General features: G+C 42.8%; 1 protein-coding gene across 1 annotated transcript; it reads right to left on the reverse strand.

Moving 5' to 3' along the window:
- Positions 1-6638: 6638 nt before the first annotated feature.
- ARHGEF10L (Rho guanine nucleotide exchange factor 10 like) lies at positions 6639-225916 on the reverse strand. The gene is given in 30 exon segments (XM_031962751.1): positions 6639-7637; positions 7640-7882; positions 10804-10926; positions 19420-19594; positions 45731-45876; positions 52343-52497; positions 53303-53526; positions 55001-55087; positions 65880-66001; positions 78948-79048; positions 83255-83382; positions 85097-85212; positions 91233-91414; positions 91631-91645; positions 93866-94011; positions 98561-98734; positions 104078-104170; positions 104842-104958; positions 105106-105285; positions 106766-106843; positions 111432-111538; positions 118970-119078; positions 125281-125397; positions 131355-131527; positions 138271-138354; positions 139501-139583; positions 173223-173250; positions 174149-174316; positions 191537-191607; positions 225839-225916. Coding segments are annotated over 29 exon segments (3759 nt in total). The 5' UTR covers positions 191574-191607; positions 225839-225916; the 3' UTR covers positions 6639-7389.
- Positions 225917-288358: the final 62442 nt, after the last annotated feature.

The raw sequence follows: 288358 nt of genomic DNA on the forward strand, positions 1-288358 counted from the left end.
GAGAACCAATGACATGACAATTAAATATGAAGGAAGGGGAACATATATATATATATATATATATATATATATATATATATATATGTATATGTATATCCAACTATTCTGAAAAGCAATATGGAATTGAGCTAAAATGATTCAGAGATGAAACTTTTTGACCCACATTGTTAGGTATATACCACAGAGGTCAGTGATTAAAAAGAAAAGGCATATATACCCCATAATGTTGCAGCAGCACTTTTGTGGAAGAAAAGAATTGGAACCAAAATAGATACCCATTGATTGGAGAATAGCGAAGCAAATTGTGGCACATACATGCAATGGAATGGTACTGGGCTTTAAGAATGAATATTCTTAATATAGAGAAGTAAGATTTACATGAACTCCTGCAAATTGAAGTCAATAGAATCAGGAAAACAATATACACAATGACTAAATGGAAATGGAAAGAACAAAACAGATAAAAACAAATGCTATTCTCAAAACAAAATGCTACAAAATTATAAATGCCACACTTTACGGCAAACAGAAGAAAACACCTCCCTTCACCCCAACTCCACTTCTTAGCAGACACGAGGAATTATTGATTTGGGATATTTCATATCAACAAAATTTTTTTAAAACGTTTTTACTAGTTTTGTTGAACCAGCTTTTCCCCCTCTTTTTTCTTCTTTGTTATAAAGAGTGACATTCTAAGAGGGGCAGAGGGAGAGATGCATTGGAAAATGTAGGTGATGTAAAAACAAAATATCAATAAAAATTTATTTTTCCCAAAAAGCAGTGTATAAGGAAGAGGGGACTGAAAATTATATTTGCTGTCTGTTATTATTCCTGAGTTATGCTATTAAATACTTTGATATTTGGTTTATGACTTCTGTATAAACTGTGTCTATGGTCTAAGGTCGAGATATAGGTTCAAGCCATGATTCCCCAAATAATCATGATTCTCCCCAAATATCTTACTGTTTTGATTGAAGCTGGGATATCAATAGAGATCCACCTTAGAAAGCTCAAAGCAAAACTCTCTCTCTGCCATCTTTAAATCTTTCCTCGCCTACTGGTTTTGTCCAATGACTTCTTCCTCTTGCCTGGCTGAGTGTTAATACCTAGTTCTCGGCTCCTTTGCTGGACAGAGATGACTGATAGACTCTGAGGCCAACGATTGATGCAAATCAGGTCACCAGATCACCACTTACCCAGATTCACTCCAATGACGCATCCCTTCTGTTAGTCTCCGGGAGATGATTTTCCCAGAACCTTATGATAGGATTGAAGCATCCAGAACTGAAAGAGGCATCAGAAGCCACTAAGTCCTGCTCCCAATTTTTATAACCAGGAAACAAGTTTGGAGCAGATGTAGGGATTTGCCCAGAGTCACACCACCAGTAAGTAGCAGAACCAATGTCCAAATATGGGTCTTCTAACTCCAAACACACATGGGTTGGATCATGGAGTAAGAGCTTCAGAGCTGAAGAAGGAAGCTAGAAGCCATCTAGTAGTCCGCTGCTTGATTTTACCAGAAAGGGAAATGAGTTGCCCACAAAGGGCAACTTGTCCAACACACAACCACAATTCAAAGTCTGGTCATAGGATCATAAACTTCTGGAGGTTCCTGGAAAGGAACTTAATGACATCCAGTCCAACCAGTTATTTCAGAGATAATGAAACTGAAATCCAAAGGATGTGACTCTTTGGTCACCAAAAAATTCAGAAAAATTCAAAAAAGATTCAAAATTCCCCCAAAAAATTTTTAGAAAATTCCAGAGTGAATCAAGATTCAAACCCAGATTTTCTGACCTCAAATTCAGTATTCTTTCCATAGTAGCAACCTTGCTACCTGCTGCAGGGCTCTTTCCACTATACCAAGCTGCCCTTATTGGTTTTCAAAAAGAAAAGAAAAATATATACACATGGGGACAATAACAAACAATTTCCACCAACGGTAAAGGAGGGTCTTTTTCTCACATAGCCTCCAGTCTTCAATTCCTTAATCAGCACCACTGCGGGAGGGCAGGCTAGAAAATAGGCCTCTCATCTGGTCTCCCAATAACTGGAACTTCTCTTTCTTCAAAGTCTCTTGCTTACACGTGCAGGGAATAAAGTGACAGAGGCTTCCAGTCTCTAGGTGGGGAAAGGTGGTCTCTGGTCTTCCTGTATCATTACCAAATGCTTTCTTTAGAAAGCAAAGGAAGAACTGAACTTTAGAGCATTTGCTCAGGTCAGATGCTTGCCAAATCTCCAGGAGAGACCTAACTCAACAACACACAAGAACCACAGATTTAGCTGGTGATGTTCACACCACATTAATGAGTTAATTGATTCATCTAACAACAAAACCATTTTTAATTGCAGTGTTAATGGTACTTTTAGTTACAAAAGATAATACGGCATAAGAGTGTGGAGAACTGAACTGGAGACTGGCTTTGAATCTTGCCTGTGACAATTAGGAATTATATGACTCTGGATCAAATACTTAACCTTATTGAGCTTCAGTTTATTCATCTGTAAAATGGAGATAATACTTGCATTACCTGACTCACAAGGCTCTAAGAGAAGTGCAATATAAACACTAAAACTTATATTTGAGGGAAGCCAGGATGCAGAGATGACGAGGAAGGACATTCAGATGTGGAGGGGCAGTCACTGAAAAATCCTACTCAGGAAATGGAGCATCTTGTGTGAGTAACAGTGTCTCTGAATTAGAGAGTATTTGGATGGGAAATAAAAACTTGAAAGGTAAGAGAAGGTCAGCTTCTGGAGGGCTTTAAAAGCCAGAGGATGAGACCAGAAGGTGATACAAAGGTGCTGGGATTTATCGAATAGGGAGATGACATCTACTTTAGGAAGAACTGGGCTGAATGCAGAATGGGCTGGACAGAAGAGATCTGAGAGAGTTATTGCAATAATAGGGTGGGTGTGAGGGAATGAGGGCCTGCACCAGATTGGAAATGGAGTCACAGCCAAGAAGGGAGCATATGTAAGAGATGTTATCCTGTGATGTGAGGAACACAGCATCATTAGCCCTATCTTACAGATGGAGAAACTGAGGTCTTTAGTAAAAAATGACAAGAGAGTTATTCAGGATATTCTTCATTAGATTATTGAAGGGGATAATTCTTTCCTTCCAGCTGACAATAAAAGGGACGGCAATGGGGGAAGGAGACTGACGCTTCTCCCCTGGTTCTCCCCAAACCTGCAAGCCTCAACTCCAAAGTTCACAGGTCGCTTCCACTGCTGATATTATGGAGCCTGGCGATGGTCCAAGCCCCTCTCCAGATCAAGGCAATAACATCTGGGCAAGCCCCATGAAAGCCCCTGCTCTGTTGCCTATAGCAACACGTCACCCTCCCCCTTTCACCCTCTAGCTGCTTTCCATGCCCATCACTAAATTAAGGCCTGCTTTTTGCTCCCCACCCCCAGCCAAATCACAGCCCTGGCTTCTCAGCTGATCCTGCAGCTGCAGCCCCCAATCCCTAAATGTTCCAGCCAAGAGGAAGGGAAGAACACCCAGAATCACGGGGTGGGAATGGGAGGGTCCAACCTCCTCATTTCCCAGGTGAGAAAACTAAGAGCCAGAGAAGAGACCTGGGACCGTGGGACCTCACCACTGGAGGGAAAGTCAGGTAACATGTTTTCTGACCCACTCAATGACTGTTGATTCAATGATTGATTCCAGAACAAAAACACCTCCGGAGGCGATGCTGACTAGTAATCACCTTTGTTTTTTGAGGGTTGAATGACCTGCCCAGAGTCACACGGTTAGTGACTGAGATCATATTTAAGCCCCCGACTCCAGGCCTGGTGCTTTATCCACTCCATCGTCCAGCTGTCCCCGTCTGACCTGTTCCTGAAGACTTCTGCTGCTGCTGAGCATACTAGCACTTAATGAAGCTTATTTCACTTTTGGGAAGTTCTGATTTGGGGGACATTTTTTCCCTTCTGGCACAAAGCTGAAATTATTCCCTGCACAGTTCACACACAGTGTTCCTCATTCTGTCCAGAATGAGACCAGATTTTATTCCCTCCCCATCAGTCCTTCAAATGCTTTCAAAATAGCCGTCCTTGAATGTAAGTTCCTTGAGGAGCTTTTTAATTTTTGTCTTGTAGTTAACACACTGGTTGGATGGATCTCAGGCCCATTGGTCTTTTCTCCTCCAGTTGAAAATCGAATCCATACTGGTCTTTCTCTCCTGGATGCCCCCCCTTGTCCATCTCTTTCCTAAAATGTGGACCCCTCCTTTCTCCCCCACCTCTCCCCCCGGCCGATAACAATTCCAGGTGTAGTTTGACGAAAAGAGTACGCCATTATTGCTACCTGCCTTGTTAGGGTCAGTGGACTTGTTTTGGGGGTATATTGCCTAAATTTGATTTGGCTGGAGTAGGGAGGCTTCCCGGTATGGAAATTCTTTCCAATGGTGCGAACCTACGACCTAAGTCTTAGAAAGTTGAATGAAGGAACTTAAAAGGGAAGTGACCTGTCTTGTAGAACCCAAGTTCATGTCTTCCTGACCCCGAGTGGAACTTTCAAATCACCAAGCCCCTCATTCCAGTGATCACAGTTCCACTTACCACAGCCCAACATCACATCATGTCACACTGTTGAGCTTGAACTCACTAAAACCCCCAGATCTTTGTTATGAGAACTACTAACCAGCTCATTTCAGATTCGTGAGGGTGACTTTTGTAACCAAAGAATGAACTTTCATGTGAAAGATGGCAACTAGACTTGGCGTTTCATTAACCGAGTCCCAACTAGAATCCCAACTCCTTTACAAAGTCTTTCCCAGCTTCTTCAATTCTAGGACCTTCCTCAGTTAATTACTTCCCACTCATCCTGGTTGCTTTATTCCTGACGAGGACCCAAATGACATCACTTTGTTAGAGGCAATGTGTCCTTCTGGGACTGATCAGACCAATACAAGCTCAGTTTGCTCTGCCTCAGGTGGGACACAAATAGTCCCTATGAACAGTTGGGGCATTTTTTTCTAATTTTGTGTATTTTACATTTATTTTGCGTACCTAGTTTGCATTAATTTGTTTGCATGATGTCTAACCCCATTAAATTGGGAGTTCCTTAAGGGCAGGGATTGTCCTTTGCCTCTTTTTGTCTCCCCATGACTTAGCAAGTGCCTGGCATACAGTAGTCACCAAATCAATGCTTATTGACTAATTCTCTCTAGCAATGAAGACTGACACATTCTCTGGAACTCAGAACATTTGGAGAGCTGCCTAGAACGCAGGATACTTACAGAACCTGCCCAGGATTGCACAATCAGCATATGAGTTGGATTTGAACACGTGTTCCTGACTTGAGCCCAGCTCTCCCTCTACTGTGCTATGTCACCTCCTACAGTAGCTAAGGGACAGAACTCTGGATTTGGGCTGGGAAATCCTTCAACATCCCTATGAATTATCTTATCCTAGCCCTATGAGAACTTTGTGCAAAATACTTCGTCATCCATTGCCTTAGAGATATCTTCCTGCCTTTTCATCATCTGTAAACCTGGTAACACACCTAAGACACTGATTAAGTGACCCCACTATTTTGGGGTGGGGGTTGAAGAACAGGTATTTATTAAGTACCTACTGTATGCCAGTACTATGATCAGTGCTTAGAAATATCTCTTTTGACTTTCCCAACAACCCTGGAGGTATTTTCATGATCCCTGCTTTAAAGTGAGGAATCTGAGGCAGAGAAGTGAGATTATTTAATAAGATCACACGGCTAGTGTCCAAAGCTAGATTTGAACTCAGGTCTGCCTGACTCAGTTCAGCATTCTATCCACTTCAGCAAAACACTGATCCATTTCCAAATCTCTGAATGATACCATCTTATAGCCTGGCTGTTCTCAAACTTTTTGGCCTCAGGACACCTTTATTTATACTTCTAAACATTACTAAGAACACTCCCCCCCCCAAGAGCATTTCTATATAATCTTAGTACTATTGTGAAAATAATTTTGACCTTGAGGACTCCCCTGAATAAGTTTCAGACTCCCAAGGATCCATGAACTATACTTTAAGAATTACCATAATAGCCCATGGGGCAGGTGGGGACACCCACAGGGCATAGAGTACCTGGTCTGGAATCAGGGAGACTCATCTTCATGAGTTCAAATCTAATCTCAGACCCTTACGAGCTGGGTGACCCTGGATAAGTCACTTGATTCTATTTGCCTCATCTGTAAAAATGAGTTGGAGAAGGAAATTGTAACCCACTCTGCTATTTTTACAAGAAAACCCCATGTGGGGTCAGGAAATGTTGAACAAGATTGAAAAATGACTGAACAACCACCACAAAAAAACAAAGTGTAGCCCATATTTTTCAATATTGTCCATAAGGATAGAAAGTTTAAGAGGTAATGCCAACAGTCTGGTTACTTTGCCCCCAATTCTTCTCCTGGTCTAGGTACAGGCCCAGACAATGGCTTCCATCCTACCCTGGAGCCATAATTCCTCCACACAAGCTCCTTTAACAGTCACTTTCAGCACCCAGGAACAAAAGTGAGGAAGTTCTTCTCGGTGGGGAAGAGAGATCATTGGCTACCCATCGTCCTTCTTGCTGCAGAGCCTGGATTTTTCTGCACAAACATTTGTGAACCCAATTGGGGCTAGAAGGGACCCCATCAACCTCTAAAGACGCACAACTCAAATACAGACATTAACCATGCCTTTATTATTGTCTCTCCCGATGCACCAATATATACAGACTTTATTTTTACATAAATAATATACATTATATATACTTATTTATTTGTACAGGGGCACACACCCATCTCTTGCTCTTGCTCTCGCTCTCGCTCTCTCTCTCTCTCACACACACACTCACACACACACACACACACACACACACACACACACACACTCTTGCACAAGCACACATCTTTAGAGAGGTGAGTTTTGTAAAATCTAATTCTGCCCTTGAGCCCATGAGGACAGTGCTTTGATTGGCAGTTGTGATGTTCATGTATGTGTGTATATATATATATGTACACATATATATACACATATATATAAAACGCATATATATATATTTATTTTAAAAGACTATTTTCTCCAAAGATTCCCTCCATATCTAGAACCCTAAATCAAAAAAACAAAAACAAAAAAAAAAATACCCTTTTAAAAGTTTTTTTTGTTTTGTTTTTAAAAAAGAGTTTTCTTCCCCTTCTGCCAAGAGAGCTCCTCAAGACCTATTTTTACCCTACGAAGCAGCTGGCACGTGAAGAAGTGACTTCTTTTCAGTCTTTTTTTACCCTGACCTGACAGAAAATAGAGGAAAGGGCACTATGGAAAATAAAGGCCCAGGTAGGTCACGGCAGCATGTTGGCATTCCCAGGGCAGTGCAAGGCACTATTCCTAGAAGGGCGGCCAGTGGAGGGAGGGCGGCTAGATCATCAGGGGGACCTGCCAGATGAGCAGGGTACTGTCTGTCTCGCTGCCCAAGGCTGGCCTCCCGCCGCCGCCAAAGTTGCGATAGCCCTGCCCTCCCGAGATGATGGCCACCGAGGAGATCTCTTTACGATGAGCATCACGGGCACAGGGCCGACTGCGCACCCAAACATCGGGGTCATCCGCCATCTCATATATAGAGCCATCCTCCTCACTGTGGGCCAGGGCCGTCCCATCGGGGTCCGGGGCTCACGCCTGAAGGGAGGGGTCCCAGGTTGCCCGTGGGCGAGGCGGTACTGGAAAGAATGCCCTTTTTGGACCAGCTCGGGCTGGGGACGTCAGGGCGGTGGAGGCCTGGGATGGCCCCTTCCCTTCTCCTCCTCGGCCTCATCCTGGTCACTCCTCAGGATATCAGGAGCCAGAGTGCTGGTGGCCACAGCTAGGAAGTCCACTGGCCCACAGTGACCATTGAGGGAGACCATGCCCTTTCCTGTGGGACAGAGAAGAGTGGACAAGGGGTGACTATTATGACAAATGTAGATGGCAAGGATTTAGAGCTGGGATATCAATTTATAGAATACAAGAGCTAAAAGTCACTTTAATGTGGAATGTCAGAGCTGGGATGGCCCTTAGAACCCAGGATGTCAGAGCTGGGAGGGCCCTTAGAACCCAGGAGGTCAGAGCTGGGAGGGCCCTTAGAACCCAGGAGGTCAGAGCTGGGAGGGCCCTTAGAACCCGGGAGGTCAGAGCTGGGAGGGCCCTTAGAACCCAGGAGGTCAGAGCTGGGAGGGCCCTTAGAACCCGGGATGTCAGAGCTGGGAGGGCCCTTAGAACCCAGGAGGTCAGAGCTGGGAGGGCCCTTAGAACCCAGGAGGTCAGAGCTGGGAGGGCCCTTAGAACCCAGGAGGTCAGAGCTGGGAGGGCCCTTAGAACCCGGGAGGTCAGAGCTGGGAGGGCCCTTAGAACCCAGGAGGTCAGAGCTGGGAGGGCCCTTAGAACCCAGGAGGTCAGAGCTGGGAGGGCCCTTAGAACCCAGGAGGTCAGAGCCAGGAGGGCCCTTAGAACCCAGGAGGTCAGAGCTGGGAGGGCCCTTAGAACCCAGGAGGTCAGAGCTGGGAGGGCCCTTAGAACCCAGGAGGTCAGAGCTGGGAGGGCCCTTAGAACCCAGGAGGTCAGAGCTGGGAGGGCCCTTAGAACCCAGGAGGTCAGAGCTGGGAGGGCCCTTAGAACCCAGGAGGCCAGAGCTGGGAGGGCCCTTAGAACCCAGGAGGTCAGAGCTGGGAGGGCCCTTAGAACCCAGGAGGTCAGAGCTGGGAGGGCCCTTAGAACCCGGGATGTCAGAGCTGGGAGGGTCCTTAGAACCCAGGATGTCAGAGCTGGGAGGGCCCTTAGAACCCAGGATGTCAGAGCCGGGAGGGCCTTAGAACCTGGGATGTCAGAGCTGGGAGAGCCCTTAGAACCCGGGATGTCAGAGCTGGGAGGGTTCTTAGAACCCAGGATGTCAGAGCTGGGAGCCCTTAGAACATAGGATGTTAGATTTGGGAGGAAATTTGTCAATAATGTACTCCATTAATGTAATCCTTCATTTTATGCTTCACAAAACCAATAACTCACATTTCTTTAAGACTTCTAAAGCCTTCCCCACAGAAATGAAAAGTTACCAGCATTAACACATAATCTCTAATTTTTGTTTGTATTGGGCCTGTGATTTCACTGGCAAAGAGAACCCCTAGGTAAGGAACCTCTCACTAAGGCAGCTCAGCACACACACTCTGCAATCTCGTGCTCTTTGAATGTAGCCCAAGACCTGAAGGTCAAAGGACTTGCCCAAGCTCACACTGCCAGTATGTGGGAGATAAAGGATTTAAATGGAGATCCCCTGTCTTTATAGCCCACTCTATCTACTCTGCCCACAGTTGCTTTTTTACTGATGAGGAGATGAAGATCCAGAAGGGGTTAAGTAACTATGAGATGTAGATAACATTTTTTAAAAAATCATGGGTTGCCTCAGATACCAGTTAGTTCTACCACCCCTTTACAGAAAAGGAAACTGAGGCCCCCAAGAACTTGGCTTAAGTTATCCCCAGGTAGAAAGGCTGAGATGACCATCTAGTCTAGAAGCCTGAAGGCAGGAGACCTGTGGGCACCCGCTAGCCATGGGACCCTTCAGTCTGTGCATTACATCTGACTCAAGGGGCAGAAGCAGAGACTTTGTAAGGCTGTAAAATAAGGGGGAAAGATGCTGGCTCCAGAGGCCACTGCAGATGCTCATGACCTGTGTACCTTTGGAAGGCCATTTAACTGTACCAAGACCCAGTTTCCTCAGCTGTAAACAGAGAGGAGTGGGAATGGCTGCTCTGAGATTCTTTCCTCCTCTAGACCTCTAACCTTGGATCCTGGGAAGCTCTAGATACCAAGATCTCTCTGAGCCTCAGTTTCCCCTTTAGTAAAACAAAGATGATAATAACCAAGCAATACACACTTATTAAGCACCTGTTGTATGCCAGGCACATCAAAGACAGATGAAACAGGTCGTCCCCTGAATAATCTTTCATTCTATAAGGAGATGAAAAGAGAGACACACAGAGACAGAGAAAGCAACAGAGACACAGAGATATAGACAAACAGAGAAACACAGAAATAAAGACGGAGAGACAGAGACACAGAGAGACAGAGAGGCAGAGACAGACAGAAACGAAGACAGAGAAAAAGCACCAAGAGACAGAGACAGAAACACAGAGAGAGACAAAGAGAGAAAGAAACAGAGAGAAAGCATGAAAGAGACAGCGACAGAGAGAGACAGAGACATAGAACAAGACAGAGAGATATAGACAGAGACACAGAGGAAAGAGAAAGAGACAAAAAAAATAAAAGAAAAAGAGAGACACAGACATAGAGAGAGAGACAGAGACAGAGATCACCACAGAAACAACACAGTTTTCATGGGAGGTACTAGCAGCTGGGGGGGAGGGTTGGGAGCTGGAGGAGAAAGGAACCAGGAAAGGCCTCATGAAGGTGATGGTTCTTAATCTGAGCCTTGAAGGGAATTTAAGAGCTGAGGAGGGAGGGCATTCTAGGCATCAGGAACAGCCTGTGCAAAGGCCTGGAGATGAGAGGTGAAATGTTTTCTGAGAAGAACTGCTGGCAGGTCAGTTTGGAGAATAATATAGAATAAGCATGGAAAGGTAGGCTAGAGCTGGATTATAAAGGACTTCAAATGCCAAAAGGTTTATTGAAACAAAAAGCTGGTATAGCTGAACTAGAAATGGGAGTGATTATTTTTCCCCCTTGAATGGCCCCAGATCCGGGTCCCATATACAACAGAAGAGCGACCTATGACTTTTCCCCTCTTGGATAGCAGCCCTTTGGGGGCGGTGGTTGGGGTGGGAATGGAAAGGGGTCTGGTCTCACCTGTGATCTTGGGGATACCCTCCAGTCGGGGGACAGGCAGCAGAACAATGATGCCCTGGTCGGTGCCCACCCAGAGCTGACCCTGGCAGATGAGCAGGCTGGTCACACAGACTTGCTTCTGGCCTAAGGACAGAGGAGAAGGACAGCAACATTAGTACTTTGTAGTTATAAAAGAGCATCAGCAAGGCCTGACGAACCAAGCCTTGCAGCCAGAAAAACCCGGGTTTGCTCCTGTACCTGTCAGCCCAGTGACCTCGGCAGAGCTCTCTGACTCAGTTATGGAAGGGCACCCCCAAGCTGACAAACTACAGTCCCCCAATGTAGTGATGTGGGTGGGCTTTGGGGGAGGAGGACCATTCTCTTTCTTACCCAAGACTGTTGTGAGCTCAGATAACACAGGTAAAGCACTTTGTAATTCTTAAATCACCAAGTATGTACTGAAGTGAAATAACGTCCCTAAAGTGCTTTGTAAGCCTTAAAAAGCATTATAAGCTATTAACTATTGTTGTTATTGCCATTGTTAAAATCATTTATATCACAGGATCCTCACATTATTCCTCTGAGATAGGTAATACAGGCTTTAATTTAGTTTAATTTTAATTTAATTGTCCCCATTTTATGGATGAGGAAGCTAAGATTCTGATATGGGAGATGACTACTTTGAGGAAGTATGGTCCAATAGATTGCTAGATTTTTCATCACAGGACCTGGGTTCAATGACAGCTCCGCTGCATATACTCTATGGGATCTTGGGCAAGTGCTTTCAACTCAGCTTCCCTACCTGTAAAATGATGGGATTGAACTAGATTGGGGCTCCTTAACCGTTTTTGTGTCCTGGACCTCTCTGAGTTTTTAAATGCATAAAATAAAATGTCAAGGATTACAAATGGAACCAGTTAGAATGAAATACAGTTATCAAATATTGGGGGGAAAGTTCTTGGACTCTAAGTTAAGAAACGCAGAATGAAAAATAAAATAAAATAAAAAATAAAAAACAAACAAAAACTCTGAATGAGATTGATCTCTAAGGTCCCTTCCAGAACCAAAGGCTATGATTTATTATTATCCCCATTTCACAGAGAAGGAAATTGAAGCTCAAACAAGGATATGACTTGGCCAAAATCACAAAATTAGTGAGTGTTGGGAACTGGATCCAAGATCCAGTTCTGATTCCTAATATGGGTCTTTCTGTTATTCGCTACCATTTTTTTGAACTTTGGGTTACAGAGGAGATTAAATAATAGGCAACACAGAACACAGGACAATGCATGTAAGTGTATGCTGGTAAATGTTTTTTAAAAAACAACCTTTTCCATCTAAGTTTAATGGCATCATTAGCATTTTTCTCTATCACTTTTTAAAGTCTAGAAAATCAATTATAAATAATGTGTTATTTAAATCACTAAATCAAGCCTTGATTTGTAGCATTTGCCAATTTCTAGGGGATAAAATGTTCACCCTGAAAATTTAACAATGGGCTCTCTGAATAGGAAGAACAAGACCACAGGGAGAGCTCATAGACCTCCATAGAGCACTTAGATGGGACTTTAAAGTTTATAAAGCACTATGCAGGTATTTTCTATCACCTTTGACCTTCACAATGGTCTTGTAAAGTGGATGTTTCTTATCATCATCCATAGTTTATACAAAGAGAGGCTGAAGGAGCTCCATAGGGCACAGAGTGCTAGGTCTGGAGTCAGAAAGACTCATCTTCCAGAGTTCAAATCCAGTCGCAGACACTTCCTACCTGTGTGACCCTGAGCAGATCATTTAACCCTGTATACCTCAGTTTCCTCATCTGTAAAATGAGCTGAAGCAGGAAATAGCAAACCACTCCAGTATCTCTACCAAGAAAGTCCTAAATGGGGTCACAAAGAGTTGGACGTGACTAAACACAAAATATTACAGAGAATGAGAGAAATTAAGTAACTTGACCCACATTACATAGCCAAATAAACAAGGGGTGACTAAACCTTCACTGCCATCCATAGACAAGGAAATAACCTATCCCCCTTCCTCTCCCCTCCCCTACTCCCATCACTTAGCACAGTGCATGGCACATACTGAACGTTCAATAGCTATTTGCTGAGCAAATGAGCGAGCCCATTTGTCAGGGATGGTACAAGTGCCGCTCACTTGGGCAGGGGTTGGACCCGATGCCTTCAGAGGGAGCTTCTACCTCCAGAGAGCTTCTGAATGAGGAGTCAGGGCGGAAGGGGCTGGGCCAGATGCAGAGGAACCTGCTTAAATGAGGCCCCAAGGGCCCAGGCGGTACCCGCATCCAGAGCGAGCAGAGAAGGCGGCAGAGCGGATGGAGGGGGCTGGAGCAGGAGGGCGAGCAGAATCACAAGAGCCGATGATGTGCTGACAAACCCTTGCGAGCCACGATTTCCAGGCTCCGTTTTACATTCTGGATGCATGAATGCCTCTGCTTTGCTCAAACAGCGCACCCTGTTGTTTCCAGGCACAGACAATGAAATGGGATAATTCGCTGCCGTGAATTAACATGTTTCTGATGTCAGGCCGGATTAGTTCTTGCTGCATGATCAGCTCCGTGCTGTCTCCTCCTTTTAGGAAGAGCAGTGGTCGTGGGAAAGCAGGGGGAGGGGGCACAGAGACACCAGCTGCATGCTCCAGAGGCGGGGCCCCTGGCACCCCTCCGGGCTGCAAAAGAACCTGGAAAGCGGGATGTGGAGGGCAGGGAGGAGGGCGCAACATGGCATGTGAGGCTTGGGAGGGACACACAATGGCAAACGTAACTAGCACCATGGACAGGGCCGTGTGGTGTACTGGATAGGGCACTGGCTTCAGGGTCACTTGCAGTCTGTTACTGATGATGAAGATGATGAGATGATGATGATGAAGATGAAGATGAAGATAATGATGACAGCAGCTAACATTTATAGAGCATCCTATATGCTGTGTGGTGTATTGGATAGGGCACTGGCTTTTGTAGTTTATCCATGATGATGAAGATGACATGATGATGGTGATGAAGAAGATAAAGATGGTAATGATGAGGATGACACTGCTATCATCGTTGTCTTCGTCATCATTAATACACTACAAATGACCCTGACCCCAGTAACATTTACTCATTTTATGCCAGGCACTGTGCTAAGCACTTTAATTACAATCTCATTTGATCCTCACAACAACAGAAGAAGATAGGGGATATTATTATTCCCATTTTATAGATGAGGAAACTGAGATAGACAAAAGTGAAGTGACTTATCCAACGTCACATAGCTAGTCAAGTGTCTGAGGCTGGATTTGAATTCAGATGTTCCTGAATCTTCCTGAGGCTCCTTCATATACTTACTTACAATAGTTTCTTTGAACCCTAAGGCTTACTTAGATCTTAGATAGCCTTCCCCACCAAGCTTGCCCTGCTCTCTCCTATCTCTACAAAACTAAACCAAAAGTATCTAAATCAATGCTCCCAACTCACACTTGTAGAATTTTTGTTGTTCAATTGTTTCAGTTGTGCTTGACTCTCTGTAACCCCTTCTAGGGTTTTCCTGGCAAAGATACTAAAGTGGTTTGCCATTTCCTGCTCCAGCTCATTTTACAGATGAGGAAACTGAGTCAAATAAGGTGAAATAGCTTGCTCAGGGTCACACAGCTAATAAGTGTCTGAACTTATATTTGAACTCAGATCCTTCTGACTCAAGGACACCACCCAACTGCCTCAGTTCTAGAACAAGTATGTGGAAATCTAATAGCAAGAAGGACAGAGAACAAAAGGAGGAATCCATTTTTACCTTTAAAGCTGAGCTGCCACCTAATATCTTATAACCTAATTATTGTTCTGACTATGGGGTAACATAATACCATGGAAGGTAATATGCCCAGGGACTGATAGGTAACCAATAGGGGTCTATTGGATTTGAATGGCAGAGAAGAAAGGGTCTGGGCTAAAGAAATGAGATCTTGGGTTAGTCACTTTTCTGAGTCTCACTTTCCTCACCTGTAAAATGGGGGAAATAATCCAAGCTCTCCTGCCAACCTGACTAGGTTGCTATGGGGATGGAATAAGTGCTGGATGGATGCAAAGTGCATCCACAATGGAAATGCTGGTGATTATATTATATAGTCTAATAGACCATAACATGATAACACAATAAAGTTCATTGTCTCTTTGGAAAGAAAATGTGCTATTAATTCAGAAGGTCATTGGTATTATTGAAACAAATGTGAGAATAAAGTAATATCCGAATCAAGGCAGTGATTGACAAAAAAATTGGAGCTGTGCCAGGTACGCTAGGGAGGGCTGAGGAGCTAGGAAGCTCTTAGAGCAGGAGAGGAGATTCTGACCTGGAGATTCCCACCCAACAGGTAATAATTAGCATTAGATCTTAATAGGAGTAAGAAGGCCTCTCATAGTGTATTAAGATTAGCCTGTGGGAAAGGGCACCAGAAAGGAAGCTGGACCATCTATCTTTGAATCCAATCTATCACAAATTCACTGTCACTTTGGCCAAGAAACTTTTCCTCTCTGAATCTCAGTTTCCTTCTCTGTAACACTAGATGCTTAAATTATCTCCTAGCTCTACTATTCCCCTTGCCTTTTATGTTCTAAGGGCCCTCCCAGCTCTGACATTCTGTGTTCTAAGAGTCCTCTGTGCTCTGATATTCTGGATTCTAAAGGTCATCACTATTCTAAGGCCCTCCAAGTTCTGACATTCTTTGTTCTAAGGCCCTCCCAGCTTTGACATTATGGGTGCTAAGACCCCTCCCAGTTCTGACGTTCCCTGTTCTAAGGGTCCCCTTCTGACATTCTGTATTCTAACGGCCCTCTCAGAACTATGATTTCTACCATTACCATTAAAACATAAACAAACATGAATGTTTATATGAGCATACACCGCTGACATTCCTTGCTATCCCACCGGGTATCCACTGGTCAGAGGTAATTTTCTACTAATATTGTGCCCTCAGCAAGACCTCCTAGAACAAGCATTACTGACTTCAAGTTAACTCCTTCATTCCACCCCCCACTCTCTGCCCCAGGGACCTGTGAACAGATTTCAAGGGTTCCATAAATTTGGATGGAAAAAAAAAAAAAAAGATTTACTTTCACTGGTTCTTACTGAAATGTAGCTTTTCCCTCTATTATTTAAAACCATGATTCTGAGAAAGGTCCCTGGGCATCGCTAACCCACCACAGGAGACCAGGACACAAAGAAGGTGAAGATCCTCCTGCCTGGAAGGTAACAAGCAACAAGTGTGGCAGCGGGAGGCTGGACAAGAGTGAGCAGGGAGATGAAGTCAGGTCTGGAGGATGACTTCCTCTGCAGACCCCATTCTTGGGACCCTCTCTGATCTCCCCCATCCCTCCATGGAATACTGAGAGACTCATACAAACAGTAAGGGGGAGGGGGATTCTAATAGTGGATAAATATTTTATCACAGAGAGTTAATGCTGCAGTGTTCAACTCACCAAAGCCATCTATCTGTAGATATACAACTTTAAAAAGCTCTGGCTCTCAGAGAACATTTTATTAATGACCTGTCTAGTTAAGAGGAGGAGGGAGTTAAGGTTCAGAAATGCATTAATCCCAGTCAGGCATTTGGCTGGAAAGAGGGGGATGGGAGAAAGAAGTGTGATAAATTTTTAACATGGGCAAAAAAAAAAGGCCACATTTACAGGAGAAACAAATTTATTACTAATTATGCAATTACTTCATTTAGTGGTGTGGGGGAAAGAAAAAATACTTAAAAGCCTTTAAAAATATATCTAATAAAGAATTTAAGAATCCTGCTTTAATCTTTCTGGCTGGAAGAGAAAAGTGATAAGAAACAATCTGCACAGTGCTCTAGAAAAATTCACACAGTCGTCTAAAAGAGTTTGTATGCTGGCTACGGCCTAGAACAACTCCCACATTAGTCTAGAACTATGATATTAAATTCAAATAGAAACAGATCCCTAACAGGCCACATATTGACTTTGCTGTTGGTTAGCCAGATGGGAATCTTGGTGACCCCATTTGGGGTTTTCTTGGCAAAGATATAGGATTGAGTAGTCATTTCCTTCTTCAGCTCATTTTACAGGATGAGGAAACTGAGGCAAAGAGGGTTAAGTGACTTGCCCAGGGTCACACAGCTAGTAAGTGTCTGACACCAGATTTGGACTGAGGAAGAACTGGGACTGACTCCAGACCCAGCATTCCATCTATTGCACAATTCAAATACACCATATATTAACTTAGAAAACCACAAATTAACATTAGCTATGTTATACTATAATTTATTTTTTTAGTTTTAATCTTAATTAATATTAACTTATATTATTTATAAATTTGGGAATAAAAATATGACTATTAAATTATATTAACTTAAATTGTTTGGGCTATACTCAAGAGTTATACAGGTCATGAGTCTTGATACCCCTGGTCTAGAACAATTTATTTTTGTCTATAATAGTGTGATCTCCAATGGCTCACAAGCCTCCAGTCTAGAATGGTCATGTCCAATGGCAAACATACTGGTGATATGGTGATTTCGAATGGCTCACCTGCTAAGCTACAATGGCTAGCTATATTGATCTGGAACAACCCAAATACTCATTTTTAATACTCTTTGTTCTGCTCTGGAACCACTCAAGTGGTGGTCTCTAGATACTGTCCATCATCTCTCTCTCTGTGGACAAAGGACCCTATCCAAAGGATTTTGGGGTACTGACCAATAATATAATTAAGGTAGAGAAGAAACAAAAAAAAATCCCAAGAAAAACTGATCAGTCTTCTTCCTACTTGGGACATCCCTTTTCCAGGTCATGGAGTCAATCAGTTACAATACCTCAGAACTAGAGGTCTTGGGTCCTTTATAAAGTTCAGATGCTGCCATCAGTCTCCTTTCTACCTGGGGCCTCAAAAGACCCTTCTCCGGATCACAGATTCAATTACAACACCTCAGATCCAGCAGGTCCTGGATCCTTTAAAAAATGCAACTACTGCCTAGCACAGGAATCTCCTTTTTCATATCCTTAATGAATCTTCACTTATCCTTTGCTTGAAACCTTCCAAAGATAGGACATTCATTCTACCTTGTAATGTAACCCAATCCGTTTTTGCACTACTCAAGTTTTTAGAAAGTTCCTTTTATGGAGCTAAAACCAGGATCCAGAAGAAAGTGTCTTCGACTTGGAATCAATGGACCTGAGTTCAAATCTCAATTCTGCTACTTCTGGGCAAGTCACTATAGGCTCCTATCCATCCAATGAAAGAGTTGAGATGACCCTAAGATTTCTTACAGCTCTAAATCCGGGATTCTGTCCCCCTCCTGTGGGTGACTTCCTTTAGGTCACACAATTATTCTTTTTTCACCATAACAGCTTTTTAAATAGAGACTATTCATCCCCCAGAGTCTTCCCTTCTCTAGGGGAAGTGATCCCTTCCTATTTTCTGTATTGATACGGATCACTCTTGGTTTGAAGACTGAGACTCTCCTCCTCAAAGCTGTAACTAATGGATCTGAACCTACCAGCTTGTCCCAAGAGAAAGAGAATGACAACCCTTTATAGGCTCAGCATACGGGTGTGTCAGACTGAGTAACACCAGCCAACCCAGACCATCTGGCTGGATCTTGTATCAATTAGCTCAATCCCCATCATCCTCATGCTTCTGGCCTCCAGGCTCTCACTTTGTAGGTCCCAGGGCTCTCGGAAAGCACTTAGGTACCAGGCCTGGCTGTGGACAAGATAGTAGAAACACGATGGAGCAGCTGGTGCCCTCGACAACACACTGACTTCTTGGCGGAAGGCATCTCAGGCCTGGGTCCCGTCCATCTGCTGGAAACTTTAGTGAACATTAGGGCTCAAGGTGGACAAATACTCCTTTTGCGGAAGGGGAATTTGCTGCCTGCTTCGTTGAGGTGAACCAGAAAACACAGAGCCAGAGACCCAAGACAGATGTCAACCCTGAGCTCCCAGGGAGAACCTACTCAAGCTGGGGAAGCTTCCCTAAAAAGGCACAGGGTGCAGGGAAGCAGAGGGAGCCTGCTCTGGGATGCTCTGGGAGGCATGTGGATTATTACATCTAACCTCATCGCCTTATGAATGAAATCACAGAATTAGAGTTTCAAGGTGGGAGAGATCTCAAAGGCCAAATCTTCTCGTTTTAATGAGGAGGGAATGGCTGAGAGGGGTTGAATAACATGCCCAAGGTCACACGAGGGACCTTGGGACAGAATGGGGGAGAAGGAAGGATCTTGAGAATGTAGTGTATCAGAGCTGGAAGAGAATCTCAGAACATAGATTGTAAGAGCTGGAAAGGACCTTAGAATGGCAGATATGAGATTAAGAAGGACCTTAGAACACAGATTGGAGGGAAAGAAACCTTAGAACAAAGAAAATCAGATCTAAGAGGCCCCTTAGAACCCAGGAGTCGGAGCTGGGAGGGCCCTTAGAACCCAGGAGTCGGAGCTGGGAGGGCCCTTAGAACCCAGGAGGTCAGAGCTGGGAGGGCCTTTAGAATATACGAGGTTAAAAGGATTTCATTGTCTCTATCTAATGTTGTATCAGATAGAGGAGGAAGCTGCGGCCCCAAAGCGCTTGGCAGTTGAGGGGCTCCCACAGCCCCCTGGGGTTCCGGTCCCTCTGGGTCTCAGGCTTACCTGGCAGGAGGGAAGTGGTCCGTGTGGCAATGTTGATCTCCTGGAGGTGCTCAAGAGTCTCCGTGTGGAAGAGGCGAATGGAGGCGCCCAGGGAGAAGGCCATCCAGACGCCGCTGCCCGCCTTCACCATGTGTGTCACGCTCGCCGCCTCCTCCTGGTGCGCCTCAAAGCTTTGCTGTAACACACAGGGAGGTGTCAGACGCCAGAAGAAGGAGCCAGACCCCAGCGGCCAGAGCCAGCCTGTGCCCCCCGACCTCAGACTGGGACAGACCAGCCCCTGGCCCTGGAGAACACAAGGCCCCAGGAAAAATGGCTGCCACCATGACCACGGTCCCTGCCTCCCACTCTCCACCGTGTCCCCTCTCCTACAGCCCCAACTACCCCCGCAGAGACAGGGACGGGCAGGGAGTGGGCCCTCCAAGGAGAGAACAAACTGGCAGAGTCTGCCACCCTCCCCCCCACCCCCAGAAGCCTCAGGGAGAGAAAAAATGAATGGACTCAGCACTTAAACTCCATCAGAATGCAGAGCCCCAAAGGACAAGATCTCAAAGATGTCCAACAAAATTGCTTTTCTAAGGCAGCCACTGACAGCACGGTTGTGAGACATAAGGGGGGAGGGGGGAGCACTAGGAAAGCAGGGGAAAGGATCCTGGATTATTTGACTCCCTGGAAGAGGAAGAACAGGGGAGCAGCTCCCCCAAAAGAGGCTCTTGTTCTTTCCAAGGTAGACCCACCCCCAGGAGCCAAATGTTCTTACTCTCCATCATGGTGGTGAGAAGGGCCCCTCCAGGGTGGGGATGTTCCTGTCCGTCAGACCCAAGGCTCTGGGAGGGCTGGGAGACACACTCCCCCTCAAACTGGAATCTCCCAGGGAACAGGGGGAATGTACCTCTCTGTCCCCAGGGAGTTTCTTGTGAATTTGGGCTCGTTCCCCCCTCCACCCAACAGCAGCTCATACAAAGTAGGAATTGTCTTTTCTACCTCTCTGCCCCAAGGCACCTGGGCAGCAATTTTGGTAAAGGATGGGCTATTTGGGCCTCTGTGGGGTGCAAGGCTAAGTGGGCACTTGGAAGCTTCTTCCCTACAGTCTGGGAGGGATAAGAAAGAAAAGGTGATTCGGCTCCCCCAGAGCCAATGAAGGCCCCCACCAGCTGCCCACAGCTCTGGCCAACCCTAAGCCCCCACTCTGCCTCCTACACAGGTGTCTGGTACATTCCTGGAAGGAGATCTCTGCCCGGAAATTACCCCCCATTTTATACAGTGATCTTCCAGGCCCAGAAAAGGGGAGATCTACAAATGGTCACCCGGCTGGCAAGGAGCATCAGTATTTGAAGCCAACGCTTCTGATGGCAAATGCAGGCTGCCAGGCCGGGACAGGGGGAGAGCCCCATGATGTGCCCTTCCCAGAAGTCCTTGCAGGCTGAAAAGGAAACAGCCTGAACCCTGAGCCAGGAAATAATAGTCCGAACAATGGCTAAGGCCTATGATTTTCCAAATGCTTTCTGTAGCTTCTCTCATTTGATCCACACAACGGCTTTTCCAGGGAAGTGGCAAAATTGTACCAGGATTCTGGAGTCAAAGCCCTGGGTTCAAATGTAGACATGTCCCTCACTACTTCTGTTCATTGGATGAGTCCCTTAAATGATAGTTTCCTGTTACCCCAACTCTAAAATAATGGAGGTAGACCAGAGGAAGCCCCCAGTCCTGTTTTGTAGGTAAAAGGCCTAAGGCCCATTGAGGGGAAAGGTCAGCAAATGATGACACAGACTAAGCCTGAGATGAAATTCAGACCCAGGTTCTCCTTCCCCATCCCACATTTCCTCCCCCAAAGCAATTCTGGGTCTCCGAATGTCTGGGAACCTTCATCTTACCCATAGTGAATAATCTCTCAGCAAAACTCTCAATTAAAGTGATAAATCATTAATCAAATTAAATTTAAATTAAAACTTTCCATTGAGGTAAAAAAGATCGTAAACCGGGGGACCCCCCACTTCACATCAAAAGGGCCCCCTCCATAAAAATTTGGAAACGGGGAAAACTGGAAAAACTTGCAAATTTAGTTCAGGCCCGGGGTTCCAAAGCCCCCCTTTTTCCCGGGCCCTCGCCCCGATTTTTATAAAATTTATTGGATCGGCTGCCGACAAAAAAAAACCCTCAAGAAAATTTACTAAGACCTACTTGGCTGAAAAATAAATGGGAAAGGGCCTTAATTAAAATGGGACCCAATCCCCGGTTCAGGGGGGAGGTTTGGGAGCCAGGTGTCAATGGGAGGGCCCCCAAACCGGGGTTTTGGGGGGCCCTTAAAGGTTTTGACCCTTAAAGGGAGGTGGCGGGGAAGGCCCGGGCCGGTTAAAGGGGAGGCCTTAGAACCCAGGCAATGGGAGGGCCTGTTTAAATTAGAGTGGGAGGGCCCTTCCCAATCAACCCCAGAACCCGGGTCCCGGAGCTGGGGGCCCCTTACCCAGGATCCATCCCCAGAACCCATAAGCTGGGAAGGCCCTTAAACCCATGGGCCTGGAGGGTCCCTGGAAACCAAAGGCGGGGCCCCTTACCCAATAACCAAGGGTTTAAAACCGGGGTAAAGGAGGAGGTTGAACCCGGGGCCAAAAACCCCTTGCCAATAAGCTTTAAACCCTTAAACCCAATTTTAAAACTACCCTTGGAACCCAAGGTCAAACCCCCCTTAAACAATCAACCCCCTTTAAAACCCAGGGACAAACCCCAGAACCGGGATCCCCCCCCAAAAAATTAAAAACCCCAACCCAACGGGGGGCCCTTAAACCCAAAAAACACCCAAACCCAACCCAACTGGGACCCCAAAACCCGGGATTTCCAACCCAGACCACCCCCAACCCAAACCGGGAGGAAACACCCCAACCCACAAACCCCCCAAAAAAACCAACCCCCAAAAAAGGCAACACCAAAACCCAGGACAACATCCAAACCATCAAACAACCCAACCCATTCAACCCAAAACCTTAAACAAATTCAACGGGAAAACCAAAACCCAAAAAAAAAGGGGAAAAACCCAATTCAACCACCAAACCAAACCAAAAAACCCTAGGGAAAAAAAAAACCCTTAAACCCCAAACCCAAAAAACCCAAACCGGGACCCCACCCAAACCAAACCCCCCAAAAATCAAAAAACCCCCAACCAGGTCAAACACCCCTTAAACCAAAAACACCCAAACCCCAATTTCCCACCCCAAAACCCAATCAAAAAACCCTAAACCCCAAACACCAAACCCCCAAAACCCAACAACCAAAACCCAAAAAAAGGGGACCCCAAAAACAAATCAAACAAATCAACCACCAACAAAATCCAAAACCCCAAAAAAAAAAAAATTAGGGGACCCCAAAACCAGACCCCCCCACCCAGCCCCCGTTCAGGCCCCCCCCAAAAAAAATCCCGGGTTTTAAAACTTTATAATTTAAAAACCCATTTTCCCCTTTTTCCCAAAAATTAAAAAAAAATAAAAAATTTTTAAATTTTAAAGAAAAATTCCCCCTTAAATATTTAATTAAAAAAAAGGAAAATATTCCTTTCAAAATTTGGGGTTTTAAAAAAAATTTTCCCCTTTTAAAAGGGGAATCCCCTTCAAATTTTTAAAATTTTTTCCAACATTTCCCCAAAAATAAAATAAATTTAAAAATTTTAAATTTTAAATTAAAAATATAAAATAAAAATAAAAAATAAATTAAAAAAAATTATATAATAAAAATAAAAAAAAACCAAAAAAAACTTTTAAAAAACAAAAAACCCAAAAAAATATACAACCATCAACCCCTTTCAAAATCCACAAACCACAAAAAAGCACCCCAAAAAATTTTTTAAAAAAAGTGAAAAAAACCCATTATATGAAAGTTATCAGGGTCTTAATTTTTAGTTGTTTTTAAAATTATTAATTAAATAATTTTAGTTTAAAAAGGGCAAATTTTTTAATTTGGAGGAAAGAGTAATGAAATAAAAATTGTTATAAGCCTCAAGGTAGAATGGGAAGGTGGAGCCAGAAAATGGATCCAAATGGAAAATAAAGTGGGTCAGGTGGGTTTTGCAGGTATCTGGGGGATGAAATAGGTAGAGGGGCAAGAAGCTGGAGAAGCCCCACAAACAAACCGAGAAGGATATTTGGACAGAGATGGGTGAAAAAGAAAGGTTAATCCCCTTGGGAGGGAGAATTTTTAGGGCATGGTGTGGAAGGGTGGTTAGTGGAGGAAAGGGTGAAAAAGTCCAGTTTGAGAAGGAGGACTGAAAAAAGCAAATTTTTAAAACAGTTTTTTCCCTGTCAGTTTTTTTCTGAAAGTTGGGGAAAACCTTTTAGCTTGGTAAAAGTTAAATGTTGAATGAATGGGAAACCTTGTCCCAGGTGTTTTACCTTAAAAAGAAATAGAGAAATAAATGTCCCTACTCTTTATAAAGGGAAAAAGTGTTTCATAAGTAAATCTTTAAAACAATAATAATGGTATATGTAGACCTTGTTTCTTTTCAAAGCTAGAGAATTAAAGATGTGGATTGTATTTACTTCACATAATGGTATATTTATTTTTTTGAAAGGGATTGGTAATTTTTGGGGCAAAATGGAAGGTTTAAAGTGTTGAGGGGTAGATTTGAATGGTCTTCCCTGATTCCAGGATTTCTTATATTTATTAGTCATTTTTTATTATTATAAGTATGAGATATATGTTGTAGGTAAGATTCATCCCAGGATTATTTCAAAGTGATGAATGTTTTGTCCTTTTTGTCAATTGGTAAAGTATTTAAAGAGATGGGAAATGAGGGTAAAGATTTTGGAAAGATCCCTTACCCTTCACCTCTTCTTCTCTCCTTCTGTCTCTTCTCTGTCTCCTTTCGTCTCTCTCTTTCTCTCTCCCTCCTCTTTTCTTCTCTTCCTTTCTCTTTCTTTCTCTCTGTTCTCTCTCCTCCCTCCCTTCTTTTTTCTCTCTTCTCTCTCTCTTTCTCTCCTTCCCTCTCTTTCTCCTCTCTCTCTTCCTTTTTCCTCCCCTCCTTTCTTTTTTCCCTTCTTCCTTCTCTCTCTGGTTCTTCTCTCTTCCCCTTCCCTTTTCTCCTTCTCTCCCCCCTTGTTCCCTCCCTCCCTTCCTTTTCTTTTTTTCTTCTCCTCCTCTTCTTTTCCCCCCCCTCCTTTCTTCCCTTCCCCCCCAACCCAGTTCCCTTCCCATTGGGAGGTTGAAATAATATTTAGGAATATTCTCGGAACTCCTCCTCATTTCCCCCTCCTTCCCAATTTTAATTTTTCAACACTAGGGTTTGTTTTTCCAAAGGAACTAGATTGTTTAATTTCAATTATTCTGGAGATATTTTTTAGGAAACTTCTGCTCCGTCCACCCTTTAAAACCCTTTAAACCAGGGTTAAAGCCCTTTCCCAATGGCACTGGGGAGGATGTTAAAAACAGAAGAGATTGGCCCTGACACGGTTGATTATAGATTGGAACTGAGTAAGGTGGAAAGGGTTGAACAAAACTTTGAATTCAGGGTCCTTGGAATGGGAAAAAAAATTAAAAAAGTCTACCCAAACAAAAAGTCAAAGCTGGAGGTGTTAAACATGGAATGTCAGAGTTGGGGAGGGAAGCCTTAGAACACAGAATGCTGTATTTAACATGTATTGGACTACCTGCCAGCTAGGGGAGGGGGTGGGGGAAAGGAGGGGAAAATTTGGAACAAAACGTTTTGCAAGGTTCAGTGTTGAAAAATTACCCATGCATATGTTTTGTAAATAAAAAGCTATAATAAAAAATGTTCTACACAAAACAAAACAAAAAAAGAACACAGAATGCTGGAGCTGGAAGGGGCCTTAAAACATGGAATGCCAGGACTGGAGAGGCCTTCAGAACACAGGATATTATATCTCTATACAGACATATGTCATCAGCTTAAAAGGGGCCTTAAGAATAAAAACCTGTCAATAAATAAATAAATGAATAAAAAAAGAAACAAAAATAAAAATTGTCAAAGTTAGAAGGGACTCTAAGAATTTAAGAGATGAAACCATCTAGTCCAATCCTTTCATTTAATTCATGAGTAAACTGAGACTAGGAAGGGAAATTACCCCCCCAAACCCAAACCCTAAGAGGCATCAGAGCCATCATTCAAACTTGAGTCTCGACTCCAAGGCGGAATGCTTTTCCAGGTACCACCATGGCTTCCTCGGCCCCTCCCATTAAGATTTCTCTCCCACTAGAAGCAGGATATACAACTCTCTGTAGGACAGGTTACAGAGCCCAGGTATTAAATTAATTTTACTTTGTTCCAACAATTTCAGGTAAAGAAGAGGTAGATTTTATGTCTGTCCAAGGAGAAATTTCCTACAATTGGAACAGACAAAAAATGAAAGGCCTGCCTTGGAGTAGTGAGAGAGGGCCCTGCCACAAGAAAAGGCTGGAAGGCCATTGTCAAAGTTACTACAAAAGGTTTCTCTCTCTCTCCCCCTCCCTCCATTCTCTATCTCTGTTTCTGTCTCTCTGTCTCTCTCGCTCTCTCTCTGTCTCTCTCTCTTCTCCCTCTCTCTCTGTCTCTTCTCTCTCTCTCTCTCCCTCTCTCTCCTCTCTCTCTCTCTCTCTCTCTCTCTCTCTCTCTCTCTCTCTCTCTCTCTCTCTCTCTCTCTCTCTCCTCTCTCTCTCTCTCTCTCTCTCTCTCACACACACACACACACACACACACACACACACACACACAGTCTCTGTCTCTCTCTCTCTCTATGTGTTTCTCTCTCTCTCTGTCTCAGGAGAGATTAATTCCAAGGTCTTTTGTGAGTCAGAGAGAGTATTTCCTCAAGCCAGGGCTGCCCAGCCTCCCTTCCTGGGAGATGCCCTTTGGCTCTGTGTTCTTTGCTGATTTCCCTGATCCCCAGGACACCTCAGAGCATCATCCTCCACTCCCCTGAGGTACTTCTCCTAATGACCCCTTCACCATCCCCTGCTGCTCTCCTGCCAGCTGGAGTTTGTGTTAACTAAGCTGTAAAAAAAATAGCTTTTTCTATCCCCCCAGAGAACAGGGCCCATCCTCAGAGGAGGAAAACCAAAGCAAAACGGCTTGTCCTGGATCCTACACCAAACAACCAGTGGTGGCCTGGAGTCCAGTGTCCAATCCGGGGTCTTCCCTCATACCGCCTCTAAAGTAACATTTCTAGGGTGCTTTAAGGTTTAGGAGGCACAGTGATTATTATCCCTGTTTTCCAAATGAGGGAATCGAGGTTCAGAAAAGGAAAATGGTTTGTCTGGGGTTCTGCCGGTAGTGTGTGGCCGAGCTGGGACTTGAACCCCTCACTTCCAGGCCCCGGGGCCATCCCTCTTTCTCCTAAACCACACCTTGGTCACCGCAGAGTTGGGTTATGGAGGACACTAGGCCAGAATCCCACTTCTGTCTCTAGCCCTATGAACTTGGGCAAGACACTTTAATCACCTTTCAGTCTGTTTTCTTATCTGTATAACGGAAACATTAACAACTTGTGTGATGGAAATATAAAAATATTTTTTATTTTTATAAATTAATAAAAACCTGCGCTCTCCTTTGCTCCCCCCCAAACCTTCTGCCCACGTATGTGATAGGGACTGGCTGATGCAATTTAAGTCCAGGGCTTTGTCGTTTCAGAAAAGGAGGTTGCAGATCTTTCAATGTCTGCTCCCCGTTTCAGCCGGGTGGGGATTATGTCACAAAGGACTAAACTCCAGCTGCTCAGACGGGAGGCTCCCTGACGCCCGGCAGTTGGTGCGGCAGGCTGATGGGGTTCTGGGCTCCCTCCAACGACAGTGCCCTGGTTACCACCCCCCCCCAGTGGCTCAGCTCCCAGGAGGCCATTTGTTATTGGATGCCCTCTTGATTTCCTGGAGAGGCCGGAGTCGGGCAGAGCCCTGGCTGCCTGTCCAAGGCCGGACACACTCCCCAGTGCGCCCTGAGACGGCCAGCACTAGGCCCCAAGCCCATCCGGGGCACTGTGCCCGCCCCAGTTATAAAAGCAAGCTCGGAAAGTGCTGATGCTCCTAATGAGGCAGGGGACGCCGGGGACCGGGGCAGGAGGGGGGGAGGCCGCCGCATCACGACTTGCAGCCCCACGCTCCCTCGGTGCTGGGACGATGCAGCGCTAATAAGGAGCAACCATCCCAGGGAGGAGGCGGGGACAGTAAAGCAGCCCTTCCCTCCCGTGGAGACCAGGGGGACCAAGCATCCGTGCGGCAAGGACGCCGGCCTGACTCACTGCCAGGAGGCTGCCCCCTCGCAGGGCAGAGGCCGGGTGACCCCCTCCCCTCCCCCTCTGTGGACAGGGAGATGTCTGCAGCCCTCCCTTCTGTGATTGCGGCCACTCAGCACTTCTGCCAGCCCTGCTCTAGACAGGCCCATTAGTCATTCTGTGACCCACAGGCCTCCGCCTTGCTTCTGTCCTTCAAACTCAAGATCAAAACCCCACCAACATACATTAAGTGCCTGCTGAATACCCAGCACTGAGCCAAGACATAAATGCCTACTGAATACAAGGCACTGAACCAAGACCTGGGCGTACCTCAGCACGTATTCTATAGAAGGTGCGAGGAATGAAGCTCTAACGAGACCAGAGGCCTGATAACTATTGTTATTGTTCAGTCATTTGAGTCAAGTCCGACTGTGAGTTTGGAATTTTCTTGAAAAATATGCTAGAGTGATTTGCCATTTCCTTCTCCAGCTCGCTTTACACGTGAGGAAACTGGGGGAAACAGGGCTAAGTGACTTGCCCAGGGTCACATAGCCAGTTGTTTGCCAGCAAATTTTACAGATAAGGAAACTGAGGCAAACAGGATGAAGTGACTTACCCAGGGTCCTATAGCTAGTTACATTTTCCATCCCCTTCTCCAGCAAATTTTACAGATAAGGAAACTGAGGCAAACAGGATGAAGTGACTTACCCAGGGTCCTACAGCTAGTTACATTTTCCATCCCCTTCTCCAGCAAATTTTACAGATAAGGAAACTGAGGCAAACAGGATGAAGTGACTTGTCCAGAGTCGCACAGCTAGGAACTATCGAATGCCACATTTGAATTCAGATCTTCCTGACTCCAGCATGGGCTCTCTATGCACCATGGCCTCCCCAGCTACCTATAGTGACTATAGGTCAATAACAACAATAATATTTTTTACAACTGACATTTCTGGAGTATGTTAAGGTTTGCAAAGTGTTTTCTATCTTTTATTTCTTATTATTTAAGCTTCCCAACATCCTTGACAGTATCTTACCTTCCCAGATGGGGAAACTGAGCCACAGTGAGAAGAAAGTCATAATTACAATCTAACACTTGGTCCTTAGGGCTTCACTGCAAATCCCAATTTTCCCTAGTGTGCCATTGGCCAGTAAAATGACCCTACAGCTGCAATGAATGAACTTACCCACTCCCGACGGTGATAATAATGATGAGAGCCACCATTTACCTAGTGCCGTACAAATATTTGCAAAATGCTTTACAAATTGCTATCCTAGTTGATTATCACAACAACCTTAAAAAGTAGGTGTATTAATGTATTATCTCCACTTTACAAATGAGGAAACTGAGGCAAGCAAAGGGGAAGTAACTTGCCCAGAAACACACAACTAGTGTCTGAGGCTCCAGTTGTGCCGATTCCAGGGCCCTGGGCTCAATCCACTGCGTTACCTCTACCAGAAGGGGCAGGAGAAAGCTAAAGGTGATGAGAAAAAATGACTCCCCCCGATACTACATGTCCAGGCCTTCCGAAAGGCTTCAGCTGGAAGGGGACATGGAGGGAACACTTAGAAGCTGAAGGAGCTCGGGGAGCCAGGGGACAGAGCACGAGGTTCTTCCCAGGTGGGGATCAGCAGCGCAGCTTCCAAGCCAGTGATTGTTCTGCCATATGTTACCGAGTCCTTTGAAAATGATCTCAACTGAATGTAGATCGAAAAATAGCATTTTCACCTTGTTATTTGTTTGTTTTTTTTTTCTTTCTCATGTTTTTTCCTTTTTGGTCTGATTTTTCTTTCACAACATGATAGATATGGAAATATGTTTAAAGGAATTGCACATATTTAACCTTTATCAGATTGCTTGCTGTCTTGGAGATGGGAAGGGAGGGAGGGAGGGAGAAAAATTTGGAATACAGTCATAAAAATGAGTATTGAAAACGATCTTCATATATATTGGAGAAAACCAAATACTATTGGGAAAAAAAGAAAATCATCTCCTCAACTATTAACGAATAAGACCAGAATCTCCCAGTGCTGCCCAATCCCCAGCAGATGCCAAAATGCACCAGCCTTCTGCTAGACTCTTATGACTTGGTCACAGGTCTCTGGGTCAATTGTAAAATCAGGTGAGGAGTCAGAAGATTTCTAAGGAGGGTCTTTCTGGACTTCATCTTTCACTTGCTAAGAGCTCAGCTTTAGTTGCATGCTGTAACTAAAGATCCCTCCCAGCTCCGACATCCTGGGTTCTAAGGGCCAGCTCTGACCTCCGGGGTTCCAAAGCCCTTTCAGTCACTGATATTCTATGTTCTAAGCAACCTCCTACTTTTGGCATTTTAAGGCCCTTCTGGAACTAACATTCTCCATTTTAAAGTCTCACGTTAGCTCTCTCTCTCTAGCTCCGACACCCCCCTGTCCTGCAGGCATCTCTATACCCAGGATTCTAAGACTGGCGTCTCCAGCCTGGCAGGCTCAAAACTTGACTCAAAAAGTGTTGCCTGGATTCACTGGTGGAAAGGATTCAAAAGATGCAAAGAGCTACAGGAAGCAAGGACAGGGAGGGGCTGGTTTGGAGAGCCCACTGTGCCTGGATGGCTGAAGGAGAGCTGGCTTGAGGAAGCTGGGGCCATTGCAAGCCAATAGCCCTTCCTAACAGCTTGGGAATGGAGGCCTTTCTGCAGCTGTTCCACTTAGAGCCTCATTTCAAAGCAAAAGAAACCCCTGGCATGTGGCGTTCGCTTATAGCCAGGTAAATAAGGCAATCTGGCCTAGCCAGGAAGCCCGGGAGCTTCACGCAGGTACCTTCGCAGTGGGTTATGGGCTGAGCGATAAAACCCAGAATGTTGCTGACACAGCCTCACCTGCAGGCACACGCTATTTCTCTGCCTCCAAATGCCCCTGTTAGAGACCGTTTCTGTAAATCCCCAGGGTGAGCAGCTCAGCATTTGAGGCCATTACTGCTGAAGTGATTCAGGGAAGGGAAGGGAAGGATCAATGGACTATAGGACTTCAGAGACTGGGGACCACAGGAAGCTGGCAAACTGCCTGGCCAAAGGTGAGGCGCCATGAGCCATAAGGCTGCCTCCTGAGACTGGCACCAGCATCCCTCGTGGGGCTGGTACTGCCAATGGGGGGAGAGCGGCCCAAGGATCAAGAGCCTTTGTTATCTGATCCCTTCTTAAAGGCATAAGACAAAGCTACACCAAGACAGAGTGCCAGAACTGAAAGGACCCTAGAACACAGGAGGTCAGAGCTGGGAGGAACCTTAGAACTCAGGAGGTCAGAACTGGGAGGGCCCTTAGAACCCAGGAGGTCAGAGTAGAGCAAGAGGTGTGAGGAAGGTTTAGAATATACAATGTCAGAGCTGAAAGGGACCTTGGAGCACAAAGTATCAGGGGTACATAAGCCTTTGAAGAGCACATGTTAGAGCCAAAGAGCTCAGTTGTGCCTCAGTTTACCCAAGGTGACAAAGACAGTGGCCTGATCTAATCTAGAGGCAGGGTTTCCCTGAGATCCAGAGCAGATGGTCCATTTGCCTCTTATCTTGCTGCCTTCCTCTGAGATCAGAGCCACAGTCCCGGCCACCTTGGATTCTCTCCTTTCCAAATGTGAGAGGCAACCTAGCTTATCTCCAAGGTCTCTCTCAAATTCAGCTTTATCTCCACTAAGGAAGGTATCCTCCCAGCCCGAGTCTGAGGGAGATAACCTAGTACAGATGCCCTTATCCAGTCTGGGTTCTGGGCAGGATGAGAAAGCAGAGCTAAGTGAAAATCAAGAATAAAATCTTAATGAAAGATTACCAGCCTTCACTCCGAGCCGTTGCCAAGATCATCTTATTAACAAAAAGTTATTTGCAAGGCTTGGGCTGCAGGGAGTAAGGTAGGAAAGATGAGACATTTATCTATTTTTATCTTGGTCTTTTAATGATTTTAAAAAAAATCAGTAAATCAGTCCTATTTCAGACAGGGGAGGGGAAAGTAAGGGAAAAGTAATAAAAAAAAATTCAAAACATTTCAAAGTGTGAGTTATTGATATTTCCCTCATTAGTCCTATTTAATTTATTTTTTTGTTTTCTTCAATTATGAGAATCACTGTAGCGTTTCATCTCCTGCGTTGATACCTGAAAAGCACTGGCTGGGCTTGCAGCTGCCTCGGTAGCTCCAAATCCCCGAGTATCACACTCAGCCCCAACGCGCACTCTCCTTTGTCTTTCTGCGGGGGATTTCTGGGTCACTCCAGGCACAGCCTTTGTTGCCCTGCCCTTCCCATGACCACCCTCCTCTGCTCCAGCCAACAGGAGTCAAACTTTGCCTTAAACAAAGGGTGGCAGGTTGCAGGGATGCCATCCGGCACCATCCCAAGTGGTCAGAGCCAGAGGAGCCACACTAATCCGGCCTCCTCATCACAACTGTAGGCTTTTGGCCTTCAAGCATGTTTTTTTTTTTTTTCAATGAGAATTCCAAAGCTTTAGCTTCCAAAGCTAAAGAAGCAGCTGGACTTCTTCCTCACCTTTATAAAAAAATTTTCAACTTGATTTTAATGTCTGGGTTTATGTAAATACAAACACACACACACACAAAATCAGAGTGTGATTTATAACTCTGAGTTAATCTTTTCTCATTAAAGTTCAAAATCCGCCACACAATCCCAGACTGAGCATTACCTTCAGAGACCATTGGGTAGTATAATGCACACTCAGATGGGAACTGGGCCCTTGAAGACTCCAGAGTTGGGAACCTCACTCCTTCTGAGGTTGTTTGATGGAATAATTCCTCATTTCACATCTGTGCAGTGTCTTCCCCCGTTTTCTCTAGGATTCCTCTTCTCTTTTTTTGGACACTTCTCTCTCCTGGTTCTCCCCTTCTTTGGGTTGGTAATGGTGAATTTTTTTATTACTCTTCCCTTACTTTCCCCTTCCCCATCTGAAATAGGACTGATTTACTGAATTTTTTTTAAATCATTAAAAGACCAAAATAAAAATAGATAAATGTCTCATCTTTCCTACCTTACTCCCTGCCGCCCAAGCCTTGCAAATAATTTTTTGTTAATAAGATGATCTTGGCAACTGCTCAGAGTGAAGGCTGGTAATCTTTCATTACCATCACTATTTCCTAAGTGTCCTTGGCTGATTCTTCATGTAGGTCACTCCCACTAACCGTGGGTATCCCTCCAAGACCCTCACCTGGGCTCTTGTCCCGTGCCGGGACGATATCTCATTGGCAATCTTATTCATTCCCAAAGGTTCAGTTAAGACTTTCTATGCAGCTCTAGGCTCTTTTCCCATGTTACAGACCCACGTCACCAATTTTTAGACATCTTGAACTTGATGTCCTGAAGGCATCTCAAATTCTCAACAGGTTGACAAAGGAACTCATTATTCTCCCCACCCACACTCCCCACACCCCCAAAAAACTCTTCCCCTTCTCTACTTCCCAGTTACTGTCAAGGGTACTGCCATCTTCCAGTTACTCAGACAACCTTGGTGTCATCTTACATGATTCATTCTCACCCTCATGTCCAATCCATAGCTAAATCTCATTTCTACTTTCCCGTGTCTTATATATACATATACATATATATCCATCTTATGTATTTATGTATCTGCCCACTTGCCTATATGTCTATTTTATCTACCTATTCTTATTTATCCATCCATTTATGTATCTATGTTATCTAATTATCCACCCATCCAGCCATTTTATCTCTCTCTCCATTTTTCCATCTATCTAGCCATCTTATACATCCATCTATGCATTCATCCAGTTGCCTATCTGTCTGCCTGTCCATCCATCTGTTCATCCATCCATCTATTTCTCTATGCATTCATCTTATTTATCCATTTATCTGTCTGTCAATCTACCCATTATCCATCTATCCATCCATCCATCTATCTGTCCTTCTATCTATGGATCCATCCTATCTAATAATCCACCCAGCCATTCATCTTATTTATCCATCTGTCCACCCATCCATCTTAGCCACCCATCAATATCTCCTCCTCTTCACCCACAAAGGCCTAATCTGAGTTCAAATCCGTCTCTCACCTGAACTAAAGCCAAAGCCTTCTAATGTGTTTCTTGGCTTTGATTCTCTGCCTTCTTCACTCAACCGCCAAAGTGATTTTTCTAAAGTACAGACCTGATCTCCTCCATCCCTCAAGGAGCTTCAGTGGCTCTCTCTTAGTTCCATAACCAAATATAAGGTCCTCTGCTTGCCCTTCAAAACACAGGCCCTTCCCACCTTCCCAGGCTTCCTATACTTTACTTCTATCTCGTCACTCTCCCATCTCTGGACCTTTTTCATGGTTGTCTCCTTTATCTAGAATGCTCTGCTCCCTTCCCTCTGCCTCAGTTTCCCTAGCTTTATTTAAAACTCAAATAAAATCCCAGCCCTTCCACACTCCTCCAAGATCACTTCTATATAATCAGTCAATATCTAATAACTCTCTGTATCTTGTCTCCTCCAATAAATTATTGCTATTTGTCCTTCTTTTTTGAAGAGAACAGGGCATCAGGGAGAGGATGCTATGACATGCAAGTGAATTGGATTTAAGTGAGGGAGCCTTGTACAAAGTCACCTTCCTTACTTTTCCCTTCAAAGCCATCTGGGACCAGTGGCCAGAGAAAGATCAGGATGACTGTAAACTCCCTGAGGATAGGAAAAGCGTTTTCTTTTTTTCTTTCTTTTTTTTTTTTTAAATCCATGAGGCTTACAGGACCCAGCATACATTGAGGACTTAATAAATGGGTTTTTTGTTTTTGGTTTTGGTTTTGGTTTTTTTGCTGAGACAATTGGGAGTAAGTGACTTGCCCAGGGTCACACAGCCAGGGAGTATTAAGTGTCTGAAGCTAGATTTGAACTCAGGTCCTCCTGACTTCAGGGCTGATGCTCTCTCCTGGCTGCCAATAAATGGATTTTAACTAACTGATTTTACCTAAAAGAAGTACTGGTCAGGGAGGTTGAGGGATTTTTCCAGAGTGACAGATTAACAATCACAACATCTACAAGCATCTATAACGTCTGCTAGAGTTGGCAAAGCATTCTATCAATGGGACTGGCTGGTGCTCAAAATGATCCCGGACAGGAGGGGCTGTGATGGCCATCACTTCAAAGACGAGGGAGCAGAGGCAAGCCCAGAGTCACAGCCAGGGTCCCAGGTTTCCGACTCCCCGTCCACCTGTCACTCCTCCCCCTGGCTAAGCTGATCCTCGGGGCCTCAGACAATGGCCCAGGATGCTGCCCAGCTCCCCGCAGGAGGAACGCTCCCAGGCCCTCTGAGTGTGGGGGTGTCACTCGCGGCAGCACCTGCGCCCGTTGTCTAAGCAGACCCAGTTGTGAAAACTGAAGTGTGTCCCTCCAGCTGTCCCCCACCCCCGCACGGAACATCTGCTTGGAGCCTATTTATACTCTAACCGGAGGGGGAGTCATCATCGCCATCGCGGCTGAGATTACGGAGGCCCCGGCCGCATTAGTCACAACAGAAGCAACGCGAGGCTTTTGCAGAATCATTCTTATTTCCCCCTCGGTCGGCGCGTGTGAGAGGTGGAGGGAATAATCATTTCTCAGAATGGGGATTACGGTTCCAGGCACTTTGTTTCCCCAGATGACAACAGGGTTATCAAAAGCACAGCCCAAGCCCTGTCTGCAGAGAAAGTGGAAGCTGTTTCATGGGTCAGAACCGCCGGGGGCCAAAGGGACAGAGAGGAAAGCCACGGATGATCTGGCTGACCTGGAGGGGAAAGTGCAAGAGCTGTGTCCTGAGATATATACCAGAAACTTCTCTTTTTGGATTGATCTGATGGCGGGCAGGGGAGGGTGGAAGGAGACAGAATAAAAGAAAGAATGAAAGGAACCGGCTTAGCTTTCCAGCCCCATCACTTCCTAGGTAACCGCGGAGAAGTCAACTGGAACCCCTTTGACTTCTTCATGAGCAAAAGGAGGACACTAAGTTCCCTTCCAGCTCTGACAGTCTGTTCTGGGTTTCCTCTCAGTTCCAGTGTTTGACTGCCTAAGATCCCTCTTAGCCATAAAGTTCTCTGTTCTAAGGGCCCTCCCAGCTCTGACCTCCTGGGTTCTAAGACTCTCTTCCATCCTTGACCTCCTGGGTTCTAAGACTGCCTCCAGGTTCTGATCTCCTGTTATAAGAGCCCTCCCAGTAGCAGAGTGAAAAGGGCATTTGACCTGGAGTCAAGAGGACCTAAGTTCAAATCTGGGCTCAGACACTTATTAGCTGTGTGACATTGGACAAGTCATTGCACCATGTGTGCCTCAGTTTCCTTTTCTGTCAATTGAGCTCAAGAGCAAAATGGCAAACCGCTGCAGCATCCCTGCCAAGAAAACCCCGACTGAGATCACAAAGAGGCAGTCACAACTGAACAACAACAATCTCCCGATTCCCACAGTGCCTAGAAGTCAATTTTCTCGAGTTTTACCTGCCAGCTTCAAAAACACTTCTCCCTAGCCTCCCACAACCAAAAGACAAAACCAAACTCCACACCAAAAACGAAAAACAACATCATTCTCCCAAGCCATGGGACCTTCACTCTTTCACACTTCAGTGGTCCAAACACCGGGACTCGCCAGGGTGGCAGCTTCTCGGTATTACGGGAACCCAGTCAATCTCTCAGTCCTCACGCCAATTTGCATATGATTACCCAGGAACCCCCGCGCCCAGATTCCACTTTTGCAAATTCCCACCCGTTTTGTGTCATAAATAAGATAGGAGACAGAAAACTAATACAGGGCTGTGATGCATTATTCATGCTGCGTAGCGTTGTTATGAAAGATTTACAACAGCTAATACATGCAAACTCAGTTTGGGCACTAAATGTGAAAATTAAGGGTGGGATGCCAGGGGAGGGGGGCCGGCGAGAGGGGGCAGACGCAATTCTGTAAACTCTGTTTACGCCGAGGGCCCTCAAGATGCGTTCCCCTTGTCGTGTTTAGTGACAAGAAATATTAGTGATGAGGTCAGAGGGCAGAGCCTAAGAGCTGGGGAGACGGGGACAGCCGGCGGATGCCATGGGCGGAGAGAGCAGATTATGATGGAGAACACATCTCGCACTAAGTGCCCTTCATCCACGCGGCTCGAAGCCGGGAGCCATCTCTAACTCGAGGCCCTCCATCAAGCCCCCTCTGATTGCCGCGCTTGCCCCCCTCCCCAGCAGCTGCCTCTCCACCCTCGGTCTCCAGTCGTGATGCCCCACGTGACGAAGCACACTCACCAGCCAGGGCACTCTTGTGCCAAGCCCGGGGGATGGCAGGGCAGGCGTTCGTGGGATAGTACATAGGTCTACGAGTCCATCACACACAGGTCCCCAGAGGCCCCAAGTCCAAGTTCAGGCCCGCAGGAGTGCAACACAAGCCCCCCAACTGGGAAACCAGTACTCTGTGATCAACTATCCATTCAATGAGGTTCCTATGCCCATTTTACAGGAAATGACTGTGGTTCTCCTGGTACGGAAAGGGCACTGAATTTGGAGGGCAAAGAACCTGATTTCCTTCATTTATTTAGTACTTACTGGGACATCGTCTACCTTTCACAGAGAAATAAAACCAAATTACACATAAATAGAAAAGCTGGATCACTTCCTGGGTCAACTTGGGCAAATTATTCCATTGTGTCTCCTCTTCCTCACTTCTACCGTTAAAGCCGGCTTTTTATAAAAACTAAACTCAAAAGTCAGGAAGATCTCTGACCAATAGTACCTGTGTGACCTTGAGCAAAGTGCACTCCTTAAGACCATCAATTGAGAGGCGAGTGTCAATCTGCACTGGGGGAGGAAATGTATTACTGAGGACTCCGTCCACTGAGGAAATCACAGGTTCCAGTTAAAAAATTAAAACGAGGTGAGAATAGACTAGATGACGGCTGAGAAGCCCCTGAGATTCTGGAATCAGAAGACCCAGATTCAGATTCTGCCTCTGATACACTGTGTGTGATCTCAGCATTCATTCTCCGGGCCTCAGTTTTCCAACTGTAAAATGAGGTGATTGGACCAGATGCCACACGAGGTTCAGCTGTAATTCTGGGATCCCCCATGAACTCCCAAGAGAATCCATTCTACCTTTCGGATAATTCTCATTGTTGGGGGACACCATAGTGCATAAGGTATCTGGTCTAGAGTCAGGGAGACGCATCTTCTTCCTGAGTTCAAATCCAGCCTCAGACACTTACTAGCTATGTGACCTTGGGCAAGTCACTTCCCCCTCTCTGCCTCAGTTTCCTTATCTGTAAAATGAGTTGGAAAGGAGAATGGCAAACCACTCCAGCATCTTTGCCAAGAAAACACTCAATAAAGTCACAACAGAATAACATGAACTATTCTCTATAACTCTGCAATTCCTTTGCACAGGGACACTGTCCCACCTGAGGTCTTTTTCTTAGAATCCTCCAGTTAGTTTGGGTCCACCTCCCCTGAGAAGCCTTTCTTGGCTGCCCCATTCAGAGAGCTCCCCCTCCCTTATCCCTCCCATAATCACTCTGTCTCCATGGCTTAGCCCCCCCCCCAGGGGATCACCCCATAATTGCCTTTGTATCCCCACTACCTAGCATGGTACCAGACACAGATGAGGAGCTTAATAAATGTCTATGCAGCTGGAAGATGGCTTCTGACCCTGACAGGACACAGGCTTTGACTGGCGACCTCCATGCTGCTCTGCAGCATCTGTATTCCGGTGATTAATGGCTTAAATTGTCAAGAGGACCCAGTAAGGGAGTAGGGGTGCTGGGGGGGGGTAAAGATGGAAACAAGCTCACTGGTCTGCCCCGAACCCCTGTCAGCACTGCACCGAGCTAAGCAGCCAGCCAGGGGCTCACTAAATACTTACAATGAATTTAATTCATTGCTTCCCCCACCTCCTACTTGGAATCAACCCCTTAAGACTCTGGAAAACAGTGTCACCGTGGATAGGGCAGCAGATCTGGAGTCCAGAAGACCACAGACAAGTCATTTCACTCTGTCTGCCTCAGTTTCCTCATCTGTAAAGTGGGGTTTGGGCATAATAATAGCACGTACCTCCAGGGTTTTGATAAGGATGAAATGAGACAATATTTGTTAAGCCTTTAGCGCAGTGCCTGGCACATAGTATGTGCCATATATAAATATCAGTCATTATCCTTATTATTATCATCACTCAGAGAAAAAAAAAACCAGTCAAGTATCATAGCACAAGTGGCGTGAATGGTACGAATGGATCAAACCTTTACTGCCGGGCAAAAGCTTGAGGAAAAATGGGGAACCCTCCGTTCCAGGACAGAAGGAGGAGAATCAGTGTCCTGTGTGAACAAGGGCAGGGCTACATCATCTCAAAGCCTTCCCAGGGCGAATGTTCTGTGAACACAAATATTCTACATTGTAACCGTCACTTTTTGAGGGCCTACATGGCCAGGCTCACTGCTCAGTACTGGAGATACCAGGACAAAATAAAACGGTTCCTGCCCTCAAAGAGCTTATCTTCTCCTGGGGAAAAACAATACGCACACAGATACGTAAAAGGCAGGGAATGACAGTGTTACACTCTCTGTTCTAAGGTACCTCTCTATTCTGAGGGCAATTTACCCTAATAAGGGCCCTCCTGGCTCTGACCTCCTGGGCTCTAAGGACCTCCCTATTCTGACCCTCGGTTTGCCAGTCCTGAAGAACATGGTCTGCCTTCTGCCTGTCATGCTCCATAGCAGGGGAAGGGTGGAATGTATTAGCAAAGTCTTTCTAACCCTACTGAAGCTCTCTACAGAGGCTGCCTGGGGACCAACAGGTCCTGCTCCCTGACCACCAGGGCTGGGGAACAGGGGAATGAATTTCTTCCTTCAGGCCACCTGGGTCCCCGGGGACCAGGCCGCGGGCAGACACAGCCCCAGTCAGAAACGGGCTTCGGGGGGGGCTGACGGCTGGTCGGGGTCGGGGCCCTGGGCCGCCTGTTTCTTTAAATTAAGATGCAGGCATCATCCCTGCCTGCTTCTCCCTCCAGCGAGCACAGAAAATGAACTCCTGGAAGACTGGATTAGCCTCTGATGGTGGCCATCTAGATAATGAAGGTGGAGGCCGCTGTGTTGACACAGGCCCTGGGTGCGTGACACTGCTGCTGACAGGCCCGCCACGCCCCCGCTGAGAGCAAGAAGACCCCGGGCAGCGAGCCCCAGGCAGCAGGAGGCCAGCGGCGGGGAGAGGAGCGCGCATCCTCAGGAGAGACCTGGCCCTCCAGCTGGGGCTGACCAGCGTCACCCCCCAAAGCCCCACAGGCAGGGGATGGGGCGGCCTCAGTCTCCCAAAGACCGGGAAAGGGATGCAAAACCCCACGGTTCAATAAAACCAGAAAGGGGATTAGCATTTATTAAGGCACTGCGCTAAGTGCTGTGCAAATATTTAATGTTCACAACCACCCTGGGAAGGAGAAGCTCCTGTAACCTCATTTTCCAGGGGAGGAAACTGAGGCAGAAAAAGATTAATGCTGCAAGGATGAGGGACAGAGGGATTAACTCAGAAAATCCTAAGGCATGAGGTGGGAAAGCCAGCAACGGCGTAGAGCTTAGGAGAACTTAAAAGAAGCCCTTCTTCCTGGACGAGCCCAAGGGACAACGGTGGCAGGGAACCAGATCCAAACATTTTGACCAAATGTAAGAACAACTGAATTATTATGGCTAAAGAGACAGTTATGAAGGGAGACCCCCCCCCTTCTCCTTCATCTCCCTTTGCCCCTCCCCAGAGCCCGGGCTTTGTCTTGATTGAGCAACCCTGTGGGTTTCCATAGCATGAGAGCTGTTATCCCCATTTTCCAGGTCTGAACATGCCCCACATCTGCCACACATCCAAGAGAGGGCCAGAGAAGGGACATCCCCCTTTCCCAAGTGAGGAAAGTCCAGAGAGGGAAGCAATGCCCTGCTCAGAACCCCGCTGGAGAATTTGTTCTGGAGGCTGCAAGACAAGCCAGAGGGCATCGAGAGGAGAACAAGCAGAATGGGGAGGAGCCTTGAACCAGGTGGGATAAAGTGGGATCTCAGGGTCATGAAACGCCATCTCCAGTCCATGGGAAAGATAGGAGATTTCTTCTTCTGGCCTCAGAGGACATATTAGGAGTGACAGAGAAGGGGCAGCCAGGTGCTGAAGTAGATGGAGCACTGGTCCTGGAGGGCAGGAGGACCCGAGTTCAAATCCAACTTCAGACATTTGGCACTTACTAGCTATGATCTTGGGGAAAATCACTTAACCCCAACTGACTCACCAAATTTTAAAAGAGACAGATTTTTCTTGTGCAGCATGATAATGGGTAAATCTGTATAGAAGAATTGCACATATTTAACATGTTTTGGATTACTTGCCACTTAGGGGAGTGGAGAGAAGGAAGAGAGAAAAAATTTGGGACGCAAGATTTTGCAAGGGTGAGTGTTAAAGATTATCTCTACATATGTTTTCAAACTAAAAAGCTTTAAAATAAAATAAAAATAAAAGTGACAGACAGATGTACACACTTCTCAGATTGGCCAAGATGACAGGAAAAGATGATGATAAATGTTGGAGGGAATGTGGGAAAACTGGAACACTAATGCATTGTTGCTGGAGTTGTGAACTGATCCAATCATTCAGGAGAACAATTTGGAACTATGCCCAAAGGGCCATCAAATTGTGCATACTCCAACAGCGTCTCTACTGGGCCTATATCCTAAAAGATCACAAAAAAGGAAAGGGACCCATATGTGCAAAAATGTTTGTTACAGTCATTTTTGTAATGGCAAGGAAATGGAAACTGAGTGGACGTCCATTAGATGGTATATGAATTAGTATTAGATATATATTAGTTGGTATATGAATGTTAGGGAATATTATTGTTCTGTAAAAAATGACCAGCAGGATGATTTCAGAAAGGCCTGGAGAGACTTACATGAACTGATGCTGAGTGAAGTGAGTAGAACCAAGAGAACACTGTACATGGCAACATCAAGATTATATGATGATTAATTCTGATGGCCATGACTTTTTTTCAATAATGAGGTCATTCAGGCTAATTCCAACAGACTTGTGATGGAGAGAGCCATCTGTTTTCAGCGAGAGCACTGTGGAAACTGAATGTGGATCACAACCTAGAATTTTCACCTTTTTGTTGTCATTTGCTTGCTTTTTGTTTTCTTTCTTTTTTTCCTTTTTAATCTGATTTTTCTTGTGCAGCAGGATAAATGTGGAAATATACTTAGAAGAATTGCACAAATTTAACCTGCATTGCATTACTTGTTGAGGGGAGGGGATGGGGAAAAGGAAGAGAGAAAAAAATTAGAACACAAGGTTTTGCATGTCGAAAACTATCTTTGCATGTATTTTGAAAATTAAAATCTATTATTAAAAAAGGAAAAAATATCAGAAAGAGAGGGTAAAAAGAGTCAGGCTTAGGATAGAAGTCCTGCTGGGGACAGCTCTCCAACAATGACATACATTAGGTCTTAAAATTAATGGGTTCCCCTTCCTGGAGTGCTTCAAGCCCAAGCCAAGATGCCCTCCATTGCATGCCCTTGTACGGGCACGTTCCTTTCTGGATATACACTGCACTACCCCATTCAAGACTCATTTTCACCCAGTAAATTTTACTTGACTCCAACTGCATAAATAAAATAGTTATACAAATCAAACATTTACTGATAATGAATCATAATTTTACATCCCCCATATTCATTTCCAAGCCACCCTATGGGGTCTTAAGCCACAGTTTAAGAAGCTTTGAGCTAGAGCATCACTGAGGTCTCTTTCAATTCTGAAGCTCTTTTGATGCTGGGACTCCTAATAATAGCTAGTTAGCATTTATTTATGGATGCAGGCCTTTTAAGGATTTCAAAGGGCTTACATATTTTATCTCATTTAGTGCTCAGGAGATAGGGGCTGTTATTATCCCCATTTTACAGATGAGGAAACTTAAAGTTAAGGGTTCCGGAGCTACTAAGTGTCTGAGATTTGAACTTGGGCCTTCCTGACGCCAAGAAGGCCTCTATTCACTGAGCTGCCTCCGGAGAGCTCTCACCAGATTGTCTGGCTATTCATACAGCGGTGAGATTAGAGAGAGATGTCCTGTGTTTATCTGTACACACACACACACACTAACCATGGACATCAAGCCCCCCAAAGCACCGTTCTGCCCCCCCTTCAGTGGTGAGAGCCAGAAGGGGAAGGCCAAAGGACAAAGTACAGAGGAAGGCCCAGGCCCTCATTAGCAGCCATTTCCAGAGCCTCCGTGGCTGTCGATTGAGCCCCATTTCTATTCCATTCCAAACTGCAAGAGCGACTCTTTATTAAATATGGATAGCATTCACCTTGTTACTGTGCAGAATGGAAAAATGATTGTGTGTGCCGAAGGCTCGCCGCCTGCATCTCGCTGGGCCCTGAAACTTTTCAATTTGGCTGGACTGCTGAGGCTGGAGCTTCTGCTGCTCTGGGCCCCCACCGCCCTCCCCCTCCCCCCATGGTGCTCCAGCATGGTGTAAAACGCAGGTGAAAGGCCATATTGATCCCCTTTTAAGAGCCTCGAGCACAGAACTAATCTTAAATCATCATAGCGAAAGCTGGAGGCTGCTGTGCACTCTGGCCCCGGGCAGGCAGGCAGGAGCCAGCCTTTCAGGAGACTGGCTGTTCAGGCTGGGTCAGGATGGAGAAGGGGGACAGGAGGGAAACAGAGGGAAGGGGGGCGTCAGAGGGGAGAAGGACCACCAGCCCGACTTGATCTTTCCCTTTTGCATCCTCCAAGTATTGGGGGAGAAAAGCCCACCCACGTTAGGGTGTGCAGGGTTTAGTAGAGAAGAATAAAGTGAAATCAAGAAGCAGCCCATCCTTCCTTGCCTGGAAGACTGTGTTAGAGAGCCCCCACTTCGGGGCGGTCACATCCAGGGGTGGGACAGACTTTGGGACCCAGTGCTAGCTCTGTCATCGACATGCTCCAGGGAGGATCCAGAGCGGACCTGGAGAAGAGACCCTGAGCCCTGAAGAGAGCCGAAGGTGTGCAGAGCAGGCAAAGGCAGCCCTACAATGTTAACGAGGTGACAGAGAGAGGGCACGGGAGCCGGATTCTGCCCATAATAAGCCCAATCCTTGGGTGTGTCTTTGACAGAGAAGTCAGCTTCTCTCTGAGCCACAGTTGCTCCATATAAAATGAGGGGGTTGGACTGGAGGACTTCCAATTTTCTTCTAGTTTAAATAAAAATAGGCGCAGTGGATAGAGCACCAGCCCTGAAGTCAGGAGGACCCGAGTTCAAATCTGGCCTGAGACAGATAACGCTTCCTATCTGTGTGACCCTGGGCAAGTCACTTAATCCCAATTGCCTCAGAGAAGAGAGAGAGAGAGAGATCGAGAGAGACAGAGACAGAGACACAGACAGACAGACAGACAGAGAGACAGAGACAGAGAAAGAGGCAGAGAGAGAGAGAGACAGAGACAGAGACAAAGTGACAGAGAGACAGATACAGAGAGAGACAGAGACAAAGAGAGAGAGAGAGAAAGAGATCGAGAGAGAGAGAGAAGGGCAGGGAAAGAGGGAGGGAAAGAAGGAGGGAAGGAAGGAAGAAGAGAGTGTGTGTACAAAGAGAGAAACAGGAGCAGAGAGAAGCCATGATGATGTCTCCCTCCAACACCAGCTCTCAGCCCTCAGGGGTTTCAGAGGAATGATGAGGGCTAGGGGGGAAATGAGGGTCATGGGAGAGATGAGAATTATGGGGGAGATGACAGAAATCCTGCCCAGGATTCCGCTGTTAACCACGAAAATAACAACAATCAAAATCGAAATCCTATTTGAGAGGATGAGACTTGAGGGTGCAAGTGGCTCAGAAACTTACTCTTGAAACAGGGTATCTCAGGAAAAGCTGCCCTGGAAATCAGAGGAGCTGAGTTCGAATCTCAGCTTTGCTTGTCAGTGATCTTAGGGAGGGGACTTCTCTGGGGCTATAACATGTAAAATGGTGGCCAGGAGGGATGGGGAGAAAAGTCTTTTCCTGTTAGCCTAGGACCCTCTGAGCCTTTCTGCTTTGATCACCGCTGCTGCTGCTGCCTCTACTATTCAGACATGTCCTGGTAACACCAATGGGACCTGAATAGCCCCAGACCACCTTAGGAAGTGGGGGAGGGCAGCCACCCAGGCGGCCCCTGGCAAGACCAAACGCCCCCCCTCCAGCATAACCGTGAGCAAGGGAGGAAAAGCCTCTGCTGCCTCCATCCAGGGCTTCTTCCTACTGGACAACCCCCAGACAGGGACTGAGTAGGCTCGGGAAGCTGGAGGGAGTCAAGGAGGCCTGGAGGCTTTTCCCTCTGCTTCCTTTACAGAATAAAATTCAGTAAAAAAAAAAAGTAAAAAAAATAAAATTAAAAAAAAAAAAACCAATAAATAAATAAATAAAATTCAGAGAGTGATCCGAAGGTTTATGGAATTTACCCAGAACAACGCGGGCCCTTCCGTCCCCAAATTCTCCTAGAGCTGCCGTCTGCCTGAGCTCTGCTGACCCCAGATTATATGAACTGTGACTGTGTCTTATCCCTACAAGAGATTATAAGCTACTTGGAGAGTCTTTGTCTTTTCTCCCCAAGGCTTAGGCGCATTCTATGTACTCAGTGAATGCTGAGACTTAACTGCAATACTTTGCGCATAGTAGGTACTGAAGAATGTTGCTGCACAAATTATCCAGCCTAACCTCTAGTCACAGCGTGAGTAACTGAGTCGCACACAGAGAAATACAGAGGGCAGAGACTGCATGGAAGCCCAAAGGCTCCAGCTCCCACACCAGCACACTTTCCAAAGGGGATAACTGAGACTAAGCTAGGGGAGCAGCAAGGTGGTGCAGTGGGCAGAGCTGGAGTCAGGGGGACGCGAGTTCAAATGTGGCCTCAGATGTTCGACACTTACTGGCTGTGTGACCCCATTGTCTTGCCCCTCAAAAAGAAAGAAACGAAGCTAGAACCCAGTGATTCCAGACTCACTAAGCCTACGAAAAGCCCTAAGCTGCTGAGGAAGGAGACCAAAGGTTCATTATGACACAGCTGTTGCTCACTGACGAGGGGAGGAACAAATGGAAGTTTATAGAACGGGGACCAGTTTATATATGGAAGCCCAGTCCCACAAGCTAGAGGTTAGGAACAAGAGGGAGCAGATGAAGCCAGGCAGAGGCTGGTACCTGAGTCTGTAAAGTCGTAGCATCCAGCACAGTGACCTGGTGTCCACAACTGGCCCACACAGCATCCTCCAGGCTCAGTAAGGTTCGGATGGGTCCTGGCCCCACGGTCAAGCACGTTGGTGGGCTCTCCATCTCCCAGAGGCCACCTGAGAAAAAAGATTCAGACATTATAAAATGCTGCTTAGAACATAAAATGATAGAGATGGAAGAATACTTGGAACATAGAATGTCAGAGCTGGGAGCGCCCTTAGAACCCAGGAGGTCACAGCTGGGAGGAACCTTAGAGCCCAGGAGGTCAGAGCTGGGAGGACCCTTAGAACCCAGGATGTCAGAGCCAGGAGGGCCCTTAGAACCCAGGAGGTCAGAGCTGGGAGGGCCCTTAGAACCCAGGAGGTCAGAGCTGGGAGGGCCCTTAGAACCCAGGAGGTCAGAGCTGGGAGGGCCCTTAGAACCCAGGAGGTCAGAGTTGGGAGGACCCTTAGAACCTGGGATGTCGGACCTGGAACCAACTTCTCCAAAAATGTTGTTTCATTTGTCCATTTCCAGAGACGGCGTTATCTGCACCTCGTTGCCCACAAGGTCTGTCTAGAAGGCGAACCCCAAGGCTTCGCTCTTGGTCCAACTGTCCCTTTGGCGTTCTCATGGACACATCCCATGGCTCACTCCCCTCCACACCCCTGCAGACCTGGTACCGGCCGAGGCTCCCCATTTCAGGGGAAGGGAGCCTTCCAGAAGGAATTACACCCCCTCCCCCTCCCCAGAGCATGGACAGTTAGCAGATGTTGGGATGAGATGCTGAGAGACAGAAGAACCTGGGGAGATGTGAGGACCAGCCCTGCCCTCTAGTGGTGGGAGAGAGCATGGTAGCCCCAGAGCCAGCATTGGTCCCTCAGCTTCCCTTACCAGCTCCACCCCAATCTGTGAATGAGGAACCTGAGCCCCCTTTGTCCCAGGGTCACAAGGAGTGGGGGGCAGACGGAGGGCAGATGGGAACCCTCCTGGTTCTGGGAGGAATGGGGAGGACAGGGGGCTGGGAGAGTTAGGAGACCAAGTCTTAGGCTCGCCTCTGCCACTAAGCTGCTGTCAGTGTGCCCTCCCAGCTCCACAGAAACCTCTCAGCCTCAGTTTCCTCTTCAGTAATAAGTAGGCTGGTCTGGCGGCTCCAAGGCCCCTCCAGCCCTGAGTACCATCCTCCCAAGCACGGAGCAAGTCCTTGGAGATGACGCTAAATTCATCGTCTCATTTTAGGGGGGAGGAAAAACAACGTACAAGTGGTAGATGGGAGAGCAGGGACCGTGCCCCCTTGGCTTGACCACCTGGGTGCTTCCCACTATATCACCAAATGAGAGGACTGGAGGGGAAAGGATGCCTCATTGTTTTCCCAAGCAAGCTGCTTCTCCTAGGCTTGGGGAGGGGGGTGTAGTTCGGGGCTTTCCAGCCTGATGAGTGGGGGAGAGGTAGGCATGAAGGATCCCATCCTGAAGCAAAGCCTTCTGGGAGCAACCAGGGAAGCCCTGGGGAGAGCATCCCCTTTCTGTTAGAAAAGAGCCAATGTGACGTTTCAGTCCTGCTGCAGCAGTAACAGGCTACAGGGCTCAAGCTCATTCCTCAAGGCCTTCTTTAGGAGGGGAATCTCTGGTACAGAAAAACAAAACATTGCCCTGGGGGTCAGGAACTTGGCTGCCCCTAGGTCGCTGTTAGTATTCCTTCCCTTCAGTAGGTCCCCTTTCCTCTTCTATAAATTCGGAGGATTGGACTCTAGGATCTCCAAAGTCCTTTTCAAGTCTAAAAACTAGTTCCTGTTACCCCATGGTCCTATTTTGCAAAAGAGGCTTAAAGTGACAAAGCCAGGATTTGATTGCAGGCCTTCTGGCTTCAAATCCAGTTTTCTTTCCATACATTTGCTGCCCACCTTTGTTCATTGGGGGGGAGCATTTCTTGGTATCCCCAGTATTTAACATAGCACCTGGAACAGGTGCTGAATTGCTGAATGCTTATTGACTTCCTAATGAAGGCAAGAGTGTCCTTTTCTGAGGGACTCCAAGGGGCTTCTGAACTGCACCCCCTCAGGATACCCTGGCCGGCCCAGCCCTCGTTGGTTCACCTTGCTGCCCCTCCAGTGCTAGCTCTCACACATAGTATGACAGCCCATCCATCTAGCTGCTGCAACCCGGCCTGTCATCAACTCTGCAGAGCCAGATTAAGGGAGATGAAAGCCCTGTCTCAGGAAAGGCACCTTCATTTGGGGAGCGGGAGTTCCCCTCCCACAGGCTGGAAGGAGACCATCTCACCCCCTAGGCACGGCAGGCCAAGCTGAGCAGCCTATTAGAGCAAGTCTGAAAAGGGGGAGCTGAAAGCAAGATCCAGGGGTGAGCTGGAGAAGCACTTGGTGCTGGGGGCAGAATAGAGAGCAGACATTACCTGGGCACACAAAAGTGCCCTCTGCCCATCAACGTCAGGAACTCTGATGTTACGTCCCAGTTTCACTACGTACTTACTATTTATGTTTAAAAATGTGGCTTCAAGAAAACGCTATCAGTTCTTCAGATCTCAGTTTCCTGATTTGGAAATTAGGGGATGGAAATTGAAGATCAATAAGCCTGTTTTATCTCTGATATATAATATCCTAAGGTCCTTCTTGGCTCTAACACTCTTATGTTCTAAGGGCTATTCTAGTTCTGTTATTACATGTTCTAAGATGGCTTCTAGCTCTGACATTTCATGTTTTGAAGTCTCTCCCAACTCTTTCCTAATGTTAATATCTTTCCCCATTTATGTTCTCAGGACCCTCCAAGCTCTGACCTCCTGGGTTCTAAGGGCCCTCCCAGCTCTGACCTCCTGGGTTCTAAGGACCCTCCCAGCTCTGACCTCCTGGGTTCTAAGGGCCCTCCCAGCTCTGACATCCTGGGTTCTAAGGGCCCTCCCAACTCTGACATCCCATGTTCTAAGGGCCCTCCCAGCTCTGACCTCCTGGGTTCTAAGGGCCCTCCCGGCTCTGACATTCTGTGTTTGAAGGGCCATCCTCATCCAACATCATGTAGTTCTGTGATCACGTACATGAGTGAAATTATCTCTGGAATCTATGGATTGCTGATTTTAATCACTGACTACCTGCAAAGCTCCCAGAGTCCAGAAGGCCAATTAAATTAGGTTAAGACATTATCAGCCTACTAAAATTGATGGATAGATGGATGGATGGAAGGAGTGAGGAAGGGAGAGAGGGAGGGATAGGCAGATGAATGGATGTATCCATGCAGTTACCACAATAAAGTTTTGCTCTCCCTCACAATTAGCATAAGTACAGACTAATTCCCCAAAGAGAAGGTCAGCACAGGCCAAGAAGACCATACCACCTCATCATAAAATCTCAAATTTCGAAAGAAGCAAAGAGCAACTGGCCTGACCTCTCCCTGAAGCATCAAAGCAAGAAAGGTAAAAACTGAAAGCTCATCTTGTTCAAGGTAAACAGTTTTTCTTTTCAAGTCCCAGTTTCTTTTAAGTGGCGAGTTATCTAGTTGATATGCAAGGCCCTTCACAGTTAAATACTCTAATCCCTCCCAGCTCTGACATTCTGTGCTCTAATGACCTTCTCAGATTAGACATTAGACATTCTAAGATCTAACCAACCCCTGACATTACAGGTTCAAAGTCCTTCCCACCTTTGACCTCCCGTGTTCTAAAGGCCTTCCCATTTCTGACCTCCTGGGTTCTAAGGGCCCTCCCAGCTCTGACCTCCTGGGTTCTAAGGGTCCTCCCAGCTCTGACACCCTGGGCTCTAAGGGCCCTCCCAGCTCTGACCTCCTGGGTTCTAAGGGCCCTCCCAGCTCTGACCTCCTTGGTTCTAAGGGCCCTCCCGGCTCTGACCTCCTGGGTTCTAAGGGCCCTCCCAGCTCTGACCTCCTGGGTTCTAAGGGCCCTCCCAGCTCTGACCTCCTGGGTTCTAAGGGCCCTCCCAGCTCTGACCTCCTGGGTTCTAAGGGCCCTCCCAGCTCTGACCTCCTGGGTTCTAAGGGCCCTCCCAGCTCTGACCTCCTGGGTTCTAAGGGCCCTCCCAGCTCTGACCTCCTGGGTTCTAAGGGCCCTCCCAGCTCTGACCTCCTGGGTTCTAAGGGCCCTCCCAGCTCTGACCTCCTGGGTTCTAAGGGCCCTCCCAGCTCTGACCTCCTGGGTTCTAAGGGCCCTCCCAGCTCTGACCTCCTGGGTTCTAAGGGCCCTCCCAGCTCTGACCTCCTGGGTTCTAAGGGCCCTCCCAGCTCTGACCTCCTGGGTTCTAAGGGCCCTCCCAGCTCTGACCTCCTGGGTTCTAAGGGCCCTCCCAGCTCTGACATCCTGGGTTCTAAGGGCCCTCCCAGCTCTGACCTCCTGGGTTCTTAAGGGCCCTCCCAGCTCTGACCTCCTGGGTTCTAAGGGCCCTCCCAGCTCTGACCTCCTGGGTTCTAAGGGCCCTCCCAGCTCTGACCTCCTGGGTTCTAAGGGCCCTCCCAGCTCTGACCTCCTGGGTTCTAAGGGCCCTCCCAGCTCTGACCTCCTGGGTTCTAAGGGCCCTCCCAGCTCTGACCTCCTGGGTTCTAAGGGCCCTCCCAGCTCTGACCTCCTGGGTTCTAAGGGCCCTCCCAGCTCTGACCTCCTGGGTTCTAAGGGCCCTCCCAGCTCTGACCTCCTGGGTTCTAAGGGCCCTCCCAGCTCTGACCTCCTGGGTTCTAAGGGCCCTCCCAGCTCTGACCTCCTGGGTTCTAAGGGCCCTCCCAGCTCTGACCTCCTGGGTTCTAAGGGCCCTCCCAGCTCTGACCTCCTGGGTTCTAAGGGCCCTCCCAGCTCTGACCTCCTGGGTTCTAAGGGCCCTCCCAGCTCTGACCTCCTGGGTTCTAAGGGCCCTCCCAGCTCTGACCTCCCGGGTTCTAAGGGCCCTCCCAGCTCTGACACCCTAGGCTCTAAGGGCCGATTAGCTTCCAGTTCTGGACCAAAACAAAGGAAATCTCTCTGAAATCAAGAGGATGGAGGAGAAGAGAGCGCCCTTCACAAGAGCCCACCCTGGACTCTTGGACCTCACTCCCTCCAGCTTCTCCATCCCGCTTGGCTGAGACTCCACCTCTAACTCCCTGCTTCCCCAGCCAGTGATCCTTTCAGTGCCCAATGTAAGGGTCAGGTAAGACATGGACCCCAAGTCTGTCCATAGTTTGAGGGTCAGGCATGGAGGAGACGGAGAAAAAGGGCCTGTTACACTGTGCCCAGCCCAATAAGGAGGCGAGAGCAGACTAGGAACAGAAAAGTTAGAATCGTTGGTCGAGATCTCTGAGGATCTAAGCACAAATTTACATTCACACGCACACTCTGTCTGATGGTGAAAGGGTATTTTTCCCCTCCCTCTTCCCCCTTTAATTAAAAACTATAAATGCCTTATCAAAAGCTAATTAAAAATACCAACATACTGCCAAGTGGCAAAAAAAAAAAAAACAAAAAAAAGCTCAGTACAAATATCCGTTTATAACCCTGCAACAGGCTGGGATGACACAGCAATTAGAGCCGCAGTGAAGGGGAAAAGGAAGGCAATAGGATCTATGGCCATCGTCCTCCCCATCGGAAGGATTGATCGTTCTCCGGCCCAGGCTCTGCTCCCGAGTGCTTGGCTCCCTCCTGCCACTGTCGGCCAATCGGAGAAGCGCGAGGGCCTCGGAGCCCCCACCCCACCCAGCGCAGCCCTGACAGCTGGTCGGTTCTCCGCTGGCCAGGAGAGCCCAGGACTGCTGCAAGTAGCTGGTTCCCTCCTTGGGAAGCTTCGGTTGTTACAAAGTCCTTGCTAGGTTTGAGTCAAAATCCCCCTCTCTGTTCCTGAGAGAGAAACCAAAGAAATGTGGAATCCCGATGGCAGGAGATCTTGAGGAGCTACTGCACTGGTCAGTGTCTGGGAGGAGGATTTCTGCCTCCGATCCCCACCTGCCCTCCCACCCCACCAGCCAGGGGTGCAGTGTTATGTGGTAGAACCCAAGGGTTCTAAGAATCTTAGAAATGATCCTGTCCCATTCTCAGCTGAAGCACAAGTCTCAGAATGACCAATATCTAATGTCAGAGGTAGAAGATTCCTTGAATCAGAGACTGTCAGAGCTAGGAGGGTCTTTAGAACCCAACAGATCAGGGCTGGGAGGGCCCTTAGAACCCAGGAGGTCAGAGCTGGGAAGGACTTTAGAACATAATGTCAGCTGGGAGGGACTTCACACTGGCCACCCTTCTCACTTCCATCTCTTAGAATCCCTCATTTTCATCAATACTCAGAAAGAGCCACCTTCCTTGGGAAGTCGTGGTGCTCCCACCATTTACTCCTGCCCTTCTCCCAGAAATCACTTTGTAAGCAGGGCTTACTTACTTCAGGACATGTTGTCCCTTCCCCTCAATGGCACGTGAGGGGCCGAGGGGCCCTGACCCACCCATTATTTGCTTTGTGTCTCCAATGTCCAGCACAACGACTGGCACAGAGTAGATCTGATTGCTCTGAAATGAAATGTGATTGAACTAGAGTCCCCTGAGCAGAACAGAATGAGTAGCGGTAACCAGGTAACCAGGAGCCCCAGGTATTTACACGCCTCTCCCCCTTCCCCTCAGCCCATCCATCCTCACCGCTGCTCTGGGGGTAGGCAGCAACAGTCCCATCCTGTAGGCCAGCAAAGAGGTAGTGGGGGCTGTAACAGAGGCATAGGACAGGCTGTAGTCCGGGGCTCTTGCAGGAGGCCAAGCACTGGGTCCCTGTGTCCACACTGCCGTACACAAGGATGCTGGGGAGAGACAGAGAGAAGACTCAGCTTTGAAACACCTTGTAACCTTTTCCCATATAATCTGACCCAAAGAGGATGGTCTCTTCTGGGTCGAGAACTCCTTTATCAGTGTCTGATGAAGGCTATGGATATCCCTTTGCAGAAGGTTTTTTAATGCATAAAATAAAACATGGAGAGTTACAAAGGAAACTAATTATATTGAAAAAAAATGTCATTTTTTTCCTCATCCAAGTTCACAAATAACTGAAATCTGGACCCCAGGTTAAGACCCTGGATCTGGACAGATCTGACACAGATGTGGTCTAGTTTCTAGAAAGGCAAGAAATTGAGTCTCAGAAGCTGTAAAAATACGGACCTCACTTTCCCTATCTGTGAAAAGGAGATGACAATGCTTGCCCTGGCTCACAGGACTATTTTCCAGTGGCTTGAAGGAGATAATCATGAAAAATATAAGGAGACCGATAGATAGACCAACAGATACATACACACACGTAAGTATGCAATGAGAGTAACCAAATAAACACCATCTCAAAAAGGTTGCGTCAATACGTGAACACCAATCTCCATATGTCCCTTTTACTTACCTGTCCAAAACACTACTGACCCTGACCCCCCTTCCCTTTCATGTGATATGTTCCCCTGCAAAAGAAGGGGGCTGCCTTATTTGATTATATTTCTGTCTCTAGACCTTAGCACAATGGTTGGCACATAATAAGCAATTAAATGTTTTTCCTTTCATTTGTCCATCCATTAGACCCAATCCTAAGATCAGAAACTACAATGTGACCACCCCAAGTCCTCTCACCTCCCGTCCTGAAGCCCGAGGCAGATGGTTGGATGTACCACAGATGAGGGGTCGGGGGCCGGCCTGCCCGATTCTTGGTCCTCCTCCTCCTCGTTCTTCTCTGGAATGTATTCCATGCAGAGCACAGGGGAGGCCACAGGGAAGGACTTGACCATTCTAGGTGTGGGCCGGTTCAGGGAGAAGATCTCCACCTGGCCACCAGCACCGTCCTGGCCACCAGCAACCTGAAAGGACAGAGAGACAGAGAGGGCTGACCAGAGAGATATGGGAGCAAAAACAGCAGAAGCAATGGACCAGTGTCCTCAAGTTGCCTCCCTCCGTGGGCTCTGGAGTAGGAAAGGCTAGAGTGAACAAGGTGAATCATCATTCTGTTGGGTCTAGGATTCAGTCTGAAGGCTCCTCTGAAGAGAGTTTGAATACCTGTTGATTCATTATTGTGTAACTTTGGATCTATTACTTCCCAATGGAGTTCAGTTTCTTACTCTGTAAATGAGGACACTGGCTCATGGAATCATACATTGAGCTGTCAGGGATCTCACAGATCTTCCTTCTAGTATTCCCATTTTATAGATGAAGATATTAAACACCTGCCTCACTTTCCACTCCACAGCCATCTGAGTCTAGTGTACAGATAGAGATCAGGACGACTGAAGATGATTCTGGAGGCAATGGAAGAGCTTGACTTTTTCTAGCTGAGATTTTCAACAGGTCTCAGTTTGATTACCAAAGCTAGTCAATAGGTGGAGACCACACCTATTTAGTGATTAAAACTAGTCAGTAATTGAGGCAAAGAATCTCCTCCTTCATTTAATTTTTTAAAAAAATCTAAATAAAGAAATGAATAAATCTGGGAGGGGAAGATTCTCAGACAAATGATGCTATTTACATTTAAACTGAGTCAATCAGGATCCAATGACTGAATGGAGCTTGGGTTAAGACCTACGGATGGCCAAATAGAATCAGATTGGTTTAAGACATGGTCCTTAAGAAAGAAATTTAGCCAGGAAACTCCAAGATATCTTGAAAGGGTTCAGAGGTGAAAAAGAGAAAAAAAAATTCGCTTTCAAGACAGGGAAAAGGAGGGAGGGAAGGAAGAAGGGAGGAAATGAGGAAATTAGGAAAAAAAGAAGGAAGGAAGGAAGGAAGGAAGGAAGGAAGGAAGGAAGGAAGGAAGGAAGAAACAGATGGAGGAAGGGAGAGAGGAAGGAAGGGAGGGAAGGAAGGAGGGAGGGAAGAAGGGAGGGAGGGAGGGAAGAAGGAAGGGAGGGAGGAAGGAAGGAAGGGAGGGGGGAAGGAAGGAAGAAAGGAAGGAAGGAAGGAAGGAAGGGGAAGGAAGGAAGGAAGGAAGGAAGGAAGGAAGGAAGGAAGGAAGGAAAGGAGGGAAGGAAAGGAGGGAAGGAAAGGAGGGAGGGATGAAGGAGTCTTCCAACTAACCAATGCCATGACACGCAAGTGAGGACATGCATTTGTAAAGTGACTGCTTGTGTTGAGGCCTACAATTTTAATACCTCACCCTGCTCCCTGATACCCACCAGTTTGAGCTTTTAAAGACAAAAATTAGATTCTGAAAACATCAATAGGATCTAGAACCAAATGCTTCAATATTTCCATCCAGGGGATCAGTCCTTTCTTCCCTGTACTGAGATAAAAAGGGAACCTGCTGTGTTATGAACATAGAGGTAAGAGGATAGGACTTACCCAGAGGTAGCCTTGAGGAAGGGATGTGCTGACTGCAGAGAAGCCCAGGAGAGGGGAGTGGACTGGACTGTGGATCAGGGACCTGAGCTGAGGGTAGAGAGAAGGAACAAAGTAGATGATTAAATAATGTTTGTTGAATGACTGATTGAATGAGTGCTGAAGATACAATGAGTCCATATTGCTGCAGACATCAACATATAACAGAACCTAGTCTTTGATCAACCCTTCCCCTCCCCAACAGATAAATCACTAAATCATTGACCTTCTGATTCGAAAAGGACCTCAGGGCTCATCTAATCCAACCCCCTCATTTTGAAGATAAGAAAGAAGGCAAACAAGAAATAAAATGTAGTGAATGATCAGTATGAAAGTGTGGGTTTTAGACTCTATTCTGTCATTAAATTTGGGCAAGTGACTTACCCACTACAGAAGAAAAACATTTCTGCTTGAAATAAGAGGTAAAAATATGGAGAAAGATTCTCAATAGCTTTGAAAATAACTCCCTCTAAACAGAAAGATTTCAAATTTGTCTAATTCAAACAAATTAAAATTATTTTTAGCAGTCAGAGGATAGAAATTTCTTCCAAAAAGCCTACTTCCTCCTTTACAAAATGTAGGGCTTGGATTAGATGGTCTCTAAAAGTCTTCCTACCTCTAAAATTCTCTATTCTAAAGTTCCTATCCCTACCTCACCCCCCACTCCCAGCTCTGACATTATCTTCCTAGTGCTGACATTCTGTGTTCTAAGCTCGAATATAAGTTTATTATTATCCAAATTTCCCATCATTAAAACCAATTTATTTTTTAAGTCATTATATTCATAGCAACAACTACTACTGCTGATAGAAACATCATCATGGCTCTCCCCTTATAAACCACAGCATTTGCGCTGCCCATCATCATTAATAACCTCTATAGCCTCTGCCCCCAGCTAGCAGTGAACAATTAAGACACAAGTTGGCCAAAGCCTGGCTTTCTTTATCTCTGGCTAAATATCATGAAGGCCCTACGCTGTTACATTTTAGAAAGGGATCTGGGTCTTTCGTGCTCTTCTGTGCATGAGATATGCCATTCCCTCCTGCAAGAAGGATGGATGCTATCAAAGCCAATGTTCTCCTTCCCCAGGAAGGACTCAGAGACAGATGTTTTAGGGCTCCTGTATTACTGTTAATTTCTCTTAGGGCATGTACTGCCCTCTCCTGGTGTCAGGATGACCAAGACTACACAGGATTCCAATACAGGGTTTGAACTTTCTAACAAAGGAAGCAAGTATTTCATATGTAACAGTTCTATAGAGGACCTCAGACATCATCCAAAATCAAGCCTCTTGTTTTCCTGAAGAGGAACTTGAAGCCTAGAGAGAAGGGATTTGCCTAAGTTTCATATAGTTTAACAAATAAAAATGCTGAGATTTGAACCCAGATCCTCTATCTCCCAAATCTACTTATTTCTAAAAATCAAAGAAATCATAAAGAAAAAAAAACAGATGAAAAAAGCAACTCTGCTGAGTTCTCACTCAACTCTTTTTCTTTGTTCCTCCTCTTATCAGCATATGTCACAACATATAAGCCTGTTTGAGGAGGTCTAGACTCTCCCAGCTTTTAATTAGTTGCTTTACAGGCCACATTAGGGTAGAAAAGAGGCCCATGATCTCATAAGTCCAAATGACTGCCCTTCCACTGACTTCCATTCATTGACCCTGACTTTCAGGACATCAGTCTTTCCTTACAAAAGTGGTTTCTCCTTATTAGAATGTAAGCTACTGCTGATTAGAGAAATGCAAATGAAAACAATTCTGAGGTACCACCTCATACATCTCAGACTGGCTAAGATGACAAGAAAGGATAATGATGAATGTTGAAAGGGATGTGGGGAAACTGGGACACTGATGCATCGTTGGTAGAACTGTGAAATGATCCAACCATTCCAGAGTGCGATATGGAACTATGCCCAAAGGGTTATAAAAGTGTGCATATTCTTTGATCCAGCAGCGCCATTACTTGGTCTACATCCCAAGGAAATCATAAAGGAGGGAAAAGAACCCACATGTGCAAAAAGTTTTGTGTAGCTCTTTTTGTGATAGCAAAGAATTGGAAAAGGAATGAATGCTCATCGATTGGGGAATGGCTGAACAAGTTGTGGTACCTGAAGGTAATGGAATATTATTGTTCTATAAAAAAATGATGAACAAGCTGATTAACGAAATGCCTGGAAAGATTTACATGAACTGATGCTGAGCGAAACAAGCAGAATCAGGAATACATTGTACACAACTACAGCAAGAATGTGGGATGATCAACTATGAAAGGCTTGGTTCTTCTCAATGGTTCAGATCCAAAGCAATCCCAATAGACCTTGGACAGAAAATGCCATCTGCATCCAGAAAAAGAACTGAGGAGACTGAATGTAAATCAACACATGCTTTGTTCACTTCTTTTTTCGTTTTTTTCCGTCTCCCATGGTTTTTATCTTTTGCTCTGATTTTTCTCTCCCAACATAATTCATAAAACAATATGTATCAAAAATAAACAAAAAAAGAATATAAGCTACTTAAGGGCAAGATCTGTCTCCCTTTTGTATTTGTATCCCCAATATTTAGCATAACAAGGTGAGTTCTTAATAAATGCTTCTTCCTTCCTTCCTTCCATCATTCATTAGTCACAGATACCTTTTTACTTTCCTAGATCAATTGCTCTGCCTCCCAACCTGTGCTAACATCTCACACTTTTATAGCCAGAGCTTGTATTCTGCCTGGCATCGCCCTTGAGAACTCAGGGTCAGCTCTGTGACCCCTTGAAGCATCACAAGTCAAATTTAGTGTAGAGCCTTATACACAACAAACCTTTCATAAAGGTCGAATTGAAACGGAACCATCCAAGTGCCTCAGCATACCTCCCCAGCATTCCCTGGAGAATCCGACTCAGCCCTTTGGTCTAATTAAATCCAAACCTGAGGCCAGATTTTTAGAAAAAGGTACCATCTCCCAAACTCTATTCCCCTCCTCCTCCACAACTCATCTCCCTTCCTGAGGGGGGATGGAAGGAATACAAGGAGCCATAACCAGAAAGCCAACAATATTGCATCTGTTACTGGCAGTAATCGGATGGGGCCCTGACAATGTTTGGAAGACCTAATTCACTCTAATGATGGAAAGCTGATTGGGGCACAGCTGTACCAAAATAGAGTGAAATGAGAAGAGGGAGGGAAGACGTCACAGGAAATAAGTAACACAGGTGAGAGAAAGAGAAAAAGAAGGGGATGGGGGAGGAGAGAGACAGACAGAGAGAAAGAGACAGAGAGACACAGACACAGAGACAGAAGGGGATGGGGAGGAGAGAGACAGAGAGAGAGAAGAAAGATACAGAGAGAAAAACACAGAGACACAGAGAAAGAGAGAGAGACAGAGACAGAGAGACAAAGACACAGAGACAGAGAGAGACAGAAGGGGATGCGGAGGAGAGAGACAGAGAGAGAGAGAAAAAAGATACAGAGACACAGATACAGAGACAGAGACACAGAGAGACAGAGAAAGAGAAGGGGATGGGGGAGGAGAGAGACAGACAGACAGAGAGAAAGACACAGAGACACAGAGAGAGAGAGAGAGACAGAAGGGGATGGGGGAGGAGAGAGAGAGAGAGAGAGAGAGAGAGAGAGAGAGAGAGAAAGAGAAGAAAGATGCAGAAAGAAAGAGACAGAGAGAGAAGAGGAGAGAGGGGAGACAGACAGAGAGAGAGAAGAGGAGAGAGGGGAGACAGAGACAGAAAGAGAGACAGAGACAGAGAGAGGAGGGAAAGAGACAGAGATAGATAGAGATAGAGAGCTATCAGATTCAGAGCTACAGAGACAGAGAGACAGTCAGTCAAAAGTGCCCATATTCAACATTCCCACAAGCACAGCAGGATCCACCCCATCCCCAACAAGGTGGCACAGCCCTCCCCAGAAGCAAAGCTATTCTCAGCCTATATGTCTTTGTATTCCAGAAAGCTCCAAATGAGGATGTTGTGTGGGCCTCCCTGGAGCAAAGGAGCAGATGGTCGGCCCTCCCCCACCTGAGAGACATTCTTCTGGGGAGGACGGCATGCAGCCAAACCAAGTGTTAGAAAGGATGCATCACAGAGACTCTTCAAGGGAGCCCCATAGCCTTCAGATTCCCAATACAGAGCAGTGGGGCTGCTTCCTCCCCATCTCCCTAGCCTCCAGAGAGACCCACAAATTTAAGGAAGGGTGACCCAAAAAGAGTCCCAAACATAAAACCCTAGACTGAAAAAAATTGATTGAAAAAACTGAAAAAATCTCAGAGGTAAAAGTGACAGCAGTCAGAGGATCCAATTTGCTGATTAAAAATTTTTTAAAAACCAACAACCTGAAGGAAGTCCATCCAAGCATCCCTCTAGGATATTTCCTGGCAAATGGTCATCTGGCACGGAGCTTCTTAAATTTTTTCCAATAGCAACCCATTTTTACCTGAGAAATCTTTATGCGACCCCAAGAATATAGATATGCAAAATAGGTATACAAATCAAACATTCACTGATAATAAATAATAATTTTTCAACCCCCACTTCAGTTATGAGACTCCAGATGGGGTCTTAAACCACAGTTTAAGCAGCTGGGATCTATGACTTAGCAAAGTGTCTAACACACAGTCAGGGCTTAATAAATGTTTATTCTTGACTGATTGATTCCAGCCTTATACTGGTGACCCCCCCCCCCCCACTTGGATGATTCCTTGCTCTGGAGATGATCCATTCATCTCTTGGACAGCATTAATGGTTTTCCTAACACAGAGCTATAAGCTCCCTCTCTGGAGTTTAAACACATGGCTTGTGGTTCTGCTTCTCAACTCTATAGTGAGGTAAAATAAAACTAATCCAGCTCCCATTTGATAGTCCTTCAAATTAAAGTCAGATGGAGTCTGAATGCAGATCAAAACATACTATTTCCACTTTGGGGTTTTTTTCAGGCTTTTTTCCTTTTATTCTATTTTTTTTCACAACATGACTAATTTGGAAATATGTTTTATGCATATGTATAACGTATATCAGATTGCTTGCTATCTTGGGAGGGGGAGGGAAGGGATGGAAAAAATTTGGAACTTGAAACCCTTCAAAAACTGAATGTTGAACATTGTCTTTACATGTAATTGAAAAATAAAATACTATAAAATATATTTTTAAATATTAAAGCCCTCTTCCCCCTTACAAGGGACCAATTCCTGCTTCCCAAGCCACAACAGGGGAAGGTTAAAGTGCTTCTATAATTTCCTCAATTAATTAATTAAAAAAAAAGAATCGATTGAATATATCTCATTACTTGCATCAGGTGTGCTAAAAGCTTGTAGAGTGGGTAAGTCTGAGAGTCCACGTTGAAGAAGATCCCTCTGAGATCATCTGTTTTAACTTCCCATCTATTTCAAAAACCTTCCATTATTATCCCTACCAGGTTTTACCCAAGCCTTAAAGAAGCATCCCATAGCACAACCTACACTTGGCATGGAAGCATACATTATGGCCTTCAATTTCTTTTAAAATATAAATATAATATTTCTCTTAATTCTTTTAAAGTATTAAGCTAGAATGAATATATCGGTGTCATAACCTAAAGCCTTTATTTTCTTCCAAATGGAGAAAAAAAATTACATTTTCTTCTGACTAGGAGACAAAGCCAAGGAGACAGTGTCCTAATCACAAAGCTTTTGTTTCACCCTTATCAAAGACAATCAGTTCCTTCAAGAGAGCACAATTCAACCTTTGTTGAATCTTCCAGAAAATTAAGAAACTTTTGCTTGTGGTGACCAAAGTAGGAGAAGAAAAGAAGAAAAGTCTTTGTTTAATTCAATTAAGAGAAGTATCTCGAGTAGAGTTTCAACTATGATGCAAAAACAGAATCTCTTTATTAACCAAAGAAAGTATCACTTAGTGTAGTCCGGGACTCGGTTGAAAAAGGTGGCCATATTTTTAGGCCCTGGACATGATGTTGGTTTTCCTGCAAGTCATCACCTCCAAGGGTACATGAACCTCCTGACATTAACATTGCTATGGTTTTGCATGGTGAGTCAAGCCCTGAAGCTGAATTTTTTTATTCATATTTGAATTTTTTGTGTGTAATTTGCCTTTGTCTCCTGTACAATATAAACTCTAATTAGAAGAGGGTCAGGTCACAGGAAGGTTTTCCATTAGCAAAGAAAACTACCCTTTGCTCTTTCTTTCTAAGAAACCATGCTCAGATAGGTTATTAATAAATTTGTTTCTGGCAGCTCTGTGCCAAATGAGCAGTCTGCTGAGTTGTTCTTCCCAATGCAAAGCTCTTAATAGAAAGCTATAAGTGGATAAAATGCTGGGCCTGAAGTTAAAAAAAACCTGAGATCAAAACTAGTCTCAGATATTTATTAGTTATGTGATTCTGGGCAAGTAATTTGCCATTGCCTCAGTTTCCTTAACTGTAAAATGGAGATATTAATAGTTCCTACTTCCCAGGGTTTTTGTGAGGATCAAATGAGATAGAATAAAAGGTAAATTTTGCAAACCTTTCAAGCATTCTATAAATGATAGCTACTGCTGTGGTTGCTATTACTTCATTCGATACTGCACACAGTAGGCTTTTGGTGGGGAGGGGCAAAGCAATCAAAATTAAGAGACTTGCCCACATATAGCATAAGTCTGAGGGAGACTTTGAACTCAGGCCCTCCTGACTCCAGAGCTGGTGTCTATCCATTGCACCACATAGTAGGCATTTAAAACTTTAGTTCTATCTGCAAAATTGAAATGAATGACGGATAATGAGCTGAAATATGACTCCTTCTACCCACTGATCTTCATTCTTATCTCTGGAGACCCACAGTCTAGATGGAGTTGGGTTAGTTTGGTGGAAAGGATGTTGGATTGAGTCAGAGGTCCTGGATTGGAATCCACCTTCCCTTATTTTATGTACTCATGAACAGGTTCCTTAACATAATAGCCCTTGTCTTCTGGAAAAGGGATGTGTTGGAGCAAGAAGGAACTAAATTACCTGCAACTCTCTACCTGTGACTCTGTGACAGCCCTTCACGTATTGGTCAGTCAATCAATAAGCAATTATCTAGCACCTACTATGACTAGGCAACGTACTAAATACTGGGGCAAAAAATAGTCCTTGACGTCAAGGACCTTGAGATCTGAAGGCAGAGACAATAAACAAACATGTTTTGGAAATCCATAAAGACCTCCAGGTTTTAAGACAAGTGCCCAATGAAGAGATGGCCAATAAGGGCCAACCAGCAAGGTAGGATAAACTCCAAAAATCTGGTTTAGGCAATAAGACTCATAAATTGGGTATATGCCCTCAAGAAAGTCAAAAAAAGATCCAATCATATCAAAATATTCTACATATTGATAGGCACACAGTAGGTACTTAATAGATGTAAAGTGATTGAGTCAAAACAGAACTTTGAGAACAAAGCAATTGAAGTAATCTGGAAACAAAGTCCACGGACATCAACTGGGAAATGGATCCAAAAAACTCCAGTTTAGGAATATAATGGTAAATTATTATGCATAAAGAAAAGAGGAATTCAGAGAAATATGGGAAGTTCTTCTGATTGAACTGAGAAAGACCAGAATAAGCTAAACCAAGAAAAACCACAACAATTTAAAAGAAAAGACCATGAGGAGAAAGTCCAGCTCAGAATAAATAAAAACCTAATGGAGTCTCCAGAGAACAGATGATGATATATACTTTATTCTTTGTAGCAAAGAGGTAGAGGACTAGGAGGACAGGATCTTGCATACCCTGCTCTATGATCAGATTACAGAATACGTTTAAAAGGGTTTTTTGGTTCTGTTTTCTTTTGTTTGTCACAGGGGAGGGTTCACCCTGTTGAAAGAATAGAGCTAAAAACAGTTAATATTTCCATAGCACTTTAAGCTAGGCAAAGTTCTTTACATAGACTATCTCATTAGATCCTCCCAAGAACCCTGTGTGGCAGGTCCTATGATTCATCCCATTTTTCAGATGAGAAAGCTGAGGCTGAGAAGGGTTAAGTGATTTTTTCCTAGCATTTGAATTCTTGCCTTCCCAACTGCATGCTCTCTTGCTGCTTCAATGACAGTTGTAGAAGGGAGGAAAAAAGATATCAACAAAAAATGTTTTTTCTTTTAAATTACATTACTAGAGTTTTAGAAAGAAAGAAATAATTTGACAAGTGTGTCATTTTTTCATCATTTCTTTGAAAGGGAAATACCAATGAAAACAGAGAAGGAGGTAGAAAGAAAGATGCCTGTTGCTGATTGTAAAAAGGCGATATGAAGCCTTAGCAATACCTTCCCTGAAAGGACATTGGCTCTGATGTTTATTCTTTGTATGACTTTGGAAAAATCAATTCACTTTCCTGGACCTCCGTTTCCTTACCTGTAAAATCAATAAGTTAGACTAGATGATCTCTGGGTTCCCTTTCCTCTCTAAAGCCATGATCCTGTGACCCACATGTGGCTCCTAAGCCCTTTGACATTTATGAGGGAAAGGGAATTTCATCAAGTTTGGTCAAGTCATTTCTACATCGGACTTCAGTTTCCTCCTTGGCAAAATAAGGGATATTAGATAAACTCTAAGTTCTTTTTTAGCTCAAAAATTCTTTGTCCTAATGTCCCTTTCAACTCTTTCGGTATTCAAGGCTTTGACCGGCTCTGACAAGATGTTTTAGGTTCCCTCTCAACTGTTAAATGTTACAAGTTCCCTCCTAGCTCTGACATTCCATGTTCTAAGGCTCTCCCAGGTTTTTTACTCCACAGTCTAAAGTCCCTTCCAGCTCTATCATTCTAAGCTCTAAGGACCCCAGGGCAAGAAACCTGAAACTCAGTGTCTTATAATCAAGAAGGACGCCATGCAACAGCAATATTATACAATGATCAATTCTGATGGACGTGGCTCTCTTCAACAATGAGATGATTCGGACCAGTTCCAATGGTCTTATGATCAAAAGAGCCAAGTAAACCCAGAGAGAGGACTGTGGGAACTGAGTTTGGTTCACAACATAGCATTTTCACTTTTTTTGTTGTTATTTGCTTGGATTTTCTTTTCTGGTTTGATTTGATTTTTCTTATACAGTAAGATAATTGTATAAATATGTATGTATATATTGGATTTAACATATATTTCTACCATGTTTAACACATATTGGACTATTTGTCATCTAGGGGAGAGGGGTGGGAGAAGGGGGGGAACTGGAACACAAGGTTTTACAAGGGCTAATGTTGCAGAATTATCTATGCATATGTTTTGAAAAATAAAAAGCTTTAATTAAAAAAATTTTAAAAGAAGGATGCCATGCATTGGGCTAACTGGCTGATATTTCAGGCTCTGTGGCCACCTAGCATGCTCAGGATTAGTCACAGGGTAAGGCGTTTCTCTCAGCTCCCAGATTTCTTTGTGGTTCTCTTAAGGGCTTTGGAAGTCTTCAGGGCAGTGGCTTTGACCTGCCCCATTAGAGTTAATGGGGCCAATAAGATTTAGTCTTTGTTCTTATCTGCCACAAATTAAAATATTAAGACATCCTGACTGCCCAGTTAATTGGGACTTGGGAGAAAAGGCCAAATTCAACTCCTCGCCCAGTGCCAATATAACCCTTCTCCTGGGATGAGAACAACTTTATTATCCTAAGCAATCCAAAGCTCAGATACTGGATGCTTGCCCAGGAAGGTCAAAGAGGCAATATCTTACATCACTGGCTAGAAGGTTAAGATTGTCTATCCTGCTTCTATCACTGAATAATCTGATTGTGGTCCACTTTCAAGGAGGATGGGAAGTAATTCAGGTCAAGTCCAGAAACATTAATTAAGCACTCTTGCTAAGCACAAAGCATTGTCCTAGGATGGAAATAGCAGGCTATTTTGGGGGACCTAAGAGATAGCTATGGGCTTCTCCTCCTGTCCCTCATCATATGACATGGGAGGAAAGAGTAAAAATTAAGAGAATTTAGGGAAACTCCCCAAAGATATATTCTCCCATTTTCACAGCTGTTAATTGGTCATTTCTTCCATTTGGATGCTGGGAGCCAAAAGAAATCACAGAACCCCAGGACCACACATTTGCAAGAATATCTCTCAGAATTACCTGTTGACCCTTTAAAGTTCAAATCATGGGCCAGCTATGACAACTCAAATTAGAAAAAGAATCACCAGTACAAATAGAAGATATGGTTCTAACCTTCAAGAAGACAATGTTGGGAATAGAAGAAAATAATTATTTCCTTCAAGACTCAGTTTAAGTCACACCTCCTTTTTGAAGGCTTTCTTAATCTCTTCAAATACAATTGTGACCTCTCTCCCAAACTATCTTATTTATTCTGTATATGGCTAATCTAAGGGTGTTGCCTTTTCTAATAGAATTAAAGAACCATGAGGGCAAGAGCCGTTCCATTTATTGCACTTATATCCACAGCACTTGGTCCTTAGGAAATGGCTCATAGATGAATGATTATTGATTGACTGATTAAAGACCTAGCATGTGAAAAAAGACCAAAAAAGATTTACATTTCTTTGGTATGGAAAGAAAGAAGTAAAAAGAGGAAGGGATCAAATTTTTAAATCAAGAAGAAATGAGGAGAAAGTATCAAAATTGGAATATGAGAAAGGTATTAAAGGTAGAAAGAGAAAGATTTAGAAAAAAGTATATCTGGTACAAATCCAATAAGCAGAAATTATCCTGGATTTGGTGGGGAAACTGAATCACTAGGCAATAAAAGAGCCTACCTGGCATCATACTTTAAGTAGATAATAAAGCCTGTTCTCTTCCAACTCTCCACCCCCATGTTGTAACTCTGCCTTTTCAACAGTGTTTCTTTGCAAGAAAGAAAATACCTACTTCTTATATCTTTTTAGCATAGAAAGGCCAAGTTTCTACTCACCTGAAGGCTGAGGGTGCGAGACGAAAAGGCAGGGATGCAACAAGCCAAAATTGGGCACCAAAAGGGGGCTTTGCTCTTCTTGTCCTCATCAGGGCTCTTCCAGCCAGGCTGATTCTCCTCCCCTGGAGGACAAGGTAGGAAGGAGTTGGTTAGTTCTGGTGGGAGGAGTGCAAGAGCTATTTAAAATTCCTAAAAATTGTGATCATTCAAACACCTCTAGGATATAAGACCCTAGACCAATCCTAGGAGCATTACTCAACAAAGCAGTATGTTTCTGCAGTGTGTTTCTAAGATCTTAGGCCAGTATGGTTTCTCCCTCCATTGAGTCAAAGCCAAATGAAAGCAACAATTTCAGACTTGACAGAAATTAATTTTTCTATTTCCTTCATGGTTATTCTAAAATGCCTGGAAAATCTTCTAACCAATATTCTAGAAATTTGAAGTCAGAGGTAATTTCCTTAGAACAATTCATATATATATTTCTCCCTGTTTGTATATCAAGATATATATATTTTAGATTTATATATTTCTCCCTGTTTAGATATCAAGATATATAGATATACATATATATATTTAGGTAGATAGATATTTTTTAATATATGTTCTTGATATCTAAACAGGGAGAAATCAGAAAAAAGAAAACTATAGACTAAAATTAATCATGAATATCAATGCAAAATACTGACTTAAGAACAGACTAAAAATAATAAGAATGAGTCATTATCCCATAAATACATGGGATATGAATATGAAATATTAAGTGGAAAAAACCCAAGTTATTAATTAGCTATGCCCCCTCCCCAAGGAAAAAACCTGCTCTAAATCACTAATAACAATAGAAATGTAAATTAAAACACTAAAGTTCCAGCTCACACACATCAGATTAGCAAAAATGACAAAAAAAAGAAAATAACAATTGTTAAGTGGATATGGGAGAATAATCACACTGCTGCATTGTCATTAGACATGTTACTGTATAATCAGATCTATAACTATATATTAGTCTGGCAAATAATCTGAAACTATCCCCAAAAGTCACTGAAGTGTATACCCTTAGACCTCAATGATACCACTACCAGGTGATACTCATAAAAGGAAAATTATCCAAGAATGCAAAAGTATCTATAGTAGTGGTTTTTCGGTTGTGGCAAAAAACTAGAAACAAAGGTGGTTCCCATCAACTGAGGACTGGAGAACCAAGTTATGGTATCTCCATGAGAAAGGATAAAAGGAATGAATTCAGAAAAAACTGGTTTTCCATTTCCTTCTCTAGTTCATTTGACAGATGAAGAAACTGAGACAAACATGGTGAAGTGACATAGCCAGGGTCACATAACTAGTAAAAAATCATGAACCAATGAAGAGTAAAGAGAGCAGAATCAAAACAATTTATACAATGACAACACTGTAAAGAAAAGATCTGAGAACTCTGAATGTATTCACAAAATATGATCCTTATGTATAATATATGCATACATATACATATGTAGACACATACAAACATAACTAGATTTATAGATATATACAAGTACAAGACAACTGATGATGAAATGTGCTATCTACATCATGACAGGGAGGAGATGGTATGAAGGTACAGGAAGATATATACATTTTTGGAAAGATATATGTGGGAGATTTGTTTTCTAAAAGAATTTTATTTTAATTTTAAGAAATTGAATTGGAAAGGCTAATGGTGATAATGCAGGGGGAAAGGAGAGAAAAGATTATCACTGAAGCATTTTTTTAAAATCCATGAACAGAAAGAAGTTCAGAAGAAGACACAGATAAGAAGATTGGCATTGAAATTAATGTGTTAAATTTACTATACATTTATTTTTAAATATATATATAAATACAATCTAATATGATGATCAACTCTGATGGACTTGACTCTTTTCAACAATGAGGTGACTCACGGCAATTCCAATAGACATGTCATGGAGAGCCATCTGCATCCAGAAAGAGGGTTATGGGGACAGAATGTGCATCAGAACTTAGGATTTTCACCTTTTTGTGCTGTTTGCTAGCTTTTTCTTTTCTTTCTCTTTTTTCCCTTTCTGATCTGATTTTTCTTGTGCACCATAATAAATGTGGACATATGTATAGAAGAATTTCACATATTTAACACAGATTACTTGCTGTCTAGGAGAGGAAGAAAAGGGTAAGGGAGGGAGAAAAATTTGGAACACAGGTGACTGTTGAAAACTATCTTTGCATGTATTTTGAAAACAAAAGGCTAATATTGAAAATATAATCTATACAGATGAAATTCAGATTGACCTGCAATTGTTTTCTGTTCTTTATATATGGAAATGTTCAAGTTTGTTGGTGTTGTCATGTTCTGAATCACAAAGAATTAAGTGAAGAAAGGATATCAACTAGAAGGAACTTCAGAACAAAGATCATGAGACCTAAAAGCATCTTTACCAACAGCTAAAACTCAAAATGAAATTTAGCATTTCCAATAATAATAATAATACTAGCATTTCTATATCTCTTTAAGGTTTCTAAATTCACTTTAACAATATCTCATTCGCTCCTCCTTCAACTTCAGAGGTAGGTAGGATCCCCATTTTATAACTAACACTTGCATACAGCCAGTGTCTAAAGTAGTATTCAAACTCAGGTCTTCTTAACCTCAAGGCAAGCACTCCACTTTCTAAAGCTGGATGTCTCAGGTCTTTAGAACAGAAAATGTTAGATCTAAAAAGAACCCTTCACATCAAATAATTCAAACATTTAACAGAGAACTGGAGCCTAAAAGAAACTGAAGATCACAAAGCAAAATGACAGGCCATGACAGCCGTCTTCTGTCCCCAAGATTCTTCCCACTATCACTGAAGCAGCCTCCTCAAAGGCTTCTCCCTCAAGTCTTCCCTATGACATAATGAAAAATTCCCTTCCCATCTCCTTGTGAGCCTCACATTCCCCTTCCTCCCTGAGGTCCCCATCTCACTGACTGGTGGATCCACAAACCCATGACCCAACGGGGGTAAGAGGAACAGCCCTTGGACAGCCAAAGCCACGGGATCAGGTGCCCCTGAGGCACGAGCAGGCATTCTATGGATTCCCTGCAGTTCTACAGATCTGGGGCTCGGCAATCGCTAAATGATGTAGCGTCACTGATGGGAAGGAGAAGAAGGCTCATTAGCCAAGCCTCTGACAATGTGGACCTCCTCAGCAGAAGCACCAAAGAGCTGAGTTCCTAGGCAAAGATAATGAGATCAGCAAAGGGTCCCATGCCTTGCACAGCCACATGGTATCTAGAGTCCCAGGAGCTCCCGCTCTTCCAGGATCATCATCCTCAACCTCACCATCATCATCATCATCATCATTTTTGTTGTTGTTGAACCATTTCATGACACCATTTGGGGGTTTTTTTGGCAGATATACTGAATAGTTTACCATTTCCTTCTCCAATTCACTTGACAGATGAGGAAAACTGAACCAGACATGGTGAAGTTACATAGCCAGGGTCACACAACTGTTAAGTAACAGAAGCCAGATTTGAACTCAGGAGGCTGACTCTAGACTTGATACTCTGTAAAGGATGGTGCCCCCTAGCTGCCCCCTCTTTCCTGATTAGATCTTCCTGACTCCAGGTTCAGGGTTCTGGTCACTAGGGCACTCCCCAGCTGCCCTTTGTTGTGGTTGCCCAGTGGTTATGCTCCTGTCCAACTCCCCATTTGAGGTTTTCTTGGAAGAGCTAGCGTTTCTCATTTCCTTCTCCAGCTCATTTTACAGATGAGGAAACTGAGGCAAACAGGATCACACAGCTACTAAATATCTAAGACTGGATTTGAACTCATTTTTCTAACTCCAAGCCTGGTACTCTACTTGCTGTGCCATATCGCTACCTAATAATAATAATAATACTAGTAATAATAATGATGACAAAAACTAGCACTTCGTTGCAGCTTTACAGTTTTTAATTATCTCATTTGCTCCTTACAATTCCAGGAGGAAGATGCTGTATTTATCCCATCTTAAAGATGAAGAAACTGAGACTCAGAAAGGTCAAATGGCTTGGCACAGCTAATAACTGTCTGGGAGAGGACTTGAATTCGGGTTTCCCTGACTCTGTGCAGCACGCCACTTAGCTGCCTTGTCCGGTAATGACGATGTTCTGAGAGGGCAGAGCTGACAGCTCCCATTTCCTTAGTGATTTATGGAGTCTGTGGCTCTCTCCTCACCATCACCCTGGGACACAGTTTGGATAAAGATTATTATGCTCGTTTGATGGATGAATAAACTGATGAATGAATATCTTGCTCAAAGTCATAAAACCATTGAATTGCAAGAGCTGGGATTAAAATTGGGCCTTTTTAGCTCCAAGGCTCTACCCACCACACCAGACTACCCTTTGCTCCATTATTTTCATGCAAATATCAAAATCAGCCCAGTATTGGGGGTGAAATAGCTCCTCCATTTAAAAGCTGCATTGAAAATGCGGAAAAGCCTCATGAAAAAGCCAGGCCTCCAATGCCCAGGGACAACTGAAATAAATAAAAATCCACAGACAAACCCCAAATGTCATTTTTACCACTAAATTTAGCTTTTTCTTTGAAAAGCACATTGCAAGGAACCCTGGATATAAAGGTGAAAGATCTGGATTCTACCATGAATGACATATGTGACTTCATATAAACCGCAGGATAAATGAACAGCAAACTCCTCAATAAGAAAAAGGGTTTGTACTGTGTAATCTCAAACTTCATTTCTAGCTCTGAAATTCTCTGTTCTAAAGACCTTTCCACCTTCACATTTTATATCCTAAAGTTCCTCCTAATTGTGACATTCTTAATCATAACGTCCTTCCCAGCTCTGATGTCCTGTGTTCTAAAGGTACTCCCAGCTCTGACATCCCGGGTTCTAAGGGCCCTCCCAGCTCTGACATCCTGGGTTCTAAAGGCCCTCCCAGCTCTGACATCCCGGGTTCTAAGGGCCCTCCCAGCTCTGACCTCCTGGGTTCTAAGGGCCCTCCCAGCTCTGACATCCTGGGCTCTAAGGGCCCTCCCAGCTCTGACCTCCTGGGTTCTAAGCTCCCTCCCCAGCTCTGACCTCCCGGGTTCTAAGGGCACTCTGAGCTCTGATATCCTGTGTTCTAAGGGCCCTCCCAGCTCTGACCTCCCGGGTTCTAAGGGCCCTCTCAGCCCTGACCTCCTGGGTTCTAAGGGCCCTCCCAGCTCTGACATCCTGGGCTCTAAGGGCCCTCCCAGCTCTGACATCCTGGGTTCTAAGGGCACTCTGAGCTCTGATATCCTGTGTTCTAAGGGCCCTCCCAGCTCTGACATCCTGGGTTCTAAGGGCCCCCCCAGCTCTGATATTCTCTATTCTATCATTCAAAACCATCCTTATTGCTACTCAAATAGTCCAACATCCCACTGTAATTTCAGCTTGTCTGATGAAAGGGCTTTGGAAAACATATAAGAGGGACTCTAAGGGTTAAGGAGAGGGAAAGCAGGAGTTTCAAATGATCTGGGTTGAGCCAGAGCACTAAGTGGGCACTGGATAGGTGGGGGCTGAATGAATTCCTACAGGAGAATAGGATAAAATGATACGAAGTTGGGAAAGCTAACACACATTATGCAAATGCAAGATACTGTTAAGATATGAACAGCCTGTTCATTACTCTCAGCCTCATACCCACCACACTGCCACACATCCATTTATTCATTCATTCCTTTATTTGCTCACACATTCAACAGCTATCTTGTGACAATAGCAACAACAGAAGTCTCTGGCATTTCCATGGTGCTTTAAAGTTTACAAAGCACTTTTATGCGCTCCATCATCTTTGAGCCTAACAACAAGCCTGTGATGTAGGTACTATGGGTGTTAAGTACCCCTACTTTGCAGACAAGGAAACTGAGGCTCTGAATAGGAAAATGACATTTACAGCTAATAATGTCTGAGGTAAAATTCTAACTTAATTCTTCCTAGCCAAGTACACTATTCTATCTCCTATTAGGCAACTGTGCAAACAGACACTGTAAATATTTGTTAAGCACAATACACATCTGTTAAGCACCTACTGTGTGCACACTTGATATACAAATGGAACTGAACTTCTCAAACTAACTTTCCCCTCATCAAAGCATGTTCTTCTTCCTCTCCTCTGCCTCATGGAAGCCTCTCCTTCCAGGTATAGCACAATCAGCACCTTCTAGACCTTAATTCCTAGTGTCTTTCTTCCCTAATTCCCTAATTACTGTTGTTCAGTCTTTTTTAGTAATCTCTGATCCTTTGGGCCCCATTTGGGGTTTTCTTAGCAGAGAGAGTAGAGGAGTTGGCCTTTTCCTTCTCCAATTCATTTTACAGATGAGGAAACTGAGATAAATAGGGTGAAGTGACTTGCTCAGGGTCACACATCTAGGAAGTGCCTGAGGCTACATTTGAACTCAAGTCCTCCTGACTTCAGGAAATCCATCCATCCACTACACACCTAGCTTCCCCACTAGTATTTAGTGATACTTATTTTGTATTCATTTTGCATAAACCTACTTGCATACTGTCTCTCTGACAGAATATAAATTCCCTTAGAAACAGAATTATTTCACATTCTATCTTTGTATCCTTAGGACAACACTTGACACACACAAGTGCTTAATAAATGCTTGTTATTTGATCGAAATGTAAAAACAAAACAAAAAAAAAAAAATCCTGACTATCTAAATCATGACCAACTTGGCTCTGGAAAAGGGCTGAGAAAATGTACCTCCAATCCAAATCTTTACAAAAAGTGACAGACTATGGGTGTACATTACTGCATACAGTCAGGCACAATCAGTTGTTGCTTGACACTGCTGAACTGCTTTGTTTGCATTTTTAAAATCTTGGTTACAGGGAATGGCTCATTGAGAAAGCCATAAGGGAAGGTTATCATAATTACAAAAACAATAATGATGAGAGCTAGCATTTATATAGCTGGCCTGAAAAGTGCTTTCCACAAATATTTCCTCATTTGGTCTTCACAAGAACCCTGGAAAGTAGATGCTATCACTATCACTGTTTTACAGATGAGTAAACTGAGGCAGACACGTTACGTGATCTGCCCAGTGTTACCCAGCTCTTAAGTATGTATGGCTGAATATGAACGAAGGTATTCATGAGTTTGGAGTCTCTGTTCTTTCTATTACCCCAGCTAGGTACCTTTATTCAAAAATAAAGGTATGAAAAATAAAAGATTATCAATAAAAAAGATTTTTGTAAATCTTTTAAGAAAATAAAGTTTAGTATGGTACAGTCCCTGCCTTCAGGAAGTTTACAGTCTACTATTAATTAATTTACAGTCTAATATTAATTAATTAAACACTAACAGATATTCACTGTATTAGCAAAAGTCAAGAGAGGAAGGTTATTATCAAGTAAGTAGATCTAGGAAGACTTCCTGAAGGAGTTTTATCTGCATTGGACTTTCAAGGATGGAAGAATTGGTAAGAATCCTACAGGGTTTCTGAGTCAGGGGAGCAGGGTGAAAAGGGCTGGGCAAAGGACATTCCAGGGTCCTTTTTCTGAACACGGAATCAGCGGCTCTAACAGTGTTTTACTCCATAAGCTGTCAAACCTCTTTTCCTCAGTGTTTTTTCCCCTTTCTCTACCTAGCTCCATTCACCCACCTCCTATCAAGCTCTTGCAATTTATTGTTATTATTATTATTTTTAATGATCTGACCTTTTCACTCCAGATGGCTCCCTCTGCCTGCCTCTGATTTCTCATGTTCGAAGGAAACCTAGTGGCGGCTCTCCATCTGCTGGGCCATTGTTCCCAGCGCTAAACCGCGCAGGCTGAGACCAAATTAAAAAGCTGTTGCAAGAGAACCTTGATAACTCACTTGGGTAATTGACATTATGAACAAGTTAGAATGGCAAAGCAGTTATTTCCAATTGACATTAAGTGGGAACTTATTTAGTGTCAAGCCATATTTAGCAGGGCCCATTTGGCACTGATGCCCATACAAAATGGTTCAGTCTGAAGCTTGGGGCCAGTAACAGAGATGGGTCTCTGTGGGCTCGGCTCTTGGCCTTCTGGCATCCTCAGAATGTCCCCCAAACCCTTCCGCCATTACCATGGTGAGCCATCGCTCCTTCTTGCTCAAAGATGGTCATTAGTAAAAAAAATTAGTGATTCCTCTGAGATTGTCCCCTTACTGCTCCCCTACATCTCTCCAGCATGTTCCTCACACGCCAACCAGGTTAATCTCGTCATTCTACACACACTAACCTCCTTCCTACCTCTGCACCTGAGATTTCAGCACATGGAAGTGGGAACATTGGGTAATATCAGGGGAAAGCAAGAAGAGGACCCCAGAATACAAAAGGGCAGAGCTGAAAATGGGATTAGAACAGAGGAGGGTCAAGGAGGTTTGTGACTTGAGAACAGTGAACATCAGAATTATAAGAAGCTTCAGACCTGGGATCGATGTTATAATAATGAGAATAGAATTTGAAGGGCTAAAATAGGATTTTGGAATTAGAAGGGAATCTTAGAACATCAAATATCAGAGCTAAAAAAAAGACATAGAGCAGAAAATATCAGCCTGAAAAGGACCTTAGAATATAGAATGCTGAGCTGGAAAGGAAGCTAGAACATAAAATGTTAAGAGACAGAAAGAATCTTAGAACATAGAATGTTAGCACTGGGAAAGGGGGGTCTTAGAAAATAAAACTAGAGCTGGGAAGGGTCTTAAAAAATAGACTATTAGAGTTGAGAGGGGGTCCTAGAAAATAGAATGTTAGAGTTGGGAAGAGTCTTAGAGCATAAAATGTTAGACATGGAAGAGGTCTTAGAACAGAGAATGTTAAGAACTGGGAAGGAAGGATCTTAGAACACAGAATATTAGAGCTGGGAAGTATCTTAGAACACAAAATGTTAGACCTGGAAGAGGTCTTAGAAAGAGAATGTTATATAATTTTTTACTCTTTTTGTTGTGGCTTGCTTGAATTGTATTTTCCTTCTCATTTTTTAAAATTTTTTTATCTTATTTTTCTTGTGCAGTAAGATAATTGTATAAATATGTATGCCTATATTGGATTTAACATATATTTCTACCATGTTTAACATATATTGGATTACTTGCCATCTAGGTGAGGGGGTAAGGGGAAAGGGGGAAAAATTGGAGCACAAGGTTTTTCAAAAGTTAATGTTGAAAAAATTATCCTTGCATATGTTTTGAAAATAAAAAACTTCCTTAAGAAAAGGAGCAGAGAATGTTAGAACTGGGAAGGGTCTTAGAACATAGAATGTTAGATCTGGGATAGGTTTTAGAACATAGAATGTTCAAGTTGGAAACGTCTTAGAAAATAAAATGTTTGAACTAGAAGGGGATTTTAAAATTAAATGTTAGAGCTGGGAAAGGTTTTAGAATATGGAGTATTAAAGCTGGGAAGGTCTTAGAAAACAAAATGTTTGAGCTGAAAGAGGACTTAGAAAATAAAATACTAGAGCTGAATAGAATATCAGAGTTGAGAGGAGTCCTAGAACATAGAATGTTAGACCTGGAAAAGATCTTAGAACACAGAATGTTAGAACTAATAGGATCTTAGAACATAGAATGCTGGACCTGGAAGAGATCTTAGAACAGAAAATATTAGATCTGGGAAGGGCCTTAGAACATAGAATGTCAGAGGCGAGAGGGATCTTACTTAGAACACAGAATATTAGAGTTAGGAGGAACTCCAGAATGGAGAATGGTAGACCTCAAAAGGACTTTAGAAAAAATTAACCCTCTTAGTGTACAGAGGAACATACTACGACCCAAAGAAATGACATGATTTGTCCAAGCCCAAGCACATCATTTGGAGGACACCCCCCCCCAGCCCTTCTAGGCTTCAATGGGGCACAAGGGGTGGCAAAAGGTGGGGCTGGAAAGGATGTCAATGAGGACCTTGGATTTCTGGCTAAAGACAACCAGATGCGGGTTTGGTGGTAGAAAGACTGGAGACTTTGGACACATAGTTTCCCCCAGTGATACTTAATTGTCTTGTCTTTAAAATGGGGTGGCAGGGTTAGCTCAGAGGACTCTTACCTCTTTGTACCCCAGCCCGTAGCACCTTCCTGCTCAGCCCAGCTTAGGCTCCACAGAGATGCTGTACCAAAAATCACTTCTATGCTATGTAAATACTAATTATTATTGATATTCTTTACTCATAGTTTCAAATTCTATAGTTGCCTCCTTTACAAGTTAGAAAATTCCTTTTAACTCCTGTTAAATCTTTAATTTGTGTCTTCAAAATCCACTTTGCCTCAAAAAAAGGGAGCTGGTAGTCCCAGGGACCAAACACCTTTCCATCTTGGGAACGTCCCTAGACCATCCTAGCCTCCTTCATCCTCCACCCCCTCTATCCTGGTGTGGCAGACAGAATGCTGGATTTGGAGAAGTCCTGGGTTTAAATCCCAGCCTTTGCCACTCACATGTCCTTAGTCATTTCCTCTTTCTGTGCCTCAGTTTCCTCATCTGTAAAATGGACTATGTGGCCTCTAAGGTACCTTCCTGCTCAGCACAGCTTAGGCTCCATCTCTGGATGCTGTACCAAAAATCACTTCTTTATTCAGAGGCATCACACACACACACACACACATTTTAGGTTAAGTGACTTGCCCAGAGTCACACAGCCAGTACATGTTAAAGGCAGGATTCAAATTCAGGACTTCAAATTCATGCCATATCCAACACCATCCATGACACTAAGCTGTCTCCTCTCTCCTTAAACTCGATTCTTTCTTTTTCTCATTCTCACTCAGGAGTGTATTAGACTCTAACCACATCACATGGTCGGCATAGGGGGCATGAATGCATGAAGAACAGAACAACAAAAAAAGAAAGAAATAAAAAGAAATAAAATTCTATATTCAGAAATGTCTTTAACGTGTTTTATTTCTAACAGGTTTATATTATTCCACCCCAATCTTCCCCACCCCTCCTCCTCCCCTATAACCAGGCACTGCAGATAAAAACAAACTAACAAAATAAAAGAAGCAAATTATTCCAGCCCCAGGGGGACTCATGCATTCAAATAAGATTTCAAATGAATTTCCTTCCATTAAAACTTTTGCTGCAGCAGAACAGCATAAAGATAAGGCAGTGGAGCATCTTCAGAGGAAATGGAGAGGAGACGGGACTGGATTGGTCCCCATCAGTCACCAGGCTCTAAGCCCCCTTTCATCCGGCCTATCAGGGGAAAACCTAAAAGAGCCTTTAAAGCTAGCATGCAAACAGAGCCTCAGTACTGGCCTGGGGCAACCAGAACTGAACCAACTTGGGGAAGGGGAGGGATTCCTTCCCAGAGAAGGAGATCAAGGCTATATCTCTGGGCCTGGGGGTACCTGCCCTTTCCCAGGAGGAGCCCAAGCCAGGGGGACACTGCCCTGTGATTTGGTACCCTGGCTTTGTGGAAGATAAGTCGCTTTGCTTTCAACATCCTGGGAACCCCCACACTATGGGGGCAAACCTCAAAGTCTTACTCTCCGCTTTCTCAAGCAGCCCCTCTGCATCATCGAGAGCCCGGGCCCAACAGAAGAATCCCTCTGAGGCAGAAGTGGGTCAAGCACATGAACCCAAAGGAGATTAAAGATGGTGAACAAAGTCCCACATAGACCACAATGTTAATAGCAACATTTTGGGGGCTAACACAGCGCTGGAAACAAAGGAAGTGTCCGTTGACGGGGAAATAAACGGCAAAACAAAATGTGGCGTATGAACATAATGGGATATTACTGCACTGTGTGAAACAATAAATATGAAGAAATCAGAGAAGACACATGAACCAATGCAAAGTAAATGAACAAGACTAGAAAAACAATTTGCAATGACAAAAGTTTAAATAGAAAGAACAGTAACAAAAGCAAAGAGAATACCGGGTGAACATGAGGATCAGGACCAGCCTCAAAAACAAATGGAAAAATGGAACTTTCTCCCTTCTCTGCGCAAGGGGAGCATCACAAATGTGATGGTGAATTTTTCTGAACTGCTATTTTCTCTTTCTTATCCTTTTTAATTTTTTTAATCAGACAATCCTATTCTGGGAAGGACTGGAAAGAGGAATATACTTGGAAATGAAAATTATATTAAAACAAACAAAATCAATTTTAAAAATTTAAAACTAAACAAAATGATGTAGATGGAAGAGGACCTTCTACTTTGCAAAATGAGAAGGATGGACTGTGTGGTCTCCAAAGTTTATTTAAATTCTGATATTCTATGTTTTAAGGTCCTTCTCCCAGCTCTAGGATTCTCTATTCTAAGGCTCCTTTTCAGCTCTCACCTTCTCAGTTCTTAGGCCCCCTGTAGTGCACACATGCTATGTTCTAAGATCCATTTTGAGAATGTTTCTCTGAGACTATTTTGGACCAATGGACAGAACACAAGTCTGGAGCCACAAGACTTGGCTTTGGGTTTCTGCTTGGCTACTTAGAAACACCCACAATTTCCTTGCATGTCCCATCCAATCATCTACGTTGCCACCTTTACCAACTTGTCATTTTTCAGTCCACCTTGACCCACCTTCATTCTCTATCCTTACTTCTGAGCACAGGAATCCAGTATAACCATTACCTCTGGAAAGGGCTTGTCCCCTAAGTATCTGATGGATCATTCATCATCCCAGTGACTACCCAGACCAACATTCCCTTCAATGATTATTGATCTCCTGTAAGAGTCCAGCTAAACTGACTTTCCAGAAATTCCTCATACATGATAGCCATCTCCCATCTTCCATCCCCCAAGCCTTTGCCCACCACTGTCTCCTCCTCAACTCCATCTCTTAGAATCCCTTCTTTTGCTTCATAACTCAGTTCAAACCTCATCTACATGAAAAACTTTCCTGATCCCTTAGCAATTGGTGTCCCTTCCACACACAACAAAAATTCCTTTTATCTACCTTACATATACCTATGAATGCACACAACAGAATATAAGCTTTTTGAGAGTAGGAACCATTACATTTTTGTTTCTAAATCCTCAAAGTTTGGTACATTTTTGTATTTTGATTGGCTCAAATTTCTCAGTGCCCTACATCATCTTCTCCCAGTCCCATTCCCTAGAGTCTTGTTTCCCCTTGGATTACTCACGGAGCCCAATTTTGGCCAAGTGTAGACGGTTCACCCAGGAGATCTTGCTCAGGGGGTTGGGTGTGATAAAAACCACCATGAAACTGATGGGCCGGCCAGACCTGGCAGGGAGAGTGAGAACAATAGAGATGTGAATAAGTCTCTTTCTTCCTTCAATGCACTGAGTGACATCTTTTCCCTTTGGGGAGATCGCCTTGGGTTTTTACATTTTCTTTTTTCTCTGAAGACAGTGGCATGGGGTAGTGAGTTTGGCAAGTGTCATTTTTGTGGCAGACTGCATCCCCTGAGATAAGCAGCTTTTCTAAATATGGAGAATAGAAACTGGGGCTCAGGCTCCCCATCTATCAAATTAACCCATTGAAGACATGAGGAGACTAAGATCTAGAAAACAACTTTTTTTTACATAATAGTATTTTTTTTCAATTACACATAAAGATAGTTTCCAACATTCATTTTTTAAAGATTTTGAATTCCAAATTTTTCACTCTCTTTCTCCTTTCCATCCTTTCCCCCAAACAGCAAGCAATCTGATATAGGTTATGCATGTACAATCATTTTAAACATATTTCCACATCCGTCATGTTGTGAAAGAAAAATCAGAACAAAAGGGAAAAACAAGAAAGAAAAAAAACAAAAAAAAGCGAAAATAGCATCTGCATTCAGATTCCATAATTCTTTCTCTGGATGTGGATAGCATTTTCTATCATGAGTCTTTTGCATTTGTCTTGGATCGTTATATTCCTAAGAAAAGCTAAGTCTACCAAAACCGATCATCATATAGTCTTGCTGTTACTATGTACAATGATCTGATTCTACTCACTTCTCTCAGCATAAGTTCATGTAAGTCTTTCCCAGGTTTTCCGAAATCTGCCTGCTCATCATTTCTTATAGCACAATAATATTCCATCACAAGCATATACCAGAACTTATTGAGTCATTCCCCAATTAATGGGTATCCCCTCAATTTCCAATTCTTTGCCACTTCAATTCATCTCAACAAGCATTTTTAAAATGTCAACAATTTACAAGGCAATAAAAGAAAAATCAAATGTCAAGTCTTGCCTCTGAAACATACTTGTTGTGTGACCATGAATAAAATCACTAAACCTCTCATTACCCAATAGAGCTCCCCCAAAATGATATGACATTATAGGTACCTCCCCCTCCCAAGACAGTTAAGTTAGAAATGAGTTATTGTTCTCCCTCAGTGGAGGGAGATTCCATACTGGTAGTTCTTCACACTTAAAAAATCAAGGGTCTAGATTCCCCCTCTCCAAAAAAAGAAAAAAAAAACAGAAAACATTTTGCCAGGTACTGAGAATAAAAAGACAAACGGAAAACTTTCCCTATTATCAAGAAGTTTATATCTTCCTAGAATAATAATGCATGTGTAGAGAGCTCTTTAGTGTTAGCAAAGTACATTTATATTAAAGGTATTATTGCCTCCATTTTACAGAAAAGGAAATTGACTTTAAGGAATAATTAATGACATCAAAGGCAAAATTTGAACTCAGGTCTTTCTAAATTTACCCTCATATCACTCCTCCAGGTAATAAAAGAACCAGAACCTGGGTTCCAATTTTACATACTGATTTCCAATATTACATACTATTTCCACCACATCATAGGCCTGGGCTATACTTAACGTTTAGCCTCACCTCCAACTCTCCCCCATCATGCTTCTAATCTATCACTTAATACTTCTTAAAGAGGGGCCCCCACTAGCTCAGGCCCTAATCCTATATCCAGATACATCTTTCTGCAGGGCTGACTTTTAAAACATGCCAGCAGAACATCAAAAAGAACATTAAAAGAATAGCAGAAAATCAACATAATATTCCAATGGCTAGGCACTCAAAGGATATGAATAAACAGAGCCAAAAAGAAAAAAAAATACATAAACTATTAGCAACTATATGACGTATGGCTCTGGATCACTGTAATGGGAGAAATTCAAATAAAAAAGCCCCGAGGTTCCACCTCCCATCCAGAAAGTTGGCAAAAATGACGAAAGATAAGAATGGTCAGTTCTGGAGGCATTGTGGAAAGACAAGCAAGGCACTGGTATATCTGGGAAATGTTCCAAACTTGCTGGAAGGCAATTTGGATCTAAGATAAGAAAATGAGCAAAAAAAAATATCTATACTCTTTAACCCAGGATGATTCCACTGTTAGTCAATACTTCCCCAAAGAAATCATAGATCAAAAAAAAATTCTGATACACACCAGAATATTTTTTTGCATTTTTTGCAGTACAAAAGAATTAAAAACAAGATAGTTGCCTATTGATTGAGGATATGGCTAAACAAATTGTGGAACATGAATGTAACAAAAATACTGACACAGTAAGAGAATATGAAAATGGGGAAAATGGAAAAGTATACGAAGACTTTTATGAACTTATACAAATAAAATAAAATCAGAAACCAACATAAATCATGACCATAACAATATATATGGAAAGAATAACAACAAAATAATCAAAACCAAAGCCAATGAAGTCAAAATGGATTAGTTTGGTCACAAAGAAGAGCTATAAAAATGCATTTTCTTTCCTCCTTTGCAGAAGTAGAGGACTATGATTATTGAGTTCTGCATATAAGGTCATCTGTGGCTAGCTTTGCTGACTCAGGTTCTCACTTAGATATAAAAAGCAATTCTCTTGGAGAGAGGGGATAGATAAATTGGGAAATGTAATGATCAAAAACCAAAGATAACAATAAAAAAATTTTAATGAAAGAATATGAACGAAGATTTTAAAGGGAAAAGAAAGCTGATACAGTATAGTGAAAAGACCACTGAACCAAAGAAAATAAGTGCAAATCTCAGCCTAATATCACTAATTGTGTGACCTTGGGCAAACTTAGTAGTTATTCTTTGAGGTTCAGTTTTCTCACATGGAAAAATAGAACTAATTCAATATCCCAGAAAGATTTAAAAAAAAAAAAAAAAAGGAAATCATCCATAGGTAAGAAACTACTTATAGAAGCATGTTTTGCTGGGACAAAGACTAAAAGTCACATGGTGATTATCAATTGAGGAATGGCTGAATAAAATGTAGCATGTGTGTGTGTGTGTTTGTGAATGAGAATATCATTGTCCCACCAGAAAGGAAAAATGGGAGAGATTCAGACACTTATGGAGAACTTGTATGAACTTAGGCAAAGTGAAGTCAGTAGAACCTGGGGAACAACTGATTCGATGATTTCCTTGGTGTAAAGGAAGCCACCTGAAAGCAACTCTGACCAACACAGTTAATTAGGTGACTCTAAAAGGCTGATATTGAAACATGTCTCCCATTGAAGTTTGGATCAGTTCATGTAAATCTTCCAATACTTTTCATTTCCCCCATTTTCATTAATCTCTTACATTCATGTCCCACAACTTGTTTAACTCTTTTCCTCAATCAGTGGCAGCAAAGTGATGGCCCAGACTTTTCAGATACAGCCAACAGATGGATTTGGTTTCCATGAATAACTGAGATGCTACAAAGGAGAGTTATCATCTGTGCTGAGAGGAAGGGCAATTTGGGGAAATGGTGATACCAATACTTCAATAAAGGAAAAAGACTATCTACAACCCATTAAAAATTAACAACAGAGAAAGGAAGTTCAAAAGAACACAGACAAGCATAAGCAATGTTAGAACATCCACATTAAATGTGAAATATGAAAATATAAAAGATAAATAACTGTTCATGATGCATACAATTCCCTTGATGTATTAAAATGTTTATATTTATTGATGATTGTTAAATTTAGTTTTTAAAAAACAGGGCATCATGGGGTGGTTGTGAAAAATCTTGAGGGCACTCTAGAAATGTGAGCTATTTTCTTCCAGGGTGAGACAGTGAACAGGATGATTCCCAGGTGCCTGCTTCCCTTTTCCCATTCATATCACCTGAAAAACCTCAAGGATACTGTTCCAAGCTGGAGTCCAGCCAGACACAGAGTCTCGGCTTTGAAGCAAAAGCCAGCCTTGATCAAATGATAAATAATTAACGGCTATATACTTACACTGTTTGCATTGGAATATACCTTGTATAACTACTTTGTAGATACCCTGTAGGTATATCTAAATAATGCTGTTTCCTTCAGTTTGAATGTATTAAGCTCCTCATGGGCAAACCCTTTTATTTTTGCCTATCTGTAGCACCCAGTATAGTGTCTTGTACAGAGCAAGTGCGTAATAAATGCTTGTTGGAAAAATAAGTACTTAACAAATGCTTATGGGACAAATGAATTAATAAATCTTGGCTAAACAGAATTAAATTAAAAACCACTTTCCCTCTCAAATCCTTTACTCACTTGTCTGGCTTTCCAGGGAGCAGGAGACGGAGACGACACTTATTAGCAGAATGGATTTCCTCTTCCTTCACCCTCATCAGCCTTTGTAAGGCAAGGCACCAATCTTGAGCCACTGTCATGTTCAAATTCTGTGTGGAAAGGGTACATAGTGTTACCTAGTTGGGGTTGATTGGACGAGGATCAAATCTGTCAGCTTTCCTAAAAGCAACCATGGTCGCATCCCATCCTGGACTCCTCCCACAGTGGAGGAAAGTGGGAAGGAAGGGAATCATAGGAGTTTCCACTTTTAGCAGGACAACCTAGCACTAAGTTGATCCTTGACATTACTATATGGATCAAGTAGCCCTTAAACTTTCTCCACTTGTGACCACGTTTCACCTGAGAAATTTTAATTAGATATAGAGGGTACACAGGATAGATAGACCTCAGGTATAGAGATATAAAAAATAGGTATATAATCAAACATTTACTGATAATAAATCATAATTTCACAACCTCTACATTTAGTTATGAGATCCCATATGGAGATCTTCAAATTTTTTCCACTTGTAACCTCTTTTAGATATACAGGGCACACAGGATAGACAGACCTCAGGTATATGGATATATAAAATAGGTATGCAAATCAAACATTTAATGATAATAAATCATAATTTCATAGTCCCCACATTCAGTTATGAGATCCCATACAGGGTCTTCAAACTTTTTCCACTTGTGACCATTTTTCATCTGAGAATTTTTTTTCCTCAGGGTATACAGAATAGATAGACCTGAAGTATACAGATATATAAAATAGGTATATAAATCAAACATTTACTGATAATAAATCATAATTTCACAACCCACACATTCAATTATGAGACTGCATATGAGGTTATAAGCCACAATTTAAGAAACTGTGTTATAAAGGAGGAGGTGAAGTTAAGGAATTCTAGTTGGGATAGAATGAAAGAGGAAGCTAAGTCTCCAGAGCAAAAGTTAAGAGTCCTCCAAGTTAAAGAGGGATTTTGTGACTGGCCCAGTTCCAAGGACACTACTGATAAGATACCGCTTGCTGGGAGGGAAGGTCTCTGATACAGCTCTCTTTGCTCTGAGACTACCTTCCATTTACAATGTGGATATGTACCTACTTTGCATGCTGTCTCCCCATTAAAATGTGCAATCATTGAAAAAAGAGACCATAGTTTTGCTTTTTTTTTTTTTTTTGCATTACCAGCACTTAGCATCATGTTTTGCACTCAGTATAGCTTAATAACTGCTACCTGACTAAGTGACTGACTTCCTGATAGCTAGGTGGTACAGCAGATGGGATACAGGGCTTGGAGTAAGGGAGACCTGAGCTAACTATGCACTCAAACGCCAACTGTGGTTGTCATTTCGGCTCATATTCTTCATTTGCAAAAAAAAAAAAAAAAAAAAAAAAGAGGATAATAGAGTAGCAGGCAGAGTTGTTAGGGGAATGAATGAGATAAAATATGGAAAATGCAATAGAAATGGTACATGGTGAAGATGCTGATGATAATGATGATTATGACCAGTACTGTCCCAGCCAGAGCAATGTTCCGAGAACAGAGCATATAAAAGAAAGATCACTTTTCTGAGTTTATGACGTCTGGTCTAGTTCATCACAATCAATGCCTTGATCTATCATGGAAGCTTCATCTCCAATTTCCAGGTGGCTGTGAGGTTATCTATCACAGCAGACAGCCCCGAGATACCTCTAAGAGAATGGACACACAGCTCCTAAACCACTGACAAAAATAGTTCTCATTGAATCCCAGCCAGGATAAAGGGCACTGTCTGATAGTTGGGCCCTGGAACGTTGCCCACGGTGCTCAGTACCTGATAGGTGCCATGAAGGGTGCTGATAAGCAGGGTGATCTGTTCAACCACAGCCAGGTCCTTCTGCAAATCCTGCAGCTCCTGGAAGAGGCGAGGGGGCCCGAGGTACACCTTGTCTGGGAAATAGAAGACAGATAACTCAGACAGAGGATAAGATTACAAGGGTAAAAAAAGCAAAATAATTCACTTATTCAAACTGCACAGGTAGAAGGCCATACGAATGAGGATAAACAAGCTGCTCAGCAACGGCAGGATAGCAGACAACCCAGAGTGAGTCTATATTCTTTGACCAGACATCTACTAATGTGGCTTTCCCAGAGGCACTTTGAGTGAAGGCAAAATAAAGGAAAGATGTGTAGGGGTCATCCCTAAGATTGTAAGCAAGCAGTCTCAAAACCATTAAGTTTGCTAGGCTACAGATTATTAGCACTGCCTCAGGAGTCTAAAGCACACTGTCCCAATAGTGCCCCTGCCACTAATATGGCAAATGTGCCCAAATGGGTGACTCTGGGGACATCATTTCTCTCAGCTCAAGCTTCCTCAATTGAAAAGTGATCTGTAAAATGGGAATCATAAAGCATGGATGAAATCATAATCTTGGAGGTAATCTAATCCAACCTCCTTATTTTACACATCAAGAAATTGAGATCCAGATGCAGAAAGTCACTTGACCACCTTGAAAAAAATCATAAATAGCAGAGCCAGGATTCAAATCCAGGTCTTTGAAGTCCAAATCCAATGTTTACTTCCCTGTTCTGTCTCCCTGAAAGAGCTATTGTGGCATAGAGGCAAGAGCACTAGTTCTGACGCTCTGGATTCAAATCCTACCTCTGACACAAAGTACTAGTGTGAAATCAGGGCAAATCAGGGCAAATCATTTAGCTTTTCTGTGTCTCAGTTTCCTCTTCTATATAATGATGGCATTGGACTCAATCAGGGCTTCTTAAACTTTTTCCACTGATCACCCCTTTTTGATAGAGAGATTTTTACACAACCTCAAGTATACAAATCAAACATTTACTGATGATAAATCATAATATCATGATCTCCAGATACAGCTATGAATGAGATCTCATATGGGGGCTACAATCCAAAGTTTAAGAAGCTTTGAACTAGATGGCCTTCAAGTTCTCTTCTAGCAATGGATAGAGTTCCAAAGCTAGAATCAGGAAGGCCCGAGTGTCCTGAAACACTTACTGTGTAACCCTGGGTAAGTCACTTAAGCTTGCTTACCTCAATTTCCTCATCTGTAAAATAAGCTGGAGAAGTGATGGCTAAGTGGTGCAGTGGATAGAGCCCCAGCTCTGAAGTCAGGAGGACCTGAGTTCAAATCTGAGCTCAGACACTTAACACTTCCTTCCTAGCTGTGTGACCCTGGACAAGTCACTTAACCCTAATTGCCTCGGTAAATTAATTAATTAATTAATTAATTAAATAAAAATAAGCTGGAGAAAGAAACGGCAAACCACTCCAACATCTTTACCAAGAAAACTCCAAATACTCACACGGAACTTAAAATATCTAAAACTCCAAATACTCTCATATAACTTAAAACATTTAAAGAGCTAGCTATAAATGGGAAGATTCAAAGGAGTAATAGTTATAAAAGCATGACATACTAAACACATGAAAGAGATTATTTATGTATGTAGATAATCATGTTTGTATATTACATGCATATGTATATAATCATGTTGGTTATTACATGCGTGTGTATATAATTGTGTTTGTGCATAGAAATATAATTTGGCCAGAGTTCTCAATTTTTTTGTTAGAGTAAGGTACTTCTAGTATGAAAAGAACCCCCACCAGTACAGATCTGCCACTCTTCCAGAGCTTAAAGGCTTAGAGATAACTGACAGGCTGTCACTCAAAGTCACGCAGCCAGTTTGTGTCAGTGGATCACTTCCTCTCCAAATATTAGCCATCATCTTCATCATCCTCGTCAAACCCAGCTTGCTCCACTGGCTGCTTCCAGGGAGATCCCAGGGGGGGCAGTTTTCCCAGTATAGGAGAAAAGGGCCACGACTGAGAGTGGGCAGAGGGGATTCCCATGAGGATGAAGCAGAGACTCGGGGAGACAAGCTGCTGAGAAGGAGGGCCACTAATGAGCAGCACCCAAGTGGGTGGGAAAAACCGATGGGCCAGGGAGCTCTTTGAAAGGAGGCGTTTGATAGAGAGGAGAAAGAAAGGGAGCAAAAAAGGAGGAGGAGGAGGAGGAGGCCCTCCAAAGCAGCTTCTTTGAAGAGAGAAGCATAAAACGGAGCCCAAGCATGGTACACCCCATCAATCCAGTTACTCTATTAAATGAAAGAGGAGCCAAGAAGAGGGGAATTTCTCAAAGGGGCCCAGACAGCCTCCATCGAGAAGGCACCTGGGACAAGTGCCCCCTCCAAATTTCCAAAATGGCTCCACCCAAGGCAGGCAGAGAGAGGCGACCCTCATTAACTACTCCCCCCAGTGGAAAGGCCAGAGCAGACCCCCTCTTCTGTCTGAGGATGGGGTGGTGCTGGGGTGAGCACCCCACCGCAGACCCCAAAGACCCTCCCTGGAGAGGATGGGGCCCATGGCGTTATCTGAGAGCCCTGTGCTTAGTGGGGCCCACCTAGGAGAAGTAGAAAAAGCTCTGGGAAAAGGCTTCAGAATCCTGGGTCTGTCATGAATTACATTACCGTAAGTAAAGCATTTTCCTTCTCTGAGCCTCAGTTTACTCCTCTGAAAAATGGGGGTGATCATTCCTGCCCTGCGTAGCTTAAAAGGGGCTGCTATTAGGATCAATGGAGAGAATGCTCCCATGTAGAGGATCATATTCTAAGTTTCAATGATTCTATTAAGGGAGAGGCTATGAATTTTTTTTTAAATAGTTACTAGTAGAAGGAACTCAGTAATAAAACTCCTTTTACCAGTGCAGGCTGGCCCCTGCCCTTCATCTTCTCATCTCAGAGTTGCCCAGAAAAGATCAAGGGATTTATTCGGGATCACAGTCAGCGTGTGTCAGGGGAAGGAATTTTCCCCAGCTCTAGGACCAGCTCTCTATTCACTCTGCCATAACATGACAAAGGGAATTTTATTTTGTATTTCCCCTCTTCCCCCTTCAAAAAAATCATAAGGCTGGTGAGCTGAGTATTTACCGAGACTCTTTCAATCATTTATTGTTCTCATAGGGCCATTGTGAGGATAATAATGAAAATTATAATATTAAAGACAGCTGCTCACAACACTACAGATAGTCATTAACAGACATATAACGCAATGGCTCCCAAAGCCTTTTACACATATTATTTCATTTGATCCTCAGACAACTTTGTGAAATAGAGACTATTATTATTACTCCCATTTTGCAGATGAGGAAACTGAGGCTGAGGATAATAAAGGCTAAGATAAGAAGCAGGATTCAAATTCAGGTCTTCCAGACCCCCAAGTGCAAAGCTCTACCCATTGATCCACCCAGCTGCAGGAAAGACAAGGTTGGGTGGTGGGTAAAGAGCTGGCCTTCAGCACAGTTATAAAAATCTTAACAACTCACATTCTTGAAGCATTTGACAATTAACAGAACATGGTCATTGCCAAGAACCCCAGAAGAAGGGACTGTAAATATTATAATCAATTCCACAAACACACATTAAGCACCTACTATGTGTCACACTCGGTCTACGCTCCTCACTGGGGGTTAAAGGCAGACTTAAAGGAGTTTCTGTCCCAGAGAGCTCCTGTTCTCTGAGGGGCCAAATGTGGGAGAGGTACAACATATAACCGGGTTTTTATTTAATCGACAGGCAACAGATAGATAATAGCTTGAGGTCTGGAGGAGGGAATTTACAGCTCAGAAGCACTAATCTGGCAGCTCCAGAGCATGGACTGGAGAAGAGAGAGACGGGAGATGAGGAGACCAATCAGGAGGCCGTAGAACGGTCCATGGGAACAACGATGGACCAAGGGACCCTGACAAGAGGCTTCCCAGGCAGAATCAACACAGTGAGATCAGAGGCTGCAGAGAGCGAGTTTTATACTAAGACAAAATGCTGCAAAGACAAATGGCTGTGAAAGACGAGAGAACTCTGGTCACCAAAATGACCGGGCGTGATCCCGGACGACCAGTAAAGACAAAGCCAGCTACTCCGAAATGGACTCACAATGGAGACACGATGGACTCAGGAGGCAGAAGGACATGGCCAACATGGGGATGGTCTGCTTGACTGGGCAAATTTGCTACCAGGTTTTGGTTTTTCTTTTCTTTTTTTTTCAATTAAGTCAATGAAAATGAGGGGCAGCTGGATGGCAAAGTGGATAGAACCCAGGTCTGGAGACAGAATAATCTGAGTTCGAATCCAGTTTCAAACATTTACTAGCTGTGTGACCCTGGGAAAGTCACTTCATCCTGACTGCCTCAGTTTCCTCCTCTGTAAAATACGATGAGGAAGGAAATGGCAAACCCCTCTAGTATCTTTGCCAAGAAAACTTCAAATGCAGTCGTGAACAGTTGGACACGACTGAAATGACCAAACAACACCACCAACAAATGAAAATAAAAATTTGCTTATTTTTTGAAACTCAAATTATTTTTTAAAAAGACATGCATATAAAATATATGAAGTTACTTACTATCTTAGGGAAAAGGAAAGAGAGGATGGGAAGGAAAAAATTTGGAATTCAAAATTTCTTTAAAAATGAATGTTATGTATTGGTCAACCTGCCATCGAGGGGAGGGGGTGGGAGGAAGGAGGGGAAAAATTGGAACTATAAGTTTGGCAATTGTCAATGCTGAAAAATTACCCATGCATATAACTTGTAAATCAAAAGCTATTAAAATTTTTTTAAAAGATAATTGGATAAATATATAAAAAATGAATGTTAAACATTGTTTTTATGTATAATTGGAAAAAATTAAATATTTAAAAGGAAAAATAGACATGACAACTGATGTGATATAGAGCTGAGGAGGAGGGAAAATCCAAGAAAACTCTGAGGCGATATGTCTGGGAGACTGGGATAATGGTGTCAGCTTTGACACTGAGAAGTTTAGAAGGGAAGCAGGTTTAAGGGGAAAGATGAGGAACTCAGTTTGATGAGATCCCATAGTCTGAGGCGCTATTAGAATGTTCAGGTGAAAGATTAGTAGGCAGCTGCTAAAATTGAATCCAGCAGAAAGATTTGGTTGGAGATTTTATTTCTATACGTTTAAATATGTGTGTATGTGTATGTAAAATTATGTATATATAATAATTATATAGACATTTTATATGAGAACAGATGTGGGAAGGAAGGAAGGAGGAAGACAAAGAGACACAGACAGAGGGAGAAAGAAAAGGGAGAGGGGGGTGGGGGAAAGGAGGAAGGAAGGAAGAAAGGAAGGAGGGAGGGAGGGAGGGAGGAAGAGAGGGAGGGAGCGAGGGAGGAAGGAAGGGAGGGAGGGAGGGAGGAAGGGAGGGAGGGAGGAGGAAGGAAGGAAAGAAGGGAGGGAGGGAAGGAGGAAGGAAGGAAGGAAGGAAGGAAGGAAGGAAGGAAGGAAGGAAGGAAGAGAGGGAAGGAGAGAGGGAGGGAGGGAAGGAGGGAAGAAGGGGAGGGAGGGAGGAAGAAGAGGGAGGGGAAGGGAAGAAGGAAAGGGGGAGGGAGGAAGGAAGGAAGAAGGGAAGAAGGAAGAAATGATTACATCACCAAGGAAGTATATTTAAAGAAAAGAAAGGAGGCCCCAAAAGCATGTCTCAGGGGACCCCTGTATAAGTGGTGGGGCAGATGGATGATGATCTAAGCAAAGGTTATTAAGCAATCAGAAAGCCAGGTTTACAAAAGGAAGAGGAGGTCAGAACTAAGAAAAGATGGGAAATGGTGAGGGCTAACTTTGCTGACCAATAGGCCACTGTAGCCCCACAGATGGCCAGGAGCTCTGGAAATGCCTGGAAGCCCTGGAAAGGACTGGGAGCCCCAAAGATGACCAGGAGCCTGGAGATGACCAAAAGCTCTGGAGATGACCGGGAGCCCCGAGCTCCGCCCTTGGTCCTGACCCGCAGAGCTGAGCCTGTGTTCCTGTCAGGACCTCTGTCCTCTTCATTATTCAGTGCATGAAGTTCCAGAAGCTGGGGGGGAGAGTGGGGGACCCTGGAGTTGGGCTGGGGAGGAGGAGACACGAGGCACTCACTGTGGGCCTGGCTGGCTGGGGAAGACTTCTTGGCGCCGGCGTTCTGAATGACGACGTTGTCCTTATCGTAGGTGCCGCCCTCCTGGCCCACTTCCATCACTTGCACCTGGGGCAGGGATGTGTTCCACTTCACCACGTATTTCGGGCCCAGGGGGACCAGGCTGCTGATCTCCAGCTGGCCCCTGCGGAAGGAAGGGAAGGGTCACCAAGGGCAGCCAGCCCCACCTTTGAGCATTGCCCCCTCCACCTGTGCAGCTCCATCACACACCATGCAGCCCCCGTGGCAGCCCCCACACCAGATTCAGCTCAGTCAGAAGCACCAAGCAAGGCCAGCCCTGGGCCCCAGCTCTAGAACCACACAAACCCCTCGTGGAGCAACAGGGCCCAGGCCCACCTACCTGTGATTGACAGGCCTGAGAAAGACAAAAAGGATGGAACGTCATCATGAGAACTGATTTCTCCTATAGCTAAGAACTGCCCTGGGCGGGTGCTAGGTGGGCAGAGAATCCACTCTTGTTCCCCACCAGGATTAACCTCTCCCTTCCTGCCACTAGAAGAACTTCAGACACACCCATCAATTCCTACAGAGAATTCCATCTGTCGTAGCGATTTCTTCCCTGCTAACCCTGGGGTACTTGCTGATGGCAGGGACCTGGTCCCAGGTAGCCATGGGTCTCCTCCAGCTACCCACAGGAAGGGTCTAGTATGGCTGTCAGCTGGAGGATGAGGGAACAATAATAACAGCAGCCAGGATTCGTACAACATCATGAAGCCTACAAAGAGCTTAACAAATGTCAGCTAATTGTATTTGAGGAGGTAGGAGCTGTGTTTGTCCCCATTCCACAGATGTGCACAGATGTGCTGGCACAGAGCAAAGGCCTGACAGAAGTTAGGTTAAAAATAACTAGACCAGGATCATGCACCTAGTGCTTGGGATAAGAATGAACCCCGGCCTTCCCGACACAGCTCCAGCTCTTTCTCCATTGAGTCCCCTGGCTGCCTTAGCTGGGAGGGACCTTCCTATAGTCTACTGGGAGCTGCTTGTTTATTTACTTATTGGTAATTCAATAGACCATATTAACTGTCCATTAAACATCCTAACAAGTAAAGGCAGAAACAAAGAGCAGGTCCTACCCTCACAAGGCTTACATTCTAATAGCCTTCTCTGTTCTGACATCCTGGGTTCTAAGGGCCCTCGCAGCTCTGACATCCTAGTTCTAAGGGTCCTCCCAGCTCTGACATCATGGGTTCTAAGGGCCCTCCCAGCTCTGACATCCTGGGTTCTAAGGGTCCTCCCAGCTCTGACATTCTGGATTCTAAGGGCTCTCCCAGCTCCAGCATCCTGGGTTCTAAGGGCCCTCCCAGCTCTGACATCCCAGGTTCTAAGGACCCTCCCACCTCTGACATTCTGTGTTACAGGTTGACCTACTTCTCTCTCCCTCGTCTCTCCAGTACTGTGTTTAGGGTCCCTTCTTGAGTTAGCTGAACAAATGAATGAGAAATGAATATTCATTGGGAGTGATGGCACAGGGGATCTAAAGCCACAAAATCCAAAGCCCTGTAGCATCATTGAATCCTTTAGATGCTGAAGGATTCTTTTTTGCATGTGACTTGTAAGAGGTTTGGACTTCTCTGTGTTTGATGCTGGGAATACTGCCTGTTACAAAAGCATCACTGATGATAGGAGGAGGAGAGGGAACAGCATGATGTGATGGAATAAACAGTGAATTAGGAATGAGAGGGAAAAAGTTCAAATCCTGGCTTTGGTGACTGGAGGGAGGTCCCAGCCTCTCGGTACCTCAGGCCTCTCCTCTCTGAAAGAGCCTTTTGTCCTCTTAAATCCAGCAAATGTATTCTGTTCCTGGGACTTCCAACCCAAATGGGACCCTCCTAGCCATGAACGTAATTGACAATGTGAGCGTCCAGAGGCAACACCTTTTAAAGCCAGGTAGGTAGGCACTCAGATACAATCAAGAAGTTTGGTTAGGATATACGACACCTTCTGCAACATCAAGAAGAAATGGCATTGAAGAAGGATGACAGACAAAGAGCAAGGGAGTTTATCATCCCAAGATTTATCTTCAAAAGCAGGACAATTAATTTTTTCACAGAATTATAGGATGCCAGTTAGAAAGAACCTTAGAACAGAGGATGTCAGAGTTGGGAGAACCCTTAGAACCCAGGAGGTCAGAGCTGGGAGGGCCCTTAGAACCCGGGGTGTCAGAGCTGGGAGGGCTCTTAGAACTCAGAAGGTCATAGGAGTCCTGCAGGTTATCTATCCTATCATTTTATAGAAGAGGAAACTGAGACCTGAGGGATAATGGGCTTGCCCAACATCCCACCAACAGCTAAGCAGCTGACACTAAAAGTGAAACTCTATTGCCCACAGTTGTGACAGTCACTTGCCCAAAACTGGGGACTATACACTAGACCCACTGGGGAATTCCGTAGCATCCTTGGGGACCAGAAACTCCCTGGTCTTAGAAGAGAAAGTCTCCTCGCATCCATCTGGATGTGGTGACAAGGGACTACAGTAGGGTGTGACAGGGACCCTCCCCTCACCCCCCTTCCTCACTTTTATGGGGTTGAATGAAGGTTCCGCCCTCACCAAGAGAAGCCCACGGGCCACTTACTTGAAGTTGATGTTGGCACACACCAGCATGTCATTGAGCAGGAAGACCTTCCTTTCTTTGGACTTGATGAGCTGCCCACGGTCCCCATAGACCGTCTCTGTCAGGGTCTCGCACAGCAGCAGCTGCCGCTGACCCGACGTCAGCAACTACAAAAAGAGAGAGGACCACAGATCTAAGTCAACAGCAGCCTTCAGCACCAGAGCGCGAGGAGTGAGACACTGAGATTCAGCACTGTACTTCCTAAAATGACATTTTATTTTAACGTTATTTTTAAATTTTTGAGAACTGCTTTTTATTTTCAAAATATATGCAAAGATAGTTCTCAATATTCACCCTTGCAAACCCTTCTGATCCAAACTCTTCTTTCTCCCTTCCCACCCCACCTCCCCTGGATAGCAAGTAATCCAATATAAGTTAAATATGTGCAATTCTTCTAAATATATTTCCAAAATTTCTCATGCTGCATAAGAGAAATTAGATCCAAAAGGAAAAAAAGACAGAAAGAAAACAAAAAGCAAGCAAATGACAACAAAAGTGGTAAAAAGACTATGTTGTGATCCACATTCAGTCCCCATAGTCCTTATTCTGGATGCAGATGGCTCTCTCCATCACCATTCTATTAGAATTGTTCTGAATCGCCTCATGGTTGAAAAGAGCCATGTCTGTGATGACATCTTAAATGCTGCATTTTCATTGGGTCTTAAACCAACAACCTTTCCAGTGTTGACTGAAGTCAAACCCATTTCTGATGATTACTATCTGTACCACTTAACCTCCCTGAGCCTCTGTGCTCTGATCTGTAAAATGAGAGGAAAGGGCAAGTTTGGACTAAATGGACTGTGAAATCTTGTCCAGACTTAGATCTGGGATGCTACGGTCAAACAATTACCACTCCTTGGTAACCAACTTTATTTTTAAACAGAGCCACACTAATCATCCGAAGACATGCAGTCTGTCACCAGGACCATCACTGAATCTTTCCATTTGGGGAAATCCATCTAAGCTCGTGCTCAGGTAAGCTTACCCCTTCAAGAACCCCTGGTCGACCCTTTCAAAGAACAAAGCAAGAAGAGTGTTTAAATGGAGGATGGCTCTAAAGAAACCAATATTAAAGAAATCATTTCTTTATTATATTATAGAACATGCGAGCAGAGGAGGTAATACAGCTGTCAATCTTAACAGGACTTGAGCCCCCATCGTTGCGATGTCAGTCTTGTTAATATTAAGATAAAAAGAAAAGAATTCATATTTAATAGATGTATTTAACACAAGGTTAAAAAGTAGTAAAAGAAAGGAAGCTAGCACAAGGATTCTTATTCCCATTTTACAGATGAAAAAACTGGGGCTTCAGAGACTTAGTTACACAGACACCAAGTGCCAAAGTTGAGATTGCAAAGTTTAGTGTTCCTTCTACATTACCATTATGCTGTATGATAGGAGTCTCTCAAAATAACTAAAGAAGAACCTATTTCCACTATGTGGCTGAGCATAATCTGCTCATTGTTATGCGTGTGATCCTGGACAATAATTAACACCTCTGGCTCTGGTTCCTCTTTTGAGGGGCTTAGACTCGATGGCCCCTGACATTCCTTCTAGCTCTCTTCCCACAAACTATGATCAATGATTTATGACTCATAAGTGATACAAGTAATAAATCTGTCATCTTAACAGTTAATAAATTTGTTGAATATCTAATCCTAAAATAAAAGTTGTGGTTCAATCTCCATCATCAGACATCAGTAGCCGTGACATTCAGCAGGGAAGAACCCATAAAAACTCATGTGGGCTGTTTAGACCACATCCTAACAAAGATGAGGGAGAAAGGAAGAAACAATACTTTGAAAAAGATCTAGGGATTTTAGTGGCCCACCAGTTCAGAGGATGCCATCTTAGTGGCATCTTAGGCAGGGAGTCTGATGGGGCGTTCTCCTCACTGGTACAATACTGGGTTTGGTTCTGAGCATCATATTTTAGGAAGGATGCTGATAAGCTAAAAAGGTATCCAGGGAAAGAAGACCAAAATGGTGAAAGGCTTTCAGATCATGCCATCTGAAGACTGGTTACAGAAAGGGGAAATGGAGACGAGAACAGGGAGCGGACCGAAAATATGCTAAATATCTCAGGGCTTTTACATGGAAGAGGTAGGGATCTGGTTCTACTTGGTCTCAAGGGGAAGAAACAAAAGCAATGGGTGGAACTTGGAAAGAAGTGAAGAGGCAATCAAGCATTACAATGGAAAGCATGCTGGATTCAGTTGTCAAAAGGATATGAGTTCAGGTCCTATAGATTCATATCAAATTAACACTTGTGACCCGTTAACTTCCTGTTTGCCTCAGTTTCCTCATCTGTAAAATGGGAATAACAAGAGCACCAACCTCCCAGGGTAGGTGGGATTGGAGGGTGGAGCCGTGAATTCCAAATCCTCCATTAGGAGAAAGCTCAGCTCAGAACGTCACCTCACTTCTCAACTGGTTGCACTCTTTGGGACTCCCCTGATTTTTTCCTCCATGTCCCTTCTGGGAAGGAACCCTTTCATCACTCCTGATTTTTAACGTTCCATTAAAGTCTAAGCTCCTTGGGAGCAGGAACTGTGAGGTTTTTTTCCATATTTGTATCCCTAGCGCTTAGCACAAGGCCTGGCACATAGTAGTTTTTAGTAAATATTTAATAACTAACTGACAGGCTTATTGTGAGGATCAAATGAGGAAAAGAAAGTATTTTGCAAACCTTAAAATGGTACATAAAAGTATTACCCGTGGTAGCTGTTATTTTTTAATTACTATTATTATTTGAAAAACCAGTGTAATAATTAGAGGTACGGGAAGGCACTGCTTAGGGAGGTCCTGCGTTCCCCCTCCCTCACAAGTCTTCAAGTAAAAGCTCCCTGGGATGGGAATTTGGCCCAAGCATGGATTCAAGTTCAGGATATTCTTCAATGGCCCTCCCGGCTTGGACATTTGTGAGGGTCCCAAAGAAACAGCAACCAAAGAAAGTCCCTTAGGCTCTTGGCAACCCCGCTCCCCCCCGGGCTGCTCCCCAGTGAAAAAAAATCCCCCAAAATTAAAACAGGATATTTCACAAACATTCCTCTCCGAGGTCCTGAATGGACACATTGTGAAACAGCTCATTTACTTCTGTTTCCAGCTACACCCAGTTTCATTTCTCCAAACCAGGGAAGGACCCACAAGTGAGTGCCAGTCCCCGACACAGATTCTTGCAGCCCTGGACTAGATGAGGGGCTGCTGAGCTGGCATCCTGCTGAGGGCCACAGCTCCTGCCCAAAAAAGGAGGACCCGGGGGGTTACAGGGAGGAGGAAGCCAACGGGGGCGCGTCCCATGTGGAACAAAGTCTACCAGCCCCAACGGTAGGCAGATAAATGTGTAAATGTGTAATACCCAGGCTCTTACCGAATAAACTTTCTCACTGTATTCACTAGGTCTTTTCCAGTCTCAGACACTTACTCACTAGCTCGCCTTTGTCTGCCTCAGTTTCCTCATCTGTAAAAGGGGGATAATAATAGCCCCCATCTCCCAAAGAGGCTGTGAACATCAGATGAGATAATATCTCGGTTCGCAGACCTTAAAGCAGCTCAGAAGAGCTGGCTCTTCAAGTCTTGTCCAACAGGGCCAAAGAAATGACCCGGGGAGAAGAGGATTCTCCCCGTACACCAGGATGGACCCGGCGTTATTTGTCCCTGCTCAGAGGCAGCGGGTGGATGGGATGAGCACAGGTGCCTTCCACCTGAGTCAGTGGGGCCTCTGACCTTTCTCCGACCGGAGGCAGGGCAGGGAACCAGGGGTCCGTGGGGTCTCCCTGTCTCCCCTTCCCATCCCTCCTAGAGAAAGGAATGGAAGAACACTGCCATCTGGTGGAGGAGTCTCAGGGACAAATACCATCATTCACTTCTGGGATCACTCATTTCCACGGGGCCTTCAGAGGTTCGGGGCCTCCTCCGGTGCATCCCAGGAGGCAGACAAGCCCGGGGTCCGTGGGCAGTCTCGACATGGCACAACCAACTACAGCCAGGGACTTCCACAGGTGCCCGCTGCTCCCCACCAGGGTTGGCAAGCAGCCCCGGGGCCTATTTTTTGAATGGTCTGTGGGAGCTAAGGACAGATTTGACATTCAGACCCTAGTTTGCCAAACCCTGCCCAATAGTGCCGTAGAATCATAAAATCACAGGCCCTAGAGTCCTAGATTTAGAGGTAATCACCTCAAACTACAGATGAGGGAACCGAGGCCTGAGAAGGGACCGGACCGGCCCCCTCAGTAGTAACTAGCAGGGACAGAACTAAAGGCAGGGTCTCTGATACCCCGGGGCTGGCTTTCCCCACTGCACCAGAACCTTCCTGAACTACTGGGACGGACAAATTCATCGTCTCCCGAATAACCAAATAACTCCCCGAGTCCCACTGACTGGTCCTTGGGCTTGTCTTGGAAGGCTTTCGATCCAACAAAGCCGTGCAGACGGGCCCAGCCTGGGCTATATCGGGTCAGTGGAGGGAACGTCAGCAGCCACGTCCTTCAGTCCCTTCACACAAGATCGAGATACAGAGATCGGGAGCCAAGACCACACGGACGGCAAACATCAGAGCTCCCTGGAGCCTCTGCACTCGCTCTAGACACTGAGAGCAAGGGACTTGTCCCCACCCCGGGAGGACGGGAAGCTTTTCAAGCCTCCCCTGGGCCCTCACCTTGTTGAGGCTGCTCCGGTCACTCACGCTCTTGGTCAGCTGCTGGATCTCAGCCAGCTGGTCAGCCAGCCGCTTCTGCTCGTTCAGCTTCTCAGCCAGCGTCTCCAGCTCCGTGAGGGCCAGCTGGAGGGACAGCCTGTCGGGGTGGCCTTTGGGGGTGTTCTTCAGCATGTCCTAAGAGGGCAAGAGGAGAGGGGCAGCTTCAGAGACACAGGGCACATGGTTGGTCCTGTTGGGTCTCTCTCTTTTCTCTCTTCGTCTCTGGATTCCTTGTCTCTCTCTGTTTCTCTCTCTCTCTCTCTCTCTCTCTCTCTCTCTCCTCCTTCCTCTCTTTTAATTTTAATTTCTTTTACCCCCTCTTTTTCTCTTTCTCTCTGTCTTTTTCTGTCTCTGTCTCTCATCTCTTTTCTTCTTCCTCTCTTTCTCTCCCTCTGTCTTTGTCTCTATCTTTTTCTCCTCTCTATCTCTCTTTTCTCTTCTCCTCTCTTCCTCTCTCTTTGACTCTCTGACTCTCTATCTCTTTTCTCCTCCCTCTTTTTTAATCTTTCACCTCTTTTCTTTTTCTGTCTTTCTCTCTGACTCGTCTTTGTCTCTCATCTCTTTTCTCCTCCCTCTCTTTATCTCTCCCTGTCTGTCTCTGTCTCTATCTTTTTCTCCTCTCTCTCTTTTCTCTTCTCTCCTTTTTCCTCTCTCTTTGACTCTCTGACTTTGCCTCTTTATCTCTTTTCTCCTCGCTCTTTTTTATCTTTCAACTCCTTTCTTTTTCTTTTTCTCTCTGACTCTTGTTTTTGTCTCTCTCATCTCTTTTCTCTTCTCTCTCTCTCTCTGTCTCTCTCTGTGTCTGTGTGTGTCTCTCTCTCTCTGTCTCTCTCTTCTTCTTCTTCTCTCTCTCTCTCTTCTTCTCTGTCTCTCTCTCTCTCTCTCTCTCTGTCTCTCTCTCTCTTTGTGTCTCTCCCTCTGTGTGTGTGTCTCTCTCTCTCTTTATCTCTTTTCTCCTTCCTCTCTTTTAATTTTAATTTCTTTTACCCCCTCTTTTTCTCTTTCTCTGTCTTTTTCTGTCTCTGTCTCTAATCTCTTTTCTCCTTCCCCTCTCTCTCTCCCTCTGTCTTTGTCTCTATCTTTTTCTCCTCTCTATCTCTCTTTTCTCTTCTCTCTCCTCTCTTCCTCTCTCTTTGACTCTCTGACTCTCTATCTCTTTTCTCCTCCCTCTTTTTTATCTTTCACCTCTTTTTTTTCTTTCTCTCTGACTCGTCTTTGTCTCTCATCTCTTTCCTCCTCCCTCTCTCTTTATCTCTCCCTGTCTGTCTCTGTCTCTTATCTTTTTCTCCTCTCTCTCTTTTCTCTTCTCTCCTTTTTCCTCTCTCTTTGACTCTCTGACTTTGCCTCTTTATCTCTTTTCTCCTCGCTCTTTTTTATCTCTTTCAACTCCTTTCTTTTTCTTTTTCTCTCTGACTCTTGCTTTTGTCTCTCTCATCTCTTTTCTCTTCTCTCTCTCTGTCTCTCTGTCTCTGTGTCTGTGTGTCTCTCTCTCTGTCTCTCTTCTTCTTCTCTCTCTCTCTGTCTCTCTCTGTCTCTCTCTCTCTTTCTCTCTGTCTCTGTCTGTCTCTCTCTGTCTCTCTCTTCTTTTCTGTCTCTGTCTCTCTCTCTCTATCTCTCTGTCTCTCTCTCTCTCTTTGTGTCTCTCCCTCTGTGTGTGTCTCTCTCTCTCTCTTTATCTCTTTTCTCCTTCCTCTCTTTTAATTTTAATTTCTTTTACCCCCTCTTTTTCTCTTTCTCTCTGTCTTTTTCTGTCTCTGTCTCTAATCTCTTTTCTCCTTCCCCTCTCTCTCTCCCTCTGTCTTTGTCTCTATCTTTCTCTCTCTTCTCTCTTTCTCTTTTCTCCTCTCTTCCTCTCTCTTTGACTCTCTGACTCTCTCTTTTCTCCTCCCTCTTTTTTATCTTTCACCTCTTTTTTTTCTATCTTTCTCTCTGACTCGTCTTTGTCTCTCATCTCTTTCCTCCTCCCTCTCTCTTTATCTCTCCCTGTCTGTCTCTGTCTCTTATCTTTTTCTCCTCTCTCTCTTTTCTCTTCTCTCCTTTTTCCTCTCTCTTTGACTCTCTGACTTTGCCTCTTTATCTCTTTTCTCCTCACTCTTTTTTATCTCTTTCAACTCCTTTCTTTTTCTCTTTCTCTCTCTGACTCTTGTTTTTGTCTCTCTCATCTCTTTTCTCTTCTCTCTCTCTCTGTGTCTCTCTGTCTCTGTGTCTGTGTCTCTCTCTCTCTCTGTCTCTCTCTTCTTCTTCTCTCTCTCTCTCTCTCTCTGTCTCTCTCTTTCTTTCTCTCTGTCTCTGTCTGTCTCTGTCTCTCTCTCTTCTTCTCTCTCTGTCTCTGTCTCTCTGTCTCTCTCTATCTCTCTCTGTCTCTCTCTCTCTCCACTGTGAATCTCTCTGTCCCTCCCTTTGTCTCTCTCCCTCCTCACCCATGCTCATACACACGCCTCACAACTCCTGGGTCACATCAAGACTATTTATTTCTCTGGCCACATCCTGTTTTGTTCCCAGTTAAAAATAAGCTCCAAGCAGAACCAGGAGATCATTATACACTTCAACAACAATACTATGAGGATAAATTCTGATAGAAGTAATATCTTTGGCAATGAGAGGATCTAATTCAGGTCTAATTGATCAATGATGGACAGAACCAGCTACACACAGCAAGAGAACATTGGGAAATGAGTGTGGGCCACAACATAACATTTCCACTCTTTCTGTTCCTGCTTGCACTTTTGTTTTTCTTCCCAGGTTATTTTTACCTTCTTTCTAAATCCAATTTTTCTTGTGCAACAAGAGAACTGTATGGATATATACACATATATTGTATTTAAGATATACTTTAACATGTTTAACATGTATGGGTCTACCTGCCATCTGGGGGAGGGAGTGGGGAGAAGGAAGGGAAAAATTGGAACAGAAGAGAGTGCAAGGGATAATGTTGAAAAATCACCCATGCATATGTTCTGTCAATAAAAAGCTGTAATAAAAAAAAAATAAGCTCCAAGAGGGACTGATGGGTTTTAGTGTCATCTCGCATCTCCAGCACTTGCTCCAATACCTGGCACAGAGTAGGTGCTCACCTCTGGCATAGCCAGATACAAGCTGACCCTTGCCTCAGTCTCTTCCCAGCCCATGTCCCAGAGTTCCCAGAAAAATTGTGGGGTTCAAATGGCTGTCCAAACTGGTAAGCCCCCTTTGTAATAGGCTGACGTGGGACCTGAATAGATGTGAGCTGTTGGCAATCTCGTCTCCTATAAGCTCTCCTACTCAGCAGTGAGCTTCCCACACTGACCCAAGTGAGAGAATTCACTTTAATTCATTTCAATGTGGCTGAGACTCATTAAGCACCTACTTTGTGCCTACTAATTAGCCAGAAGCTGAGGATAGAAAGATAAAACCTAAAAAAACCCAAAAAACAAAAAACCAACCCTTGCCTTCCAGTGCTATTGAAAGAAACTTTGTGCACACAAATCGGACGATATGAAATATAAGCAAAGCACAAACCAAGTGATTGTCCCTGGACAAAAGGGGTTTTTCAGGGGGAATAACAGGTCAAGGGCCAGCTATTAGGAACAATGCTAGGCCAGGTCACTAGTTCAAGAATCCAACCTTGAATCAACCCCTGGAAAGTTATACAATCACAGAACTTCAGAGTCAGAAAGCACAACCAAAGTATCTCCTTTATTATAACAACTGTGAAAAGATCTGGCCTGTACTTAGGGACCTCTAGACCATCACACTGACCAGGGGGCAGCTTTCACAGTCAAGTTTTTCCCTTACCTTGAAGGGCTAATACATGTGTTTCTGCTCGTCACTTCTGGGGCCTCTGGGCCAAGCGGAAAGAGACTAACCCCTCTTCCTACTTAACAGCCTTTCATATATTTGATGACAGCTCTCATGTTTCCCACTAAATCTTCCCCCCTTGAAGCTAACTATTTCCCTTTCTTTCAGCTGACCCTCACAAGACACGGTCTCCAATCCCCTCGCAGTTATGATCCCCTATTTGGGGACGGTCTGTCCTATCTGTCAATGTCCCTCCTAAAACATGGCTCTTGGAAACGGGACCCACAAGCCTTCGGACGTGGCAAGAACAGGGAAGAACAGAGCAGGGCCATCGTTCCACTTGAGGACCAGTTTGGCACCCTGGGTAAAGAGCTGGACTTGAAGCCGGGAAGACCAAGTGCAATCCTGGCCTGTGTGACGCTCTCAATCCTATGGACAGCTCACTAAACCCAAGTTGCACTCAGTGCTGACCTGTACCCAGAAGTTCCCTGGATCAATGAAATCACAAATCCCATCCCCACCCCTGCTGTCTCACATTCTCTGTATCCAATACTGCCATCCAATAGCTTAATTTTCTGCTAGCCATCTGACACTACTGACTCACCCTGGGCTTGCACTACACTAAGATCTCTAGCTCTTTCTTATAAAAACGTAACTACCCATGCTGTGTCCACACTTTCCAGGATTTTCCACTGAATTTTTTTCCATTTTCAATTTCATCATATTAGATCACCCCGTTATCCTAGTAAAATTCTCTCATCCACTGCATCAGCTTTGTGTCTTCCGCAGATTTCATAAACAGAATCTCTCAGCCTTCACCCGTGTCACTGATGGAAATAATGAAGAGAACTTCTCCATATACAAGTTATGTCCCCTTTGCCCCTGTAAGCTCCTTGAGGACAGGGGCTGTTTCCTTTTTGCAGAGAGCAGACACTCGATAAATGTTTCATGAATTATGTTGAAGGCTCCAAGTAAGGAAGCACGATGGCGGGACGGGCCTTGGGGTGATCTGAGGTGATCGTCATTCCCCACGCAGGCTCTCTCCGGGTCAAGGTCAGACAATTTCCTATCATGCTAAGTGTATTACCCTTGAGAACTCTTCCCATTTTATTCCCATTCCATCTCTCTCTTTCCCCATTGCCCTTTCTCCTAGCCCCAGAGCACTCAGAACCCACCGGGGCTTGACTGCTCACACAACTTGGATGAGATGAGAATTAATTACCAATTCTAACCCTCCTGGCGAGACGGTCTTACCATCTGCCTTGCCTCAATGCTCTTGTGCTGTCCTCTGACCTACTTATAAAGCCTAAGAACCCTACACAGGGCCTTGCCATTTGCACTGCTGCTGAAACCCCAGGGGTCTCCAGGGCCTTCCATCTGCCCAAAAGCTGGACTTGCTTTTATGGTGTTTTTTCCCCAAAGTAGAATTATTAGGTAATTACTGAACTGTCTTAGTTTGTCACATGGCAAGTGCTAAACATGTGCTTTTCTATCATTCATTCGGTGAAGGCTGAGCCAACGCTTCCAGAGGGCACCATATAACCTACATATGCCATCTTGGGAAGGACTGCCAGGAGCATGAAAGGGAAGATCGGACATGCTGACTGTTTGAGAACGGAGGTCAGGCAAAGAGGGGGAGGTGGCTGGGGAGCCCAGTAGCCCATTCCCCACACCCTGATGCTGGCTGCTGCCAGACCCTACCTGAAGCAGAAGGATGAACTGAGGAAACCTCTGGATGGGCTTCACCATAAGCCCATAGAGGGTGACTCGATCTGAGCTGCTCACCTGTCGCCTCTGCAGAAGAAAAGCTCCTGTCACTGCCCAAGATGTGTCCCTCAGCCCTTCCCTCCTCCCCTGGGATCCACCCGGTGCCCACTGTGCGCTGCAGCCCTGGCTCAGGTAGTGAGGAGAAGTAAGAGCTCTGGGCCCTACATGGAGAAACCCTGTCCGAACCCAGCATACCGCCCCTCAGCCCGAGCCCTCGAGATGGTCAGGAGCTAGTGCTCAGAAACACCCCTGCCCTCTCCCATGTGACAAACACCTGCTGTGGCTGGGCTCTTACACCTGGAATCGGGATCAGAGATAACCTGAACCTGAGACCCTTAGAGCAGAGGACGTGGGAACCAGAGGGGCCTGACACAGGATGTCGGGACTGGGAGACTCTTAGAGCACAGCCTGTGGTCATCCCGCTTTCTGGCACACTACTCAGCTCTCATGGAATCGACCAAGAAGCTGGCTTTGCATTAATCCTTATGAGCACTTAGGACCAGGCACTGGATGCGAACTTCCCATCTTAAGGGGGGGGGACTTTCCGCTTGTCATTTGGGGGGGGGGGTCACTAAAGTCAGGGAAGGGGAAATCCTTCACCCAAATGACAAGCGGAAAGTCGAGCCAAGAACGGTGTCCCGCCAAGCAAGTGACCTGCCTCTCCCCACCGAGGGTACCCCACTCCCCCCATGACTGACCTTGAGGAACTCCAGGAACGCTGGCTTGGTGAGACAGGCTTTCTTGATGATGGACATGGCAGTAGTAAAGTTGTTGACATAATCACTGTACACATCCAAGACCATGGACTTAGAGAACTAGAAACAAAGAGGAGAGAGCATAAGAACTGTTCTACCTGTTTCACAGATGCGAAAACTGAGGCTGAGAGAGACTAGACACCTTTTCATAAGGTCCTGTGGTTGTGCCATTCGTGACCCCAAGGCTAACACTCATCCCCTACTCACCGAGGCCACAAACAGGTCGCCGATCTTCTCAGTCGTGTCCCACTCGGCCACTCGGGAGGAGAGGGCGATCTGAAACATGGAATGGCACTGCAGAATCTCCTTCAGGCGAAAGAAGACCACCTGGCACTTGCGAGCGCTCAGCACCTTGGGCTCCATCTCCATCAGGGGGTTTCTGTAATCCTGTCACAGGATGGTGGCAGTGAGAGCATGCCCTTTGCTGTGGGAGAGCCAGGCCCGGATCCCACAGAGGGCCTGCTCCATACCCGGGACCGGGGCTCTTATTTCTGGATGGAGACGGTTCCGCCTCCAGCCTCCACCTACCCTCCTACTGTCCCCTGGGCACATTAACCACAGCCTCCCAGAGGGAGGGGTTCAGAAAGGGCACGGGTTATCTCATTTTACAGAGGGGGAGACTGAACCTCTAAAAAGCTAATAAAAGACTTGTCCCAGTTCATGCACATTATAATAGACAACAAAACTAGGATTCAAATGCAAGTCCTCTAACTTCAAACCCGTGGCTCCTTCCTTTGGATTATGCTGCTTCCTAATTGTGAAGGGACTGGAGGACCCTTATGCCATATGGAGAGAGGATCTCAGGGAATCTCTGAGCTGCAGCTGACCCAAAGCCTCATTCTCAGTGGCAGTGGGAGAGGGAACCCTCCCAAAAAGGATGCGTCTCTGAAGAGCTTCTCAGACACCACATGCCCCAGTGACAGACCATCTCCATGATGGCCCCAGCACTGGCTTCTCCCACTAAGTCGTCACATGTCCCATGAGGTCCCCAAATTCCTAGCCAACTTCAACTGGATGTGGTTTATAAAAAGTGTTTTCTCTATTTATATGACTGAGGGCCTAGCATCGGACTTTCTGTGTTCATAAGGTCCCTTCAAAAACATTATTGTTCCATACATTATTGTTCTATTGTTCTATCTGTCTGTCTCTAGAGAGAGAAAGAAAAATGCATATAGATATAGGTCTATATCTATAAGATATAGATGACAATCAGCAGGATGATTTCAGAAAGCCTGGAGAGACTTATATGAACATACCAAGTGAAGTGAGCAGAACCAAAAAAACATGGTACACAGTAACAAGATTATGTGGTGATCAACTCTGGCAGACTTGGCTCTTTTCAACAAGGAGGTGATTCAGAGCAATTCCAATAAATTTGTGATGGAGAGAGCCATTTACATCCAGAGAGAGGGCTATGGGGACTGAAGGTGAATCATAACAGTATTTTTATTTTTTCATTGTTTGCTTGCTTGCTTTTTTTTTTCTTTCTCATTTCTTTTTCTTTTTGATCTGACTTTTCTTGTGCAACATGATAAATGTGGAGACGTGTACAGAAGAATTGCACATGTTTCATATATTGGATTACTTGCTGTCTGGAGGAGTGGAATAGGGGAAGGGAGGGAGAAAATTTGAAACATGGGGTTGTGCAAAGGTGAATATTAACGACTATCTTTGCATGTATTTCGGAATAAAAAGGTATTACTTTTTAAACCTTCAACTGAATTACAAAGGCCAAATTTCCCACATGGAAACTTGTAGAGCCTTCAGCCCTGATTTCCTTGGTGATTCTCTCTAGACCACCTAGGAAAAGATCAGCAACTCCCTCTAATTCTCCAGAAGCCTCCTAGATACCATCTCCTTAGCATACCTGAAGGATCCGTTTCAGGGATTCCACATAGCTGCCCTCACTCTGCACAATGGACCGTAAGATGTGACGTCTCACCACCTGTAAGGGACAAAGAAAAAAATCACTGAGACAATCTATCATCCCCACATAGCCAGCTCTGGATGCCTAGTTCTATCCCTAAGCCCCTGAGCTTAGGGAGTTCCTAATCCAGTCCCTTCTTTGAAGATCTACTCTGGCCAGGCTAATTAGTCCTTTTTCTAGCAAATCCATATATCTGGCATAAACACAGGCACACTCCATGGGCAAGGATACAAGGGACAAAAATCTGGTGGAGGGTCAATACTTTTTAGGTTTCCTTTCTATCAGCAACTCACATCAGTGGGCATCTAGGAGAGGTCAACAGATTCTATGATAATAGCATGCATTTTATTTTTTTTATTAAAGTTTTTTTTATTTACAAAACACATGCATGGGTAATTTTTCAAGATTGACCCTTGCACAAAAAAAAAATTGTTCAAAATTTTCCCCTCCTTACCCCCATTCCCTCACCTAGCTGGCAGGTAGTCCAATATATGTTACATATGTTAAATTCAATATATTTATACATATTTATACAGTTATTTTGTTGCACAAGAAAATTCAGATCAAGAAGGAAGAAAAAGAAAAACTGAGAAAAAAACCAAAATGCAAGCAAATAACAACAGAGAGAGTGAGAATGCTATGTTGTGTTCTACACTCAGTTCCCACAATTCTCTTTCCGGGTGAAGATAGCTGTCTTCATCAATAAACAACTAGGACTGGTTGAATCATCTCATTGTTGGAAAGAGTCATGTCTATCAGAATTGATCCTTATATCGTCTTGTTTTTGCCATGTATAATGACCTCCTGGTTCTGCTCATTTCACTCAGCATCAGTTCATGTTGAGTCTCTCCAGGCTTCTCTGAAATCATCCTGCTGGTCATTTCTTACAGAACAATAATATTCCATAACATTTATATACCACAATTTATTCAACCGTTCTCCAGTTGATGAGCTTCTACTCAGTTTCCAGTTTCTGGCCACTACAAAAAGGGCTGCAAGGGACATTCTTGTACATGCAGGTCCCTTTCCCTCCTTTAAGATCTCTTTGGGGTATAAGCCCAGCAGAAACACTGCTAGATCAAAAGGTGTGCACAGTTTGATAACTTTTTGAGCATAGTTCCAAACTAAATAGCGCACATTTTAGATTGTTTTTACATAGAAAGAAGTTGGGCTGATTCTCTGACCCTACAGGGGAGACCTAGGATTATTAAAACATGGGGAGAGTTCAAGCAGGACAATTGAGACTGGATATCAGGAAAATCCTGAGCTGTCCAACACTGGAATGGATGATTAAAAGATTCTCCTTTACTTGAAGGTCTTCAGACTGAACCTAGATGATCACTTGTGTATGGTGAGAGAATAGGGGAGTAAAAGGAGATGTATCTAAAACCACAAAGGACTTAGATCATCTAATCCAATGCTTTCATTTCACAGAAAATTTCCACTACATCCTTATAGGAAATACAAAGGGATCCTTAGAGGAAAACAAGTTGAACTAGATCATTGAGATCCCTCTTACATCTCAAATTCTGTGAGTCTATCTATAATTTATTTCATTTGATTCCTCACACATACATATACCCTCATTTTATAAGATATACAAGTTAATGTAGGTATTATCATCAATGCCATTTTTTAAAAGATATGTAAAATAAATCTCAGAAAGAGTCGGAAATGCACTTAAAGTCACAAAGCCATTAAGCAACAGAGATGGGGGTTAAATCCAGATCTGGCTACAAATTCGGTCTTCTTTCGTCTAAGCAATATGGCTTCTAAGAAGCAACTTTCAGTCTTCGGTGAGCAAATGGCTGCATTTTCTTCTTCCTTCTGATTTCCCCCTCTCCTCCCTCGCTTCTTTTTTCTTTTTTTGCCTTCTCTTTTGTCCATATCTGAGGTTTTCCAGTGGTATTCAAGGGCTCTGCAGAGGCCCACCAGTGATGCCCTGGAACAAATCGTCATCAGCCTATAGGCAGGTCATTTTCTCTCAAATTTCCATATAGTTGCTGTGATCCAGGGATTCATTCTGTCCTCCCTGGGGGTTATCATTGGCATTCCTCAATCCATAATGATCTTATTCTCAGATTTTAACTAATTAAATTTATTCATTATTGTTAATACATATTAATTTAATTAGCTAATTAATATTAATTAAATCAGAATATACTATATGAGTATTTTCCATTGGAAAGTACTGGCTTGAGCACAAGCCTTAGTCTCTCCCTAGTTCCCATGATGAAGCTTATGTTGCTAGATTACAGCTCAGAACTGCTTTGTATCATAAGGCCAAGAATTTTCATGTTGTTTGTAAATAGAATAATTGAAAAGCAATAAAAATTTTATTGAACAAATAAAAGAATATACTATATGGTATATTAGAATTATCAATATTAGTTATATTAGAATATACTATATTTATCTTGCTATACTGCATAGCTCCTTGGAGAAGATGATTGATTACTAGGGGTTCTAGGAATGAACATTTATATAATACCCTCAATGTCTTTAGGAGGAAGTGCTGGCCAGCCCCAGGAAAAGAACATTGCACCAAACATCAGAAGACCAGAGTCCTAGCACCCACCTCTAGATCCTTTTTAGATCCATCCTAGAACCCAACTAACTACTTATGGGACCTCAAATCCTTCCCTCTAAGCTTTCATTTCCTCATCCATAAAATAAGGAGCTAGAACTATATATTCTCTAAAGTTTAATCCTCTTCTAATATTTGATATTCCATATTCTAATATGTACCATTTCATGATCCCTTCTATTCCAATATTCTATCTCCTTACATCCCCTCCAGCTCCAACATTTTATGTTCTCATGTGTCCCATAAACCTTTAAGATTCTATGTTCTAAGGATCCTTCCGGCTCCAACATTCTATCTATATACCTTACAGCTCTTATTTTCCATGTTCCCATGTATCCTATGAACCTCTCAGATCCTGTGTCCTAAAGATTTTTCCAAGTCCAACATTCTATGTTCCCATGTGTCCCATGAATATCGAAGATTCCGTGTTCTAAGGATCCTTCCAGCTCCAACATTCTATGTTCCCATGTATCCTATGAACCTCTCAGATCCTGTGTCCTAAAGATTTTTCCAAGTCCAACATTCTATGTTCTCATATGTCCCAGGAACATCTAAGATTCTATGTCCTAAAGATCTTTTCAGGTCCAACATTCTATGTTCTCATGTGTCCCACAAATCTCTAAGATTCCATGTTCTAAGCATCCTCCCAGGTCCAACATTCTATATTCCTAAGTGTCCCACAAGCCTCTTTGATTCTGTGTTCTAAAAAGATCCTTCCAACTCCAACATTCTATCTCTATACCTCAATCTATAGCTTAATCCCTCCACTCCCATTTTGAATTTTCATTGTGCTTTCTCCCCTAGAAACTCATAGTGTTTGGTGTTGGTTCTTACTGGTCCTCCCCAGTAAGATAGAATAATTGTTCCTCCTCCCCATTCACATGTGAGAAAGCTTCAGAAAGATTTCATGAGTCATCTGAGATCACACAGAAAATCAAAAACAGATGCGAGAACAGATTCCAAAAGGCAGCTATGGTAGGATAGAGAGAGTACTAGCTCTGGAGGCTGAAGGACCAGAGTCTGGGTCCTGGATTTGCTACTTACTAGCTGTGTGACTTGAGGGAGATCACTTCCCCCCTGATCCTCAACCTTCCTCAATAGCAAGAAGATGGTTAGTAATACTTGCCTTACAGAGTCACTAAATTAAATGCTTTGTTAAGTTTAAAAGTACTATAGGAATGAGAGTAATTGGTCAATTAGTTAATTAATTAGTTCATTATGCTATATAATTCCTTAGAAAGGGTAATTGATTAGTACTGGGCAGAGAAGATGCTGGGAGGGAAGGGGAATAAGTATTTATATAGTATCTACAATACAGTATCTAAGCACTTTACAAATATTATTTTATTTCCTTCACAGGCTAATAGAACACTATTTCAAAGTCCGATTCTTTTTGTACAGCAAAATAACTGTTTGGACATGTACACTTATATTGTATTTAACTTATACTTTAACATATTTAACATGTATTGGTCAACCTGCCATCTGAGGGAGAGGTGGGGGGAAGGAGGGGAAAAATTGGAACAAAAGGTTTGGCAATTGTCAATGCTGTAAAATTACCCATGCATGTAACTTGTAAACAAAAAGCCATAATAAATTTTTAAAAAACCAAATATTATCTTATTTGATGCTCACAGCAATCCTGGGAGGTAGAGTGCTATATTATCTCCATCTTACACTTGATCAAACTGAGGCAAACAGAAGCACAGTATCATATAGTAAATTATCTGAGGCTGGACTTAAAAGTCAGGTCGTCCTAATTCCAGGCCCAGCACGCTAACTACTGGACTACCTCCGGGGGACACCTACATCTGTAGAGTCAATTCCTACAAGCCCTATTGTGGTCAGGAGTGGTTCTGTTCCCCACCCACCCCCTGCCATACATAGCTGTCAAAAATAGCTTGTGGTCATCTCCCTCCTCGAGGCAAGAAACTCAGTTGGGCACAAATAAGGAAATAGGAACATTCCCTACTTTCCCCTTTCCCCCACAAACACACACCCAGCCATTCCCCCACAGACCTGTTGAGGGCTGAGGCCATCAGGCATGGGTCCCAGTTCTGGAGCTGGGTGCTTGATATCTGAAACAGTGACTTCCAGGAACCCCATGTCCTCCTCTTCTGAGTCACCTGGAAAAACAAACCAGAACCAAATCCTCAGAACTGGGGGCTCACGGAGGGATCAATTGTATCCCCTACCTGGGGACAGGGCCAGATCTCAAATATTCCTAGGTGATGCTGTGAAATTGTCCAATAAGGATATAAGCTTGTCCCACCTCCACCTCACCCTCAGTTCTGGAGCCACTGTGCTCTGAAATTAAGGAGATCAACGAGCCCCCTCCATGGTGAGCTCCAGAGAGCAGGGTCTGTCTCTCACCTCCTTTTTTTTCCCACAGTGCCTGGCTCACATTAAGCTCATAATAAAAAGTTTATGGGTTGATTGATAAGATTTATGATTAACACATCTGTTTTCAGGGATGAATCAAAATTTCTTTAGGATATCAAAGGTGAGAAATGAACTTGAACCATTTGGGAACACAATCCAGACTGGATGTGCTGGCCAGAATCAGATTCCCTCCTCAAGAAGCCTTAGCTTAATATTGCACCAGGAGATGAGGAAGGCTTCCAAGGTTGGAATCAGGGAATACAGCTTCTGTTAGGGCTTGAGAGCTATGATCCTATAAACTTGGTTATATGATGTTCTCTCCTTCCAAGTAAACTGGACAATATTGTTGAATCAACTACACAGAGGGAGGGCTCTGCCTCCTGGGACCCAACACAATGCTCTTCCTACAGTAGATGCTTAAGAGATGTTTCTTGGAGCCTAGCCCCAAAGAAGAGCTATAATAATATAATACTGGATGGTGAGACAATATATAGATATTTAAATTACGTTAAATGAAGCAAATGTTTCTATTTTGTAAATAAATATAGATATATATAGAGAGAGATAGATAGATATAGACATATAGATATAGAAATAGCAACTCCATTGCAAAAGTGGGAAGACTATGGGTAAGGAATGTTATATACCTAGTCAGATTTTTTTTTCAGTGTATTAATTAATTTTTCTGGGGTTTTTTTCTGTTTTTTTTCCTTTTTTTAATTCTTTGTTATAGATATATTTAGATATAGATATAGATATAGATATGTTGAGACAGTTTTCCAGAAGGGACAAAGGAGAGATATAGGGGACATTTAAATAATATAGAAACAAAAAAAAGTCAATAAAATTTATTTTTAAAAATTCTTATTGGCTATGGGCAAGTCATTTAAAATATCAAAGCCCTAGGCAACTTTCTATAATTTGCAGGTCAGTGGCAGATCTGAAGTGGTGGAGAGAGTTTCCGTACCAGGAGTTCCCCGCTGGATATAATCAAGGTCTAGATCTCTTTCACCCTCCAAATAGAAAAATTTAAATGACAAAAATCAACTGAACTTCTCCTTATGGACTGTACCATGAGGACTGGTCATCTCTCATAGAAGGAAGATTAATGAGCTTATAATAGCTGGGAGGAACCTTAAAGATCATCCGATCCAATCCTCTCATTTTATAGAGAAAGAAATCCAAGAGTAGAGAACAGTGATTTTTTTTTTCAGAATCATACAGGTAATAACTAATAGAGGTTCCTGCCACCAAACCCAGTATGCCCTGTACTGGTACGTATAAGCAAGCAGGAGAGAGTAGTCTCTGGTCCGGTCCAGATCAGGAGATGGGTTCAGTGGCAGGATTGTTGGGAGAGAGAGGAGAAGAAATGGACAGACTCTCTGGCAAAGATTCTGGAACACAGACTCACTCCCTGGCAGACCCCCTGGAGGAGCCCCTGGATAACAAACAGACTCCCCAGAAGACCCCCTGGAACACAGGCAGACTTCCTGACAGACCCTCTGGACCACAGACAGACTCCCCAGAACACAGACAGACTCCCTGGAACACAGACTCTCCAGCAGACCCCCTGGAACACAGACCCACCCTCTGGCAGACCCCCTGGATCACAGTCACTCACTGTGGAGGAGGTGAGATCCCAACAGCCGTTTTCCCTGCTCCCACCAGTCTCCCAGCATCGGCTCAGCCTAGCCCAGTCTGACCCTCTTTGTCCCCACTGCCCTAGAACTAAAAATAGTTTTCTTCTGAGCGCCAAAATGGGGAAAGAAAATGCCTGTTGTGAAGAAATGTGGGCGGGTTTGTTTTTCTTTCAAAGGAGAAAAGCAGAGGACCCCGAGAATCGAGGGATCTGGGACACAGCCCCAGAAAGGTTCGGAGGGCACAGTGGGCTGTGACCAACAGACAAGAAGGGAGTAAAGCTCCAGGGCTGCCGGACCCTTGTTTGGGGGTCTTTCCAAGCTCTAGGCTCATACAAAAGGAGAGAGCAAAGCCCCGTTGTAGGGACTGCTCCTGAAAACAAGAGCTGGCCCTGGGCAGACAGGAAGTCGGGGTCATCAAGATGCCAGGGGGCTGAGAGAGGCCTGCAGACGGAGCCAGACAAGCTGGTGAGGAAGGGATGTCCCTTACCTGAAAAGGAGACCGAGGAGGAAGAGGAGGAGGGGCATCGGATGATGGTGTGGGACTGGTAGAGGCTGTCCCGTTTCACCCACATTGTGCCCCCGGCATTGCCCCGGGCCCACCGGAGCTGGCTGCCCTTTAGCTTCCTCTTCCCTCCTCCACCACTGCGGGTTTCCATTCTCGGCTGGTGATTTGAGCTGGGGCTATTAATAACGCCTCTGGAGGGAGGGTCATTTTACCAGAGGCTTTGGGTGAACTCTGGGAGTGGGGGGAGACTGGGAGATGGAGGAGGAGGAGGGGGAAGAAAAAGGGAGAGGGAGGAGATAAAGGAGGGAGGAGAGAAGAAGGGGAGGAGAAAAAGAGGGGGAGGGGAAGAGGAAGGGGAAAAGAATGAAGAGGAGGAGGGAGAGGAGAATGAAGAGCTGAAAGAAGAGGGGTAGAAAGAAGAGGAGGGGGAGAAAATAAATAAGGGGAAGGAAAAGGGGAGAAAAGGAGGAGAAGGAGGGGAAGAGAAGTAGGGGGAGGAAAATGAAGAGGAGGAGAAAGAAAAGGGATAGAAAAGGAGGAGGAGGAGGAGAGGGAAGAGGGAGAAGAGGAAGAAGAGGAAGGTTCATCAGTATGGGGGTGGAAAGGCGGATATCTACAGGAATAGCCTACTACTATGTTCAGCTGACCAATCTTTCCCTTTTCCTAATTTTCAGATTCCTCCCTTGTTGTGTTGACCTCCCTTCCTCAACTAAAGCCATCCGCCCCTGAAAGAAGAAATTCTGATGGAACTAAGAGGATGTGGCAAGTCTTCAGTTGCTATTTCCTGAACACTAAAGGCCAGTATATCTCAAGAAGAGCTGATGTTTTGGTCCCATTATGGACCAAGAAGCTGGAATGTGGACAGAACGAAGGGAACAAGACTTTACCTGCTGTCCCCCAACTCTAGATAGAAAGTCATTTAGCTGGGGATTATTGCCCTGCTTTTGCCCCACATAACCATTTTCCGTCCACACATCAGTGGCTGTCAACAACAAAGAGAAAATACAGTTTATGAAAGGGCCATGCGCCCAAGGAAAAAAGGGCCTAGAATTTATAGTTAATCAAGGTAGGGATCCGTGGCCCAGTTCCAGCTCTTAATATGTGACTCCTTTCCTGTCTCCAGGCTCCTTATCTGCTAAATGGCAATACTTGTCCTAGCGACATAGGAGTGTTGGGAGAAAGTACTTTGTAATCCCTAAAAGAATTTTAGAAATCTGAATTTTCAGTTTTTGAAATCTGAATTTTCAGTTTTTTTTAGAAATCTTAAAGTCCCTTTTCCTCTCTGTTTCCTCATCTATAAAATGGATTCTGGTAGGAATAGCATTTCCTAAGGTCCCCATAAGATAATTTTCCACCCACGATTGCCTTGGACAGAGCTCCAATCACTGAAGTCGCTGTCTGGCTATTTATGTAGCATAGTCTGTTGGATGGAGACTCTGGGATCCCTTAGGCATGACAACCAAACAAACCAGGGCCAATTCAGACTCAATCATTGATTAAATGTCCTCTATGTGCCAGGAACTGTGCAAAGCTCAGGGGCTACAAAAAAGAGGCAAAACACAGTCCCTGCCGTCGAGGAGCTTACAATTTAATGGGGTTCAGAGTCACTGACATTCAGTGACTCAGTGCTCTAGTCTCCCCTAATATCGTTTCTGTGTTATTGCTAATAAAACCTCCTTTGGTTAAAGGTCAGATGGTCTCTATGTGTCTCATTTCTTTCCAGCCCTGAATACAAACCACCAGATGGGTCTCACTCAGGGCTGGATGAGAACATATGATTAACAGCACTTAGCCTGTGGACTTTCAAAGGGGGGGTTGCCCCCCAAAGTACTTGTAAATAAGCTTCATGGCAGTCTAGAAATTTAAGTGGCAATGATGGAGAGGGAAGAACAATTAAAACAAGAAGACGGACCCACATGGCCCCCTTTAAAAGGGGAGAGAGCTCCCCTAGAGATTCCCCCAGGGTTTTCTAGAAGAGTTAAGTGCTTACAGATGAAACAGGAATAAGTGCATGATAAAGAATCATGGGCTCATAGACAGTGTAAAGGAACTAATTAGGGGACAGCTAACCCAATCCTCTCTTTTTTTTCCAATTCTTCTATACATAATTCTACAATTACCATGCTACACAAGAAAAAAAACAGATGAAAAAGGAAAAATGAGGAAGAAAACAAAATGCAAACAATGATAAAAAGAGTGAAAATACTATGTTGTGCTCCGCACTCAATACCCACAGTCCTTTCCCTGGGTGCAGATGGCTCTCTTCATCACAAGACCATTGGAACTGGCCTGAACAACCTCGCTGTTCAAAAGAGCCACGTCCATCACAGTTGATCATCACATAATCTTGTTTTTTCTGTATATAATATTCTCTTGGTTCTACTCACTTCACTTAATATCAGTTCATGTAAGTCTCTCCAGGCCTTTCTGAAATCATCCTGTTGATCATTTCTTACAGAACAATAATATTCCATAACATTCATGTACCATAGCTTATTCAGCCATTCTCCAACTGATGGGCATCCACTGGTTTTAGTTTCTTGACACTCCAGAAAGGGCTGCCACAAACAGTTTTGCACATGGGGGTCCCTTTCCCTCTTTTCTGATCTCTTAGGGATACAGGCCCAGGAGAGACACTGCTGGATCCGAGGGTGTGCAGAGTTTGGTAGCCCTTTGGGCAGAATCCCAAATTGCTCTCCAGAATGTCAACCCCCTCATTTCACGAGGAGGAAATTGGGACCCACAGAAGTCCAAGATCACACAGCTAGAAAGTGGCAGAGCCCAAATTCGAATTCAGGACCTGTGATCCTAAATCTGGAGTTCTGTCCAATGTACCCTGCTGCCTGACTTTCAAAATCAAAGAAACTTGGTGGTTTTTCTTGAGGAAGAAAGAGCAGTGCTTTTGAAAAGAAGGGGAAATCAGGAAGCTGAGTTGAAAGGGGGTGACGAAACTGAGTCCTCAGCTGAAAAAGTCAAAGGGTGTGTATCCCCCAGATTGCCTGTAAAGAAAGCTTCTTCCCCCACCCTGAGTGAGGCTGACATCCCCTCCTGCCCACTGCCGGGCTCTGGCCAAAGGCAGAAGCTGATTTCTAACAACATTCTGAGCCCACAGAAACAAACAAGGGGAGGGACAGAGAACGTGCCCAGCTTGCCCGCAGTGGGCCAGGAGGGCCCCGGGAGTCAGAGGAGTCCAGCCAGACATGGGAAGGGGGCAGGACCTGAGGAGGAAGAAAACTGGCTCTGGCACCACTGGGGAGGGTGGAAGAAGGGGAGGAGAAAGAGCTCTTTGGAGTCACAGGGCCTGGGTTCAAACTCTGGCTCTGCATACACACTGGGACAAATTGCTTAACCCATCTGAGCCTGAGCATCTTCATTCATAAGATAAGGAAAGAGACCTAAAAGTGGCCCCCAAAGTCCTCTCTGGTCCTGAATCTAGGATCTGATGGGCCTGGGGGACCAAAATCCTCCCCCTCTCCCAGAACAGCCCAAAGACAGGGCGACCCTAAGCAAGGTAGCAGGGTGATACAGTGGGTAGAGCACTGGGTCTGCAGCCAGGAAGACTAGAGTCCAAATCCAGCCTCATACACTTACTAGTTACCAGACAAGTCACTCAGCCCTCACTGGAAACAGAGATAATAATCACCTTCCAGGTTTCTTGTAAGGATCCATTGAAATAACTATAAAGTGCTTACCACAATGCCTGGTACTATATAAATGATAGCCATAATTATTATTATTTCACTCTGGTCTTAGACACTTTTCAGCCAGGTGATACTAAGCAAGACACTTAACCCTCATTTATAAAATGCAGATAATAATAACCTTCCAGAATTGTTATAAGGATCCACTGATCCAACTGTGAAGTGCTCAGCACAATGTCTGGTACATAGTAGGTACTGCATAAATATAGCAAAGTAGCTATAATTATTCTTATTATTTCACTCTGGCCTTAGACACTTCCCAGCCAGGTGATACTAAGGAAGCCACTTAACCCTCATTTATAAAATGCAGATAATAATAACCTTCCAGGTTTGTTATAAGGATCCACTGATTCAACTGTGAAGTACTCAGAACAATGTCCGGCACATAGTAGGTATTGTATAAATAGTAGCTGTAATTATTATTATTCCACTCTGGCCTTAGGCACTTACCAGCCCAGTGACACTAATAAAGCCACTTAACCCTCACAATGATAAAATGGAGATAATAATTACCTTCCAGGTTTGTTGTAAGGATCCACTGAGATAACTGTAAAGTGCTCAGCACAATGTCTGGCACATACTAAGTACTATATTAATGGTAGCTATAATTATAATTACTCCACTCTAGCCTAAAATTCTTAGCTACACAGAGGCATGGTGGTACGCCTGATTCTCCTGACTGCCCTGCCTACTGTTCCCCACACAAAACCCTAAATCACCTTCATCTCTTCATATTCCTGGCCCTTATCAGAATCTACCTCGAGGACCACCTGGGACATGGGGCCCATTCCGATCACCAGAGTTGTTGCTGCCTCACTCCATGGGGGGAAATGGCTTGACATTTCCTTTTTGTGTATTTAATTTTTCTTTGTTTGTTCATGTGGTGTTTCCACTCAATAGCATGGAAGCTCCTTGAAGGCAGGCACTGTTTAGTTTTTACCTCCGTATCCCTAGCACGCAAGTTAGAACAATGCTAGACACAAAGATCTAGAACTGGAAGGAAAAACAAGACCATCTGTTCTTTCCACTATAACACATCTCACTAGACACGTCCCCTCCAAATGAACAACAGAACGTGTGCAGCGCACTGTGCTTCGTCTGGGGGAGGGATAAAATTTATATAGGGCACAGTCCCTACTGTCTTGTAGAGAGAAAAGATGATATCTAAATTTATTAAATGAGAAACACAAAGCAAAGGGTCCTGGGAGGATCCCGGGGGAAGGCTGATAGTAAAAGATCCTACCAGGGAAGGCTGATAGTAAAAGATCATATCAGGGAAGGCTTTCTGGAAGGGGAAGTCCTGGGGCTGGGGGGTAAGGGATGTCGTACCTAGGACTTCTTTCCTGTGCAGGAAGGAGACTTTGCGCATGACTGCCATTCTCGTCTTCTCCAGCCCATCCTTGGTCCCGCTCTTGGCAGCCTTCATGAGCTGGGTCATCTAATGGAAGAGAAGGGAAAATGGAAAGTTTATCAGAAGCAGGGAGCAGGGGATCATCCTTCCTTTTACCCCACATCTAGCCCAAGACACTCCTGGGCTCACTCTGGGCTGTGGGCAGCACCTGGACAGTATCTCACATGGAGTATGTGCTCAATAAACATTTGCTGACTCAAACTGAACACAAATCCTGGGCCACATCTGCCTCCTCCATCTTTGTTCCCTTCTTACTGAGAGATGATCTGCAAGGTCACAAATGAATGACGCCAATGTGGGAGGCAATATGGTGCAGTGAAAATATTAATGATAAATCACTTTAAAAGTTTGCAAAATAATTTATTGCTATCATTTATAGAGTGGTTTAGAGCTCGTAAAGTTCTTTGCAAATATTATCTCATTGTGATTACCCTGGGAGAGAGATGCTATTAATATTCTCATCTTATTATATGATATGATGGAAGAAACTGAGGCAGACAAAACTTCAGTAACTTGTCCAGAATTATAAGTGTCTAAGAAGAATTTGAATTCAGATCTTCCTGATTTCAGGTTCAATGCCCTACTCACAACTACCACCTGCTACTTGGTTTTTACTTTTTCTTCATTATCTCATTTGATCCTAATGATACTGTGAGAAAAGTATTATTATCCCCATTTTACAAACAAGGAAATTGGGGTTTGGAAGTGAACCCAGGATCTTCCAATTATACAGAATCCCAAGTAGAGTATGACATCAAAGTCAGTGCACTGTGGGGCTCAATTTTTTTATATAATATTCTTTTCCATGGAGAATTAAGACATACTACAGAAGGGTTGTGGGCAAAGGGCAGGGGATAGGTTCAAATGTACATTTGTGATTAATAGCACACTTAGACGAGACTCTAAATAATACAGGGCTTCAGCTTTTACCCATCCATATATCAAGGACCAGTCATTTTGCTGATGTGAGAATTTCCAATGTAGGATTTTCCATCTGCTGACAGATTCCAAATCATCTAAGATGGAAAACACCATAGACTTAAAACTAAAAGGAACTTTAGTGGTCCTGAAGTCCTTTACCTCATTTTTCTAAAATTGGAAACTGAGGTACAGAAAGAGTTACACGGATCTACTAAGTGTCTAAGGCAGGTTTTCCTGAGCTCTGGTCTTCCTGTCCCCAAGTCCAACATGTCTCTCTAATCATCCTTCTATTACCAAAATAGATGTTGTGAGGAGAACGTCCTGAAAACCTTCAGATATTATCAAAAGATGAGTACTTCTCATTCTTGGAGTCAACACAGGTTTTACCATACCATCTTTAAGACCCTGGGACTTTCAGATGACAACCATTGGATGGGAAATGACAGAAATACAGAGATAGAATCAGAAAGTCAATTATACCAGTCAGTGTCTGGGTGACCTCTGACAAATCAATTACCCTGAGCCTCAATTTTCTTGTAAATTAAGGGAATTAGATGAGATGATCTCTAAGGTCCTACCTAGCTCTGAAAAAAATCCTAAGAAATCTTAACAGACCATGGAACAAATGGTGGAGGTATTTCAGGGACAAGATACTCAAGTGACAGTAAACTGCCAGTGTGGACTCCTGGCATGGAAGGGGAGGAGTCCTGCCAGCTCCACCTCATTTAAGAGCCTCACTGGGTGCCTCCCACAAGCACCAGAAGATTTTTTATCATCCTCTTTATGGTGATTTTTTTCTCTATTTAAGACTCCCCATTACTGACAGGGATCCCCAGCCTCTTGTAAAGAGAGCTCCTGCTGGACCCTTTTCTGTTCTGTTTTCCTTGGCCCCCTTGGCCTCTGACCTTCAAAGGCTTAAGGTCTCCTTTTACAGAAAATAGAAAGGGAAGATGTTAGCCTTGATTTAATGTCTTAACTCAGAGTAAATCTGGGCAAGATGTTTCATGTTAACAGGGACCTTAGTTTCTTGATGTCATAAAATGAGGATGTTGGTTACCACTTTCTAATGCCATACGTACTCTTCTAAGACTCCTCCCAACACTGACAACGAAGGGCCTTTCTAGCTCTAATATTCTGTATTCTAAGGGCCTTCCCGGCTCTGACCTCCCGGGTTCTAAGGGCCCTCCCAGCTCTGACATCCCACGTTCTAAGGGCCCTCCCAGCTCTGACATCCCACGTTCTAAGGGCCCTCCCAGCTCTGACATTCTCAAGGCACTCCCAGCTCTGACCTCCTGGGTTCTAAGGGCCCTCCCAGCTCTGACTTCCTGGGTTCTAAGGGCCCTCCCAGCTCTGACCTCCTGGGCTCTAAGGGCCCTCCCAGCTCTGACCTCCTGGGTTCTAAGGGCCCTCCCAGCTCTGACCTCCTGGGTTCTAAGGGCCCTCCCAGCTCTGACCTCCTGGGTTCTAAGGGCCCTCCCAGCTCTGACCTCCTGGGTTCTAAGGGCCCTCCCAGCTCTGACCTCCTGGGTTCTAAGGGCCCTCCCAGCTCTGACCTCCTGGGTTCTAAGGGCCCTCCCAGCTCTGACCTCCTGGGTTCTAAGGGCCCTCCCAGCTCTGACCTCCTGGGTTCTAAGGGCCCTCCCAGCTCTGACCTCCTGGGTTCTAAGGGCCCTCCCAGCTCTGACCTCCTGGGTTCTAAGGGCCCTCCCAGCTCTGACCTCCTGGGTTCTAAGGGCCCTCCCAGCTCTGACCTCCTGGGCTAAGGGCCCTCCCAGCTCTGACCTCCTGGGTTCTAAGGGCCCTCCCAGCTCTGACCTCCCGGGTTCTAAGGGCCCTCCCAGCCCTGACATCCTGGGTTCTAAGGGCCCTCCCAGCCCTGACCTCCTGGGTTCTAAGGGCCCTCCCGGCTCTGACCTCCTGGGTTCTAAGGGCCCTCCCAGCTCTGACCTCCTGGGTTCTAAGGGCCCTCCCAGCCCTGACATCCTGGGTTCTAAGGGCCCTCCCGGCTCTGACATCCTGGGTTCTAAGGGCCCTTGGACCTCTGACCTCTTGGGTTCTAAGGGACTCCCAGCTCTGACATTCTCAAGGCTCTCCCAGCTCTGACCTCCTGGGTTCTAAGGGCCCTCCCGGCTGTGACATTTTCCCTTCTAACAGTCTTTCCAGATCTAACAGCAAACCTGTCACTGACCAACCTTATTTATGGGCTTAGATGACTCATTCCTCTCTCCCGACTTCCATTTTCTCCTTTAAAGGGAGCTCTCAGTCTTTTGAAAGTGACACATGCTGGAAAAAAGTCCAGGAACTTACAATCCAAGCTGGGCAGTTTGTGTGGTTGGTGTTTCAGGATTGAGGAGTTTCCCCAAAATGCAAGGGGGGAGGGGCGGGTTCTGAAGGGAGGGAAGGAGAGGAGAGCAGGAGACACAGGAAGTCCCTGACCGCAGCCTGGAGGCCTCATCCCCAGCTGTTAGTGACCGGGGCTTTCTGCTTCCTCCCGGCACAACTAGACCACCGGCTCCGGGAGGCAGGGGCTGGGTCTCCTGCAGGGCCCTGCAGTGTGGGGGGAAGAGGGCCACCAGAGTCTCCCAGCCAAGTCCTTCACTTCACAGAGGAGACAACTGAGGCCCACAGAGGTAGCTCCTCCTCATCGGGAATCTTCAGGACTTAATCCTCTGATGTGCTCTCGCACGGGCAAATAGGATAAAAAAAGGGGAAATGATAAATGAGATCCATAGATGGGACTATTCTAAATCAAGACCAGAGCCTAGGAACTGGAATAAAGCCTAGAAGCCATCTCATCCATCCCCTTCATCTTACAGATGGGGAAACTGAGGCCCATTGGAGAAGACACCATCCCCATCACCACCGTCATTTCTATAACTCTACAATGGACAGACCCCTTCTCTCACAAGCACCTTGGGAAGTAGGTTGGGCAAAGATTATTATTAATACCATTTTGCAGATGGAAAACTGAAACTTTATGTAATCAAATGGCTAAGAAGTGCCAGATCCAGGCTCTCCCAGCTTCAGGTTTCTGCCCTTGTTCTCCCTGGGGACATCGTGTCAGAAAACAAAGTGGGCACTGAGGAGGAACACAGACTTTCTCCCCTTTCTCCAGAGCAGTAACGCCCTAAAGCAAACCTGGACCTCTCTGAGAAGTCGTCCCTTCATATATTTCTTCCCATGGGATCACAGATTTGTAGCTCAAAGGGACCTTAAGAGCATCTAGTCCAAATCTCTCCTTTTATAGACAAGGAGACTGAGGCCCACAGAGACGCCCAATGTCACACGGTCATTAAGTGGCAAGGTCAGGCTCTAACCCCCAGCCCTTAGACTCCAATATAGTGTTCGTTCTATTTGCCACATGGCCCCTCCTGTAAGAAATAAGAGTTTCTCCAGGGAGACACAGACACCTGGAGGCTCGAACAGGATGGGGGGAAGCCCTGGCTTTGGCGTCAAGGAACTTGGGTTCAAATCCCAGTCCTAATTCTGACACCCGAGTAAGTCACAACCTCTCGGAGTCTCACTTTCTCCACCTTCTAAGGGATGGACAAGCTAGACCAAGGGCTCCGAGACGATGCCTTTTCAGTGATCCTCTGGCCCTCCTCCATACAAGCAGCGAGGCTTTGGAGAAACCCTGTGGCTTTCAGTTTGCTCATCTGTAAGAAGACGAGATCGGGGGAGCTCTGAGATCTCAGCCAGCTCGGCAGCCTGCGGTCCTAAGCAACGGCAACCATGAGAAGTCGAGGGGACGTCACTTCTCACATCTGTAAGACGTCACTTCTCACATCTGTAAGGCCTTAGTCCTCTGATCGTAGCCCAAACCATGGGATCTCAGAGGCGGTGAGTCATCCATACAAGACTCAGTCTCCTCATCTGTAATCTGACCTATAGGACGCCGACGGTCTCTTCCAGTTCAGAACTCTACAATCCTGGGAAACTGAGATGAGGCTGAAGTCAAGACTTCTTCATCCTTCAACATCAGACAACACGAGTCCCACTTAGCCAGAACTGGGACAAGGCAAGGGATCCTTGGGCGTTACTGTCCACTAAAGGCTCAAAGCTTTTTCTGTTACACTTCCCACAAAATGAACTCGAAAGATGATGGGGAGAGGAGTTTTCTGGAATCTAAAATTTTATCATACATATACACACAAATGTATTTTACACATACATATGTGCATAATATATATATGTGTGTGTGTGTGTGTGTATATATGTATATACACACATATTTATGTATTTCTCTACAGACACATATATGTACACATTCATTTTATATATGCATGTGTGTATATATACCTATATTTATATGTTTATATTTGTTTACACACTTATATGTTTATATATATATGTGTGTATGTATATACACACATTCATTTTATATATGCATGTGACTATATATCTATACTCTTACTATATATACACATATTTCTACAGGCACATATGCACACGTGCATTTATACTTGCACATGTGTACATGTTTATACACCTGTATGTATGTATGTATATTCACATGTATCTATGTCTATCTCTACACAGACACATATATACACATATATCTTATATATGTACTATATACCTATCTATACAGCTATATGAGTATATACACATCTATGTCTAACTATATAGGCACATATACACGCATACATTTTATATGTGCCTGTGTACATATTTATACACATATATGTCTATATACACAGTCTCTCTATGTCTAACTCCACACAGACACATATCAATATATGTATTTTACATATGCATGTGTGTCTGTATCTGTGCACCTGTGTGTACTTGTGTATATACACACATGTATCAGTGTCTAACTCCTCACAGACACGACCCACGTGCACACACACATGTTAACAAAAAGACGAAGCCTCCAGCACAGCACAGCCCTGGGCTTATTGGGCCTACCTCGAGCCCTGGCCCTGGTCCTCCCTCCAAAACCCTGAAACAACCGAGGACCATTTCCAGGGGGCAGGGACACGGATTCACAGGCCCGCCTGTGACAGAGTCCCGGACCTACAGTCAGGAAGACCCGAATTTAAATGCAGCCTCAGCCGTGTGACTCTGAGCAAATCACTTCAGCTCTGCTTGCCTCAGTTCCCTCATCTGTAAAACGGGGATTATATCGATTATATCAGTAAAATGAGAAAGTAAGATTTTCCTCACTCATCTCATCCGATGGGAAGCATCATCGGTTACCCCCCAGGGGTTGCTGTGCAGAAGAAACGGGAGAGCACTTATACCCTCTACGAACACTATAAATGCCAGCTAATGATGGGAGGACTAAGGATGGGGGGGACAATACCTTACAATCGTATCTCTGCTTCAGGTCCTGCATGTCTCTCCCCCCAACTCTTAAAGCCAAGATGTCCCTCTTAGTCCTGGCGTATCTCTCCTTTAGCCTAGACAGATCTGGAGAAAGCTGGAGCCCCCAAAGCAGTCGGGCGGGCACGCGGGCAGGCGGGCGGGCAGCGGGCAGAAGTAAAGCAGGTGGAAGGAGCAGGCGGGAGAGGAAGGACACAAAAACACAAACAAGAGGGAAGAGAAAAGAAACTCAGGTAAAGCAGCAGACAAAAGGCCAGGAGACACCGGAGGGACCAGGATGCTGGGGTCGGGAGCTGGCAGACAGCCAGAGCCCCTCCCTCAGGGAGGTCTGGGGCAATGTACCCATGGACTGACAGACAGCAGCTGTGGGACCCCAGAGCCTTGGGAATCAAGCTGAAATCACATCCCTCAGGATGACCGAGAGGGGACCGACTTCCTCCATGATCATGCCACGGGAAGCTTTGCACACAGTAGGTCTTACACTCTGTAAATGTTCTCTGAGTGGATGAAATGAGCAAAGGAATAAATGCAGTGAATGAATCCATGAAGGAATGAATAAATGAAGGGTGAATGAAAGAGAGTGTGATGATGGATGACATAGTCTAGATGGAAGGACGAAGGAACAATTTAATAAATAGCTATTTGAACAAATGAATTGATGAGTAGATGAAACTATAAATGGAACCAGTGACTAGTGAATGAATACATGAATGGGTGGGTGGGTGGGCAGACAGATAAATGAATGAATGTGTGAGGGAATGAATGAATAAAGTGGGAAAGTAAAATTTTCCTCACTCATTTCATATGATGAGAAATACCATAAAATTCCCAGGAGTCATGCAATCTCCAATTAAAAATGTTGACTTTTAATCTTATTTCTGTGTTTCTAGAGGACAGTTATGTAACAAATAAAGTCCCTCCACCTCCCTAGATTTTTCATCACTATTCTGAGATGCCATAATGAGAAATGAGATGTGAACCTGAGGTTCCTTATATTCTTATATTCTGTGTTCTAAATTTCCTCCTTCCTCCTGGCTCTGACATCCTGGGTTCTAAGACCCTCCCAATTCTTACATATTCTAAGGCCCCTGCCAGCTCTGACATTTTTGGTTCTAAGGCCCTCTCAGTTTTGATACTCTCTGTTCTATGGGCTTTGCCAGCTGCTTTATTACTTGAGTTCCAATTACTAATATCAGAATTCCAATAGGACCTATGTCACAATTTCTGTCCACAGCCATTGGCCAGTTTGATGATCCCCATCCCCTGAGCCCAAGACTTACAATTAAATCCCTAATGTCAATGAATAGTCTCACAAAATACCCTAGCCATAAAGGGAAGGGCCAAGGATGTTTCATCCTTTGTTATCAGAAAAAAGATCTCAAATGATGAATAAGTCACAACGTTCTTCTTCACAGACAAAAGAGAGAACAATATTTTTCTGTCTGCATGTTTTTTATAAAAGGAATGAATATACATGTGTATGTACACACACATAAATGCACATATATAAACAATATATGTGTACATGTTTCCATATATACATTGGACATATATAAATATGTATACACTCATATAGTTTAGATATAGCCTGTTCTCTCTATATATACACATATGTGAATATATGTTTAGATGTGTGTGTATACATATATATGCATGTGTGTATAAACAGAAAACATGCTTATTTACATGCACACATATATATTTAGTAGAGGGAGCTGTATATACATACAGTTGCACATGTATATACATAAATTATATATGTTTTCATGTTTCCATTTATACATGTGTGTGCATGTCAATGCTCTATCGACTGTGCCATCTGACCGTCTCTCTCTTTTTAATAAGAATCACAGAGAGAGAGAGCTGGAAGGGGTCTTTGGGGAAATACGGTCTCCCCTCCCTTACACACAGACTTTACAGACTGAGGAAATTTCAGTGACTTGCCTACAGTCACACAGAGAATGGATGAGGGAGGGAGGGGGGAGTCGGGCTAATCTTCCAGGTGACATCTTTCTGTAAGGCAGGACACAGCACAGACAGCCAAGCAGAACGCAGGGGTCAGGCCATGCAGCAGCTCCACTGGGCAAGCTCATTTCATGCAATAAGGGATATTCAAGCGCCAAATGGCAAAGCCCCACCTCTGCAAACCATCTCTGGGAGGCTGCTTTTCCAGTGAGACATCCTCAGACCAGCGAAATAAAGGCAAGGGTTGCAGGGAGGGTGTAGGACTTGCAATGATCTCCAGACGTGGCAAAGGACTTTTAGTTTGCCAACTGAGGGATTCCAAACCCTCCCCCAGACACACACCCCCAATGCCAAGTGAGTGAATATAAGACCTTGGGCATTTGATATTGGGGTGGTAGAGAAACCCAGCCTAAGGCCCTCAGGCCTACTGCTAAAGACTGCAATGACTAAGAGACCCCCAAGATATATTCCAAGTCCAGTGTCTTCTTGACAATTCATCAGCGAGGATGGGGATGGTCATCCTTCATGAAGGAAGCAGAAGGGAATAGAATAATGACAGCAAGAGGAATAGGGAAGGACCTGGGATCAAGAAAGGCCATTCATTCCAAACAGAAGGCCCATCAGGATCCTGTCCTCCCTAAAGAAATGGACAGCTCCCCTCCAGAACAATTGTTTTGTCCACCAGCCTCTGAGCATCCAATTTTGGTACCCACCCCTCTCCTCCAATTTCAATTCCAACCAAACTCCTCCTTGCCCACTTGTGTCCAAACTTATCAACTTTGATCAACAAATCAAAATTCACCTCCTCTAAAAGTTCTCTTGGGCTTGGACTTGGACATCAGCTTATCCCACTAATGTTGCTTCTTCTCCTCAATTCCAGCAAGATATTAAACCTTGTTTGTTTTTGGCACATATTGAAATTCTGGCACTAACTTCCTTTAAGCCCCAGTTAAAATCCTACTTCCTATGGGAAGCCTTCCCCAACCCCTCTTAATTTCGGTACTTTCCCTCTCTTCATTATGTCCTATTTATCCCATATAAAACTTGCTTTTAAAAGTCTGCATGCTGTTCCTCCCCCATTAGATTGTAAGCTCCTTGAGGAGCAGGAATTGTCTTTTGCCTCTTTTTATATCTCCAGAGCTTAGTGCAACACCTGGCACATAGAACATATATTAATTTAATGTTAATTAAATTGAATTGAATTATAGGGACTCAGAAAAATAAGTCATTGGCAACCTCCAAGTCTCAGTATTTTTCTCCACTTAATGATAGGGTCTGGCTAGATGTCTGTGGGTTCTAAGCTTTCAACCTCATCATTTCTGCTTGAGACACCCTGAGAATCTTGCATTGTTTTGAGTTTGTAGTCAAGAAATTGTTGTTGTTGTTCGCTCCTTCAAACCCTACCTCTGACACCATGGACAGGACGTGCTGGCTAGCCTAGATCTAGGTACCCAAAATGGAGATAATAATACCTACAGGACCCACTTCCTAGGACTGTTGTGAGGCTCACTTGAGATCGAGTATTTCATAAAATGCTTTGCAAGCATTATTACTGCTTCTCTGGAACAATTCAGTATCTTCAGAATGTATTTGAAGGCCCAGATTCAGTTCTAGATGTTAAAATTAAGAAAGCCAAAAAGGTGAGCCAGATTGTGTGCTCATCTCTGGACACAATCTGGTTCACCCTTTTGACTTTACTGAAAAGGCCTCCAGACTTTCTATGAAGAAGGCCTTTGACTGAGAGAATGGAAGACTTTATTAGGGTTGGTGAGTGGATCAAGATGGGGCATTATTATTTCCAAGAATGTAAAGGCTACCATTGGACAAAGGAATTAATTATTTTGCTCATTCCCAGAAGGCAGGACAAGAGCAATATTGGGCAGAGCAGAATGGAACATTGGAAAGGGCATGAAATTCAAGAGAGAGGGAAACTGGTTTCAAATCTCCTTTGGACCATTTACTGCATCATTTTGGACAAGTCCCTGAACCTCCCTTAGTTTTTTTTTTTTTTACCTCATTCATAAATGAGGAGACTGGACAGAATGACTTCCAAGTCTTTTAGACAAGAGAAACTCTGCGGAAAGTGGGGAAGGGTGGTCCTGGAGATAGCTAAATCTCTATGTGACTCACAGGGAGGCGAGTCTATAATTATTATTTTTTTTCATTGGGTGATGATGAATCATCAGTAGGTTAGGACTCCTTATGGGAAATGTTATAGCAGGTTCTTGATTAGGAGTGGGTTGGGCTAAAATGTCTTCTGAGGTCCCATGAGTTCCAAGCTGGGTTCCAGTGACTAAACAGTCATTTTCCTTATGGGAAAGACAAGGATGGGACCTCTGGTTTCATTGATAAAAACAACACCCAGACAGACTCCCTTCAACAGAGCAAAATGGTGCTTTTTCTCCAACTCATAGTCTTAGAGAGCTTCCGAGAGTATAAACAGTAAATGATTTGCTCAGGTTCTCACGGGTCAGTATAAGTCTAAGGCAGGGCTGAACTCTCAGAATAAAGTAGGTTCTTAATAATTAACTTATTCACTAAGGCAGAGAAGTCTCCTGGGAGACTATTACTGATCTAAGGGAGGAACTCTTCCCTTAGAGAGGAGGTGGTAGCTACAGCAGAAAGAACACTGAGTCTGGCATCAGAGGTCCTGGGTTCAAATTTGACCTTTCCTGCTTACTGCCTGTGGGGCCTTAGGTAACCCCCATGTTATGCCATTTCCTCTTTTATAAATTGAAGAAGCTGAATTCCCTGATCACTAAAATTTTCTGATTATTCAGTCTCAGAGGCTACACTTTCTGACGTCCTTTCCACCTCTAAGATACATCTCTGAAGCCATTTTTCAGTCATGTCTGACTCTTCTTGACCCCATCTGGGCAGAGATACTGGAGTGGTTGAGCATTTCCTTCTCCAACTCATTTTATAGATGAGGAAACTGAGGTAAACCAGGGTAAATGACTTGCCCAGGATCACACAGTTAGTGTCAGATTTGAATTCAGGTTTTCCTGACTCTAGTCACAGTGCTCTATCCACTGCTCCACCCAGCTGCCCAATAGGGCTAACCTAAAGAAGGTAAGGCTGGCACTCACCCATGCTTCCCTTCACTCCCTACTTTTCCAACTAGACTAGGAGCCTGGGGGCCTTGAGCCCACTTCCAACCTCTTCCACTCCAGCCAAAAGCAAACTAATTCTGCCATTCTACCCAAGTATAAAAGAAAGGGCTGTCAATCTACTTCCCAATGATCTCACCAGCAAGTGCTTTGCCCTGATTCCAGTGAGAACTTTCTCTCTTCTTTCTCCCCTTCTCCTAGATCGTCTCCTTTCTCTGTGCTTAGCTAATTATGAGCCTTTGATACATTTAAAAAAATTTTTATTCACTCATTCATTTATTCATGCAATTTCCAACTCCTCAAAGAATTGGAAAGTGAGTAGATGCCCATCAGTTGGAGAATGGCTAAATAAGCCGTGGTACATGAAGGTAATGGAATATTATCGTTCTATAAAAATGATGAACAAGGACTATAGAAAAGGCCTGGAAAATTTTACATGAACTGATGCTGAGTGAAACAAGCAGAACCAAGAATCCATTGTATACAATAATAGCAAGAATGTGCAATGGTCAACTCTGAAAGACTTGGTTCTTCTCAATGGTTCAGATCCAAAGCAATCCCAATAGACTTTGGACAGAAAATGCCATCCACATCCAGAAAAAGAAGTAAGGAGACTGAATGTAAATCAACACATGCTATGTTCACTTCCTATTTCTGTTTTTTGGTTTTTCCTTTTTGTTCTGATTTTTCTCTCCCAATATGACTCATACAGCAATGTGCATTAAAAATAAATAAATTAGGAGCAGCTATTTGGTTCAGTGGGTAGAGCACCAGCTGACCTCAGACACTTAACACTTCCTGGCTTTGTGACCCTGGGCAAGTCACTTAACCCCAATTTGCCTTAGCAAAAATAAATAAATGAGTAAATAAGTATATGCATACATACAAACATACATAATTTTACTAGGAAAAAAAGTTACAGCTCCTCCTTTGTCTGGTCCCCAACTACCCTCGGCACCTTCCAGGCCACTTGCCCTACCTTGGGCTGGAAAGACACACGGTGTTTGGTGGGCTCCACTTCTGGTTTGACCTCTTCTTCTCCAGAGTCTTCACTGTAGCTCTCGAACTCACTGGAGCTCCAGCCTAGGTCTTCTGACTCCCTCGGGCCTCCTTCTCGGTGGACATTCTCATAAATCAGGCTCCTCTCTGACCCTGAAAACCAACAAAGGATGAACAAGGGCTGAGCAGGGCTGTGGAGCCTGAGGGTTTGGAAATCTTGAAGGGAAACACCAGGAATTTTCAGATTCACAGATTATTCATTAAAACCGAAAGGCTCTAAGACCTCTCAGCCCAGAAAAAAGCAAAGATGACTTGGAAGGTCAGCAGAAAAGGTCTGTCAGTAGGGTGAGAGGGCCTTGGGAAAAGTGAAAGGTTCTAGAGGAAGAGGGACTCACAAAGATTATAGTTGAATCCAATCCCCTTCACTTTACAGACGGGGAAACTGATGACAATATAAACTGTGATTTAACTAAAGTAACAAAGATAATGTCTGAGTAGGATTTGAGCCCAAACTTTGGAGTCAATTCACTTTCTACTGCATCTAACCTCCCCCTCTCGTTTTTGAAATAAGGACAGAAGCACAGAGAGATGAAGGACTTTTTTAAGCTAAGACAAGTGGTTAGGAAATAGAGAAGAATTGCATGCGTTTAACATATATTGGATTGTTTACTATTTAGGGGAAGGGGATGGAGGAAAGGGAAAGAGAAAATTTGAAACAAGAGGTTTTGCAAGGGTTAATGTCGAAAACTATCTTTGCATGTATTTTAAAAATAAAAAGCTATTGTAAGAAAAAGAAAATGTCTAGTGGGTAGAAGCTCAAGCCCAGAGCATCAGCTTCCTTCCCCTAGGCTACAGTGCCTCCAGCTTGAGTAAACCAAGCCCAACACTCGCAACCAGAGCACTCTGGGACATACAAAAACAAAAGTACTGATTCTTCTGCATGCAACATAGTAGAAAGGACTCTAAACATGAGTCAAAAGAGCCAGCAGGATTCAGTAGATATAGCAATGGATTTAGAGTCAGAGCATCCAAGTTCAGATCTCCTTTCTGTTACTTTCCTATTTGATCTCCCTGAGCCTCAGTTTACTCAGCTGTGAAATGAAGAGGTGAGACTAAATGACCTCAAAGATTCCTCCTGCTTCTCAGGCTCAGATCCCATAAGACTGGGATTCAAATCCCAGCTTTAATACCTATGAGCCTCCCTAAGTCTCCTCTTCCTCATCGAAGTTAAGAATGATAAATAGTATTTGCCTGGCACATAGTAAGTGCTTTATCTGTCCAATGAGCTGTCTCACTAATAGGGAGATAAGCACTTTACAAACATTAGTTATTATCATCATAAAAGGATATCCTTGCTTTACATAGAAATAAACTAAACAGGACACACAACCCCATCCCTCCAACTCCAATAAAAACCAAACTGATTCTGCCATTATACCTGGAAGGGACTATCAATCTGTCTCCCAATGGGGTTGGGTTCAAATCCAGCCTCAGACAGTTAACACTTACTATGTGACCCTGCACAAGTCACTTAACCCTAATTGCCTTGTTTTATTTTTTTTTTTAATGGAGTAAGTTAAGCTCAGAAAGAGGAAATGAACTTACAGCCAACTTCTCATCCCCAGAATTATACAAATATCAAGCATTGGGTTATACATTGCTGGGTTATAAAATTAGCCCAGATGGTCTGGGTAGCTGGGTAGCAGACTGAACAATTGGCTCAGAATCAGGAAGACATCTTAGTACTTGGGTGACCCTGGACAAGTCACTTTACCCTGTTTGCCTCAGTTTCCTTATCTGTAAAATGGGTTGGAGAAGGAAATGGCAAACCACTCCCATATCTCTGCCAAGAAGACTCCAAAAGTCACAAAGATTCAGACATGAATGAACAACAGCAAAGAAAACATCTAATCGTTTACTGAGCCTAAAACCAATCCCTTCCTCCAAACACATGTATTTATGTATTTCCAAATAAGGTAATATTTGCAAAGAACTTAGCATGGTGCTTTGGCACATAGTAGGTGCTACATAAATTCTTGTTGTTATTATTATCATTATTAACTATCATGATCATCATCAGAATCACAAATTTTTTAGGGAAGCATTTGAACACACACTTGACCATATGGATGTCCCCACTAGAGGGAGCTCCTATCCCAGCATCCTCAAGCCCCTTCTCTTTTCCCAGGGTATGGATGCAGCCTAAGTCCCACAACTCCTCTTGCCAGTTCTTTTCTTTGGGAGACTCCATTAGGGTGGGGGGAGCAGAGAGAGGGAATATTAAAGAGGATAAATATCCGCCAACATCCATGAAGATAAAGGAGACTCCCTCTTCTCTCCTCTCCCCTCTCTTATGAACCAGGGAACTGTAATGTCCTAAGGTTTGGGATTTTTAGAGCTGGTAGGGACCTTAGCAAACACGTAGTCCAAGAGACTCATTTTACAGATAAGGAAACAGAGGCCCAAAGGGACCAAGGGATTTTCCCACTAAGTTACTAGCAGAGACGGAAAGGCTAATAGAACACAGACTGTTAGAACTTGAGGATCATTTAGTCCCCATTTCAGATTTGACAGGTAAGGAAACTGATGCATAGGGGAAGTGACTTGCATAATATCACATGGACAACGCAGGGGCAAAGCCAAGACTAGAAAACAGGCTCCTGGCCACCAAATGTTCCTTTTCACCATCCGTCTTTCAAGTCCCAGATAAAATTCTACCTTCTCCAGGTAATCTTTCCCAACCAGCCTTAAGATTCTAGTACCTCCCCTCTAATTTATCCTGTCTATATCTTCCTCTACTTAGTAGTTTGCACGGTGCCTCTTCCATTGGACTGCAAGTTCCTCAAAGACAGAGATCATCTTTTACCTTTCTTTGTATCCCTAGTGATCGACAGATAGTAGGCTCCTAATAAATGTTTATTGACTGATCAGCAGATAAGAGGGTTCTTAATAAATGCTCATTGACTGATCAGCTCAAATTTACAGAAAAAAAAAAAAACGAATTTCTCTAAAAGAAATGCAGACTTTGGATCTGATGATTTCATGGAATACTAATAGTAGTGAGCAAGTGCTCACACCCAGAGCCATTTTTGGCTTCACTTCCTTTTCTAACATTTGAAAATATAGAGAGATAAGAGACAAATAAAGGATAAGCTGCAGAGAAAATCTACTGGAAACCTGAAACGTGAGTGTTTCTGAGAAGACTGAATGGTTCAATCAGAAAATCTTTGCCCAGATCTCAAAGACCCTTTTCCCAGTAAGCACCTCAACATGAAAGCTCTGTCTGTCCCCTCTGGAGGGCTCCAAGACAGAGGAGCTCTACCTGGCAAACACAGCCAGCAGCCACCACCTTCTCTTCCCAGCCCTCCATTAGACAGTGGCCCCACCTAAAGGAGCAGCCCTCATCTCCCTTCTGGGAGCCTCAGAATAGGTCCCTTCCCAGACCCCACCTTCCATCTAAAGGAAGAAGGGGCTGCATCAGCAGAAAAAAAAATCAGTAATTTAATCAAAGCTTCACTGGCAGCCCAGCCTTGTGATGAGGAAAAACTTTAGGGAACATTTTAAGCAGAATATATCACACGATGACCTTTCAGGCAAAGCCACTGATTTTCAGAATCACTGGCCCCTAAGTTGGTAATAACCTTCCCTCTCCCACCTCCCCCCCACCCCTGCAGATTTAATAGCTCTTTGTTTGTACCTTGGAGGTCCAAACTAGTGGCACTCTGGTGATTTGGGGGCAGGCAGATGGAGAGCATCATATTTCTCTTCCACACTGTGAGTTCCACTCATTCAATCCACTATTTATTAATTATTATTATAATATTATAATTAAATATAATTAATTATGTTCAGTGCTCCAGGAACATGGGGACCGTATCTTAACTAAATTTCAAATTTCTTCTCAGAAACTAGAACAACTACTTGAGCCTTTCCCTCAGTTACCTTCCTTCTATGTGTATCATGTAAGTAACGTGTGCATCTGGTAACATGTCTCCCCTATTAAAATGTAAGTTCTTGAGGGCAGGGCCTGGTCTTATATGTGAGCCTCCTACCTTTTGCTGCAATAAAATAACATTTATATATTATATATGTGTGTGTATTTTTCATACTCATACACATGCATAATATACGTTTCTATTTTGTGCTTTCTATATGTCTATGTATGTGTATATATATATATATATATACACACATACATATACATATATATACATATACATATGTATGTATATAAATTGTGTGTGTGTGTGTGTGGTTGCTCTGTTAGAATCTAAGTTGCTTAAGGTCAGGGCTAACTTTTGTCTTCCGTCTGCCCAGTCAGGGCACATATTAAACATTTTAAAAATGCTTATTAATTTATTAGCAGGCTCATTAAAAAAAAATACTGTGAGAGAAGCAGTGTTCTATGCTCCTTTTGCAAGAAGGGAAGGGAAGACACATTTACTAAGCGCCCACCATCTGTCAAGCACTATGGCTCAAAGAGCAGAACGTCGTTTTATGGCTAGTGTGTGTATATATGTGAGCATGTATGTGTGTGTGTGTTAGCTAGCTGATTGGGGATATGACCTAAGGATTCATTGTGAGGTTCAAATAATATGTCTGTGCCGCCCTTTGCCTGCCTTATTTCACCATAGAAATGTCACCTTTTATTAACACATTTTATTGTTTAATAATTTTTCGATCATGTCTGACTCTTCATGACCCCATTTGGGGTTTTCTTGGCAGATACTGGCGTGGTTGCCCTTTCTTTCTCCAGTTCGTTTTACAGATGAGGGAAATGAGGCAAAGAGGGTGAATGACTGGCTCAAGGTCACACAGCTAGGACGCAGGGAAAGCCAGATTTGAATTCAGAAAGATGAGTCTAACTCCAGGCCCAGCACTCTATAGACTATGGCATCCCCTAGCTACCCTGTGATTATAGATGATTCCCTATTTCCTGACTGATACATTATCATCAGGCACACAGCAGAGTATCTTTATTTACTTAGGACCTAGAACTTATAACATGCATGGACCTCCTAGATGAGAGATGTCAAACTCAAGCTCCACTGGCTGCAAGCCTTAAGTAGGGGCCAAAACAAATTAAAATATAGTTGGAAAATGTTTAATAAAACAAATCAACATACAGTTTCTTAATTTATGGTTTTCTAAGTCAATATGTCACCGCCAGGTATCCAATTCTATGTGAGTGCAATCAGTGAATTCAAATGACGATTTTACAAAGGAGGAAACCAAGGTGATTTAGCCACCATGACCTAATTAGCAAATAGGAACATTAGCATCTTTCCCTCCAAGTTTACATAGAGGTGAGAATTCAGATTCCAGCAGCAAAAAACACACACGTCTGATATTTAACCGGGAGCCCAACACTCTGAAGATGTCCAACAGAGAAAGAGTTAATAATGAGAATTACCATTATCATGACTGTGTTGATAATTATCATCAGAGCTCATGCATATTTAAAGCTTGGGAGTTTACAAAGTGCCTTTTTTTCTAGACTTATATTACTTGTGAAATACTCTCTCCACCAATGCATGTCCATCAAAGTCAAGGAATGAGCATTTATGAAGCACCTACTGTATGCCAGGCTGTGTGTTAAGTATTGGGCATACAAAAATGGAATAAAAAACTTCCTCTTCTGAAAGAGCTTGGTCTCATATAGCAGGGCTTCTTAAACTTTTTCCATTCACAATCTCTTTTTGCTACCAAAGAAAATTTTACATGATTCTGGATATATAAGTATATAAAATCGGTATACAAATCAAATATTCACAGATAATAAATCATGATTTCACAATCCCATATTCAGTTACAAAACCCCATAAGGGATCACAAACCACCATTTAAAAGCTTTATAATAGAGGACATCACATGAAAATAACTGTACAGAAACAAGCTCCGATAAGCATGAGGCACTAGAAAAGGCACAGTGGTGTGGAGGATCCGAAAAGTCTTCCTGCAGAGGGTGGGACTTTAGACAGACCTTGAAAGGAGCCAGTTATTCTATAACTTCCAATCTTAAAGGGGTGTGGGATACTGTGAAGTTAAATGATCTATCCAGGGCAATTTAGTCAATATGTCAGATAGACAGGACTCGAATCCAGCTCCTCGTGACTTTAAGGCTGGCTTTCTGTCAACTCCTTCCTGTTACTTCTCTATGAAGCAATTTCCTTGCAATAACCCAGTGAATTGTTCAGGGCAGGTACTCTCACCTCTACCTTACAGAAGATGAACCGTTCTCTCATGTCATGTCTCTGGCAAATATCCAGAAAACTGATCCCTGGTCTCCCAAATCTCTCTCTGTGTTCTTCTCAGGTACAGTGCCTCTAACCACCACCTTGGAGGTTTCCGGGCCATCCGCTAAGGATATGATGACCAAACTACAGACCTTTGTGTTCCCAGGGATGGTTTGGGAGGTCATGCTGACAGCCCTGGGCTGGATCCCAGCTCTGTTACTATCTATGAATCTAGGTAAGTTACTTCCCTCATGTTGGGCTCAGTTTTCTCCTCTGTAAAATGAGAGAAATGAGAGAGATCCACTAGCAGCAACATATTCTAAGAACCCTCCAGCTCTGAAATTCTCTATCCTTCAGTAGCATATAACACCTTGTAACCTGAGGATTCTAACTGCATCTCCCTGCCCCGCTGTGATGATCTGAGATAATGTTTGTAAAGCCCTTAGCCCAGAGCCTGACACATAACAGCTACTTAATAAATGCTAGGGTGACCCCATCACCAAACCCCACTGATCTCGGAATCAAAATTGGACTGAACGTGGTTTTCCAAAACAAGACGAAGAAGCCTCAGGCTGTGAACAGGGCAGCACAGGCCAAAGACCAGGAACGCCTCCCACGCCAGCCCTCTTCTCCATCCCCAAAGAGCGCAGCAGGCCATACCGTGCTGGTGAGAGTCCAGGTTCTCGCAGGGGACGTCATCGTAAATCACATCTTCTTCCAGGATGGGGAAAGTGAAACGGTCAACTGGGAGGTGAAGAGAGAAGGGAGCGAGGGAAGAGACAAAAACAGAGATGCAGAGAGCAAGGTCAGCAGGGAGCAACTCTGGCCTGCTGCTGGGGAGGGGCCTTTCGGGCTGACTTCAGAACTGCACCAGTGGCCAGCTCCCAGCTCCAGGCTAGAAACCTCAGCTGCATCCCCAGTCTCCCTCCGGATGCCCCGACATCAGAGTCTGAAGGCTTCAGAAGAGATGGGGGAAGGAGGGGGTGCGAGAAAGAGAGAGGGCTCACCCTGATGGCTATTAGCTAGATCACCTCTCTCACCCTTCCCCCTCCACTATCTCCTCTGCAGTCAGGCGTCACTACTAAAGCCTTCTCCTGCCCCACCCACCATCCTATCCTTCCTGAGATCTATGAGCCGTCTACCAGCCTTTTCAGACATCAGCAGAGTCCCAGAATCCCTGGGGAAGAGGGTCTCCCCACAGGCCCAGCAGAGACTCAGGGTAGCTGCAGGTTCCCTGGGCCGAGAGCCAACTAAGTAGGAATGATTGAAGCTGCTTCCAGGAGTGGACCTGGTGGGTCAGGCCCACCTGCCAGGACAACACTGCAAAGGGGGCCTCTTCTCTCCCCAAACCCAAGGTAAGTTGGGTTTCCTTAATAGACTGGAACAATAAGGTCCAATTCATCACTTATTAGATGGTGCAGGGTGAAATCCCTAAACTCCTCTTCCTCCTAGGGTGCACTCATCCCCCAGCTCCCGCATCAGAGAGGGAATGGTCCATTCTATCTCTGCCAAAGGTCTGAGGGTCCTCTAAGGCTCGGAAAAATATAGGGAGTTAGCTGTTCCCCCACATCCTAGGTCATTACCCCCAGAGTATGGTTCTATTATTGGTCTATAGTTTTCTAGTTCTATAATTCTGTGGAACAAAGGCCAAGTGGTCCTTTAGTCCAAAGATGCTAAGACTTAATATGGCCCTTCCTCTCCTTAAGGATGATCCTTTTGACAACTTTTACAAGCATCTTTCTGTATCAGAAGTCATACAGATTCCTGCCCTCAGAGATAGAATCCTACCTTTTTGGGGGAGGGCAGGGATGAAAGCAGACTACTATATTCTCTTTCAAGAGAAAGTCAATTATACATATAAAGTCCCCCCCAAACCCAAGGAACCCATACCTCGGCGAGAGCTCTTCCGCTTCCAGCTGGAATGCCGATTCCCAGCTCCCACGGATTCTCCATTGCTCACCACAGCCAGGGTCCTGTAGGGAAAGAGATACCACAAGGCTGGAGAGGGCAGGAAACAGCCCGAGCTAGGGCATCAGGACAGGGACACAATCCTGGCAGAACAGGCAAGGGGGCATCGCACCCATCAGAGCCAGGCCCACATCTAAGCAAGGGACAAAATCAGGGGACTTAGTCTAGCCCAGCGTTGCCAAAACTCATTATATAACCTTGAGCAAACTTCTCTTCAGTTTCTCCATTTGTAAAATTGGGGATAAAACTGCCCAACTCACAAGGTTGTAAGTTTCATACACAATACACATGAAAGTGCTTCAGAAAGTCTGAAGTGAACGGGCACAGAGGCCCTGTTATGCCCCTTAGCTGTAGGTCAATTCAACACTCATTCAACAAATAATTATTTTGCACCTACAAGGGGCAATGGGGTCAACATGAAGGATGGATAAAGCCTTTGTGAAGAATTTAGGAAAGATCCCTGGATGGCAAGACACAGTTGGATCCTGGCCTGCACAGGTAGAAAGGGGCATCCACGCTTGATGAGAACACACATTCACCCAAGGATCAAAAAGCCTTTGAATAACACTCAGGGGGAGACACAGAGGAAAAGTAAGGAGTCGTCCCCAACCCAGGAGGTTGTTATTGTTTGACAAAGAAGTCCATGACACAAAAGTGAAGTGGAATTAAGTGAGGGAGGGCCGGGCAAGGGAACCTGCCTCACTTTCCCCTCTGGAACCCTCTGGGTCCAGTCACATTTATTAAACAGACAGGCTTGGAGACCCCAGTTAAAATCCTACCTCAGATACTTGGTAGTTGTGAGAGCCCCCCCTACCCCCACACCTGACAAGTAACTTAACCTGATTTAGTCTCCTCCTTAAATGGGGATAATAATAGAACCTACTTTCCAAGGTTGTAGTGGAGATAAAATGAGATAATTGAGCCAGTAAGAGATATTAATTATGATGTTATTAATTATGATATATATTACTATTAATCATTGGAAAGTACTTTGCAAACTGAAACATCTAGTTATTAACTATGTGTTCAGCACTGAGGTTTCAGAGACAAAAGAGAAATCATCTTCAAGGAGCTTACATTCACTTAGGAGGAGATGATGCAAGAGCATGTAGGGGTCCAGGAGGGAGTATGGGTCAGGGGAGACCCAGGAATCATGAGCAGAACCATTGGGCAGCACTGCCATACCCTTTCCCACTAGGGATGAGAGCCTGAAGCCTTTTCCTAATGCCCCCATCCCACTCCAGATATTAAGAGCTTCCCCTCCAAAAAAAAATTGTTTTAATTCTCCTTTACTTATTTTGCATAGACTTTGCATAGATATATATGTACACGATGGAATATAAGAGCCTTGAAGATCATTTATTTTCTGCTCTTTGCATCTAGCACATTGTGTCAGTCCTTTTCAGTCATGTCCAACTCTCTATAACGTCTTACAGCTTCTAAAGTACTTTCTTCACAAGGATTCCCTGAAATAGGTTCATTTTACAGATGAAAAAACTGAGGCTCAGAGAAGTTAAATGACTTTGGCTGTTTTCTTTCTGTATAATAAGGTAGGACAGACAAGGTGACTCCTTCTGATGCTTGACTTAGACACAGTCGCACCAAGCCCACCTTCTCTCTCCTCCTGGGACCATCTTTTTTACCTCCTTTTTGGTTATAGTCTTTCCCTCTTAGAATAAAAGCTCCCATGCCCAAGGAGCTATTAAATTGTGCATATCCTTTGATCTAGCAGTCTCTCGACTTAATCTCGACCAATAGTATCATAAAAGAGGGAAAGGGACCCACAAAAATGTTTGTGGCAGGTCTCTTTGTAATGGCAAGAAACTGGAAGCTGAGTGGATACCCATCAATTGTAGAATGGCTGAATAAATTATGGAATATTAATATTATGGAATATTATTGTTCTGTAAGAAATGAACAGCAGGATGATTTCAGAAAGGCCTGGAGAGACTTACATGAACTGATGCTGAGTGAAACAATCAAAACCAAGAGATCATTGTACCCGGCAACAACAAGATTATGTGATGATGAACTTGGTTCTTTTCAACAGTGAGGTGAACCGAGGCAGTTCCAATAGACTTGTAATGTAAAGTGCCATCTGCATCCAGAGAAAGAACTATGGAGACTGAATGCAGGTCAAGGGACACTATTTCACCTCATTGTTGTTGTTTCTCATGGTTTTTCCCCTTTGTTCTGATTTTTCTTTCCCAACATGACGAATATGGAAATATGTTCAAAATGATTGTGCATGTATAACCTGAATCAGATTGCTTGCCGTCTTGGGAAGGACAGAGAGAATGAAAGGTGGGAGAAAAAATTGGAACTTAAAATCTTACAAAAAAGGATGTTGAAAATTATCTCTACATGTAATTGGAAAAAATAGTATTTAAAAATGGAGGGGTCGGGGGGAGAATCTAAGTTCCTTGAGGACAGGAACTGTCAGAGCTTAGGACACACTAAGTTTTTATAAATGCTTATAGACTTGCCAGGCAGGATTTGAATCCAGATGATAGAATCTGGGAAGCTGAAATTCAGAAGGGAACTTAGAAATCTAATCGAGGGGAAACCTTGAAGATTTAAAAATTGCCTAGGGTTCTGGTCAACTAATCCAATTCCCAAATAACTTATCCATAATCCTCCTGCTTTTAAGTATCTAGGGTCAATATTTGACCCAGATTTCCTGATTCCAAATCTAACATTAATTGTATTATAACATTGTTTGCTTTGGTGGGGAAGCACCTGTTATTTGAGGTTATAAAATCCAATGGTGAATCTTGAGAGTCATTTACTAAGTATGACTATGATCATTCATTAACTTTTCAAATCCTTACTTTCATCATGGAGGGATGAATTGGATGATCCTTACAGAGGCAGCTCCAAGCTCTAAATGATATGATCTCCTTCATCCTGGCCACCTTCCTCAACACCACAACAGACACAGAGGATTGGGAGTAGGGAACACAACTCCACCTCCAGCTTGAAGATTGCCCTTCCCCCATACTATTTCAGACCATCCTTATCTCTGCTTTGTGCACTCCCTCCTTTCCAGGATACTTCCTAGACCAGGAATCAAATTAAGTCTGCCATTATTCCTATATAGAGTATGTCAACCTACTTCCCTGTAGTCTTACTCACTATGATGAAAGTGTCCCTCCTTGCCTACCCCTCTATTAAATAAATACAATTATCCCTTCCACATCATGGGGTTAAGGGCCTGGTGCCCCCTTGAACTAGAAAATTTGAATAAAATAAAAATTTTTGACCATCCCCCAAGAATATAGAAGGGATAACTGTAGTTTCCCCCAAAATAATTGTTCTCCTCCTCAGCAAGGAAGACCCTTTAAAATTTGTAACCCCAGTGGTTAGCAAATATTTAACTTTTACTGAGTGATTAATAAATGCTTCTTCATTCATACAAATAGAAATAGGAAAAAAGAAAAAATATGAATGGATCAAACAAGCTAATTAAAAAATTAGAAATGGGAGGGGGTGAATTGGAAGGCAAGGATTAGAACCTGGATGTGCTTTAGCTCGCTTGACTTTTCTTTCAGCTGGGAAGCTCTGGGATGCTGGTATGAACGCTACCCTGCAAGGGTGGTCTGGAGGGGCAGCCAACATTCCAGCGAGGGGGGTATGTAGACAGCGTGTGTTCCAAGGAAGGAGCTGGTACCTGCCCCAACCTGCAAGGCTTGGAAGGATGGGAGAGTGGCTATTCCCTGCCACCAGCCCTGAGCAGCCAGTAGGCTTCCTGGGGGCCACAGAATAGAGGTTCATTAAAGAAGGAGGTCACAGCTTTGAGTCACAGCCCTCTTTGGCAGAGTCTGAGGACGCCCAGTGGGTGGTGCAGTGAGTGGCTAAGGACCCTGGGTTTGAATACTGATTCAATCACTTCCTAGCTCTGAGACACAGATGGCTTCTCTCAATTTCTGCCTGCCTCAGTTTCTTCATCTGTAAAATAGCGCCCTGACTGAGGGTGATGGATCAAATGTTAAAACATTTTAAAATGCTTTTGAAACCTCAAAGTGCTCTGTAAATACTAGCTATCATCATACTGTAACATAATATAATATATATAACATAATACTATATATATACTATAATGTAATAATACTATAGTATAATAATATACTATATTATTTTGTTGTAGATGTTTCCTCCATTAGATTATGAGTTCCATGAAGGTCAGTACTGTGCTTTTTTACTGTCTGTATCCTCAGAGCTTGGTATATTGTAAGTGCTTAATAAATGCTTGTTCCTTGATTGACTTCTCTATCAATAGAAAAGCTATAAGCAAAGCACCATGTAAGCTCTAAAGAGATACAGAAAAGGACATTGATACTTTGAGGTTCTTCTTGAGCAGCGGGACTTCCCACTTAGCAGTCCTGGAAGGGCAGGGTCAAAAGCGAGAGGGAAGGACAGGGTTCTGAGGGGAGCCACGTGGGCCGTTTCCTCCCACACAACAGCAGCTGCAGCCCACAAGGCCCCACATCATTAGGGAATCTCACTGGGCAGCCGCCTCCTTTCCTACCACCAAGCCCAATGGGAGGGAGCTGGGCCATCCCAAGTCAGACCTGTGTGGATTCCTCTGAGCGCTGGACAAAGGCCTAGGCCCTCTCCCCCTGGACATGCAAAGTGTGAAAAAATAGAGACCGTGTTTGCTAAACAGTAGGGAGTCTTCAGTATCCAACTCACGCATCCCCTACTCAATAACCTCCAATAGCTCCCTATTACCTCCAGAACACAAAACTACCATTTGGTATTGAAAGCTCTTCCCAACAGAGTCCCTTCCCACAGTCCCAGGCTTCTTATACCTGACTCCTTCCCATGCATACACTCCACAGTCCAAACATTGCTGTTCTGCATACACGAGTACTCATTCTCACCTCCAGGCTTTTGCATGGGCTACATCCTGGTACCTAGAAAGCCCTCCCTTTTTTCCTCAAGCTCTTAACCTCTATGGCTTCCTTAATGACTCAGTTCAGACGCTACCTTTTCCAAGAGACCCTTCAGAGTCCCCCAGTTACTACGAGTGCCTTCTCCTCTGAAGTTAGCTTGTATCTCCTCTGTATGGATTCCCTGAGATATTATTAATAATAATAATGATAATATTGATAATATTATTATTAATAATGATAATAAACAATGGAGCAATTATCATAAAGCTATGCACAATAACAACTTAAATAGTACTTAAGGCTTTATAAAACACTTTACAACTATTATCTCATTTGATTCTCATAAAAAAAAAAAAACATCTTACAGATAAGGAAAATGAGACAGAGATTAGATGTCTTGCCCAGACTCACAGTTATTGTCAAAGGATTTGAATTCAGATCATCCTTAATTATAATAATAATAACAGCTAATGTTTATGCTGCACTACAATGTACCAGACAATATGCTGTGCACTTTATAAATATTATCTCAGTTGATGCTCACAGTAACTCTGGAAGGTAGATGCTATATTTATCCCCATTTTAAAGATGAGGAAACTGAGGCAGAGTTAAGTGACTTGGCCAGGGTCACACAGCTAGTAAGTGTCTGAAGCTGGAACTCAATCTTCCTGACTCCAGGCCCTACACTCTATTGGATGCACCACCTAGTTGCCCCTTAATAATAAATAACAGTTAGTATTTATATAGCACCTCCTATGTACCTGTAATAAGCTATGCAAGTTGAGCACTTTATTAATATTATTTCATCCTGTAATAAGCTATGCAAGTTGAGCACTTTATTAATATTATTTCATTTGATTTTCACTACAACTCTGGGATGGAGGTGCTGTTTTTATCTGGAAGATGAGGAAACTGAAGCAGGGGTGAAGTGCTCTCTCAGGGGTCAAAGTGTCCAAAACTGGATTCTGAATGAATTCTTTCTGACTCCAGGCTCAGTGTTTTGGATGAATGAATACTGTCTCACTCAGTAATACCAAACCGCAAGAGCAAGTTCTCTCTATCTGTAAAATGGGTAATTAGAACACTTAACTTGAAGATTTTTGTAGTTTAAATAAAATTACACAAAACACTTTGTAAACCTGAAAGGGCTATACTATACAAATGCCAGCCATTTATATAGTCTAGGGCCTAGACCAGGGGGCCTCAAACTATGGCCATGGGCCAGATGCAACAGCTGAGGACAATTACCTCCCTCACCCAGGGCTATGAAGTTTCTTTATTTAAAGGCCCACAAAACAAAGTTTTTGTTTTTACTATAGTCTGGTCCTCCAACAGTCTGAGGGTCAGTGAACTGGCCCCCTATTTAAAAAGTTTGAGGACCCTGTTGTCTTCTTCATAAATCTTGGGGGTGTTCAATACTCTGGTGATCACAGTATAGGTGCAGAAACATACAAGAGACTCCCATGCACAGTTCAGCCTTGCAATGTCCCCCATAGCTCTCTACCACCAAGAGTCTTCATCTCTTCAAATGATGGCTCCTATTTCACCCAAATTTGGGGGTCCCTAGCTTGGAGACTGGGCTGCCCATCCCCTCCCATCCCCTCCTGCACCCACCACTCCAAGACTCAGCACCTTCCTTTTTGCCTCCCAACTACAGATGGCTAGAGCACACTCCCAAGACCCCATGGGATGAATGCCAAAATCACTGGCTCTCCCTGGATCCGCAACCCACCCGCTCCCACTCAGTCTCTGCCCTGCAAGCCCTGGGCAACATGCTCAGGCTGGGTTTCCCTGCTGCCCTTTCCTTCTCCATCCTCTCCTCTCCTCCTTGTCCCCTCCGCTGCCCGGCCCTGACTAAGGAAGTCCTAGGAGAACTTGGCAGCTAAGGGCAGCCATTATCTCCCTAAGCAAACACTGCCCTTTGAGCAGAGCTGACCCAGCCAGCTCCCTCCTAATCCATGAATCCAATAGCTTTCAAGACAAAAGTGATTTTATGCATCTAAATCTGAATGGGGAACTAGGCCAGTCACTAATACCACTGAGCGTCAGGTTCCAAGTTACAGACAAATGTGTATGACCTGCCTCGGGAAAGTTTTCACACTGAGGAACTGAGGTTCCCGATACTTAGAATCCATTGATCAATCAACAAACATTTATTAAGCGCCTACTGTGTACCAAGCAGTATGCTGAGCACTGGAATACTCTTCTCACTTGTACTTTTTAGAATTCCTCATATCCTGCAAGGCTCAGCTTAAGTACCTGAAGGCCTTTCCTGGTGCCATAACCTGCCCCCATCCCTCTAGTGCCTGTCCCACCCCATAAAATTATCTTGTTTTATATACATATATAAATATATGTGTGTGTATATATTGTGTGTTTATATAACACATGCACGTGCGCACACACACACACTCCTCCCCTCACTAAATTATAAGGTCTTTGACAGGGACTTTAAAATTTTTCATTGTCTTTTTATCTCCAGGTCCTAACATCATGTTTGACAAACAGCAGATGCTTGGAAAATGCCTGCTGAATGGTGATGTAGCTCCCCAGGCACTCAGTTTACTTCCCTATAAAATGAAGGAATTAGACTTTTAGACTAGGAAGAGCCTTTAGACATCTTCTAGTCCAAAGCTTCTTAAACTTCCCTTGTGAGATCATGCAACTGGATGTGGGGAGTCATGAAATTATGATTTATTATCAATAAATATTTAATTCATATACTTATTTTATATACCTATAGACTCGGGGTGATGTAAAAATTTCTCAGGGACAAAAGAGGTCATGAGTGGAAAAAGATTAAGAAACTATTTTCTAATCCACGTTCCTGTTTTATAGGTGAGAAAATTCAACAGAGTGAGTAACTGATTTGCCCAGGGTCACACAGCTACTAGAGTCAGAGGCCTATGTACAAGTCGTCATAAATGCTAGATCTGGGGCTATTATGGGGTGCCATGGTGCATAGAGGGTGGGCTTGGAGTCAGAAAGACTCCTCCTTCTGAATTCAAATCCAGCCACAGACACTTCCTAGCTGTGTGATCCTGGGCAGGTCACTTCACCTGTTTATCTCAATTTTCTCATCTGTAAAATGAGCGGAGAAGGACATGGCAAACTGCCCCAGTGTCTCTGCCAAGAAAACTCCAGCGAGGGGCACGAAGAGCTGGACACAACTGAAAGATTAAAAAGTCTCTATACAGTAGAAAACAAGAGTCAGGATGTGGACAGTGCTCCATCACGAGGCTTCTCCCTACTGTCCTAGCCCAAAGACACTTACTGAACACTTCATGGGAGCTGGGGGGTGACAGAAATTTCCTCAGCAAGTGTGCCAGCAGGCCAGGTCCTCACTGTGTGGGGGAAATGGAAGGACAAGCCTTCTGTTGCCATAACAACAGAATTTTCCCTCTGCATAGTCACAGGTTTCCAGGGAGAGCATCGAGCTCATTGGTCAGCAAGGAACGCTACTGGGAGAGGAAGATTCCCGCCTCATTTTCCTGAGTGTCAGATCTCAGGATGCATGAGGAGGGGGGAAAGGGATCTCAACAGACCAAAGAGTTCATTCTCCCTTGGATTGTTATGGTTGCTAGGTCATGAAGGCCACATGAAAAGGAATAGGGGAAGAAGGAGAGAAGAAAAGAGGGAGAAGAGAGAAAAAGAGAGATAGAAACAGAAAGATAGAAAGAAAGAGAGAGAGAGAACCTCCCTCCAACTTTCTCTTCCCAACTCTTTCTTCTTCCTTGCTCACTACTGTCCTAGCCCAAAGACACTTACTGAGCACTTCGTGGGAGCTGGGGAGGACAGAACATTTCCTCAGCAAGTGTGCCAAAGCAGTCCCAAGTTGGAGAAACGCCATATTTGATTATGTGCTTTCTTTTCCAACTTTCCACCAGAGCTCAGGAAGACAAGTGTCTGAGGTAGGATTTAACTCCAGGTCCAACGTTCCATCCACTATACCATTGAGCTGCCTCACTGTGTGCTCCAGTTTCCCCAGCTATAAAATGGGATAATATTTGTAAAAGTGCTTCACATACTTTCCAACACATAGTAGGTGCTATAGAAATATGAATCCCTTTCTTCCCTCCTTCCCCTCCTTTCCTATTTCATCACTCAGATCAAGTACCCTAACTGGGTGTCTCCCAAGGGTGTTCCCCAAACTTCATCTTAGGCCCCTCTAAAAAGTCTTTCAGTTGCTTCATTGTTCCCAAGGAAGTCAGTTAGGTGGTACAATGGATAGAGCACCAGACCTGGAGTCATTCCTGACTTGAATTCAAATCCAGCCACATCTAGCTGTGTGACCTGAGACAAATTTCCTCAATTTCCTCAGATATAAAATGAGCTGGAGAAGGAAATGCCGAACCATTCCAGTATCCTTGCCAGGAAAACTCCAAACAGTATCATAAGTCACACATGACTGAACAAAAACAACTATTTCAATTATTCATAAATCCATATATCCAGTCCTAGTTTCTCCCTAGAACGCCAGTCTCACATTATCAGTTGCCTATCAGGCACTTAACACTGTAAGGGCCAGAGATCTCTAAAGACCTGCATGTCCAAAATTAATTCAATGTCTTCCCTGATCCAGATCTCCCTTTCCGCATCAGACTGCCAGGTTTGTAAGCTTGGTAATCCCCTCAGCTACATTTTCCCTCCTCATCCAATTAGTTGCCAATCCTAGTTGTTTCTATCTCCACAACTACCTCTCTATATATTTTGAAACCAACCCTTTCTCTCTACTCACACAGCACCCCCTTAATTCTCATCACTTTTTGGTCTACATTATTGCAAAGAAATCCTCATCGATCTCCCTGCTTCAAGAATCTCTCCAGTTCAGTCATCCTCAGAGCATTTGCCAAAAGTAATTTTCCTTAAGCAGAGTTCTGACTATGATATTCCCCGTTCAATAAACTCTGATGGTTTCCTATTGCTTTTAGAATCCAATATAAACTCCCATTTAGCTTTGAAAGCCCTTCACACTCTGGCACTGGCCCATCTCGTCAGCTTCATAATGCGCCATTCTCCTCCTTCACTAGAAAACCCGGGCTAGTCCCCACTTTCTGCTACAGTCCATCACCTGTCTCTTTGGGCATTCATTGGGCTGGAATGCTCCCTCTCTTTATCTCTGTCCCTCTTCCTTCAACACAGCTCGAGCACCATCTTAGACTTCAAGATCCTGATCCCTACAATTATCAGAACTGTTCCTTCCCTTAAGATCTTGAATTTGACTGTTTCATATTTGCTTGTATTTATTCCCTTTGCATCTGTTCCACATATATTAATATATGAGCTGGTTGTCTTCCCCCTTAGAATGTAAATCAGTTCCTTACAAATAGGGGTTGATGCATTCTTTATATCCCCAATGTCTACCACAGCTCCTGGAACATAGTAGGTGTTTAATATAGTCTTGCTGACTAATTGGCAAGCACATAGTAGTCAATTAAATGTCTGTTGAATTGCTGAATCAAGTTACCCAGCACCTTGTATAGTGTCTATACAATAGATACTTAATAAATATTAATTAATTGATTTGCATATAGTAGGGAAACAAAATAAATGTTTATTGATTTGAATTGGTTCTTGGAACTAGCACTCAATTCAGACTGGAGAAGAAGTAAAAATATCCTGGCAAATAATCATTCAATAACGCTATATTTATTCAGTTTTAATAAAAACAAACAAATTATTTCATAGCTATTATAATAACTAGGATTATTATAAGGATCAGAACAGTTAATGTCTCACCAATCCTAAAATACTACATAAGTTTATTTTTATTATTGTGGCCCTTGCAGGTTTAAGTATTTTTATTTATTATTATTATATGTTTATTATTGTTATTATCATCATCATTATCATCACCATTATCCTCACTCTCTATTAATATCATCACTACTAAGGTTACAAAGGAAAAAATGAAATGCATATCCTCAATGAGCATATCCTCATTCATTCATTTCTATTCATCCAACAAGCACTTATTAATCACCCCCTATGTACAGGATAGGGCAACTGTACAAATGGCACAGTGCACAGAGCATCTTTCCTGGAATTAGGAAAACCTGAGTTCAAATCTGGCCTCAGACACTTTACTCTGTTTGCCTCAGTTTCTTCAGCTGTAAAATGTGCTGGAGAAAGAAATGGCAAATTACTCCAGTATCTTTGCCAAGAAAACCCCAAAAAGGGTCATGAAAAGTCTGAAACAACTGTATACCAACAGCACACAGGACACTGTGCCACACATTTTTGCTGGAAAACACTTGCAGGGGACGAGGGAAGAACAATCTCTGATTTCCTTGGAACTTTCTCTGTAACTTTAGAGAGCTGCTTAGGCTGCCGGGAGATGAGCTGACTTGTCCCCCTTGGGTCACACAGCCAACCTGTGGTAGATGAGGACTTGTAGCCAAGTCAGCTCCATTCCAAAACTAGTTCGCTTGTGTTCTCATGCTCCCTCTTCCCCTCCCCTCTCTCTGGGTCTGTCTCCCTCTCTGTGTCTCTGTCTCTCTCCATCTGTGTGTGTGTCTGTGTGTCTGTGTCTGTCTCTGTCTCCCTCTCCCTCTCCCTATCCCTATCTCCCCCTCTTTCCCTCTCCGTCTCCCTTTCTTGGTCTCTGTCTCTGTCTCTGTCTCTCTCTGTCTCTGTCTCTGTCTCTCTGCCTCTTTCTCTCTCTCTCTGTCTCTCTCTCTTTCCCTCCCTCCCTCCCTCCCTCCCTCCCTTCCTCCCTCCTTCCTTCTCCCCTCCATGACATTACCAGCAAACCTCCTTAGCTCTAAAGAAGCAAACAGGTAGAAGGCAGGACACTCTCTGGGGAGGGACACACCCGATGGCCCAGGGAAGAGGAGTCCCTTCTGTCAGCACAAACCTCTCTAGGGTGAGGAGGGGAAAGACATCAAGTTTGAGATGGCTGAGGACGGAGGGTCTTCGCTCCCAGCCCTCCCCGCTCCTTCTCTGGCTGGGTGCAGCTCTTACTTCAGAGGTGAGAGCATCAGGCCAGCCTCCAGGGAAAACAGAGGGAACCAAGAATCCAAGCAGATCAAATTTCCTGCCAAAGGAGCCAGGTCTAACTGGCTCTCTCAAGACCGGTCTAACTAGACCCTGTCAGCTATACCAGAGTAGGAGGGATGAAAAAGCCCACTGTTCAGAGCAGGAAACCAAGTCAGGAGATCTTGGAAAGCCAGCTTGTCATAATAAAGAAAGTTGAGAACTTGGACCCAGGAAAATCTGGGTTCAAACCCTCCTGAGAGGTGACCTTTAATGTCACTGAGTCTCCTTTTTTTCATCCAGAAAACGGACATCATAGCATCTCTCACATCTCCTTCATATGATTGTTGTGAAACTCCAAGGAGATAAATCACCTCAAAAGTTTTAAAACCAAAGTGCTATATCCAGCTCTTTTTGTGGTAGCAAGGAACTAGAAATAGAGTGGATGTTCAATGGCTAAACAAGTTGTGACATATGATTTTGATGGAATAATATTGTGCTATAAGAAATGACTGGTGAGGGTGAAGAAAAACATGGAAGAAGACCCTTGTGAACTGATGCAAAGTGAAGCAGAACTGGGGATCATTTTGCGTAGTAACAGTAATGTAATGATAATCAACTATGGCTCACTTGGCTACTGTGATCAATGCAGTTATCCAAGACAATCCCAAAGGACTCATGGTGAAAAAATGCTATCCACCTCCAGAGACAGAACTGATGGACTCTGGGTACAAACTGAAGTATAATTTTCTCATTTTATTTTTCTTGCTTTTTTTTTAAAACAATATGACTAATATGGAAATATGCTTTGCATGATTTCACATGTATAATTGATATCATATTGTTTGCCTTCTTAATGGGTAGGGGGAAGCTTAGGAGAAAGGGAAACAATTTTGAGCTCAAAATTTTAAAAGAAAAGAATGTTAAAACTAAATAATAAATTAGAGGGAAAAAACAAAATTAAAAAATGCTACATCATTATCAACTATTATTCTGTGAAAAGGCTAATAAGGCATTTTGAATTGTAGAGTTTAGGGCTTTTGTTTAGAGCACCTAGATTTGAATCTCAGTTATGTTATTTGGAAACAGTGTGAACTTCAATCATTCAATCAACAAATACTTTTTTTAAGGCAATGAGGATTAAGTGATTTGCCCGGGAATAAAAAGGTATTATGTGTCTGAGGCCACATTTGAACTTAGATCCTCCTGACTATCTATTGTGCCACCTTAGCTGCCCCAACAAGCACTTCTTCAGCATCAGCAGTGAGCCAGGTACTATGCTAGACACAAGAGGCATATAACTGTGACCTGGTCCCTTACATATTAAGGATCTTAGAAAAGACAAAATCACACATTTTGGGAGTGGAAAGAAACCTCAGAAACCTTCTAGTCCAACTGGTTCTTGAAGATTCTCCCCTATAACTTAAATGATCATTTATCTTTGCTTGATTATCTCCAAAATGGAGAATTCACTGCTTTGTAAGGTAGCCGCTTCCATGTTTCAAGGCAAATCGCTTTCTATCCCCGGGTCCCACTTTCCCCATTTGTGAAACAAGGGGGCTGCTCTAGCTAATCTCAAAGGTCCCCTTTTGAGTGGAAATCCTAGAACAAAGTGATTTATGTTCAGGGCCACAGTGGAAGTTAGGTTGGAGAGATTACACAATAAATCCTGGGAGGGTCTGGTTCATGTTTCCCCCTATTTTGGTTACCACCACACTCCCTCTAAACAGTCCAGAGGAGATCCAGGCTAATCCTGAACCTTGAAATTGAAAGAAACAAGACATCTTGGGGCACTCCATTCCCCACTCTGGGAATTTGCCCTGACTGTCCCTCCCACCTGATATCCCTCCCTCTTCCCCTCCACCTTATAGAAGTGTTCTCTTACTTTAAGACCCACCCTGAGCATTGGAAGCCTTTGCTAAGCCCCTCAAGGAGCATATAACAGCATCATTTATTAGGTGCCTAGTATGTGTCAGGCATTCTACTAAGCACTTTACAAATATTATCTCATTTGATCTTCATGATAACTTTGGGAGATAAAGACTACTATAATCCTCGTTTTACTACTAAGCTACTAAGTAAGTGCCTGAGATAATATTAAATTACTTTAAATATTGAATTAATTTACTTGTATTTATTCTGTAGATCCTCAGGCTTCGGGTTTTGTCCCTACTCTCTCCTTCACTCCTTGGGCCAACATTAGTCCTGTCAAACAACACAACAGATTTCCAGATCTGCCCAGGAAATAGTTCACAGAACAATGGAAGGGGAGCAGTGCAAAGTCAAAAGACAGACTCTGGCCTTAAACTCCCAGTCTAATGGGGGTGAGACATGAAATAATTATGTACAAGAAAGTTACATGCAATATAAATAGGAGATAATCATTAAAGGGAAGGCAAAGCAACAAAATCTAAAGTGAATGTGTGGATTTAGTAAATAACACTAAGAAGACACAATCTATTTTGATGAATTCAAAATCAGTTCCCCCAGGAAGCCCCTAGGAGACCAAGTTCACAATGGTGCTGGAGACAAAGCTGCTAATTGCTATTTCCCAGCCATTATCCTACCCTATGGCACTTATAAAATCAAAAGCTAAATAAATATTCTAAATCTAGTTAATTTATTATCACTTAAAAACTTAATCATGAAATAATAGAAGTTTGGAGCTAGTAGAGCCTTAGGCTCAAAAATATCAGAGCTGGGAGGGGTCTTGGAACATAGAAACAAGAGGGCTGAGAGGGATCTTAGAAGAGAGTTGGGAGGAATCTTAAAACAATGGTAGAGCTGAGAAGGGTCTTAGAACATAGAAGGGAAAAGCTAGGCAAGACCTTAGAACAGAGGATGGCAGATTTGGGAGGAATATTAGAACAGAGAATAAAAGAGCTTGGAGGGACCTTGGAACACAGAATGTCAAAGCTGGGAGGGCTCTTAGAACAGAGAATGTCAGAGCTAGGAAAGGCCTTACAAAACAGAATGGCAAGATTAGGGGAGCCCTTAAAACACAAAATGTCAGAAATGAGAGGAACAGTAGAACAGAAAACATTATAGAGTTGGAAGGGCCCTTATGACATAGAAAGTCAGTCTTGAAAGAGATCTTAAAACACAGAATGGCAGAGCTGGGAGGGGTCTTAGAATACAAAATGTCAGAACTGGGAGGGGTCTTAGAACACAGAATGTCAAAGATGAGAGGAGCATTAGAATAGAAAACATTAGAGTTGGGAGGCCCTATCAACACAGAAAGTCAACCTTGGAAGAGATCTTAGAACATAAAATGGCAGAACTGAAAGGAGTCTTAGAACATAGAATGGCAGGATTGGGAGGGGTCTTAGAACACACAATGTCAGAATTGGGAGAGGTTTTAGAAGATAGAATGTCAGAGCAGGGAGGGTCTTAGAACCCAATGTCAAAGCTGGAAGAGATCTTAGAACACTGAATGGCAGAGCTGGGAGGAGTCAAATACAAAATGTCAGAACTGGGAGGGGTCTTAGAACATAGAATGTCAAAGATGAGAGGAACATTAGAACAGAAAACATTAGAGTTGGGAGGACCTATCAACACAGAAAGTCAAACTTGGAAGAGATCTTAGAACATAAAATGGCAGAACTGGAAGGGGTCTTAGAACACAGAATGGCAGGGTTGGGCGGGGTCTTAGAACATACAATATCAGAATTGGGAGAGGTTTTAGAAGCTAGAATGTCAGAGCAGGGAGGGTCTTAGAACATACTGTCAAAGCTGGAAGGGATCTTAGAACACTGAATGGCAGGGTTGGGAGGGGAAAACAGAATGGCAAAAAGTTGAGACAGAAAGTCAGGGGAGGGGGGTGCTTAGAACATAGAATGTCAGATCTAGAAGGGCCCTTTGAATACAGAATGGCAGAGTTAACATTAGAACAGAAAACATCAGAGTTGGGAGGGATCTTAGAACACAGAATGTCAGAGCTAAAAAACATCTTTAGAAAAGAGTTTACCAGGATGCTATCACAGAAAGCACCTTAGATCAAAATACATAAAGCTAGAAAGGGGGTCTGAGAGATAATTTAGTCCAACTACTTCACTTGATAGGTGGAAAAAATGAAGTCCCAAGAAAGACTGTGACAGTGATTTCAAAGTCACTAGAACCCAGGGCTCCTGATTCCACTCAGCTCAGTCCTTTTTCCACTATTCCCCAAAAAACCTCCAATGTTTTTTTAATTGTTGTCCTCCATCACAGCCTCCCCAGTTTCAGAAGAAAAACTTTGCTAAAGTAGAATAGTTCCTGCTGCCCAGCCCTATCTGCTATTTCTTCTAAGTTACCCCCCCCCCAGCTTCTCTCTGTCAAATTAAGGGGATGGGGCCATAGGATAAACAAATTTTGCCCTACCTTGCATCCTTCTCTTGAAATTTTTTCTCAGCCTTTCAGATATGCCTTATCCATCTATCCATTCCTATAAGAGCTCTGTACAGAGGGATGAGTCAGTTTATTCTGCTCCCATTCTATCGATGTGGAAAGTGAGGCTCTGAGAGAACAGGTGTCTTGACCCAAACCACACAGCAAGCCAGGACCACCAGGCATACAACCTGCAGGAAAAACCCACTCCTACTGACTTCCTCGGGAGGGGACTGTGTGACATTCCATGCAGAGCTGTCTGGATACCATTCCACAGGGAGCCCCATGGGATTCAGCTTATTCGGCTCAGCAACTGTCTCCCAGCAGGCAAAGTTCTTGTCCAAATAAACATCTCCCTCTACACAATTGGGTCATTCATATGAAGCAATCCACAACCCCCACCACAAACCAAAATAAAGGTCTCTACCCCAGGCTGGAGCCATGAGCATGTGGCCTCCAGCTCTTCCCCTAAGACATAAGCATGCAAACTTATGACAAGGAAGGCAGAAGCATTGGATGACAGAAGTTCCCAGGATCAGAGTGGGTGACACAGAGTTATCTCATTTGATTTCATAGGTTCTGAATTCATATAGAGTCAGAGTTGGATGAGATTGTACAATATAGAATATTAAAACATGTCTATCAGAGAAAGAAAGGGGTGTCAGAGAATGTCAGACATGGGAAGGGTCTCAGAACACTGAATGTCAGGTCTGGAAGGAACCTTAGAACACAGGCTATCAAAGATGGAACAAAGTTTAGAAGAGAAAATAACAGAGCTGGGAAAAATTTTAGGACAATAGTATGTCCGAGTTGGAGGAAAGCTTAGAACATAGAACATCAGATATGGGAGAGACTTTAGAACACAAAATGTCAGAGTTAGAAAGGAATCTTAAAACATAAATTGTCTGAAATGGGAGAAATTTTAGGACAGAATTGAAGGACAGCTTAAAACATAGAATATCAGAATTAGGAGAGACCTAAGTTCTAACAGAATGTTAGAACTTGAAGGGATGTATCAGAGACGGATAGTACAAAATCTGAGTATTGGAGTTAGAAGGAACTTCACAGGGCATCTGGTCCTGCCCATATCTGATCAAGAATCATGTCTAAAACCTCACTAAAGGGATCATCTAACCATCTAACCATGGAGATCTCAGGTAGTTACACAAGTTTTAAGACAGTTCAGACTATCTTGTATTGCTCTAAGATCTATCCATTTGTTGCAAGCATAGGCTTTTAAGCATCTGAAGTCTCTGATTAGTGTAGGAATTAGGAAGGCCTTGACCAGTTGTGAAATCCACACCTTATTATGTTCCAATGCTTCCATTCTCCCAAGGGTCAGCAGCTATTGTCCAGGAGGATGCTCATGGGTAGAATCAGACTTATTTTCTCCAACTTCTGCTTATTTTGGAAAAAGAAAGGCATAGCATTGATCCTGAAGGTTTACAGGGTGATAAATAAACAAAGGTTGTAGCATCAATAAGGCTTTGAAATAAAATATCATTATTCTCCTTTCTCTGGCATTTCCCCAAGAATTTTAAGGCTTAAATTCAGGCCTTTTACCTTTGACTTAGTCCCTTAGAAATGTACAAAAGTTCTCATTGTTCCTAACAACTCTCCCTCTATGCCCTAAGCCTGAAATATCCTCCCAACTTATCTTAGAATCTCAAATTTTCTCAAAGCTCATTCAAATACTTTTTTTTACATGAAGACTTTACTGATACCACCAGCTTCCAGTATCTTCCCCAGGAAAAAACAAACTCTCATATTTATATAATGAAAGAATAAATGGTAAGGACCTAGTCCTTAAGGCATATACAAAGTTGTATTTCCTACAGGTCAGTCTAGCTTCTGGACAAGAGACTGATACTGTTTGGTAATGAGGAGTTTTCTAACACAGAGAACCAAAGACAAAGCCAGGAGTTGAGTTTGCATACAAAAGAATTACCTTGACCTTCCTTGTGCCCTTTTTTGCTTTTAACCTCCCACCCTCTTGTGGCTTTCAAATAAGGAAGATTGCAGATGGGCTGCTACATGGAAAAGCAGGTTCTGCTGCCTTATCCTGCTACTCAGTCACCATGTGTCCCTGAGCATATGACACCTGTTACTGTTGGGTATATTCTATTTTAGGAGACAGAATGGATGAAGTTTTGACCTTTTAGCTTCAAAAGGATGGAGTGTTGGGCACTGCCCCTCCTTCATTTCCTTGCCATTAAGACTGGAATTGGGTCTTACATATCATTGTGACACAATGGAGGATAGAAAAGAAAAATAATGATCCAGGTGCCTGCCCCTCTGACTCCATCCTTGTCCAAAACTGAAGAAGGGACCCTGAAACTCTGAAACTCCTTGAAGGAGAAAATCTTCAACTCTGCCTCAGTGAGGGACCCTGCCAGAGGGAAACAGGACAGACAGCTTTATTCTGTTATCTAGGTGGGGTTGGGTCAGTCCTGAGCAAAAGAATTCCAACCCTATTCAATTAAAGAAACATTCAATTCTATTCAAATTCCAGCTCAAACTGAAACCCAGCTAGGAGCCAACTTGGGACTCCATCCACTAGCCCCCTTCAGCTGGTAGCCAAAGCTCCCATTATAAGAGCCAATCTAAAATCCTCTCTTTGCAGAGGTTCCAAACATGCCATGCTATGCCAAGGAAGCCTCTGCCCAATGGAATACTCTTTCCAGTGCCACCCTCTCTTTACCCTCACCTATTTCCCTAATGAGACTTTATGCCTCTCTGTGGGGATCTCTAACCTTACTTGCCAATCCCCATAATAAACCGTTTTATCAATCTAGGTTTTGGGGTCTGTAAATTCCTTTACAGAGAATCTCTGCGCTGCCAGAAGGGGGTTCCCCAAATTCCCTATCTTATGCTGAATCTCAAGGGGTATAAGGGAGCCAAACCTCTCCATTTGGTTCCCTGAACCCCAAACCTGCCACTAGACTTTATCATTTAACTCCTTGACCACCAGAAACCCTAATCTCATTTTGGTTCCCTACAAAAGGAAACCCCAAAACCTAAACCTCATCATATTTTTGGTTCCCATACAGGGATCCCTGAAAACTAGACTTCACCTCATCAAAACTACCTGGAGTAGAATTATGTTATCTGGATTCCTGCCTATGCCCTCGTTAAAAGTCCCTGTCTATCCAAGAATGTTCCTTCTCCCTTCTCTGACAGGAACTGAACCATGATCCAAGCTGTAAATACTAAATTGTGGCTCTCTCTGAAGTAAAGACAACAGTTGTAAAATGTTAGACTAATTGCCTTCTCAGTTTCTATATCCTGCTTATAAATGCTAATTAGCTGAGAATCCTTTAAAAGGTTTCTGCCTCAATTGCTCAGGGTGGAATAATCTTGGACGCAAGTGCCATTTGACTGGCTGGTCTAAACTCTCCACAATTAAAACATTAAAAACCAATCTCCATCTTGCCTCAGTTTCTCCGGCATTACAGGAGGAGCCATCCAAGTACTAGCTAGTGGCAGCAAATCCCAAGTCTGGCAAACAGCCAACACAGCTAAGCAAGGAAGGGACTCACCTACTGGCTGTATGGAAGCCAGAAGTAAATTTGGTGGGAATTACAAAAAGGGGAAAAAAAAGACTCCTGGGCTCAGTAAATGCTTCGGAATTAGGTTGAAGAGGAGGAGGGAAGGAGGGCAGGTTGGGGATTAAGTGACCTGCTCAGGGTCACCCATAGCCAGGAAATGTCTGGAGCTGGATTTGAATTCAGGTTTTTCTGACTTCCAGAACCAGAACGCCCAGATGCCTCTACAGAAAAATGGACCCTCCTGGAAAGAAAGCACCGATCATTCCATCTCCAGGTTGCAGGCTATTCATTCCTCTTCCTTTGCCCACAGATCTCCCATGACCAGACCTGGTGGGGCCAAAGGGACCAGTTCATTGGCTCTGTGCTCTATATAAGCAGAATTACCACTTGAGACCAGGCCCATTAACAAGGAATCCAATTATCTGTTCTTGTAGTTCTCCAACATGCTAACGTTCTAGAGCAAATCAAAACTTTAGTGTGGGATCTCCATAGAAATCAACAGTAACTCTTCTATAGTTTATCATCTCAGAGATTAAAGGGACTTTTCTGTAGCCCCCCACTTGCTGGTATTGGTGGCAGATCTGAATTCAGATCTCCTGTCTTTAAATCCACCTAAATAATTAAGACAGTGTTAGCCAATGGACAAAACTCTGAACTTAGAGTCAGAAAGCTCATAGTTCAAATACAGTCTCAGACATTTCACAGCTGTGTGATCCAGGGCAAGCACTGTCTGTCTCAGTTTCTTCAACTATAAAATGGGAATAATAATAGCACCTATCTCAATGGATCGTTGTATGAATCAAATGAGATAATAATTGTAAAAATTCCTGGCTCATAGCAGGCACTTAATAAATGTTTATATTCCATTCTTCTCCATTCTCATTCCCAAATTCAGGGCTCATGAATTAGAGCTCCATGATGCTCTAAAATCCTGTGTTCTAAGGTTCCCTCCCACTCACATACTAGATTCCCAGACAACTTTTTTGTTGTCTCCATGTCTTTTCACAACCTATGAAAATGACATATCCCTGTCTTAGCTCCCTGGTTAACCTACAAACTCCTTCCTTGAGGGCAGAGACCCTGATGCCCCATATGCTTTGCACAGACACCCAACAGATACTCAATACACATTTATAGAATTGAGTAGGGTTCTATGAGTGAGCAAGGGGAAAGACCCGGGGTCGGTCATGGCAGGGCCACACAGAAGGCCCGGTCACTCTCCCAGCCCAGGAAATGCCTGGCCCGCCCTAGAGAGAGGTTTGTAGTCCCAGGTGATGTCAGGAACAGGGCCAGGGCAGTCTGGCACCCAGAGCAGACTGGATATGAGATCTGACTGCAAAGAAGCAGCCTGAGGTCAGCATCTGTAGCCAAGGTCCTCAGGGACTGGCCAGAAGGGAAGCTCTGGGCTGCTTGGGAAAGAGGGGATGGATAGAACAGGCACTCCCCTCTGCTGGGCCCTGGGCCTCCAAAGGCCAGAACAGGGCCAAGCCCTGGAACCAGGGCCCAGGAAGGGAGACAAAGTGCAGGCTGGTGGAATCAGAGCACCCAGATTTGAAGCCCACTTCAGCTACTTGCAGAGTTTCTGTCTACTCATTTTAATGAGGCTCTTGGGCAAAGAACATGGGATGTCAGAGCTAGGAGGGCCCTTAGAACCCAAGAGGTCAGAGCTGGGAGGACCCTTAGAACCCAGGAGGTCAGAGCTGGGAGGACCCTTAGAACCCAGGAAGTCAGAGCTGGGAGGGCCCTTGGAACCCAGGAGGTCAGAGCTGGGAGGGCCCTTAGAACCCAAGAGGTCAGAGCTGGGAAGGACCTTAGAACACAGGATGTCAGGGCTGGGAGGGCCGTTAGGACACAGGATGTCAGAGGGTCCTTAGAACACAGGATATCAGAGGTGAGAGGGTCCTTAGAACATGGAATATTAGAATGTTTCTCAGGATAGCTGAAGCAGCTTCCCTGGGTTCCATGCCAAGATATCAGGGCAGAGATTTACTAGGGAGTGAGAGTTTTCCTTGGCCTACTTCTTGGAGATCTGCATCACCACTCAGGGGAGAGGAACTGTTTACTGTCCTTGACCTGAAGTGGAGTTCACCCAGTCACCATCTGCAGTTGATTCGGGAGTACACACAGATGACCATGGAATGTAGGAACCTTTGATTACTGAAAAGAGACTGCACTTAGCAATGCTGACTTTCCTTGGCCTGTGTGGCTGAAGAAGAGGGAACTAAAGGAAAAGCATAGGAAAGAAGAGCATAGAAACTAAGGGAAAAGCAAAGGAAAAGCACATTTTTTTGAACACCTACTATGTTGCAGACACTGTGCTAAATGCTTTTCAATATTACCTCACTGGATCCTTGCAGGTGCCAGTCCTGCCTAGGATTTTTACACCTGAGTGACTTTAGGGCACATCTCTCAATATACTAATAACATCTTAACTCTCTGGGTGTAGGTGTTATTATCCCATTTTTACCAATGAAGAAACTGAGGCAGACAAATTATTTAATCATATGGAAAAGCAAATTTTGTCTCCATCACAAAGAAAAACTTTGCAACATAGAGCTGTGCACAAGATAATTATTAATCAAAAGAATAATTATAAACATAGTTAACTCCTCCACTTTCTATAAGATCATTGCTGTAGAGCTGGCAGAGATGCGGGAGGCCTAAACAGGTAAAAATAACTTGTCCAGAGTCACACAAGTAGTTTAAGTGACAGATTCAATCAATCATTCATTTAATAAACATGTTTCTTAAGCAAGACCAATTTTATTGTATGACTAGCAAAACCCAACAAATCAGATCTCTCAGTAGTCAAGGATCCATCTTCCAGTCAGAGCAACTCATTTACACAGTTGACAAGGCAGACAGTACTACAGGACACCAAAAATAGTCTAATGACAAAAATGACATCTGAGGCTGTGACTGATCTGTCCCAAACATGGAGGGTAGGCTATGCTAAAGTGACAGATTCATTCATTCATTCGATAAACATTTTTCTTAAACAAGGTCCATTTTATTACTATGACTAGCGAATACCAATAAATTGGATCTAAGACCCTCCATAGTCAAGGATCCATTTGACAGTCAAAGCAACTTTTTAATAGTTGACAAGGCAGAGGGTTCTATAGGACACCAAAAGTAGTATAATGACAAAAATGACATCTGAGGCTGTGATTGATCTGACCCGAAAATGAAACGTAGGCCATACTTCCATAGACGGCTTTAAAGTTCCAGATACTATGCCCAAAACAGATAAAAAAATCATAGAAGTTAAAGGCCATCCACTCTAACTTTTTCATTTGATAAGATGAAGAAACAGAGGGCTAGACAATGTACTCAAGTGTCAATAGCCCTGGCAGGGCCAGCACATTGGGTCTCTTGCTCCAAAGCCAGATTTCTCCTTTCCACTGTAACTCTGCCTCTAGTCAAATTCAAACCCAATTTCAATGGGAAAGTTCTTGACTCTTCTTCCTGCATCATGTTTCCTATTAAGTTCCTTCATCCCTCCTCATACAAGGTAGATAGCACAAGGATGATTATCCCTATTTTTTAGATGAGAACACTGAAGATGAGTAAGAGGTTGGTCTAGAGTTACACAGCTTGTAGTTAGCCAACAAAGGACAGAAACTCTTGTCTCCCGCCATCAAACCCTGAAATAAAGATTGTCCTGCAAGAAAGCAGTGCTCTTATTGGGACAGAAAAGTAGTATTTTATTTGGTTCTGGTTTTGCCTCCAATACTGGAATCATAGAGACAGGGACTGGATCTGTTATTTCACTAATATAAAGAGTGCCCTGATGAGGAAACAGTCTCCACCCATTGAGGTCTATAACTTCTCTGAGAGATTTCTGGTTTTAGAGGTAAAGTGACTTGTCCAAGTCAATAGGTCAAACCTCATATCCTTTGGACCCAAGTCCAGCTCTCTATTTACTACTCTCTGGACTCAAGTCCATCTCTCTATTTATACTCCAAGCTGTCTTCAATATTTAGGATCACAAGTAGAGAACTAGAAAAGGCTTCAAAGGCCCCTAGTCCAACCTTCTCATTTTTATTGATGAAAAAGTGAGTTCCAGGAAGTTTGAGTGAATTATTAAATTTTTTAGTTTTTAGTTTTAAGAAGCATCATTAGGATCTGAACCCAAGGGCCACATTTTCACAGCCAGTGTATTCTTCCTACTTTTTATTCTATCTACAAATCTTTGAAGGAAGTTACTCCTCTTCAAAATGGTAGAGTAAAGACTGGGCCACTTCTTGCTCTACTTACTGTGATCTGTCTAATGCCAATTAGTAATCACTAATTAGTGATAATTACATTAAGGATGAACTCTATGTCATTCACAGTATGCACCGTTCAGATAATCCTGGGAGATAAATGCTATTATCATCATCCCCATTTTAATAATGAGCAGCTCTGGTATTGTTGATGACCTCAGCACAGCTCTCAGCTTTGCCTCTTCAATTTATAAACATCAGTGAAGTTCCTCCCTCTTTCCCTGGTACTGTTGCTAGGCACTGGGAATACAGAATCAAAATCTAAACTATCCCTGCCCTCAAGGAGTCTATAATCCACTAAGAAGACAATACATACAGCAATAAGTAGAGTTTAAGAGAAACTGAGAAAATGATTCTAAAATGAGGGATGGGGAAAAAATCCAGGAAGGTTTCATAGAAGAGGTAGCCTCTATTGTTAAGCCTTAAAGGAAAATAATGATTCTGAGTAGCAGAGATGAAGAAGGAATGGATATATTTACATAGAAAAGAATCAGGAGGGAAATGGTATCTTATCAAATATCTCAAGAACCATCATAGGAAGGAGAAGACAAAACCTTATAGGGCAATGGCTTTCCTTTTGAGTCATTTCAGTCATGACTCATGACCCCTTTTGGGATTTTTGTGGCAAAGATGCTACCATTTCCTGCTCCTGATTCTGCCCTGTAGGGCAGACAATAGCTTCAAACCCTCTTCCATGTGGTAGTCTTTCCAATACCCAAAGGTCAGACCTATTCTCTGGGAAGATTATTTGGATGGATTAGTCCAAAAGGATTTGTCAATCGAAGAATTGGAGGCAGGGAGCTCCATTAGAGTCTGTGAGGCCATAGAGGGGAAGGACAATGTCCCTTACAACCTTGTACCCCTAAAGACCAATAATTAAAGCCTGCACACATTAACTACCCAAAAAATGTTTGGTGAGGGAGAAGTAAACGTGATATAGCCAGTTACATCAGAAAAAACAATGAACTTAGTGTCGATAGAGCCAGGTTCCCATTTTGCTTCAAGTATTTCTTAGCTGTGTGAACCTGTAAAAGTCACTCTATTTGTCTGGGTCTCAGTTTCCTCATCTTTAAATGAGAATTAGGTTGCTCTATGTCAGGGGTTCTTAATTTTTGTAGGTATGGATCCCTGTAACAGTCTGGTGAAAGCCTGTGGATACTTTTTCAGGATGTTAGATTCCTAATTGAAAGGAATACTATGTTTCAGTTAATGGATAGTGAAAATTGTAATGTATCCTTTTCACAATCCACTAAAATTTCCATGAACCTCAGATTAAGAACTTCTAGACCAAATGATTTCCAAGGTCTCTTACAATTTAAATATTAAAAACATTTTTAAATCCTATGCTCCTATTTATGAAAATCGCATCACTTCTCTGTAAAATAGGGATAATAAAACTCATCCTACTTAATTCTCAGAGCTTTAACAAAAGCACTTTGCAAACTTTAAAGTACTAGAGAAACTAGGAGTTAATATTATTCCTCTTATTGCTGTCTAAGATCCTAAACAAGCTTTTATCAATGGCTGTGTCTGAGCATCATTCTTCACTCCCTGGGTGTGAGGTCACATACCCCAGGATCCTCTTTACTCATCATGATCATCAGGGTCAACACTGTCAACACTCCCACATCTTGTCACAACCCATTATATCAACATCGGTCCCATGTGCCCAAAATAGCTATGGTAGCTCAAGGCCTTTTGATGACACAGGTAAGCAGAGCCCCAGCAAAACATTACTCAACCAACTTCCTTCCCCATGAATGTCAATAAAACCTACTGACCAAACTCCACCACATCCCAACCCTACATTTAGCCAGTCATTTCAGGTTGGCCAATGAACTGGCCCAACTCCTTCTTTCCTGACCCCTCAATCAATCCAAGTCCTACTCCCTCCTTCAAGCTCAGTTTGTATAGAACAGATAAGTAGAATGTAAGTTCCTTGGGGTGGGGGTGGGGTCTGTTATTCAGTAATAGGAAGCTGGGAGTGTCGTGATAAATTTTTTAACATGAGCTAAAAACAATGAACCCTTATTGAGAGAGACAGACAGACAGACAGAGAGAGAGAGAGAGAGAGAGAGAGAGACTCAGAGAGAGACAGAGACAGAGAGGCAGACATACAGACAGACAGAAACTCAGAGAGAGACAGAGAGACAGAGAGAGAGACAGAGACAGAGAGAGACAGAGAGAGAGAGAAAGACTCAGAGAGAGACAGAGACAGACAAAGAGACAGACAGACAGACAGAGACTCAGAGAGAGACAGAGACAGAGACAGAGACAGAGAGAGACTCAGAGAGAGAGGGAGAGAGAAAGAGAGAGAGAGAGAGAAAGAGAGAGAGAGAGAGAGAAATCGACTCAGAGAGAGAGAGAGAGATTAAGCCCTCAATCAATGGTAATTCTAAATCAGTAATTGATTGGGTTGAAATTTAATTTGCTGCTATTCTAAATCTTGAATTCAGGTATTGCTATCTGACCTCTCTTAAGGCTATTATTACATCATTCAAAGGAAACACCCATGTGACCCTTTAGTCTGAGGACCATCACAGGTAAATGTTTATTCCTGGGAAAATTGAGGGAACCACCATGTGAAGATTAAGCTGGGACACTCTTGATCTATTCCCGTCTTGGTTATCAAGACATTTCCCTACCTAGCTAATTCTGAGCCTGGGTTCTGATATCCTGTTTTACAAGTGGCTGCCTATTGACACAGACCTGAAATCAAACAGAACTAAAGCTCCTATATCTTTTCATTTCTCATTACATAGCAAATTCCCGTGATAAGGGCAAGTATAAAAGAGACAAACCCTATAGGTGATTTCTTATTAAGTAATATAGGCTAGTATAATTCTGCTATAGTGAGGGATCATTTGGATTGTCATTAGAATCACAAATAAGAGACCATAATATCCTTTCGTTATATTAAAAAGATAACAATATCCTCACAAAAGTGAATTAGTGAAGAAAGCAACATAATTTTAAAAATTGGATTAAGAATTTTACATGTAAAAATTTGTTTGAAACAGCTATCTAATAATATTGAGAGGGACACAGATTCATCTCCCAGTTCAACCCTTACTGATGTAACAATTGAAATACTTGGAAGTTTCAGGAGTATTATGATTTCTTAACATAATGGTTCTTCTTATAGCTCAATTTTATATTGAGTATTAAAACCTGAAAAGCAGGCGTAAAAGGAAGAAGCCCTTTTAGAGACGACCTAAGAACATGATTTTTTCCCCAACAATACGCAATTGCAAACAAGGCTGAGAAAACTTTATGGTATGAGATTTCCATACAATATTAACCACTGAACTTTTTTTCATCCACGTCAAGGTTACGTGATCCTCTGTAACTGAGTTCACCCAAAGCTATGTGCATGTTTTGATATCTGTTTATCAGTCCAGCCCATGGGTCAACTCATTACCTTGGTAATACCTCCTAAAAAATTATTAACAGGTCTGTCGAGTTCTATTCATCAATCCATTTGTCAACCAATGGAATTCTGCATTTTGTGTAGATACTCCTGAATGCTCAAGGGTAAGGACAATCAATGAGATTCTGTATTTTTAGTTTGCTTCATTTGGATTGACTGGAGATCAAGTACTATAAGGCCTTGGAGGAAGAGGGCATCTCAGATTGTGAGGAAGATCTGAGGTCCTCTTCATTAGAAAGGGCTATGGCTGCTTCTGAGGCAGAACTCAGTTTCTTTTATAGTAATATACTATAATAGACATCCTAAACAACTTGGAGCCCACAAAGCCCTACAGAAATATTAGCTATTACTATTATTATCCAGTTAGGGTGTATCTACATATAGAATACAACCTTCTAGAATAACCCAAGTCAGTGAATCTCTCTTGTTCTCAGTTTTTTCATCTGTGAAATGAGAGGATTAGATCAGATAATCTCCAAGGTCTCTTTCTAGATCTAACGGTCTGATCTTAACAGCAGAAACCAATAAATCCCAATGTTTTTAGGATGATCAACTAGAATAAATAATTCCAATGCCAACTTGTTAAAAATTAACTAGTATCCAAGGAATTCCTAACACCTGTAAAATCTCATTTGTCCTCAACTGCAATTAAATAATCAGCAAGCTGCTGAGAACTAGTTTCTGCCCTGATTTTACACATCGGAGGGGACAACATGTACAAATAGAAGCATGTACATAAAATATATAAATGAAACACATAAATAAAGGTAGTCTTTTGGGGGATCAGGATGGGGCACTAGCAGGTAGGGGGAATGAAGGGGGAAAAGCTACCTGTGGACAAAGATACTTGTGCTAAGTGCCTCAAAGTGTGTTAAGCACTTTATATATTATCTCAGTTTACCCTCACAACAATTCTAGAATTTAGCAACTACTAGAAGCTATAAAATGCCTGTTTTATAGAGGCAAAAATTGAGTCTTAAGAAAGTCAAGTTCACACAGCTATTAAGTGTCTGACATAGGATATGAATCCATCCTCCTGACCCAGGTTCAACACTCTACATCCCTCACCATGATGCTTCAAACTAGTCCAGTTGATCATAGAGTTTCCCCGTGGAGTTTCACAGCGGAGAAGGGGGATTGGAAAGCTCCAGGTGATTGTTTGAAAGGTAGGGAGGACAATAAAGAAGCAGGGAATTCCCCAGCTGGCAAGAGTAGACAATGGATGGTTAGTCACACTTAGAGCTTACACACACACACACACACACACACACACACACACACACTCACTCTCTCTCTCTCTCTCTCTCTCTCTCTCTCTCTCTCTCTCTCATGCAAAAGTCAAGGAGCACTGTGTACCTTGTCTGGTTTAGTCCTGAGTCAGCTCTCTGCGTTGAACTCTGGATTTCCCTTCGTGCCTGTTCTGCTCTCTTGTCAGTCTGGAGGTTTCTCCCTGACAGCACCTTCTGCCTCTGGCCCCTATCACCAGATCCACCCAGCTCCAGCCACATTTGCAAGGACCTCCCCATCATTGCTCCCTCCCTTCCCATTGCAGAACACAAGTGGGTTAAGCCAGCACCCTGAACCCGGCTGAGCCACATTCTCCATCAAACTCTTAAGCCCCAGCCCCACCCTGGGAAGGGCCCCATGGGGCAATACAATATAAAGGGAGGACACTATTGTTTCCACATTGCAGATAGGGAAATTGAGACCCAGTTCAGTTCAACTACCTAGCCACAGGTCCTGGAGTTCACCTGTGACAGAGCTAGAACCACAAATAGCATCTTTTTAAAAATAAGTCCCTTCTTCACCCCAGGAAATTGTTCCTTACCAACCAACTCTTCCTAATCACTCGCATACAGAGACCTGCAATCTGGACAGTGGTGACCATTCTACAAAACAAGGTCACTTTGGTTTGGCCACATCCTCCTGCCTGTCACAGAAGCATGAGGGTCAAATAACCCAAAGGAAGGAGGAAGAGGGAAGAAAAGGAAAAAATCAGTCTTTCTCAAAAGTAACCATTGAGATTAGGAGGGAACAGCTCACAGATAAGCAAATTGTTATCAGTCTAAGAAAATTCAGAATCTCATAAAGTTATAAGGAATCTCAAATGACAAAACCAAACCATTTATCTGATCTACAAAATCCTTTAAATCAAAATCTAGCCTCTGCCTGAAGGCCTCTAATGATGGGCAACTCACTACTCCACAAGACACCATATTCCACTGGGGACAACTAAAATGGTTAGGCTGAAATCTGCCCCCCTGCCAGTAACACTCTCAGAGTTTCTGCCCTCAGAGCCAAGTGCAACAAATCTCATCCCTTTTCCATATCAGAGAGTTCCCTATGTGGCTACTGTGTGATTCATTTTGGTCTTTTCTGTCTCCCTTCTTTTTCCATTTTTGGATAACTAGTAATCATTTTGTCAGAACTTTATTTCATTTTTCAGCTGTGTCCTACTCTTTGTGACCCATTGGGGGTTTTCTTGGCATAAATGCTGGATGGCTTGCCATTTCCTTCTCCAGCTCATTTTGCAGATGAGGAAACTGAGGCAGACAGGGTTAAGTGACTTGACCGAGGTAATAAAGCTAATAAGTGACTGAGACTATATTTGAACCTAGGAAGATAATTGTTCCTGAATCCAGGTCCAGTACTTTATGCACTATGGCACATCTAGCTGAATCCTCATCCCTCTCTAAACCCTGACCCCCATGCACACCATTTCACAACCCTGACCAGTAAACATCACCCACAAATCCTAGCAGATCCCTATTCTCAAGGACCCAATGTCCTATTCTGGGACACTTCCAATTTTCTCACAGAGCAAAGGTCGGGGGCAACCTCTTCTTGGGGAAAAGTTTAGGGGAGAATCTTCCAAAGTATCTTCCTCAATTCAGCCTGACTCAATCCCCTAAACTTGGATACAGGTTCCTCCATGAAGTTCAACTTAGAACTGGAGGTCCTTATATCTAGAACTGAAAGGGGCCCCGTTATCTTACACATGAAGTAACTGAAGCCAAAGGAAGTTAATTAGCCTTCACTGAAGTCATAGAAGTAATGAGTGTCAAAGCCTGGATTTGAACCCAGAACTTCTGCTTCCCTTTGGCTTCCTTGCTATTTCAGCCAACATTTATGAAGCATCTAGTGTTCTCAATATAAAAATGCTCTCTGCCCTCCAGAAGCTAAGATTCTATCCAGGAGAAGGAAGAATAAAATATTTACACATAAATGCAAGATATCTGAAGATAGGGGAGAACACTAGCAATCAGCAAGGTAAGGAAAGGCTCCCCACAGAACTGAGCCCAGAGGGAATTTTGAGGAGTTTGTATTTGAAACTTCTAGGGGCCATGGCAGCTTGCAATCAGGAAGATCTGAGTTCTGAATTTGAATCCTGCCTAGAACACTTTCTAGCTGTGTGACTCTAGACAAGACACTTTAGCACTCTGTGCCTCAGTTTTCTCCTTTGTAAAAATGGAAATCATAAGAGTTTGTTTTAGATTGTTAGAAGATTCAAATTGTTAGAAGAATCAAATGCAACAATATTTGTAAAGGACTTAGCAAAATATTAAAGCACCACATAAATACTGTTGTTCAGTCACATCCCACTCTTCATGACCCCATTTAGGGTTTTCATTGCAAAGATACTGCAGTGGTTTGCCATTCTCTTCTCCAGCTCATTTTACAGATGAAAAAACTGAGGCAAACAGGGTCAAGTTACTTACTCAGGGTCACACAACTAGTAAATGTCTCAGGCCAGATTTAAACTCATAAACATGAGTCATCCTAATTCTAAACCCAGAGCTCTAACCACTGTGCCAAATAGCTGCCCTGTATAAACACTTATTATTCTAGAATAAATAAATAGTCGCTGAAAATTCTAGCTTTCTTCCTAATTTAGTTTTTCTGGAGCAAAATAAAACTTAATTTCATGTAAGAGGAGGAGTCAGAGCATAAGCTCCTTCAAAAAAAAAAAATATCCAGACTTTAGTATCCTTAGAGCATAGATTTTGAGCTGGAGAGTTACACCCTTGAGTCACCCATAGACCTGATAATTTTTTTGTTTAATTGAAGTTTAATGATGAAATCCAGGCTAAATGATTTGCTCAAGATCACATAGCCAGTGTCAAGTGCCTGAGGCCAGATTTGACCACAGGTTCTCCTGACCCCAAGGCCAGTATTCTTTCAATCCACTGTGATATCTAGATTCCCCTAAGTGACTTTTTATCAGAAGAGAAATTGAAATTCATTCTATATCAATCGCCAAAGTCAGCATTGGGGTTCTGGAAATCCAGACTCAGTACTTTACACACATGGCAATGAACTTATAGACTCAGAATATGAGTGCTAGAAGAGAGCTTAGAACCTAGAACATCAGGGTTGGAAGGAATTTAAAACACAGAAGGTTATGGAAGTATATGAATATTTGGAGAAAGGAAGCTAGAAGGGGCCTTAGAATACAGAACTTTAAAGCTAAAAGGGACTTAGAACCTAGAAGGTAATTTCTGGGAGGAACCTTACAACAGAGAGTTTCAGAGTTTAGAATATAAAATGTTAGTGATAGAGGGAAAACTAACATGGAACGTCAGATCTAGAAGAGGCCTTAGAATCCAAAATGTCAATGCTTGGAAATACCTTAGAATGTAAAATGTCAGAGCTTGAAGAGACATGAAAATATAGGATGTCAAATCTAGAAGAGTCTTTACAACTTAGAATGTCAAACTGGGAGGGATCTCAGAAAAAAAAAACTCCAGAGTTGAAAGAGACTAGAATATAGAATGTCAGACTTGCATTAACAGATGCAAAATGAATGATCCAGACCCAGAGAATAATTTACATAAAAACAATACTGTAAACAAATCTCTGAAAGGCTGAAAAATCAATTCAATGACTAACAGAGATACAGAGGACCACTTACAAGGCATGTTACACAGCCCTTGACAGAGATTTTGGAACTGACTTGTAGAATAAAACATACATTTTCAGACATGCATATTAGTGGAATTCATTTTACTTAATTACGTGTATTTGTTACAAAGGGTTTTTTCTCTTTTTGTCTCTCAGTTTTTGAAGAACTGGGGAAAAGAAAGAAAGAGAGAGAAGATGAGGGAGAAAAGGAAGGAAGAAAGGGAGGGAAGGAGGCAGGGAGGAAAGGAAGGAAGGAAGGAAGGAAGGAAGGAAGGAAGGAAGGAAGGAAGGAAGGAAGGAAGGAAGGAAAGAAGAGGAGCAAGGGAGGGAGGGAAGGAGGGAGGGAGAAAGGGAAGAAGAAAGGAGGAAGGGAGAAAGGGAGGAAGAGTGAAAAGAAAAAGGAAAAAGGAAGGAAGGGAAAAAGGAAGAAAGGCAAAAAAAGAAGCAAGGGAGGAAGGGGGAAAAGGGAAAGGGAAAAGGAAGGGGAAAGGAAGGAAGGCAAGAAAGGAAGAAAGGAAGAAAGAAAGAAAGAAAGAAAGAAAAAGAAAGAAAGGAAGGAAGGAAGGAAAGAAGGAAGGAAGGAAGGAAGGAAGGAAGGAAGGAAGGAAGGAAGGAAGGAAGGAAGGAAGGAAGGAAGGAAGGAAGGAAGGAAAGAAGGAAGGAAAGAGGGAGGGAGGGAGGAAGATTGGTTCCTTGCTGTTTGCTACTTCAGAACAGAAAATAAATTTTAAAAATAAGAACAGAATGTCAGAGCTGGACTCCATCCCTTCCTCTTCCCAGGGAGGACACAGCAGACAAAGAGCAGCCACTGGTCAAGGTCACAGCCAAGCCAGCGGTAAAGCACAAGGATCCGTGAAGGAGGAACATGAAGCACAATCCCACATCACTCCCCCCATTCGGTGATAAGGACAACTGGCTTTGCCCAAGATCACCGGATGCATAATTGATGTCCTCTCTCTCTGGGCATCAGAATCAGAACCAGAAATCTCCACCTGGCAGGACCCTTTATTCCAACACCCAAATTCTACAGACAGGGAAACTGAGGCCCACAGAGACCTACCTTGGGCCACCTGGGTGGTAGGTAAGCATGCGGGGGAAATGATACCTCTCTTAGAATTCCTCCTGAGAACCCTGTTTCTCTCGGTCAGTGAGGTCTTCCAAGTTATTTCTCAGTCCCACACCCCCCCCTCCCCTGTGCCCCAGGCCACCCTTTTTACACCATTTTAGGACACATCAAAGCAAAGAAAGGCTGTTCACTTACTCTGGCTGAGGCTGGGCAGCCGCGGGATCTAGGGAAAACAGAGGGGAGCCAGTTAGGGCAATGGCCTGCTGACAGTGTCCTCCCCCCACCTGACCCTCAGGTATCCCGGCTGCACTAGCCCCAGTCTGGCTGTCCCAGAAGAGCTTCCGCCCCGTGTCCCAATCTTCTCCTGGGGAAGGGGAGACTGAGGAGATCACCGGTATTGGTCGGAGTTTCCAGCTCGATTCTCACAGGGCTCACTCCTCCCCCATCCCTGCTCCCCAGGGACTTTCTCCCAGCCCCCCAAGGAGAAGAGCAGGACTGGGGTAAGTCCCCCACCCCCCCAGGGTGCCCTCTCCTCCCCCAAGAGCCTGGAACTTTAGATGGTGGCAGCCGACCAGCGACGCGTCAGGGAGGGCCAGCTTGTCAAGGAGCCTGTTGTCCTGCTTCCAGGAAGTTCCTGCCGATCCAGTCCTCAGATCAGCTCCCCAAGTGACAGAGTCCAACAGCCCGTGAGCCACCACTGAACACCAGGGAGATCTTTTGTCTCCCCCAACCCGCCCTCCGGGGTCTCCCCGGGGGGAATGAGCTGCTAAATACAGGGTAAGAGGCCCCTTCCTCTGCCCGACCCAGGGGGAGGCGGGCTTCCAGAGAAGCCTCCTTATGTGCAACTGTCTCCGGAACGGAGCCAACTCAGCCAAAACATCCATTTAAAAAGTGCCAAAGTAGCCCCAGATGTTCCAGAAATCCAAGGAATGTGGAATTCCCAGAGCCCGGAATTTGAAAGATTTTTCCCAGTTCAGCTCTCCAAGAGCAGGAGATGAGCTAAGACCTTCCAGGACCAGTCTGAACTGGAGAGAAACGGCAGTTAGAGGGGGATGGTCCTTCTCAGCAGCCCCCCTTCCTCCCCAGAAGCAGCAGAAAAGGACTTCCTGAATCCAGCTCACCAGTGAGAGGGGCAGCATCAAAGTGAATGAGGGGGGCTTCTCCATCCTTCTCTGGGCCCTTCCTGGAGTCCTCTTCCTCTTCATCACTGTCATCAAACTCAAAAGCCTCTCCCGGGTCCTCCTCGGCCTCAGGGGAAGTCCTTGGGACATCCTGGGCTGGCTGGTCTCCTGGGAAGGTGAAGGGAGGGAAGGGAGAAGTTAGCTGGTGGGATGAGTGGGAAGGCCTGGATCAGTAGGGGAGAAGCTGGGTGGTTTAGAGAATGAAAGGGACAGCATCTGGATGGTAATGGAACAGGAGGTGGACGGATTTTCCAGATGGGAGTCAATGGAACTCTCCAGCTGAAAGGGCCATTCCTAAGTTGTGGGGAGCGGGCACTAATCTACAGCCACATAAGGCCAACCTTGAATAGGTTGAATCTCCTAATCACATCATACCAAAGACTTCCTGAATAGGGGAAGTCTCCTAATCACATCCTAACTTTGAATAGGCAGATATCTAGGCATCCCCTAATCACATCATAGAGCTTCCTGCCACCAGAAACATCTGAGCAGCTCATCCTTGGGCGGGATACCAACCCTTTGTCTAGGACCCCCACCCTGTACTGTGTTTGAACAACCCTGCCTTCTTTTCTACTGCTATATATATCTGTACTATTGCACCCATTAAAATGAGGCTTGATCATATAGATTTGTCTTGCCTCCATTTTGCATGTCCCCTCTCTCTTGCCCTTATCTCTTTTCTTCCAGGGTTCACACACTCTGCCTCAAGGGCCTAAGTGAAGGAAGATGAACTGCTAATATTCCTTGGAGAACCTGAAAAGAAGCGGTGGAAAGCCAGGGTAACATGGCCTAGGTACAAGCTATCCTGCCTGGCATTCAAGGATCTTCATTATTTCTTTTTTTTTTTTTATTAAAGCTTATTATTTTTCAAAACCTATGAGTGGACAGTTCAACTTTAGCCTTTGCAAAACCCTGTTTTCCAATTTCCCCCACTCCATACTCTTCCCCTAGATAGCAAGTAGTCCAATATATCTTTATTATTTTTTATTACTCCAAACGCCCTCAGCTCCAGCTAAACTGAATGTCCCTGGAAGGATACCTTCCACTCTCCCATCTCCATGCCTTCCCTAACCTTATTCCCAATAACTGGAATTCCTTCCTTCTCCCTTATTACTTCCTGAATCCCTGCTCGACATTTAAAGACCAAATCTCCTTCAGGGAGCCTTCCCTAAGTGCCCTCTCCCCCCTTGGAATTCACATTATATTTTGTTTTATACCTCTCTGTTGCCCTGATTATTAGTGAGATTATTAAATAAATCTTTGTCTTATCCCATCTCTATTCTAAAATGGAAGCTATCTAATTTCTAAGACAGAAACATCTAATCTAAACTTTAAGTCTTCCCTAGTATTTACCAGAATGCCCTGCTCTCTTCAATATTTCAAGAATCCTTTTTTAAAAATCAACTTATTTTCTACATAGGTACTTCACAGTACCCAGATCTAGACCTGGAAAGGAACTCAAAGCCCAACTAGCATGATGCAATCAATAGTTTTTTAAGTGATCTACTGGGCTTGTGTCCCAAAGAGATCATAAAAAAAGGGAAAAGGACCCACAAGTGCAAAAATGTTTATAGCAGCCCTTTTTGTAGTGGCCAGAAACTGGAAACTGAGCAGATGCCCATCAATTGGAGAATGGCTGAATAAGTTATGGTACATGAATATTATGGAATATTATTATTCTTAAGAAATGACCAGCAGGAGGATTTCAGAAAAGCCTGGAAAGACTTATGTGAATTTATGCCAAGTGAACAGAACCAAGAGAACATTGTACACAGCAACAAGATTATGTGATGATCAACTATGACGGATTTGGCTCTTTTCGACAATGAAGTGATCCAAGGCAATTCCAATAGACTTATGGAAGGAGCCATCCCCACCCAGAGAGAACTATGGGGACTGAACGTGGATCAAAGCAGAGTATTTTCACCTTATTGTTGTAGTTACTTGTTTGCTTGTTTTTGTTTTTCTTTCTCATATTTTTTCCCTTTTGATCTGACTTTTCTTGTGCAGCATGATGAACATGGAAATATATTTAGAAGAATTGCTATATCAGATTGATTCTGTCTTGGGGAGGGGAAGGGGACAAAGGGAGAAAAATTTGGAATGCAACGTTTTGCAAAAGTGAATGTTGAAAACTATCTTTGCATGTATTCGGAAAAATAAAATACTATTAAAAGTTAAAAAAGTAAAAAAAAAAAAAAAAGCCACCATGGCCAAGAGAGGATGTGCAGAGATTTAGGGATTGAGAGATTTATTTGAATCCAGATTCTCTGATCCCAAAGTTCTTTTTCTTATACAATACTGACTCTCTACAATAACTTGGTAATCCCCCCTCTTTTGATTAGGGGAGGGGAGTAGAGCTATGATTTAATTGACTTATGGATCTCTTTCCTTTAACGAGGGCTCAGTTCCTCATCTATAAAATGAGATATCCTATAAAGTTCCTTCCAGGTCTAGAGCTACGTAACCATGATGGGCATAGAATATTTTTCAATGTTATTTTCTTTTTTTCTTTTCTTTTCTTTCTTTTTTTTCCCCCCTGAGGCATTTGAGGTTAAATGACTTGCCCAAGGTCACACAGCTAGGAATTGTTAAGTGTCTGAGGCCAGATTTGAACTCAGATCCTCCTGACTTCAGGGTGGGGCTCTATCCACTGTGCCACCTGGCTGCCCCTCAATGTTACTTTCAAAGCAACTTCTAGTCTCAGTTTTATTCAGAAACGCATTTAAAACTGGGTAGTACCTCTGCAATCATCAAGTCCAGCTTCTTCATTTGACAGATGAAAATACCATGGCCCAGGATTGGGAAGGAGCCTCCATTCAAGGTCACCAGCCGGGACCTTAAGGCAGCAGTGCTAGCCCAGACTGTGATGAGAGTGTGTGTGTACAGGAATGGACACACAATAGCCCTGTGTCCACAAACACAGCCGACAGAAAACCTGTTCGGAGTTCCCCTGAGCCAGCTCCAAGAATTCTCTCCAACACTGCTAAGCCCACACTGCCACCCCAACCCACCTGGCCTGGCTCAGACTCAGACAGGGAAAGTCTAGAGTGGGCGGCTCTGTCTCCCCTGCTTCTCTGTCTGCCCTTCATCTTCCCTTCCCAGTTTAGACTCCCTAAGTCCTTTTTTCCTACTCCTCTCCCTTGTACAACATCCCTCACGCTCAGGAGGTACCTGGAGTCGAGAAGACTCCTCTTCTGAGTTTAAATCTGCTCTCAGACTCTCACCAGCTGGGTGACCCTGGATCAGTCATTTCGCTCTGGCTTGCCTCAGTTTCCTCATCTGTAAAATGACCTGGAGAAGGAAATGGCCAACCACTCAAGTATCTCTACCAAGAAAACCCCACATGGGGTCACAAAGACTTGGACATGACTGAAAACAATCTCACCAGAGTCATTGGTAGGAAGGGATTTCAAGAAGTCATTTAGTCCATCCCCCTACCCCTGATAAACCCATTTATAAATTGTTTCAGACAAAAGGAATTGGGCACAGCATCCAAAATGTCAACCACGGCCCTACTGAAGCCTTTATCCCATGGGAAAGGAAAAGCTTGAATTTTGCCCAAGAAAACAGTGCAATCACATAGCACGTCGGATTAATCTGTGCATGTCATATGGGGAAGTGAGCCAGTCATAAACAGATAAGGCTGAATCAACACAAAGAGGGCCTTGTGCCCAAAGAAGGTTTTAGGTCCACACCTGAAACAGTTCTGCCTTCCCCAGCCCCATCTGGATCTCAACTTGGCAAACCCACATCAAGATCAAGCTCAAACACCCACAACCCCAGAGGGATCACGGTACCTGGCACAAATAGGGCTGGAGGGCGGCCCCTGTGTCAGCCTCTGCCTGACAAAATGGAAACAAATACCCATTTCCGGGCCACTCTGACCTCAACATTTTGCAGAAAAGAACCCAAAGTTAGGGAGACTTGTTGAATGTGACATGGCCAGTGAATGGCCTCTCCATCTGCAAACTGGAAAGAGTCACCTTAGTCACTGAGGTGACAAAGATTTTAGCTTGTCATTTGGGTTTTCATTAACCCAATCCTGAAACTCAACTCAACAAACTTATCGGAAGTTCCTACTATGTGCGAGGTAAGGTGCTGAGCCCTGTAGCAGGCACAAAACTCAACACATTTCTGCTGGCAGAACTTGAGATGGACGGGACTTTACACATTCTTTGGGGACTTCTTTCCCTGAACCACAAATTCCCCACAGCTCTCAAGCATCATCATCATTTCCCCCTGACTACTAGCAGTAAGATGGCCTTGGAGAAATCCTAACTTATCCAAATTATTTACGTGTGATCTCCCCTATTAGATTGTAAGCTCCTCAGGTGTAGGAATAATTTTTTTACTTTGTATTTCTCAAACTCAGTACAGTGCCTACCTGGCACATAGTAGGCACTTAACAAAAGTGTACTGACTTTTCTTGACTAGGGATATCTTGTGTTACTCTTCCACATTTTATCTGAGAGATTTTGCCTCTTCGCACATTGGTTTGGTCTGTTTTTCTCACTTAAATGTTCTCTTCCTCTTTGATTAATCAAATGGTTTATATTTGAAAAAAGGTAGTTTCTTACATGTACAATGAGTGAGTTGGGCTCCATGGTCTCTGGAGTGCTTTTCAGCTCTGAAACTAAGTTACAGTCCAACAGATGCCCCCTCCCCAGATTGTTTGAAACAGCTGAATTCTGTTATGTAGGGCTGAGCTTCAGCCTCCTCCAAATAAGATCTAGCCCAACTCATTCATTGTACGTGTCAGAAACCTCATCATGTCAGCCATCTAGCTGCCTCTATTTAGATAAATTATGAATGATCACAGAAGGCAATCATTAGCATTAAGGGGGATCGGAAAAGGCTTCTTATATATGGAAGGTGGGATTTCAGATGAGACCTGAAAGAAATCATGGAAACCAGGAGATGGAAATGAGAAGAAAAAGCATTCCACATATAGGAGACAGTCAGTAAAAATGTACTGAGTCAAGAAACAGAGTGAACAAAAAAGATTTTGTGAAGAGGAATAATGTGTAAGAAAACTGAGAGCTTAGGAAGGGACTAGATGATGAAAGGCTTTAAAATCCCAAGTTAGAAACTGTTTTCCTCAGATGAAGATGCTGAGAGCAGAGCAATAAATGAGGCAGCAGAACACTGCAGTCCTTCAATTCTTTGGCATATGACTGTGTTTTAGACTTCTGAAACCTATACGTGTAAAATTATTCCTCGAATAACTGCCAAGGCACTATGGGAAGAGATGGATTTTCTTAAGTTTTGCCTCATAAGGTGAAGATGAGTCATTGACCACCAGAGGTTCTGATTTGAGGCATTGGAAGATAGAGGAAAATCAAGAAAAAGTTTTACAAAGGGTAGGGAACAAAAGATTTAGAAGACAATTGATTTTTCAGTGGTTTTGATGGAAGCCTGGAGTTTGGAAGAGAATAGCTTTTCTGATTAGTTGGAAAAGAGGCTGGGTCACATGTGAAAATTCTCGATTTGCTCTGCTGACTGAAGGAGGGATAAATCATCCCACTATTGTATATAGCCTTATTTAAACTGGATGCTTTGATAAATGTGGAAGGAGGTATAGAAGAATTTCATATGTTTAACAAATATTGAATTTCTTGTTTTCTAGGGGAGGAGGTGGAAGAAGGAAGAGAGAAATTTGAAACAAAGTTTTGCAAGGGTGAATGCTGAGAGCTATCTCTGCATGTATCTTGAAAGTAAAAAGGTATTATTAAAAAATAAATAAACTGGGGCAACTAGATGGCACAGTGGATAGAGCATTGGCCCTGAAGTCAGGAGGACCTGAGTTAAAATCCAGCCTCAGACATTTAATACTTCCTAGCGTGTGACCCCCGGCAAGTCACTTACCCCCAATTATCTCAGCAAAAATAACTAAATAAATAGATAGATAGATAAACTTAATGCTTTGGGGCACCAACTGAGGTCTAAACAAGGGAAAACCTCTCAGGGATACTGGGTTTGATTAGGGAAAAACAGAGTATGAATATAAGCTTTGCATTTGTTTTGCTATGAGCTAGGCTAATAGGAGAAAAGGCTTTGCTTTGCAAGAAGCTGATTAGAGAAAGCTCTTCACTGCACAATGAAGAGCTATTTAGGCTTGTCTGTATTGCCCAGACAGCTAAACTGGGGGCTTTTATAGTTCTGTGCTCAAAGGGAACTGCTTGTCACTGAATAATACTCATTTTATTTTTTTAATGAAAGAGTATAACACTTTCTCAGCTCTAGATTAACGGCCTCTGTGAGTTTTTTTTGCTGAAACCTCCTCCAGACCATGCCCTGTAACCATACTGGGTCTTCTTCTCTGTCTATGGTGATCTCATCCGTTCCCATGGATTTAATTATTATCTCTTTCAAAATGATTCTCAAATATACCATTTCTACCCTAGTCTCTCAACAGTCCAATCTTGCATCTCCAATTGTCTTTTAGACATTTAGAACTGCATGGTCAGTAAATATAAACTCAACAAATCCAAAACAGAATTCATTATCTTTTCCCCTAAATCTAGCCCCCTCCCCACTTTCCCTGTTACTCTAGAGGACAACACTATCCTCCTAAACCCCCAGAGTCACAACATAGTAGTTACTCTGGACTCTTCACTTTCTTTCCCCCCATCCCGGCTTCTGCCAAAGTCTATCAATTTCTCCTTTCCCCCATCTCTCAAATTTGTCCCTTTTTTCTTCTGACACTGCTCCCCTCTGGTACGGGACTTCACACCTGGACTACTATAATAGCCTGGTAGCAAATCTGTCTGCTTCAAGTCTCTTCCCACCTTAATATATTCTCTATTCAACCACAAAAGTGATTTTCCTTAAGTAGAGACCCATTCAAATTACCCCCTACTCAACAAACTCCAGTAGTTCCCTGATCAAATACAAAATTTTCTACTTGGTATTACCTAAAAAATCCCTCCAGTCTTACTCCTCCCTCTTTAACACATTCTTTTCCATCTAATGACCCTGACCTGCTGGAAGCTCCCCGGACTAGACATTCCATCTCATCCCCAGGCATTTCCTCTGGCTGTCCCCCTGCATGTAATCCCCGCTCTCACCCTCTCCTCTGCTGACTACTGACCTTTTGGGCTTCCTTTAAATCCAAACAAAAATCCCATCTTTTCCTAGAAGCATTCCACAATAATCCCTCTTCATGGGAAGGCCTTCCTTCTGTTCATTTTTTTCTACCTAACCAGTCTAGAACTTATTTACACACATTTCATCTCCCCCATTAGACTAGAAGTTCCTTGAGGGCAGGGACTGTATTTTGTCTCTCCCTGTACCCCCAGTGTATAATATAAAATCTGTCATACAGCAAGTGCTTAATAAATGCTTGCTTGCTTCTGTCTTTCTCTGCTCCGGTTTGTCCTTCTCCAAATGCCAGTGTAGTCTTATTTATGATTATACCCCTTCTTGAAAGCCTTCAATGGATCTCTATTGCCTATGGTATACGATGCCAGGTTGTTATCCTGGCACTTAAGGTCTGATACAATTTGGCTCAGCAATGGTATAGTGGGTTGCAAGGTGCCCTTAGAATCAGAAAGACCACGGTTCAAGTTTCACCCTAAGCAAGTGATGTCATCATTTCATGCCTCAGTTTCCTCCTCTTGTAAAATGAAAATAGGAGCAGATAATCTGCCCCCATAAGATCTCTTCTAGCGTTGCTCTATGATCCTAAATCTATTCCAGCCTTGTCACATCCTGCTCTTTACAATAATTTTGAATTTTTTTCTTTACATTTACAATGTTTTCTTGGCATCGCCATGGAAGCTCTTTGGAGACAGGAATTATTTCATGGCAGGATTTTTGCATCACCATACCTAGCATGGCTCCCAGCACACAGTTGGTGCTTAAGAGTTGGATGATAGTAAGATGTGAATCCCAAACATCATCTAGTTCAAATGCTTCATTTTACAAATAAAGAAAGAGACCCAATGAAGAGCTAGTGTGGTGTAGACAGTGGCAGTTAGGATGCTGCACCTGGAAATCAGGATGAACTTTATTCAAATTCTACCTTGGAAACAGCCTAGCTGTGGGGTCCTGGGAAAGTCACTTAATTTCCGATTTTTTTCTCTGCTTCAGTTTTCTCCATTTACACAATGGGACTAATGATAGTATCTACCTCACTAGGCTGTTTTGAAGAATAAACAAGATAACATATATAAAGTACTTTGCAGACCTAAAAGTACTATATTAATGTGAGCTATTATTACTTTTAAGTGACTTGTTATTCAATTAGTAAGCTTCAGAAGCAGGACTTGCACCTGGATTTCCTACATCAGAGCCATAGTACAGTATATAATTGAACTGATCTCCATTGTCTGCCTCCATTTCCTCATCTATAAAACAATCTGGAAAAAGGAAATTACAAGTTACTCCAGTATCTGCCAAGAAAACCCCAAAAGGGATAATGAAGATTCAGACCCATGGGATCATCCTTGACTCCTCATTCTACCTTCATCTTTCTTGCCCAATCCATTGCTCTCCTTTCTAAGGAAACAACATCTCTTGTCTAAATCCCCTTCTCTCAGCTCACTCAGCCCCCATTCTGGTTCAGTCCTTCATCTTCTCTCATCTGGACTATTGCAATAGCCTCTTAATTGCATTCCCAGCCTCCAGTCTCTCCTGACTCCCATCCATTGTCCATTCAACTGCCAAAGAGATTTTCCTAAAGCCCAGGTCTGACCATGTCACCCACTTTCTAATAAACTTGCAGTGGCTCCCTATCACTCCCAGGATTAAATATAAAATCCTCTGTTTGATATTTAAACCCCTTCACAATCTGGCTCCTTCCTAACTTTCCAATTTCCTGAACTGAACTCCCTTCTATAAACAATAGGATCCAGGGACACCAACCTCCTAGATATTCCTCCCACAAGTATTTGTTTCCCAACATCATGCCTTTGCACAAACTGCAGTCCCTACCCCAAGCTAGGGACATTGTCCTTCCTTCCTCATCTGTACCTCTTTCCAGGGGTCTTCAAACTACGGCCTTCGGGCCAGATGCAACAGCTGAGGACGATTCTCCCCCTTGCCCAGGGCTATGAAGTTTCTTTATTTAAAGGCCCACAAAACAAAGTTTTTGTTTTTACATAGTCCAGCCCTCCAATAGTCTGAGGGACAGTGAACTGGCCCCCCATTTAAAAAGTTTGAGGACCCCTGTCTTAGACTCTCTGCTTCTTTCAAGTCTCAGCTCAAAGGCCACGTTTCTCCATCTAGTCTGCTCCTAACATTTTCTAAGATCATTTCCCATTTATTTTTGAATGTCCCTAGCTATTTCCATTTCTTCTTCATTAGACTAGGAGCTCCTTGAGGGCAGGATATGTTTTCATCTTTCTGTGTATCCCTAGCACAGATTAAATACTTCATAAAATACTGGAAAATTGCCTCTGCCTATCATATATTAAGTGCTTAATAAAAATTTTTGACTATTTACTTCTGCCTGAACAATTCTCCCCATTTTTTTTCCCTGCTGAACTCTTAAAAGACAAGACAAATGAGGTGGAGCTAAAGGGAAGCACCCCAACTCAGGAATGAATGCCTTGTCTCAGGGACCTCAGCTGTGGTTGTCAGCTTGTTTCTGTCTCTTGTCTCCTCATCTAGAAATGAGGGAGTTAGATTGATGATTTCTAAGGTCCCTTCCAGTTCTAAATCTATAATGCCGTGAAAAAGTGCTCTACACAGCCATAAAAGGAAACCAAACTTGGGCCAAGTCCAACAAAGTTTGTGCAAAATTATTAAAGAGAGAGTACATAGCCTTCCTTTCTTTTAATGACAAGATTAAATAAAAAGTTATATCTATGTTGACACAATCATTCCACTGAACATTTTGCTTAACATTGCAACAAATGAATTTTGTTTAAAAGTGTCTCTTGAAAATGGAAGCTAATGAGAAATCAGGATACAATAAAACAAAAAATGAAAAAATAGAAAAAATGTGCAATATTTCATTGAAAAAAACTGACCTGGAAAACAGACCTAGAAAAGATAATTTAAAAATTATTGTTCTACTTGAAAGTCATGATCAAAAAAAGAGCTTGGACATCATCTTTTAAGAAATTATCAAGGAAATTTGTCTTAATATTCTAGAATGACAGGGCAAAATAGAAATTGAAAGAATCCATCAACCACCTCCTGAAAGACATCCCAAAATAAAAATTCTCAGGAATATTATAACCAAATTCCATAACTCCCAAATCAAGGAGAAAATATTGCAAGCATCTAGAAAGAAACAATTCAAGTACAGTGGAGACACTGTCAGGATAACACAAGATTTAGCAGCATCTACATTAAAGGACTGGAGGGCTTGGAATAAGAAGAGCTTACAATCAAAAATCACTATACAGCAAACCTGAGTATAATCCTTCAGGGGGAAAAGATGGTCATTCAATGAAATAGAGGATTTTCAAGCATTCATGATGAAAAGACTAGAGCTGAATGTAAAATTTGATTTTCAAATATAGGACTCTGGAGAAGCAGAAGTAGGGAATCAAAAAAGTGATATAATAAGGGACTTAATAAGGTTTATCTGTTTACATTCCTACATGAAAATGATACGTGTAACTCATTAGAGCTTTCTCATTATTATAGCAGTTACAAAGAGTATATATAGACAGAGGGCACAGGTATGAGTTGAATATGAAGAGATATATTTTTTTTAATGATGAAATTAAGGAATGAGGAAGGAATATACTTGGGAGAAAGAGAAAGGGAAAAGTGGAATGGCACAAATTATCTGTCATAAAAAAAAGAGGCAAGAAAAAGCTGTGGTAGTGAAGGGGAAGAGAAAGAAGAAAAAGGGAGCAAATGACCCTTACTCTCATTAAGACTGGCTTAAAGAGGAAATAATATATACATACTCAATATGAGCATAGAAATCTATCTTACCCTGTAGGAAATAGGAGGGAAATGGGTTATGGGAAAGGAAGCATAATAAAAAGAGAGGGCATACTGGTGGAGGGAGTGGTCAGTAGCAAAATATTTTTTAGGAGGGACAGAGTAAAAGGAAAAAAAGAATAAATGAGAGGAAATACAGTTAGCAATGGTAATTGTAAAGAATTTTGAAGCAAGTTTCTCTAAGGCCTCACTCCTCAAACATAGAGAGAACTGAGTCAAAATTATAAAAAATAAAAAGCCATGCCCCAATTGATAAATGATCAAAAGATATGATTTGTACTCAAAGAACTATAAATTCATGCATATCTTTTGACCTAACAACACTACTACTAAGCATGAATACCAAAAGAGATTCTAAAAAAAAAAAAAGGAAAATTACCCATATGTACAAAAAATATTTATAGCAGCTTTTTTCTCAGGGAAAAAAATGGAAATTGAGAGGATAACCATCATTTGGGAAATGGATCAATAAAGTGTCACATGTGTTTGTGATGGAATATTATTGTTCTGCGGGAAAGGATGAGCAGGATGCTCTCAAAAAAAAAAAAAAAAACCTGGAAAGTCCTCCATCAACTCAGGCAAAGTGAAATGTACTATATACAAAATAATAGCATTGTTCTTGGATGACCAGCTGTAAATGATTTTGCTATTCTTAGCAGTACAATGATCTACAACTACTCTGTAGGACTTAGAATGAAAAATCCTATCTATACTCAAAGAAGGAACTGATTGTATCTGAATACAGATTGAAGAATTCTCATTCTTTCTCTCTCTCTCTCTCTCTCTCTCTCTCTCTCTCTCTCTCTCAAACTTTATTTTTCTTGAGGGTTTTTATTTTCCTTAAAATGGGTCACAACATGACTTCTATGGAAATGTTTTGCATAATTTCACATATGGTTTCTTAATTGTGGGTGGGGATACGGAAGAGAACCTAGAACTCAAAAAATTTTAAAACAAACAAATTTAAAAAAAAAAAATAATATATATATATATATATATATATATAAATAACTGGGGAAAATATTAAATGAATGAATAAAAAAGACGTGTCTGCTGAGCTCCAACAAAATATACCAGTTGTGGTGTCAACAAGCAGTCTTCAGTTGAACTTCCCTGCTGCCCATGGCTCACTTCTGAACCCTTGAAATCTGGCCTCTAACCCCATCTCTCCAATAAATCTGCCCTCTCAGAAATGACTACGGATCTCCTAACTCCACTAAACTCCATAACCTTTTCTCTCGTCCCATCTTCCTTGGTTTTCTTGCAGTATTCAACCTAGTTTCTGTTCCAAATAACCTTGGGTTTCCATGACACTGCTGTCTGCTGGTTCTATCCCTTCCTGCTTGATCACTCCTCCTAGGTCTCATTTCCCTTAGTGACTCAGGAAGGGGTCCACATCCTTTCATTCCCTGACCTTGAATATGCTCCTTGGAATATTTTTCTTAAGTCTTCTTCTCTTTCTGCCTCTTGGTAATCTCAATAATTCCAAAAAATCTAGAGATCACCTACATGCAGATGAATTCCATGTCTATGTATCAACACTAACACTTCCACTGAGTTCCAGTCCCATGCTTCCAGCTGCCCAATGGACATCTCTACCTCAAACTAGACACATCCAAAGGTGAATTCTCGCCTAAAGCAATATTTCCTCCCAACTTCCCTGCTTCTAATGGTGGTAGCACTTTGTCAGGTGAGATACAATTTCCTAGAGCACCTGTCCAGATCTGCCCTTGGCACTTTATCACACCTTCCCTACCTACTAAAATCTGTGAATATGTCATTGCCAGAAGCTGGTTAGACAAAGCTCTTCCCAATTTAATGAAGAACAAGCTGGGCTTGTCTGTATTGCCTAGAAAGTTAACATGAGCCACTTTGAATTCTCTGGTTTTAAGGACAATAAGGCAAAGACTATTTATCCCTCACCGCCAAGCTCAGAGTTGAGAGTAGGTACTTCATAAATTTGCCAAAATGAACCACATTATAAAAGCCCACTTATCAACTGCCAAGTTCTCCCTAAAGCCCCCAAGCAATTTTTCCCCCCTTGACTCTCAAATCATCCTGTTTGGTCCTCTTCTATACAGAAAAAAGCAGTGTGGTGCATTGGATAGGAAGCAAAAAGGCCAAGAAATACTGGCTGCGTGAGCCTGGACAATTCACCGACCCTTTTAGTCCCAAATAGCCAAGTAGATGAAGCGGTGGAATCATAGTGAAGAGGACCTTTGTCCAACGGCTGCCTCTGAAACTCACCAGCTGTGTGAACCTGAACCAATCTCTCTCCCCGATTCCTCATCTAAAATATGACTCAATAATAGCACCTATTTTATAGTGCTAGAGAGACAATTAAAGGAGATGGTGGGAAAATTAAATCTCATGACATTTTATAAAGGCTAGGGAGTAGTAATGGTGGTGGTGGTGGTGGTGGTGGTAGGAGTAGTGACAGTGGCAGTAGTGATGGTAATGGTAGCTTGCAATGGTGGCAGTGGTAGTAGTAGTAGTAGTAGTAGTAGCAGTAGTATTAGTACTAATAGTAGTACTATTACTAGTAGCAGTAGTAGCAATAGTAATCATAGTAATAGTCTTAGTAGTAGTAGCAGCAGCAGTAGTAGTAGTACCAGTACTAGTAGTAGTGGTAGTAATAGTAGTAACAATAGTAATAGTAGTAGTCTTAGTAGTAGTAGTAATAATAGTAGTAATAGTAGTAGCAGCAGTAGTAGCAGTAGTAATAGTAGTAATTGTGGTATAAGTAGTGGTGGTAGTAATAGTATTATTAATAGTCTTAAGAGTAGTACTAGTAGTAGCAGCAGCAGCAGTAGTAGTAGTATAGTAGCAGTAGTAGTAGCAGTAGTAATTATAGTACTAGTAATGTAGTAGTAGTAGTGGTAATTGTAGTAATGGTCTTAGTAGTAGTACTAGTAGTAGTAATAATAGTCTTAATAGTAGTACTAGTAGCAGTAGTAGTAGCAACAGTAGTAATAGTAGTATTGGTATTGGTAGTGGTAGTAGAAATAGTAGTAGTAGCAGTAGTAGTAATAGTGATAGTAGTAGTAGTAGTAGTAGTAGTAGTAGTAGTAGTAGTAGTAGTAGTAGTAGTAAAAATAGCAGCAGAAGTAGTAATAAAATAGTAGTAGTAGTGTAGCACATAGTAGTAGCAGTAGTAGTAGTTCTTGTTATTCTTGTTGTTGTGGCTATAATGGTAGCAGCAGCAGCAGCAGCAGAAAAAGTACCTATCTACCTTGGTAGAAGAAGTTTCCTCATCTGGGAGTTCCCTCGATCGATGAAGTTACCAGTTTCTAACCCTGCCATGTCATATTATAGCTGATTATGTATATATATATATATATATGTCATAGTACCCTGGGGTAAGCACAGTAGATTTGGAGTCCAGAAGATTTGAAGTCAAATCCAGCCTCAGATACTTATTAACTGTGTGACTCTGAGCAAGTCATTTAGCGTTCATCATTAGTCTCAGTTTTCCCATCTGTGAAATGGGCATAATAAAAGCATCTTCCTTCCAGTGGTTTTGTAAAAATAAAATAAAATAACAAAAGCATAGTGCTTTACAAATCTTAAAGCCCCATTTAAATGCTAGCTATTATTATTATTATTATTATTATTAAAATTCCTCATGCACAGAAACTTTTATCTTTTTTTTTTCTATCCCCACCCCCACTCCTGGTAGCAAATGTTTGGTTGTTGTCCCTATGTTCTGAAAACAAAAATGACATCACTGTATTGGAGTTCAGTAAATGTGGAGTGAGTGAGTGAATGATTACTCCTTTTGCTATTCTTAGATGCTCAGGACTCAGGCATTTCTCTTACTAGTCAATGAACAGCCCTGTCACCATTCAAGTCAGGCCCTGGACTTATGATTTCATGGGGAGGAGATTCACTGCCTGAGGGAATTCCTTCTACCCATGCAAGTCATCATCTTTTCTGCAACTTGTTGTCTTAGAAACTGTCAGAAGCTCTGAGAAGTTAAGCTATCTGTCCAGAGTCATGCAGCCAGTAAGTGTCAGGGATGGGACTTTAACCAGGTCTCCCACGTTCCAAAATAACGAAAAGGTCCGATATTGCCCAGGCAGGGCTGGAATCAGGACTCGAATTCAAATCTGGCCTCAGACATTTCCTAATTGTGGGATCACTGAGGAAGTTACTAAACCTAATTTGCCTCAGTTTCCTCATCTGTAAAATGAGCTGGAGAAGGAAATAGCAAATTTCTCCATTATCTTTACCAAAAAAACCTCAAATGGGGTCATGAAGAGTTTGAAAGGACTGAAATGATTGAACAAAATCCTACCTCCTGAATCACCAGTTCATAAAGACCCACCCATACACACACACACACACACACACACACACATACACACACAAAGAGGGAGAGAGATAGAGAGACACAGAGAGAAAGGGAGGGAGGAAGAGAAAGGCAGAGATGAGAAACACAGAAAAGGAGGAAGGAAAACAGAGAAAAAAAGAAAGGGAAAGAGATAAGGGAAGAGAGGGAAAAGGTGAGGGACAAAGAGAGGGAGAAGAAGAGAGAGGGAGGAACAGAGAGAAATAGAGAGATAGAAGAAAAAAAGAAGAAAGAAGGAAAAAAGACAGAAGAAAAAAAAGGAGGAATCAGAAAGAAAAAGAATCAAGAGAATAAGGATAATCCTTAATTTCCAGATGAGAAATTGAGACCCAGTAAGAGCGTCTTAAATCATTTGATTAAATGCATATCATTTACTCCAAGATCTTTAAATGTTTTTTTGTTTTTTTTGTTTTTTAAACCTTCTATAATCTCTTTCCAACATCCAGGAAAAGCAGACAACAAGAAGGGATTGTTCACCATGGCAGCCTCCACGTCTATTGGTCTCCCCATTTCTCCTCTCTCCCAGCTCCGATCCCAGGCTTTCACTAACTGGCTCCCACCTCACTTACGGATCTTATTTCACATTATTCTCTTAGTGAAGGTGGGCTGCCAGCTGTTCCTTTAGTCATCTCCCACCTCCACTGCTTTGCATAACTGCTCTACCAAGTATAGAATTCCAATAAGATTTAAAGCTCCTTCAAGACAGGAACCTTTCGCTTTTTGTTTCCCCAATTCCTTTCTCAGTGCTTGACACATAATAAATGCTTGTTAGATTAAATTAGGATTTAATCCAAGCCCTCTCCAGCTCTGCCTGGTAGAATCCTGGCTCATGACCCCGACACCTCCTCAAGGCCTTTTCTGGACCACTTCCATCTCCCAGTTCTTAGCTCTCTCCAATTCACTAGGTATTAACATGAGATCATAGACCTAAATCTGGGAGGGACTTCAGAGACCAGCTGGCCTAAAGACCACATTTTTTAGTGCAATGACTTGTTCCACATTACAGGCGTTAAACGTGAGGGTCAAATTTGAATTCAAGTCCCCTGCCTGCAAAGTCAGTATACTTTCCCTTTCTTCACTCTTCCTACTTTGTGGATATCCTATATCCATTTTCTTTATGACCTGTTGTATTCCTCAGTAGAATGTAAGCTCCCCAAAAACAGGGAGTTGTTTCCATTTTTGTATCCCCAGTGCCAGGCCCACAATAGCCACTTAATAAATATGTGCCAAATCAAATTAAACTAATTAAACTGCCACCAGAAGACTCTTCCTCAAGTGCAGCTCTGATAGCATCACTTCAATAGCTTCCTATGGCGTACTGAGCAAAGCAGTAAAAATTTCAACCTGAAATTCAAGATCCTCTGTGAATGGGCCCCAGCTGACCTTTCCAGATTTATGTCCCATGACTCCTTGTCACAGAAGCTACACTCCCTCCCCCAGAAGCCTAGCCACCAAGCTTTTGGTTCCCTCTGTACCTCTTTGAAGGCCTGCCTGGAAGGTTTCCAATTCACTTGATCACTTGTCAAAATCCTACCCTCCAAAGCTAGAACAAGTGCCATGACGTCCACGAAGCCTTCTCTGATTTTCCCACGTCAGAAGTGCCTCAGAATTCCCATAAACTGCTCTCTCTTTTATGCAGTCACCATGATCTATTTTATAGTATCTCTGTCCCCTCTTATTTCTCTCTGAGCTCTTTGAGGAGTGATTCAATCCTGCCTCAGTTTCCCTATTTGAATAAAGAATGGTTAAGATAAACCATATAAACCCTTCCATTCCATTCTGAGGTTCTTCCCAGTTTTAAGTTCTGACATCCTTTGTTCTGAGGATTTGGACCCTCCTGATGTCTTAGGTCCCAAGTTTTTTGCTGGCTCTAGCAATCTACAGATTTAAAGTCTTTTAATTTTTAAATTAAATTTAAAGGATTTAAAGTCAGGACTCTTTAGTTCCCCCAATCCAGCAGCACATGTTCTCACCCATACTGACTTTTCAGCCACGTGACCCGGAGATGGATCATAATATGAAATGAAAAGCAAATTGGAAAAAGAAATAAGGGCTGGTAGTTACAGTACCTACTGCAGGCTGAGGAGACGGGTCTGAGGAAGCCATCTGCCTGTGACTCTGCTCAGCTCACCACCTTCTCCTGTTGGAAGAAAGAAGGAAATCTGATCAGAGAGGAGGGAGACAGGAGATCATGGGGAAGAACAGAAAGGCCTCGTCCCCATTCCATGCCCCACTGGCCGGAGGAGGAGCACCCAGGCCAAGAAAAGCCTCATCAACTCCCTTTGCAAATAATTAACCCAAAGGTAAACCCCAGGTGGACTGCGGCTGGCTCGGGCCTGCCCTCCCCTAGCCCCCAGAGCAGATCTCCCCTCTGCCCAAGGAGACCAAGCAGTTTCCCAGCTCCTCCCAGAGACTCTAGCCAGCTCATCTGGACTGGAGATAACACTCAGATCCAGACGCAGGTACAAGGGAAACCCGGTCCCGGGACCAAGAAGGAAAATATAAGCAAGGGTGGCTAACCACCTTCTGGGAACTGGCAATATGTTTCCTCTTCCTGGTCAAACATTAACCCTGTTCTCCATCTCTAAGTGGCTCAACCCTTTGCCCGCTAGCTAGGAGGTCTCGCCCTCTGGGGACCCCCCCCTTCCCGTCCCCATGAGAGGACAAGGAGAAGGGGATGTTGGGGAGAGGGTTTGATTGGGCACCAGGACTCCAATCTTAGCTCTGACACTTCCTTAGAGAAATTAGAACCCAAGTTCAAACCCCTTCTGGTTACTGGTTGTTATTAGCTTCATGATCTGGGAAAACGTGCCTTAACTTCTATGTGCCTCAGTTTCCACATCTATGACATGAGGAGGATATGTCCATCGCACCCATTTCATAGGTTTGGTGTAAACTCGGATGAGTCCATTCAAGTGCTCTGAAAACCTTAAAATATTGTCTGTCTCATCTGTTACAAATTATTTTCATCCAACTCATTTCATTTATTCAACTGTCTCGGAAGAGGAAATTTCCTCTGCTGAGACAGATCTATTCTACAACTTAAAGTCTTTGGGTATTATCTGGGACAGATATGGAAAAGGGCACTGGGGTTTAAATTTTTTAAAAAATTTGAATCTGGAGGGAGTTTTGTGGAAGTGGCAGATAACACAAAGCTTTTGACCAAATAACCTATATTTTACACTAAGATATTCTAAACATAACATACAAGAAAAAGAAAAATTTCAGACATTTTCTCCGGGACAAAGAAAAGACTGACAACTTTTACTCAGATTTTCCAGATTATGGGGATACCACACCCCTAACCATCCATCAGAGATAACTATACCAGCTGGCTGCCTTAATGCTATTCTTTAAACCAGGAAATGGGAGTTATTATGGGTTGTTTCTTATCTGAAGAAAATAAAGTTTGAGGGGAAAAAAGGGGGAAAAAGGGAAGGGAGGAAGCAGAGAAGGAAAAAAAAGAGTAGGAGAAAATGTGATATAAATAGGAGCTCCTGCTTTCATCACTGGCCACGTTCAAGGGCCCCAGATGGCAAGTGCTCCTCACTTCCAGAATCCTGGGCTGAGGCCATCAGAGTCTGTCTGGGCTTTCCTCTCCCTGGGGCACCCTATCATCAATGGCAGGAGCTCAGGAGACAAGAAGCCCTAAGCAGAGGCTACTAATGGGACCAGATGGCCTCCCCTATAGGGTTAATCAATCAACACACCCCATAGATCCTGCTCTCTGAAAATTAATGGATCCCACACTAATCCATTAAGTGCCACCTCCTCCAACACAGCCCGGGATTTGGGTTTTTTCCTGGCCAACTTGATCCCGGATTCCCCAACTTCCAGACCCCCAAGTCCCAGCTTTTAGTGAAGGCTTCCATATAACAAGTGATATCACGAATGTATCATGAGCACCAGAACTGGAGGTTAAAAAACCCCGGCTTTCTCGGCTCCAAATTCAGTGTGACTTTTAAGAAATTCACCACCTTTCTCTGGACTCCAGCTACCCCTGATACAAAATGAGAAGGTCAGCCCACATCCACTGACTTTTAAGTTCTACACACACATCATCCATCCATCTCCATGGATTAGTAGCTGCATCCTCTTCCCTGCACTCCAGGCCTCTCCTGCCTTTCCCTAAGTCATCCTCCACCAAAAAAGGTAAAGGGATATTCCTAAAGCATTGGGTCCCTTCCCTGCTGAAGAAGCTTCAGAGGCTCCCCCTGGGATAAAATTCCAGATCCTCTGCTAAATTCCTTTACATTGGGACTCCTCATTTTAGGCTGCTCTCACAAAAGTCAACAAAAAAAGAGAAGACAAAAATAATCATTAAGAGAAAAATAAAAGGATGCAAGGGAGCGGGTGGCCAAGTTGATCTCTAAAGACCTTTCCAGCTCTGGCTCAGAGACCAGCTCATCCAGGCCTGATACATGCCCAGCCAGCATCATCCAACTTCCCAGAAGACCTGGGGAAGGGGCAACGAAGGGGCAGGGAAGGGTATATCTCCTCTGGACAGAACCTCCCCAGCTCTCTCCATCACGTATCCTCCAGTTGCATATACTCCCTCTTCCCAAATGATTCTGAATTCACTTTGTGCATGTTTTATATTTTGTATATAGACTGAACAAACCTTTGAGGGCAAGGGTTGCTTTGGGTTTTTGTCTTTGTATCTCTAGTGCCTAGAACAGTGCCTGGAACATAGTAGGCACCTAAAAAATGCTTGAAAGAATGAATGAAAGGTAATTTCTTAACCCTAGTGCCTGAACATAGTAGGCACTTAATAAATGCTTGAATGAATGAATGGTAACTTCTTAACCCTAGTGCCTAGAACATAGCAGACATTGAATAAATGCTTGAATGAATGAATGATAAATTCTTAACCCTTCTTTGAAGCCCAACTAAAATACAGCCTACTCCAGGGAGTCTTGTCTCTCTCACACTTCCAAGAGCACCTCATTTATATGAGCACCTCTAATTACATAGAGCACCTTTAAAATACTTATTATATATTACAGTAGTCTGTGTTTCTGCCCAAGTCCCTTAGTAGCTGTAAGACCCAGGAAGCAAGGAGCTGTATTTTATCCCAAATTTGTAATCTCACTCGAAGACACACATAGAGCTTTTCCCATGAGACTGCTAGCAAAATAAACCTTTATTAAATGAAATGATCGGTTGTCCACTGTCCAAGAGTCTCAGATCCTATTAGATATCTGCCAGATCCTGCGAATGTGACTCTCTGGGACTTTATGTGGGTCTCAACGTCCTTCTTGATATAAAATGGGGGTGGAGGGGAAGGGGGCTACATGATCTCTGAGATCTTTTTTATATCTAAAGCTGCCAGCAACCGGGTTCTGGGTCCAAGGGCAGAGGCAGAAGCAGGGGATAGAAGGATGGGACCCCAACTTTTCCAGTAGGAAAGGGAAGTCTTCCAATCAGTGGAGGATGTCATGAGACACTTAGGTAGCAATTCAATTCAGCAAGCCCTTATTAAGTGCTTATTATGAAAAAAGCTTAAAGAATCCTAACCTGTGGGATCTGTGAACTAATAAAGTTTTTTTAAATATATTTTGGTAAAAGAGCACTTCAATATAATATATTGTATAATGTATATAATATAATTATATTTCAATATATTCTAAATCAATCAGAAATATCACTCTCATCTCTACCCCAACTCCAATCAAACTGGAGGTTGTGCTTCCCCCCCCCCAGTCTGGGTCTCTCAGCAATGTCCCCCCATGCATACTACTGCCCTTGCTCACAGCCCCAGTTCTCTCTCACCTCTTCTCCACCTATATTTTAATTTTATGCATTTAAAGGGATCCATTGCCTACACTGACTATACCAAAAGGGTCCAGGACACAAAAAAGACTTGAAGGGCCCCCTTGTCTTAGAGGATGAAGAGGGGCAATTAAAAAACAAGTTAGAAGGGGAGGTTGCAGCCATAAAGGTCAAGCTGAGAAATGTCTCTTTCACCCTTGAGGCAATAGGGAGCCACAGAAGATTTTTGAGCAAGAAAGTGAAATGGTCAGATCTGTTTTTCAGGAATATAGATCTGAAAACTGGACAAAGGATGAACTGAAAAGTGGAAAGATTGGAAACAAGGAGACCAGAAGAAAAACGATTGCAGTATAATGAACTAAATTTGTTTTCCAAAGAGACACAAAAAGTGCCTCTCTCCTTTATCAGCAGAGGTGGCAGATGGGTCAATAATGCTACCTATAACATGGGACTTAGTTGATGTATTGGTTAATTTTTTTTAACTTTTTTTTTCCCTTTTAAAAATTCTTTGCTGTATTGAGATGGTTCCCTGGAAGGGAGGGGAGAACTACTTTGAAAAATGAATTCAAGGCCCTTCCTCATCCAGCTGTCTCTCCATTTTATCCATGGCCCCTAGAAATGTTTGTTGAATGAATAAGTGACCAACCAGTCTGAAAAGGATGCTGATATCACTTCCAGCAAAGGCAGAATTTTTAAGCAAACTTCTTCCCCTTCCCCTGTCACTAAACTCCTTAAACCCGCCCCAAAAGAAATCAAAAAATGGCTCAATCCATTGAATTTCTTGCAATGGAGTAGTTGGACTGGCTTCAGTGGAAAAGATTAAGGGGTTCTTGGACACAGAAGTGGTGAAGATGGGATGCTGCAAATCTTTCCCACCAGAAACCTAGGCAACAAGCTGTCCCTTGATGAGAAATGTTCTCCTTTTCAAGGGTAGGATGGAGCTTTGGCTCCTGAGAACCTCTCTGCTGGGCCTGGAGGACAGCCTGGGTTTGGGTCCTTTCCACATCCCATCACTCTCCTCCCTTCTCTGTAGCCCAGTGGAGCCTACAGTCTGTCTCCTCCCAGTCTAAGCCTCTGGGAACTGCCCCCTCCAACCCCCTCACTCCAACCGTCCCCCACAGCCCCAGTTCTCTTTCATTTCTGCTCCTCTTTCCTAGATGCTTTGGCCCCAGACTCTCCAACTGGAGGATGAGGAGGAGTTGATCACCCCTTCTCTGATGCAGGCCACAGTTGGTGCAGGGTGGTCCCTCCCTCTCATTGCTCAGGACTTGCTAGATCTGATTCGACCTTTTTAACAGCTCTCCCATCCATCTCAGCTTTCTTTTTTAAAAAATTTTTTCAATTATCAAACATTTACAGTTTCTCCCTCCCTTTCCCCCACCTTGCTAGAAATAAAAAGTAAAATAACACATTCATGGTACAGCCATTCCCCTAGGTCAAGCCCTTATCAGCTCTGGAGGCCTGGACTATGGTAACAGCCTTTCTAAAAAAATAATTTTATTTACATCTTTTGTTTTTATATTACCTATTTTCTGAAACACTCTTTCCCTTCCTCCCACAGAGCCAACAGGTCAGTCATCAATAAGCTTTTATGAAGTACCAGGTACTATGCCAAGTCTCGGGATGCAAGATTTTACAGCTGAGGAAACTGAGGCTGAGAGCCAGGAAGGTGAGGAAGTTCAGAGGTGGCTGATCCAAGATGGGAGCCCAGATCTTTCACTTCCAAATCTAGTGCCCTGTCACCCCCACAAGGTGGGGAGGGTTCAATTAACTTCAACAAACATCTTGAGTTCCGACTTCGGTGACTCCAGGTTGGGTCATGGAGATCCCTCAAATGCCAAGTATTGAACTTTGAATTTTGACCTTGCTAATAATAGGGGCCCTGGAAGACATCCAAACAAAGGCAGGAGGAGAAACATCCCAAGCTATGTGTAAGGAAGACTACTCTGTCAGCATATAAATTAAAGGGAGAAAAATGAGCTGGAAATGCACGGTAGATGAGGGAATTTGAGGGGATGGGAAAGATGGGGAGTCCTGAATGGAAGAGAATCCCTGCTGGGATGTGGGAGGGTGGTCAGCCCTAGGAAATGCCCCTCAGCCGGTTAACAATGGTGTCTCTATTCCCAGACCATATGGCTCCCCCTCCCACACAGCCCTCATTCACCTCCTTCCCCTTCAGGCAAACCAGCCCCCTTCTCGGCAGGACGGGAACCGGTGCAGATTGGTCCTGGCCAATCCCAGGGGGAGGGACGCCTGGGAGCCTCCCCCAGCAGCCATCACCCTTTCCAGGGCTCTCCCCAAGACTGGCCGGCTGGTTGCCACAGTAACCAAGGGTGTATGAGAGGGTCTCAGTAATGAGGAAGCGAGGGGGAGGTCTCTTGTGAAAGGATTCCCAGCCCTTAGCCTCCATTCCTGCCCTGACCCCTCCCCCCCTGGGGCTCCCGGGGATTAACCCCTTTGTCCCTGCAAGGCGGGAACCAAGAGAAGGAGAAATGAAAGACAGAAAGAAGGGGAGAGAAGGAGAGAGAAGGGGGGAAGGAGTGGGTAGGTACAGTACAAACTAAGACATTTTTTGAACAGGACCAATACAGGGATTTGTCTTGCTTGAGCAAATATATTTGTTACAAGGTTCTTTTCTCTTCTTTTTTAATGGACTGTGGGAAGAAGAGAGGGCTGGGAAGGATTTTTGTTCATTGAAAAAAAATTAACTTTAAAAGATTCTGTTATTTTTTTTTCTAATGAATAGGAAACTGGGTGAGTCAAATGTACCATCATAAACTGGAACTCCTGACAGCTGTTCCCGTGTCTTGCTCAGGGCCTGGGGGAACCCAGGAAACCAAGACTTGAACTCAGAGTATAGGTCAGTCTCTGTGCTATAGTCACCCTGGAAGTGCTTGGAAAAGCAATGGGAAGTTTGCAAGGACTGGCACCAGTGGTGGGCAAAGGTGGGGCCTAAGCTCCAGAACACATTGCTCCACAGTCTGGCACCCACCGGGGAAGGGGAGGGCCCAAGGATTGCTCTTGAAGACAAAGAGTGGCCAGTTTGTGATACAGGTGACAGATGGCAAAGGTAGAATCATTCTATCTTTTCCCAGAACAACAAAAAAAAATAATAAGAGTAATTATCAAAGCTGGAAGAGAATATAAAACAGACAATGTCAGAACCATTAAGAACCTTGAAGTTTAGAAATGTCAGAGATAGAAGGTCCCTTAGAATACAGGATGTCGGAGCTGGGAGAGCCCTTAGAACCTGGGATGTCAGAGCTGGGAGAGCCCTTAGAACCCAGAATGTCAGAGCTGGGAGGGCCCTTAGAACCCAGGATGTCAGAGCTGGGAGGGCCCTTAGAACCCAGGAGGTCAGAGCTGGGAGGGCCCTTAGAACCCAGGAGGTCAGAGCTGGAAGAATCCTTAAAAATTATATTGCAAACTCTTTTATTTTTCTTAGAAGAAAAGAGGGGGTCACAGAGAAATGAATTGCCTACAGTGGTATGGCTAATTGGTGGAAAGGGCAGGATTCTTTTGCTCCTTGGGGATTTTCCCACTATCCCTTTCTAATATCTCCCCCTCCTTTTCCTTTCCTTCACTTAGTGAACAGATAGTTGCTAATCACTACCAAATATTCCATGCTGCTGTGAGCTCCAAAAGGGAAATAAGACTCCATCCAACTGTCCTAGAAGAGATTTCAATCTACTCAGAGGCAAGACAGGTATGCAAATATTATATGATGCAAATTAGAAAATAATGAGTGCAGAGGAGGTCTATGAGATCACTCTGAGATCAGATGGGGAAACAGGTTTAATCATTTGAGCTAGGTCTTGAAGAATAATCAGAATGTCTAAAGTTGAAGGGAAGAACATTTTGGGTAGAGAACCGATGCATCCCAGAGCCACAGAATGGAGGGCTGCTCATCATCTAGCCCAGGCCGTGTGCAGTGATGGCCTCTTTCTAACTTATCTGAACAATGGTTTGTCCAGCCTCTTGATGATCTCCAACAATGGAGACTGTCCCCTCTATAGAGAGTTCACTCCTTTTCACAGAGCTCTACCCAACAATCAGGGGCAACTGTTTTCTCACCAACCTCAAAGGACCTTTTTTCATGTTCCCTCCTTGGCTCCAGTTTCTGCCCAAAGGCTGGGGTCAAATAGAACTAATCCCTCCCTAACCTGACTGCATCTCCAAGTCTAGGATAGTTCCCTCTCTCTTTCCCCCAAGTTTTTTCCAAGTCTAGGATGATCCCCAAGTCTTTTCTAAGTCTAGGACGATCCCCTCTCTCTTTTCCCTAAGTCTTCTCTTCCCCAACCTAAACATTCCCAAATTCTTCAACTGATCCTCCCATGTCACAAACTCAGCGGCACTTCCCGCCATCATGATTGTCTTCTTCTGAACATCCACAATTATCTAAGCTGTGGGGCCCAGAAAGAACAAGGATCCTCCTGGTAAAGTCAAGCCAGAGCAAATTGCAGCAGCATCATTAACTCCTGATTCCTAGAAGTTATGTTCATCTTAAAGCAATCCAACATGGTGTTTACTATTTTGGCCGCCCTGAGTAAGCATCTGAACAGTTAGTCAGTCACGGGGTCGGGAGTCAGAAGGACTCACCTTGAGTTCAAAACCTTGGACACTTACCCTGGGCAAGTCATTTCACTCTGCCTCAGTTTCCTCCTCTGTAAAATGAGACAGAAATGGAAGAGGCAAACTACTCCAGTATTTCTGCCAAGATAACCCCAAACAGGATCACAAAGAATTAGACACAACTGAAAAATGACAGTGTATAAAAACAGAAATGGAAAACATAGATCAGACGTTAGAAATCTTTAAAAAAAAAAAAAAAAAAGGACTTTTAAAAAATAAATATAAACAAACAAAAAACTCTTTATTTTTATATAATGCATAGAATTGGACCAGGGTCACATGGGAAGGATGGGAAGGTAGTGAACAAAAAAGTTTTGAACTCCTCTTACGCCAAGTGTAGTGCCTTTTAGCCTAGACCATGCTGCCCACTGTCTGGGACACCAGACACAGCCCAATTTGCCTGGAGCTGTAACCCAAGCTCTTTCCTCTAGAACATGAGTTTTTGTTTTTTTTATAGGTCATGGGACCCTTTGGCAGTCTTGTCGACCAATAGGCCCTTCTCAGAATGTTTTTAAATGAAGAAAATAAAATTTACAGGATTGTAAAGGAAACCAATTATATTGAAATATAATGATCAATGAACTTAGACTTCCCATTCCCACTATTTTTGTCTGCCTGCATTTTTGATTTCCTTCACAGGCAAAGTCCAATTCTTTTTGTACAGCAAAATAACTGTTTGGACATGTATACTTATATTGTATTTAATTTATACTTTAACATATTTAACATGTATTGATCAACCTGCCATCTGGGGAGGGGGTGGGGAGAAGGAGGGGAAAAATTGGAACAAAAGGTTTGGCAATTGTCAATGCTGTAAAATTACCCATGCATATAACTTGTAAATAAAAAGCTATAATTAAAAAAAAAAGAAATATAATGATCAAAATATTTTTAAATGAGTTCAGAGACTCCAAGTTGAAAACCCCTGCTATCTTTTCTTCTTTTTTCTTTCTTCCTCTACTGATATTCTAGGCTGCCAGAGTTAGAGATATTTTTTCTTCCTCTTCCTCCATAAAATATTGGACTTGAAAGTCAGCAAGATCTGAATGAAAATCCTGCCAAAGGTATTTACTAAGTCCTTGACATTGGGCAGCTACCTTAACTCAGTCTCAGTTTTCTGTAAAACAAAGATAATAATATATAACTCTCGGAGTTGAGATTAACAGGATAAGATGATTTGAAAAATCTCCAAGTGCTATAAAAATGTTAACAATAATTGCTATAAAAATCCAATTGTTATTTAAATAATAACACTAATTGTTAATGGGAGCCCAGTTCTAGAGCCATCTCTGCCGAGAATATTCCCATTGGACTTTCCCTCTCCCTATCTCTCTCCCTTGCTCAGCATTTTCTAATGAATCATCCATATCCCCTGCCCTGGTCCCCCTCTCACCAACAGATGGCTGAAAGCTCTTCCCTTGTTCATCCCTCTCCTCCCGGCATGGAGAAGGAGGAAAAGCATCATCCCATTCTACTTTGTGGAGGCAGGAAGTGCCCGGAGTCAGCCCCTAACTAAGGCTACAGGTGGAACAGTGACAGCCCCAAGCCCCTTACTGCCAACCCAGGCCCTTCTGTCTCCCGTCAGTCCCCCAGCTTCCACAAGGGAAACGGCAGCCCTGAGGGTGGGACACCGGCCTTCTGAGCCTGGGCCTTCCATGATTCCAAGGGAAGGATTAACCAATTCTTCCAAAGAAAACAGATGCCTCTCGTTCCAGCTCTTTCAGGCTGCTTCCCTCCCTAGGTGCCAATGGGAGCTGGCGAGGGCAGTAAGGTGGTCAGAACAGTGGACTCAGGCCTGAGAGGAAAAGGACCTTCCACCGCAAGACAGCCCACCAACACCAGGCCAGGAAGCTCAACCACTTCTATCCCCACTGAGTCAGGAAGATTTGAGGATTATCTACCAAGAAAAGGCCCTTTCTCGAGCTGAACTACCAAGAATTCAAACTCTACCACAGAGAGCGGAGCTCCTAAGGGCCGGGCTTGTGGGTCTAATGCCCAGTGACTTTTGCCTAATAGACTGTTTTATGGAGACCCTGCACTAGGTAAGCACTCAGAGAGGCCGGAGGAAGGGACCCAAGAGCCCTCCCAAGGTCTTTCTGCAGAACTTCGGGATCCACTGTGTGACCTGGGAGACACTGGCCCAGAACCGCCCAGTACGATGCACCCTACAGGAGGCTGTGCGCTCATAGTGAGGTAGAATTACAGAAGCTCAACAGAGACATGAGATGCACAAACCAGAGACATCCCCACTCCAAACGTCCACGGGGACTATCTATGCCCAGCCTGTGGTGGAGCCTTCTGAGACTGTACTGTATAATCAGCCAGAGTGACACATCGTAAGGGGCTCCAACCTGGCGATATTGTTGGTCTTCAATCCCAAAAAGGACAACACTCAACACCATAATAATGTCGCAGCTGGATGTGGCCTTAGAACCTGGGAGGTCAGAGCTGGGAGGGCCCTTAGAACCCGGGAGGTCAGAGCTGGGAGGGCCCTTAGAACCCAGGAGGTCAGAGCTGGGAGGGCCCTTAGAACCCAGGAGGTCAGAGCTGGAAGGGCCCTTAGAACCCGGGAGGTCAGAGCTGGGAGGGCCCTTAGAGCCCAGGATGTCAGGGCTGGGAGGGCCCTTAGAACCCGGGAGGTCAGGGCTGGGAGGGCCCTTAGAACCTGGGAGGTCAGAGCTGGGAGGGCCCTTAGAACCCAGGAGGTCAGAGCTGGGAGGGCCCTTAGAACACAGGAGGTCAGAGCTGGGAGGGCCCTTAGAACACAGGAGGTCAGAGCACTGAGCACACAATATGTCAGTGCTAGGAGGTTCCTTAGATCAGAAAATGTTTAACTGAAGAAGCCCTTTCATCAGTATGAGGAACTCCCATGGTGGGAGGTCAGTGCACGGATCACACGAGCCAACAAATGTCTCTAACCTACAACCTTGCAGAGCTGGCAGCCTTTGGCTCCCGAGAGACCTGAATAACTGTCCCGAAGCACAAAGCCTTGGGTGTGAAACCTGAATCCATGTTTCTGGACCCTAAGGGAGGCTTCCGTCCCCCTCTCCAGAAGCCTTTGAGCATAAAAAGGTCAGAACTTGGACAGAGCTCAGCTCTTGGAGGGAGCAGAGTCCCAGGTGCCTGGAACAGGACGGGCAGCTTTGCCCCGGTCCAGGTGCGCTCCTTCTCCCCTGGGGAGGACAGAAGGGAACATTACTCTGCGCTGACACTAGAGGCCTCTCCCCGGGACAGGGCAGCACCGGTGCTGAGGCCCCCGGACCCCCCAGGAGGGAGAGCCGGATCCCCCTGCGGAGCTGTCCCTAAGCAAATTTCCCACCAGAACAAGTCCCAGAAATGAGCCCAGGAGGAGCCTCGGGCCGGGGCCAGGAGGGATGGGAAGGAGGGAGGCTGCCCAAAAAAGAGCACATTCTTGTTCCGGAGCATCCTGGCGATGTGGGAGCCAGCCAGGAAAGGCAGAAGCCTCCGGTTGGGGGGGCGGGGGGAGGGAGGGAGAGAGGGGGAGCGTATCCAGTCCTTGGCCCAGCTGGAGCGGGGAGGTGCCCTGCCCGTGGCCCGCCCCCTGGCAGGTGGCAGAGGCCCGGCCTATTTTTAGCTTTCCAGGGGAGGAGACAGGAAGGGCTGGCAAAGGGCCAGGCCCTCAAGGGTGTCAGCTCTCGCCTCCCCCGCCCTGGGCTTGTGCTCCATCTCAGAGGTACCACGCCCCTCAGCGAAGGCAGGGAGAGGGGGGCTGCAGGGAGTGTGGCGTCAGGGGCTCACTTACAGGGAGCTCAGCCCATAGACTCCCTCCGGATCCGGCCCTGTCCCGTTCTTCCGGCCAAACCAGTCTGGCTGCTGCTCCCCATTTATAGGAGTGCATCTACCACCTCCGTGCCTTTGCCCAGGGCCTGAGCAGGGCTCTCTCCTCACTCCGATGCAAGAAACTCCCAAATGCATCCAAGCTCAGCTCAACAGTAGGGATACGGCTCAATCCCAGTTCTGTGACTTCCCAGCTGGGAGCAAAGGGCTTTAGCCCTTGGCGCTTCCCGCTCTTACCTTCTTTCTGCCTGCATTTGCATTCCCAGGGTTCTAGCACAGGGCGGGGGAACGCAGGGAAGGGGAAGGGAATGAGCATGTATTAAGGGCCTCCTGAGAAGCAGCTGGGGGTGCAATAATTCCTGGAGGGCTGAATCTGTCAGAAAGGTTCATGTTCCTAAGTTCCTTCCGTGGGATCCTGGGCAAGTCATTTAACCTTGTTGCCTCAGTTTCCACATTTATAAAATGAGGTGGAAAAGGAAATGGCCAACTGCGAAATAAAGCCATTGTACTAAACGACTTTGAAGAGCCTCTCCACCTCTGGCGTTTCTTGTTCTAAGCCACATCCAGCTCCTCTAATCAAAGTATATCTGCCAATCACTACCCTGGCAGGACTATTATTGGGATGAGTAAATAATGAATGAATGAAAAACTATTCCTAATTTCTATGACTTAAAAATATTCAACCCAAGAGCCCCCAACTTCTTCTCAATCATGGACAAACAAATAACCCACCAGCAATCAAGCAAGAAAACCTTAGAAAGTATCAAACCTCTCTGGGCAATCATGATGACAAAGATGCCCCAAGTCACAGTGGATCTCTTTCATTGGAGACAGAAGAGACCAGCAGACTGGGAAAGGAGGATCCTGTGTTGTACAAAAATGTGTATTTGTTATTTATTAAAATTAATGATTATTAAATAATACCTCACATTTCTACAGCACTTTACACTTGATAAGTGACCAACCAAACTTTGAAGTAGGAAGTAATAATAACAACAACAATAATAGCTAATTTTATGTAGAATTTTATTAATATTATTTTATTTTGTCCTCATAGCAACTTTGGGAAGTAGGTACTCTTCTAACCCCCAAAGATGAAGAAACCAAGAACGTGACTTGCCTAGGGTCATCCATGAGTTTCTAAGGCTGGATTGGAATAAGTCTTGCTAATTCCAGGCCAGTGCCCTGTCCACTGTGTAACCTAGACACCCAAAGACAGCACAGGTAGCTAAAGGGGATTTTTTGGTCCTTTTTTATTATTTGCATCTAGACCCATAAATTTCATTTCTTTGTAGAACTCCCTCCGCAATGTGTATTGCTATTATTGGTGTTCAATGTGTCTACAGAATTCCCTCCACCTGCTCTTGTAGCCTTAGAAAGTTCTCTAAGGGTATAAAGAGGTTAAATGACATGGCCAGGGTCACACAATCAGGACAAAGGCAATACTTGAACCCAGGCCCTCTGAACTCTAAAGCCAAACTTTTAACGCACAACCAAGACTGCCTCTCAGTCTAAAGTAGCATTCTATCTCTGAGGTCTAAGTGACCTGGTCTCAGACACAAGTTCTTAAGTATCCGATCCTGAATGTACAAATCAGAGCATTTTTGAGTAGTGTTCTTAATATAGAGTCCTTGGGGCAGCTAGGTGGCCCTGTGTATAGAGCACCAGCCCTGAAGTCAGGAAGACCTGAGTTCAAATGTGATCTCAGACACCTAATACTTCCTAGCTCTATGACCCTGGGCAAGTCACTTAACCCCAAATGTCTCAGGAAAAAAAAGAGTCCTTGATTTTTTAAATACTAAAATAAATATTAATATTACATAAATTAAATAATAATTTGATTAAATATTATATAAATTAGAATAAATTAAATTATAATATAGTGTCCTTTGTAATCCTATCTATTTTATTTTATGCATTTAGAAAAATCATTCTGAGAAGAAATCTATTAGCTGCCAAAGGAATGCAGGACATCAACAATGTTAAGAATTCCTGATCTCATCCAATTCCCTCTTTCTACAGATGATACCACTCAAGTCATAAAGGGTCAGTGACTTGCTCACAGTCACACAGCTAATTTAGCAGCAAGCCTTTGGGGCCAGTGTTCTTTCTGCTACGCCAAGCTGCCTTCAATGTTATGGAAAGTTTTATTGTGGCACACGTGTCCAGAAACTGAAAGATAAGGAAGTGGGTGACATCGGTCATGCATGTGACTGGGGGAATCTTGCTACTCTACTGATTGGGTTTTGGTCCATCTAAATCCATCAGTGTTCCTGTGCGTGCTGGACAATTTCTAGCCCTGTCCTGGAACAACATCTATGCAATAATGCATCTGTGGAATAACGTCAAGAACACTGGAGTTGAAGTTTTTTGGATTTTTTTAAGGGGGAGGCAGCTTTGAATAAGTCACTTATCCTATTTATCCCTCAGTTTCCTCAATGGCAAACTAAGGTGAGTTGAACTAGATGACCTCAGAAGGTTCTTTTCAATACTAGATACTGTGATCACAGAGAGGATCTTGAAAAGTTCACATTTAAATGTAATGATCATGAGGAGGATCTCAAAAAGTCCCTTCCAATTCGTATTAGATGATCCCTTCCAATTCTATATATTATGGTCACAGGGAGGACTTTGAAAAGTCCAAATTTAAATGTAATGATCATGAAGAGGATCTCAAAAGGTCCCTTCCAATTTGTACTAGATGATCACAAAAGGTTCATTCCAATTCTAGATACTATGGTCATAGGGAAGACTTTGAAAAGTTCAAATTTAAATGTAATGATCATGAGGAGGATCTCAAAAGGTTCCTTCCAATTCGTACTAGATGATCCTTTCCAATTCTATATACTGTGGTCACAGGGAGGACTTTGAAAAGTCCGAATTTAAATGTAATGATCATGAGGAGGATCTCAAAAGGTCCCTCAAAATTTAGATCCTGAGATTGCGTGAAGGGTCCCTTCCTCCTCTAGACACTGACTGTAGTAAAGATTTCAAAGGGTCCCTTCCCACTCGAGAGGCTATGATTGTGATTGGGATAAGAAGAATAAGAGCTCCTCCTCACTTTGGGTCTTTGTATCTCCAGTACCTAGGACAGTGCTTGGCTTAATGAATGTTTGTCAGTTACTTGATCCTGCCTAAATCTAGTATTTGGGGACAAATGAGCTACATTTGGGCCCAGCTCTTCCTTTAGGCAGATTCTCAACCTCACAGCTTCTAATCACCAGGATGAACCCATCCTGACATAGAGAAATGATACCATCACAGCGATCATCATATCAAAGAGGGAAAGGACCTTAGAAATCATGTAATTCAATTCCATTTTACAGACAAGAAAACTGAGACCAGAGAAATCCCAAGGCCATTATGGCAGAAAATGTCAGAGATAGAATTCAATCTTTGGGTCTAGTCAAAAACTATTGGTCTTTCCATTTTACCAAGTCTCATGCTCCCAATTCAAATCTAAGACCTAGAACTGAGTCAGAAAAAGCTCTCAGCAAAAATCTAGAGGCAGAGAGGTCACTTAGAAGGAAGCTGAATTTGTTTTTCAAAATGACTATTTGCTTTAACCAAACTTATTTTCTATTGAAGCTGATCTCTGGTGACAGTGTCGGTTTGGGACAACTTCTTTCAGTCTAGTCCTTAGGGTTTAGAGTTGAGAGACATTAGAGATCACTTATCCAATGACTTTATTTCATGGAAGAGGAAAAAGGGTCAATGTTGAAAAATTACCTATGTATATGTTTTGTAAATAAAAAGCTTTAATTAAAAAAAACAAGGTGGGTTTTAATATTGTATATTTTTTAAAAATACTTGGCAACTTTAACATACTACATTCTTTTTTTTTTTAAACTAACCTATGTTCTCACTTCTGGAAGAGGCTCCAGTGCATAGTTTCTCCACAACTGATAGCCTGAGAGATCTGCCTGGGGGCACTGAGGCTTTAAGGGTCACAGAGCTGGTCACAGAAGAGGGCCTAGAGCTCTAATGTACAAATTATTAACTTCACTACCAAGATTCCAATAACTGTATCGAAGGAGGTGGCCAGTGGCCTCCTCTTTCCAGACCCTACCTGAGCCAGCCACTCAAAAGGCCCACAATTAAAATTAAGCATAAATATGGTCAGAATTTCAAGGATGGGAGCAACCTTGGAGTCTACCCCCATCACTAAGAAGCATAGAGAAACTCACTTCCTGGATTAATGTCCCCATGGTTGAGCTGGGATTTAAATATGGGTATTCTGTCTCCTTTTTTTGTTGGTTGGTTGGTTTGTTTGGTTTGGATTTTTTGGTTAAACTGTAATTCTCAGGAAAACAAATGCTCTGTTCTTTGTAGAATTGCTCTTGGTTATCCAGCTGAAACTGGAAAAAGCCACATAATTATCATGACTTCAAATCAGAGTTCTACCTGCTCACTTGCTGATACATTCCCAATGAGCACATCACCCATCAGAAGCAACCAGCAGGTGAGAGCCATCACTTCAGACCCCCTGCATTGAGAACTGAAAGAGATCTTGGAGGTCACTTAGTCCTATTCATGAGCAAGTTGAAATCCCTGGAGGAGGAAAATGACCAAGTTCTCACAGATATGAAGTAGGATAGCCAGGATTTGAATCCCTGACTCCTGAAATCTCATTCTTTCCACCACATCCTGGGATCCTGAATTAAAGATCACAAAAGATTCAGTCATTCTTAGATATCAGAAGCCACGCCAGGAAACTGGAAATTCAGAGGGTGCCCCAAACTAGGAATAACTGAATAAATTATGGTCCATGAATGTGATGGAATACTGTTGTGCTGTAAGAAATAACTAAAAAGATGATATTCAGAGAAAATTAAGAGGATTTGAATGAACTGATGCAGAGTGAAATAAACAGAATTGGGGGAATTACTTCTACAGGAACTATCACATTGAGAAAATGAACACTTCTGAAATATTTACAAAACCTGATCAGTGGTCCATCCAAAGTAAAAAATACTACCGTCTCCTGACAGACAAGCGTTGGACCAAATGTGCAGATTGTCACACACGTTTTTGGATGTGGTCAAGGTGGGGATTTGTTCTGCTTTATTAAGTATTATTTGTTACAAGAGTTTTAGTATTTTTTTTTCAGTGAAGGGTAGGGAGATGTAAAGGAGAGAAAATAAATACTTGTTAATTGAGGGGAAAAAAGAAAAATAAATAGAAGCAACAGCAGGAGGAGGAAGGGGAAAAACTGACTCTGCCCACATGGGCAAGGATTTAACTTTGAACGAGGGAGGATTTGCCTGCATTCCCCGTTATGAATGCTTCTGCTTTATTTGCTTGATAGAGCACCTGCTGATGAGATAGGCAGCGGGCAGCCTTATTATCCCTCAAAACTAAGTTTACAATCAAAAACCATCACTAAGGCTCATGGAAGCTGGCCGATCTCAGCTTACACAGAGAAAGAAAACTCATCAGAGGCAAATCCCTAACTCTGAACTCCAGGATGTAGTGGGGAAAATGACACTTCAGGGGTCAGGGAATCAAATTCTGACTATCCTACTACATATCTGTATGGACTTGGACATTTCCCCTCCAAGGATTTCAACTATCTCATGGTCCTGTGCAGACAAGGTTCTTTTCCCTGTCCTAGTCTGCTTCCCATGAAAGTGGAAAGAGGTTTAGAGCAGAAAATATTACCTGCAAGAGGGATCTTAGACCATAGAATGCCAGAACTGGTCTAGACCTTGAAACATGAAATGTTAAAACTGAAAGGAGGTTAACAGCTGTTACAATTCAGAAAGGACCTGATAATGTAGAATGTTGGAGTTAAGAGATACCTAGAGAGTCAGTGGTGAAAGTTAATGTATAACTTGTCAAATTTTGTCAAAATTTGGAGGACCCTTAGAAAATGGAATATCAGAGCAGGGAGACCCTTAGAACCCAGGATGTCAGAGCAGGGAGACCCTTAGAACTTAGGAGGTCAGAGCTGGGAGGGCCCTTAGAACCCAGGAGGTCAGACCTGGGAGGGCCCTTAGAACCCAGGAGGTCAGAAACATTATAGAACTTAGATGTTCTTCAAGGTACCAAAGAACATAGAATAATGATAATAATAATAATACCAACTCATGAGGTAGGATAGCCCAGATTTGAATCCCTGACCACTGAAGTCTCATTCTTTCCACCACATCCAGAATTAGAGATCACAAAACAGGAGATGGAAAGTTTAAGATGTTCCAGGCTCTCCTGGCTGGACCTGGTTCATTCTGCAGCAGATCCCGGAAAGGTCCTGGAGTCTCTTATTCACGGATGCCCCAAGTTTCCCTGGAACTTCGTGCCATTCTTCTGCTACTCCCCCACCCCTCTCTGCTGCAGACCCCACATGGCATCCTTCACAAAGCAGGGAAGTCTCGGGTACAACTTTTACTCCATTTAGCCACATCCCAAGACAATGTTCTTGCCTGTGACTCCCCACCCAGCAAACCCCAAGAGCTAACTCAAGGACTCATATTTCACATGATGCTTAAATTGGTGGAAGCGTGTGACTCTTGGAGCCAAAGAGGGTGAGGGCAGAGCTTTTTCATGAATTATTGCGGCCTTGATCTCACTGGTGGGAAAATGTGGACAGTTAATCAGAGGGGACAGCCTTGATTTTATTTCTAAATCAGAAGTATGCAAAGTGAACTCTGGACTCCAGATCTCTCCCGGAGCACAGACTGTGCTCAGTTGGGGGGCATTGCTAAGGCAGGAAACTCTCAGAGGAACACAATCAGCAGTGGGAAGGGCCCTTAGCTCATGTCCCACAGGGATCTGCTGAAGAGAGCAGAGGCATTTAACCTAGAGAAGCTCAGGGAAGAGTAAGATCAGGATATCATCATCGATGTCTTTTTTTTAATTCAGGAAAGATTTATTTTACATTCTTGCAAGAATGGGTGCCTAAGTCAGCAGACACATCTTTGAAGCTCCAAAAGCAGCATTTTATTACCATTCTGAAGCACCAGTCCCTCCCCTAATTCCCCAATAATTGGATGTTACAGAAGTCACCCATTAGTTCAGTTGTTCAGTTGTAGCTTACTACTCCTTGTGACCCCATTTGGAGTTTCCTTAACAAAGATACTGGAGTGTTTTGCCATTTCCTTCTCCACTCGATTAAAACAAACAGGAGTAAGTGACTTGTCTACCTTCACACTAGTAAGTATCTGAAACCAGGACTGAACTCAATTTTGTAAACTATTCTCCCATCCCATCTCTTGTCATCCCAATTAATAAAGATCACTTATATTTATATCAAATTGATATTTATATTACATTTACAAACCACTTGATGTAGCCAATAAGAAGTGAGGGACTTAAAATGCAGCATGAGACACATACTTTGGGTATGAAGAAGTAGGGATTTTTTTTTTTTTTGCTTGACTATGCATACTTGTTACAATGATTTTTTTTTTTTTTGAGTTTTTACTGAGGCAATTGGGGTTAAGTGACTTGCCCAGGGTCACAGAGCTAGGAAGTGTTAAGTGTCTGAAGCCAGATTTGAACTTGGGTCCTCCTGACTTCAGAGCTGGGGCTCTATCCACTCTACTACCTAGCTGCCTTTACAATGATTTTCTTTTTCAGAGTGCAGAATGGAGAGGTGGAAGGGAGAAAAAGTAAATGCTTTAAAATTTTTTAAATTATTTTTTCTTGACTCCTTAGCTCAAAACCCACAGCTCTATGATCCCTTTCAGCTCTAAGCAATTCTGCAGATAAGCAAGCTCCACACACAAGACCCTACCTGCCCTCAGAACCACAGAGGCAGGCCTGGCTCCCTGGGAGGTGACTGCCGATCAAACTCAGGAAGCTGGCAATGCTGAAAGGCAGCCACATGGGAGGGATGCCCAAAGGTGACAATGAGTGGATAAAAGCTGCCAGTAAATCCCCTCCCTCCTTGCTCACCATCTGTCTCCCCTCTCTCACCCCAGAGGCAGGATGGCTACTGATGTCTAGTTAACAGTCAGCAGAGCCACACGAATCTGCTGGCCCAGCAAGGTGTGTGACCTTCAGCGATGAGCTTTATCTATCAGTTTCAGGTTCCCCTTCTGGAAATGATACAGAGATAAGTGTCCCTTGGATATACAGAAGGAGCTGGGGAGAAAAAAAATACCTTGGAAGAAATCTGAGGAAAAATGGGAAAAGTACTGATCAAAGGACCAGAATTCAAATCTCCTCTCAGGTGTGTCCTACCTGGGTGATCTTGGGTAAAACATTTTACTTCCCAGGGATTCACTTTTATCAGCTGTACAATTATGAGGTTGAAGTCTCAGGCCTCTGACATCCTCCATTTCTACAGTTATGGGCCTCTGGCCCTCAGGGCTTAAATCCAGATCATCAGCTCTTAGTCCAGCTCTGGTATTGTCCCTCTCGGTTCTCTACTCACTGCTTGCCACTGGCCAAGGAGCAAGGGGCCTGAGTCTGGGAAACTGGGGTGCTCTAGGCCTCTGGTTCCAGATTTCATCGTGGGTCAAGTGAGAAGCATGGACCGCATCCCCTCCTAGGCTGCTTCTGATTGTCTGGCATCTCTTCCTGGAGTTTCATTTTCCTATTTGTAAAGATTCTGGACTCCATGAACTCAATCTGCTTTCAATCTTTACCCACAGGGATCCCAAGATATTCATTCTCTGAACCTCAGATTTTGTCAACTGATATGAGAACAACAAAAGTCAAAGATGGGAGGACTCTTAGAATACTAATAGTTAGGGACTAACCTTAGAACACAGAATGGCAAAATTGGAGATACCTTAGAACATAGGATTCGGGTCTGGGAGGACCTTTAGAACACAGGATGTCAGTTTGGGGAGAGGCCTTAGAACACAAGATATCAGACCTAAAGTGAAGATCCTAGTATCAGAAATTTTGATCTGGAAAACAGCTTAGATGCTATCTAGTCCAGTCCCTTCATTTTACCCATGAGGAAAATGAGGAAACAGTCATTTGCCCAAGTTCACACAGGTACTTAGTGGCAAAACCAAGAACAGACACTTTTGTAACCTTGGTTTTCATATCTATAAAATAGGGATAAACATGTTTGCCTATCTTTCTTACAAAGCAGTGGGCATTAGACATTATAGTTAAAGGGTTTTGCAAATTTTAAATTGCTATGTAAAATTTAGTTTTTATTATTACTAGTATTAATGGTTATTTTAGTATTTACTAATATTTAGTATTAATTTTAGTATTTAGTAGTAGTAGTATTAGGTCACTAGATCACTATTAATAGTATTATTACTAATAATGCTATTATTTAGTATTATTTATTAGTATTTATTTAGTATTAATTTAGTATTTAGTATTACTAAGCAACAGATTAAACTGACAGACGAGATAGTCATAAATTGTTTTGCTGAATTCGTTGAAATTATTAGATCACAAAAACTCCAAATCTGAAGGGATCCTCAGTGGTCATCTCAGTCAAAAAAGAACCCCCCCTGCTCCATCATAACAGGCGGGTCCCCTGCAGACCTTTAAGGAGAGGGCCCCTGCCTCCCCCACCTCTGGAGACGTGACATTCTACTTTGGACAGCTTTGATTGTTAGGAAATTCTTGGCACAGAGCCTAAAGTGGCTTCTCTGAGACTTCCACACAATGCTAGGTTAACAGTTTATTTATGTTTATCAGTTGTGTTTGAAAACAAAAGCTAACTATGTACTTATGTATAATAATTGCCTATTTGTTTTACTTTTTAAAAAGCTTAAATCACATTGGCAAGAGGCCCAGTTCGTCCTATATATTCATACACTACTAGTAAACAGGCTTTTCTCCCCCAGGATGCCAATTCTACTTAAACCACATAGAGACAGGACAGAGGGAATTAACTCCAACACGATTTCATTGATGTAATGGACTGTTAGGTAAGGAAACACCCTGTACCAAAGCACATTAGCATCTTCTCTATTGCCCACAAGTCTGAAGAGTTGCCACAGAGATTTGCCCAGGGGTCACATAGGTAGGTATCAGAGGCAGAATTTGAACTCGGGTTTTTTCTGGTGTTAAGGGCAGATGTATTCACTAGGGTCACACTGCCTCTCTCCGGTAAAATAAACTCATAAATATAAGGTTAAGTCTAAGGCAGACAATAACAGCTCACATTCTAGAGAGTGTTTTAAAGTTTCTTCATAACAGCCCAAAGGGATAGGAAGTGCAAATATAATCCCCATTTTACAGATGAGGAAACTGATACTCAGAGAGATTAGGTGACTAGATTAGGTGACTTGCTAGTTAGTTTATATATGTAACAGAAATACAAGGTAGCTCAGGGAAGGAGGTCACTACAGCTGAAATGATCACTCTAGGCTTCCTGTAGAAGGGGCTGAGACTAGAATTCAAAAAACTAAATGGACTCTCAGTTGATCTTTGATGATGAGGTCCTGGGTATCTAGGAGGAGTTGGCAGAGGGAGCCAGAAGTACAGAAAAAATTACTTCCTAAAGGAAGCAGCACTGATAGGGATTAATTTAACCTTATAATCCCACTCTCTGTGGAAGTCATGGGTAGCCCCACTTTACTGTGTCAAGCCAGAAATCCAAGTCATATCAAACCCCTAAGGTTAAATTTCCCCTTAAAATCTGTCTATGACTCACATCTTTGCTGAACTCTTTTTGGAGTGATAGTCACCAGGACGCTGCCTCATGGTATTTTTCCATTCCTCCTTCCCCTCCATGCGAGGTGCTATGTCTGCTCTCATTTTACCCCGCCCCACAATGCCTCATGGTATCTTTCTCCTAACTCTTTTAGGGTGCTACATTCTTCTATGGATGTAGCCAGCCAGCTAAGGACACACGCCAAACTCATGGGGTGTTTCCTTTCTCCTGGTTAATTGTGAGGTAAAGAGAACTTGTCCCTTCCATTGTTAATTTTCACATAGTCTTCTAACTCTATTTCATATTTACCATTCCTGGTGTCTATTGTATCTCATCATTTTACTGTAACTTCTCCTAAATAAATTTACCTTTTGCCAAAGAGAATGTCCATTGTGGACTCTTCACGTGACCAAACCCCAATATTCGGGACCTAAACAACAATCTCATCACTTGGTGCTAAACCCCCAAAAGAAATCATTTGGAAGTAGGAATTGTTCCTAGAACACATCATTGACACTTTCTATTCTATAATTCTATGATCTGTCAATATTCAAACAACTCCATATTCCTGGGGTACCCAACACTTGTAATAACCAGAGGAGTAAGAGGACCAAAAACAAGTTGAAAAGTGGAGAACGGATTGAGGATTCAAAATCTGGCTCAGGAATAAAGTATAAAGAGGATAATCCAGTGCAACTAGGCTGGGTTTCCTTTTGTTCTTTGTCAACAAAGTCTTTGTACCCAAGTCTTTAGTAGATCCCTTTACAATGAGGGTGATTAAAGAGCTGGAACCCACTAAGGTTTCCCCTTGACCTTTGATCCATCTGCCAAGAAATGAATTTCTAGCTTCAAAAAGGTTTATGATTAGGGGGAAAAAGCCCATCTCAAAAACCACAAGATCCAAGAGTTCATCTTAGCTCTGCTCCTAAGGCACCCCAGCAAATCTGAAGGTCCCTGACTTCCTTCAATCTCCGCAAAGGTGTCCCCTTCTACACGAGGCCTTTCCTGATCTCCCCAGCTGCTAGTCCCCAAAATAACCTCATCTGGACTTTGGAAGTATTTTGTATATACGGCAGCATACGTGATACAGTGGACAGAAAGACACCCTCAAAGTAAGGGAGAATGGGAATCAAGTCCTGACTAACTTATTTCTGAGGTCTCCAACCTGGTTGTTCTCAAGACTTTTTCAGAGAAGGCAAAGAGTCCAAATTATTTTCATCATAATACTAAAATTTTACTTTCTACTAAAACACTCCTTCCTTTTCTAACTAATATCTGGTCCCTAAGTGAGTGGACAGAGACATCCTCAAAGTAAGGGAGACCAGGAATCAAGTGCTGACTAACTTATTTCTGGGATCTCCAATCTGGTTATTCTCAAGACTTTTTCAGAGAAGCCAAAGGGTGCAAATTATTTTTGTCACAATACTAAAATTTGACTTTCTACTAAAACACTCCTCCCTTTTCTAAATAATATCTGGTCCCTAAGTGAGTGAATAGAGATACCTTCAAAATAAGGGAGACTAGGAATCAAATCCTGACTAACTTACTTCTGAGGTCTCCAACTGGTTGTTCTCAAGAACTATTTTTGTCGTAATACTAAAATTTGACTTTCTACTAAAACACTCCTCCCTTTTCTAACTCCATATCTGATCCCTAAGAGAGACCAGATTTCCTTCATAAGCTTCATAAGCCAAAATCACATATTCCAACAGACTGAATGCAGAAGCAGACAGGAAAATCCAGATGTCTTCTATTAAAGCAGAGACTACTAACAGATTTCCAAAACATGTAAACTAAACCACTCTCCTCACTAATTATTTTTTGTTGTGGAAAATAATAACAAATTAACATTTTTACAGCACTTACTTAATGCTAGAACTTTGTGATTATTACCTCATTTGATCCTTACAACAATCCAAGGAGTTAGGTGCTATTATTATCCCCATTTTACAGATGAGGAAACTGAAATTAAATACCTTGCCTAAGGTCACTCATCTAAAATTCATCTGTAGTTGGATTTGAACTCATATCATTCTGATTCTGAACTCCATGTCAAATTTAAAAGATCATTATTGTTGTTTTTATTGTTGTTGTTGAATTAATAAATATTTTAAATATGATTATTTTCCATTTCTAATATAGTAAATATTGTAGACATAAACTTTGGAGTCATGTAAAGGAATACTGAGACCAAAAAGTTTGCTGCTCTAGGCCAAACTTCTCAAATGTGAATCACAATCCCAAAACTGAATGTGATTGTCATAAAATGATGATTTATTATCAACAAATGTTTGATATAGAACCAGAGTTGCATAAAAGTTTCTCCTGTGAAAAGGAGTCAAGAGTGGAAAAAACTTAAGAAGCCCTGTTCTAGGTAACTCTGTAACTCCAAATGGTCAAGGAAGTACTGATCTGCATTGTGGAAGGGTCTTCCCCATACCACTAAAATCACAAGTCTGTTAATCACATCTCGGGGCTCATATGGTTTCTCCCAGTTGAACACAAGCTCCTTGAAGGCAGGATTGTGTCACTTTTGCACCTCCAAAAAGCTTCATAAATGCTAGTTTAACTAAAATCATTTCACTCTCGTGAGCTTGTTATTTCACATTTATGAGGGAAAAAAAGTGGGAATACAAATCCGCTCCTGGCTTACTGCTTGACCTTTCTCTTAAGATCTTTAAAAATGAATTTAACATCTTGTTTCAATTATTAAAAAATAAATATTTGGGAGGGGCTGGAGGGAGGAAGGGAATTTGGAACTTCACACTAAAAAATGGATGTTATGGGGTTTTTTCCACTTCATCAACATCAAAGCCAGGGGTGTTATCATAGGGTTGTTCCCAAGGGACAAGCTAGCAATATAGATTGTTTTGAATGAAGAGAATGAATATTTCTCTTTGTCATTGTGACTCAAGTTAGAACTCTCTAAGTGCATGAAAAAAAAGTTGAGGTGCAATGTAATCATAAGTCATAGAGAGAAAGAGTCTCAGATAAACGCCAAATCTAAATCCCTCATTTTTAGCTTCCCAAAATACAGCTCAGAAAGGGGATGGCTTGCCTGACATCACAAAGGTGGTCCAGAAGCAGGAACAGGATGATCACCTTCATCTTTCAGCTCCTGAAACTGGGTCTCCTTCCATTGTACCCCACCATCTCTCAGAAAAGAGAAAGGCCATTTGAAGCCGAAATGAGGGAGAGAGATCAGGGAGGAGGAAGGAAGCATTTAAGGTGGGTCATGGCTGGGAGTCATTAAAGGTTTCTGAGCAGGATTATGAGGAGGTCCCCTCAGGAAGATGACCTGGGCAGATTGGAATAGATGCAGGGCCCAGGGGAATTTTAGAGGAAGCTACTCCAGTGACTCAGGCAAGAGGTGATGATGGATTGTCTTAGGGAGGGAGCAGGGCAAAGAAAAGTAAGCATCAGAGAGAAGGGACAGAATTTAGGGACCCTGGAGAGTCAGAGACCACTCACTCCCCCCAACTCTTGTACTCCCTACCCCAGTCAAACCAACAGGAAGGTCCTTCCCTTTCAAGTCCTAGGTCAAGCCCCATTGGTCACAGTTTGGGTCCTGACTGACTGAGATTGACTGCAAATAGCAGTCATTTCTATTTCCCCCAGAAATCCTAATGGTCTTCCCCCTCCCAGATTCATTTGTTTGTTTTGATTTTTTTTTGAAAGGAGATTCTTTGTCTCAGTTGCCACCCAGCGTTAATCACTGAATGGGTGCAGTCTCAGCCCCACTGGGACTTCTTGAAGACCTGAGCTTACAAAGGCCAAGGTCTCCCACTGCATCCAGGGCCATCTCTGGTCCTCCTGATCTCTGTCTGGCCACTGGTCCCAGATGGTTCTGGAGGGGAAAGTGAGGCAGGGGCCCTCGCCCAACCCTCCCTCCCTTCAAACCAATTCACTTGCATGTCCCAGCATCCCCTCCCTGATGTCATGATCTTAGTCACACTATTCCCCTTACCCGGAATGCTCTCTATTCTCTCTCTCTGCCTATGGAAAGCTTCAGGTAATAATTGCCAGTTACCTTGTGTTCCTCCATTTCAATCCATCCTACACAAGTCAAGAAGAAAAAGTTCCAGCGGCTCCCAGTTGTCTCTAGCATAAAATACAGACTTTTGTTTGGCATTCAAGGCCTTCCCTGGTATGGCTCAAATCATTCTTCCTGACCTAATTTCACATTACCTCCCTTCCTACAGCCTACGTTTCAGCCAAGCCGAACTGCAAGCCATGTTCCTCTCCTCCTTCTCTCCTCTTCCTTACCTCCAATCCATTCCCACAAGCCACCCTCTCAGGTCTTGAACTCTCCTCAGTTAAAACCATCCAATCCTAGGGTCATAAATTTAGGGCTGGATGGAGCTCAGTGGCCACCTGCTGCCAGCCCCAACGAGGAGCCAGGTGAGGGAGGGACTTGCCCACCATCACTGGGGTGGAAAAAGAAACGGATGGAATTTGAACTCATTTGAATCCCTTTGATTCCAAATCAGCTTTGTCCATCCCATTGTTTCCCAAACCCATTCAAAGCCCAGCTTAGATAACACTTTCCAAGCCTTGGCTAAAAGTGATCTTTCCCTCCACAGATTTCTTTATTTTTTTTTTTAAGGCAATTGTAATTAAGTAACTTGCTCAGGGTCACACAGCTAGTAAACATCTGAGGTTGAATTTGAACTCAGGTCCTCCTGACTCTAGGACTCTTAGATTTCTTCATCAGAATTTTTCCTCCTCTTCAGCCTATTATGGCTTGTTTATACACAATTGTTCACGTGTAGTCTCCCAGAATGTGAGTTCCTTTGGGGAAGGGACTGGCTTTGCCTTCTTTGTATTCCCAGAGCTTAACCCCATGCTTGAGCACACAGTAGGCTCTTAATAAATGCTTGTTGATTGATTGGACAAGTTTATTTTGTACATGGCTAATCCTACATATGAAATTCTGTCTTCCCTTAGAGGAGCAACCACATCATCTTTCATCTTTATAATTCTTGCACCCAATGGCATGGAACATAGCAGGTGCTTAATAAGGGTTTATATATGGATTTATAAGGAATTGAATTCATTAGTAAGGAATAAGAATGGAAAAGTAGGCCAGAGACAAACTGTTGGAAGAACCTTTTAAGCCAGGCCGAGGCCTTCAATACCTTTGCCCCCAAGTCTGAATAAAATATCTAACTAGTAAGAGTTCCATTATGTAAATGAACAAGGTCTTGCCCTCGACCATCTGTCAATAGGTAGGGACAAATCCACATTTTCAGAAGGTGATTTCTCTCCTTTCCTCTTCTGCCTTTTTCCTCCTCCTCTCCTTTAAGGATTATCTTCCCTCATTGGAATATAGATTCCTTAAGGGCAAATAATATCTTTATTTTGGCTTATATTTATATTCCCAGCACTATGATGGTACATAGTAAGGATTTAATAAATTATCGATCTGTCTCCCTCCCTCCTTTCCCTCTCCCCCCTTTCCTGTTCCCTTCCCCCCTCCCCCTCCTCCTTCCCTCTTTCTTTCTTTGTCTGTCTACCTATTTATTTAATCCTCTACTCTAACATTGAATTCTGGTGAATGAATTAGACCCACCCAGGTTTATATGCAACCCCAACAATCTATTCTGTAAGCCCCATTCATGATCTCTCCTCTTTAGCACTTTTGAATTCAGTTGCTTGAACCACTATTTTAATAACTCTATGTTTGTCTTTTTTCAATTGGTTAATTTTCTTTTCATAATTTTTCCTCTACCTCTTTTATTTGATTTTTTAAATTCTTTTTTATATTCTTCAAATAACTTTTGGAGGCTTGTGACCATTTAAGAGAAAGGAGTAGCTTTTTTTTAACCTATCTTCTGATGAATATGAACCCAGATCTTCTTTTACACCAAAATAACTATATATAGCCAGGCTCTTTTTTCCTTTGCTTATTCATTTTTATTTTGTTTTGTTTTATTTTAGCGGTTTGTTACTGTAATCAGATTGAATGAAAAAAGAAATGAAGTTGAAGTATTTGTAACAAAAATAAGCAGAACTCAGTGGAAAATTCAATATAAAAGACCCAGAAGAAATATAAGGAAAATATTAAAGATTAATTATAAGACACTCTCATTAAGGTCAAACTGTTTATATGTAGATAGATTATATAAATATGAAAATAATATACACATGTGAAATTATATATATAAATTATATATATGAAAATGTTATCCCTATTTTTAAAACTGTCATTATTACTAAAATGGTTTGTAAGAAAGGTTAGGGCCAGGAGAAAGGGGGTAAAGAGGTAAAAAGAAAAAACTCCCTGCCATGTCTAACAATTTCCCACTCTCCATCCATCCAAGTTCATTTACTCCTGATTTTCCTCAAATCTTATCTTTCTAAAAGCCCAAGCAAAGTAGGGGAGAAGGCTGACTCCTTCCATATTCTGCCACCCAAGTCCAGTGGCTCCCAAATCAGGATAAACAAAATGTAAGAAGTAGAAATCACCCTCAGTCAGACAACAAGTAACTGAAAATATAGAGGAAATTAGTTTAGGGGACCGGGTCTATCCTGACTCCTTTAAAACACAGAGTTGGAAGGTGATGGGAGAGATTTTAGAAGATGTCAGATTTATGAAGGAAGTCTAGAACACAGAATGTCAAAGATGGGAGCAATCTTAGAACATAGAATGACAGAAATAAAAAGCATCTGCCATAACATGTCAAAGCTGGAAAGGAAGCTTCAACCATAGAATATCAGAGCTGAGAAAACGGCAGGGACCAGAGCCTTGTGGAAGAAAGGGCTCCAAAGCTGACCCTTAAAGGAAGACAAGGATTCTAAGTGAAAGAGGAGGAGGAGGGGAAATAGAGGACAGGCAGGAGGTGGAGTGGAGAATCTGAAATATAGTGTAAAATGCCAGTCTGACTGGAAAATGGAATTTTATGGGGATCCATCTTCTCTCCCACCTTGAGGGCAGGAGCTGTGACAGACCTTTCTGTGCCTCAGAGCAGAAATAGTCATTAAATGAATCTGTGATCTAGGGGAAAAAAATCAAATCTAAACAGAAATGTCTGGAAATTAGAGCATTTTGACTTGAGTACCACACCAACCACCTGTAGGAGACACAGCCATTTCTAGGAGATATGCTTGAGTTCTACATCCCATTCTACCATATCTGTATTGTGTGACTTCAGGCATGTAATTTCATGTCGATGACCCTCAGTTTCCCCATTTGTAAAGTGCCTATAATACACTAACATTGCCTGCCTACCATAGAGAGAGTCAGAAGATTCAAGTAAATCTGTTAGGTATTATTTCTTCCCACTTTTTAATCAAAATTTTCCCCCCTGGTTTGCCTGACTAGAGAAAGGAGAGATTTTCCCAGTGGCTCCTGCTCCATTACTACTATGTGTGCCTGGGATTAGGTTATAACTGCCCTATGATGTCCAGGTTCACATGGGAGTAACGTGGAAGCTTGCAGAGCTGGGGAGGAGGCAAAGGGAGGAGTGTTGGGCTGTAATGATAAAGGGTAGGGATATGTGTGATGGAGACGAATTGAGGCTGAGATAAAACCCATCTTCACATGTTGTGATTGGTTAATCCCATATTCCTTGGGGCAGGAGGATCAAACCCCAGTCTTCTTAGGGTCATAATATGGCCCCTACTTCGGATACTACTAGTGTAGAATCTGACAACAGCCTCCTAACTTATTGTCCAGTTTAACCTAATCCTCTTCTCTGTGATTCCTAAATAATCTTCCTAAACTGCAACTATGATCATGTTATAACAACTCAAAAATCCCTTGTGGATCCCCACTTTTGTATTGAAGAAAGAGGACCTACTTCTAAACCTGGCGATCAATGCCTTTCATAATCAGATGCCAACTCATCCAGCTTCATCCCCTTGCTCTTTAGCCATCCTTCATGATTGAAAACAAAACAAAAATCAACTCATCTTCCAATCTCATCCTGCCTCTCCTCTCTCATCTATACTTCCGGTCACACATCCCCTCTGCCTGGAAATCCCCTCCCTCCTCACTCCCAGCTGCTGAAATCCTTTCCCTTCCTTTCCTTTTTTTCTTTGATTGGTTTAGAAAACTACTAAAGAGAATTTCTCTCTGCCCGAACAAACCAATACCTATTTATTCTCTGACTTAGAGAATTACCTGTGATAACTGAAAGGTTAATAACCCCATCAATCAACAGACATTTATTAAACCCTTACTATATACCCAAAGCTATTGGGATACAAAGAAAAAGTGGCTCACTCCAGGTTACCCAGCCAGTCTGTGTCAGCCATGGGACCTGATCCCAGGTATTCTAAAATCCAAGTCCAGTTCTCTTTTCATCCCTGGCAGTCCTCTCCCTTCCCCCAATAAAAATGATCACTGCTTCTTTCCTCATACTGTTGCCAAAGTATATAGGAAGACTATAAGTTACCAGGAGATCACAACTCCCCTTTTCTACTTATGTCACTCTTTTATGTGTTACGGAGTATCTGTATATTTGTTCTTTTCCCTCCTACTATCCCATTAAAAGATCCAGCAATCTAGAGCTCTAACTCCCTAATTTTACAGATGAGGAAACTGAGGTCCAGGAATGTTAAAAGGTAGAGATCAGATCCTCTGAGTGCAAATTCAGCACTTTTTCTAGTGTACCTAAATGATAAGCTACCTGAGGGTAGAATTGGGGTTGTCTCAGTCTTCATATCCCTAATCCAAATACAAAAATAGGTAAAGGTGGGGCTGCTAGATGGTGCAGTGGATAGAACACTAGAAGACCTGAGTTCAACAGACAAGTCACTTAATCCCAAATGCTTTAAAAAAAAAATTAGGCAAAGGCTATATGACCTTGGTGTGATCCTTTTGAAAAAAGTAGGGGCTCTGGAGTCTGAAAGCACCCAGATTCAAATCTAATCTCTGCTATTGCCTGAGTGGTTTTAGGCAAACTACATAATGACTTGTGGGTACAGGGTCTTCGATTCCAAATTGAGGAGGTTGACTCTAAGGGCCCTTCCAGGTCTATCTCAGTGAACCTACTGGAGAACTCCCTCCATCAATGCAAACTGCTATCTATGACAGTGAAGTCCGAGTCAATTAGGAACAGAGAGACTAAGCAATTGACCCAAGATCACACAGCTAAAAATGTCAAAGGCATGTTCTTCCTGACTCTTTAAGCTTTAGCATGCTTTCTGGGACACATAGCAGGTACTTAATAAATGTTTATTCTATTGAATTTTTTGCTAAACAATACAGATGAAGTGCTCTACAAATTTCAAGTATGATGATAATAGTCATGGATCCCAAAGCTTGAAACACAGGAGTGCAAAAAAATTTTTTTAGCTAACTGGGAAACAGCATGGTAAAGAGGAGGGAGGACAAGACTCGGAGTCCCCAAGGTCTGAGTTCAAGTCCTTCCTCAGGTACATTTATCAGCTGTGAGACCCTAGACAGGTCATTTATTCTCTTTAAACTTTGATTTCCCCATCTGTAAAATGAGTAGGTTGGAGTGGATGGCCTCCTAAAATCCCAGCTGGCCCTAAATCCTATGAGTAATCCTTATCCCCCTTCCCTCAGGATATTACCCAGGAATTCCTGTATTTCCACCAAGAGGCTTATTCAGTTAAGGTTTCAGAATAGGGGCAGAGCACCTTTCCCAGAGCAACATGAGCTGAGTTATACCTCTGAAGAAGGGTCATCAGCCTTCAGAACTCCATGCCTGAGCTCCTAGACCCCTTCATCTCTCCAAAATGATACAAAGGATTTAAAGCTTAAAGAAAAGATGGAAATCATATTATTTTACAGGAAAAGAAACTGAGGCCCAGAGAAGGAAATGCTTTGGCCAGACTCAGCAGAGCCAGAGTATGAATTCTGCTCTTCTTCTTTCTATCCAGAATCCCTTCCATTATCCCACAAAAGCTGAGCTCCGGCTTCCAAGCCCAAACACTCCCATCTCTCACAGACACAGGTTAAGGAAACCACAAGGAAACTACAACTTTGTTAATATTCCTCTCAAACAAGAGTCAAGAGAAATAGAGGGTCTTGGAACTAAAGCTGAACGATGTTATCTAGAACAGGAGTTCTTAATTTGGGGTGCATTAATTCCAGTAGAAAAATTATAACTTCATTTCAACATAATTCATTTCCATTATAATCCTGTGTGATTTAAATTATTCATTTCCTCAAATGATTCTGAGAGGAGATTTATAGGCTTCACCAGACTGCCCAAGACGTGCAGCAGGACACAGAATTAAGATAGCCTGTTCTACTGGGCAAGTCACTTAATCCCAATTGCCTCAGCTAAAAAAGAAAAAAAAAAAAAAAAAAAAAAGTCCTGTTCTAATCCAACCTCCTGATTTTACAGAGAAATGAAATTATTTTCCCCCAAGGTCACCCAAATAGAATCCAGGTCCCCCAACTCCACTCGCAGAGCTTTTGCTTGGATAAACCCGATTCATCAAGTTTCAGCATGTCCCTCTTCCCCTGCCCAGCTTTTCAGGGGAGACCTCTATGATTAGGTTCTGTCTAGCACCAGCTGGGTGACCTTGGAGCCGGAACCCACCCCTCTAAAATAAGATCCACAGCAGCCCCCACTCCCCAAGTAGAGGTTCCATGAGCAGATACCTGGTAGGTGTTTTGAGTTCCTATTTCTACAAATGAAAGGGCTCTTCAATATCCCATCTTAAGTTTAGTTTTCTTTTCCTTAAAGTACTGACCCAAAGCTACAAATATCAATGGGATTTATCTTCTCTCTTAGAGACCAGTGACTTCCTATCTCCTCGGTCCTCTACAAAAGAGCAAGAAATACCATGGGACAGCAACCCTGAAGGCGGGTCTCAGTGTGCCCCGGTTCCCCTTCCCCAGCCTGAGAAGCGCCAGAGGTCCCCCACAGTTACAGACTTTTGTGCCGGGAGGAGGGAAGGAGAGGTACATAGCCAGGCTCATGGCACCGAGCCTTCTGTCTGGCATCAGCACAGGAAAAGCTGGGACCCCGGACCCTGTCCCTGGAACAGTAAAATGCCCCGCGGGGTCCCCCCCGCCCCCGCCCTTCCCTTTTCTCATTCGCAAGTTGGGGAGGTTCTCACAGGGGAGCGGAGCCCCCCGTCTCCTGCCTCAGATCTGCGGGGCTAGGGCTGAGAATGGCCAGGAAGGACAATAGGAGAAGATGGTTCCCTGAATTCAGGAGGGAGGATGGGGATGGGGAGGGTCTGTCTGCCCCCGAGAGACCGAGAGCGAAGGGGGAAGGCTCCGCTCCCCGTCTATTTGTTTCCCACACTAGACCGCCCCTCACACACCCAGACACAGAGACACCGTACTCTGACACGGGCAAGCCCAGGTACACCCGACCTGACGGGTCACTCGGGGCAATTCACAGAGAGTGCTACTCAGAGACACGGGCTCGGATACACAGATGCACCCCGACACGCAGCCAGGTCACGCCGCCCCCCCTCCGCCCCAGGCTCCGAACACTGGGCTCGCGCCCCCAGGTACACACAATGCACCAGGAGAAGCCCTCCACCCAGACACTCGGAGACGGCCCCTCACTCACACGCCCCCACGTCGCCGCCCCCGGGAAGGAGAGCCCCCTCAGCCCCGGGAGCGCGGCCTGGGGAGGGGTGGTCCCCACGCACTTACCCTGGGAGTCCCAGCTCTCGGCTTGGCGGGCTCTTTGTGGTGCGGCGGCAGGGGAATTACAAAGGCGCTAGGGGCAGGGGCAGGGCCCGGGCTGGCGCGGGGGCTCGGGCTGGGGCTGGGGCTCGGGCTGGGACTGGGGCTCGGGCTGGGGCTCGGGCTGGGGCCAGGCCAAGGGCAGCGCTCGGTGCCCATACCCGGCCGGCCCGGGCCGTGCGCGGAGCCTCCTGCTCTAAGTCTCCTCTCCCGAGCCCATAGCCCCAGAGCCTCCCCCAGCCCTGGGCCAGCCTTGACCAGCGCTGACCAGCCCCGCCCTGCTTTGCGCTGTCCCTCCCGGCCCGGATCGGTTCCGGCTCTCCTCTCCTCCGGCCCCAGGACCGAGCCCGGCTCTGCAGTCGCGCCGCGCCGCGCCGCTCTCTGGCCCCTTCCACCAGCGATCCCGGCAGCCCGGCCCTGCACCGGGCCCGGCTGGACCCGAAGCCCTCCCGCCTGCCTGGGTTCCCCGGCCCGCCCCGCCCCGCCTCGCAGCCAATGGGAGCGTCCGCAGCTTCCCCCCCGCCCCCCACACTCCCTCCTCGCGCCCGGCCAGAGGGCCGCTGGAGCTCCGGGTCTTGGACACAACTGACTGCTCAGCTGCCGCGCTGTCCAAGGCCCCGGATCGGAAACCTCCCGGGCGCCTCCCCTTGCCCCGCCGTCCTCCCGGATCTCACCCCAGGGATTCGGCCCCCGAGGACCTCCCAGAGTAGGAGCCAAGTCGAGAGATGCTCCAGGAGGGATGCCTGGAGAGTCTTGTGAGCCCTGTCCGGGGGCCGGGCTCTGCCCCAGGCCCAGCCAGTGCCTCCGGGGCCAGAGCTGAACCCAAGCTCTTCCCAGCTGGAAGGCCTCAGACCTGAGCGATAACCTCGTCCAAACCCATCCGTCTCCCAAACCCCCGTCCAGCTGAAGTTCCTCCCCAAGGTCACCCAGCAATTACAGAGCAAACTGGGTTCCTTCCAGGGCCTTTCCCACCACGTTAGGCTCCATCACTTAACCCCTTGTAGCCAGGGCTGCAATAAAATATAAGATGCTCTTCCTTCCTTTGCCCCGTTCGGAGACCCTGAGAGGAGCTGGGAGGGGGTGGGAATTGAAGAGCCCACCTTGCCTCACACTTCAGTGTCTGAACTTCACGGACATGCACATCACCCGTCCAGCTCCAAATCCTAACGTCCTGAGAGTCTGTTTAGTGCAAAGAAAATTGATTTGGGGTCAGAAGACCAGAGTTAACTTCCTTCTCTGCGACTAATCATATCTGTAATCACGATCACTTTTCCTCTTTGGGCCTCAGTTTCCTTCTCTGTAAAATGGGGATGGGGTGGAATTGAGCTCGATGAATCTTTAAGTACATCTAGTCTTTCTTCTAGTTTCGTTTTACAGAGGAAAAAACTGGCCCCCAAAAATTTAAGAACATTGTCCAAGATCACACAGGAAACAAGTCTGGAATTGAATTCAGGTCCTCTGAATCCAGCTTTGAAGTCTGTGGTAGTTTTGAATCCACTGGGATACTTGGGAGGAAAAAAATACAAGGATTTTACTGAGGAAGAAACTTAGACCAGAAAAGTGACTTAACTGTGCATTTACAAAGAGTCAATGCCAAAGCCAAGACAAGAACCTCCTGGGGCTCCTGTACCAGTTACTTTTCTAATCAACCAATCAACAAACATTCACCAAGTGCCAGTTCCGGTCCAGACATTGTTAGATGCTGAGAATAAAAAGACAAAAACCAAATATTTTCTGCTTTCAAAGAGCTTACGCTCTGAGCAGAACCAGGGAAATACAGTACACAATAATAGCAATATTGTACAATGATCAACTATAACAGACTTAGTTGTTCTCAGCAATACGGCGATCCAATAAACTTTGAGTGGAAAATGCCACTCATATCCAGAGAAAGAAGTACAGAGACTGAATGGGGATGGAAACATCCTATTTTCACTTTTTTTGTTTTGTTTTTCCTTTTATGTTGATTTTTCTTTCCCAACTTGATTCACATAGAAACATATTAAAAATGTATGTATGGCATGAAGGGGGGAAAGGAAGGAGAAAAAAAATTGGAATTCAAAATCTTACAAAAATGAATGTTGAAAACGCTCTTTACATGTAATTGAAAAAAATAATACTATTAAGATATATTTTAAAAAAACATTTAAAGGAGCTTATACTCTGTTATGTTAATTACTTCTCTCATCTTCAGTATGATAGGATGAAAGGAAAAATTAGATTTCAGGGGCCTCAGTCTGCATTCTGAATCTGCCATTTACTTCCCACTTAGAATAGTGCCTAGCCCCTATCTTAGTTTGTAAACAATTTTATTCACTTGATCTTGGTCAGGTGACCTGATCTCTTTGGGCCTCTCAGTTGCCTCATCTGAAAAATGAGAAGGTTGGAGGAAATGACCTCCAAGACTCCTGCCACTGATGATCTATGATCTATAATCATAATATCTTCAACAGCATTTTCTAGCTAAAAAGTTTGATTATTGACAAAGTAAAGCCCAGAACAGAAAATGAATTGCTGAAGTCTCCTAGCTTCTAAATAGCAGACTAGACTTGATTCTCAGTCCATCTCTCTTTCCACTGTGTCCCATTAGATCTGTCTCTTCAATATAAACCACCCCATATTCTTATTCCTCCTTTTGCAAGGATTTAACCATCTCACTTCCTTCTTTTCCTTTCAAACAACTCTTGCAACGAAAGGAATGACCACATTAAAAATATGAAACACTAATAAGATGAGCTCACTCCGTCTCCAACTTCCATCTCTCTATAAAAACAGAAAAACTGATCCTATTCTTAAGGCTGATGGTCTACTGAGAACAAAGTTTATTTCAGACAGGGGTCACTAAGGCTCTCTTTCAAAACTGATTTTGAAGATGAAATTAGCTAATAACTCTATAAGAGTACATAGTACATTATGTACATTTTGCAGATGAATTAACTGAGGCTTGGATAATGTGACTTGTCCAGGATCACCTAGTGTGGTCAGGATTCAATCAAAGGCTTTTTGATTCCAAATTCAAGATGATTCTCATAATGTTGTATTTTAAAATAGTAGTGGTAACATTGATGGATGTAAATGTTTATATCACCCATTAGTCAGGGTTCTAGGAAGTCAGAGGTTGAGGAGATGAAGATCACTTCTTTGCAAAGTTATAAAATTTTGAAAAGTAACTCTTTATGGGAAACAATGTTGTGTTTTAAAATAACAGTGGTAATATTGGTAGATGTAAAATTTTACATTACCCAAAGTTCTAGGAGATATTAGAGATTGAATATCACTTCTTTAAAAAAATTAGAAAACTTTGAAAGTAACTCAAATATATTCCTCACATTAAATTTTTTGAGGTAGGGAGGAAAAATAAAATAAAAAGTAGAAGAGAGAACAAAAGAAAACCAACAAGGAAGCAAGGAAAAGCTGGGCAGCTTTGAAAAGAATGTGTTTTACTTATTACATAGGTTTTCTTGCCAAGGAATTTTTTTTTATTGAATCCTCTATGTTCTGTCATGGACATGGCAATTTTTTTCTTATTTTATATTTAAGTTTAAAACAAATTTCAAAAATTTTACCAAAAAAAAATACCTCCAATCTCCATCCCTGCACAGACTATATGTCCCCATCCCACTTCCCCACACCTCCCACATGCCAGTATGGCTAGCATTCCCTCCTTACTTTAGCACCTTAGAGGCTGTATCTTCTTTCTTTTCTATGGGAAACCTTTCTGGAGCCCCTTAATTTTACATTTTTAATTCTCATGCCCTTCTCCTCCTCAAATTACCATGTATAGATTTTCTGTTTACAAAATGTATTCTTCCCACATACCAGCACATTCCCCATAGAATACAAGCTCTTTGAAGGTCAGGACTAATTGACTCACTGTACCTGGAAATTTGCATGATTTGTTTGTTTTGCTGTTGTTACTGTTCTTGTTCACACCTGTAATTTTGCTGGAAAGGAGATTTTCAGATTGGAAACCACTTACCTGGACTACATGGCTACCTCAGCTGCTAGTGAACCAATTTGTTTTTGTTTTGTATGAGTATATATACTCATCTGAATATATGTGTCTCCTTTGTTAGAATGTAATCTTCAAGAGGGCCGGAATCCTTTTCCTTTTGTCTTTGTATTTCCAGGTAAGAGTAGTGACTGGTATACAGTAAGTATTTAATAAATGCTTGTTGGTTGATTGGTATTGGAGGAGGAAAGCAATAACTTATCTTTTGGCACACATTTAGTATGTGTCACAGACAAGTTTTAATCAAGGGCTTTCTCCTATAATTCTTCTATGCACCTTACACAAGGTAGATGTTTAACAAATCCTAATTGGATTGAATTAAATCTACATGATTAAAAGGGTTTTAATTCATTCCCCAATCACCCAATTAACAAGCATTTATTGAATGTCTCCTATGTGCCAGGCATTGGGTGATAAAAAGCAAAAATTATAAGAACCTTTAAGGAGTTCAAGGGAGACCACACATTACAAAATTAGTACATTTAAGAAAAAGAAAGGTAGTCTCATAAGAGATAGAAAGGCCTCCTAGAGGAGGTAATACTTATATTAATGCTTAAAGAGAGGCAAAAATGTTAACATTCAGAGTCTAGAGGAGAGGGTGTTGTAGGCATGTGGAAGAGCAACTGTAAAATCATGGAGATATAAGGTGGACCATAGGGTATGAGGAACAAATGGGTCAGTATGACTTTAACGTACAGTGTGTTGGGGGAAGAAATGCTTATTAATGCAACAGAAAGGGAAGAAGGGGGCAGGACACAAAGTGATTTTAATAACAAATGGAGGAGTTGATTCAATACTTGATCCTGGAGATAATAGGGAATCAATGGAATTTATTGAGTAGTGGGGGGATGTGGACTTACTCTTCAGAAAAATACTTTGGTTGTTATGGAAGATGGAGTCAAAAGAGACTTGAAATAGACCAATTAGAAGTCTACCTCAGTAGGCCAGCAGAAGAGGGATGAGAGGTTTGTTCTGATTTGTTTTGGGGTGGTTGTTGTGAGAGACAGTATAGGTTGTATATGAAGCCAGAGAAATACAGGAAGACCCTGATGTTTGAACCTTAGGTGGCTGAAAGAACGGTAGCACCCTGGACAGCAATAGAGAAGTCATTTGGGAAGACTCTCTCAGATTTGTTCCAGTTAATACCCCAGCTTGCAGTCCCAAGGTAGACTGCTTGCTGTCACATAATAATAAAGCTCATTATGATACCCCAAGGTAGGTCTAGAAGCTTTCAGCCTCTTTCTGCTGTTCTAAAAGGAAATGTTTTTGCCTCTGGGCATCTATTATGATATCATTAATTATGGTAATCATCCTTACTCTAAGCTAAAGAGTTCACTCTTATCAACTCAACCTCCTTAATTGATAGTAATGATAATAAGAATATCTTTCAAGTTAGTTCTTCACAAGCAGTTTTTACATCCTCATCTGCAAAATGGGAATTCTGCTTCTAGTGCTCTCAACACCTTAGGCTTGAGGAAAGCACTTTGTAAAACGATTTTTAGGGCAGGGCTAGGAGGGATGATGGAGTACCTGCATGTGCTTAAAGCTTATGTTCAATGTGACATAGCTCTCTGTGAAGATTAATAGGGTTGAGTTTCATTTTGGAGGATACACTAACTCTCTCTCCTTTGTATTGAATAACAAATGAAACTCTAGCATATGTTGTTAAGTAGTAGTTAGAGTAGTGCTTTATCCAGCATCAGATCTGGAATCAGGAAAATTCATCTCACTGCGTGCAAATCTGATCTCATTCACCTCCTAGCTGTGTGACCCTGGGCAAGTCACGTCACCCTGTTTGCCTTAGTTTCCTCATCTGTAAAATGAAATTTTACAGTTGTTCCTCAACTGTAAAATGGAAAATGGAGAAAGAAATGGCAAAACTATTCCAATATCTCTGCCAAGAGAACTTCAAATGGGATACAAAGAATGAGTGAAATAATTGAACAAGTGACCTAAAGCATTCTTATAATCCATGGCTCATTATGATACCATTTTCCAAAAGCTTTAAGCATTTCTTCCCCCAACCTGCCCTTTCTTTGAGGGCAAAGTCTATTTATTCTGTCTTTGTATTCCCACTGCCTACCTAGCACATAGTAGGTACTTAATAGATGCTTGTGGAATTCACTTGAATTCTCACCAGAAGACTTCAAGTGAGTTGAAAGAACACTTTCCAGGATTTTTCTACAGGTCAGGTCACTTAGATTAAATGGTTTCTGAATACTTCCTAATTTTGAGATCCAGTGGTTTTGAAGAAAACGGTGACCTTGAGAAATCCCTTAGCCTATCTAGGTTTCAGATTCCCCAGACACAAAGAAAGGGACTTGAACTAGAGAAGTGTAGAGGGCTGGGATTCTGGAGAAGTATACTTGAAACAAAGATACTTACAGCAGGGTGTTAACTCCGTGATGAGATAATGGTTCTCTAGTTTACATATGCTTAGTACTTAGTATGGTGATGTAATGGTTCTACAGTTGACACATGCTCAGTGGGCTGTAGTAATATAATTGTACTAAGGTATATAAGGGCTGAGAGGACTGGAAATGAGTATTCCATCTTTGACCATCCTCCTGGTGATTTTCCTGCCTCCTGCCCTTCTCCACTAAAATCAAGACTAGTCCCGAAATCTTCCAGAGAGCTAGTCCGGACATCACAGAGAAGTAGGCCCAGGAGAAGAAAATGCATGGATTTGGTGTCAGAATTCTGGTTTTGATTGGAAATCATTTTATTTCCCTCTGCCTCTATTTCCTGATTTGTAAAAGAGAAAGTTGAAACAGATGGTCTCTGGGATCCCTTTGAGATCTAAATTCATGATCTTGTAGATCTCTTTAGAGTTTACAAAGTACTATTTTCATCATGATCTCATGGGGGAAATAGTGCTTGTTCTCATCGTTGTGCAGTCATGTTGGACTTTTGTAGCTCTTTGGATCCTACTGGCCATGGGATTTTCTTAGCAAAGATCCTGAAGTGGTTTGCCATTTCCTCCTTCAGGAGAATAAGGCAAACAAAGATTAATTGATCTTCCCAGAGTGACACAGCTAGTGAATGTCTGAGAGCAGATTTGAACTCATGTCTTCAGGATTGGAAACCCAAAATTCACTCTATATAGTACGACACCACTTAATTATTGAGTATTTATGCTTAAATGACTCAATGGCAGCCAGGTAGTGTCGCAGAGCACTCTATCCACTGAGCCACCTCATCGTCTCTTTTTTATCCTGCTGTACTTGGAGCCACAGCTCTGGCTAAAAAAATGACTAGAATTTCTAGAAAAATGAGTACTGAGGAAAATGGTATCATAATGAGCTTTATTATTATGTGACAGCAGGCAGGCAAAACAAAGCATATTCATACACTCTGTGACAATATAAGCAGAAGTTTGTTCCCACATGGGAGAAACCCCAGCTGAAGAGAGAGAGAAATGTCCCCGAGTGAATGTGTTCAAAGCTGGGGTTCAGGTGGCAAGATTCTAAGCCTTAAAAATGGGCTTCAAGACTGAGAACAGGTGATCGGGGCCAGATTCAAGAAGGGGCTTTCCTAATGTGGTGGGAAAAGTCACCTAATGGTGATTTTTAAATTTTTTTATCAGGACCACAAATTGATGGGAGTTAATGCTGACCAAGGCAGCAGGAGAGTGGCTCAAACAGATCAATAATTCCATGAGTCTTATCCATCTGATAGACTTAATAGTGGAAAACTACAAACTGCCTGTTTTGTTATAAACTTCATGATATTAGGGCCTTAGCTGAAGTGACTCCTTATTGGAATCCTCCCATCATAAACAACAGGGAACTATAACAATAATATCAAACGACATAAAGTTGATGATTCTCACATCACTATTTAACAAATGAAGAAAGGGAGGCTCAAGGGATCCCAGCTACTAAGTTTCAGAGTCAGCTCCTAAACGCAGGTGTTCTAACATCAAGCCCAGGCTTCTTTTCACTAAACCACCTGACTGATGATGAGCAAGAAATGTGGTATTTAGAGAATTTGAATATATTTCCAGTGTTCAGTACAGGACATGCTTAGTAAATATTCTTTCTATTCACTTACCTACCTACTTATCTCTCTCTGTATCTTTCATCTCGTGATCCCTCTATCTTTCCATTATCTGTCTATCCCCCTATTTAAACTATTTATCCATCCACCATCTCTCTATTTAAGAAAGTTAGATAGTCTGGTGGTTAGACCTGGAGTCAAGAAGACCCGTGTTTAATTTCAGACTCAGACACTATTTATGTGAGCCTGGGTAATTCACTTAATTTCTCTGCCTCAGTTTCATTGTTCATAGAACTCACTTAAGTTATGTTGCTGGAGTTCTGAGCGGAAAAAGGGGGGGGGGGGAAGCGATAATAGCATCTACCTCTCAAGGCTGCTATGAGGATCAAAGAAGATAATTTTTAGAAAGTGTTTTGCAAATTGTAAAGCACTACACAAATCCTAATTATTATTTATTATTTTTATTGGGCAGTTGGATGGTTCAGTGGATGGAGCACTCACTAAGCCTGGAGTTATCTCTGCCTGGGTTTGATTTACTAGCTGTGAGCCCTGAGCAAGTCATTTCATCCTATTTGCTTCAGTTTCCTCATCTACAAAATGAGTTGGAAAAGAAAAAATAAACCACTCTAATATCTCTGCAAAGAAAACTCTAAAATCCCAACTTCCCTAAGAAAATCTGAAATGACTGAATAACAACAAAATTATTATTATTATTACCTTTATCTATGTGTTAGAAGAGGGACTTATACTCAGCCCTTTCCTGACTTGGAGTCCAGCTCCCCATCTACTAGATGGATATAAAATAGATGCAAAATTAATGCAAGATGATTTTGGGCAGGAAAGATGCTAGTGAAGTCAGCAAGTCACTTTATCCTTTGGAACCTTCCTTGGCTGAGACTTAGGTTTCCTTGTCTGTAAAGGGAGAAAATAATCCTTTCTTCCTCCCTGCCTATCAGGTATGCTCAAGCTGCAGCAGGTTGTCTGCAAGGATTTTAAACCTTTCATTGACAGTCTATAGCTGAGATAGATAATGCATTATTTTAGAAGGTACTTTCAAAATCCTATAATAAATGTCATTTACAGTACTATTCAAACTTATATTTAGTGTGTTTTTAAAAAATATAAATATGCTGCCTTTGCAAAACCATGATTTTCAGCCTTGTCACATCATCATGAAAATACTGTTAACTGGAATTTTTTGTTATTGTTTGTCTGTTTGTTACCTTTCTTCCTTTTCCCAGACCTTAGCACAGTGCTTTGCACACAGTTTGCTCTTAGCAGTGTCTGGAATAAAGTAGGTGCTTAATAAGTGTTTTTGTTAACTGATTGACTAAAGAAATAGATTTTTGGATCAAAAGGTAACAGGACAGTTTCCCAAATATAAACCAGCCTTCTTGCTTCCTATTCAATTTTCAGCCCCATTGACTCCCTCTGAAGTGTCTATCTGAGATAAACTGATGGGCTCACTCCATGGGCTGCCCACCCAACTGCAGGATTTCGTATGGACTTGTGCCACAGCAGCCACGAGGTTGGATTATAACAAGGAAATCACATGGAACCAGTGGGATAGTTTAAATTTTCAACCTAATTACCTTATAAACATAACTGGTTTCTTTTGGCCTAGGAGGCACCATGAAAAAGTTACTGAGAAAGTTTGGGTACCTTTAGAAAATAAACATTTTTCAATATACTTCAAATATTTATCACATATCCAGCCTGTTCAAGGCACCAAGCAAGGCATTAAAGCACAAATGATTTTCTGCCCCCAGAAAGTTTACAGTCTTCTTGGCAGTGGGGAAGAGAGGATGTGAGGACAAAAAATATCACACAGATAAAAAAAAAAAAATACACAGTATTTTGAATAGGCTTTACTGAAGATAGCCCTTAAGCATAGGTATGAAGAAAAATACGGATTTTGATATATAAGTAAATTGGAAAGGCATCTCAGGCATGGGCAGGATGGTCCATCCTCACAACAACTCTGAAAGATGCAAATGTTATTCCCATTTTACAGTTGAGGAAACTGAGGTAGATAGAGGTTAAATGACTTACCCAGGATCACCTAGCTAGTAATCTGGTTTGACTGAACCATGAAGAAGACATAAAGGGACAGAATTATAGACTAAGATTGGGAAGGGAGATTGCAGTCAGATTATGGAGACTGGTCAGAAAGTCTATATTTTATCTTAGACCATGAGTTTTTAAATTTTATTTGTTTGGTTTTTTACTTATTTATGTATTTGTTGCACCATGGATCCCTTCAGCAATCTGGTAAAGCCTATGGAGCGGATCTCAGAATAAGCTTTTTAGATATGTAAAATAAAATACAGCGGATTATAAGGGGAACCAATTATATTGAAATAGAGATGTGATTTTTTTTTTTAATCTGTCCAAGTTCCTTGAGGATATGAGAATTCCTGGTTAAGAATCCCTGTTCTAGAAGCATTAAGAAGTCAATTCAAGTTTTCAAATAGAGGGATGGCACAGATTGTCTGTGCCTCAGGAAGATTGTTTTGGCAGTTGAATAAAGGATGGACTGGAGAAAGTTGATGCTGAAATCAGAGATCCCAGTTAAGTGCAGGGGAGAGATGGTGAGGATATGAACTGGGATGGTAGCCATCTGGGTAGAAAGGAGAAGAGATGTGAGAGCTGTTGCCAAAGTAGAGGGAAGAGTCAAGGACTGACTATTGAGTTTCAGACCAGGTTGATGGGGAAGATAATGGTAGTTTCAACAAAGTAGGAGAAGAGGCAGGTGTAGAGATGAATATCAATTCATCAGTCAGCAAAGGTTCAAAGAAAAATGTAAATTAGACATAAGTTCACCAAGAATTCCTGGAAAAACTAAAGAAAAAGCAAAAAGAAAAAAGTGAGGGGGGAGGTTATAAATCAAATAAGAGTGGTAGAGGAAAAATTGGAAGAGAAGTGAAAATAATGGAAGATAATTATGAAAAGAAATTTAAAAGCACAAAAAAGCTTGGTTTAAAAAAAAGCACAAAAATGCTAAAGAAAATAACATCTAAGAAAGCAAAATTGTTCAGATGAAAAACAATATCTCACTGAAGACAACTTCCTTAAAAATTAAAATTGGATGAATAGAAACTAATTATTCTGTGGCAGCAAAAAAAAAAAACAATAAAACGATATCAAAAATGAAAAATAGAAGGAAAATATGAAATACCTCACTGGAAAAACAACTGACATGGAAATTAGATCAAGGTGGAGATAATTTAAGATTTTTTTTGGATTGCTTGAAAGCCATGATCAAAGAAAAAGCTTGGATATCATAATTCAAGAACTTATAAGGGAAAACTGCTTTGATATTTTAGAACCAGAAGGTGGTTGGTTAGTTGTCTTTTGTTCTCAAAGAAGACCAGAATGACATCACCATGTTAGAGGCGAGTTCCAGTGTGTCCAACTGTGGCTGATTGGACCACTGTGAGTTTGGGATGCTCTGCCATGGGTGAGATACAAATAGTCCCTATGAACATTTGGGATGGATTCTCTAATTTTGTGTATTTTACATTTCCTTTGGGCTAATTCAATTCCATTTTGCTCAAAGAGCACAGCACCTTCTCTGATTAGGGAATGCCATGATGGGTGGTCCTGTGCCAGTGTTTCCCATGTCAATCAGAACCAGAAGGTAAAATAGAAATTGAAAGAATCCACCAATCACTTCCCAAATGTCATTCCCAAAGGAAAATTCCCAGGAATATTACAGCCAAATTCCAGAACTCTCAGATAAGGAAAAAATGCTGAAAGCAGTCAAAAAGAAACTACTCAAACAGCACAGAGCCACAGTCAGCATCACATAAAATTTAGCAGCTGCCATACTAAAGGGCTTAGAACAATATTCCAAAAGGCAAAGGAGCTAGGATTACCATCAAGAATAACCTACCTGGCAAAATTAAGTAGGGAAAAATGGATATTTAATGAAATAGAGGGCTCTCAAACATTCCTGATGAAAAGACTCTGAATAGAAAAGAGCTGAATAGAAAATTTGACATTCAGACTCAAGAAAAAGGAAACCTAAAAGAGAAATCATAAGAGATTTAATATGTTTAAACTGGGAAGTTTCTTACATGGGAAGATGATACATGTAACTCTTAAGAACTTTCTCATTATTAGGGCTGTTTAGGAGTTTACATAGACACAGGGCATGGGTGTAAGTTGATCATGTTGGGATGATCTCAACAAGCATTGATTAAGTCTCCACAATGAGCCAGGCCGTGTGTTAGGTGATGAGGGTCAAAGTACAAAAAGAAATGAAACCCGTTCCATTTTGGACATTCCTTATGCTTTTGTATTTTCTTGTAATGGGGATTTTGTGCATATTCAGATCATCTGAGATGGAGGCACCCAAGTGGAAGAAATCAGGGACCTCCTTCTGGAAGAACACAGCCTTCTTTTTTTCAGGTGATTGGAAGTAGCCTCTTTCCATGGGTCCTGTACCAGACAGGAACAACCTTTCTTCTTCCATTTGCATCCAGGAGTGAAGGTCTTGTTCTCCCACAATCTGGGACCATAATGTGGAGCTGAATGTGGAGGAAAAACTATCCTTCTTCTCCTTCCTTTTAGGACTTATGGCTCAGAGGAATAAACTTGGGCTATGGGTGTTGTTGAAGTTCTAAATGCAGATAATAGAGAAAGCTAAGTAGTACAGTGGATAGAGAGTTGGTCTTAAAATCAGAGAGATCTGCATTCAAATTTGGTCTCAGACACTTAGACACTCACCATGTGACTGAACAAGTCACTTATTCTCTTCCTGCCTCAACTTTCTCAATTACAAAATGGGAGAGTAGAAATAGCACCTGCCTCTCAGGATTATCAAATGAGGTAATATTTGTAAAGTGCTTAGCACACAGCCCAGTACAAGTATGAAGTAATAAATACTTATTCCCTTTCTTTTTTTCTTCCCAAAACTGAGAGCTTTAGATCTGAAGATGCTGGAGTCAAGTTTCCAAGTTAGATATGGTTCCCAACATAGCAGGGAAGTCCTGAGAAGTCCTGAGGTGCCTGAACAGAAGGGCTTTGGAAGTGGAACTTGGTGGGATTTTGTTATAGAGGAACTGAGTTAAATTGTAACTCTAATCCCCTTCCCTTTCCTAGAGTTGGTAGAGGTTAGAGGGTGGATTTTACCTCTCAATGATGGAAGGAAGAATGTTTGTATGCTTGTTAAAACAAACCTAATAAGTAGATAAAGGGAACAAGGGTACAAGGGACCCCAAAAATTGGGGTAAGACTATAAGAGGGGGCTTAAGACAATAATAGAGATCAGACACTACTGAATCTGCTTTAAAGTACCAGAGAATCCTGGGATGGAGTGCAATAGACTTGGCTTTCAGCGAAGACCAGGGTACTATTATTTGAAGGGCCTTGGCGTTCACTCAGGAGGATCAGACTTGACACCCCCAGAAAAATATGGTCCCCCAAACTGGAATATCTTGGAGGGCCTTCTTATCTAAGAAAGGAAAAACTTCCTAATGATAACAGGGATCCCAAATGTCAAATATTACTACATGATGTAGTGGATAGAGTGTCAGAGTCAGGAAAATCTGCATTCAAATCCAAATGCAGAAACTTTACTAACTGGGTAGCCCTGGAAAAATCACCTGGGCTCCATTTGTCTCAGGAGTTCTGGAGTAGCCCAAAGAGTAGTTTTTCTTACCCTTCACTCAGAGAACTCCAGTGGTTCTTATTACCTCCCAGATTAAATATAGGGTTTTATAAAAGCATTAGGGCAGTTTTAAGGTATAATTTTTTTTTTTTACTTTGGCAATACTTAGTGTAAATAGTACAGCTAGATAATGTACTGGATAAAATGCCAGACCTGGAGTCAGAAAGATCTGAGTTCAAATTCAGCTTCAGACACTTACTAGTACCTGTATCCAGTCAGCCAGAAAAGATTATTTAGAGCCTTCTATGTGTCAGGCACTGGGGACACAAGAAGAGGCAAAAGGTCAACCCTGCCTTTAAGAAGCTTATACTTGAATGGGAAGACAACATGCAAACACATGTATCTATATCTATACACACACAAATATACAATATATACAATATTATTATATTATTATTATATATATACAATATATATTTCTCTCTCTCTCTGTGTCTCTCTGTGTGTCTGTCTCTCTCTCTGTGTGTGTCTGTCTGTCTCTCTCTCTGTGTGTGTCTGTCTCTCTCTCTCTCTCTCCCTGTCTCTCTCTGTCTCCTTCTCTCTCTTATTCTCCCTTATTTTCTCTCTACCATTCTGTCTCTGATTTTCTATTATTCTCTTCTCTCTCTCTTCCCTCTCTCATTCTCTTGTTCTCTCTGTCTCTCATTCTCTCTTATTTTCTTTCTGTCATTCTATTCTCTCTCTCTCCTTCTTTCTCTGTCTGTCTCTGTCTCTGTCTCTCTCTCTCTGCCTCTGTGTGTTTCTCTGTCTCTCTCTCTGTCTTTCTGTCTCTCTCTCTCTCTGTGTCTCTCTGTCTCTCTGTATCTCTCTGTGTCTCTCTGTCTCTCTGTGTCTCTCTGTCTCTCTCTCTCTGTCTCTGTCTCTGTCTCTGTCTCTCTCTGCCTCTCTGTGTGTTTCTCTGTCTCTCTCTGTCTCTCTCTCTCTCTCTCTGTGTCACTCTGTGTGTCTGTCTCTCTCTCTCTCTGTGTCTGTCTGTCTGTCTGTCTCTCTCTCTCTCTCTCTCTCTCTCTCTTTGTCTCTCTCTCGCTCTCTCTGTCTCTGTCTCTCTCTCACACCTGCCCACCCTCAATCCTTTCAGAGAAGTGACCAGGATGTCTACCAGCAGCAAGCATTTTAACTGGCTGCTAAGTCATTAGCTGGAGAAGCTAAGTCCACATCTTGACTCTGTGACCCTCTGGGAGCTCTGTTTGCACCGGTTTCATGAATACTTTGCTATTGAAGCCTTGGTCAGAGCCGTGGGGAGGCTCCATCTTTGAGAAAGGAAAGGAGAGAGGCCCACCCCAGTGTCCGGGCCTCTGACCAGGCCCCCCAAGGCAGTGCATCCAGCCTCCGGAACCTTCCCGGGGCAGCGAGGAGCAGCCTGCTTGCACTGGGTTTCCAGCCTCCACAAATAAATATGTGTAGGAGCCGAGGGCAGGGAAAATAGATTTCTGGATAAATATAGCCGGGCGCTGGCCAGGCCCGCAGGAGCTCCAAGTGCAGTTGGCCTCCAGCTCCTGCCCAGGGCCCTTTGTGAGAAGAAACCCCTCTGGGCCTCTGGGGATCCCCCAGATCCCATCGAAGCCCAGCAGGCCCCGGATCCCGGCCGTGGGCATCGCACAGAGTCTCCCCTCCACCAGGAGAGCCACGGAGAGATTAGGTTTCCCTCGCTGGGGCCCAGACCAAGCAGCTCCACAGCAGAAGGGAGGCTCCACAACTTCCTGGCATCGGATTTCTTCCTTATCCCATCCAGCCAAGCACCTCCCTTAGTGGAACGGGGCCGAGAGGGGGGACACGGCCAGTTGGACGACAGGAAGACAGAAATTGAGGCTGTTTATCTTCCAGACAGGCCCGTCCTTGGGGGTCTCAGGGATGCCCTGTGGCTGCCCACTGAATCCTGGGTGACGACGGGAAGAAGTGCCCCAGGCACAAAGGGAGGCCATCCCACCCTTACTGAGCGTCCAGGCCAGCTCCAGAGTGGAGCGGGGCTGCTGGGATATGGCCACAGGGTTGGAGGAGAGAGTAGGAAGAAAACGGGCTTGGGGACGTTGGAGAGAGTATCCTGGGTGCAAATCTTTCTGCTATTACTGTGTAATCTTGGGCAAATCACTTTCCTCACCTGTAAAAGAAAGGGATTTCACTCTATATCTTCAAAGTTCCCTCCGGCTTTAGATCCATGATCCTCCAGAAGAAAGACCACTAGGTTTTGCAAAGCTTTTACTTCAGAAATGCTTTCTGAAGGGGAGGGAAAAAACCACCTGGAATTTATCGGGTTTTGCCAAAGGCATAAAAGTCAGGAATTTAAAGGCAGGAGCTCCTGCACCTTCTCCCAGACACCCTTCCTGCAACAGGAGCTCGGCAGGGGTTTCAAGGTTTCACTCTGATCTGGGAGAACAGGCGAGATTCAGAGATGAAAGGTGTTTTCCAAGGATTACAAAATCCACCCTCAACCCAGAACAATGTTCTTTTATATAGCGTCCTGGGAGAAAGCTATCATTAGCAGGGCCTAAAGCTGCAGACGGGAGCGTTTTAGTGACATTACAGCCTTTTCTCACTGAATATTACAGCAGCTACGTGCCCTGGATACACACACAAACACACACACAATCACACGGGCAGCCCTCTCCTACTCACACATTTGCAGGAGCTCTTATTGCCACATGGTATAGAGGATAGAGACTGGGACATAGAAACAGGAAAATGTGAGTTCAAATCCTGACTCAAATTGCAACTCTTCAAAGGATCCCACCTGTCTCTGACATTTCATGTTTTAAGGGCCCTCCCAGCTCTGACCTCCCGGGTTCTAAGGGCCCTCCCAGCTCTGACCTCCCGGGTTCTAAGGGCCCTCCCAGCTCTGACCTCCCAGGTTCTAAGGGCCCTCCCAGCTCTGACGTTTTAGAATTCTAAGCTCCTCTTGTCTTGCTGCTGGGACAAAGATTAGTCTTTTAAAGCAAAAATTCCAGTGTGTCATTTGGGAGTCGATCCCTGCCATGCTCCAAAGGGAGCCACCATTGCCAGACATTTCAGGGGAACCATCCCAGTCCTCACAAACACTCCACATCCTCCACAAGAACAGCGGAAGTTTCTAAGGCCGTCTCCCTCGATCCGTGACCTCTAAGACAATTAATGAACATCCTCCTGGCCAGGTGAACCAGGGCAGCAGCAGAGGTGGCTCGGGTCATGGCAATGGCAGCCAGAGGCCCACACGCTCTTAAACACACCCCGAAGCCTGGCTCCGGGGACCAGCAGCTCCTCCTCACTCTGAGGTGGTTTCATGGTTTGTTTTTAAACTCCTCCACCCGGAGAAATTGGCACTTCTCCCTCACCTTGTGCTTCTCATGTCCCCTGCTACCTGCTGGCTCTTCCAGGGAGAAGCTGGCTCATATTTCTCTGGGCAAACAGCGAGATGTTTGCTGTTAAATGGAAGCTAGAGAAAAACTCCTGGAAAAATCCAGACGAGGAGAGCAAGGCGGAGAGGGGAGGTTATTTTCGGAAGTTTAAATTTCCCAACAATGAAGATCTAAACATTTTTTTTAAATAGTTAAAGTTTGTAAACTTTGCTGGCTAATAATTGTTAATGGACTACTTGCAACAGTTTACTAATACACCATTTTGCCAAGGAAACTTGTTTTAGAATCATAAAATATCAGAGCTGGGAGGGCCCTTAGAACCCAGGAGGTCAGGGCTGGGAGGGCCCTTAGAACCCAGGAGGTCAGGGCTGGGAGGGCCCTTAGAACCCAGGAGGTCAGGGCTGGGAGGGCCCTTAGAACCCGGGAGGTCAGAGCTGGGAGGGCCCTTAGAACCCAGGAACCCCAGGAGTAACAGGCATCTCAGATACCATTTAACCCAACCTCTCTCTCTGCCTCTCTGTGTGTTTCTCTGTCTCTCTCTGTCTCTCTCACTGTCTCTGTCTCTCTCTGTCTGTCTCTCTCTGTCTCTCTGTCTCTCTCTCTCTCTGTCTCTCTCTGTCTCTCTCTCTCTCTCTCTCTCTCTCTCTGTCTCTCTCTCTCTCTCTCTCTCTCTCTCTCTCTCTCTCTGTCTCTCTGTCTCTCTCTCTCTCTCTCTCTCTCTCTGTCTCTCTCTCTCTCTGTCTCTCTCTCACACCTGCCCACCCTCAATCCTTTCAGAGAAGTGACCAGGATGTCTACCAGCAGCAAGCACTTTAACTGGCCGCTAAGTCATTAGCTGGAGAAGCCAAGTCCACATCTTGACTCTGTGACCCTCCAGGAGCTCGGTTTACACCGGTTTCATGAATACTTTGCTATTGAAGCCTTGGTCAGAGCCATGGGGAGGCTCCATCTTTGAGAAAGGAAAGGAGAGAGACCCACCCCAGTGTCTGGGCCTCTAACCAGGCCCCCCAAGGCAGTGCATCCAGCCTCCGGAGCCCTCCCGGGGCAGCGAGGAGCAGCCTGCTTGCACTGGGTTCCCAGCCTCTGGGAGGGCCTTAGAACCCAGGAGGTCAGAGCTGGGAGGGCCCTTAGAACCCAGGAGGTCAGAGCTGGGAGGGCCCTTAGAACCCAGGAGGTCAGAGCTGGGAGGGCCCTTAGAACCCAGGAGGTCAGAGCTGGGAGGGACCTTAGAACATGAAATGTCAGAGGCAGGTGGGATCCTTTGAAGAGTTGCAATTTGAGTCAGGATTTGAACTCACATTTTCCTGTTTCCGCGTCCCCCTCATCTTACAGCTAGAGAAACAGATCCTGAGGAAAAGTTGCTTGTCCAAGGCCTAATTCTACCACTATGGTAGAATTAGGAATACACTCTAACTCTCCTGATGCATCATCCACTATTCTTCCCACCAAGGTGTGCTTGGCCAACTTGAAGCCACATTATTCTAAAATCACGTCTTTAGCTTAGCATCTCACCGTAGTAGCAAGAACTATCAAATTTCTAAAGTGTGGGTCTGACTATATCACTCTCCTTCTCAAGAAGCTCCTATGGCTCCCTCTTGTCTCCAGAACAAAGCAAAACTCTTCTATTTGATGTTTAATGCCCTTCCCAATCTGGATTCAGATTTATCACCCATTATACTCCTCATGAACCCTGCAGTTCAGCCATGTCGGCCTGTCAGCTGTTACTCACTCATGACTTTCTATCTCTTATCTTTATGTTTTTGCCTAGACCAAGGGTTCCCCACCTGGGAGATAAGAAGCTTAGCAAAGCACCCAGGGGATATTTGGTAAATAATAATTTTATTCTGGTAAAATATCTTTATTTCTTTGATATGTGGTTGTATATGGCAAGCTCTATAAAACATTTCCTTTCATGATGAATAGAATATCTAGGAGGATGTACCGAGGACCAAGGAGTACACAACTAAAACAGTTTAGGAACTCTTAGCCTAGGCTGTCCGCCCTGCCTCAAACACACAATTTCCTCAACTACTGCTTATAAAATCCCTAACTTTCTGCCAAGAACAATTCAAGTGCCCCTCTTACAGAAAGCCTATCTTGATTGCCACTTCTCAAGTTACTAAGGGTTTTCCTCAGAAAATTACTTCATATTTGTTTTTTTATATATTTTCCTTTAACTTGTCAATCTCCTTATTGGTTTTCCCCATAGAGGGCTGGGACAGTTTCATTTTTTGCCTTTGGACTCACGAGCACCAGACACACAGTAGGTGCTTGATAATCATCATTGAACTGAATGAACAAATGAATGAATGAAAAAGGGATCTGCCCCTGACCTGTTATAGAAGAGGAACTATAACTAGGTAGGTTGATCAGAGCTTTTCCCCAACTCAATAACATCTAAATGACTCCAACCTATATTCCTTCTCACATTGCAAGGCCATCCCCAAGAGTCTCTCTCTCCTCTATCAGGATTCATCTTCCCTCACTGCTCTATCCCATGAATTTCCAATTTCCCAGCATCCAGCACGACGACAGGTCAGTGGCCCGGGAGCTGGCCCCTAGATCCTAGGCACTGAATGGATACTCTGGGGTCTCCTCTGCCAGAATAACAGGCTGCCCCTCACCCCACCAGGCCGGATTCTCTTCCTCTCTGCTACCCTTTTTTTTTCTCCTACCTCAACTGACTTTGCTGTGGCCAGCAGAATTTGTCATTGCAGATCTTGTCAGAAGGCCGGGCCAGTCTTATCTCTCCAACATTCACTAGCCTTGTGAGAAAGGAACCGAGAGGGCCATGTAAGTGTCAGCTACTATTATTTACCCCCTGAGTTATTAGCTCAGGCCGTTCTGGATAAAGGTCAGAGCCATTTCTCACCAGCAGCATCTCTGGGGGGTGGGAAGGGGCACAGGAAGCAGAATGGAGACTGGAGTGTTTACCAGGGCAGGGGTCGGTACACAGCATATAGTTTGAATGATTTGTGGATTGTTCTCTATTCTTGGGAATTACTTGACCCCCTAAAGCTTTTCTGATCAGTCATTGGAGTCCAAGCAGATCTCAGAGGAAGATTAGCCTGGAACAGGTTGTTTCCTGTACCCTGCCTCTCCAGTTTCCACCCCACCCCATCTGTGACCTGATAAGGTGAGCTCTTGTGCACATACTTTCTGGCTCGGTTTCTGGAGTCTAAATTGGAGGAAGGGTAATGGTACAATTTGTGAATGAGGTGTGACCCTAGCTAGGGAACAATAGGTAAATCAGAAGACCAATGTTCCAAAGATAGGAGGAACCTCAGAAGCCACCTGGTCCACTCCTTGTTTCACAAATGAGGACCTGAGATCCAGGGAGGTTGACCTGCCTAAGATCCCATAGATAATGTCCGAGGTGGGATTTAAACACAAGATATCCAACCCCAGTTTTCCACACTACCACCGACTGCCTTCTAACATAATCATTCCTGGATAGGACATGTCAATCAATTGTTCTGTGATCCCAATAATTATCTCTGAGATTTCCCTGAACAAAACACTCCTCCCTGGCCACCACTCCCCAAAATGTGTCATTTTCCCATGGATGTGATGAAGTCAGCTTTTGCTGTGCTGAGCCAATTATTACATTTTTAGCATGGGTATTTATATGTTGTTTATCAACAAGCTTCAAGTCAGGGCTTGATTTATTATTTCATTGATTTTTAGACTTTAAAACATGATAGATAAAATGGTCGAATAAATAATGCAGAATAAACCTAAAAGTTCATCATGAATATTTTTGGGAGGGGAGAGGGACAAAGTTGTTAAACATTTCCCAGCTCACCTACTCTTTCCCTAATTTAATATGTGCCCTATGAAGACAAGAACTTTCTTGCTTGTTGTATTTCCATGGCATTTACCAAAGGCTTCATAATTTTTTTCCTATTTAGTCCCTCAATGATTCTTCAGCATAGTCTAGCAGGGGTCCTCAAACTTTTTAAATAGGGGGCCAGTTCACTGTCCCTCAGACTGTTGGAGGCCTGGACTATAGTAAAAGCAAAACCTTTGTTTTGTGGGCTTTTAAATAAAGAAACTTCATAGCCCTGGGTGAGGGGGATAACCGTCCTCAGCTGCTGTATCTGGCCCGCAGGCCATAGTTTGAGGACCCCTTCCCCTAGAGAGACAAGAAGTATATTAGGAAATGTCATCTTGGAGGTGGTGCCATTCAAGCACAAATGGGTTAAGTGACTTGCCAACCATCACCAGCAAATGTAGCCTTTAAAGGCTAAAACCTGTTCGCCTTGACTCCAAGTCCAGAACAGAAGAAATAGTCACAGAGGGAATATGATCACTGTCCTCCGGTAGCCAACAGATTGACCTAGTTTTGAGGGACTAAGCTTTGTTCAACTGGGCCAAAAAGCACAGAGCTGGGAACAATGAATAGAGACTACAAACAGACTCCCTAGAGGCAAAAAGGTCCTAAAAATTAGAGCTGTCCTCAAGCAGAACGGGCTGTCTTGGAGGTAGAGGCTCACTTCTCCTTGGAGGTCTTAAAGCAGAAGGTGGATGGTCATTTGTCTCCAAAGCTGGAAAAGGTCAGGGTTGAGGGCTGAGTTTTTAAGGCTCTGTGAGGAACAGAGCAGGAGATGTTTCAAGAGCTCGGGGCATCTGGAGCACAAGGTTTCCTTTGTAGAAGTGGTTAATACATCAAACATTATGGTATGCACATTAGTCAGAATGGATCAGCCAGCCTCGGTTTCCATAATTGGGCGATGCTTATGTTTTTGTTCTGGTCTATCCAGCTTTGTCTTTGGTCTGGACCGCAATTTCATCAGGATAGGGAACTCCAGGTGAGAAAGTCTCTCCCCATGTGAATCAGCCCCTGTTCTGCAACTTTTGATCTTAGAGGCTTGTCTAGGGACTTTTCTAGGAACACATAAGCAATGTGTTAGAGATTGGACTTGAATAGTGATATACTGCCGTGTTCCTGAGCAAAGGGTGTATATGCAAGTGTGTATGTACATGCATGTGTAGTGTGTGTATGTGTGTGTGTGTGCATATGCTACAGATGTGTGTGTATCTGTGCATATGTGTCCATTTTGTGCTTCTTTGCATGTCTGCATACGTGTGATTGTTGTATATGTGCAAGCCTATATGTGCAGGTCAAGAGTTAGCGTGATAGGAAGTGAGAGGTGAAGAAGGTGCCTTGTCTACCTGGACACCACCTGGAAATCAGTTCATTCAGTTTTAAGATGTTCTGAGCTCCATGAGACTTGGGAGGGTTTAAGGTTAAAGTTTACAAAGGAAGAAGATCCAGAGAAAGGGGACAGCTTAGTGTCACAAAGGAAATTCATAGCAAAAGCAGCTCTTGAATCTAAGCATCCTGTCCATCCCGGGGATCTTGGTCTTGTATCACATTGTCTGAAAATAACTATGATTTTGATTTCCCATTATCAGATAAAATAAAGTTTTGTTAAGTTAATGAAATGGGAAAAAATGACGAATTCAAAGGCCCCTCCCAGCTCTGACATTCTCTGCTCTAATGTCTCACTCAGCTCTGATACTCTGTTCTAAAGGACCTCCCAGCTCTGGCACCTGCGTTCTAAGGGTCCTCCTAGCTCTGACAGTGTAAGATACCTGGGATGCTCTGTGATTACCCAGAAGAAAAGAGGAAAGGGATGAAGAAGAATGAGATGGGGCAGCTGATTTTCCTAGCTTGATCCACTGACCCCTCCCCTGTGCTCACAAATGCTAAGGTTTGTTGACAGCCACAGTGTGAGGCCAGGCTGAGAGAAGTCACAGTGTCAGGGAGAGAGACCAGTAGAGCAGGTCTCAGGGCAAGCTTCAGTCATGGGGAGGAGATAATCTCTCCAGGTCCCACTAAATAAGGAAAGAAAAAAAGACTGGTTGCTGCTGACTTCAATAATAACAATGACAAAAACTTTTGACGGTTTATATTTCCATACACACGTTAAAGTTTACAAATCACTTTTTTACCCAAAGAAACCCATTTAACCAAAGCATAGCAAAACAAAATTCAAAAAGGGTATACAGAAGAGAACAAATTCCTTTTGCCAAAGCCATGGTAGAGGCATTATTGTGCCCATTTTACTGGGCACGATTAGAGAGTTAAGTAACTCATTTCACTAGCCGAGTTGGAACTCAAGAGTTGGTGTATTTCCGACTATAAATCCTATGCTTTCCTCACCATGGCAGGATGCTACAGCTACTACTTAGTTACTTGCCTCTTTGCCCTACTGTCCATCTCTGACCCAATTGCCTAATCAACCATCGTCTATGTTGGCCTGGAAACCTATTCCCAGGAGTCCCTGCTATGCTTAGGGCATAGTGCCAAGAAGCAGCTCCCCAGGGTCTCCTGAAGCAAAGAAATCCCTGATTTTTTTTCCTTGTCCAAATAATCTTATTACCTGGCTTTGAGCCAACAGAGAAGCAAATACTCACCCTGAACACAGAGGGAAAAAGTCAACATATACCAGTTGTTTGTAACAATACTCTCTATAGTACAATTTAAAAAACGGAAGCAAATGAATACCCCTCATTTGAAAGGGCAGCATAGCATCGTGAATAAAGTGCTGAACTTGAAATGAAAAAGATCTGGATTCAAATCCTCCCTCAGATACTTAGTAACTGTGTGATATTGGACAAATCACTTAATCTCCCCAAGTCTCAGTTTGCTCATCTGTAAAATGAGAAGATTGGACTCCGTGGCTTCTGCTCCCTTCTGGTACTAACTATATAATCCTGTGATTGAAGAATAAGCCAAATTTAGGAATAAAAGAAAATATTATCATGCCAGAAGAAAAGAATGTGATAGATTAAGAAACTTGGAAAGATTTGGATGAACTGATGGAGAGAGAACCAAACAGAACCATAAGAATAACATGAAGGAAAACAATTCTAAAAGAAGGCAGATTTTCAAATGAAACTAATGGCCAATCTTGATTCCAGGGTTTGGGATGGAAAATAGACTTTTGCCCTCAGTAAAGAAGTGGCAGACCACAGGTATAGAATGTGACATATGTTGGCAGATGTGATCTATGGGATAATTCTGCTGAATGGTTTTTCTCTGTTATGGGGGAGAGTTCTTTGGGAACAAATATGACAGAATACTCCATTCTTGGAGCCCCTTGAACTCTACCAACATTCCTCTCCAACTAACTTTAAAATAATTCCGCAAGTCAGATTGCAGAGCAACAGAGTCAATGAAAATCAAAGAGGAAGATTTTTTCCAGTTTAATACAATTTAGGAAGTCTGCAGAAGAGTTCTGTAAAACTGGGGTGGGTACAGTCCCAGAGCTCAGCAGAAACACCAGTAGCAGGCCTTGGAGACAGCTGAGATACTCCTAGAAGCAATATCTGTGGGGACTCTCAGCCCAGGGATAGGAAAAGAGTTGAACAATCTGTTAGAAAAAGATTACAGGGAATCCTTTAATGGAACTGGGTATAGCTGGCACTGATTAGAAAATCTATCGTCTATAAGTAGTTCTAGGCCACAGTTCCAGGGAAGAAAGGAGTTCTTGTGGCTCAGGAGAACAGGACTCCTAGTCACAGTTCCAGAAACAAGAGGAGGACAAAGAATGTGAACATAAAAAGCTATTATGGTGACAGGGAAGAACAAGACATAAAATCAGAAGAAGATATCATGTATCTTCAACAAAGAGAAGATCTAATTCAGTTCCAATTGATCAATGATGGACAGAATCAGCTACACCCAGAGAAGGAAAACTGGGAAATGAGTGTGAACTGTTTGCATTTTTGTTTTTCTTCTTGGGGTATTTTTACCTTCTGAATCCAATTCTTCCCGTGCAACAAGAAAACTTTATGGTTCTGCACACATATATTTTATCTAGGATATATTGTGACATATTTAACATATATAAGACTGCCTGCCATTTAGGGGAGGGAAGGGAAAAATTGGAACAGATGTGAGTGCAAGGGATAATGTTGTCAAAAATTACCCATGTATATGTACTGTCATTAAAAAGTTATAATAAAAAAAGAGGATTAGCCAGTAAGAAAGAAGAAGAAGAATGTGTGAACTAAAGGAAACCAATCAGATAAAGATTATCTAGCAGGACACTTAAAAGGATAGAGAATAAAGAGCTTGCTGCTTCTGGTTCTTTCTATTTCTTTTCCTTCTCCTCTTTATCCCTAAGGACACCATATCAATTGGGAGCTTCTGTTAAACAAGTCAGATCATTCAATATGTTGTGAAAACTGTTTCATCCTAACTCCCTAACACACTGATTTATTCTCTCACCTGCTCACAGGGCACCTTGTGGCATCCTCTAGGTATAGTTAACCACCTTTTTTCTGGACTTTAGTTACAGAGGACACATAAAATAAAAAACCAAAATGAGGCATATGACAATGATATCTGCAGCATGGACTCCAGGGATGCTGGAATGTATAGAAGATAGAATAGCAGAGCTGGGAGGGCCCGTAGAACAGAGAATGCCAGAGCTTTAAGGGGCCTTAGAACCCACAATGACAGAGTGGGAGGGCCCTTAGAACACAGAACATCAGAGCTAGAGAGAATCTTAGACCATGGAATGTCAGAGTTGAAAGGGTCCTTAGAACAGAGATTATCAAAGTTGGAAGCACCGTAGAACATAGAACTTCAGATCTAGGAGGGTATAGAATGTCTGAGCTAGTAGGATCCTGTCAGAACTGAGAAAGACTTTAGAGGATATGAGGTCAGAGCTAGAAGTGTTTAGAATTCAAGCAAGCAACATTTATTAAATATTTAATATGTGATAGGTATTTTGCTAAGCACCAGACAAAAATGAACAAAAATGGTCTCTCTCCTCAAGTTCACAATCTAATTGGGGAGACAACATGCAAACAAAGAAAAATTATGTGGAGAGAAAGATAAAGACAGGGAAAGGGAGAGAGGGAAAGGGAGAAGAATGAGAGAGAAGGAGAGAGGAAGAGGAAGAGGGAGAAGGAGAGAAAAAAAGCAGGGGGAAAGAGAGGGGGGAGAAGGAAAGGAGAGGGAGGAAGAGAAAGAGAAAGGGAGAGGAAGAATGAGAGAGAAGAGGAGAGAGAGAGAGGAAGAGGGAAAAGGAGGGAAAAGGGGGAGAAGAGGAGGAGGAGGGAGAGAGAAAAAGAGAGGGGGAGGAGAATGGGTGGAGGAGGGGGGAAATTGGAAATTGAAAATAATTAGAATAATTGGAAACAGAGGAAGAGTACTAGGATTAATGGGGATAGGAAAAACTTTCTTTCCTACATTCTGCAAGAATGTAAAAGATGAGATTTTAGCTGAGATTTGAAGGAAGCAGAGATGAAGAAAGGGAAGCGTTCCAAGGACAGCCAGCCAGGAAATAAGGAGAAGATGGATTGTCACGTTCAGGGACTAGCAAGGCCAGATATGTGGAGGGGTATGTGGAGGGGAGTAAGAGTTAAGAAGCCTGGGACATAGAATATCTATCAGAACTGGCAAGGACATTAAAGATCATGCAATCTAACTTTTCATTTTATAGAGAAGGAAACTGAGGCTCACAGTTATCTAGTTACAGTGCCAGTATCTGACAATCATGGTGGCTTCTGTCCTGGGTCTCTTCCTCCTTTTTTTCTCCACTCTCTCCCTCAGTGTTCTCATCCAAACTCATGAGTTATAGCAGCATATCAATGCATCTTTCAATCTCTCGTTCTCTTGAACTTCCCCAAGTACCCTATTGGTGCTCCAAATTCAATGTGTCCAAAATTGAACTCATAATCTTTCCCCCCACAAACCTCTCTATTTCTGTCAACGTTATCATTATTTGCTTAATCTTTATCTCAGGCAAAGGCATGAAACCTTTTTACGTCCCAGAAATTATCTGTGACTCCTCACTCTCCCTCACCTTCCATCTCCACTCAGCCATCAAGTCATGGATCTCCACTCCATCTGTCACACAACTGCCACTGTTTGTTCAGAATTTTATGACCTTTTGCCAGGAACACAATAATGGCTTTCTAATTGGTCTTCCAACCTCTCTTGCCTCTACTCCTTTTAAATCTATCCTCCTTACAAATGCCCAAATGATTTCCCTAAAGCAGAGGAGTGATCATGTCTCTCCTCAGCTCAATAGTCTTCAATATCTCCCTATTGATTCTAGGATAAAATTGTAAAATCCCTAGCCTGGTATTTTAAATCATCTACTATTTAGCCTCTACTTACTTTTCTAGCCACAGGTGAAATCAATCCCCATTCATATTTTCATTTCATATTTCTGTGAAATTAGACTACTAGCTTTTCCCTGTCCCCAGCATTCTATCTCCCATTTCTGAGGGATCCTGAGATATCCAGACAATAGATTATAACAAAATTAGACGCAGGGGGAAGAGATCCCTTTGGAATTGAAGAGAATTAAGCAATTTTGATTTACTAAACAATGCATGCCAATTGCCACTTCCTGAAGAAAGAGGTATCTGAGCTAGGTCTTGGCATAGAATTTCAACAGACTGAAAGAACGCTGTGTTAGGGACATGCGTACTAATCTGGGAGAAACCCTGTATACGTGCCCAGAGGTAAACGAGAGAGGGACAGCGGGTGAAAGATGAAATTCATATATCTTACCTGAAAGCTAGCCACTACTGATGAATCAGTTATTGTTTCCATGATACTTTAATTGTTCACAGACATTTGGAGAGAGTGGGGAGCCCCTTTTTTGAATTCAGAGAATTATACCTATCCATCATGCCCCTCCCAATATGGAAAGTCCTTAATCTTTCCTCCAATTAGAAATCAGATCATCCAATGTTGTATAGTTTCCTTATAATTAGTCTAATCTGATTGTTCTTAATGTAAAATCTGTCTCCCTTGTATTCAGGATCTATTTCCAAGATGAGGAAGGGACCTGAACCTATTAATTCATTCACAAATGACAAACATTGTTTAATAAATCAAAATTCTAGAAAGCTCGAACCTGTGTTTCCTCAGTTATTTCATCTTCCATCTGCCACAGAAGACAAAATGAGATGAGGAAATCATGGATAATCTTCGGTCCGGGAGAGAGAGAAAGGGAAGAATTCAATCCTGTCTCTCAAAGTCTCCCTATGACCTCTAAGGCATCTTTCAGCTTTTAAATAATTCAGTTCCTCCTCTAAATTTCAGCATCCTAAAGAGGGCCCGCTGTACTTTTGGAAGAAAAAGAGGCACTGGAGAGCAAGGTTAAGTCAGGGCCATTCCCTCAAACTCTTCCTCTCTCCATACCAACACAGCCAGATTCAGAGACACTGCTAATGAACTGGTGTGTCCAGCATGAAATGAGCCTTCAATTTATCAGGCCTTCGACACCCAAAGGACACACTGCTTCTGGTAACCTGTCTGTGGGGCTGGAGGGGAGGACAGGGCAGAGTCACTGAAGGAGATGGAGAGGAGTTGTCACCATTGGCTAGCTTTCCATTTTAATTTATTATTCTTTCTAACTCAGCCAGGCTTGTATTTCTATATAGCTGAAGGCATAGAAGTCTGGCAAGTGCCTCTGGAAAAATGCCCTATTTCACGACCTTAGTTATAGTTCTGGCCAATGTGACATCCCCCATTCACTGGACCCACTCCCATCATCCTCTCCCCAATTTAAACTCCTTTTCTGGAGAGTGTAATAGCATGATGAATGACTAGTGTGGGACTATTTGGTTCAGTAAAAAGAAGCCGAATTTGGAGATGGAGAACCTGAATTCAAATCCTGCCCAAATTAGCTGTATGATCTTGGGAAACCCATTTCTCTTATTTTGCCCTCATTTTCCTCTTGCATATCAGAAAATCTGTCTAGACTAGAAGTTTTAAAACTTTTTTTCTACTAATGAGCTCTTTTTGCCAGAGAAACTTTTACTTGACTCTCAGGTATATAAAATAGGTATATAAAAATCAAACTTTTACTCATAAAGGAATATTTTAAAACAATTCTTTGGTATATATACATATATATAATTTTACCATTTATTAAAGAGGAAAGCAAATTTCAATACTAATAAAATGGAATGCTTGCTAATTTTTACATAAAAATTAAATCTTGATGGAATATTTGATATTTTTACTACTACCAAATTTTCCCCGACCTCCACATTCAGTTATAACAACCCCACATGGTGTCACAATTCGTAGTTTCAGAAGCTTTGATCTAGATGATAATTTGGATCTCTTGTACCTCTGAAGACCACAAGTGCCTGGTGTCAGGGGGATAGTGTGCTATAGTAGGAAAAAAAATCTAGAAACAGAGACTTGGGTTCAGATTGGCCCCTAGTACTTCCTAACTCAGAATATAGATTGACAAGGATCAGTTCAAGACCTGAAGTCTTCCCCAGCTTCCCCATCACCCCCAATACACACACACAAACCCTTCCACCTGCAGCTGACACTCTCCCCAAATTTCTTTGTATCTATTTTGTTTATGCCTGTAAATATATATGTTGTCTCAATTATAAACCTCCTAAAGACAGGGACTACTTCATTTTTTTCCTTGTATCTATTCCCTATATAATAAAATTCTAAATTTAAATTTTATGTAAAAATATTACTTTAAATTTTTATTGTTTTTTATATTTTTAAATTAGAAAAAATATATAAATTTAAAAATTAAATTATAATTTTTTTAAAAGATTTGGAGGCTAGTGGGGTTAAGTGATTGCCCTGGGTTATTGATTCTTATTGATTGGTCAGTTAATTAATGGAGCACTCCTCTCTGGGGTTCTGGTCTAGATCACCTCTAAAACAGTGGTGTCAAATGCAAATAGAAATGGGTCAACTAAGTGGAATATAAGGATTCCAATTGGGCAGCTAGGTGCCACGGTGGATCAGGAACTTAGCCTGGAGTCAGGAAGATTCATCTTCTCGACTTCAAATCCTGTCTCAGACAGTTACTAGTTGAATGACCCTGAACACTTCAACTTGTGTGCCTCAGTTTCCTTATCTGTAAAATGAGGTAGAGAAGGAAATGACAAACTAGTCTAGTTATTTTTGCCATGAAAACTCCAAATGGGTCATAAAGAGTTGAGAGCAACCAAAAAACGATTGAACAACAACCACAAAAATATCTTAATATGAAGCAGCATGATGACTTAGAAAGCTACATACATATTGACATTATCTGTGTATTATTATAATATTAGTTCTTTAACATTTCCCTTTTCCAATTTCATCTAGTTCAAGACACCTAAGCTCTAAAGGATCCAGTAGCTCTGAAGCCTAATAGTTTCTCCCTCTGAAACTCATTTTTCTCCTTTATAAAACAGGAATGATAACCAAGGGTTAGAGCCACGAGCTGTCCACAAATGCCCAGAGCCATAGAAAAATGAAATTCTTGTCCAAGGTCAATCAACAAGTATTTATTTTTTAACAAGACAGTTGGGGTTAAGTGACTTGCCCAGGGTCACACTTGCCCAGGCTAGGAAGTGTTCGATGTCTTGAGGTGAAATTTGAACTCAGATCTTCCTGACTCCAGGACTGGTGCTCTATTCACTATGCCATCTAGCTGCTAGATGTATTTACTGAAGTGATTTGCCCCGGATTATATAGTAAGTGTCAAGTGTCTGAAGTCAAATTTGACTTCAAGAGGTATTTATTAAGCACCTGCTGTGTACCAGGTCCTATGCCAGGGACTGGAGACACAAAGGCAAAAATGAAACCTTCCCTGCCCTCAGGAGGCTTACAATCTACTCAAGAAAGACGACATGTATCTCTCTGGGGATAAATCAAGTAGCCACAAAGTGATTTGAGGAAGCCACTTTGGGAACTTTAGAGAACCAGGGAAATGAGGGTCAGAAGGGTCCCAGAGAGCGTCTCCCCCAGCGGGGCAGCCTGCAGGAAATACCAGTCACAGTTGGCCCTGGAACAAATTGAGATCTGTGTAGGCGCAGGCACGGAACAGCAAAACCCCAAAGCGCTTACCTGGCTTCTGCCCAGCTCTGCTTCGCCAGGGGAAGGAGCCTCCAAGCAGGGCTGGGGGAGTCCCGGCTGCCTGTCCTTCCGATGACTGGGGAGCGAGATCCCCTCCGCCAGGCTCCCTCCCGGTGTCGGAGGCGCCTCCTGAGCCCCGGCCGGGCTGGTGATCCTCCCCAGGGTGCTGGACAGTGGCGGGCCCCACGGTGATTCATTCACCTGCCAGACCAGCCCCGCTGCCAGGAGGGGCCGGGAATGAGTCAGCCTATGCCAGGCCGGGCCGGGCCAGCCAGGGCTGGGCTGGGCTGGGCTGGGCTGGGCTGTCCCTCGAGCTGCTGGAGAGAGGCAAACCCACAGAGAGGCTGGCTGAGGGAAGTGTCACCTAATGGGCTCCACCACAAAGAACAAAAGGAGGCAGCCCGGGCACCCCGGGCACATGGAGCCCACTGCTTCAGAGTCACTGTGGGAGTGGGGAGACGAAGAGGGGCAGGCGGTGGGGGGGGGGGTGCATGGAGCACCACTTCGGGAGTCAGGGAGCCGCGGGGTCAAATTTGACTTCAAGTGTCTGAAGTCACTGAAGTCACACTTGACACTATATAATCCTGGGCAAATCACTTAACCCTGATTGGGGAGGAGGAGGGAAGGAGGGAGGGAAAAAAGGAGAGAGGAAAGGAGGGAAGGAGGAAGGAAGAAAAGGAGGGAGGGAGGGAAGGAGGGAGAAAGGGAAAGAGGGAAGAAGGAGTGAAAGGAAGGAAAGAAGGAAGGAGGGAGGGAAAGAAAAAGAGGAAAAGAGAGAGAGGGAGAGAGACAGAGACAGAGACAAAGAGAGAGAGAGAGACAGAGACAGAGAGACACAGAGAGAGAGATGGGGAGAGGGAGAGAGAGAGACAGAGACAGACAGACAGACAGACAGACAGAGAGAAAGAGAGAGACAGAGACAGACAGAGAGAGACAGAGAGAAAGAGAGAAAGAAACAGAGAGAGACAGAGAAAGAGAGAATGAAACAGAGAGAGACAGAGAGACAGACAGACAGACAGAGAGACAGAGAGAGAGAGAAAGTAAGAGTCAATATGGTGGAAAGATCTCTGGGGTCAAATAATCTGAGGAGGAAGATGCAAGACTTCAAATTCCTAGACCTGTTATAAAGTGTTGGAAAAAAACAGAGTCCTTGCAATCAGAGGACTGGGTTCAAATCCTTTCCATGATGACTACTATCTGTAGCCTTCAACAATTAAGTACAAATTTGTACTTAAATTCCCTGCTTTTCCATTTCCTTCTCTGTAAAGATGAGGTGGTTGAACTGAGGTCCTCTCCCAGCTCAAAATCTAGGGTCCAGTGAACTTGGACAAGTCACTTCCTCTTCCAGACCTCATCTGTAAAATCACAAGGTTGAACTTCCAGCTCTAAATCTATGATCTATATAAAAATAGTTGGCCCCTTCTAGAATAGAAAGAGAACCCTGGGTTCAAGTTATATCTCCACTGCTTTCTGAGTCGAGGTAGGTCACTTCTCTCAGACCCTCAATCTCTTCTTTAAATTGAGGTAATAATAGTCACACCTTGTGCTGGAATACCGCCAGCACAGAACTTGGAGTCAGGAGACCTGGGTTTTATATCTGGGATCTGCTGCTTGCTATTCAATTTCATTTCAATTCAATAAAGATTTATTAAGTACCTACTATGTGTTGGGCATGGTTTTAATATACAAAAAGAAAAATAAAAAATCAGTCTCTGCAGTCAAGGAATTTATGCCCTAATGGGGGAGATAACACACAAAAAAACATACACAAAGTAAGCTATATAACAGGATAAATCAGAAATAATTAAGAGAGGAAAGGCATTGGAAACAAGAGGGATGGGGGAAGGCTTCCTGCAGAAGGTAAGATTTTAGTTGGGACTTAGAGGACAATAGCTAAATCAGGACTCAGAGAAAAAAGGGAGGACGTACAGCCAGAGAAAATGCCCAGAGCTAAGATGGGTCTTGCTACTGTAAGTGTCCCCACACACTTCCCCTCAGCTCTCTCTATAAGCCTTAGTCTTCTCTCTCCTCTGGAAAAGAGGAGTTATGATAGTTGGCACTGTGATTCATATTTATGTAGAGCTTTGAGGCCGGTAACCCCTTTGCTCACCACAGCCCCACAAGGGAAGCAAAAGAAAGAATCACAGGTGGACCATAGATATAAAGTTGTAAGGGACATTAAGGGCCTAGATTAATTTTCATCCTTGCCTTTAAAGAATTTCGTGAAATGCTTTCATTACAAAATCTCTTTGATTCATTATAAAAGCAAAATAAACAAACAAAAAGAGCCAGGCAGGGTAATGCACACTTTCAGGGTTGTGCTGGTACCAATTCTCTTCTTATTGAGAGCTGGTTGTTTAATTTTCAGGAGGATCATTTACACCTCAGAAATGGAAAATGCCACAAACTAGGCCCTACTTGATTGTTTTGTTGATTGTCTAGACTTAAGAAAGTGATGGAGAAAATGTGCATAAAGAAGAGTAAACTTAAAACATGTCCTAGTGGAGCCAAGATGGCAGAGTAATGGCAGGGCCTTGCCAAGCTCTCCCAAATTCCTCTCCAAACAACTTTTAAATAATTTCTCAAAACAAATTCCAGAGCAGCAAAAAAAAAAAAAAAAAAAAAAAAAAAAAAACAATTTTCTAGACCAAATTAATGTTGAAGGTCAGCCAGAAAGAGCTATCTCACTAGGGGGAGAGTAGAATGCAATCCAGCAGGGGCCAAGGTAACCCAAGTTGAGAAGGTATAAGGCAGTGGTTCTCAAAGTATGGTCTAGAGAATCCTGGGGATCTCTGAAACCCTTTTAGAGCGTCTACAGATTCAAAAGTAGTTTTTATAATCTCTTTGGGATATAATCCCAGTAGTAACACTGCTGGATCAAAGGGTATGCACAGTTTGATAACTTTTTGAGCATAGTTCCAAACTACTCTCCAGAATGGTTGGATTCGCTCACAACTCCACCAACAATGCATCAATGTCCCAGTTTTCCCGCATCCCCTCCAACAATCATCATTATTTTTTCCTGTCATCTTAGCCAATCTGACAGGTGTGTAGTGGTATCTTAGAGTTGTCTTAATTTGCATTTCTCTGATTAATAATGACTTGGAGCATCTTTTCATATGACTAGAAATAGTTTCAATTTCTTCATCTGAGAATTGTCTGTTCATATCCTTTGACCATTTTTCAATTGGAGAATGGCTTGATTTTTTATAAATTAGAGTTAATTCTCTATATATTTTGGAAATGAGGCCTTTATCAGAACCTTTGACTGTAAAAATATTTTCCCAGTTTATTGTTTCCCTTCTAATCTTGTCTGCATTAGTTTTGTTTGTACAAAAACTTTTCAGTTGGTATAATCGAAATTTTCTATTTTGTGATCAGTAATGATCTCTAGTTCTGCTTTGGTCATAAAGACCTTCCCTTCCACAGGTCTGAGAGGTAAACTATCCTGTGTTCCTCTAATTTATTAATAATTTCATTCTTTATGCCTAGGTCATGAACCCATTTTGACCTTATCTTGGTGTACGTACTAAGTATGGATCAATGCCTAGTTTCTGCATATTAGTTTCCAATTTTCCCAGCAATTTTTATCAAACAGTAAGTTCTTATCCCAAAAGCTGGGATCTTTGGGTTTGTCAAAGACTAGGTTGCTATAGTTGTTGACTGTTTTATCCCTTGAACCTAATCTATTCCACTGATCTATTCCACGAATGTTTGTGGCAGCCCTTTTTGTAGTGGCTAAAAACTGGAAACTGAATGGATGTCCATCAGTTGGAGAATGGCTGAATAAATTGTGGTATATGAATATTATGGAATATTACTGTTCTGTAAGAAATGACCAACAGGATGATTTCAGAAAGGCCTGGAGAGGCTTACACGAACTGATGCTGAGTGAAATGAGCTGGACCAGGAGATCATTATATACTTCAACAACAATACTATATGATGACCAGCTCTGATGGACCAGGCCATCCTCAGCAACGAGATCAACCAAATCATTTCCAAAGGAGCAGTAATGAACTGAACCAGCTATGCCCAGAAAAAGAACTCTGGGAGATGACTAAAAACCATTACATTGAATTCCCAATCCCTATATTTTTGCCCACCTGCACTTTTGATTTCCTTCACAAGCTAATTGTACAATATTTCAGAGTCTGATTCTTTTTGTACAGCAAAATAACATTTTGGTCATGTATACTTATTGTGTATCTAATTTATATTTTAATATATTTAACATCTACTGGTCATCCTGCCATCTAGGGGGGGGTGGGGGGTGAGAGGTGAAAAATTGGAACAAGAGGTTTGGCAATTGTTAATGCTGTAAAGTTACCCATGCATATATCCTGTAAATAAAAGGCTATTTAAAAAAAAAAAAAAAAGTAGTTTTTATTTCCAACTTGGTAAATGTCTATAAATATAATCTAGATAAACAAAAACACTTTGGAGAGATCCTCAATAATTTTTAATAGGATAAAGATACTGAAAACAAAAGTTTGAGAACCACTGGAAAGCCATACTCAGCAAGCCAGCAACAGGTATTGGGGACAACTGAATCCATCATAGAGGCTTCCAAATCTCTCAGACTATATATATGGTAAGGGAGTTGGATGACCGGTCAAAAGGAGATTCCAGGGGAGCCTTTGCTGGTTTTGGAAGCAGAATTCTGGTACTACCCTTACTAAGCTCTGGGTCACATTCCCCAGGTAAGAAGGAGCCTGAGCAGGGACCCTGGAAAACAGTTTTAGGGCAAAAAAGGTGCTTATGATTACTCACAGATGAGAATGCAGACCAAAAAAAAAGTGACCACATGGCTCTTTAGATCGTAAGTATCTCCTCAGAAAAAGTGAAAACTTACAGAACTTCAGAACTTACTCTGAAAACAGCAGCTTCAAAAATCTGAACCTTGGGACCATGCTCCCTTCGTCCTGGAAGCAGAGCCCAACTTAAGAATAAAGCTGAAAGTTAAGAAAAAGGTTGAAAAATGAGCAAACAAACAAACAAAAAAAAAGAACTCGATAAAAGAAAGTAAATATGTTGGGGAAGACCAAAACAAAAACTCAGAAGATAATAACAGTATCAAAACACCTACGTGCAAAGAAGCAAAAAAAAAAAGTGAAATGGTTTCAGCTCTTGTTCCCCAGCCAAAAAAAGAAAGAAAAAAGAAATCTTAGATCTCAAAAAGGATTCTGAAAATCAAATGAGAGAGGTAAAGGAAAAATTGAAATACGAATGAGAATAATGCAACAAAAATATGAAAAAAAGAGTCCACAGCCTTATAAAGGAGATAAAAAATACTGAAGAAAATAATATTTTAAATAAAGAATAAACCAAATGGTAATAGAGACACAAAAATCCATTGACGAGAAGAACTCTTTATCAAATGCTTTTTCTACATCTATTCAGATAAACAGGTAATTTCTGTTATTTTGGTTATTAATAGAGTCAATTATGCAATAGTTTTCTTAATATTGAACCAGCCCTGCATTCCTGGTATAAATCCTACTTGATTTGGTGCATTATCCTGGTGATAACTTGCTGTAATCTCTTTGCTAATATTTTATTTAAGATTTTTGCATCAATATTCATTAGGGAAATTGGTCTGTAATTTTCTTTCTTTGTTTTGACCCTATCTGGTTTAAGTATCAGCACTATATCTGTGTCATAAAGAATTTGGTAGGACTCCTTTTCCCCCTATTTTTCCAGCAGCCTGTATAGTATTGGAATTAATTGTTCTTTAAATGTTTGGTAGAATTCACTTGTAAATCCATCTGGCCTTGGAGATTTTTTTCTTAAGTGTAAAGAAACTGAGGCAAGATATAGATTAGAGAGTTTTTAATATTTTATTTGGATTTCTGAGAGGGAGAGATTTTCTGGGACCAAAAGAATCCATTCTTGGTCTCAGGGCTCAATCAGACTTTGGTCTCAAAGAATCAAGCGGCCAATGTGAGATTCCCATGAAATATACATACATATAGCTCTAAGCTCCAGTAGACAAAGGCAGGGCAAGTGAAGTCCAAATTCTGGTGAATGGGAATTTCCAAGAAGGGGACCATCAATCTGATTCTGACAGGTTGGGGGTAGGACCATAAATTCTTACAAATTGGGAGGACTTAGGAGGTGTCCAACTACAGCCAGAAAGTCTGAAACTTAGAGATATAGAAGATACTAATTAAGTATCTGAGATGGGACATCTGGAGTCTTATCTTTTGGAATGTCAGATCTCCACAGCCCTAATTACCTCAGTCTTAACAGAGCAGAAAAGAAGGGTTGCAACCAGAGGGATTGAGGCAAAACAATTCAAGGAATTGAGGAAGAACAAATTAGGAAAACTGAGGCAGGACAATAAGGGAAACTGAGGCAGAACAATTTAGAGAAACTGATGCAGAACAATAAAAGGGAACTGTGGTACAACATAGGGAATCAATTAATAATGTGTTCAATTTCTTTTCTAAAATGGGACTATTTAAGTGATTTATTTCCTCTTCTGTTAATATGGGCAATCTATATTTTTGTAAGTATTCATCCATTTCACTTAGATTATCAGATTTATTAGCATACAGTTGAGCAAAATAGTTCCTTATTATTGCTCTAATTTCCTCTTCATTGGTGTAAAGTTAACCCTTTTCATTTTTGATACTAGCAAATGATTTTCTTCTTTTCTTTTTCTAACCAAATTAACTTAAATGTTATCTATTTTATTGGGGGGGGGTGTCATAAAAGCAACTCTTAATTTTCTTAGTTCAATAGTTTCCTTACTTTAAATTTTATTTTATTTTTTTTTATACCTGACCAAAATGTTATTTTGCTGTAGAAAAAGAATCAGACTCTGAAATATTGTACAATTAGCTTGTGAAGGAAATCAAAATTGCAGGTGGGCAAAAATATAGGGATTGGGAGTTCAATGTAATGGTTTTTAGTCATCTCCCAGAGTTCTTTTTCTGGGCATAGCTAGTTCAGTTCATTACTGCTCCATTAGAAATGATTTGGTTGATCTCGTTGCTGAGGATGGCCTGATCCATCAGAACTGGTCATCATCTAGTATTGTTGTTGAAGTATATAATGATCTCCTGGTCCTGCTCATTTCACTCAGCATCAGTTCGTGTAAGTCTCTCCAGGCCTTTCTGAAATCATCCTGTTGGTCATTTCTTACAGAACAGTAATATTCCATAATTTTCATATACCACAATTTATTCAGCCATTCTCCAATTGATGGACATCCATTCAGTTTCCAGTTTCTAGCCACTACAAAAAGGGCTGCCACAAACATTCGTGCACATACAGGTCCCTTTCCCTTCTTTATAATCTCTTTGGGATATAATCCCAGTAGTAACACTGCTGGATCAAAGGGTATGCACAGTTTGATAACTTTTTGAGCATATCCAAACTACTCTCCAAAATGGTTGGATTCGTTCACAACTCCACCAACAATGCATCAATGTCCCAGTTTTCCCGCATCCCCTCTAACAATCATCATTATCTTACTTTAAATTTTATAAATTTCTCCTTTTATTTTAAGAATTTCAAATTTGGTATTTAAGTGGAGGGTTTTAATGTTCTTTTTCTAGCTTTTCTTAATGGGCCCAGTTCTTTGATTCTTTTCTTTCTCTGTTTTATTCAAGTAAGCATCTAGAGATGTAAATTTTTTCTAAGAACTGCTTTGGCTGCATCCCAAAAAGAACTCTTTAAAAAGTAAAATTGGCCAAATTAAAAGGGAAGTAAAAAGTTCACTGAAAAAAAAATAATTCCTTAAACATTAGGATTGGGCAAGTAGAAGCTAATGACTCCATGAGAAATTAAGAAAATATAAAACAAAATCAAAACTATGAGAAAATAGATGAAAATGTGAAATATCTTATTGGAAAAACAACTGACCTGGAAAATAGGACAAGGAGAGATAATTTTAAAATTATTGGACTACCTGAAAGCCATGAACTACAAAGTAAAATAAAAATTGAAAAGAATCTACTGATCACCTCCTGAAAGAGATCATATGAAAATGAAATGAAATGAAAACTCATAGGAGTGTTACAGCCAAATTCTAGAGCTCCCTGATCAAGAAGAAAATATTGCAAGCAGTTAAAAAGAAACAATTCTAATATTATTAAGTCTTGCACAAGATTTATTAACCTCTACATTAAATAATTAGAGAATTTGGAATATGATACTCTAGGGGGCAAATGAGTTGGGAATTACAACCAAAAAGCATCTCCTCAAAAAAAAAAAAAAAAAAAAAAACTGAGTACAATCATTTGGGGAGGGGGGAAATTTTTTTTTTAGCAAAAACAGAGGACTTTCAAGGATTCTGATGAAAATATAAAAACTGAATAGAAAATCTGACTTTCAAATACAAGGCTCCAGAGAAGCATAAAATGGTAAACAGTAAAGAGAAATTATAAGGAATTCAATAAGGTTAAAATTTTACATTCTTATGGGGAAAGGGGAAGACAATACTTGTAATTCCTAAGAACTTTCTCATCTTTTAGCAGTTAGAAGGAATATACATAGAACACAAGGATGTGAGTATAGACTATGTGAGATGATATTTCAAAATATAAAATTAAGAGGTGAGAAAAAAAAAAGTGTGCACAGTAAAAGAGGGAAAGGGAAAAGGAGAATGGGGTAAAATATCTGATGTAAAAGAGGGATGAAAGAGCTTTTTACAATAAAGGAGAATATTGGGCTGAGGGAGCAAAGTTTGAACCTTACTTTCATGAGAATTAGATCAAAGAAGGAGTAATATTTACATATTTGATTCAGAGATATGTTTTACCCTACAGAAGTAGGAGGCAAGAGGGATAAAAAAAAAAAAATAAAAGGTCAGGGTTGATGGAAAAGAGATCAGATTGGGGGATGTGACAGTCAGAAATCAAATATTTTGAGGAGGGACAGGATGAAAAGAGAGAGAAATAAAAGGAAAGAAGCAAGATGGAGGAAAATACACAGTAATTATAATTATGAATGTGAATGAGATAAACTCGGTCATAAAATGAAAGCAGATAGTAGAATGGATCAAAAACTAGAATCCCACAATATGTTCTTTATAAGAAATGTAATTGAATCAGAGAGACATGCACAGAGTAAAAGGAATTGGGGCAGAATCTATTATGCTTCTTCTGAAGTTAAAAAAAAGGAAGGGAGGAAGGGAGGGAGGGAATAAGGGAAGATGGGAGAAAGAGAGAAGGGGGAAAAGGACAAAAGGTAGGAAGGGAGAAAGGAAGGAAAGAAGGAAGGAAGGAAGGAAGGAAGGAAGGAAGGAAGGAAGGAAGGAAGGAAGGAAGGAACAGAGGGAGGGAGTCCTAATCATGATCTCAGACAAAACAAAAGCAAAAAGATTTAATTAGAAGAAATAAGCAGAGAAACCACATTTTGCTAAAAGATACCACAGACAATGAAGTAATAGCAATACCAAATAGATAAATAGATAAATGAATGTGAAAGAGAAGTTTCTAAGTAGAATTCACAATTACCCAGTAGATGGTTGAGGCAAGCCCTTAGCTGGCAGGAGGAGATATGGGGTTGGGAAGGATAGTGGAGTTAGGGGAGGTAGCATGTGGCATGGGGGAAGGAGAAGGGGAAAGACACCACGAGGCAGAGTGCTGTGGCAGACTGACGCAAAAGGGGGCAGGAACCATGGGTAGCCCTTAAGTAGGTTTTATAGGGAAAATTTAACCTGGGGACATGACCAGGATTTGTGACACAGCATGGCAAGGTGAGACTGCTCAAGACCTCTGCAGAGGGTGGGTCTTGGGAGTTTGACATAATTTGGATATCAGACAGGGTGACCTGCCCAGAGGATGGAACCATGGAGGTAAACTGATCTCTATCAGAGCCTTCTCCTTGCCTGCCTCAGAGATTTTTTTTTTTTAATTCCTCTGCTAACCACACCTAATATAGAAGACCTCATCAAAATTACAGGAGAAAATAGACAATAAAACTGGTGATAGTAAGGGACCTCAATTTCCCCTCCAGAACTAGGTAAATCTATGAAAAATATGAAAAAGAAATTGAGAGTATGAATAGGATTTTAGAAAACTTAGGTATGATAGACTTCTGGAGAAAAGTAAATGGAGATAGAAAGGAATATACCTTTTTCTCAGCAGCATATGGCACTTTCACAAAAATTGACAAAAACAATTAGAGCAAAAAAGTCTCAAAGTAAAATTCAGAAAAACAGAAATATTAAATAGATCCTTTTCAGATCATAATGCAATAAATATATTCAATGAAGGGTTATAAAAGCATTGATTAAAAATCAATTGGAAACTAAATAATCTAAAGCAAATGAGTTAAAGAACAAATCAAACAAACAATAATTTCATTGAAGAGAATGACAACAAAGAAACAACATGATAAAATTTATGGGATTCAGCCAAAGCTATACATAGGGGAAATTTTGTATCTTTAAACATTTATGTCAATAAAACAGAGAAAGAGCAAATCAAAGAACTGAGCATGCAACTAAAAGAAAACTAGAACAAATTTTAAATCACAACTTTTAAGACTACATTAGAAATATTGAAAATCAAATTTTTTCAAATAGGCAAAGATGGACCTACCAAATTCCTTTTTCTGTTGTAAAAGCCCTACCAAATTCCTTTTACAAGAGAAGTATGGTATAGATACCTAAACTAGGAAGAACAAAAACAAAAAACAAAAAAAAGAAAGAAAGAAAATTATAGACCAATTTCCCTAATGAATATTTATGCAAATATTTTAAATAAAATACTAACAATATGTCACAAATACTAAATACTAAATAAAATACTAAGCAATAGATCACAAAGATTATACACTATGACCAAGTAGGATCTATACCAGGAACACAATGCTGCTCAATATTAGGTAAACTATCCTATCATAAATGATCATATCAATAACAAAAACCAACAAATCATATAATTACCTCACAAGATAAAAAACTTTTGACAAAATACAATACTCATTCCTATCAAAAACACAAAAACATAAAATATCCTATCAAAAGCACTAGAAAGCATAGTAATAAAAGAAGCTTTCCTTAAAATAATAAGTAGTGTCTATTTAAAACCATAAGCAAGCTTTATCTCAATGGGGATAAGCTAGATGTTTTCCCAATAGGATCAGGAGTGAATCAAGAATGCCCATTACCACCACTATTATTCAATATTGTACTAGAAATACTGACTATAGCAACAAGAGAAAAAAAAGACCTGGAAAGATTTACATGAACTGATGCAAAATAAACTGAGAACCAGGAGAATAGTATACACCTACAGCAATATTATACTTTGATCAATTACAAATGATGTAGTTATTCTCAACAATACAATGATCTAATTCCAAAGGATTTATGATTGCCTCCAAAAAAATGCTTTTTGGCTCTGGAGAAAGAAATGATGGAGTTTGAACATGAATTGAAGTATACTTTTTTTGCCTTCTTTATTTTACTTGGGGCTGGGGGTGGGGAATCTGTGTTTTCTTTTACAACATTACTAATATGGAAATATGTTTTATATTACAGTACATATATAACTTATAATATCAAATTTCTAGCCTTTGCAATGTGAGGGAAGGGAAAGAGGGAGAGAGAATTTGAAACTCAAAAGTTTCAAAAATTAATGTTAAATTTTTTTAATGTTTTTACATGTAATTAGGAAATTATTAAATATTAGAAATCTTTTTTAAAAGTATGTCCTGTTTATTAGTTGGTTATTTTTTCCCCTTCTGGAAAGTCTGGTGTTAAATATTTTCCAACACACCCTTGATAATAATCTCCATTTTGGGGAGACGGAGGTTTCAAGCTACTGGATTGCTTGAAGTCAGGACTTCTGAGTTGCAATCTGGCTAAAGGTGATTGGATATCTGGACTGAGTTTAGTCCCAAAATTATTAGATAGGTAGGGGAAAGGGGAAGCATTCAACATGTCCCATCAGGAAACCTAAGGAGAGGCAAAGAGACTCGGGTCAGAAACAAAGCTGGTCAAAGTGATGTGAATTCTGAAAACAGCTTACTCTCTCTCTTTGTCAAGAAATTCTAAAACGCTCATCCTGCAAACTTAGTTTCCCAGACTGTCTTATTACCATAGTTACCGCAACCATATAACGTGCCCAAATTGCCTTGAATAGCATCTTTAAGATACCTATGAACCCAGGTTTTCCCAGATTGTCTTTGTTAGGATCTTCAAGGCAGTCTCAACATCTCAATATATATCCTTGTTCCCACCTTTATATCCCTCTCCAAGATTATATTTTCCCCTATAAAAGATGTGTTTTTGATGAGTTTTGCTAAACCTTTCCAGGACTAAGTCTGCTATACGATACTCTCCATTTCAATGCATCTTCCACCTAATGGCTTCTCTCTTCTGATTAATTGTGTTTCACTAGAGAACTCCTCTTTCCCCTTGTTAATTCACATAATAAATAACATTGCAATAAATAACTTTGTAATCTGTAATTGATGTCTTGTCATGGTTGTTCCATGTCATGAACTGAGCCTCTGTTATGATTGCTCTCCCGAAACTATTTCAATTTGCCACTCCTGGTGCTTATTTTACCTCATCAAAAGTGTCTGTACAGATCAGCACAGAGAGCAGTCCATGAGTGGCACTGGAGCCTGAGTGAAATGAAACTGAGTCTCAAAAAAATGGCACCCAGCCCTCATAGTTTTCAGATGAGAAAAGGGGACTGAGTGGGACTAAGTTACTTGCCAAATACAGGAAAAAAATCAAGCCTGGATCCTCTGACTAAATACTCTTCACTATTTACACTGAACTTTTATTAGTTTTGGGGCACTTAGGTGGCACAGTGGATAAAGTACCGAGTCAGGAGGACCTGAACTCATATATAATCTTAGATATTTATTATCTTTGTGGTTTTAGACAAGTCAATTAACATTGTTTACTCATCTGCAAAATGAGCTAAAAAAGAAAATAGCTTTTTTCCCTGTTAGCCAGCCACTCCAGTATTTTGCCAAGAAAATCCCAAATAAGGTCATGAAGAGTCGGACATGAGTAATTTACCAAAAGAACATCATTACTTTTACCATTCAGTTTTGAGAAACAAAGCCCTAGGATGTCAATTGACTTCTTCAGAGTTACACAGTGACAGATAGAATTAAGGTAAGTATATCTTGATTCCAAACCCAACGCAGTTCTACTGGGCCACATTCCCTCTCAGCACTTCCTCTCTCAGGGGGATTGTTGGAAGGAATGCATATTAAACGGCTTATAAGGATGTAAGTTACTGAGAAGAAAAAAAAATGGGAGAATATGTTTAAAGGACATTTTTCTTGTATTTGTATAAACCTGATGACATCAGCAAGGACCAGCCCAGCTAAGGCTGAGGAGGTTCATGACCAGAGCATGGATTTTCCCCCTCTTTAAAGTTGGGTCAGATGATCAATTCTGATGGTCGTGGCTTTTTTTTTAGCAATGAGATGATTCAGGTCAATTCCAATAACCTCGTGCTAGAGAGAATCATCTGCATCCAGAGAGAGAATTAGGGAGAATGAATGTGGATCACAACATAGTATACCTTTTTTGTACTTGTTTGCTTGCTTTTCTCAGTTTTTTCTTTTTTCATCTGATTTTTCTTGTGCAGCATGATAATTGTGGAAATGTATATGGAAGAACTGCCTATGTTTAACATTTATTTGATTGCTTGCTGTCTAGGTGAGGGTGTGGGGGTAAGAGAGGGAGAAAAAATTTGGAACACAAAGTTTTGCAAAAGTGAATGTTGAAAACTATCTTTACATATATTTTGAAAATAAAAAGCTATTTTGAAAAAACAAAAAAAAAAGAATAAAGTATTATTCAAAAATAATTTTTTTAAAAAAATAAGTTCTGAGCCTATTAAGCCCAGGATTTGTAAAGGTGGCAGAGGATCTTCTCCACCCAGATTTTTAAAAAGCAGATCCCAGAAATCCAAACAGGGCAATTAGCAAAGGTGTGAATCAGATCCTGCTTATATTTCCATTGTCAAGGCTAGTCACTCTTTTGTTCTAAGTTTGTTCTAAGTTTGGTGTCCTTCCTATATTAAAACCAAATAGTGCCCAGAACAAAATTTCTCTGTAAGAGCTGTAAGTATACCCCAATTTCTCATTCAAGACCAGGGATTAGTCTAGCTGTATTGATCATAATTCAAGAGCAAAAAGTTGACTCAGAGGCCATTTAGGCCAACCTCCTCATTTTTATAGATCAGGAAACTATAGCTCAGGGATCAGTGCAAGGTCACACAGATGATAATCCTCAAGCAGAATGTTTAAATTTCTAGGCTCTGTTAAATTTGCTAACTGTTCCCCCACATCCACACCTTTAGTCACAAAACAAACACACCCAGGCCCTCAAGAGAGAGTAATAAAGACATGGGAGGACAAGGGAGTGCCTTCATTCTGGTAAAAGTTAGCTTGGTTTTCCTTTAAGTACAAGCCTTTATGGTAAACCAGCTTCTGGTCCTTCCTGGAATATTAGCACTGGAAGGGACCATTTTAACTGGATGACTCTCTGATCTTTGCTCTAACTCTCTGATCTTTGCTCTAACTCTGTCTTCTCTCTCTCTGAGAAATTCATTCCAGTCAGCCCCCATGATTTTAATACACTGCTTTCCTATCTCCATCTTTCGAAATCATCTTTCATTAAGATCTAGTTCAGGGGCCACTTAGATGCACAAATCCTTCCCTGATTCCTTCAACTCAAAGGGATTTCTCCCTGCTCCAATAGTATCCTGTTGATGCTAGAAGGAAAGCAAAATAGACTCCCAAAACCTTAAGTGGACCCTCTGGGCTAAAGGATGGGGACAAGTGGATAGCTAGAGACTGTGTCCTTGAAGGTGTGATCCATTTCCTATTGAAGGGAGAGTGAAACTCTGTTCCCTTTAAAATTATCACTCTGAAATTGTGTCCCCTTTTGATCTGAGAGATCAGGATTTCCCAGGCTCCAAGGAGTCTAGAGACAGGGCCCATCCTCCCAGGATGAGACAAGCAACATTATTCAAGGGCAAGCAGGATCTCTATTCAAATTCAGGCTGAGGAAGCCTTCAAACCACTTTCATTTGGGAGGTCCTAGTCCGATCAGCTCAGGCTGCCCCAAACCCCTGCCAAGAACTGCACATAAAATAGGTTTCCTTTTACTCATTTCTTTGCAGAAAGTCCAAAGGATCCTGCCCAATGAGAAGGCATTCTCTTCTCAGGGGCAGGCTCCATTTCCCTAACAGGACTTTGCCACTAAAGAAGTCAGTCTCTTAGCAAAGCTGGCTTCCTATCCAACAATAAACTTCCATTTTTGCAGTTAATATTTCGGGTTTCATGAATTCTTTCACATTGAACCTCTGCACCGACCCAAAGGGAATTTTCACACCTCTCTGACTGCCACTAACCTCATCATTAGGAGTACTTGATGAGTGCAGGGCTTTTAGTACAGAGATTTAAGAGGTGGTTAGTGAATTTTGACAGGAGGCAGAATTTGTCTAGTCATTCTTTTTGTCATGTCTGATTCATCATGATGTCGTTTGGGGTTGTTTTTTGATAAAGATACTGGAGTGTTTGCATTTCCTTCTTCAGCTCATTTGACAGATTAGGAAACTGAGGCAAACAAGGATAAGTTGATATTTGTTCTGAAACCAGCTTATTCTCTTCCCTTATCAGAAAATGCTGGAGAGAACCTATCCTGCTATTATCAGCTTCCATTATCTCAATAACATGAGGCTTAGATTCTTTATCAGCATCCATAGTCTAGAACTCCATCCTCTGGAACTGTCTAATTAGCATCTTTAAACAACCTTTGAGACAACCTTGATGGGAAGCAAGTTTTCCCATACTATCTTTAGTAATATCTCTATTCTCATCTTTTATTTCCTCAACTCTTCCCTGATTCTTCTTCTTACTCTCTAGGCCCTGCCCTTACCCCATCTCCTCTGACCTATAAAAGACCAAACCAAATTTCTCACTCAGCATGGTTGTATTCTACATTGCATCTGGCTGAGCCTGTGAAACTCTTCACATAAATATAATAGCAAACTTTTGTAATCCATGATGATGTCTGACTGAACTTCTTCAGATCAATTGAGCTGTAATTAAGTCACCATTATATTATTTTTATATAATACTCTTTTACAATCTATTGCCCTCCCAAATCTATTTCCCATTATCATTCCTGGTACCCATCTTACCATTTCAAGTGACTTGCCCGAAGTCACACAGCTCATAAGTATCTGAGACTGAATTTGAACTCAGTCTTCCTGACTTCAGGCCCAAGATTCTACCCACCAGATTCCCTGGAGCAATAAGCATTGATTTAGTACTTGTTATGTACTTGGCAAAGTGTTGGGTGCTGAGGAAACACCAAAATTCAAATACTTCCTTCCTCAAGGAGTTTACAAAATAATGAAGGAGATGGAATCGACATATAAAAAATAGATACAAGATAATTTTAATGATAATAATAGCTAGCATTTATATAGGACTTTCAGGTTTGCAAACTGTTTTACCTTTTTCATATCATTGTACCCTGTAAAGCAAGCATTGTTATTATCTTCATTTTATACAGACAACCCTGTAAGGCAAGTACTTTTATAATCTTCATTTTATATATGGAGTAAAGAAAAGTGAGAGTTTAAGTTACTTACCTTGAACCACATAGTTAATCAGCTGAATCAGATAAGATTTGAACTCAGGTCACCCTGATTCTAATCCTCACAAGCTATCTATCTCATCACCGAATAGGAAGAGAAAGAAAGGAAGATACGAAAGGCTTTATATAGAAGGTAATATTTTAGTTGAGATTTGAAGGGATCCCAGATGGTGAAAGTGAAGAGCACATGTATTTGCTTTGCTCCTACACACATGCTACTGAAAGAAAATGGAGGAAGTCACACAACCGTTACGACTGGGTCAGAACAAATTTATGTTACAACTTCAACTGGATCCTCACTGCTACTAGACAATGCTACTACATCTCCCTTATCAACTCACTATCCCCCTCGCCACATCAGTTCCTCCAAACCTTATCATCCTTCCTCAAAAATTCCATAATGACTCCCCCTTCCCCTGCTCTCTCAGCCAAAAACTTTGCCTCATATTTTACAGAAGAATGTTGAGGCCATCTCCCATGGACTCCCTCTCTTCTCTTCCTCATCCCCCATTACTCAGATCACTTCTTCCACTATTTCCTCCTTTACTCCTATCTCACATGATGAGGTAATCCAAGGCTAACTCTTCCACCTTCACAAGCAATCCCATTCCATCCCATCTCCACAAATAGATTGACCCCTCTGAGAGTCCCAATTCTATCATTTATTTTCAGTCTCTCTCTCTCTGTCTATTGTCTCCTTCCCTACCACTTAAAAATTTGTCCATGTCTCCCCTATCCTGGAGAAGAAAATAAAAACCTCACCTGATTCTCCATCCCTACTAACTATGGTTACTGCCCTTTGTAGCTAACCTCCCCCCAAAAAGGTCATCTACAAAAGGTACCTCCAACTTTCTCTTCTCTCACTCTCTTCTTAACCCTTCACAATCTGGCTTCCTAACATCACTCCATCAAAACTGCTCTCTCAAATTAAGGAGTTTGAATGTGGATCAAAGCATAGTATTTTCATCAAACATTGTTTGTCTTTTTGGTTTTTTTTTTTTCCTTTCTTGTGTTTTTTTTTTCTCTTTTAATCTGATTTTTTTTGTTCAGCATGATGAATATGGAAATATGTTTAGGAGAACTGTACATGTTTAACTAGTATTGGATTCTTTGCTCTCTCGGGGAGAGAGGTATGGAGGAAGGGAGGGAAAAAAAATTGGAACACAAGGTTTTGCAAAGGTGAATGTTGAAAACGATCTTTGCATGTATTTGGAAAAATAAAAATTATTTTTATTTGATACCAATGGTAATAGGGAACCACTGACATTTCTTGAGTGAGGGAGGTGACATAAACAGATCTGGGCTTCAGGAAAATCATACTGGCAGATAAGAGGAGAATGGATGCACCCAATTTAGAAGCTACTAAAATACTCCAGACAAGAAGTCAGAACTAGGGTAGCAGTGATGTGAGTGGAGAGGAGAGGAGTTGTGATAGATGTAGTAGGGAAAGAAATGCCAAGATTGCAACTAATTGGGTACAGGAGGTGAGTGACAGTGAGGGGTAGAAAATATCACCCAGGTTGAGAAGGCAAGGTGGGATTAGGGTGAAAAACAATGACTTCTGTTTTAGACTTGCTAAACTGGAGATGTCTCTGAGACGCCCGATTTGAAATGTCACTAGTTCTAGAGACAGAGGTTGTTGTGTTCAGTCATGTCCAATTTTTCACGACTCCATGAACCATAGCATGCCATTACTGTCCTTGAGGTTTTCTTGGCAAAGATACTGGAGTGATTGGCCATTTCCTTCTCATAACTCATTTTACAGATGAGGAAACTGAAACAAAAAGGGTTAAATGACTTGCCCAGAGTTGCCTAGCTAGTAAGTATCTGAGGCCACATTTAAACTCAGGACTTCCTGACTCCAGCCCTAGTGCTCTATCACGTCATCTAGCAGAGACAGAGGAATATATTCAAATCCCACCTCCATTGCTTGGTGATTATTTGGCCCACAGTATTATAGATGTGGAGATAGATTTAGAAGGCTTGCACATGTTTAACCCACATTAGATTACTTGCTGTCTAGGGGAAAGGGGGCAGGGAGGGAGGGAGAAAAATTTGGAATACAAGGTTTTGCCAAGGTGAATGCTGAAAACTATCTTTCAAGTATTTGAAAAATAAAAGACTATTATTTAAAAATACATATTTCTGAGTAGATCATGAACTCTTTGGGTTCCACATGCATGTTCATTTTTCTTATAATAAACCTCGTTTGCACACTCACAAAAAGAATGTATAGGTGAAGGACATTCAGATGTGAAAGAAACATTTCATAGCTTAGAAAAGGTCTGGCAATTTTCAGATGAAGAAACTGAAACTATTTCTAGTCATAGAAAAGGTGCTTCAAATCATTATTGATCAGAGAAATGCAAATTAAGACAACTCTGAGATACCACTAAGCACCTCTTAGATTGGCTAAGATGACAGGAAAAAATAATGACGAATGTTGGAGGGGATGTGGGAAAACTGGGACACTAATACATTGTTGGTGGAGTTGTGAACACATCCAGCCATTCTGGAGAGCAATTTGGAACTCTGCTCAAAAAGCTATCAAGCTGTGCATACCCTTTGATCCAGCAGTGTTACTACTGGGCTTATACCCCAAAGAGATATTAAAGAAGGGAAAGGGACCTGTATGTGCACAAATGTTGGTGGCAGGTCTCTTTGTAGTGACCGGAAACTGGAAACTGAGTGGATGCCCCTCAATTGGGGAATGGCTGAGTAAATTGTGGTATGTCAATATTATTGTTCGGTAAGAAATGACCAGCAGGAGGATTTCAGAGAGACCTGGAGAGACTTACACGAACTGATGCTAAGTGAAATGAGCAGGACCAGGAGATCATTGTACACAGCAACAACAAGATTATAAAATGACCGATTCTGATGGACGTGGTTCTCTTCAGCAATGAGATGATTCAAATCAGTTCCAATTGTTCAGTGATGAAGAGAACCAGCTACACCCAGAGAGAGGCCTGTGGGAAATGAATATGGACCACAACATAGCATTTCCACTCTCTGTTGTTGTTTGCTTGCATTTTTGTTTTTTTCCTGAGGTTTTTTCTTTCTTTCTAGATCCAATTTTCCTTATGCAGCAAAATACCTGTATAAATATGTATACCTATATTGGATTTAACTTATACTTTAACACATTTAACATGTATGGGGCTACCTGCCATCTAGGGGAGAGGGTGGGAGCAAGGAGGGGAAAAGTTGGAACAGAAGGTTTTGCAATTGTCAATGCTGAAAACCCATGCATATGTTTTGTAAATAAAAAGCTATAATAATTTAAAAAAGAAAAGGTCTGGGATTTGAATAGCTCCACCAAAAGTGAAAAAATTACTGAGACAACAAAGATGCCTCAGGCTTAGCTATCTTGCTTTTGTCCCCAGATATTTATCTGCCAAAAAAAATTCAATAAGAATCTGGGAAATGTGACTTAACTGGTCATCATAAGTGAAAGTAGAATCCAAAAGTAAAAAAAGCCACTTCTGAAACAGGAAGAATTACCCAGGAGAGTCTCACTCTATCTTTGCCTTCTCCTACCCAGAAGTGACAAACCTCACAGCTGAATTGCTGGAGTCAAAGAGAAGAGAATTCTGCTGTTAGACAAAGGACTGTTGCCCTTTCTAAAAGAACACAATAGTACTCTATTGCAGTAGAATACTATTATCCACCTGGCCCAATTTGGCAGCAACTACCTGGTAGTAGAATGACCTACCTGAGGCACCTCAAACAGAACTAAACCTGGTGAGGAGCCAACTCCAGAGCTGAGTGACCTGCTTGACCCCACCTAACATCAGATTAACCTGTCTGGCTAAGATACCATGTCATTTTAGGACCAGATCCAACTGAGCAGTAGAGTTCCTCCTCTAGCACTGAAGTTATACTCCACACAACTTGTTTTAGAATCCTCCCAAGAAAGAGTTGGGAGTTGCTTTGACAACAAGGATACCCAGTTATTATTATTCTTTAAGCTTCTGGCCACTTTCTCTCCTCATGAACTTTATGTGTGTTTGTGGAAGAGTATGTTCCAACTTTGGGGGAGAAATGCTTTGTGGTTGTTTTTGATATATAAGTAAATGTCTATGCTAAAAAACTAAATATACATCCAAGACAATCCCAATAAATTTTGGATAGAAAATGCCATCTGCATTCAGAACAAGAACTATGGAGATGGAATGTAAATCAACATATGCTTTTTCTGGTTTTTTTTCCTCTCCCATTGTTTTTCCCTTTTGTTCTGATTTTTCTCTCCCAATCTTATTCATAAAGCAATGTGTTTTTAAAATTAATTAATTAGTGTTGGAATACATGGGAGCCACCTGACAGTGGCTGCTGGAGATCCAACCCAGAATGGGTCTCCTCTTGTGAGAGGCTGATACAAGGAGACTGAGAGGGCAGTGGTGTTCTCTAACCTCTCTCCTCTTCCCTCTGCCTCCAACTTATCTCATTCCCAGTCCACAAGGAACACCTGTGTCAGCAAAGGCTGCCCTGCAACTCCTCCAGATGCTATGATCCACAGCTGTGGAGGCTCTTGGAAAATTGATCTGCCCCTTAACAAATTAGTTGATTGATTTTTGAAGAACTAAATAGACTAGCTGCTTGTGCAGGGGAAGCACATCAGTGGGGGCTCATATGATAATGTTAAGAACAGAAACACCCATTCACAGATTAGCCCTGAAACCCCGAAAGTAATAGGGGCCACACCAACCCATTAACACTAGTATCTATTAGGGAAGTAAATCCAGCAGGGTGCTACATATCTCTATTTCTTTCTTTTTTTCTATTTTTATCAGTCTCTGCCTCTAGCTCATTCTTTGTTTCTTTATCTCTGTCTATAATTATATTTTGATCTCTATCTCTTTTCCTAGTTTTAGCTCTATATTTTTCTGTTTCTAGCTCTATTTTTCCATCTCTATCTGTCTATCCACGCATCCATTCATCTATCTCTCCGATATTTCCCTTTTCTTCATCTTATTTTTTTTTCAATAGAATGGAAGCTGCTTGAGGGCAGAGATTGTCCATTTCTATCTTTATCTCCAGCCCCCAGCACAGAACCTTGCACATAGAAAGCATTACCCCCAAAAAAGTATTTATTGAATTGAATAGAGTATTAGTTAAAAGAGTGCAGTGGAAAACACAAGTTCTAGATCTGCTACTGACTAAATATGAGACCTTGGGTGAGGTCATATTTTACTTCAGTGGATCTTAGTTTTTTCATCTGTAAAATGGGAGCAATAGTAATCTTCACATTTCTATTACATGTTTAGATTTACAAAGTGCTTCTTGTTCCTGACCTGCTTCCTTTTGAAGCAGGCAATGAAAACATGATTATCTGCATATTTGAGGCAAGAAATTGAGCCTTTGAGTGGTTAAGCAATTTTTATAAGATCACACATACAAGATGGGATAAAATTTCAAGTCTTCAGCTCTAAGGTTCAGTCAAGAGTGCAGTACCCAGTCCCACAGAGGAAGAACAGTCTCTTTTTCAGCTGCCTCCATAACGGGAGAAGGCTATTTATACTCCGACAGAGTTTGCCAAAGTCTGCTGATGAGCAAAAACATGATCCTGTCCAGAAACCTCTGGGAGAAGGCACGGAGCAATCTATTTAAGTGGAAACATAACCCAGGACGGAGGAGTCACCCAGTCCTAGCAAAGACACCCCTGTCCCCATCACTGGAGAGCAGACCGGGAGTATCAACACTCCAGACTTTGTGCCCATCAGGTCTACAGGGCAAAGCCCTTTTCTCACACATAGGAGAAATGTTCCTGCCTGGGGTGTTCTGCTGAGGGCCTACTCAATCACAGAACATCATCCTTGGACAGGACCCGAGGTTCACTCATCCCGTCCATACCTGAAGCTGACTAGTGTACCTGGCTTCTCAGGCAGCTTGATGTACTTAGAGATCATTTTATCCAATACTAGCCTTTTACAGATAAAAAAAAAAACTAAAGGCCAGAAAGATCAAAGATGATTTGCTCAAGGTCACACAGGTAGCAAGTAGAAAATATTTATTAATTGTTTCTTTTTGAATTTGGAATTTGGAACACAAGGTTTTGCAAAGGTGAATGTTGAAAACTGCATGCTTTTTGAAAATTAAAAGCTGTTATTTAAAAAAAATTTAAATAAAAACATTCTTTTAAAAAAGAATATATTTTGTCATTTTTAACCAAGAATAATAGTAATGACTAGACTTCCTAACATGTCTCCTTCCTACCTGTAACTCTCTACAGCTTGGGTCGTCTAGTACAGGGGCAGTCAGATAGAGCACCAAGCCTGGAGTCAGGAAGACCTGAGTTCAAATATGGCCTTAGATATTTACTAGCTGATAACTCTGAGCAAGTGACTTTAGCGCTATTTGCCTCAGTTTCCTCAAAAAAAGAGAATAAGAATAGCCCCTCTCCCTGAGGATAAAATGAAATAGCATTTGTAAAAAAAATGCACAGCACAATGACTGGAACATAGCAGCCCTTCCCTCCTTATCAAAATCTTTAGTGTCCAGAATGGTAAAGATAATCATCCTATGAACATCTCAAGAAGAGCCATCATCCACTCCTCCCAACCTGCTGTGTACCAACTTTCCTATTTCTGTAGAGGGCTCCTCCCACTGCAAGCCATCCTCCACATCACCCAGGTTTTCAACATCGGAGTCATTCCTGAATCTGCCTTCTCTCTCAGTTCTCACAGCCAATTAGTCACCAAGCTTTGTTCTGTCCCTTTTTCTGCATTTACATGATCATTACTTCATGCTATCTTTCACCTGGACGGCCATGATAGCCTTCTAATTGGCCTCCCTCCTTCCAAACCTTTTCCATTTCTAATCCATGCTCTGCAGTCTACATTACTCCCCTGCAATGAAAAAAAAAAAGTTTTTTCTATAGCATGTCTATTATCCCATTTCTCTGCTCAAAAATCTTCGCTGGATCCATTGACTTCTAATATAAAATGTAAATGTTTCCTGGCCCTGGGTCTCTTAGGATAAGTCACTTAGCATTAGTAATAACAACATCTGGACTGGGTTTCCTCATTTGTATGTAGCACATTCTCTGCAGCTACTCTGTCAGCCCCACTCACATTGGCAGGCGGGATGCTCAAAGCTCTAGGACAGTGGTCTTCAAAGTGTAGTCCAAAGAATTGTTGGGGTTTCTGAAACCCTTTCAGAGGGTCTACAATTTCAAAATTATTTTTTATTTCTAATATAGTAAATAGCTATAAATATAACCCATGTGAACAAAAACTCTTTGAACGGATCCTCGATGGTTTTTTTTAACATGAAGATACTGAGAACAAAAGTTTGAGAACCACTGCTGGACCTAAAGGCATCTGAAAAGAGCTGGAAGGGCCCCCACCCATCGTGTTTCCCCACCACCAGCACCAGTTGATATCAATTAGTCAGCTAGACTTAACTAATTCTCCGTGATGCTAATTAAGCTGATAGTGTAAGAGCTTTTAATAGGAAACATTCTCTGTTTCTCCTCAAAAAAATTCTGTGGGGTAGCTAGATGGTGCTCCAGTACCAGCCCAGAATCAGGAAGATTTGAGTTCAAATTCAGCCTCAGACACTTAGGGCTTACTAGCTTCGTGACCTTGGGCAAGTCACTTAATCCCAATTGCCTTGTAAAAACAAAACAACAAAGTTATATTATCAGAAAAAATTCTATGAGACATTCTCCCACCACTACATACAGTATCTAGGGGAAAGTAAACTCAAGTTTATAGAGTAATTTAAAAAATTACATTAAAAAAAATACATAATATATAATTAATACATAGCTCTTAGAAGTCCTAAATATATTCCCCTTCAATGTGAGATCCTTGTAAAGCCTTGAATATGTTTTTTCTCATATTGATAGTGATGTTGTAGTTTCCTTTTATTGTCTTGCCTCAGTTTCCCTGAATTGTTCTGCTTCAATCCCCCTGGTTGCAACCCCTTTTCCTATCATTAGGACTGAAATAATTAGGGCTGGGAGCCCTGACCATTAGCATTCCATAGGCAGGTAAATTACTTAGAGATATGTTTTCATATCTCTAAGTTCCAGACTTTCTGTCTCTAGTGACTACCCCCTTCACTCCCAATTTATCAGAATTTATGGTCCTACCCCCAATCTGTCAGAACCGAATTGATGGTCCCTGTCTGGAAATTCCCGCTATTTACCAGTGTTCAGACCCCACCACTTGCCTTTGTTTCCCCTGATCACTTGGAGCCATATAAAAATCATTGGAATCTCCCACCTGATGCTGGATTCTTTGAGACAAAAGTCCAATTGGGCCCTGGCTGCAGAATGGATTCTGCTCTGCCTCCAGACTGTCTCACCCTCTCAGGAACGCAAGTAAAATATTCAAAACTCTCTGATCTCTATCTTGCCTCAGTTTCTCTACATTACAGTGATGTCGGCTACTGCTCTCCCAGGGGATGCTGTAAAGACATCAATAAAAAGTCCAAACACTGTGCACCTCTCAAGTTCACAAGGTCCCCTCCAGATTAAAGGCTGGGGGTAGAGATGGGGGAAGAAGGGACTGACATCTGAGCCTCATCCTCCCCTTGGCCAGAAGGGTCGGTTACCTGGCTCTCTATCCATTCACATCTGATTCCACAGTGATGGGCTATTTTATAGTCAAAACGCCTTTTGACCAATCAGAACAGCCCTAGTCACTGCCAGGGACGTGTCCAGCTTAGTTATCTCTGAGGAAAACAGCAAGTTCTGCTCAGTATTGCTCAGCATGGCTCACGTCATGCTCTGAAGTGGGGAGTTGGGATTTGGGCCCCTTCATTCCACATCATCATTTATTTCCAGAACCGGATACTCCAGGGGTCAAGTGACTAGCTCAAGGTCACACAGCTAGAAAGTGTTAAGTATCTGAAGTCAGATGTCCTTGAAACTGGGTCCTCATTGGTCAGTATTCCTGTCACATTTAAAAATCAAAGTGTTAGACTGGACAACTTCTAAAATTCCTTTCAGCTGTAAAATTTATGATTGACTAGCCCATGATTCCATGACATTTAAAGTTATTCATAGATTAATTCCCATCTACCTTTCCAGACTTATTTTTTATTACTTCCACTTCATGCATTTTAAATCCCAGCTCTCTCCCTCCTCTTCTTCTGTCCACACAGGGAATCATACCCTTGCCTGCGGGTACTGGGCCCAAAGGAATATAAATTTTGATTGCTGAAACCTCGAAAGAGATCTTGGGGTTTACAGGCTAGATTTCTTTCTTAAGGACCGTGCCTTAAACCTGAATCACTCTGACTCTCACTGATTGGCCAGCTATGTATGTCTAGCCCAAGCCTGTTTTGGTCACTGGTTGGATTCTGATGGTTCAGAGTGAATATAAATAACAATTCTTGCTGTTTGGCCCAGAAAACCTCAGGATCTTCCACTCCCAGAATGATTTTTTTACAAGGTAAAAAAGGCCCTTTTTGGGGGGGAGGGGGTCCTCATTTCTTACCTACTCTTAGCCACTGGCGGAGTGTGACTATTACCTCAGTCAAACTAAGTAAAACCTTGTTAAAGACCTTGATTTTAAAAGGCCAAGGTCTCCCACTGCATTCAAGGACCTCTCTAATCTATATCCCTCCACTAGATGAAGCAGGAGGAAAAAGTGAGGCAAGTAATTTTGCACAGGCTTCTCTCACTTAAATCCAACTCACCTGCATATCATGGTATCATCTCCCTAATATCATGGTCCCCTTCAAGAATAAAGGACAAACAACAATGTTTTAAGTCCCAGAAAAAGTGAATCACTCCTGTCCCAAAGCTGACTTTTCATGTCTTTCTGGGTCTTCAGAAAAGCTATCATCCCAGTCAGAGAATGCTCTCCCTCCTCACTTTTGCCTCTGAGATCATTATTTTCTTTTAAGGCTCAACTCAGGGACTAACTTCCTAGTAAAACAGGCTTTCCCCTCTCCCTAATGCTAACTGAATAAGGGCAGGGATTAGTGCAGTTTTGAGTTTTATAGCCTTAAGAGCATAACTTATTTATTTATTTATTTATTTATTTTGCTGAGGCAATTGGGGTTAAGTGACTTGCCCAAGGTCACACAGCTAGGAAGTGTTAAGTGTCTGAGGCTGGATTTGAACTCAGGTCCTCCTGATCTCCAGGCTGGTGCTCTATCCACTAGCTGCCCCAAAAGTATAACCCTGCACAAAGTAGGCATTCAATAAATATTTGTTAGATTGCATTATAGACAAGAGGGGTCTTAGAACACAGGGGAAGAGCTGGGAAGACCTTCAGAATAAAAAGCTGCACAGTGAATAGAGTACCACATCTGGAGTCAGAAAGACCTGAGTTCAAATCCAGCCTGAGACATTTATTAGCTGTCAGGGTAAGTCACTTCATACTGTTTGCCTTAACTTCTTTCTCTGTAAAATGAGGATAATAATAGTATTTACCTCCAGGGTTGTTGATCAGATGAGATAATAATTCTCTGTTTTAAAAAAAAGTGTGTTAGGCAAACTTATTGTTGGCCCTCAAATAACATGATCAGCCCATTAAAGTTGTACTTTCTGAAGTAAGAGTCTGAGTGCTCGGTGGTTCAGCTCTAGAAAGCATCTCAGTGTCTGGTCCCTTCTCCCGCCAGGTGACCTTCCTGAGACAATTTAAATGGAAGCGATTTGTTTTCCTGCGTAGAGCTGACTTACTTTCCAGTTTCATAGACATACAGCAATGAGGTCACCTCAAGGGATCTGTAGCCCTTCACTTTGGTAGGCAGCCATTAATACTGCTGCTTCTTTCCCAAATAGATGAGTTTGATTATCATCCCCATGGACTCTCTATGAAAGAACAAACACACAAAAAAGGCAGAGGGTGACCTGCATTAATGGCCATGTGGAGGACAGAGGGAAGACAGCTCCTTCTTCTACCAGACTTGAAGGGAGAATCTCAGTGCCCAGAAGCCCGTACAACAGAGCAGACCCTCTCATCTTTGAGCCTGCCTAAAGATGAGAATGAGTGTAACAGGGCACTGGCAACAGGCTTCATTTTTATGAGCTATCTCTGATGCAATCCCGCCAGGGGTCCTCAAACTATGGCCACAGACTAGATGCGGCAGCTGAGGACGTTTATTCCCCTTACCCAGGGCTATGAAGTTTCTTTATTTAAAGGCCCACAAAACAAAGTTTTTGTTTTTACTATAGTCCGGCCCTCCCACAGTCTGAGGGACAGTGAACTGGCCCCCTATTTAAAAAGTTTGAGGACCCCTGCGGCCTACATGGTCTTTGGAGCGCACTAGATATTCTGTAAGTGGTTCCCATCCACTTACCAAGGGATGAAAAGGGTCCTTTTTAATTGGCCGCAACCAGTGCTGTAAGAAAAGGGGACGCAGGTCCTTCCTATCTGGGACCAACATCCTCTCCAGGGGAGTGCAGCCAGAGCCATCGCTCCGTTTGCTTTTATTTATCCCCTGAATCACCAGTAGTTAGTTAGGGAATTCTTCATCATCACACTGTATAAGCCAGAAGTAGCTCTTTTCCATCCCTCACCCTCCAAGCTTCTTTGAGGTGGACTAGAGCCAGGAAGGATCTGTGCAAGCTCCAATGAAAGGATCCTATAGAACAATTCTCTCATCCTACTCTTGTTGCATTCATTGATCGATTTACCCTAATTCATCCTTTGGTAATCCAAGGGTCTAGGCTCTTCGAGACCCAATTCCCTATAAGAGCTATCAGTGAGGAGTCTGGGATAGTCTATAGCTCTAACTAGAAAGAAATATACTTCCCCTTTGGACAAATACTAAGAAGGAGGTTTAACTAAGCTCCAAAGGCAAACAGCACTGCCTTTGCATCTAAAAGCACCCAGGACTCTCCAGAAATCAGGAAAGAGCAGCAGACATATAAAGTGCTGAAATACTAATTACATCCCACTCTTGTCCCCTTATTAGAATCCTAAATCCAAGAGAAATTTCCATTAGCTTAAAGCTACTCTCTGTATGTTCTTAAACATAGCAAGATCCCATTTCTGGAGGGGGTAGTGGTGTTTTAGAACTCAAACTTCACGCTTGTTTAAGCTGGCCCCCTCCTAATTAGCCCAATTAGGAAAGCAGGAATTAAAATCAGCAAAAATGAAATAAAATAAAATCACAGAATTCTATGATTCTCTGCGTAACAGAATACTAAAATCTTCTAGACTAAGAATTCCTGGAAGGCTGGAACTGAAATTTATTTATTCTTGCACAGGTTTTCTCACATAATGGGTGGTTAATAAATGTTCGGTATATTTAATGTAATTGATAAGCTCCCATAGCATAGCTAGCATAATGAAGTCAGCATAATATGGGCTACCCTATTGATCCTTAATAAACTCTAAAAGTAGCTTTCAGGACATGCCTTGGGATACAGAATAATAACTACATTATTAGAAAAAGGATGTTGCCTCCTGAAGGAACAGAACTCAATTGAACATATATTTATTGGGTATATTGGTTTTTAAATTGTTACATTACCTTCTGTATTAAGAACATAGATCTTTGTGGGGTCTTTCTAGGAGCAGCTGATATACAGAGATCCCTTTGTTTCACCCCTTCTCCCAACTCTTTAGATGAAACCTGATTAAAACCTGGCCCAGCCTAGTTTCTCTGGAAGAAGCCAGGAAGATAGGAAATCAATAAATCAAACAAGTAAAGAAGCATCATTGGGAACCTATTACATGGGAAACACTAGAGAGAAAACAAAACAATAGCTCTTTTCAAGGAGTTCACAGTCTGGGGAAACCAATGGGTACAGATGTAATTTGGAGAATAATCTGCCTTCCTTTGGAGGCCCTAGAAACTGAGGGAAATTAAGTATCAGAAAATCAGTTGTTCAGTTACACAAACATGTCTGACTCTTCACAAGCTCGGGGGCTTCTGGTGAAAGGAAGAAACTGAGCCGAATTTTGAAGAAAATTAGGAATTCCAGGAGTAGGAGGTAAGGAGGAAGTGAATTCCAGACATAAGGGATGGTCAGTGGAAGGATAGGAAAATGAAATTCTGGATTGAAGAACAGCAAGGTCAATTGCACTAGATCCTAGGGTGTGGGAGAGGAAGAAATGGTTGAAAAGGTAGGTTTGCCAGAGAACATTGTTCACAGTAAGAGCAAGATTATGTGATGAGCAGCTATGATAGACTTGACTCTTCTCAGCAATACATTGATCCAGGACAATTCTAATAGACTTGGGATGGAAAATGCCTCTGTATCCAGAGAAAGAACTATAGAGGCTGGATGCAGATCGAAGCATACTATTTTTCACCCTTTGGGGGGGTGGGGGGATTGCTTGTTTTTCTTTCTTGTTTTTCCCCTTTGTTGTGATTTTTCTTTTACAAAATGACTAATATGGAAATATGTTTAAAACCTTTGTACATGACAGTAACAACAAGATTATGTGATGATCAACTGGGATGGATTTGGCTCTTTTCAGCAATGAGGTGATTCAAAGCAATTCCAATAGTCCTGTGATAGAAAGTGTTACCCACATCCACATGGAGACTGAAGGTGGATCAAAGCATAGTATTTTCATCTTTTTCTTATTGTTATTGTTGTTTGTTGTTTTTTCCCTTTTGTGGTTTTTTTCTTCCTTTTTGATCAGATTTTTCTTGTGCAGCATGATGAATATGGAAATGTATTTGGAAGAATTGTATATGTTTAACCTATGTCAGATTGCTTGCTATCTTGGTGATGGAGAAAAATTTGCAAAGGTGAATATTTGGTGGGAGTACTGATCACTTCATCAAAGGGCTAGGGGATGAAAGAAGCATGAGCAGCTGCAAGTGAAAAACTTGTGCTGCTGTTGCTCTTCCTTCTTTTTAAAGAGGACCAGTGACATCATGGGGTGAAGTCTTGACTCATACATGAAACAGATTTAAGCAAGACAGAGTGGTCCCTCTCTCCCTGAGCCATGGAGGTCTGGCAGGACAAAAGTCATCCTGACCATCAATGGCTTAGAATGCAGTGGATGACCTTGATGTCTTTAATGTCTGGTCTGCTCCAGTGGTCTTTGTGTCCATCAGAATAAATTGCTGCCCTCCATCCATTCTCAGGGAAAATCTTCCCATGCTTGGGGATCTCCCTACCTCACCAACAGCTTTGAGACCCTTTGTTGACCCTCAACCTAGTTTAGCCCATCTGTCAAGCTGCTGGGCTAGGAGAGTGTGGAAAACTATTGTTATAGAGGGTACCACCATAGCCAATATGGAGTCCAAGCCTATCAATTTCATCTTTGCAACATCTCTCAAATAAGTCCCCTTTTCTCCTCTGTCCAGGTCACCACTTCCCACTGGACTATTACAATAGTCTACCAGTGCATCTTCCTGCCTCAAGCTTTCCACTCTAATCTGTTCTCCACCCAGATACCAAAGATATTTTCCTAAACTTCAAGAATAAACACATCATTCCTCCCCCCCCCCCCAATCTTAATAAATACTGTTAGCTTCCTTTAGCTCCAGGATCAAATATAAAGTCCTCTGGAATTTAAAGCCCTTCATAATCTGGCCCATTCCTACCTTTTTACACCTTGTCCAAATTCATTCATTGTTTATGAGTGTAAATAACAAGTGGTTCTGTTCTGGTCAGAAACTCTGCCAAAATCAAGCCCCACTAATTGGAAATTTGTGATAATACAAGTGGAAATGAAACTTACCTTCTAAATTGATTCTTTTGTGAAGGCAAACTAGGCCATTTTTTGCCTCATCCTTTGAGCCTTTTGTGAAATTAGTCAATGCTAAAGAGGTGTGAACTAAAACCGTTATTACATTAGGTTCCTATACTCATCATAAAGGTATCATATAGACAGAGCTGGAAGGGTCCTCCAAGGTTAGTTTCATCCTTTCATTTTACAGATAAGGAAACTAAGGCTCAAGGAGGAAAATTACTTAAGTAATTTGTTTAAGTAATTACAGGTAATAAGAAAATAGGAGACATGAGATTTGAACTAAGTTCTTCTCACTCCAGAGTCAAAATTCTTTCTCTCTACTATGCTATGCTGGCCTTCCTCTCAATGCCACAAGGAATGATTAGCATCTGGCTTTAATTTT

This window comes from Sarcophilus harrisii, chromosome 3, assembly GCF_902635505.1.
Source record: "Sarcophilus harrisii chromosome 3, mSarHar1.11, whole genome shotgun sequence".
In the NCBI taxonomy this organism is placed as follows: Eukaryota; Metazoa; Chordata; class Mammalia; order Dasyuromorphia; family Dasyuridae; genus Sarcophilus; species Sarcophilus harrisii.